At 48.9% G+C, this 234,398-nt stretch overlaps 2 protein-coding genes across 7 annotated transcripts; one reads left to right on the top strand and one right to left on the bottom strand.

Annotated features, from left to right (window-relative positions):
* The first annotated feature begins 37,832 nt into the window (after window positions 1-37,832).
* SMAD7 (SMAD family member 7) lies at window positions 37,833-65,273 on the top strand. 3 transcript variants are annotated; one of them, XM_052778382.1, is made up of 4 exons: window positions 37,833-38,526; window positions 39,121-39,174; window positions 44,263-44,334; window positions 63,410-65,273. In XM_052778382.1, exons 1-4 carry the CDS (start codon window positions 38,004-38,006, stop codon window positions 63,946-63,948), a joined length of 1,188 nt encoding a protein of 395 aa, XP_052634342.1. In that variant the 5' UTR covers window positions 37,833-38,003; the 3' UTR covers window positions 63,949-65,273. The 3 variants fall into 3 exon arrangements, with proteins under 3 accessions (XP_052634342.1, XP_052634341.1, XP_052634343.1); XM_052778381.1 differs by having other exon boundaries at window positions 44,260-44,334; XM_052778383.1 differs by lacking the exon at window positions 44,263-44,334.
* A 22,689-nt stretch (window positions 65,274-87,962) lies between these two features.
* On the bottom strand, window positions 87,963-231,012 carry CTIF (cap binding complex dependent translation initiation factor). 4 transcript variants are annotated; one of them, XM_052776519.1, is made up of 14 exons: window positions 230,901-231,005; window positions 230,138-230,216; window positions 202,745-202,957; window positions 198,442-198,525; window positions 187,596-187,718; window positions 183,155-183,228; window positions 182,140-182,244; window positions 178,818-178,893; window positions 152,632-152,708; window positions 128,353-128,794; window positions 126,272-126,601; window positions 108,890-109,045; window positions 94,375-94,428; window positions 87,963-92,561 (listed from the first exon to the last, which is right to left on the bottom strand). In XM_052776519.1, the coding sequence occupies exons 3-14, from the start codon at window positions 202,922-202,924 to the stop codon at window positions 92,346-92,348; spliced, it is 1,917 nt and encodes a 638-aa protein (XP_052632479.1). In that variant the 5' UTR covers window positions 202,925-202,957; window positions 230,138-230,216; window positions 230,901-231,005; the 3' UTR covers window positions 87,963-92,345. The 4 variants fall into 4 exon arrangements, with proteins under 4 accessions (XP_052632479.1, XP_052632476.1, XP_052632477.1 ...); XM_052776516.1 differs by lacking the exon at window positions 230,138-230,216 and having other exon boundaries at window positions 230,901-231,012; XM_052776517.1 differs by lacking the exon at window positions 230,901-231,005 and having other exon boundaries at window positions 126,272-126,571; window positions 230,138-230,201.
* Window positions 231,013-234,398: the final 3,386 nt, after the last annotated feature.

Raw genomic sequence — 234,398 nt, 5'->3', positions numbered from 1 at the left:
CAACCTCGGTTGACCTGACCGGCAGAGCTGTACTTCCCGCTGTGACTTTTGGGTACAAGAACTCATTAGGAGCAGGGCAGGGAGGGGCTATGGGCTGTGGAGGCAATGGTTTAAGGTAATCATGGAAATGGCTGCATGATTGCATGAGCTGGGGTCTCAAAAGCAGCAACACGTGAGCTACATCCCTCCTTTGCATGGCCCTGCCTACAGATTTTGGCATCCCTTCCCCGGGAAAACCTGGGACATTCTGGAGTAAGAGTGTTGTAAATACTTTGCTCTTTGAGAGTAGTTAACCCTGAACTGCAAGGCTCCAGCTGAGATTACAGCATCAAAAGCTTGTAAGCATTTAATCATAGATGCTAGGTTATTGCTGGATGGATGCTTTTCATATGGTGGGGCTATACTGCGTTCTTGCGAATGAATTACTTCAAGTAGCCATGTTTAATATTGAAGGCACTGCTACTACTCACGGGTTGTGCCAGCACTTACATGTACTCAGATAAATGAAAATGTCACTGTCGGTGAATCCCTCCAAATCACAAATCAAATACACCGCTGAGCTGCCAAACTGGGACAATTTGAATGAGAGATTTAAAAAGAAGAGAGATTTTTTTCTTTTTTTTTTTTTTTTAATGCTGCTGAAGCGCACGGCATAATCCTTCATCATCACTTTAAAAACTGTCTTAAAATTAATCCAAAATGAATATGGCTTGGCAGACGTGATGAAATGTTCGGCTGTACATAAAGTTTTTGCCAGCTGTATTGGCAAACTAAATGGCAGACTTCAGTCTTCCTTATAGTCACTTTGTGCTGCTGAAAACCCTAAATCCGACAGCACCAGGAGAAAAGTGGAGGTCTTCGGGCATCCAGAGAGGAGCTACAGAGCGGTGACAAACTCGGTGACGTCCCCGATGATGCTACCCCGGCCCCTCCTCCTGTTTACGAAACGACAAAACAAATGCTTTTCGAAGAGCAAAACAGCTTATTAAAAACTGGCAATTTAAACTAGGAACAGCTGGCCTCACCCCGCTGCTTCTATTTTCATCCCTGAAGCCATTGGCAGGGTCCGTCCCCTCTCCTGGCGCAGCTCCTGCTTCCCAGTCTGCAGTGCCCCTCTCCGTGAATCCTGCCCAGCGCGGGTGCTCGGGGTACTGGGGACCTGGGGTGCTCATCCCCACCAGAGCTGGCTGTCCCTGTTTAAGGACTGTCTCAACCAGAGAATAATGGGAATAAACCATCCGGGGTCAAAACTGGATCTGGAAATTCAAAGCCTCTTCCAAACCAGGTGCTTGAGGACCACCGGTGGCCTCTTCAGATGGGGTCTGGGTCAGCAAAACCAGTAGGGAAAGAGGGACTGCACCTGGGATGGTGGCCCTGGGTGCCAGCGTGGCAAAGGCACCTCTCTGGGGAAATGGGGAATAAATGGTGGGCAAAGAATTGGTCGCTAGGAATTGCCTGAAAATGTGGGTTTTTTCCTAATACAGCCTTGCGTGTTGTTTTGTTGCTCAGGCTGTTCCTACAGGGCGGAAAACCCACCGTTTTTCCTTGATACGGGATATTCAGTATCCAGTGTATTTACTTGGCAGAGCTTCAGCTTAAATATTCTGGTTAGTGCCTTGTGTCTTGTACGTGTCTCTGCAGTGCTGAGCAGTGGAGCGGAGAGAAGCAACACAGCCATTTTCACCCTGAAACGAAGCTCGCTCTTTGTGATGGCTCCAGAAAAAAACCCTCAACCTCCTCCCAAGAAAAAGCAGCTTTGGCGTCTGCAATCTTGCAAGTTTCTCCCAACTGAAATACGAAGTGAAAATTAAATTTAAATTCTTTTCTTTCTGCTAAATCAAATCTCGCAGGCGCCAATTGCCCTTTAAAAGGTCAACCTTTTAGCCCACAAAATAGGTAATCAATACATTATTGACCTAAACAATAGCCATAAACTTCAGGCTGCCTTTATCTCCTTGCTTGGCTTCTCCTCCTTCCTGACAGAACACGTTTGGGCCAGGAAAGTGGCAGCTCCTGATGAAGGTGGCGTGGAGAGAGCTCATAAAACCCCGCGTCCACAGCGGTCCTGGAGGAACACGACTATCGCCAGTGCCACACGAGGTAGGATTGCCTCTTTTCTTTCTTTCCTTGTCTTTCTTGCTTGCTTTGGTTTCCTGGAGGACAGGTTAGCAGTTTCAGAGGCCGCTTGCACGTCTTACAAGAACCATTACTGTAGGACCAAAGAAATTGAGTTTAACAAATGTTCTCCCAGCTGTTTGAGTCTGGCCAGTTTGGGACTGGAAACCGTTTCTGGTGGAGCAGCTAGTCTGGTCGGGAAGTGGATTTGCAGCATGTCCATCCCTCACATAGACCCAGAAGATGTTTGCCAGTAGGACTTCTTACACTCATCACAGCGTTGTGTTTCTCCGTTCAATTAGCTGTGCTACACGGGACGTACAACCACACCGGGGCCACACCAGCACACGTCAGCAGCAAGACCAAGGGACCCACGTCCAGGTCACCGTGGCCACCAGGACCAAGGGTGGCCTTGAGATGATGGAGGTGATGCTCTCCTGAAAAGTGACCCTTTCCCAGGGAAGAAAGGGACAGAGGCTGGCCCATGGCTCCCCGCAGCAGGGGAGAAGGTAGGAGGCTGGAGCATGGGGACAGATGGGTTGATGCCACATTTGAGGGTACCAACTTCCCCGCTGGTGCGTACTGGAGACAGATGGCAGAGGCCTTTCTTGACTATTTGGGGAAGAAACAGCCATTTTCAAGCAATACCTTCCGGCTTGTTGTCACTGACTGTGCAGCCAAATGAAAGTCCAGTGAGTACACAGAGGAGCAGTGCTAGAGAATAAACCAGAAACCGTGGTCCTGACCCAAAGAGCTAATAATTAGGAAGAAAATACACTGATTGGGAAGGGACCGAGCCTAGACAGGCAGCTTGGATGTATATGTATGTGCATATGTATATGTATAGTATGTACATATATGTCAAAATGGCACATCATTATTATTTATTATTCTGTTGTTATCTATAAAATGACTCCCTTTCATGGTACCACCCTATCTGTTGAAGGGCCATGAGTGGAGGCACACCGCTGGTTGGGTTTGGGTGGGTGCCCAAACCATATATATATAGTACGCTATATATATATAAAGAGGTGATGGGTGAGTAGTGGCTACAGGTAGCATCTCAGCTGCATTTGGGGCAGGACTTTTAGGGGATGCCAGGCTTTTCCCAGGCTGGTTTCAGCCATCCCAGCCAAGCTGGCCACCACGCTGGCCCTTCGGGAGGGCAGCGGGAGGGTGCCGGGGAGCAGGAGCCGCGGGCGGCGAGGCAGCGCGCCCCGTGTAATGAGGCTGCCGATGACGGATTTACCTCATCTATTACCTTGTGCGGCGCGTATGTTTATGTTGTGGCTACGAGCATTAAACGAGGGCAGATTAGTTGTGTTTGTGCAGCTGCCAAGCTCGCTGTTGTGACATTTCCATCTGCCTCGCTGTTGTATAACCCTCTGCTCCCGCTGAAATTAAGAACGAGGAAGAAATCCCCTCCTTCCTCGCTCCTCGCGCCGGGGCTGGCAGGCCAGCTTATCCCCCAGCCCTCGGCATCGAGTCCCAAAGCCTTCCCTCCAACCTAGACCTGAAATCCCATGTCTTGCCCCGTGGCCTTGGGCTGCTCTGCAGCCAACGGAGAGCAAAAACCCGGTTTGCACTGATGTATTTCAGCATCGCAACTGGCTCTGATAAGCTTCCAGGGCTGACAGTCATCTTCAGGTCAAAACAATTTAGGACCTCGTCTTGAGAAGCCCTTATTTTCACCTCTCTGGTGTGCACCAGCAGCAGCTATCAGCAAAGGCAGTTCGTGCCATGGCAGACCCTTAACTTACCTTACCTTAGCCCCCAAAAAAGGCAGACTAGGATGGAGAGCATTTCTGAAACGTCCCAAATCGCGGCCTGCAGAGATCTACTGGCAATGGCTGGTGGACCCAGGGCTTTTTCTTCAGCTCTCCACGGTCTGGGTCTTGGATCTGGGACTCATGAAGTTGGGAAATGTGGCCAGGCAACCCTACCAGTGCCTCCATCCCCCACCATAGACCATAAGGACCAGAAGTTGCCCGGTGAATCCTCTTGATTTAAGAGACTCAGAAGAGGATTTGGCACCCTGCACTCCCTGGAGAAGGCCAGACGGAGAGGGGTTAGTCTTAGGGCAGGTGGATAGGGATTAGGATTTTTAATGATGCCTTTGCAGCACTGCCCTTCCAAGTATTAAGTGTCTTCGCTTACTCGCTTTCTCCTACCTCGACAGTAACCTTTGGGATGGCAAGTTGGTGGGGTGAGTGTGGGAGATGATGAAAGACGGGGAGGTGAAGAAACTTGTACCGAACATATTGTTGGCTCTTGGCCTGAGACGCTAGGCCCACTCAAGGTCTTGCCAAGATCATTTTCACTGGGAGGATACGCTGATGATGACAGCCAGGTATTTCTTTGATGCAATTCTGTGTATTAATCGGGAAAGTACGTAAAGTCCCGTTTCCCTGAACACCGCAGGACCAAGTAGGCTGCAACAGCCTTGAGCCCAAGCCCGAGCCTGCCTGGAACCACTCCTGCACGCTCCGTGTGCCTCCCCGCTCCCTCGCTTCACGTTGCATTTCCCCAGCTCCCTTTCTGGTACCTTCCTGGCACTTTGCTGGCTTTCTCTTTGCTTTCTCAGCCCCCTGACATAGATTAAAATACGCACACGCACACCCTTTTCTGCAAGCAACAGCAACCCAACCAGAACCCTGGGAGAAAGAGGAGTCGCTCCTCCGTCCTTTACCGAGATTCCCAGGGAAATCGCTCATTTTCCAGCCCAGCTTTGCCATGGTGGTTTGTGGCCTGTGTGAGAGTTTTTTCCTGGTTTGGCTTTCACCAAACAAGGCTGAGAAACGCTTCTCTCCTTTAGACCCGAGGCCACGTAGCAAATTGGCCAACGTGATGCTCGGCTTAAGTGAAACATGCCCTCGGATCGAGGTGAGGACTGATGGCTGCACAACTGCACCTCTGCAAGGTGCCTCTCTCTGTCCTGCCTGGTGGAAAGGGTCGTGGGTTCCTCACCAGCATCACTGTCCCTCGGAGAGCTGCCCCACGGGATGTCCAGCCCACACCGTGTGGGTACCATGACCCTGGGCGTGGAGCAGAAGAACTCAAAGAGGGGTTACCGCTGGGGTCAGCCAGCGCTTGTGATAGAAAAAAATCCCATCTTGGGGTGGAGAGGAAAACCCAAGGAGTTATTTGCAAAGAGCAGTCCTCCCAGAGGCTGCCCAGGACTGGGAGGAACAGGAGCCTGTATAAGCCATGCCTGGAAATTTCTCTGGATGGATGCTCAGAGGGATACAGGGACCAACAACTGCAGCAATGCAGTGCAGGAGAAAAAGGAATTTATTTTTGAGGGGAAAAGGTACTGAATTTGGGGGTCTGCATCCACCAAGATAAATTTACGCATGGGACGTCCCGCAGATGGAGGAAACCAGGGGGCTGCTCGGGGCATTAAGTAACCCGGATTCCTACCATTTGTTTAGCATGAGATGTTTTTTCTGGGAAAAAAACCAAACCCTTCTTTTGCAGCATTCATGAGAGTGGCCCACGCATGAAGCAACGTAAGAAGGGAATGGTCTTTTTTGGCCGCCGTGCTCAGGACAGAGTGTCTCGGGACTTCTGACAAATAACGAATGAAAGACAAATGTTGTGGGACTGATGCTGACGACGCTGTGCGTTACCCCATCGGAATCAAGACGTGAGCTGGGGGTCGTGACCAGCAGAATCCCACATGAAGCAGCACGATGGAGATATATATATTTTTTTTCTGCATGTCGGATGCCTGTAGCTCCTTTACGGGGCAGTGCACCATCAAACACTCAGCACATCCCAATGCACCGTGCACAAGAGCAAAACATCTGGACATGCTGTACAATAAACAAGACGTTGGCAAGTCACACCCCTCCAGATAATCCATTGTTCAAAGTGAAAGCTCACCACAGAAATTTTGAAAAGGGGGGGAGCAGGGCAGGACTCTTATTATGCTTGGAAACTATTTAAATATGTCAATATTAAGGGAGCCTAATCACCACTCAAGCAATTCCAGCAAACAAGTCGGTAACAGCGCCTACTTTACGGGAAGTGCATTTCCTCTTGGCAATCTTCTGGCTGGGAATTATTGAGTACGCAGCTCTCCCGCTCCCCTCCATCCGCTTCATCGCCGGCACCGGGGGGGACCAGCATCTTCCAGCCAAGCAGGGCCACGGAGCGATGTGTGCTGGGGTGCACGTAACTGCACATGGGGAGCCGTGCTGGTCAACGTAACCCACTTGGAAGTGATGCCCTAACCCCCGAGCAAGGTCTGCTGTGGGTCTGAGGACATCGAGCAGCCCCGTGGTGCTGAGGAGACCCATCCCATGCTCTCCTTGGGGTCAGTGCCGACCATCGTTTCTGTGGTCGAGATCGCCAGGAGTAGCTCAGTGCTGCTCTGCTTTCCAGAGCATCTGCCCGGAGCATCCCCTGCAGCTGTGCTGCGGGAAGAGTCAGAGGAAGCAGAGGACTGCTGTTAAGGGACCAGACTCCATACCCAGCTCTCCCGAGTCAGCTCCCAGCATCGCCACCGACGTCCCGTGTCCCACCAAGCGAGTTGCTTCACCCTTGGTGACACCGGCTCCTGCCTTATAAAGCCCTTCTATGGTCAGTTGTGTGGCAATGCAGAGTTGTGTCTGGCTTGGGGAAGTTACTAATGGTCTTTGACTCCTGGTTTGAAAACACTGAACCCAAAAGCGAGGTTCCTTGAACCATTAGTCATCGAAGGAAACAGCGGCTTCCCAAAGCTGCTGAGAACCTTCCCAGGGCTGCTGGGAGTGGATGACATTCCCTTCCCTATTGGAGATGCTTGGGGCGCATCCAGGCTGGCACGTGGTCCAGGGAGAGGCTGAAACTGGACAATTCCCATGAAAAAAACCCATCTCGTGGGAAAGCTACCCTGTGGAGTGGCCACCCTGCAGCCCTCCCCTCCAGGATCACCCACGGGTGCTGCTGACCCCTCAGCTACCTAGTGCCATTTATGCGAGAACCCATTGAGACAGCAAAAAAAAAAAATCTTCAACCAAAGCAGTGGCAATTAAGCTCACCACTCTTTAGCTAGGGTCTGTATGTAATCCTTATTATTTAATCTGAGCATTTTCCAGCATCCCTGTGTGTTGTGGAAGTACTTTCATCCACACTTTGCAGACGGTGAACCAAGATTTCAGGGGTTTGTCCCAGACCACTCAGGAAGCTCACCCATCTCCACCAAGATGCTGGACCACTCTCCCCTCTGCTGGGACCCAATGCTGGGTGACAGCAGTGGTCACAGTCCATCCTTCATCAAAGACAGGTCCCAAAGTCCATGTGGGGCAACGTGATGCTCAGATGAGGTCCAGGCACTTGGGATTGGTCAGTGGCTCTTCACAGTCCTGATTTTGTCCCCACTTTGGCTAGTTTTGAATTGCATTGACTCGATGTTGCCCAGGATATTCTTACAAGTCCGATGTGAAGTGTGGGGGTGCTCATTATTGTTCATAATGCATGGGTCATGGCATAGGCCCTTAAAAATTTGTTAAAAGCACTTGAATATTTTTAATTGATTCTTTTTTTTTTCAATATCCACCCAATTTGAGTCCTAATCCCATCTAATGGCTGCAGAGGAGCTGTAACAAAAGATTAGCTCATGTTTAATGTCTGGTTAGTGCCTGAAAGGCATCTTGAAAATGTAAAATGCCACAGAAATGCTGAATAATCTTATTTTTGTTGTCAACACTCCCCTTGAGCAATGCCCTTAAGCCTGACAAATGCTCACTGCAAGCGAAGCAAACGTCCTCTCATTATATTTGAACAATGAAATCTCATGCCCTCATGTACAGAAAACCCACTGTGATAGTGCCTGTCTAGCTGGGGACATTATTTTTGCTGGGCAGCCCCATTTTTGAGTCGCCCCAGAATTTCTCATTGCAAAGCTGAAATTTCTATCGGTCGCTTAATCGCTGCCTGCAGTAGCTGCTGCCGCCGTGTGAGGTCCGGCCTTCAGTGCCCCAGCAGAAAGACAGTGGATGGGGTCACCATCCACACCCTGGGGGGGGAACCTGAGCTGACCTGCTTCATTTTCCTATGTTTCACTCTTTGTGAAGGGTGTTGGCAAATGTTATGCTAAATCCTTGCTGACAAGCCACCACTGAGACAACAAATATTTTTAAAGCATATTTTTCCATTATATTTTGCCCATTTTGGGGGGGGATAGCCCCATTCTCTGCACGCAGAAGACACCCCACTCCATATTCATTGATTTTTTTTGTTACATCCCTCACATCATACCAACTGATCCCATACGTGTGTCCACGCGTTTTTCCCCAAACAGCCCCAGCTCATGGCATTTGGGGGAGCCAGGGCTGCCCACAGCCGCACGCTCCACGCCGCATCGATCGGCACGGTAATTCCTCCAGCGGCGCAGGGCACGCTGTGCATTAATCTGCTCCCGTTAGCTGTAATTTGATAACATTAATGCTTGGAGCCCAGCCTGCAGGAGCATATGGATGGCTTCCCACTTGCGCCGGGCTCCTGCTCTTTCTCATGGCATGCTGTGACGCAGGGCCGGGCGCCGTAATGCGTGCAAGATTTTTTTTTTTTTGGAGGGGGGGAAGTCTCTTAATGTGGGTAATGCACTCAGGAAGTCAGTTGTGGAAAAGAAAATCAACAAAACCTTAGAGGAGGCAACGGGGGAAGGTCCTTTCCATCGCCCATCAGCGCAGCTGCCGTGCTGCTGCGGGGTTAGAGTGATGATGACGGACCCTCGCAGCCATCGCAGCATCGGGTCCCAGTTGATTATGGCGAGTCTTGGAGTTCAGGTGAGCAGTAACGCAGTACAAGAAGGACATGGACCTGTTGGAGCGGGTCCAGAGGAGGCCACAAAAATAGTCAGAGGGATGGAGCACCTCTCCCATGAGGACGGGCTGAGAGAGTTGGGGTTGTTCAGCCTGGAGAAGAGAAGGCTCTGGGGGCACCTTATTGCAGCCTTCCAGTACCTAAAGGGGGCTTAGAAGAAAGATGGGGACAGAGTTTTTAGTAGGGCCTGAAGCGCTAGGACAATGGGTAATGGTTTTAAACTGAAAGAGGGGAAGTTCAGACTAGATAGAAGGAAGAAATGTTTTACGATGAGGGTGGTGAGGCACTGGGAGAGGTTGCCCAGAGAGGTGGTGGATGCCCCATCCCTGGGCACATTCCAGGTCAGGTTGGACGGGGCTCTGAGCAACCTGATCTAGTGGAAGATGTCCCTGCTCATGGCAGGGGGGTTGGACTAGGTGACCTTTAAAAGTCCCTTCCAACCCAAACCATTCAGCGATTCCAAGAATAACAGTGATGCAGATGAACCCAGTGATGGTGAACATTGAGTGCCTCCATCAGGGCAGAAGATCTCAAGCGTACAGAGGAGCTGCTCAGTGAAATGAGGACAAATGGACTGGTGCTGATGGCGATGCCGAGGCAGGCAGCTTGCTCCCAGACAGGATGGCAGGAGGGATGCTGATGTTTTACGGCACGGACCAAACTATTCTGATTTGATCCCCTTTGCCCATCGCGTTGTCTTAATATTGCCTGGTCACTGCAAATGAGGAGGAGGAGGCAGGAAAGCACAGCCCCCGGCTGCACCAGCGCTACCTCCGGCAGCTCGTGCCGGGCCGTCTCGGGGGTCTCTGCATCCACAGTAGGTGCAGGGATGTAGAGAGGGATGTAATGACATGCGTGCCAAGGGGGGATGTAATCAAGTGCACGTTAACGAGAAGAGAAGAGGCCCCCATCTAACGGTCACGTCGCCCTGCTTTCCTGCCCCTCCCCGGTTATTCATAAACTTGGAGAAAATAAGCTGCAGGCTACTGTCACGTTTTCAGGAGTAGCCCTCCCATCTCTCAGCAAGCTGAGCGCGTGGGGAGGGCTGCTGCGAGTTTCACAGTGGGAATCACAGCTTCTGCAAGATGCGAGACTGTCTGGCTCCCACCGCCCAGGGATGCTCCACGGCTCTTCCCTCGCCGGCGGAGGTCCCGGTCCCGGATCTGGATGTCCAAGGCTGCGCTGGCCTTGTCCCAGCTGTAATTAAGGTGCGGGCAATCACTCCAGTCTGGCAGTTTAATTTTTAGGCAGCTAAAATTAGGAGAGAGGAATCCCAGCCAAAACGTGCAACTTTTGGCCGTGTAATATAATATAATATAATATAATATAATATAATATATTGCATCCCACCACGCCGTCCTGAGACTAGAGGCTGGTCCGTGATGGTTGCTCCACCTTCGTCACTGCTGGTGGCCACAGGGGACGTGGCCACAGGAGATTTGGGCTACTCACTGCTTTGGCTGGATGACAGCGTCCTGCAGCCATGAGCTGCTTTCTTGACCTTTGCTGATGGGACACGTGGCTTAGTAAGGACAGACTTTCTCAAGGTAGGACAATAGTAGTTGGTGGCTGAAATCAAGGAATTTCTTTTAAATTTAAGGTCTGTTAGGAACAGCCTGGCTAAAACCTAATGTAGATGGAAATACAGGAGCTGGAAGCTTGAATCCTTTGAGATCAATGATAAAACTGCTGTTGTCTTCAGTAGGGCCAGAGCACAAAGAAAAACCCAGCTGTGTTACAGGGAGTAATCATTCTCCTAAAGCAGCGGGTCACGCAAAAGAGTGATTTCTGGCTGTAATCCCAACAGTATTGCACTCAGAGAAAGGACTGAGATGCTAATACTGAGGAAGCTTGATGCTTCGTGTCTGGTTTATTTGTTTGATGAAAAATTATCAAGGAACGAATGGGAAAAGTAATTCTTCTTTTCTCTAATATGTAAATGTTATCCCACAAAATAATTTCTTTTCCCTGTAATAAATCTTGGGGATGAACTTCTCTGACAGGCATTTCACCCTGGCTGTCAGCTGAGATAGATGTATGGGAAGGTGTAGAAACAAAATAAGGAGATTTAAAAATAATCTAGATTCTATTTCTCTATCAGACATAATTTAAAGTGAGTCTAACCATCCACGTTTCATTGCCTGCAGACAAAACAAGGTGTAACATATATCCCTTCAGAAGCACTTGAGATGATTAAGAGAAGGGCTTTCATAAAGCGTATTTCCTTGAATAAACACCAGCTCTCCTTCCCGGCTTCGGCACCAGGTACCCGACCACGGTGATCTCAGCATCTCACAAAATGAATTTCAGATGGAAAAAAATAAACTGGGGGTGCAAAACGCACCAAGGAAAGAGGATCGCGCCCTTAGGCAATGCAAGGTCTCCAGGGAGACCCACAGCCAGCCCGGTTTTCAAGCAAATATTAAATATCCAGCTCTGAACGGCCTCAGACACCCTTGGCCTGGAAAGCCCTGCCGAGGCAGAGCATCTTGCTTGTGTCATGCTTTCATATGGATGCAAGCTTGGATTTTAACCAAAGCGCTCTAATGGAGATTAAACAACTCCACAAGCAGCTGCTCTATGGTGATATTAAGTGGAGACTGGATAAAGTTATCAATTTAGATTGAACTGGGGAAGTTCTGCTAATGCACTTGAACAACAAAGGTGCACAGATGGCAACTGAAATGCTTAGGGAACTTCTTAAGAAAAATCCAGCTGAGCCTTATAAACAAATGTCCTTTGTAAAAGCGGCATCTAAGGAGCGAGCGAGGGAGACTCTGTCTGAACTACTTCAATTAATTTTTTTTTTTTTTTTGCCATCAGAGACCTGCCTGAAGTGTGAGATGTTTAAATTATCAGTACCATTGCAACAGCCACATGGCTGCGGGGAATAAAAAGGGAAGGCAGGATTTGCATGTGGTCCATCAGTGCTTGTTAAGGAAACAGCAATTCTGGTTTTTTTTTCCTAAAAAAATAAGGTAAAGAAACCAGCTTTATACAATTCTTTTCTGCTCATTTTCTGTTTGGCAGAGGCGTTTCTGAGCACAGCACCTTGCATCCATTCGTGGAGGTCTTTGAAGCTGCCCAAACACAAAACATGAGGCTGAAGACCTGGCGGAGGTTGCCTCGCTTGACACGCACACAACTAATGACAGAAGAAGGCGACGCGGCTTAGCCGATGGCTTTGAACTCATGCATATGCCTTGCAATTATTTAAATGGCCTGGTTAGATAAACATCAGTACCCAGGGAGAGCCGTTAATATGCACGAGAACAAATGTTCCGGATTTTTAGCCCGTAACTTATTCAAACCAGTTGGTCGGGGAACGGGGCTGTTGGACTCGTGTTGCCTTCAGACCTGAAGCCTCCTGGAGAAGGGACTTGTCTGTCCCTGTTCGCTTGTCTATGTACTCTTATACAGAGACAAGGATAATTGCTGGTGTCGAGTGATCCTGTGTTGGAAAGATCTGCAAGTGTGCTTCAACATCATCTGCGAGAGGTCATTAGCAGGCGTTTGTATTTTGCCAGGGTATTGAGCAGGCTGCATCGTCAGCATCCTTCCGTCGCTGCTCCCCTCGTAGGTGGGATCTGCTCTCCTCCAGTCGGAGCACGTGTTTCAATGCCAGGTCCCCAGCAGGACTGGGAGGATGCTGCCTGCTGTGGCTCCTGTCACCCTGGCCGAGTCCCTCCTTTGGCCGTACAAAGATCCAAGGGCACCCAGGCTCTTCATGGGGTGCTGCGGGTCTTGCTGCCCATGGCAGGGTTTGAGGCCAACGGGGGACCCAAGACATTGACAAAGAAGTGCTAATTCAATGTAATTAAGCTTCTGGTCTGTGGCTCACCAGGATATCCAGAGGTGGTCTACAACATGATTGCCACTCCCAACGTGTATTATCGGGTGGAATTAGCAATATGTCTCATTAAACGTTCATTCCGGGAGATGGTGCCCTGAGGAAGAGGAGGAGCGCACACATCCTAGTGTGATGTCCAGGAGCCTGGGCTCAGCCTGCCTTCATCAGCCATCCCACACCAAGCTCCGTGCCCTCCAGCAGCAGGGTGGAAGCAGAGAGCTGGAGGTTAGAGACACGACAAAACACTGCCGCTGGTCGCTCAATGGCTGTGCCAGTCCTCGTACAGCTCCTCCTCGCAAGCTTGACCCCAACCCTGGCACCTTTGGTCAGCTCCCCAACACCCGGCGTTACCGCTGCGTCCCTCACCCTTCCCACAAACCATTTAAACCACCGGCGAAGGGAGGTTTGCACAAGGACACTATTCCTGGAGCAGAGATGGTTGCGGTTGGGCACTGGCAGCACCCCAACTCTTGCAGGATCCCCACCACCACCACCAGCAAGGTTGAGCTCTGAGCTTTTCCAGCTGCCAGGGAGAAATGTTCTTCTACAGCCTGGGCCAAGCAGAGGACAACGATGACTATTCATTGCTACCAACTAAACCAAGGCAGAGCAGGTGGGACGAGAAAGGGCTAGCTATCACAGGCAAGTGCTTGAAGTGATACAATAGGACAATAAATGAAAGCAACGAGCAGGCAGCGCTTTCACATCACTAGTTTTCCGAATGTCGCCTGACCCTGTTTAGCTAATTTTATCCTTGGTCTACATGGGAAGCTGAGTTCATCCTACATTCCTGAAATACAGCACCTCGATACAGACATGGGCCAGATTTACAAATGTATATTTGATGTGGTTTGCATGTCTGTAAGTTGTTAGGTCTAAGCTCTGGTATAACCTGGGCTTTCTGGGCCATGAGACCTTCCTTTGGTGGAGACCAATGGAGGAAGGAGAAGGTGAAAGGTGGGTTCTGCAGACAGCCAAGAGGAAGAGTTTGCTGTTCCAGTTAATAGATTATCAGTGTTAAACTAGTCTTTATGTACTGGTATTGCTTACCTTTGCAAATCCAACCGGTTGAGGAAAAAACACCACCACATTGACAAGGTCTTTAAAAATTGATTTTGCTATATGTTGAAATGATACAAGCCGACGGCAGAGATGTGTATTGACATTTCTGAAAGCCGAGTGACGTATGCTGTACGTGGACTGGGGTCAGTGGTTTAAATTTTCATGGGTTAAGGGGTCTGTGTCTTCATTGCTTAACCACAACCAGCCACATGCGGACAATAGGGACTTTCTTGTCTTCTTTGGAAGCGCAATAAAATCACTCACATGCTGGAAGAGGGTGTTAGATGAAGGAGTTATGCCATAATAATAAAAATTACTATACAGGCTGTGCTAGTCAACTTCCCCTTAAAAACAAGCCCTACCATGTGCCTTATTCCCTGGCATTCAATTTAAAAAGTATTTCCCATTTCTTTTTTGGACCTGGACAGCAAATGCTGTAATGTTAGGGGATTTTTCCCTGTGCAAAGCAATTCTTTTTTTTTTACTTCACAGCCGTGTGTATCAGCTTGGATGCCTTACATCAGCCACTGCCCTATTATCTTGAAACCTTCGTGATAAAAGGACTCCAACAGCCCCCCAGTTTCTCAGCAGCCGTGGAAGTAATGCACTGGGCATTCCTGTAAACTGTTGCTATTTAGATTAGATGCACTTCATAGGATAGGTGGAGACTTCTTTTCCTCCAAAAATGAATTAGACATTGATGTTCGGCTTTTTCATACTTACAAACACATACTAATGTATCAAATGCAACATAATGGCCGTGTGCTGTGAACCTTGGCCCAGGTGAGGAATTCCCAAAGTCCACAGAGCTGCTCGCTCGAGTAAAGACCACTTGCATCAATGAGAGCTTGGGCTCTGCAAGCATCAGTGATTAACTCGAAACACAAATGGTTGAGATCAAAACTTTTCAGAAACCCATTAAAGAAAAGGCTGGTGCCAAATCAATAAAAACACTTTGGTTTGCAAGACCAATTAGCTGATGAATGAAACAGAAAAGAGTGAATCATATATTCACCTTTTCTGGACTCATTTTGGGCACAGCCTAACTGTCCGTATTACTGTGTGTTACTGTATTCCCTAACTGTCTGCCTGGGTACCTTATTCACATTACACATGTACTTCCATATAATCATATACTGGGGGGTGGGGAGGGGGTGTTGCACTTTTCTTTAAAATACTCTTTGTATTGGGAAAAGGAGGGCTTTCTTGTTGCATTTTGATGCACCTTGGTCACAGCAGCCCTCTACGTTTCATGGCAAATATTTTCAGAGCAAGTCAGAATGATGCTGACCTTCCTCGCGTGCATCGCAACCTGTGCAGAGCTACACCCAACATCTCCGATGCATCGCTGCGCACCAGGTCCTTGCTGGCGAAGAGCGTGGGCAGCGAGAGTTCACGGCTGCTCGAATTCTGGTGACACCAAAAGTGCCTCGATCTGCAGAAGTTTTCGTAAACCTATCCTTGAAGAGCAAGAGATGGGGATCCCCAGCGTCACACAGGGCTGGCATCCTATCTGCCCCCAAGGTAAGTGTCCAATGCCAAAGGCAGACTGGGGGGAGGTCAGGTTGGTGTTTGTGGGTACCCAAAATATTACCCCAAGGAACTGCACTCAGTGTTTTTAACACAGGGTTGTTTCTCCAGTTGCGTATAGTCACATATAAATTCTTTGTGCTTCTTTGCATGCTGAGCTGACCCAGACGCTAATTCATAGGGTATTTAGTGCAAATCGATGCTGACAACAGTAACCCATTGTCTTTGGGGTTACCCGGTATGAACCAAATATCAGGATCCCTGCTCTTGCTCTTAAGTCACAACTGTTACACTTGGAAAAGGCCGTGCAGGTTTTAGTAATACACATTGGTTGACGTGATCTTATTTGCCAGCCATTCTTAGGAAAGAAGAAATTGTATATAATATTTTGGTGTCTAATTATGAGGTCCATTTTAGTACTCCGTCTGCTGGTCTTGTGCACTGATGCTTATATTGTAATATATGTTGAAAAATGCCTTTACAATTTATCATCTGGTAAAGCAGACTGGTGTACTGGTCAAGTCACTCTGAACGGCAGAGATGTCCTTGCCCTCAGGGCACCAGTCCCCATTTTCTCCTTATTTGTGGTCCAGCAGAGCAGTGACCCTACTGATGCTGGAGTTTCCTGAGATGCTGAGAAGCCACCCAGCTTTTCTCTCAGGAAGGGGGCTCTGAGGACACGGTATATCTTGTGCAAAGGTCCATATATCACAAATAACGGTGGCTGTTGCTTTGGTGGGATTTTCTCATTGAAGTGCAACGAGCGCAATTCCCAGAGAGCCTGCCATCATCGCAAGACATTCAAGAGTCTTGCATACCGAGGACAGATTTCAAGGAAAATGAGTGAACCCTAGAGATGCAGCAATGGAAATAATAATAATAATAATAATAATAATAATAATAATCCAGTTCTGGATTTGGCAAGTGGACAAGGGCTTATGTCCGGAAACAGGGTGGAGGCACGACGGGCTGATGCCGCCCAGCAGGGAGCCGGGACTGCCATTGCTCTGCGACCATGGGGATTGTTTGCTCTGGTTGCTTTCCAAAGTCATTCTGATGCCTCCAAGGTAGAAGGTTTTCAAGGAAACATTCGAGATGCTCGTTCGGTCACATCCGAACCTTTTTTTAAAACGTGCCTCAGCAAAATGACTCGCCGTTTCACACGGGAAGGCATGTCGTACACGGCGCGTCGGCAGTGGAAAGTGCCGGAGGCAGAGCAATGCCGCATGGACGGCGCTGAGTCCGGCGGGCGTCTGGAGCGGTCAAAGGCCAACGAGATTTTCCAATATCCTCTAACGGGTGCTAGAAGGAGAAATATGAAAAGTCTTTGGGGTGCAATATGAGCTGATTAAAAGAAAAATAAAACAAAGCACTAATTAACTGTGCTATTAAAGGTCCATCCACTTCGCTGGAGGAAAGAGCAACATCTCCTAGGATGGATGCTCGCTAATAAATCAGGAGGGCTTTGTTCATCTGCCAGCTCCCCCACAGGCTGGCTGGGTGGTCTTGCTGCGAGTCAAATCTCTTTAACTTCAGTTTCTCTATCTGCAAGATGGGGAGGAAAACTATGTATTCCCCTCTCCCCTTTAATGCATGTTGAGCTCCAAAAAAAATTTAAAAAAACTAGAAAGTGCTATAGGAGTCTGAGGTGTTGCTGCTATTTGTTACATAGCAAAAGCCAAAGCTCCTGGGTGAGGAGTTCTTTTACCCTTTATTATCACAGAGATTTTTTTTTTAAGATAGAGGGGATCCAAGAGAGGAAATACGTCAGCTGCTCCCTAAGGAAGGAGATGGACAAAAACTGCCAAATCCTGAATGGGACCCCTTCCAAACTGGAGGAATTGGGCAGAAGTCTTCCATCAGCAAACCGATAATCTGCTTTGCTGCTTAGAAAGGTGGCTGGCAGGAACTGCCTCAAAACATTTATACCACCTTGGATCTGGTGGGGTTTCCCGTGGGAGTGCCATGACCCGATTCCCATGATGAAGAGGTCGACGCATGGAAACCAAAAGGCCGTCACGACTCCAGCTCGGCCGCCGGGATGTCCTGCGAGATGCCGAGGCTGGGGAGGTGGATGGAGAACGCAAGTTTTGCAGGAGGAAGGATAGACGTGGGCTGCAGCGGGTCCTCGTGCTAAGCTCTACCCCACCTGGTGAGAGAGCAGAGGGGGGAAGAGCTGGTGGAAGCGGCGTAGGAAGAGAAGACCTCTGGGCGTGAAGACAGAGGGGGTTAAACCCAAACCCAGCGGGTCACATCCAACTTCTTGCAGGAACAACGGATGCCCAGACATCAGGACGCTCATTAAACCAGATCAGGTTTCCCTGCGCTCGCTAAGCCAGGGCTCGCTCAGTCTTTTTATTAGTTTATAGTTTTTCCTGATCCAGTCTGTTTTTTAGTTAATTGCTTTTTACCTTGGATTATCCCGAACAAGCTTTTTATTTAACAGCCCTTGCTGAGATACAAAGTGTGATAGGTGGAGCCTGGGTCCTGCAATTTGGTATTTAGGCAGCTCTGTCAAGAGTGTGGTCAAGAACGTTGTAAAAAATGGTAAATCTGAACATCCACGGTGTCTGCCGAGTCAAAGGGTTGCAACTCAAACACGAAGGCAGCCCTCCAGAGGGAACTCGATTTGTTTTTCAAGGTAGCCAGTCTAGATGTAATTTTACCACTTGCACCTTCATATTCTCGTGCTCTCTTCTTATTGTCCTTTCGGGGAAATTCTGAGACTGCATTTCATTATTTTCTACCATCAGCTCCACGATTTGCGAACGCAAACTGCAAGGTGTTAGCAAACAGTAAAAATACTTACTTTGCTGCTGTTGTGAAAGCATAGGTATAATGCGTCTATTTACTGAATTACAGAAAATTGCTCTCCTCCTGCAGGTGACTGTTGGCAAAATTGGTCACTTAATTCTGAAAGACTGAGAGAAAGGTAACAGCAATTACTTCAATGTCATGGCAACATATGCCAGCACTGTGAGGATCTCAACATCTCCTCGCTGCCGTTCTCCCTCAGGAAAAAAAAAAAAAAAACAACATATTTTTGGCAGCAGTTTAGCACTGAGGTTTCCTGGGAGCAGCGCTCCTGGGGAAGCATTAGGCACGCTACCAGGTCTGCTGGATTTGGGGGAGCCAGCCCCATTTCGAGCATCCTTCAGGCAGCCGCCTCTGCTCTGCCCAACCCAGCATTACTATCAGCAGGCGTTTGACAGCACCTCCCTGCCTGCTATTAAAATCCTCCCCCGAGCATGCACAGAGCTTTTCAATAGAGCAACCTCTGCGAGAGCACAGCACCAACATTTTGTCCTTGTGGCCATCTCACGCGATCAAGCGCTTGAAGGGACTTTGCTGAGCGGTGTGATGACGGCTGGGTGTGGGGGCTCAGGCTTTTGGCTTCTCCTTGTGGGAGTAAATGTAAATTATCTTGCTATCCAAGCTAATTGTCTGGGAATAAAATCCTTACAGGCTGTAAATTACACTGAGTCTCTAGGATCTACAACTCACCCTCCCAAAAATCAGCTCTCTTGCCTTCAGCCAGGGCTCAGCCGACTGTATGGGTGGAGTATGGGTGGATTCCCAATGATATCATGGAAGGATGTGGGTTTGCCTGCGAATTCCTGTGTCTTCTCCTGAGCTAATTTCACTCTTTGTTTACTCTTATCAGGACCTCTGCAGCCAAGAATTAATTAGCAGCACTGCCTCAGTACATCAGGGTCCTACCAGTTCAAGGCATTGTACGCACACAAAGCCAAGAAGATCTGCACAGCTTAAACCAATTTTTTAAAGGAAACCATTACTAAGCACTATTACTAGTGAAAAAATCAGCTAATTCTACCAGCAAAAATAAACACTTACGTGGGGAATGTCTCTCCAGTTTCACTGTATAAAGCAACCAGCGCTAGTGGTTAGGAAGAAGATGTTTTAGTAAGGACTTACTTTGGCATTTTTTTGCTTGCTGAAGAGTTTTTCTACTGCCCTCCACCATGCCTGGTACCTGGATAAGCCAGGCTAGATAGACTCAGTTATTGCATTGCCTGGGGCTGTGGATTTTTGCTTTTGTGTTTTGTAGTTGTTTTTTTTAAAGAAGGATAAGAAGCATCCTAAACAGAGTGATACTGTATCGCACAGCATTAATGCAGTTACTTGAAGTGAGACACACAGAGGTTATTTGCTTCCTCTCTTTGCTAAAATAAATAAACCGTGTGTAGATTAAGTGCCGTGCAATGAAGGCGGCATTGTACACAATATTCCCCGGCAGACGCTTACATTTCCTAGATAAGATACATGGCAGCGAAGGCTGATGAACTACAGACTTTCACATGAAACTACTACTAACTGCTATTACTACTAAAAATATCACCTAGCTATACTTGCTAAAATAAACATTTATATGCACAGATAATCCCTAAGCTTCAATGTATAAACCAACCGGTGGTGGATAACTGTTAGAAAAAGCTGTGCCAGTAAGTACATTGCTGCAATTTGCCTGTTATGGGCTCTCTTCTGGCATCACGTCCAAACTATTGACAGGAGTTGGGACACCTCGGCAAGTGGAAGCAAATCCAGACTGCGTCTGTCCCAAACCAAACAAAAAATGTAATTTCTTTTTTTATTGGTTTTAATTAGAAGAAAATCATTAGTAAATATTTTCACATCGTAATTTTCATGCCGATGAGAACATCGGACCAAAATAATAGGAGTCTTATTTCCTCTTAGGAAACTAAATGAAAAATGAGGCTTGGAAAGAAGTTCATGAAGTCAGCTAATTCTGTCACACAGCTCCAGGAGAGGATTACCCGCAGCAAATGGGGCTTCAGGAGCTTTTTTCCTTCACGGACAGTGTGCTGGGAAGCTCTGTATAAGCCAGCTCCGGGATAAAAGCCCCCATCCCAGTGTGCTCCCGCCTCCGTGTATCTCCTCTTGAGAGAAAGTCCATCTTCCATGTCTGGCAAGTACACATCCTTAGCCATAAAAAGGTTTCTGACCTACAGGAGGCATTTATTTGTTTTTCTGTTGTGTGGAAAGACAGGACATTAAGTAGGCATTTGCCAGACAAAATCAACTCCAGAACCCAAAACCTTGTACAATGGGAGACCAAAAGCCGGATAAGAAACTTACTCAAGCATCCTTGTGTAATGTTTCTGCTCAGTGAAGACTACGGCTATGGTTTCATCTGAATATTTTGCGTGTGAAATAATAATGTGATTAAAGTTACCCTTCATAACACTGATCTTGTTATTTTAATTTTTTTTCCCAGGATGGACTGAATTTAGCCATTAATGTAATTCTAGGTTCAAGGAAGATGATCCAAACTACCTTGGAAACATCACTGAAGTGCCCCAATAAACATTTTGTTGGTGGTGCCCAAAGACACAACCATCTCAGGCAAGGTAGAGCCAGATACGTTGCTATGTTCGTTCTTTCAGACCAATCCTATCAACAGCAACCTGTTATTTTAGGCAAATCAGATCAAATGCAGCTATCAGTTCTCTTAAACTACTTTTGACCCTGTGCTTCTGCCTATTTTTGCATGCCTGGGATGGCAATACCGCATGTGAGGCAGCACCATGGCCTTGAGATAAAACAGTACCGCTCCTGAAGCACGAGAGAAATAGCTGTCAGTGCTTACACAAGGAAGAGTTTGTTAGGTAAATCTGAATGCAAAAATAGCGAGATACATGTCAAAATCATGTACTGGGGCTCAGTACATACAAATCCCGGAATAAAGATAAGCCAGCCTAACCATCTGGATACGTATGTCATACAACAATCTATGCAATTTGGTTTTTGCTCTTAAATCCTTCTGTCCTAAAAAAAAAAAAAAAACCAAGTTAACTTTAAACAGGTTTTTTCTACCACAAACATCTAAATTGGAAAATCCTCGAGCAAGCTGTTCCTCTTTTATTCCAAATCTTAAAAAAAAACCCCAAACCCCAAAACCCTGAACAATTAAATTCTGCCACAGAAATCAATGCAGACAGGCCTCCTCTCAATGCTAGGTATTTGTTTTCCTGTATTAAGTGTTCCTAGTAGATGCGTGAAAGAAAATATCTCAATTTTTGCCTTTCACAATGTGACTTCTAAGAAGCATTTTTTCAGTGCCAAGAAAGATCAGTACATTATCGCTGGCAGTAAGTAGCACTCCCACAAGCTGTTAAATTCTTTACCTGCAGACGAGTGGCTCTTGAATAGGTAAAAAAACTATTTCCTGCCTTTTGAAGATATGAAAGAGACCCAAAAGGATTATGAAATCGCTGTAACTGATAACCTTCAGACAGCAGCATTATCAAAAGGCAAGGATAAATGACGAAATTCATCCAACATCTAACTGTTTAAAGTCAGTAAGTTCAAACTGGAGATGAATTGCCTTCAGCAAAGCCAGGGTCTACAAGGTGTTGTGTTAATGAGTACAGTGAAAGGATAGCAGATATTATGATTGACAGCAGTAGTATATATGTATAAAAATATATGTGTGTGTATATATATATAAATCTGGAAATAGCATACAACACTTCAGAGGAATGAAACCACAGATCTGGGGTAAAATTAACAAAGGTGCCAGCATGATACAGGAGCCTATTTCCCAATTTAAAAGGAAAAAACCCTACAGTCTAGACTGGGAGTCTGGAGCCAAGAAACTCCTGGGGTCACTTTGTCCCGAAGAGGAGACAAGCTCGCCCACAGCGTGCCAGTGTAAGAGAGCTCGGAAAGGGTTCATTCGTTGTGCCTGTCCTACAATCACATACCACCAGGCAGTTACCCGAAAAGATTTTTGATGGGTTGCTGTTTTATTAAAGCCCGTAAGTCCAAGTCCTACGCCTGCGGTGAGCGTTGGGACTGGAATTGGGCTGTAGACGTGTCTCTCCCCTCCTTCTTGCTGGGACCTACCACCTTCGTTGCTCGTTTCATTTATGGCTGGCCCATGGTTACCCATCTGCCAGTAAGGTCAACATCAGGAAAATGAGGTCCGTGCCACCATGCACTCCTCATGGCGTGACACAGACCAAACCCAACTTTGCAGGCAGGGACGGCTCTATCTTTAAAGGCGTTGTCCCCCCAACAAGAGTTGTAAATACTTTCAAGCTCTCCCAGATATCGGCAGTAATTGAGGATGCTCTACCTCCCATGGGAACAAGCTTTGTTTCCAGGCATATTAAAAGTGCTTCAGGTTATTTTGGCATCTCATTTGAAATAATCCCATTGGGCTCTTGCTTTGACCATGCGTACTAGGTTTGTCCGGCACTCCACAGAGCACGAGGCTACGGCACGAGAACTAAGTAACTCAATCCTCTGCTTCCGTGTTATCTTCCTCTCACCCATGATTATTTTGAAAATTCACAAGAAAACCGTAACTGGTGTTATTTATTATCTGTCGGTGTCAGCACCCTCACAGTCCTGGAGGATTTCTTCATTCTCAAGAGGTAGCAGTTCCTGCTCCATAAATGGCTTAGCATCCAAGTGGCTGGGCAAGTCAACGGAGGACCATGAACCAACACCTTGGAAATTAAAAGAAAGAAAGTGGCCTGTTGATAAGGCTTGAGGTTTTCTTGGCAGGGCTAACGTGTACCAGCAGAATTATCCTTGCAGTGGTGTAAACTTTGATTATCAACACAGACGGGTAGGTCCTCCTGTTCTTCTAGCTCATGCCATTTGGAAGATCAGTTTAAGCTACACATGAGGAAGAGTTTTAAAGTCCCCATTTCCTGAGCAAGGGGTATCTGCTTGCAATGGTACAATTCTGCCGCTAACTCCTCTAAGCATCAGCAAACCCAGTTCCTGCCCTACCTATCCTCACCTGGAGGGCTAAATCTGCTGAAAAGGCCTGAATTCAGAATGATTCACCTGGAGCCACACCTGACTGGTGTTTGCACCAACGACCGAGCCAGAAAAAGGGCAGACCAGGCAGGGAGAGGGACCAGGGGAAGAGGCACTCTGCAAGGACTCCGTAAGTAAGTGGAGCTGCTGAGGGCAATGAAAGACCTGATGACAACCGGCATGTTTTCAGACGTCCTTTGATCCCAGTCCAGACGTTCTTTTCTCTGTGCTGTCCACATCGCTCCAGGAACAAGCTCTGGATGAGTGAAGCTGAGCAAAGGATGGCCTATGCTTGCATTCACAGAGGATGAACCGTGTACCAGCAGGTAAGAGCAAGCCAGCAGTTAGAGATTAATATTCTGGTAGCTAATATTTTATCCATCATAGCTAACAGGGGACTTGCAGACATAGGTGTCACCTGCAGTGACAAATAAACTTGCATTTTGAAGCTAACAGCTTCCCTTGCGTTCCTCTCATTACTCTATACCATAGACTGCCATCACGTTATGGACATCTTCTTTTGAGCCACCCCTATCAGAATGACTGGATTTATTATTATATCACAAAGTGACAGGAGGAGATAGTGATATGTGTCCCCTCTACATGCCATTTCCCACGAGGCCTCGAAAAGATCATCATACTTTATTTTATGATCAGTGGGTCATTCATCTATATCTGCTTTGAAGCCACAGTAGACTTTTTGCCAATCACTAATAGAAACTAAATAAACACAGCCAAACAGTGTCATCTATCTGTGTAGTGAGTAATTATGAGGGATTCCTCTTTAAATAGATGCTTAAGTAAATATAGAAATATCATTTTACAAATGCTGGCTAAAGAAGAGATGTTGGGGAATTACAAAGAAGGACACCTCACGTACGTACATATATAAGTGCAAATGTGAGCCTACACTGTTATCAAGTACACGGCAAAGGAATTTATTTCTACTTTTATAGTCATACGTGTGCTTTCTTCAATGCACCATACTCAAGATGGAAAAGTACTTTTCTATTTCCAAAGCTTCATTCATAAAAATGACCTTTTCATTGAATGTTTTCTCTCTAGTATGCAACATTATTTATTTCCCAAGGAGGCTATTGGGGGACTATTTCATATAATACATTATGAGTTTGTGCAATACGATGGAGGGTTATAACGCAGCTGTATGATCCTTCTATACCCTATATATATATGTGCGTGTTTATTAATGACCCTGTAGCACTGAGCCCAAAGCACTGGGTGTTCTGGCTGACGCAAGTTATTTTGCTCTGCCCACTTCAATCCTCCCTCCGTGTCACCGGGACGCAGTATTCCCCCTCATCTCTGCTCCTGAAACGTCAGGCTGGGCTGTGGGCCGAGAGGTGGACGTTTCTCAGCGCCACGCGGAGCCGTTTGCTACCTGTAACGCAGTAATGTAAATACTAAGGATGGGTTGGTTTGGGAAGTTCAGCTCTCGGTGAGCAAAACTCAATTCACTGTGGGAAGAGGGAAGCAGGAATAGGGAAGGGGAAGCAAGAAGGGTTTCAAATGCCTCCGTAATCGTCTGCGGATCAGACGAGTGACTGGTGACTCCCATTGACGCCTGCCAGCATAACACCACGCTGGCTCACCCGGCCAGCTGAGTTCGACTGAAAGATTTATCTCCCAGACGAAGAATGGAGGTGGTGGTATAGAGCAAATGGGCAGACGTGCAAGAGAGTGGGGCACAGAGAATCGCTGCCAGGCAGGAAACCAGGGCACCCAAATCTGGAGAGAGAAGGGAACGGGTCCCTGCCACGGGCAAGCGAATGGATGCGCTTGGAGCATCGGGGGGTTGAGCATTGACTGGCGTTGTATTTCTACCGTTGTTGTTCTTCCCCTCCGCAGCTCAGTCCCTTCAACCTCCGCGCACTCGCGGTCCCCCGCTATTTCTACCGACAAAACTCTTGAACCAGAAAGGAAGAAAAATGCAGACCTTTTGCAATATCGCTGCCGTTGCCTGAAAATAAGTTGGCAGGGAAGCCAGGAGTCAGGATTCCTGGGACTCGCAGCCACGCAGAGGGAGACAGCAATAGGGCACGGATTATTGCGAGAAGATGTCCCTACTTCTCCAGCGCTCAGGGGCTCTGAGCTCAGCAGGATTACATGGCGAAAAGCCATATCATTGTGTGCTTTCCATCAAACGGGGCTGTGCCATCACTTTTTTTTGGGAAACAGCTGCTTTCTGACTGCCTGCAGCCGCTGAGCGGCAGCTGTGGCCAGGGACACGGGCTAGGCACAGCCCGGACTGTGACCAGCAGGTCGATGGAGGGGATTCTGCTCCGCTCTGGTGAGAGCCCACCTGCGGTACTGCGTCCAGCTCTGGGGTCCTTGGCACAGGGAAGACATGGACCTGTTGGAGCAAGTCCAGGGGAAGGCCACGAAGATGATCAGGGGGCTGGAGCACCTCTCCTGTGAGGACAGGCTGAGGGAGTTGGGGTTGTTCAGCCTGGAGAAGAGAAGGCTCCAGGGAGACCTTACAGCAGCCTTCCAGTACCTAAAAAGGGCTTGGAAGAAAGATGGGGACAGAGTTTTTAGTAGGGCCTGTAGCGATAGGACAAGGGGTAATGGTTTTAAACTAAAAGAGGGGAGATTCAGACGAGATAGAAGGAAGAAATGTTTTACGATGAGGGTGGTGAGGCACTGGAAGAGGTTGCCCAGAGAGGTGGGAGATGCCCCATCCCTGGGCACATTCCAGGTCAGGTTGGACGGGGCTCTGAGCAACCTGATCTAGTGGAAGATGTCCCTGCTCATGGCAGGGGGGTTGGAGGAGATGACCTTCAAAGGTCCCTTCCAACCCAAACCATTCCGTGATTCTATGAAACAGCTGCTCCCAGCTGGGCAGTGGCACCATCTCCCCCCACGCTGCAGCAGACCTCCCGGGCATCTCCTGGGAGCAAGCGGGATGCCAAGGGTGCCTCACCCACGCTGTGATGGGTGTCGAGGAGAAGGGAGAGGAATTGCCCTTTGGAGGGATTTGTCTCCTCTTCGGGACCCTCAAGAGATCCTAGACAACAGTAGATCAGAAATCTAACTTTCTTCTGGCCAAATTTAGGTAGGGTGAACACCATCTTATAAATGGCCCGGCCAGGTAAGTACCAATAGTGACATTAATTATTTCAATCAATGTCAAACGGTCTGTGAGTTAATTGAGTTTTTCCTATCCAGTCTAGAGAATAGAGATGAAGTGCCTTGGAAGATGCTGGAACAGAAATACACACTGCCCTCAGGGGTGCATATAATGGCATGGGATTACTGTACGTTACAACATTCCTTTAAAACCATGTCATCTAATGACAGACTTTCTTCTCTTTGTTTGGGGGGAGGGAGAGAGAAATTAGCTTTGTTATACGATTCCCTCCCTCTTAGCTATTTCTCATTTTAGTTTTCAGATAAATGCACGCCATAGAATGCGTGTTAACTGCAAATAAAAAATATGTTCTGCTTTGTAGTACCTGCCTTTTGAGAGTCTTGGGGGAGTAACTGCATCTCTGGACTGCAAGCAGTTCATCAGCCTTGGAGCAATAACTCAGCAAGATACCTGTTAGTAAGCAAGGTTACAGCCTGGTAAACTGAGGCAGGGGTTTGGCCGTATTAAAAAAGGGTCTCATGGACCAGGGATTAAACCAGCAATTCTGTAGAATGTATGAAAACCTCTATGAATCTTATGTTATTTAATACAGAACAGCATACTTTCAAACTGAAATGAATTTTATTTATTTTTTTTTCTATTTACCTGCTTCCCCCACACCAGGGCAGTCAATATTCCCTCTTAAACGCCATGACAATTCTACCCCAGCAGTGCAGCAGCATCTCCCAGTCCCACCAGTGCCAGCAGGGCCGCACCAGTGAGCGATGGCACAGACAGACAGATGACAGACAGACCCCGCAGCGGGGCCGGGGAGGCGGCGGTGGTTCTCCCCACCCAAAATAAGACCCGACGGGCAGGCGGTCACTGGTTCAAGCTGCACCCAGACTGGCAGGGGTCATGCGTGGGGCTGAGCAAGGCAAGTACCATCGGTGGCAATTTTATTATATGTCAAATAAATAATAACTAATTTTATTATTTAGCTTACCAAATACTTCATGTTTGTGCAACTGAAAGATGCTCTGAAAGCGTGGAGCAGCTTACATCTTTTATCCCGGGGTTGCATCCCAATTGGTGCTGTGCAAGGGCCTTGGGGGGGTGCTGTCAGCAAAATTTTGTCCATGGGGAGGTAGCACTTAAAATAGTTCAGACCTATAGAAAGCACATCCTTGCTTCTGAGACTCCGAGTAGCCTTGTGTTCACGGTAAGTCAAAGCAATTAAGAGGGCTTTCTGGCTTTACTTAATCTAATTTTACCACATTTTTCTGTAATGAATATGTTGCAAAATAGTTTAACTAGTCCAAACGAAACGAACCTTCAGATCAATGCCAATTTACCTTACCTGCTGTTCTGCAAACTGATGTGCTCATCAGTGTGAGACGGAGGAAGATGATGCGCTCGGACTCACCCTAAGACTCACCAGAGGTATCGGGACAACATGTCGCGATGTTTCTAGCCTGAACCGAGAAGCTGGGGTCTTGCTGTCCCTTCTTTCTCTCTCCATTCAAATTTTGCATTGAATTTATGGATTCAGTTATTGGAGCGGAACGTGAAAAGCTGGAGTTTGCAAGCATAAATGGCCAGCTGTATATTTGCTTGCTGTATGTATGGGTCAAATCTGTAACCAGGCTGATGTAACTGGTCCTATCAATTAAGGCCGTGTTGGAATTAATGCTGCAATCTAACAAAACTATCTCCCTAAGCAGGACCTTGCAAGGGGCCAAGTGCTGGTGGGGAAGCCCTGAGAGCTCTCAACTCCCATTGACACCCTTTGGAGGTGAGGCTGCTCCCTGTAGGAGTCACTATGGCCTTGAGAAACCCGAGCTGCAGACTTCCTAGCACATCACCATAAACAAAGGGACTAATAGGAGTAATAATAATAATACTTAGCACGTAAGGACAATAGCTGTTGGGGCTGTGAATGGGATGGTTCTTGCAAACCTCTCTCTGTGGTGCCAGTGATATCACTCAGTCTGGCAGGAGGTCTGCTGCTCGGATTTCTTAAGGCCTTCAGGAGGTGGGAATTGTCTCACTTTTGCTTTAAACACAGTGTTAATTATGTTTTTTTTTTTTAACAATGGCTATGAACTCGTCCTTTAATTCTTTGTAAAGTGCTCTTCCCTGTCTCTATGATTTGGGGGGGGGTGAGTTGTTGGAAGGCATTGGGGGGGTTGCAGTGAAATACATCACTAGGGCCATCAAAGGAGGAAAAAAACCCCAAAACCTTCTTAATTTTGCCCATTGTAGTTGATACACTTCAATTTCAAAGTTGTGTCCTTCTTTGAACTTGAAGGCATAGTTAGCACAGGATCCATTACAGCACACTTTCCTTCTCTGCTTCAAATCGTGTTTCTTCTCTATTCCATGGATGATGTTGGGTGGTTCAACTTTGTGTCATTAAATCATGCCAGCAAACCTCCCCCCCCCCCCCCCCCAAAATCATAAAATGAAAAAAAAAAAAAAAGTGCCTGTAATATCCTTTGGATATTTCAGATCCAAGGTTACTTTTATGTCTTTGAAAAAACAAATATTAATACATTTGGGAAATGGTGGGCCATGTTCTGCAGTCCCTAGAAGACGGATCCAGCAGCCCACAGGTATCTCGACCAGTATGGCTGCTTTTACCTTCTCACAGACTGTGTAATTTTTCCTCTTAAACAAGGAGAACAAGTCTGGGCCTCCTTTGGATTAATCATTGCTATCAGATGGCATGCCTTCTTCCCTCCAGATGAAATGAATGTGCAGGTTTGGGTAATGTGCTTTTGAAAATCCAATCTTTAAATTACACTTTACTATTAATATCTTTTTTTTCTTCAGTTTATGCAATTTGAATTGTGAAATCAGGGTAGTCGGTTCCTGTCCGATCCTATATTTCTTGTTTACCTGAAACTCCCTCATTTCAGGTTCAAAGGAAATGTCTCGTCCTGGAGGTAGCGACTATCAGATGGGGTCCCAATTTCATTTCAGTGCCACTCTCCACTTCTCAGGCAATTTCTGTCACTTGGATATTTTAGAGAAAAAATTCAGTTCCGAGCAGGTTGTTTTCCCTGGAACTGAGCCATGTGGAAGACTGTCATGAAAGCATTTCTGTTGGGTTTAATATTTATAAAAAGCTATTAAAAAATCCCAACCCTACATTTAGACAAATGAGGACTTTTCAATTATCTGTTTTAATACACTGGCTCTACTAATTCATAAATTATCAGGTACGAAGGGCTATTCCTACTGTCTAGACTACCCACCCGAGTAACTCAGGGCAGAAAGACTCCCTGCATCCATACAGGTTTAAACCAGCTGGAGCTCATCTTCTGAATACCACCAAAACCTCACTTCAAAATTATTATTGACAGAGCATCCACCACAACCAGTGGTTAATTACTCTACCTGGATCGTTACCGGTGAAAAATGATGTTTTGTTTCTCACTTGTATTCTCCTAGCAGAACATCCAGGTTTTGGTTCATCCTGTACCTTTGAGAGACTCAAGAAACCATTATCAAAGCCTTTTTTTTTTTTTTTTCTTTTTTCCCCCCCATGCAGATATTTTGTGACTAAGTCATCGCAGACTTCTAGATAAAAGACATTACTTGTCTGCAATTGTCCTGATTTTGGAGCATCTTTTAATTATTTGCTTGCAGTTCCCTCTTAAGCACATCATAGGGGTGTATCATACAGAGCCAAAAATGTTGTCATATAGAATGCTCCCATAAAAATGCAATATAAAGAAGCATCCAAGAATTTGTTATTTAAAATGAGAATTTGTATTGGATTTGAGGACAAGAAATCTAAAACATGTTCTTTAAAGCAGACTGTTGCACAATGTAACGGCAATACTCTACGCTTAAAATGTCAGCGCTTTATAAAGCACTTGCATCGCAGATTCCTGATCGTTGAATTATTTTTTTTTTTTTTTTTATGTCAAGCTGTAGGTCAGTATGAGGAACACTGATCCCAAACAACCCATCATAAACCTGAGAATTTTCTTTTTACAATGGGCTTATCCTAGTCTCTGTCTGGATCAAATTCCCATTAGCCTCAGTGGGAATTTTCCCTGGGAAAGTCCATGAAAAGTATAGGCTGGTATCTCACCGCCCGTGAGGACATGGCTAACGTTTGAGGAAGAGAAACCACCTCCACAATGCATCTGGCCAGGCCACCGCAATAAATACAGAAAGACACATAAATGATGGTAAGGTTATGACCTATCCCATTAAAAAGGAAGGAACTCCAAAATTACACCCCTACCTGCTAGCAATAGGAAATACAGAAGCTGGAGATTTTCCTCTTGCTTTGCCTGCTACTCTCCCATCCCTTTTACAACTATTTCCTTCTGCCAAAAAAGGGGTTCGGTAGTTTTGTTTGATCTTAACGAAGGAATTGTGGGTTCCTCCCGCTGGTAAACTGGTGTGCAGAGCGGTGGCACCTCAGTCCCCTCTTTCTGGGTAAGCAGCTGATGGTGAAGAAGGGCACATCCCTGCATTGTGGCTGCCATCCCAGCAGCCCAACTTCAGGATCTGATAAATTCCCCTAAAGCTCGATACCTCCCACCAGAAGTCAGGGATTAGCTTGATAAGGTTAGGACTGAAATGCTGCTTTTAAGTGATGGACACCCCACCCTTCCTCAGCCCCCTTGGGCATAGGTGTTGCAATGTGGTATAGACCATATATTCAGCGTCCCGGAGGCAGCGGTTCCACGCGTGGGATGTACCCTGAGGTCCACAGGCAAATTGGGACCACTGGTTGAAACCAGAAAGTAGCTGTCTCCATCTCCACTCTGGACTCTAGAGGTTTCAGGAGAAGGAATCGTAGGGTAACAGACCCCCACCCCCTATTTCCCATGTCAGCCCCAGTTCTTTACATGTGCCCCATTATTTGGTCCAGAGCTTGCCGTAGGTAACTATAGGTAATTACAAATAAAACACTGCAGTTCATGCATCTGGCAAATGTACTTACTTGAAATAGGATTTTGATTTATGCCACTGAAACTAAAATGCTGAAAGGGGGATACCAGCTATATTGTCCCCCTGTGCTTGCCTTTAAAATGTGCCAGCAAAGCCACTTTGCTTTCTGTTTCTTTATAGAAAAAAAAAATCTCTTTTTGAGAGCTTACACACCAAAACAAGTCTGAAAACATATATTTACTATTTCAGACAGCTGAAACACAGAAGTACAGGTACAATACAAATGAAGAAAGAGTTACAAGTAAGGTGGTGCATTAGGGTTGTATATTTCATATTAATATTGAGCCTCCCACTCTGCAAGATCCTAAGGAGCTCCACAGAATACACGCAGATCCCAAAGGCACGGGGATCTCTGGGTTGGACTGCCGGAGGAAGAAGCCGGTCTCTTCCTCGGCACAGTATGTCCCAGCAAAAGGGATTTGCGGGCTGTCCTTCATCCGTAAAGTTCAATATTCCACCTGCCGCCGATCCTCCCCGTTACAGCTGCCCTTCAACAGCCCCGCGTCTCCTCTGTCTGGCCGGTGGCTCCCGAACGGCGTCACGTTCCCCAGCTCCTGGGTCATCCCCTCCCAGACTGCCTGACCTAAATCCTTTTCCTCTCACCTCCCGGTCAGAAATCCCACCGGCGACATTCGGCGGGAGCTGGGGGCTGAACCTCGGCCCCACCAGTGACACGGCGCTGCCGTCACGGGTTATTTGGGGGGAACGGCGGTGTGACGTGGGCAAAGACGTAGGTGTGACACGGATTAAGGGACGCTACGGCTGTGAGGGACTGCCGGAGATGCCGCGAAGGGCAGGCACGGCTCCTCCTGCCCACCTCGGCTTGCGTCGCGGCGGTGGGACGCCAGATTCTCTTTTGCAGCGGCACCTGCCCTCCGACACCGGCCCGCGTTCGTTCGTCCCTTCCCTTCGCAGCGCGCTGGGTCCGGCCTGATCCCTGCACCGTGTATATTCCTCTTGGATGGATGTCGTTATACCAGCATCTTCTGTTCAAACCAGCAAACTGGGGAGAGATTGTACCGATTTAATATATATTTTTATACGTATAATTTCCTTTATGTTGGCATGAGGGAGTCCGGGTAAGGAGACTGCCTTGCGTTTAACCCCTCTCTAGCTAGAAAACCTAAGCAATACAACATTTGTGTGGTCGAACCATAAAGCGAACAAAATTTCAGCTAGCAAAGCACATACGTAAAGTCAGGCGTGTGTGAGTGCGTTGATGAAGCCAGGTATTCCCGCGACTGATGAGTCCTCCCAGAGCCAGTGCTGCTGCCTGCCACGGCTACTGATGGACCACTCGATTTGGCTGGAGAAAGGAGCCGTTTTCCCCATGCCCGATAAGCACAGGCAAGGGTCCGCCTCACTACGCCTTTTTCTTTTGGCTCATTTATTCTACGCGCTTGCAGTGAATCTCTTTCCAACGGACGCAGCCTTGGAGTGGCTGGGAGCACCCAAGAGCACCAGCACCGAAATGATGATTTTTTCGCTTGCCGTGATGGGTGAGAGGAACAAGAGCGTGTGAGGTCCGTGTGTCCCTGTGACCTGCCGCTCAGCACGTAGCAAGGTTGCCCGGAGAAGAGTTTTCTTTGCAGACCTGAGGTCTCACAGCTTGAATTCGCCGTGTCGATGTGAGCTGCTGGAGCCGAAGGAGACCTCGGATACAGCCAAAATGGCATCGTAACCCAGACTTTGAACATTGCTTGAGAGCTCTGCTCTGAAAATAATGCGTAAAAATAGAAGCAGGGCCACAAGCTTAGCTATTCCTAATGTGCACAAAAGGATGGGAGAGTGCCAGGAGCCTGCCTGCACTGCCTCTGCCCTGCCTTCAGCCCGGGTTGTTCTCTCCTACCTCCCCTGAATGGCTTTTCAGCGCTGTTAAAAAAGAGAGACATACCCCCAAAAGAGCAAAGTGTGTTTGTTATTGACCCTCGCCTCGAAAGTGTATGAAGAGGGATCAGCTCTGTTTGTTTGTACCCGGTAATGATGTCAGGAAAAGGTTTTTTTTTTTTCTTCCCCCCCCCCAAGTCTGGTTTTATCCCTTTTGTTGGAAGTGCCTTTGGTGAGTCTCACACCCTGGTGCTGTTAGCAAAACAATTAGGTTAACAGTGCCTTGGCTCCAACTGTCTGTCAAAGGCTGAATTGCAATGCAAATGAACTCGGCTTTAGCTCTTCAAAGACAGCTGAGTTCAGGAAAGGTCCCCAGAAACCTCCATGAGAATTGAGGGCTAGGGATGGGGAGTGTGGGCTCGGTGGGATTTTACACGCAGGACCTAATGTGTTTCGCGTGAGGGATGCGCTACCTTACACAAATACATTATACAAATGCAATATATCATACAAATCCTTTCAGTACCTAAAGGGGGCTTAGCAGAAAGATGGGGACGGAGTTTTTAGTAGGGCCTGTAGCGATAGGACGAGGGGTAATGGTTTTAAACTAAAAGAGGGGAGATTCAGACGAGATAGAAGGAAGAAATGTTTTACGATGAGGGTGGTGAGGCACTGGAAGAGGTTGCCCAGAGAGGTGGTAGATGCCCCATCCCTGGGAACATTCCAGGTCAGGTTGGACGGGGCTCTGAGCAACCTGATCTAGTGGAAGATGTCCCTGCTCGTGGCAGGGGGGTTGGACAAGATGACCTTCAAAGGTCCCTTCCCACCCAAACCGTTCTGGGATTCAAACAGATTTTATTCCTTCTCTTGGGTTAGCAGCAACCCCGATACATTTTGGGAGAGGTTTCTGGTCCAGGCTGACGTTTACCTGCCCATGAGCAATGCCATCCACAGCAGCACCGGCCGCAGGGTATCACCCCACTTTCAGAGCATCTCCCCAACCCAGGTACCATGATCTTTTTTATCGGCTTCATTACGCTTATTTCTGTATTTTCCATATGGGCACATACATATGGTCTGTTTAAACAAGTTTGCAAGGTTAATTAGAAAAGAGTCCTTTACCAGTTATTTAATATTTAGCACTTTTGGAGTAATTTTCACCTGCAGAGATCACAACGACAGCTGTACGGATGGGCAACCAGAGCTGCCAAAGCCCAGCTCACGGGGAAAGGGATGTGCCCAAGATCCCCTAGAGTACCTATGGCAGGGCCCCAAAAATATGTATTATCAACTCCCGGACCCCGTTCCTATCCTCCATCCCTTCACAGCATACACCACGCTATGCTTTTTGTCACTCTGTTCATGACGATAAAGTAATCGCGGTCATCAAGTCATCGGCGAGGCAAGAGGAACCGCAAAGGGAAAATGAAAAAACCCTAAAGCCATCAATCTCATTTATAACAGCCTGGAAAGTTTTTAAAATTTAAAAAGTATAATGCATGTATTAATGGGCATGTCCAGCGTGTCCTTCACCAGCAGATACGGGAATGAGAAGGAACTCTTTTTTTTTTCCCCCTATCAATTTACCATATGCATCACAGTGGAAAAGGGATTGAGGTTCTCTAAGGAAACGGGGAAATCGGCCTCGGTGTACGCGAGGTCACTCCGGAGGCTGGTGAACAAGATGTTAAACTAAAAATGTTATCAAATTGCCATTTTTCAGGATGCAGAAGTGACCATTTTAAAACCAACGGGATTTTCCGGCGAGCGCAGCAGACCCGGACGCTGATGCCGGTCTGGCTTTGGCACCTTCCTCGGTCACCCCAAGGCCAGATGGCTGCACCCCGGGCACCGCGCAGCCCCCCCCGACCTCTGAAACGGCCTCGGCTGCAGCATCAGCAGCTGCAGAATTCGATGGGCCGTTTAATGGGCAGCTTATACTCGGGCCGTTAATTATTTGGAGGGGAAGAAGTGAGGAGTCCATCCCCTTCCTCGGTCTCCAGCGCGATAACACACCAGCCTGAATTTTTTTTTTAGATGCCGGTAAATAAGGTTCTTACTCTCCTCAGTTTTTTCATACTATTTATCGCAAAGCGGATTCCAGGCCTGGGCAGGTATAGTCTCATCAATATTTAATAAGGCTGCCCCAAAATCTAGCCCCTTTCTCACTAATTTAGATCCAGATTCAGCCAAATCTGTGAGCCTGTTAGGAGTCTCCCCGGCCCGCCCATGTGAATATTTGCAAGATGGGGCTCTAAAATTATCCCTGCACTCCTGCCTGCACCAAAGGCAGGCATCCAGGAGAGACAACCCCGGGAATACCTGGCCTGCGTGGTGCGTTAAGTTTTGTCCCTCCCTGTGTTTTACGGCTGGTCTCTTGTTTAGTTGGGTGCAATTGTTTTAGAATTGGATTTGCTTATAGCAGCCACGATTTAAGAGTCTTGGCTCCTACTTCCAAGGCGATAACTGCCTTCCCGAGTGACCTTAAGCAACTTCTCCGCCCGCATTTATGAGATGAAAAAGGAGCTACTCATCCGTGGGAGTGCGAGTGGGATGGGGACCCTCGGGGACTTCTCCTGCCCCGCAAAGCCTGGCGCTGGGAATTCTAGCCTCGTGTGCTGGACGAGCCGCGCAGCCTCTTGGTGGCTCAGTTTCCCCATCCTCTGCAGGTTCTCGCTGGCAGAATTGGGACGGGGGATCGGTGGAAGTACCCCCGGGATGCCAGAAATGATGACGGCTGGTAGTACCCGTAACCGGACCAGTCATAGCGCTACGTGCTCATCGTTTCTGCTTCTCCTTTCGTGAGAATCGGGAGTAGACTTACGCTCCATGAAATACTTTCCCTTCTTTTGGCGACAGGTGCCGTAAAAGCGCGAAGTATTATTAGCGTGATTGCTTTTTTTGCCGTGCCCTCTTTCGATGCCCAGAATTGTATATATGGTTTTTTTTTTTTTTAAATTTTTATGGCCAGATCGTGTTTAATACTTCAATATTTACAACCTCTCCGGCACACCCAAGTTTCGGGGGCTCCCCCCCGCTGCCCCCCGAAGGGGCTTAAACCCCCCCTTCCCCTTTCCCCGGGGGTGGCAGCGTGGGGGAAGGACCCACAACCTTTCAGCAACCCGAGCCGCCGCTTGCGCAAGGCGGTTTGAGATAAATATAATATATATATATATATATAATTTTTTTTTTTTTTTTTTTTTTTTTCCCGGAGCGACACGGTGTCTAGACGCCCACGTGACGGGGCCGGGGCCGGGGCCGTGCCGCTGCGCACTGCGAGCCGCCGCCGGGGCGGGCGGGGGCGGCGGAGGGAACCGGCCCCGGGGCGGGGGGGGGCGCGGCCGGAGCGCGGAGGTACCGCGGCTGCTGTGGGCTCCGCTGCTGGGGCTCCCCCCCCCCGCCCCCCCGCAGTCTAAAGGGGGAAAAGAAGAAGGAGGCGGTGGTGCGGGGAGGAGGGAGTGTGATTGAAGAGAGCGGAGGGAAGGAAGGAGGGGAGGAGAAGAGAGGAGGGGAAAGGAAAAAAAAAAAAAAAAAAAGAAAAAAAAAAAACCAACCCAAAAAAACAACCAACCCAAGAAAGGAGGAGGAGGAGGAGGAGGAGGAGGAGAGGCAGGAAGGAGGAGAGAGAAGGGGAAAAAAAAAAAAAAAAAATCAAAAAAAAAGAACCACCGAGCCAGACGCGCCGGCAGCACGGAGAGGGTCGCCGGCGGGCTGCCCCCGCACCCACGTAAGTCCCGCCGGGGACCGCGGAGGGAGGGAGAGGCGGCTGACAGCGGCCCCGGCGCGGAGGGGCGCGGAGCCGGGGGCGGGCAGGCCGGCTCTGCCCCCCCCCCCCCTCCGCCGGCGGTGGCGGCAGGCTGCTGGGGAAGGAGGGGACACAGCCCCACTTTTCTTTTTTTTTTTTTTTTTTTCATTTCTTTTCTTTTCGTAGCAGCCGGATCAAGACTCCGTGTGTGTGTGTGTGGATTAAAACCTTTGGGAAGAAGGAGGAAAAAAAAAAACCAAAACCAAAAACCAAACAAACCCCAAACCCCGCATCAGGACGACCTGGGCTTTAAAAAGGGATACAACACTCTGGATGCGCTTGTTCTTCTCTTTTGTGACAGATGCTTAAACCGATTCCGACGTCCAAATCTTAGGGTTGGTTTTTTGGGCTTCCTTTTTTTCTTTTTTTTTTTTTTTTAATTTTTCACGATTTTTTTTTAAATAGGCATCGCTTGGGCTTGCTTTTTTATTTTTATCTTTCGATTCTGCCCTACGCCGCATCAATCCCGGCTCTCTCCCCCCCCCGACCCCCCCTCCTCCGCCAACCTCCGCCTCTCCCCCCCCCCCCCCACCCCCCCGAACACCCCCCCCTCCCCAGCACTGGCGGGTTGATGGGAGCTGCGGCCCCCGGGAGGCCGAGGATCCCCCGCGGCTCCAGCCGCGCTCCGCAGCCGCGCAGGGCGGCGCGGCGCCGGCAACCTCAACCCGCCTCCCCCGGCGCGATGCGCCCCACACTGTAGACGGGGCTTTTTAAATTTTTTTTTATTTTTTTTTTCGTTTTTGGGCAAAGCCAGAGCGCGCAGCGGCTCCCCCCTCCCCCCCCCTTTTTTTTTTTCCCTCTCCCTCCCCCTTTAAATTTTTTTAAATTCCCCCCCCCCCCGATTTTTATTTCTTTTTGGCGGTGGTGGTTTTTTGGGGGGGGTCTTGGCAGCGGGCAGAGGCGCGGGCCGACGCACCCCCCCCCCCCTCCCGGTCCCCCCCCCCCGCGGGAAGGCGGCGGGACCCGCGGCCCCAGCGCGGAGACTGGCGCATGCCACAGCCCGCCTCGGCCCCGCCGCCGCCGCCTGCCGCTGCCCGCCGCCGCCGCGTCTCGGCTCCCGGCCCCTTCATGCGCGGCGGACGACATGCCCGTTTTGTAGCCGGGGGCCCCTCCTCTCGTCCCGCATGTTCAGGACCAAACGCTCGGTGCTCGTTCGGCGGCTTTGGCGGAGCCGTGCGCCCGGCGGGGAGGAGGAGGAGGAGGAGGCGGCGGCGGGCGAACCCGGCGCGGCGGCGGCTGCGGCCGAGGCCCGGGCGCATGTCTGCGGCGGCGGCGGGGGGCGCGGGTGCTGCCCGGGCAAGGCGGGCCGCGGCGGGCGGGCGTCCGCGGGCGCGGAGGCGGAATTGAAGGCGCTGACCCACGCCGTGTTGAAGCGGTTGAAGGAACGGCAGCTGGAAGGCTTACTGCACGCCGTGGAATCCCGCGGCGGGGCGCGGACCCCGTGCTTGCTGCTACCCGCCAAGGCCGACTCGCGGTTGGGTCAGCACTGGTACCCGCTGCCGGTGCTGCTCTGCAAGGTGTTCCGCTGGCCCGACCTCCGCCACTGCTCCGAAGTGAAGCGGTTATGTTGCTGTGAATCCTACGGCAAGGCTCACCCCGAGCTCGTCTGCTGCAACCCGCACCACCTCAGCCGGCTCTGCGAGCTAGGTAGGCGGCGGGGATGGAGGAGGAGGAGGTGGTGGTCGGGGGGGGGGGGGGGGGATGCGCTTAACTTTAATTTTTCCAAGAAAAAAAAAAAATCGAACTAAACCAAAACCCCCAACAAACTTCGCGTCGCCGTGCTTTATGTATTTTTTTTTAATTTTTTTTTATTTTATTTAGGGGAGGGGGTGAGACCCCCGACCCCCCCCCCCCCCCCTCAACCAAGCCCCGGGGAGGTGCTGCTCTCCCTCCCCGCCGTCCCCGCTCGGTGCCGGGGGATTAGGGGCCGCCTGGCGCGGGCTGGCCGGCCCCGGCGCTGCCGCGGCTCCGGCGAGCCAAGGAGGCCCCGATCAGACAGCCCGAGCGGCAGATAGCAGGGAGACTGGCGCCAGACGGCCCCTTTTGTTTATCTGACAGCTAAATATCAAGGCAATCACCGCCTCGCTGCCCTGCCTCCAACCCCCAGAGCTAAGACAAACAGTTTTGCTAAAAGAATGCCACTGTTATCATAAGTTCCTATCTTTTTTCTTTCCTTTTTTTTTTTTTTTTTTTCTTTCTCATGGCTCTGCCTTTATTTTCTCTGTACTTTTCTAATTCCAGAGTCTCCCCCTCCACCCTACTCCAGATATCCAATGGATTTTCTCAAACCAACTGGTAAGTGGACTTTTTCAATGCAGACTGCAGATAAAAAAAGGGAAAACGGCCCCTTTCTCAGGGGAAACGTCTCCCGCTTTTGTCACGCCGCGACGCATTTCGCTTTTGGGCTGCTTGCGTGCTTCTGCGCCTCCTGATACCCCTGGAAGAATGAACATGTCATTTATCTAAGACACCCTCTGCACAAAGTAGGATTCTAAAACTCTGGCAGGAAACTTTAGGAGGGATTGCAATGCAGCACAGGCCTTCGCTGCTCCGAGTCACTTGGAAAGCCGGGAAAAACCCTGGGCTCCACTTCTAAATGGCAGTGCTCCGGCACCCCTGTGCTGAATTTGTAGGGATTTAGGTCGGGATCCAGCACAGCTCGGGTTAGCATCTCCCTGATGGCTGGGAATCCCATTGAGCCTTGGCAAATGGAATTGGTAGAAATCTGTCTGGGTTTTAAAGGAGCCTCATCCCGCCTCATCAGGTTGAAAAAATGAGGAAAAGGGGGTTGAAAAGTTGGTTGGTTGGGTTTTTTTTTTTGTTTTTTTTTTTGTTTTGTTTTTTTTTGCATGCCTGTTGCTTGTAATTGAATGTCAGGGTGCCAGGGGAGAAGCCCATTTGAGGCTGGCACCAGCTCTTTTGCGGTTGTCTGCATAAACTCTTGGTTGGCAGCGAGCTCGCCGGGTGTGAGATAAATCGGCCTGGAAGAAGGAGGAGAGGTGGGGAGAATCGGAAACGGGGGGGTGCTGGGGGATGAGCAGCTCCTGGCTCCCCGAGGATTAGTGGGTCTGGAGCGTTGGCTGGAGCGTGCGGAGGTCTCTGTGGTCAAGTCCCTCGGTCCCAGCAGGCAGGAGGGACACGGCGGTGCAGGGAGGCAAAGAGAGATGTCTTTCTGAAGACCCATACCTTTTTTTTTTTTTTTTTTTAATTGGCCAAAAAAGCAGTTTCTGTAAAATTGCCGCTCCTCAGTTTCTCAGGACTAAAAGAAACCCTGAACTTGAGGTTGCTTTGGACACATGGGGTACCGTTGTGGGGTCCCATCCTGCCCACTACTCCCTCGGAGGCTGGACTGTTGTTTTTGCCCTCTGCAAACTCTTCAGAAAGGCTTAACAAGTCTTTTTATGCCTTGTGGAAATAAGCAAAGCTGTTTAACAAACAGTCGGGTTGCGAAGACTAAAATATTTTGCCTCGGCGTGAAAAAACAGGAGATAAGGGCTCATGAATGAAAGAGGGTTATCGGGAGTAGGTTCAACATCCCGAGCACGTGCTGGGATGCAGAAGGGTTGTTGCCTAATAGACTCTGAGGGTCCGCTGGGTCGCAAGGTTTGGTGGGTTTGGGCGAGGTCGGCATCGTCTTCGCCTGCGTCCCTGCCGGGGAACGCTTCCCCAAAAGTTTTACATTTCTGCCTTTGAAAGCCTTTCTTTCCACCCAGCGATGATCCCGGCGTGGGATGCGAAGGGGTTCGGAGCTGCAGGAGAGAAGGGTTAAAGCTTGCCTTGGGTTTCCTGTAAAGATGTTAGGATAAATCTATTAGCAGGGTTTAAACATCCAATCTGCCTCTGCCAGGACCTCATTTTCAGTTAGCCGAGTGATATATTTATTCATTAGCAAGTGTTGACATAAGGTAGCAAAATGTGTGTAAACAGAAAAGCCGCAGAACATGAATGTGCCATTTCGAAAGGAAAAGTTATTCCTATCGGCCAATAGGAAGTGATTAACGCTGCCCATCGGAAACGCAGAAACAACTGGGTTACTCACCAAAAAGTCCTCCTTTTTTTTCCTTTTTAAAAGAAAAATCCACTTGGCAGCTGAACTCTGACTAACGGGGCCGCGACAGGCACAAGCGGAGCCTGGAAGTCTGTTGTTGCAGGTGGGTTTTGCAAGCTCAGGGTTTCTCGGCGTTTCCTCTGCGGAGGGACCGAGGGTTTCCCGTCCCAGCATCGGTGCCATCTCCTGCGGCATTTTCCCAGCTGGATGTTGAGGATTGCTCGCCACGGGCTGGCTAGAGGGAAGAGGGACGGTAGGTGATGATGGGAAGGTGTGACGCCTTTTACCTGGCTGATGCCCGTGAGCCGTCTTCTCCCCTGGGACCTCGGGTGGGAACGGTCCCACCATTTAGACTGGGGCGGCTGCATCTGCCAGTGGAGCTGGGAACGTGCATCCAGCAGGAAACTTGTGCTTTTTCCATCAAGCGTGATAGTGGTCATAAAAATATTTAAGCATTTAGCGCTAGGTCTTGTAAGTGCTTCGTATGGGCAGACGGACAGGAATGCCTGGACCAGCATGGGCTCTGGCAGCGGTCGCCGGTGCCCATGATCATAGAATCACGGAATGGTTTGGGTGGGAAGGGACCTTTAAAGGTCACCTCGTCCAACCCCCCTGCCATGAGCAGGGACATCTTCCACTAGATCAGGTTGCTCAGAGCCCCGTCCAACCTGACCTGGAATGTTCCCAGGGATGGGGCATCTCCCACCTCTCTGGGCAACCTCTCCCAGGGTCTCACCACCCTCATCGTAAAACATTTCTCCCTTCTATCTAGTCTGAATCTCCCCTCTTTTAGGTTAAAACCATTGTGATGGAGATCCCATTTTTTTTGGAGGTGATGGAGGTTGGGAGAGGCTGTGTCGCTGGCTGGAGGAAAGCAGGGATGGGCAAGGAGCTGCGGGCAGTGAGATGGTCCTATTGGTCTGAGTGCTGCTAGGATAGATCTGGTGTTTGCTTGCTGTAGAATGGAAGGATCTGCCCTTGACAGCCAGTTTATCTGCGGGAAGGCTGTAGGACCAGGCTGGCTTGCTCATTCATCAGGGAGAGGACCTCTCTTCTTACAAGGGCCGGTTGCAGGGATGGATGGCGGTGGCTTGCGCGGGGCCAGGCTGGCTCTGCAGTGCTGGAGGCTTGTGGGCGCTCAGCATCCCCAGTATCCCTGCAGGAGCTGCCCCCTGGGGCTGTGCTGGAAGCGAGATGGATAGTGGTGCCCCCAAATAATTCAAGCGGATCTTTTGACCCATCATTAAGCGCGACAAGGGGCTGCAAGTCGCTGTGTCCATCGTGCTCCAGGGTGGCTGGTCATGGTGGTGCTGGATGACGCACTGAGATGTCGCTGCAGAGCCCAATGCCCTCCTGTAGCATCGATTTTTCTGGGGAGTTGGAGGTTTGGCAGCTTCCAGGATCTATTCGGCCCCTTGCAAGGTTGGGCTGGTGACCACCAGGAATAATTGTATGTCTCTGTGACGGTTTTATATTGCGGGAAGGCAGTTTTGGGAGGAGATTCCCAGGCAGTCGGCTTGATCCTACCTCTGATCCTGCGACCTCTCTTGTGCTGAAAATAAAACAAGCCCAAGGACCCACTACTAGCGAGAGCCCTTGACAGATCTGTGGGTGACGGGAAGAGTGCGAGGATAAAACCAGCCACGTGTAGGGCAGAGAGCCCAGGAGGGTCCTGCTTTGGGGCTTATCCTGCACCTGGCCATCATGCTTGGTCTAGAGTGAAGGTGCATCAGCTCTGTGTCCTCTGAAGAGTCTTCAGAGGGTAATTAAGTGATGAAGGGCGCTGGCTTTTGGATGATGGGACGCGGGGAGGGAGCCGACGGCTGTAAAGAAGTCATGAAAGCGCATCACCCCATTGCTGGGGTTATGCACTTTAAGTCGGGGTAGGATTCTCTCCTGCCATCCTGTCCGATGTGCTCACAGAAGACCTGGTCGCGTACGATCCCTAGAGCAAGAGAACGTGGAAAAGGCAAATGATGTCCTTTATCCCGGAGGGACTCTCATCAGGGAGCTGTAACTGGGGGCAGACGGAGCCCAGCGCAGGGCAGGGTGGTCCAGCCTGTGTTCAGAAAGCATCTGTAGTAGCCCAAGCAGTTGAAGCCGGTTCAGGGAAAGGGTGTGGGGAATCTTCTGTCTGGGTTAGAAAGGGTTAAAAATATAAAAAACCATACTTCTTTGAAGCATAGAAAGCACTACAAGGCATTTAGAGAGTGTATCGTATACAGTATTTCACAAGTAAGTCCATTTCCTGCCTCCCCTATTGTTTTCGGTTTGATTAAGTATATCCTGTTAAACTGTATATTCCTGTTAGGGCTTCTACTTTACTCTGATAAAATGAGGTTATGTGGACAGGAATTTCTTTTGCACTGGGATTTCAGGGATGAAATCTGGAAAAATGACTTTTATCAGTAAGGAGAAAACTGTCTCGGCTCTCCTGGTGGTGGCCCTTGCTTTGAGATACAGCCGTGAAGAAAGTGATGTCATCAGGGAGCCCAAATTTGATGAAACCCAAAGTCCCCGAGAACCTGCTGAGGACCAGAAGGTTCCGTGAACTTCACGGATCTTCTCGGGCTTGTCCTTGAGCTTGTCTCCCCCGTGGTAGTGACCGAAAAGCTGGAGTTTGCCAGTAGGACCAGGGGGGATCGGTGCTGGCTTGTGGCTGTTGTCGCCTGGAGGAGCGGGCTTGGGATGGAAAGGTCCAAACCTTGAGCTCGAACACCTCCATGGCATGAGGAGAAACCTCTGATGGGGCGGCCGATCTTCCCCTGCCCTTGCCCTTTGGGGGAGCATGGAGGGGTAGATCCAGTTGCCCACCTGTCCCCGGAGGTGACAGCGGGGTGTAAGATCTGCCAGCAGCTGGCGGTGACAAAAATTGAGCGGGGGAGCGCAAACGTAGACCGTTTGCCGCAAAAGGGCGGCGATGAGACATTTCCCTTTCGGTTCCCATTTCGGTGAGTTACAGGTGTTGACTAAATCGGGTGCATAAAGCCACGATTTAAGCATTTTTGGGAGCTTGCTTACATCAGAACGACGACAACCTTGATCTCGTTACCCGGTGACTTGGCCGGAGAGGTGGCAGCCAGTCTGTAATTTTTGCCGGTCTATAATCAGCGTTGGCTGGTGATGAAGCGCAGCGCGCAGCCTTGATTGAGGCGACGAGTTAGGGTGGATGCTTCTTGATGAACTACCGTCTCTGCGCGGACAATTAGTAATCGCTTCCTGCTAAACCCTTTGGAATGTGTGTTCTGCTCGCGGCGATGCTGGGAGCCTGCGAAGAACCGCCTATGTACTGATTTTTTTTATTTTTTTTTTTTTCTTTTCCTCTGCTCCAGCAGATTGTCCAGACTCTGTGCCTTCCTCCACTGAAACAGGGGGAACTAATTGTCTAGCCCCTGGGGGGCTTTCAGGTAAGACATCTCTTGTTGCCCTTGATTTTGGCCGCGGGTTGCGTTGACCGAGGGTCTTGACGGAAGGCGAAGTGATGCCGGGGAGTTTTGGGGATGCGCGTCGTTGAGAAAGGCATGCTCGAAGGGGGAGTTAGGTTTCGTTTCAGTAGCAGCCGCGTGCCTCTCGTGCAGAGGATGTGTTGAAATCCCAGGCGAGGTTCTCCATCCCCGAAAGCCCATATTTCCTTTGAATTCCAGCCTTAACGCTCCATTAATTTTCGGAGCGAGGCAGGAAGAGGCGTGTTGGGGAAGGCTGAGCGATGTCGGCCACCCGTTCGTTCGGATGCGTGGATTATCGGAGCAGGTGCGGTCGTGCCTTGCAGAAGGATTCGACGTCAAGCTCTCCTTGGCTTGGTGGTGGTGGTGGCACCTCTTGTCTCTGGGACGAGAGCCAGGCTTTGGGCTTTGCTCCTGGCGGGGTAACCGGCATCCCACATCTCACATGTGAGGCCCGTGGTGCCCGGGGAGGAAAGGTGACCCTGTTTTTTGCAGAGGGAGTTGGACTCGGTGATCCCTACGGGTCCCTTCCAACTTGAGATATTCTGTGCTTTTCCCTCGTTTTCCCGTTCGCCAATCTCCTTCAGCCTCCAGGTGCCGTTACGGGATGGGGGTTCGGAGTGCGGTTCCCCCGCCCTTCTTGGGCTTTTCACAGAATGCTTTGGCTTGGAAGGGACCTTTGAATGGTCATCTAGTCCAACTCCCAACACCTTTTCCAAGGTGTGATGTCTCCAACACCTCATCTCCCAGCCCGGCCCTGCCGACGCTGTGGCTGGGCTCCGTCTCAACCAGGATTAAAGTGTCTGAAACCATGTACCTGCGTGTACTCGCTGATGTTTGAAGGTGCTTCCCTTTGTGGGGATGTCTCCCTGATTTATGATTTATTCATGGCCCTGAAACTGGAATTTCAGAAATAGGTCGGCGGCGGCCGCACGCGCGTGTGCATCTGCCCCTGCCTCTCTCCAGGAATTGCGTTTGGTGTGGATGTCTTTAAGTGAGCCTTGTTTGTTTTTCTTTGGGTGTAATATATACCCTGTCTGTTATTTGAGAGGGGAGCATATTGTTTGTTCAAAGGCCCTAATGAGAATTAATCAAACGGAGGGGGAGAGGGAACAGAGAAACTTGTCGCTGCTGGTTTTTTTTTTTTTTTAAATGCAGAAGTCTTTGGGGTTTTTCTTTATTTTTTTGCTATTGGAGCCTATAGCTTTAGGGAAGAAAAAAAAAGAGGCTGTAAGAAGAAAAAAGACAAGAAGCAAAACAACACAATAAGGATGTTGTTAGATCCTTTTTTTTTTTTTTTTTTCCTTTTTCCTCCTGAAATACACCCGTTGCGGAGGGGAGGAGAGAGTTCAGTTCCACAGGATACCACATGAAATAAGCAGAGGAAGTACTCGCTTTTAAAAGGGGGCTTTCTGTAAGGTTCAGCCTATTGATAACATCTCGTCTGGCTGCTCTGCTCCCGAAGGGAAGGCGGGAGGTGGGGGCTTGGGCTGCAGGAAATAACACGGCTCGTTCCCGGTGCCTCCCGAAGGGCTGCGGGAAGGGGAGCCCCAGCTCCTTAGTAGACCCTCCTCCCCAAAAGAAAGCACGTTCCCCCCTGAAAAGGCTTTTTTTTTTTTTTTTTTCACTTATTATATTTTTATTATTTCATTGGATTGGGGTTGGGTGGGTATTTTTTTTTGTCTTCCTTATCAAAGGTTCCCCCCCTCAAAGCCTGGAAACAGAACCTTTTACGATCATTAACCGCTCTTTTTTCCTCCCCAAATGTAATTGTAGCCATTTAGTTTAATGAGGAGCTGATAGGAGAGTTGACTCATGAAGGGATACGGTTAGCTACCCAAGCCCTGAAACAAAGCCGAATGCCTCCACATGAAAGAGCATTTGTTTTGAATTTGCTCTGATTTACTGGCATCTCCCTTCCGCGTGCAGAAGTGCAGCGCTGAAAATTCCCAACTGGAGAGACCCAGTGGAGAAAGGAAAATAAACGCACTTTGCAGCAATCCTCCAAAGCTCACTTTCTTCTTTTTTCTAACCCCTCTGCATATTTTAGTTAGCAGAAGGGTGTATTTGAAGAGGGCTTTAATGAGTTATTGGCGGGGTACGTGGGGAGCGCTTCGGCTTGGTCTTATCTGTAAGTTTGGGCAGCTAGGGATCGGTGATGCCAGGTGGAGAATCCAGCATCCCTCATCCCCTCCGGACCAGGGCTGTACGCACTGGATTTGCGGTTGCTTGATGAAAGGACGGCTTTAAGAAAAGCAAAAAAACCCCCAATTTTAGTAGATTTGGAGCAGGAGGCTGTGGAAGATACCATGGGTGGATGGTGGTGGTGGGTTCCTGTAGCATCGTGGGCAGGTTAGGCTTCGGCCACCAGCGATGGGCGGTGGATGCTGGTGTGGTAGCGGTGTTCCAAGTCAGTAGACCTGTTTTAACGTCTCGAAGCTGGAAGGGTAGGATTTAGTGAGGCAGATCTCCCTCTCAGCACCGAGAATTTGGGAATGGGGCCAGCCTGGGGTTCACAGCTACTCTGGCAGGGAAACTGCATGGGGGGGTTGAGATGACGGTGGCAGGAGGAGCATTAAAAAGGGGAGCGAAGCGAGCGCCCTTGCAGCTCTCCGTGAGGATTCTTTGATGATGAGGAGTCTCAGGTCCGGCCACCGCCGGGGTCGCAATCTCCTTCTGGAGGCCGAAGGCAGTTTCATTGATGGATACCAGAGGCACTGGAGGATGTGGGAGGGGGAGCGGCATGGCCGGGGGGGATGTATGGGGAGTGTTTTCCCCGTGCGATAACTGATCTGAGCCGCTCTTGCCCTCCCTCCTCTTTCTGTTCTCCTTTCTGGCCCAGGAATGCGATATTGAGTAGTCCTTCACGCCGTGCTGGTGTCTTCTTCTCACCCCACCTCTGCTGTCTCGTCCCCAGCCATCCCCTTCTCCAGCTGATGCACCCCTCGCTCCCGCCGAGGCGCTGGCTCTCACTTCCATATTCTTGCCTTTATGTATTTTCTTATATCTGTTTTTATCGGTGGTGGCTCTGTGGGTAGGTCAGTTCTCCTCGCTCATGGTGTCTCCCACCGAGAGTGCTCAGGTATTACCAGTCCAGATCCTTTCTATCCTTGACGTGGTTAAAGAAGAGAGCAAAAATACCCCATTGGAGATAAAAGTAATTTCTGTAAATAGGAGACAGAGGGTGTTTTTTCCTGTATTTTGAGCTGACTCGTTCTCAGCAGGTGTGTTTGGTTATGACTCTTCTTTCAAACAAGCAAAGCCATGCTTGGAGAACCTGGAGGTTACCGGCCCGTGGTCCGGTGGCATCTGATCGGTGAGAGCCGAATTCCCGTACGACCCACGGAGGAGCTCTGCTCCGAGGGTAGAAGTGAGCTGATGGTGCTTGATGGTGTTGGTGCTGGGTCTCCATGGGATGCTCTCCACCCAGCCCTGGACGTCTTCCTCTTGACCTGTACGTGGCGTGGGACTGGTGGCTTTTGGCTGATGGAAGGTTGTGGTGCCCATGGTGGGTGAGAAGGTGGTTCTCCTGCAGGATGGATGAATGGTGCTGGACCTGCTGGCAAAGCGAAGCTCTCCAAGGCCATCAGAGAGGGAAAGCAAGATGAGCTGGCTTGTGTTCTTGCTACCTCCACTGCTTTTTTATTTATAGGGGTTATTCGTAAAATACCAAATCAAGAATTTACCCAGATTTCAGCCCAGTCCTGTTGACTTGCCCCGACTCTGGAAGCATCCCAGGGTCTCCTGGAGCCAGTGGACGTTGAGTGACGATGCTTGGTGGGTGCTGGACCACGGCTCTGCAAGGCTTGAGGCTGGGAGACCTGCAAGGCTCTTCTGGGGCAAGCGCAGCCTCAGTTTCTCCCTTCTGACTCCTCTGCACCGAAAAGATGGGAAAAGACCACGGGAGGTGGGAGAAGCATCAGCATCGCTCCCCGCTCCGCCTCTCCCGGCGGTGGGACCTCGTCTGGTTTAAGGGACCGCTTGGCTGAGTGACATTTCATTCCGAAATCGTGAGCAGGCTGGGAATGTTTCACTATGCCTCTGATCCCCGCTGGTATCTGCTCGCCGGGGAAGAAGCACCTTGTCCAAATCCGGAGCTATTCGCCCCCCGAAGCGGCTTCCCATCGCTTCCCCCCCCCACCATGTAAACAGGATCCCACACGGTTTCTCCGGCAGAGTCCTGCCTGTGTTTTCCCATTTCCCCCCTCCTCCCACCTCCCTCTCGTACAGAGTTTATAACCTCCTGTGAAATGCCTTTATTTACAAATTGGCATCCTATTATAATCTGAAATTGAGACATCTTCCTGTGGAACTAGGATTGTATATTTGTCCCAGGGATAAACAATTGCTTGGGAATTTTTTTTTTTTTTTTTCCAAAGTCACTTCTTCTCAGTTTATTTTTGAGCATACGTCCTTTTTATATTTTTTTTTTTTTTTTTTTAATTTGCTTTGAGCATCGCAGGGCATCGCACTCGTTCCTTCCCAGCCTCGTTGGATCCACGACCCCCTACCCCGCTTACCTAAAAAAACACCGTCCCGTCCTGGAAAGGACAAGGTTATCAGGGGTTAACGCCAAGATGACAGCACTGGAGCCTCTGGAGCAAAGCAGGCTGCCTGCCAGGCTAGGAGCCTCCCGGCTCGCCTCGCACATCATCTGACCGTGGCCGGCGGGGAGGAGGGAGCCGGCGCTTGGCACCGACCCCGGGGCTCTTGGCTTGGCCGCCCGCTCCGGCTCCTTCGGCCCCGTGGGTTTTTGGGGGGTTTTTGGTTTTTTTTTTCTTTTTTAAGGAGGTTTTCGCCCTGTGGGGACCCCCCCCGGGGACACGGTCGGGATAGCCCCCGTGCTGCTGTGGGGATGCTGGGGGCATCGTCCTCCTGGCTCTTAGCTACTTAAAATCCGCCCCCCCCCAAGCAAATAGGACCCATTTAATAATTAATTTCAAGTCTTCCAGAGCCCTCTGATCCTTTCCTAGATACTCTTCGAGGATGGGTTTTAAAAAAAACCCGATGGCAAAGTGCTCCCCCCATTAAAGGCCGGGTGTTCCAGTCCATCCCTGTACAGCTCCATTAAACCCATTTTGCCGGCCGCCAACGGATTTTCCCAACCAAACGGCGCCTTGACAGCAGTTGACGATAAAACGCAGAAGACGACCCCACCGCCAGCGAGTCCTTCGTGGCGGGGACCACGATGGGGACCGCTCGGGTTTTATCCCGCAACCTGGCGCTTTTTAGGGAGGCAGAGAAAAAGGTGAATTTTGGAAGTTAGGTGTCAATTCAAACCATGCGCTGCTCGCAGAAGATGTCCCGATGAGCGCCGGCAACTTGATCGTTGGGGACATTTAAAACTCGGTGGGACAAAAACACTCGTAGAGGAGCAGCCCCGGGCTGGCAGGGATGCGGGCTGCATCGTTTCCATCCCCGCTGTCTGCCAGCGGGTATCACTTACGCTGGAGGAACCAGTAACATTAACCACATGCATTTCCCCGCCGCCGGCATGGGGGGGGGATGCCTATTTCTAACCGCGGCGGCCAAGACCGTAAACGTCGACGCTGGGTTAGAACGGGGTGCGAACCCATTTTGGGGGGCACGGGGGAAACCCGGGGTGTATGGAGCATCCCCCCCAGCCTTAACTGGGTGCTTTGGGAGGGCGATGGGCTGGGCGGGGGGTGCTGGCCAGAGCCTGGCGCGGGTGGGTGCCAGCCCCACCGCCGTCCCCGGCCGGCTTGAATGACCCACGCCGCAGGCTGGCCGCCTGCCTACTGTCACAAAGGAGCTTCCTTTCCAGTTTATTTTCAGCACGGAGATATTATTAACCGCTGAGGCACGGTCTCTGTTCTAACCACCCTCGCTTTTTGCCTAAATCGCTTTGTTTTCAACCCCCGTCGGCGTGCCGAAGCCGCCGGCTTGGCTCCGGTGCCGCCGGGGTACCGGCTGCGTCACGGCTGCTGTTGAGGAACGGGAGGGCACGGAGAAGCGAGCGGCCTGATCCTGCACGGGGCTGAGGTCGGGGAAGGGAAGGAGCTCGGCGTCTCGCAGGATTTCCGCCCGCTGGCTTTGGATTAGCCCCTTGGTTTTGGTTGGGTTTTGTTTTTTTTTTTTAATTTTTTAACTACTTCTTTCAAGAAAAGCAGCATCTTGGGTGTTGCCGGCTGCCTCTTTCTCTGCAGTTTATTTTATTTTATTTATTTATTTACCTTTTTCTTTTTCTTTTTTCTTTTTTCTTCTTTTTTCTTTTATCTCTTCTTCTTTTTTCTCTTTTTTTTCTTTTTCTTCTTTTTCTTTCTTTTTCTTTTTCTTTCTTTCTCTCTCTTTTTCTTTTTCTTTTTCTTTCTTTTTCTTTCTCTCTCTCCTTTCTTTTTCTTTTTCTTTTTCTTTCTTTTTCTTTTTCTTTCTCTTTCTCTCTCTTTTTCTTTCTTTTTCTTTTTCTTTTTCTTTCTTTCTTTCTCTCTCTCCTTTCTTTTTCTTTTTCTTTTTCTTTTTCTTTTTCTTTTTCTTTTTCTTTTTCTTTTTCTTTTTCTTTTTCTTTTTCTTTTTCTTTTTCTTTTTTTTTCTTTTTCTTTTTCTTTTTCTTTCTTTCTTTTTCTTTCTTTTCCTTTCTTTCTTTTCCTTTCTTTTTCTTTCTTTCTTTTTTCTTTCTTCTTTTTCTTTTTCTTCTTTTTGAGAAAAGAGCTTTTCTGGGCAAGCGTTGCAGGGATTTTCCATCCCCTTCCAGGGCAGGGTGGGGGCTCGCATCCCCTGTGCACGGACCTGCCGCAGGAGCCACCCTTGGGGGGTCTTTGCCAATGGGCTCAAGTCCTCAGATCCTTTTTCCAGGGGAGTTTGTGCTACTGGGGATGTGATGTGGTGTTTGCTAACAGCCAGCCCTTCTCTCCCCTTTCTTTTTTTTATTTTCCTTTTTATTTTTCCCTTGGATTTTTCCCCTCCCCTCTTTTGGGTAGCCATTTAAATACGTGATGATAACTTTCACCCTGTTAATTAACAGGAAACATTGGGACAAGACAGGAAATTACATCAGTCTTTTATGAGGAAAGAGCCAAGAAAAAAAAATACAAGAAAACATAGTTATTAGTGAAAGCAAAGAAAGTGCTGGGGGAGGAGGAGAGAGAAAAGGAGAAAAAAAACCATTCCATGGGCCCCGCTTTTCCGAGGGAGGCTGCTCCAGTACTTGATTTTATTTTTATTATGTCGAAAAATATTTGACTAGCAGGGTCACCTTTGCTTGAGCGCGACGCTCGAGCTTCCCGAGGAATCTTTTTTTTTTTTTTTTTCATGCCTTTTCTCAGCTTCCTTCCCCAAACTGTGAGGCCTAGGAAGCTCTTGGCCGGGAGACTAATTTTGGTTTGGCTGCTCAGCCCTTCAAATTGGTCCCCACCCAGTGTCATTATCTTGGTTTTAACTTGCAAGGGGAAAAAGAAAAAAAAAAAAAAAAACACCCTGTAAGAGCTGGCTCAGCCCTTCTCTACCCTTTTAACCTCGCTGCATAAAAAACCTCCCGGCTTCAGCTCCCCGGTTGGGTTGTGCCGGCAACGCTGAAGAACCCCGGGGTGGTTGCAGGAGGTCCCGGTGATGCTCCCAGTGATGCTCCTCCGTGCGCGATGGCAGGTACCCGGCTCTGTGGTCCTTCCTCATCCTCCCTCAGGGATGAAGTAAGATGCCCGGTGGGGTGGTTGCAGGAAATCCCAGTGATGCTTTTGGTGATGCTCGTCCATGTGCAATGGCTGGTACCCGGCTCTGTGGTCCTTCCTCATCCTCCCTCAGGGATGAAGTAACGCCCAGTGGGGTGCTGGGTTTTGGCGAGCCGTCTTTGGGGTGAAGTCTTGGCTCCCGTGGGCTTTCCTGGCTTTTCCCTGAATACCTGAGCAGGTGGAAAGGCAAATTTGGGCATTAAATGAATAACTCGGAACCACTCAGGCTGTTAAGCCTTGTTGCAAATATGTACCTATATGTGTTCACAATAAGCAAGGCTGTAGACGGGTATATATTCAACAAAATCAATTCAACCTATATATAGGTATAGATTGAATATATATATCTCAAATATATTCAATATATTGAATATGTGTAATTATATATAATATGTAGGATGTATTAAATATGTAATGAATATATTGTATATATAATTATATATAGGTTGAATATATTATATATATATAATTATATATAACATATATATATGTGTGTGTGTGCGTATATATATATATAGGTTGAATAGATTTCGTTGGTAGAGCCACCAAAATTGCAACAGTAAGAGCTGTCTTTGCATTGGAGAAACTCAGGTGTTGGGAAGGTGGTGAGAGTTCACACATCCTTTGCTTTTACAACAGGTGAAGTTGGCTCCGGATCCGGTGATTTTTGGTGACAGAAACTGGTGGGTCGAATTTATAGATGCTAAAAATTGCCGGGCATCGCTGCCGAGGGGAGCACCCTCCATGGCAGGTGTTGCAAAATAATACTGGAGGGGTTGTGTGTCTGTTTGCACGTTGGTGTGCAAGGTGAGGTTTTGAGTAGAAAAGCAGGGAAAATAGCAAAATAGTTGAGGAATTAAACCGTGAGATGGGGTGCTGGTCGCCCACGCGGGACGGCTGCTGGTGACCCCGTGGCTGGGCTCCGGCAGCACCTTCCTGGGCAGAGCGGATGGAGTAAATAACTCCATAAAATCATCCTTCGAGCAGAAATCAAATAGCAGGAGTTTTATTTGGAAAAGGAGTTGGGAGCCTGAAGTTACATCACTGTGTTTGAACTGATGAATTCATTTTCTTTGGAAGCCGGGCTGAGACTTTTTAGCTCATTATAAGAAACAAACCCATAAATCTTCATATGCAGAGGCCCATAGTTTTCCTGTTCTTTGTCACAGCCGAGCATGGAAAATGTATCCCGGGTGTCAAGAGCACGAAGCTGTGACACACCTGAGATGTTGCACCATGGTTATTTTCTGGAGCAGGCGGCGTGGTGCTGGGTTTGCCAAGCAGCGGTGCTGAGCTCCAAATCCCCTGGGCTTTGTCCCCATGGGAGGATGCCGTTGGGTCTTGGTGATGTCCCAAATTCCCTGGGCTTTGTCCCCATGGGAGGATGTGTCTGGGTCTTGGTGACGTCCCAAATCCCCTGGGCTTTGTCCCCATGGGAGGATGCTGCTGGGTCTTGGTGACGTCCCAAATCCCCTGGGCTTCATCCCCATGGGAGGATGCTGCTGGGTCTCCGCGATGTCCCAAATCCGCTGGACTTTGTCCCTGTGGGAGGATGCTGCTGGGTCTTGGTGATGCCACCCCGGCTGTGGAGTGGTCCCCGCCTGGGACAGGGCTCTGCCGCTGCCACCGAAAGCGGGGTGGGATGAGCACAAGGAGCTTTCTGGGGTTTTTTTTTTTTGTTGTTTTTTTTTTTTTTTTTTTAATCTGGGTGCTGCCGACCTGCCCCGTTTTATAGCCCGGGGCAAACTTCTGCCGGCCTCCGTCTGCAAAAGGGGGGTGCCAACTCCGCCGAGCGCCGGGAGGGTTAATTACTTAATGAATGTAATATTCTCTGTAATTGCTAAGCGTTATTAATCCAGAGCAAAGTGAGAGGTGAGGGGAGGGGTGTGTGCGTGGCCAGGCTTGTGAACTCCATCCAAACGCCGTCCATCCGTCCATCCCTTGCTTGCCCCCGACCCGGGTAGGGACTGATGCCGTCCGTCCGTCCGTCCATCGGTCCGTGCGTCCGTCCCTGGGCGGCGACCCTGCCTGTACACGAGCGTGCTTTGCCGCCTGCTCTTAGGAATAGGCGTGATTAGATTATGAAGGCAGACAGAAGTAATGATTAACTTTTTCAGTCTGCATGCTGTCTCCAGTCTGGCGCTGGGTGTTTTTTTTTCCCCCTAAGTAGGCCCTGGCCCCGCGTCGACAGGGTATTAGGTTGTAAAGAAAGCCAGGAGGAATGAAGGCAAAGGAGGGAGGGGAAAGGGGGGGGAGCCTTTTCCATCGGATCCGGGACTGGAATTTATTGGCAGGAATGCAGTAAATGCTCCAAATGCCAGCCCAGCTAAACAGTTTTCATAATTGTTACGGAGCGGGGCACGACGAGCGTGAAAAGGACTTTTGTTCCAACCCTGCTTTTTCCATGGGTTTACATCCCTGTGAGGGATGCTGCTCTGGGAAAGGGAGCTGGGGGAGGTGGCTTCTTTTTTTTGGAAGGGGGGGGAACATATATTTACGTCTGTTTTTAGTCTTTGGGGAGAATTCTAGGTCAGTGTGCTGCGGGGAGAGGCTTTTTTTTTTGGTATTGAAACGAGAGCGGCAGCGATGCTGCGTGTGTGCGTGGAATGCAGTTAGGGGGGAAAAAAAAAAATCCTAACACACATCTGTGTATTAGGTATCCGTTTGGAAATCCTAGACTGCTCTGCTTCAGGTTTTATTAAGGTCTTTACAAGGTTTTTAACGTGTAACCCACATAGCTACATGTTGTCAGTGGAGAGCTGCGGCTTTCCTGGGGGCTGTATCCCTGTCCTCCCCGGGGCATCACCGGGTACCAGGCGACCTCCTCCCCTTGCAACAGCGGAGCTTTATTTTTAATTGCAAAAGGTCTTCATCCTCTAAAACCCAGCTCGGTGGCCGCGTTGAGAGGGGGTGGCATGGCCTGGTGGCCTCTGGTGGCTTCAGCATCCGCGTCGGTGATTTATCCCCGCGCTGAGGGCGATGGGCAGGATGCTGTCACGGGAACCTCCAGCACAACCCAAGCCGGGAGAAATATTTTGGCAAGCTCATCCTCGGGTCTGATTGGTGTCGTCGTAAGTCAGGAGCCCTTTGTGTGCTGGTTTCTCCTTCTTGGAAGGTTTCTGGTTGAGATCTGGGTTGGGTATGGGTGGAGAAGAGGTGTGTCTTGGTAGCTGCTGAGGACGAAGCACGGAGGTGTTGGCTCGTCTCGGGGAGCTGGGGCTGGTACCAACCCCCAGTCTCTTGGTGGTTGTGTGGCAGCATCTCATGAATGCTGGCTTGGGCTCCCTGGGTTTTCCAGAGGAGCCTCTTGGCTGATTGGCATTAAAACGCGATTATTCTGGGTTGCTATCAAGGCGGGGGAGGAGGTCGGAGGGTGCACGGGGCTGCGGAGCATCTTGCAACACCTCCCGAGCCAGCAAATCCTCCCAGGACATCCCCACCAGCACAGGAGAACAGCAACGGGGACACGTGCAGCAAAAATAGGATTTCTGGGGTTTTTTCCGTGTGGACCTGCATGCCGTCATGCCTATCTGGGTGGCCTGGGGGTCTTAAAATCCTCATGGATGTTGGGAGCATCCCTCTGGAAGGGTCTCCCCTCTTGAAGCGTCCCTTTGTCCTACCTGGCCGCCGGGTTGGAGCTTGGGGAAGGGATTCCCGTCCTACTGCTTTTTTGAAACAAGGGAAAAGTTTTCCCACACCTTTGAGGAGTGCAGGAGGAGAGGCAGATAAAGAAGGTTCTTTAAATTAAAACTTCAAAAATAATTAGACTGACTGTATACTAAACAACAGCAAAGAGGCCCATTTACTGTAAATATTATGAATGGATTTGGCTGGCTTCTTCATCCCCACCCTTCCTCTAAGGCTTTTCTCTAAGCCGAGTCGAAATTCGGCCTTCAGACAGCACGGTACTCTATAATTTGCATGGCTGATGAGGCCCGAAGCCTGGTACGGAGGAAACTGGAGTCAGCTGGCTCCTCTCTAACCGCTGGAGACAGGCAGACAGGCATTTTTGGTGTGTGCCTGCGTATTTTTTTTCTCCCTCCTTGTAGCTGCAGCCTTGCTTGGCTTTTAAAGAAAATGGGTGCAAAAAAAGGTTCGTCTCTTCTCGAGTCGTTTTTAGCCGTGGTAATTGATTAATCACCGTAATTAGACAGTAGCAGTGACTAATAGGATGTTTATGAATCAAATTTCTGGTTTGGTGGACTCCATGAACTCAGCAGTTTCACTTTGGTTCTTTCTTTGCCGTCCTTCGATGCAGGGGACATCGGGGAGCTGGGCTTCCTTCACACGTGTATATTGGTCACCCTATATTTCTCTTGGACATCCCTCCTGGGCCAGCCTTGGCGTTTGCCATACTGGCGCCCGCTCCTGAGGCTTTGTAGGTCTGCCACAACATGCTGGCAGGGACCCTTTCTCGGTTTGTTTTCTTGCTTTTGTGTCCCATCCCTGAATTAACCCTCAAAAGGTCAGGGCTGAGTCCCAGGCTGGGAGAAGGTTGACTCAAGGTGCCACCAAGTTGGGTTGGGAACCTTAGGGAATGTCCTCAGGGATCAGTCATCTCTACCCACTGTCTAACCCGACCTCGTTTTTGTCCTGATTTCACAAGAGGGTTTCCCAGCCATGGTGAAGGCGATGGAAGTTCTTGGTTGGGTCACCAGGGGACCGAGCAGAGCCCTCCCAAGCTTGTAGGTTGCCGCTAACGTGAGTGAACCGAAGCCCTAATTACAAATATCGGGAGACCCCAGGCTCCTTCCCCTCACGGCTTCTGCCAGATTTTATCCTCTGTCTCCCCATCAGACTCGCAAGGTTTCAAATCTGTTGGCAACATCTCCGCTTCTGGATTACCAGCCCTTTGAAAACTTCAGCAAACTGAAGCCTTGGGGGGGGAAACTCAGGTGGACGTTTATTTTCGTGCAAGGTTGACTTACTTTGCTGGGAGCGAGGAGCCATTTCAGTGATTGGGTGGACAACTTGTTAGTAAATTAAAGAAATAATCTTAAGGCTCTTTAGCCTGCATGACTACTGTGTACGTTGAGTAATAAGAGCTGCCTAATTAGACATAGACACAAATTTATGGTCTAGCCTGTCAATCCACGGATTAAGGACTCCATAAGTACCTACTGACATGATGGGCTGTAATGGCTCCTAAAGAGATGTTATGGTCTATCGTGTCAATAATCCACAGATTAAGGGCTCCCTAAGCATGTGTTGACATGACTGACTGTCCCAGCTCTTTGGGGGCTCTTGTGTTGGCGCGGTGGAGGGACCCCATGGGCCAGCTTGGGTGGTGGCATCCCTGCCGTAGGTAAGGGTTTATTTTCTCTGCAAACAACAGGAGCTTAACACATGACCATCCTCTAAATTAGCCTTTCAGAAATCATCCCAGCCATCAAAAGCAGGGGGAGGGTGAGGAAGGTGAAGCTGTCTAGGCCTTGTGTGCAGGGAGATATAAAAGGGTTGGGGCAAATATTGCCGTGGGTGGTGTCTCCAGGCTGCCCACAAACTCCGTTAAAGGCACAAAGACCCTTTTCTGCAGCAGGATATATCCTTTAATTTGGATTTTTTTTCTTTGCTTTTGCAAAGCATACCTGGAAATCTGGCTTTGAAGGATTTTTCTTGGGGTTTTTTTTGTTTGTTCCCCCGTCCAAGTAGCCTGTAAATCACCCAAGAGACTAGAAAGGAAGTAAAATTTCCCTTTTTGGTGCCCGTTTTGATTTGCTTTGATGAGCTGCGTGGTTGCACGTCATGCTCGGTGTTCTCCTCACCTTGATGTAATAATGCCTGTTCGCTTCTCGAGTAAGAGTTGAGGGGCGTGTTTTTCCTGAGATCCTGCAGAAACAGCATTTGCCAGTAACACGAGGGGCAAAACCGCAACTGGAGTGCCCCGAGCTGCCCTGAGGACCCTCAAGAAGAGCACGCAAAAACCCATAAAAAGCTCAGGGGTTTGCATCTCCATCTCTTCCATCTCGACGAGCAGGAGAAGATGGGGCCGTGGCTCTGCTCCGGGCTCGCAAATGCCGCTTAAGGTCAGCCAAGAGAGATTACCGGGCGCGAGACGTGCTGAGCTTGGTCTCAGCTTCGGCCCTGGCCAGACGACACGTTGTGCTGACATCAGTCCAGCCAATTTTTTTTTAAGCACAGATGCCCTCTGTGTGTGCTGTCGGATAAAGAAGGAAGGACCGTAGGTTCATCTGCTCGTCGGCGGTGCCCACATCGCTCGTTTTCCAGCAGAAAGCTGCCTTCCTGGGAAGCCAGGCAGGGATCTCGCCACTTCTCCAGGTCTCCTTGGTGCCCCAGGAGCCTACGTCTGGGTCCTGGTCCTTCTAGGAAAGGTCCATAAGACCAATATCTCGTTTGGTGCTATGATTTCTTGGTGGACATCTACATTAATTTTTCTGTTGCCTTTACCCATTTGTGTTGGGTTATTGGTCATGCGTGCGGTGTCACCTCCGCAGGTGGCTCAGGTGAAGGTACCACAAAACCTGATCAACCTGATTTACTGGAAGATGTCCTCGCTCATTGCAGGGGGGGTTGGACGAGATGACCTTTAAAGGTCCCTTCCAACCCAAACTATTCTATGATTCTATGAAAATGAGGAGACTTTTGTTAGCGGTTCAGGTTAGGTGATGCCACGTCGAGTATTGCGTCAGGGTTGATGTTTGGTGGGAAATCCAGCCCCAGGGATCACAGAGGAATGAGGGAGAGGAGGGGGTGTGATAGTGAGAAATTGAGGAAGAGCATGAGAAGATGCTCTGGGTCAAAGCTGCTCTTAAAAAAAAAAAGAATAATCTATAAATACATATATTTAAAAAAGTATAAATACATAGTTTGAAACACTTCTACAGTTGGATAATTTAATTTGCGTCTAATCCTAATACCACTGAGGAAAGATCCAATTACAGGCATTTAAAAACCTAATCAGGAGCGCAGTTGTATTCCCATTTTCAGCGACAAGTTGTTATTATCGCAGATATCAGTGACAATTTAGATAGCTCTTGACTTGATCAGATGGGAGTAGTCCCGGCGGGTGAGATGATAGCTCAGTGTGTGTTAAACTTGCTGTTTTCTTTAGAGGTCGGTTGATTACAGGAAAACCTTTAGCTATGTCAAAACAAAACAAAGCAAAACAAAAGATCCCCAGCCCACCTCCCCTCTACATTCATGAACTTGGCACCAGGACAAGGCTGAGATCCAAAAGCTGGCCAGGAGCTGTGGTGGTGTTGGTTTGTTGTTTTTTTTTTTTTAAATCCAATTTTGCTGAAATGTTTCAGTTCCTCCTGAATGAAAAAAGAACTTTTTCTTCCCAAACTCCTAATAAAACTGCCAGAGCTCAGAAAGAAAAAGTACAGATGATAACGGTTTTATCATCTTAAAAGTGTTCATGTGTCGAGGAGAAAAGCCACACCAGAAATTTCATGCCACTCCAAGCGACATGAGATGCGAGTCCTCCTGCCACAGCTTGGGAGAACCAAGCGTGGGGCCGTTACTGATAAATTTGGGTGTTTCCGTGGTGTGAATCTCTCATACCCACCTTCATCTGGACCTCCTTGGTTTCAGCAGCTTTTAATTTTGCGGGGTTATTGCTCTGGTGTCCCATCCTCCAGGATTTCTGTATGGATGTAGCATGTCCCGCAGCATCCCTCCCTGGAGCAGGATGGTGCCCCGAGCCCACGGGCGGCACGTGCACACCCGAAGCTAGAGAAATCCTGGCTGTGGCCTTTTATTGAGCAATTTTGGGCAGGACTTGGTGTTCACGAGGGTCAGGGCGGGTGCTGGGGAGGCTCGTAGCCTCTCATGCTGGTTGGTGTGTTGGGAAGAAGCTGGGATGATGCTTTTGTGGAGGACGCTCCTTCCTCTCCAAGGGATGCACCAGTAAAAGTCAGGGCAGCCCTTTAGGAGGGTGTAAAAAATAGGGAAAAAAACCAGTTTTTCAATGGGAATGTGATGTTGAATAACATGGTTGTGCTGGGGCATCGCCGTCTTCATCACCATCCACACCAACCTTCCAAAAAATATTACGCCAAAGACTTTGGGGTATCAAACTATTGCCTTAATTTCTCCCTTTCATGCAGAAGGGTGCTCTGCTTCAGATGGCTGTTCTCCGTAGACCCAACTATAAGTGATCAATACAACCAATTCTCTAAATTCCTGAGGGCAGACTTGCTTTATTTTCAGTTATTTTTTTCTTTTTTTTTCTTTTCTCACAATAAGCTTGCACAATGCGCTGGGGAAGCCTGCTGGATCCCCTAGGCAGGCTGTAATGCAAACCATGGAAAATACTAATAAACCAGTGATAGCAGCAAATGGAGGGATGCTTAATAATGAAATAATAGTGCGGATGTTTATAGCATTAAACATTATCATTGTTTGCTGGAACATGGGAACGCTCCCGGTTTGCTGGGAATTTTCCAGGCATTTAGAAAGGGATGTGTTTGCTCCAAGGAGCTCATAAAAATGATGCTTTTAACTCAAAACAAGAATCCCAACGCGTTTCTCAGCCGTTTCTGGGCTGTCACGCATGAGGATACGTTGCGGGTGATGTGGCTGCAAATTTCCCAGTATCTGGGTTTTTGTGGGGGTTTGCGGCAGGCGGAGACAGGCGTTGGATGGTGGGTCCAGATGAACCCGGCGGGGTGTTTTGGGGCAAAATCCACCTATTTGCTTCATTTGCCCACACCCGTGGTCATTGCCACCTAAAAAGCCTTTTGGGGAAAAAAAAAAAAATCTCCATCGCTGCAGGAAACATCTCTGCGTCAATTTTTCCTCCTCTCCTGCAACCTCCTCTCCTGCCTCTGCTGCCCGAGTGATGCCACCGGCTTTTCCCACCCCTTTTCCCAGCAGATGCCAAAATCAGGGAGGCGGGTGGGAGCAGGGAGGCTCCGCCGGGGTCCCAACAACCATGAAAAGCAGCTTTGGTGGCGGCTGGCAGGGAGGCCTGATCCTGTTTATCCGAGCTCAAGCCTTATATTCTCATGGCTTTTTGACTAGACATCCAGTCAACAGCCGAATCCCGCAAACGGAAGAGGCTCTGGCATATTTATACTGTGTGCTGGCATTGGCTCCTTAAAAAAAAAAAAAATATCCCGGATTACCTAAGACTTGTCCTTGAGGTCTGGTCACCCCATGTCATTGAAAAACCTAGTGGGATTCATTCATGAACTTCCAGCCCTCCATAAAGGTCTGTTCATTCATAGCCAAGGCAGTTTTCTTTTTTTTTTTTTTTAGGTTTCTTTTTTTTTTAATGCGCTGGCAATTAAATAACTCTTTGTAAGCGGCAATGAGCTACTTGTTAAGTGGTCTTCACTAATGCAAGCACAAATATCAGGTGAAAAAGTCTTTTTTTTTTTTCTTTCCCTGCCTCCTCCTGAAAGGGATGCTTTTATGTTCATATAAATGAAAACCTATAGGAATCTCAGCAGGGTTCAATGGCTGCTGCTTCAAAATTCCCTCAGCTGCTGTAAAACAAAAAAACCAAGAAGCTCTGAGCATCGCTGGCAGGCAGTCGGCGGGGAGGGTGCGGCGGAGGGGGGGCGATGGGTGGGCGAGATGGGGACGGATCCGGGAGCATCTTCCCCCTGGATGCAGGAGCATCCCCCTCCCAAATTCCTCTCTCTCCTGGGCATCCTCCTCCCAAATTCCTCTATCCCCCGGGCAGGTGGGGGAAACACCATCCTGGGTGGGGGGGTTCTTGCCCCACTGGGTGCACCCTTGGGTGGGGGGCACCCCATTTGGGTTAGGGAGGAGGTAACCCAAGCCGCCAAGCCTGTCCCCCTTCGGTCCCTCGCACGGTGCCAGCTTTCAGCAGGATGTAAAGTTATCCGCAACAAAGTCTTGGGAGGCACGGAAAAGGGGAGATGGAAGGACAAACCGGGGCACACCTCGACGGATGCTGTCCCGGGGACTCCCCCCCTCTCCCACCGCCAGAACCCCCATCCCCGGTTTCACCTGGGAGCGAGGGTCCTATTTTGGGGCGTACACAGTCAGGCCCATTTTTAGTAGCTGCCTCCAGCAACTGGAGAAATATTTTCCTTGCTGGCATAGAAATGAGGAAATTAAAAGTGTGTGGCTGGGCTTTTTTTTTTTTTTTTTTCTTTAAAAGCACAGTGCAGGGCTTGAAGCGCGACTCGGAGACGGGAGAAAAACGCCTGCGCTGGGGAAACTGGCTTATTAATAGCAAAAAAATATAGAGGACAGGGCAGCCGGCATGCTGCTGCCATTGCTCATGCTGGGGGGTGGTTTGGGGGGCTGCCAAGGTGATTGAGGGAGAGCTTTGGGGTGCTGGGTCACCCACCATCCCTGGTCCCGTAGCTGTTCCCATGGTGCAGGGGATTATTTCGGTAGCGCTCACTAACTTGCATTCCCAGCTTGATTTTTTTTTTTTTTTTAATATATATTTCTTTTTTTAAATACAGTTCTAGAGATGACTAGTTCCCAGGTCTTAACATGCTTACCAAGGCTGGAAGGAATTACCTGCTGAGCAGCGCTGGGCTGCTAGGGATCCTCCGTCATGAAAAGGGGCTTTTTCATGTTTCTTAGCCGCCCCCACTTGCTTTTTCCTCCTAAGTCACGTCCTTGCTGCTCACACGGGGTAGCTATGGGCAAGGGAGTTGAAAGAAGGGCTACAGGAACGAAGCTCTGGGGTTTTTGGAGTTTTTTGGGGCCATTTTTGTTAGGAAGTCAGATTTCTGGTCGCCGCCCTGCCGCCATCTGATGGTGCTTCTCGCGGGTCGGGGCTTTATCCGACGTCTCCATCCTCTTCATCACCCAGGCTCTGCCTACGGGCAAGGAAAAGCCCCATGAGCTAGAGCAGGCGAGTCCTTGGCTCCTCCAGTCCCATGGGGTGACCTTCAGCGTGCTTTTCTTAGCAGCGTCTCGGTTTTTTTCGGTGTCTGTGCGCAGTAGATAGTTGTTTATGGAAGTGGATCCATCGTTTGGTGGGTGTAAATAAGGGGTTTTAGGGTGTTTGGTCTTGCTGGATGCAGCTGGCTGGGGCATCTCATCTCCTGTTGGCACTGAAGGTGGTGCTAGGGATGGGTTGGGTGAAGGATGGCTGCGCTGCGGGTGCTGCTGGTGGGTCTCAAGCCACTTTTGAAGGCGGACCTGGTGATTTAGGACCCGTAACTCCAGCCAGAGCTAGGCACTGAAGCAGCACGGGAATCCCCCAAACCTGGGTCAGCTTAAATGGTCTTAGTGGTGGCCTTAACACACGGCTTTTGGAAACGGTGGCTGTGCTGTGGGCATCATGAAGACGCAGGCAGACAAGGACCTGCTGGCGTTGCATCGCTTTTGGGTCATATTACCCACCCCCGGCGCTCAGTTTTACCTTTTCTTCCTTTTCTTCTCCTCTTCTGTAGATTCCCAAGTTCTTCAGGAGCCGGGGGATCGGTCACACTGGTGCGTGGTGGCATACTGGGAAGAGAAGACGCGTGTGGGTCGGCTGTACTCTGTCCAAGAGCCCTCCCTGGATATCTTCTATGATCTACCTCAGGGGAATGGTTTCTGCCTCGGACAGCTCAACTCGGACAACAAAAGCCAACTGGTGCAGAAGGTCCGCAGCAAGATCGGCTATGGCATCCAGCTCACCAAGGAAGTGGACGGCGTGTGGGTGTACAACCGCAGCAGTTACCCCATCTTCATCAAGTCGGCCACACTGGACAACCCCGACTCCAGGACGTTGTTGGTTCACAAAGTGTTTCCAGGTTTTTCCATCAAGGCTTTTGACTACGAGAAGGCGTACAGCTTGCAGAGACCCAACGACCATGAGTTCATGCAGCAACCATGGACCGGATTTACTGTTCAGATCAGCTTTGTGAAAGGCTGGGGCCAGTGCTACACGAGACAGTTTATCAGCAGTTGCCCGTGCTGGTTGGAGGTTATTTTTAATAACCGATGACTCGAGACAGAGTGGACTCATGACATTTATACTACTTTGCTGCTATTATTTCCTTCTGAGTGCTTGCTTTTCATGCAAACTTTTTGTTTTTGTTTTGTTTTGTTTGTTGTCCCCCCCCTGCCCCGTTTTGAGAAATAGCTTATGGAAAGATTTTTTTGCCTTGGGTATTTTGATAAATATATCTATTTTTTAAAAGTGTGAATGACCAATAACTCAGAAGGGCGAGAGAAGGGTGCGGGGGGATGGATCGCATACGATAGTTATTTCACGCCTCTGAAAGGATTATCCTATGTGATCGATGGATTCGGAAGCCACTTGCTATATGTTACAGCTCCTTCTCTTGGATAAAACAACAAGATACCTGTATTTTTTACGCACCACCTTCCCCTTGCCACCAGCCATCCCCGGTGACGGTGACACCAAGTCCCCTTCCCCAGCGGTGCTAACCCCACGTTGCCGCCGAAGGATGGTGCAAAACCTTCCCAACCAGGTCTTTACCCACCCTTTAAATTTTTATTTTATTTTTCTTGTTGCTGGGTTCACGTCTTGTCACTGTGTTCATCCTTCCACTGCCTTTTTTTTTATGGTCATGGATTGATGCAAGGGGAGAAAACAACGGCGGAGAAACCTCGTGCATGGCCCGTGCTTTATAATTTGAGCTGAGATGTGAAGCGACAGAAGCGTAAGCCTAAAAAACAAAACAAAACAAAACCAACAAAACAAATGAAAAACAAATGGGAAAACAAAAGAAAAAAGTGTTCACGATAGTTGGTCTGTTGTAACCTGCTTAGATCAGGTTATCCCGGTACCATCCTATCTGGAAATGCAGTTGTGCTTTCATTTCTTCTTGAATTCATACACGAGTATGATACTTTTACACTGTTCTTAGCTCAATGAGCATGTTTAGACCTTAACATAAGCTATTTTTCTAAATATAAAGGTTTAAATGAACAAGAGAGCATTCTCATTGGAACTTTAGCATTGTAGTGCTTTGGAAATAAAACACACAAAAAAGGACTCCTTAAAAAAATCCTGAGATTTATTAAAGAAAAAAATGTATTTTATGTTATATATAAATATATTATTACTTGTAAATATAAAGACGTTTTATAAGCATCATTATTTATGTATTGTGCAATGTGTATAAACGAGAAAAAAATAAGAAAGATGCACTTTGCTTTAATATAAATGCAAATAACAAATGCCAAATTAAAAAAAAAAAAAGAACACGAGATTGGTGTTTTTTTCTATGGGTGTTATCATCCAGATGAATGTTTTTTCTAAAGGAGTTTATGTTCCATTAAAAAATAAAAACATACACTTGATCCCAGGCTGTGCCGAGTGGCTTTTTTAGTGGCGGGGATGAGGCAGGCAGGAGAGATGCTGCTCTAGGTGGGTACCGCGTGGGATCGGCGGTGAGGGCACCCACCCCAGCCCTGTGTGGGACCTCTCCCGCGTGGGTAGCACCCAGGTAGGGTCAAGGTTTGGGCTCCTTAGGGCTGATTTCGGTGCATGTGGCTCTGGGTTCCCCAGCTCGGATGCACCCAGTCAGTCCCAGTCTGGAGGGGCTGGCCGGATCTGGGTGGGTTGCACAGGGGTGTCTGGCTCGTTGCCCAAAATCTGCTGGGGTTATTTTTGTTATTATTCCTGTTTCTCGTAATTTCAGCTTGAAAGAACCCCCATGCTAGGGACCAAGCTCCCATCTGACACTGCCCCAGTCCCTGAAATACCATGGAGGGCCAAGCTTCTGCTCTGTGCTGGGACATGGGTGGCCCATGCCACCAGGGGAGGAGGAAAATTCAAGAAGAGGGGAAAGCCAGTCCTCGGTGGGTTTTCCTCAACTATTTCCTGCCCCCTTCATCTCCCATGCCTCTGGAAATAAAGGTTTTTTTTTTTTCCTTTCGCCCTGCTCACCCTGCCTTCAGGCATTCACCGCTCCACTGTGTGGTATCCCGCTTGCACATGTCCTCTGCCAGGGAGAAGGTCCCTACAGCTGGTTCCTGCCTTTTCTGGAGGGGGACCTTGAGTGGAAACCACCAGAGTGCTAGAGACTGAAGGATTTGGAGAAGTAGACTGTCCGGATGGGCTTGTAAGCTCCGTCGCTGCCAAAATCCCTGGACCCCAGGAATGTGACTTCCAGCCTCTGCTGTCCTTCACGTGGTTGATGGCCATGGCAGTAGATGAGGCTTTGTGAGCATCTGGACCAGGTCCGCTCAGCGCTGTGCCTTTCTGCGCAACGGAGATGCGCCCAACCCAGAGGGATTTATTGAGGTACAGTATACGGTTTGCTCTGAACGGACTGTGCCTTCCGCTGGGGTCGTGTCGCTGAGCCCACGAACCAGCTTCAAAATGGCTTTCGATCGCGCGCGAAGTTTGCATGGGAGTTTCAATTCCCAGGCTTTCGCCTCTCGTCCTTCAGGTGAGAGTCGGCATCGAAGGCTGAGGGCATGATGGATGCACCCACCCTGTCATGCTTGATGTGCACCAAGCGACACCTGAAAGGGCAGATGTCGGGACACTGTCATCTACGCTACAATTTGGCTCATTTCCATTTCATTCTGCAGCAGCAGACTTGAAATAGCCAATAATCACATCATACCTTCGTGGTCCAGCAGCCAAGCTAGCATTGATGGCTTGCATCATCAGAAGCTCAAGAAAGAGCGCGCCCGCCCCTGTCCCTGATGCCCACCCTGGGAACACACCATCAAAGGCTCTACAGATGAAGAAGGACGAAGCAGACGACTTTATTCCAAAACCGACTGCAACTTCTCTGACCTTTTGTAGTGTTCATTTGCTGTGCAGGCCGTAGGGAGCTGGGGTTAGAAAGATCCCTCCAAGTCTGGGAGCCACCAGGTCAATGGCCACACTAGGGTTACAGTCAGATGGCCGAGAAGTTGGCTTTTACTCTCGAGCAACCAAAAGGTAGGGAATATTGGGCTCACTCATACTTCTCCCACCTCCAAGCTGTTGTGCTGGCAACTAGGCATGAGATGATAGTTTTGTCCCTGATGTGTGACACCAAAGTAGCAACAAGCCACGTGGGCACACCAGAGGCCTCTGCGTTTAAGAGATGTTTTGCAGATGTTTTCACCTTATTCCATGAGGTACATACCATATCCTGGTGGTTAAAGCCCTGAAGCCAAATTGTAGCGTAGATGGCGTTGTCCCTTGAATTGAGATCTAGGTTCTTGTCCCCACTTACTGGTCCGTGAGATGTGACCAAATCATTTAACCTTGCTGTTGCTCAGGATTTCCACTTGTGAGATACAGAGGCTACAAACCATTGCTCCTCCCGAGAGCTGAAAGCCGAGGATGGAAATACTGTACCCCTAAATGAACACTCTTCACAGCAGCTTTCCAAAATACATAAGGGCTACAAAATGATCGGAGGGCTGGAGCACCTCTCCTATGAGGACGGGCTGAGAGAGTTGGGGTTGTTCAGCCTGGAGAAGAGAAGGCTCCGGGAAGACCTGATTGTGGCCTTTCAATGCTTAAAGGGGGCTTAGAAGAAAGATGGGGACAGAGTTTTTCGTAGGGCCTGTAGCAATAGGACAAGGGGTAATAGTTTTAAACTAAAAGAGGGGAGATTCAGACGAGATAGAAGGAAGAAATGTTTTATGATGAGGGTGGTGAGACACTGGAAGAGGTTGCCCAGAGAGGTGGGAGATGCCCCATCCCTGGGAACATTCCAGGTCAGGTTGGACGGGGCTCTGAGCAACCTGATCTAGTGGAAGATGTCCCTGCTCATGGCAGGGGTGGTTGGACGAGGTGACCTTTAAAGGTTCCTTCCAACTCAAACCATTCTATGGTTCTATGATAACGCAAAGAGAAAAAACGATCCAGCAAAGCCCAGAGGCTGGCTGTGGAGGTGTCAATATGATGGGCACAGTGCTGGTGGGCTGTTGTATCACTTGCAAGGTGTAGTGAGGGCCCCCGGCCGTGGCTGGAGACACGTTGAGCTGGCTGGACCTTCAGCTGGACACGGCTTTCCAGGTCAAATGGTACAGTGATCGTCTGGAGAATGAGCTGAAACACCTTGTGGAGCACTTTTTATTTTATGGGATCTTTACTTGCATTCATCTGTCAAAATAATAGACCAGGCGACGCTGTTCACAGTAAGAAAGCTGGGAAATAATCAGCAAAACTACGGCTTTTCAATACTACGGCAGCTTTAGCTAAAATGTTCCAGTCTTCACCTCCTGCTGAGCTAATTTTAGCTCTCATTCAATGCAAAAAAAAAAGAAAAGAAAAGAAAAAAGAACACGACAGAAGGATGCTGAGCACCAGCTCATATGTGTCCCCATTCACCCAGAGCTTGTTCAGCTCTAGGGCTGGTAGATGCCGGGTGGGAAGTAATCTGAAGGTTAAAATACAGATTGGTGGTTCAAGCGAGGAAGAAATTCCCCTTGGCTGGGGTTTGCCGATGATGTAAAACCATCTTTAGGGCTCAGAAAAGCTGCAGCCACATAAAGCAAAAAGTGCTGACCTGGTATAAACCTGGTCCAACGTGGTCCTGCTGGCGTTGCGCTGCCCGGCCGGAGACTTCGTCTGGTTGTACCACTCTCGCTTTACGTGAGTCCCTCTGCAGCTGGCGCAAAGCCAGGCTTAAAACACATGCGCTTACATAAACCCTGAGTGCTGGAGGTAATTTGTCAGAACTGCAGTTATGTGGTCGCTCTTGATCTGGTCAAATTTGGATGATCCAGTAATGCCCGGATTGAGGAGGAGAACCACAGCCCCGACCTGCCCTTGGATGGAGGAGCTGTGGGTGAGGCTAGAGCCAGCTCCTTCCCAAATGAAAACACTCATGTCCAGCCTCCAGGTCACTCCTGGCCAGCAACATGATGTCCTTCTTGCTCCGTGCCCACAGCACCTAAATTCAGGCCCCTCCCCAGGTATGAGTACCCCCAGCTCCATGGACATCCACGGACATCTTCCAACAGAGCCGTGGTGGCCCTGGGACCTCACGTTATCATCGTGCTCTGTACGGCTTAGCTGTGCTTTCCACGCTTCCCTCCTTGGAAATCACCTTAGAGAAATCTCATTCACTTAAGAGGCTCAGACATTAGCTGGTTGAGACAGTCTGAAGTCCTGATTTCCCAGTGGATGGCGGGACGTGTCTCCCTCCTCCCTTCCTTATAAAAGGATTTCTCTGGAAATTTGGGATGTCTGAAATCAGTCTGGTCTAGTTAACTGTACTCTTGCTTTGGACCACGGCTCCAGCATAATCAGCGCTAAATCTTCTAATGATACACTGCAACACAGTAAATTACAGCACGGTTGGGCCTTTTTTTCTCAACGTTGCCCAGCAGTAATTGAAGAGTGCAATAAAGAAGGGCCAAATGATGTAACTTTTTGCTGCTAAATCATATGTGAAATATGCTCAAAGTGTCAACTGCTGATAAAAGGTAGTATCTATAATGGCTGATGTACTGCAAGGGAAGAAGGTAAAACTCCACCATCTTGAGATCATGGTTTTCCACATGGGAAAACTGCTTGCAAATGGATTTCCACTGGGATCATGGTGCAGAGCCATGATCCCAGTCTCACTTAGGTAATGCTCAGCATCTGACTCGTTCCCCATCCTCCCCAAGGCGTCTGTGGGCTCTTGAATTGCAGGTTGTTTGCAAGCCCATTAGATGAATGGACCCTCCTGTCCATGCAGCCCTCAGGACGATGTGGTGGTTATGGGTTGGCGGCTCCAGACAATTCAAAGAGTGAGTCCTTAGAAAGGTATTTGCTTTATGCTGGTTGCACTTTGCTCTCACTCTTTACTGGCGTAAAGTTGCCCCAGTGGAGCTTAACTCAGTCTGCGAATGGTAGCTCAGTTGGGTCTATGTATATATCTGCATGTCCTGGTCTGCAAGGGCTTCTGGAGGCAAAAAGTGGTGAAGAACTGGCTTAAGATGAATTAATAAAAACCATCCCTACATGGGAACAGCGTTTGCTTTGCGTTGTCTGCATGTGTTTAAAAATACATCCTGGTTTAGTGGGCACACGGCTGGCGACAAGACGTCAAGGTGGGGATACATCTCTGGTGGTTTAAGGGAAGAGATGAACGTGGGCTGGGAAAACCGATTGGGAGAAATGGTCACAGCAAGAAGGGATGGCTGGAGCTTCTCCTGTGCCATTTATTTGTACAGTAGTATGGACTCACATGGGGTCCTGAGCCTTTTTGGGCCAGGCGTTATAGAGAGAAGGACCTTGCCCAAGCAGCCTATGCACAAGCAGAAGTGAGAGGTGGTGCGCTGGGGATGACAGCAAGGCCAGGATTGGACCTGAACCCCCAGCCCAATGTTGGGGAGGTCTATCCCCTGTGACCCCACTGTGCCAACCAGGCTTTGACAGAAGGACAGCCCTGCCCAGCTTTTGCACATTTGCACAGCGGAGCCAGAGGGACGTCCCTGGGCTCTCCAGTGAGTCATTGTACAAATATTTGGGTGGCTTAAAGATGAACCGAAACAAAACCTGAAACACTTGAGAGGCTCAGGTAGCTCTTGTGGTTAACAGGGAAGTCACCGCTGTGTCACGTTTACCAGCCAAGGTCTCCGTCATCAGCTTCGGTGGAAAAGCCCAGGACGTTTTGTCTTCGTCATGCTGCCTGGACCAGCATCAGAAACTGCCAAATTACTCCTGGTGATGAATCTGACCAACCTCTTTTTTTTTTTTTTTAAACATTCTGGTTTCTGAAAGCCAAGAGGCTGCAACGCTCACACGTCCGTCTGGCTGTCAGCTGCACGCCAAATAACTCCTGAACCCTGTGACAATGTCGATCAAGTCTGATGGAAATCTGAGGGTGAATTCAGCTCCCTCTTTTAGAAATGAAAAAGACTGGGTGGAGGGAGAAGACCTGAATTAGCAGCTGTCCTGGAACAGAGGCAGGCTGAGCTGTGCCATGACTCGTCCTCCTTGAAGGACCCTGTGCTGAGAACAAGGGTGGGCTTTGCCATCCGGGCTGGGACAGTGGTCCTTTGGTGGCTGGGCTTTTGAGATGTTCATTGGATCTGGGAGCAAGGAAAAGCAGGACTCTGTGGTTAGGACACCCTGTGCAAAGGGACATTGATGTCCCCAACCCAGCCCCGGCGTGTGCCTGGTGCTATATGCAATAGCGAGATATTTATTGCGGAAGATGGGAAGTCCATGCACTCTCTCCGGTAAACGCGCACCCGTTGGAGCTGAAACACCCACCCATCCGCCCACCCACCGCTCAGTTTGTAGGCACCGTCGAGAGGTGGGGGCTCTGAACTCCTTCAGCCAAGAGGTGTCGAGCCCCTCGGCTGATCCCGTTGTTGTGGGCAGATGCTCAAAGCTCTTGGCTCCATCGCTTGCAGTCTTGCATCTGTGCAGGGTTAGGGCTGAAGGAAGGGAGGTTGAGGCCCGCTGGGTGTTAGAGCAGCTCTGAGAGTAAAAATCTGGCTGGTTTCATTAGCTTTCAGCGTCGGTGAAGTGTTTGCAGTCTTGCTTCATATCGGAGGGGAACAAAGCAGCGTAAGTCAGACGACGATATGGGTGCTGTCGGTTACCAGGGTTACAACACACATGGGAAAAAGGGAAAAAAAATCTCATATATTGCAAGGAACTAACTATTAATTTTGCTGTAGTGGCAATACTCAGGATTGGCATTGCCATGGATGTATTTATATCCTCTGTCCTGTAGAAAATATGTAAGTTATTCTGAGGCATGTGCGTACCCGGAGCTGGAGCTGGGCCACCAGAGACCTCTGGGGAGCTGTTGTGCGAGAGCTGAGGGGGTCCCCTGTTATTCCCTACAGCTGCCCAGACGAGAATGCCAATCTGAATATGCTTAAAATAAGGAAAAGTCACATTCTAACCCCAAAGCTATCTGTTTTGCACAAGGCACCCTGCAAAGAGAGGAGTAGGACAGCTCAGGGTCCCATCATTCAACCAGTGAAGGGACATAACTGGCCCCCAGTATCCCACCTACTGAAGCTTGTTAGTTCAGTTTAGAGGCAACGTCCAGTGGAAAAAGGGTCAGAAAACAGGTTTTGCCTCCCATCAGCAAGGCAAGCCAAGGCTGAGAGCTTGGAAGGGGAGGAAAACAGAAAATAAAGCCGTCGTAAAAGGGGTCCAGTGAAAGAAAGCAGAAACCAGGTGTCAAGGCATTTGCTAGAAGCCGATGGAGGTGAAAGAAGGGCAACCAACCTTCTTGGTCTAGACGGGAGCTGGGGCAGCTGAGAGGACGGTGGGACCCCGAGAGCAGTGGGCGGGCAGGGTGCTCGGCCGAGGCGGCCGCGGGAGCCGAGGGGGAACATTGGTGCCAACAAAACCAAACCCCTGGAGATGCCCCAGCACGCCAAAATGCCCCACTGGAAGCGGTATTTACTCCTTCCCCTGGAAGCGCAGGCCCTGCGGTTTGATTTTTCCAGCCCAGCACGCCATGGGGAAGCTGGGCTGAATTTCATGGTTGGAGAATTTTCTGGTTTTAATAATTGATCAAGAGCGAGCAGTGGGACAGAAAGGCCTCGTGCAGCGACTGGCTGCCTGCGGGCTCCCTAGCCGAACCGCTTCCAGCGGGGAGACGAAGACGAGCGGGGCTGGAAGCAAGGCATTGCCTCCGCAGGACGGGCTATTAAGGGCTTTAGTGCCTCCACAACCAGGCAGAGGGGCTTGCTTTCATCTTCCTGCCTGCAACATCTGGAGCCTGGACTCGTAAAACTTTCATTGTTACTTTAACCCTTCAGGCCCTTTTTTTTCTTTTTTTAGGTTTTTTTTGGGGGGGGGATGGACATGAGGCTGCAGTTGGTGGAGCACTAAGCCCATGCAGCAGCATCGCTAGTTGGAGACGCTGCCGGCTCCGTCTGCTGCCCATGGAGAGAAGGACAGCGGGACCGCAACCCACAACTGGGATCATCCCATGGAGACCTCTGGCCTGAGAGAGGCTGTTGGGCTGGACCACTAGTAGGCCCTACCACAGTGGGTATCCTATAAAACCAACATTTCTTGGGACTTCTGAGGTCTTTTGCAGGGATGCATCACGACTCTTGGCACCGCGGCTCCGGGGTTGGATTGATTTTCAGCACAGTCAACCCCAATGCTCCTAATCCAAAGCATTTCAGCTCTTGGAGGTCACGCTGAGTTCAGGAGGCAAATTTCTCACCTGGGGCATATTTTTGTTGCAGGAAAACAGATCTCTAGATAGGGACCTGCTTTGTTACAGGAAACCAATCTCCAGATACAGACCTGCTCATAGCTTGGGAAACTCCAGGGAGACGGAGACAGGGCAATTTTGGTGTTCAAGAGCTCGGAAGCTTCAAATACGTTCACCTCCTTCCAGCGGAGATGGACAGTCCAGCGAAACAACATCAGCTGAAGCAATAAGGGGCACAGGATAATGATAAGGCAGAATCCGAGGAATGTCTAAAATGGGCCTGGAAGTGGAGATGGTCGACACGAAATGCAGGAAACCAAAGGGAACAGCAAATCTCAGTCACATGTTTCTGCCCCAAAGTCTCAGCTGCTTTTTTAAGCTCCGTGCAGCGTTCCCTCCCACCCGTGGGCTCTGCTTGGTGGCTCCTGGGTGTCTACCGGAGACTGACAAGCATCTGAGAGCTCCAGGACCTGTGGGGACATGAAAAAGCTGAAAGCACATACAACTCCCCAGTCCTCCAACGGCGGGAGAAATTTAAAAAGTGCAGGCTGAAAACTCAGAGGCTGGATGGGTGAGAAAAAAAAAAAAAAGGTTATTAGGAGCTATCCGGACTTTTAAGTCAGCCTGAGGATCTCTGTGATTTTTTTTTGTTTTGTTTTGTTTTGTTTTTTAAATGGTTGGCAGGGCACGGCTGGGCTCTGGGACTCCTGCTGGGAGTAGCTGAGGGACAGCCTCAGGCTTTACATGACAAAAACTTCTCCGTCAGGCACGGAAACCTCCTAACCTGAATGATATGAGAGATTCACCTGGTCCAAGGGAGCTGCACTGGGCTGAGTGATGGGGGAGGAGGAAAAAAATGGGAGAACTTACACAGAGACAAGAAGTCACACTGTATATGGTTATATCCTTCCATAGCCATCATCTCCTGAAGCAACAAATTTCTGCCCCTCTGTGGTTTTAAGTGGTTGTATCTCAGGGTCTGGCCCAGAACCCTAAAAGCTGGACTTTAAGCTTGGCTTTTGGTATCCAGCCCACGGGCGTGATCTCTCCCTCGCGTCTCATGGTTACGTAGTGGTCCATGGTCCGTGGTCCATGGTAGCCTCGCTCTGCCAGTTCCTCCCACTGCTGCAGCCTTTCGGATGCATCCCTAAGCGTGTCACATCACAGAAACGCTCTGAACGACCTCGGGCAAGCTGCTCCTGCCTCAGTTTCCCCTTCATCCCAGTTATCAGCCCCTGCGCCTGCGACGGCATCTGGAACGACTTTCCTCCACCAGCAGAAATTGTTTATTTTAGAGGCTGGTGATGGCTTCTCCCCAGTCTATTTATACACCCGTTGCCCAACTGAGTGCTGGAGATGAAAGCTGCGTGGCTTCCCAAAGGAGAAAGAGCCATGGGAAGGGTAGTTGCAGCAGGCACATTAGTGCTGCCGCCGCCGCTGCCGGTGTTTGTAAAACCTCCACGCCAGGAGACATCAAAGAGGGTATGGCACCCTCGGCTCCCAGGCAGCGGGGAGGTGAAATGCCCTTCCAGTTCAGGCATGCTTCAGAGTTTGCTAAAAAAACCCACTTCTTATTAATCTGCGATTGAAACCGTAATTATGTCATGGCTCTGAACAACCCCATCGACAAGTTCGGGCACGGGGAGAGCCTGAACGGTCGAGGCTGGCGCGCTGCGTGCCGTGCACAGCCCAGCCTGGCCTTTTCTCCCGTGCTCACCGTCGGGGTTATTCGGGCTGGCGGATTCCACCGTGCTCCACGGCGTCCTCTCCACTGGGGCCAAAACCTGTGCCGGGGTCCTGGGGCTGGGGAGGGGGCAAAGATTCTCGTGGGAGGCGTGATGGACTCGCGTGGTGTGCGGTCACTGCCGTAGTCTCGTGGTTGTCCCCCCCACCCTCGTGCCACAAATCTGGGCGCCCATCTACCACCGCCTTGCCTTCACCAAGGTTGGCTTCCTCCGTTTCACGCCTGTGTTGGCATCCCTTTGCAAATGCAGGGCTCGATTGCTTCTGGGGGGGTGCTTAATCCAGACAGCAGACCCTCAACGCAGCCGGCACCTCAGCCTGGGGGGGGTGCCTGGGTCCCAAAAGGGCCTCGGTTTCTGATGCTGCTGGTCTCCTACCTCCCTAAATGCCACCTCGGGTGGCCGGTGCTGCCCCTACGCCGCGCACAGCCCCAGGAGCCAGCACGCACGGGGCATCTCTCATCCCAGGGCTGTTTGACCCAGTAATCCCCCAAAACCACCTCTCAGAGCTTTTCTCTCCCCAGGAGCTTCCACCTCCTCAGGTGCCCCTCATCCCCCGGGAAGGCAACCCTGCTCCCCCAGCCCCACGCTTGCCTCCGTTTGCTCCAAAAATGCTGGTTTCAGCTTTCATTGCTCTCAGATGTTTTTTGGACCTTATTAAATAACATTGCAAATGCTGATGTTAATTAAAATTCCTCCTAACCGCTCCCTGCTCACCCTCATCTTGTAACCCCTCCTTAAAACCTCATTCATTTTTGGGACCTTCCCAAGCCGAGGCTCTCCAGACCCAGCTTTATTCGGAGCGTTTCTCCATGCCACATGTCTCCTCCGTAAAAAGCTCTGAGATGTAAAGCACGGTCTGCTTTTTCTTCATCACCATCTTACTATCATTTTGTCTGTCCTTGGAGCTTAAGCTTGAAGAACATCAAAAGGATTTATCATGCTTACGCTGGTCTTTATCTGTGCCAGGAACGCAAGAGCCCGTGCTATCGACAGATACATAACATCTTGTGGAAACAAGTCTTCGTCTCCCGCGCTCGGGGTTGGTACTGGTTACGTCTCTCCGAAAGATGACATTTTAGGAACCGAGTTCCCATCTGTTCAGCATTGGACCTTAAATATCTGGAATAATGTCTACTAAATCCCTGGGGTTTGCCATTAGTAATCTCTGCTGTAGGTTTTTTGGTCCCCTGCGTGTGCTGGCTGTGTGTCCTTTGGAGATTTGTTAGCCTTGCTGGAGGAGAAGATGTCTTCCCTGCAGGAAAACTGGTGTGCAGACAAGGGAGAAAAAATGCTAAAAGTGAGACGTTTACTTAAATTTCAAAATGCAACCCAATCAAGGAAGAAAAATAAACTGAGTAATAGAAAATGGGGCTGGAAGAGAGCACTGAAAATCAGCTAATCTACCCCTAAACCCAAGGGCAATTCAGCTATCCTTAAACCACCTGTGATCGGTGTTTTTCCAACCTGTTCTTAAAAATCTTAAATGCAACTCGACTATTTTTTCAGGCATTTTTTCCAGGCCTTAATTATCCCCTCCGCTGGCAAACTGCCCTCCGTCACCCCGGCTGCATCTTCCTTCCTGCAGTTTAAGCCCATGACTTCTTAGCCCTTCCTCTGTGATTATGAAGAGTTTATTTCCTTTCTCTCGGTAGCTATATTTTACGATTTACTATGTCCCCTCACTGTTTTTTCTCCTCTAGACTAAGCAACCCCAGGTCCTTCAAGCTTCCTTTTTGGGCTATCTTTTAATTTTCTAAGCACTTTACACGCTCTCCTCCAGACTCCCTCTATTACTAGTTCACCACCTTTATTACTAAATCATTATCTAGCATTCATTAGACATTACTTATTCAGGTAAATGCTATTTATTATAATATCTTTATTCTTCTCATTATTATAGAATATAATAGCTGTTGTCCAGCCATCTGCCAGCTCTTTATGGTTTTGCAGAGGTGAGGGATGGGTGTGTTAAGAGCAGTTATTCTCGGCACCGAATTGCAATAGGACCATAGGGAGCTCGGAGGGTTTTAACAAGAACCAGCTCAGCGGTTTCCAGACTTGCCAACCGTTGCTCAGACATGCTTGAGGACCCCGTTCCCAAAGAGGTGTGAAACACGCACCAGAAATTTGTGGTTCCTCTGAGGTCTACATGGTTTTGGGGAATCTCTGGACCGGTCCAGTCCCGACTTGCAGGGTCCCGTGGAAAATCAGGGTGAAGTCCCCAGATTTGTGCTAGGCAGGGAGGAGAAGAGCAGCCAGGCCAGGCGCTAAATGAAAGCGGGGACAAGAACACTGCTTTTTATCTGTTTTCAAATGATGTTTTTCTCCACAAAGGCATTTCGATAAGAAAAATTATTTTGCGTTATTTATTGCAATTAGCTCTGAGTATACAGTTGACTCCGCTGAAGATAAGGACCCTGGAACTGCAGAAACAGCATCACCAGTGAGATAAGCAACAGCCATCAGTGCACAGCGGGTTTCCGTTTCAGACAGAGGACGTCAGACCCCCCGCTAGAATAAAAACGTCCAGCCCTACCCAAACACACGCAGCTAGAAATATTTTTTCCAGTTGAAGACCTGGCCTGGGATCTGTACGATAAAGCAGCGAATTGTTGTGCGTGCACTGCATATCTGCTAAGGATGTTTTGAATGCCAAAACAACACAGTGCATTTTTTTTTTTTTTTTTCTGCTTGGAAGGTATGGTTTTGGGGGAGATGTCTGCATGCTTTGCAGAGGTTTTGGTCAAAGAGCTCCATTTACTCTCCTGCAGATTTTAATTCAGGCCATTTGAGAGTAAAATACACACTAAAATACATCTAAGTGCGTCTTCAGTAGCATTTAATATTGTCCGCTCCATCGAGGGTGATGATCCCAAATCCACCTTTCTGAGGCTCAGTTTCAAGCCTACCATTGCTTAAAGAGGTGGCAGGAGATGAGGTGTCCCTGGAGCGGGCATCGTTCTGGAGTAGAGACACCTCCGTTAATGATGGGCAGAGCAGTGAATTGCCCCCAAAGCCCTGCTTGCCGGAGCAAATAAGTCGGATCTGGGAAGGGGCGGCTGATCCCAGGGGAGTTTGGGCCTCTGAGATGCTTAGTCGTGTCCTGTGAGCCCATTACGTGAGAGGGAGAAGGTGTTCAGGCATTAGGGAAACGGGGGGAGTAGAGGGCTGGGGAGGAGGCATGACTTTTCCTGAGGGATCCTGGTGGTTTTCTCACTCCTTGCTTCATCTTCCTCCTCTTTTTCCCCCCCTCTTTCTCCCTCCCTCAGGCCAAGATCTTTTCTTTTTTAAGTTCCAGGTACATTTGTGAAGTGACCCTTAGACCAGACTGTTTTAGGTGAGCAAAGCCCCCGCCAGCCGCTGCCGATTAATTATTACTTCCATCCTCCTGCTTCTCAACCTTGGGAACCTGCTCTGTATTGGGTAATTCCTTTTTTTTTTTTGTTCACAAATGGACAACAGTCAAAATATAACTTGCCTCAGGCTTAAAAAAAACATTTCCTACCAAAACTGCGGGTCGGAGACAAGAGACCCTTTTGGAAAGGGGTCCATGGATGGAGGCATGCCCATGGGGATGTCCCACCTCAGAAGCGTAGGTTAATCTGCACCAGGGCAGCAGTATTTAGGAGCAAGATTTTGCGGTGACATTAGTGGCCTGGCAAAGGGACGTGGCGGAGGCTGGCTGTTACGACACTGAGCACTTCAGCCCTCGGCACGATTTCCATTGGCACCTGCGTCGGGAGCCAAGCGGGAGACCTTTGCTCAGCTTCCTATTAACCATTTAGTTTTAATTAAAGGCATTCACCAGGCAGCTGTCACTGACCAGCTGGGAGACTAAATGGGTGGTCCCTAACCATCGCGTCCACCTATTTTATTTTTTTTCTCACTAATCTGGCCGGTTTTGGTTTTGCGGAGGAGGGAAGGAGATGGGTGCAAAGGGGGTGCTTAGGAAAAGAGGTGTGAGGTTGCGCTGGAGCTTTTGGGGAGAAAAGGGATGAAAACCCTCACGCTGCAGCGTGCACAGGGATGAAGGACTGAGCGATGCAAAAGCCTGCTTAGTCCAGCCTGAACTTGAACCCTCTCCCTGTATATTATTGTGAATGGCCGGTTTTGGGTGCGTGCACCCAAGAAGGAGGGTGAATGCATCACCCCAATCTCCCCCGAGTACTTCGGTCCCGGTGCCACCCTGCTGTCCCAAAGGACTGGGGGGCTCGGGCTGCCCACGCCGTGCCCATCCACCATCCACAGGGCTGCAAGTACCACTCCGACGGTGTCCCCGTGTCCCCCCCTTGCACTGACATCTGTCCCTTGCAAGCTGAGGAGGGACAGCAAGCAGGGTGACCAGGCTGCCGGCCAGCCCTTATCTCCTTCCTCTGCCTTATCTGCTTCCAGTAGAAATTGGATTGGGAACGGGCGCCCCGGGAGCAAGGTGGGGAGCTCGAAATGGAGCGGCCGATGAGGGAGGCTGATAACGGCGTTTCCTGGAGACGGAGCACTTGGGCAAGGACTCCTAGAAACAGATCGCAGGGACAGCGAAGCTGAGGTGGGTGAGATTAAAAAAAAAACCCCTTCTGCAGTGCCGGATTCCTCATCTGCCTGCAAAACAGCCGGCGCTGAGATCCTATCTGACACCTCGGAGGCGAAACAAAGCGGCGAGAGACCCTGAGGACCTGGGACGACCCTGCGAGGTTGGGGAGGATGGACGATGCTGGTGGCCAAAGCTGCAGCTCCCCTGAACTGGGAGCGAACAGGGCAGCTCACGCACCCGAAGCAGCGCAGGAAAGTGGGTCATGGCCGGAGATCAAGAGTTGTCCTAAAAAAAAAACCCCACCCTGAGGTAGCAAGGTCGAGGAACTGCCCGTGGGTGAGCGATGCGGGTCAAGCCGTGGTAAATACCCCTTGTAGGTAAGTCCAGGTACGGTCCCGTGGGACCAGCGATGCAAACGTGGGAGGGATTCGCACCAGGGCAACCCGCTGCTGCGTGCCCTCGTCCCATGCATAGGTTGTCCCTTGTGGTAGGGTACAAATCACCCCCCCCCGCCCCCGGCGAGCCCTCGGGCTGATGTGGGGTTAGGGTTTGCACACACGAGGGTGACAGTAAGGGACAGAGGCCACCAGTTGTCCTCTGAAGACCCCGGCTGAGTGCCCTGGGTGGAAAGCGCGGCGGTGCCCTGCCGTCTGGGCTCCCTTCCAGGCTCGTCATGGGACTCCCAGCAAATCCCCCGGGGCAATCCGATCTCCTGGACGCCAGGCACCTATCCCTCCCTCCGACACGTCGGGTTTTCCATGGTTTAAGGTGCCAAAGTTCATTGATAGTCCCGGCGGCTCGGGCACACCCACAGCCTGTGCCACCCTTCATGGGACAACGCAGGTCACCCAGCGAGGAGGAAAGAAAACAAGGTGCAATAGGGATAAAGCTCCTTTGCACCCATATATAAAACCTGGGGGGGAGAATCTCCCTCGTGATGCATCCTACGCAAACACCAGAGAGCTTGTATCGCTGCTAGTAGATATTAGCTGGTTTTATTTCACGGAGCAGTCAGACTTGATGATGAAACTCTGTCTGAAGCTTCACGGAGACAAATGACACATGTTTCCCAGTAGTCCTTGAATGGCTATCAAATGTGTCATAGTTAGGAGCCAGCCTGGAGGGACTTTTTCTCCAGTAGCTCCTATTCCAGGAAATGAGTCTGCCCTGTGCATTCCCTAAATTTGTCAGTGATCTAGGAGGCATCTTTGTTAAAATTAGAAGGTCCGTTTTGGTAAAGTTTCTACTAACTGTTGAGTAATTTAGGAGGTGAAATAACCACACGGTAAAAGTCTCCCATCTGTTCTGGGAAGAGATGATGGGCTTATTGGGAAACACAACTCACCCAGGAGTGATGCGGTGGCATTTGTCCCTTTGCAGTTCTGCTAGAGGTCCGATGGGAAACCTCCACCACCGTGTCCTTGTGCTGCTGCTTGCACCAGCTCCCATGGCCCACAGGGGACCGTCACCCCCCCCAGGGAGGTGCACAGCCCCGTACGTGCTCTCTACACCACCCACACGCCTTCGCGTGGGTGCCAGCATCTTGCACAACCCACGGTGGGTCAGGGACCTGGGACACTGCTCCAGCTCCCAGGTCCCTTGGCACGCGTCCGGGTGAGCAAATTCATCTCCGCTGTGGGGTGGCCACATGAAAACTGAGGATTAGGAGTAGTGTCAGGTCCATATGAGCCCCTCGGAGATGTTGGAAGGTTGCCTGGAGGCCCAGCTAGTTGGCACGGGACAAAACCGTGCCAAAAAGCCCTCGCGGCATCCCCAGCGCGGAGTACCGTGGTGCTTTCGCACAGCGTGGTACCCACCAAAACCACTCCGGTTTTCCCCTTTGCCTTCCCGTCCTCGGCTGGGACAGACCCAGGGCTGAGCTAAAGGTGGCACAGGGAAGGCTTGGCCAGCACTGCATTACCCCAAGCCCAAATATCTGAGACGAAATAGATGCCTGTGGCAGTACATGAGCCACCTCATCACCACCTCGAACTGGAAATACTGCGAGAAGAGCCTTTCTAAGCAGATGAGGCAGTCAAACTCCAGCAAAATCACAGAAAGAGCAAGTTAAAAAAAAAAAAATCATCCAGTGCCCCCCCTCCTCTTGCCTCCCTCCCCATGAACTCTTATGAACTTGGAAAAACCAAAACAAAATAGGGCTGAGTTCAGCCTCAGTTCAAGTTGTAGATAAAGTTCAACCTACTTCTAATTTTATCCCGATGGTTCCCACCAGAAAATAGGCTCAGACACGGCGCCGTGGGGGTAAGCCAGCCCTGACCCTCACCCCTCTGCCAGCCCCCCTGGGTGTCCCCAAAACCCCTCTGCCCACCAGCTGCCACGTCCAGCATCTCCTGGAGGTGACCATGGTGCACCACCATCCCACGGGGCTGGTTGTCCCCTGCCGTGTCCAGCCAGGGCCACGTCTCCGCGTGATGATTGCTGTTGGATTTGCCTTTGCTCAGGGCTCCTCTGGGTTGGGTTTTGTTTTTTTTTCATTGCTTCCCTTAGGAGGGGTGCTTTGATCCAGCATCACCAGGGGCAATTAGGTGGAGGAGAGGGTAATTAGGGGAGGAATTGGGAGGCGATGGATTGCGCATGGAGGAGCAGGGGGATATGAGGCTCCCTGCAACCTCCTCGCAGCGTTTCCATGGGTGACATCGATGCACACGGGTGGTGGTGATTGCCTGGGGTGTGGTAGGTTTACATCCCAAAATTCCACCAGTAAAGGGTTTGCAGCAGCAGAAAGTGGACTCCCTATCCCTGGAGGTGTTCAAAAAACATGTAGACGCGGCACTTCAGGACATGGTTTAGTGGTCATGGTGGTGTTGGGTTGACGGTTGGACTTGATGATCTTAGAGGTCTTTTCCAAACGTAATGATTCTACGATTCTATTCTAAGTGCTAAAAAGAGAGAAAAGCCTTGTGCAAGGTGCTGGGGATATAAATGGGAACTGCAGGGGCCAGGCATGGTCACCTGTCCCCAAAAAGGTGAGTGCAGATGGGGACTGGCACAAGGACAACTTGTCATCCCTGAGGAGGAGACAAAGTTGGACTTGATGATCTTGAAGGTCTTTTCCAACCGAAATGATTCTATGATTCTATGATCCTCGCCTGTGGAAAGGGAGCTGAGGTGGCCAAAGGTGACAGCACGGAGGTGGAGAGGGGAAGGAGCCCTGCCTGCAAATGTAGAGGGAGTGAAGGGAAATTTAAGTTACAGGACAGAGAGCAAATGGGGAAAAAAAATGGGTAAATTGGGCTGAAAAACAGAACTCAAGCAGCAGAGCTGGGTTATTTGGGCTTAGCCCCCCTGGGAGAGCCCCCGCGGCACCACTTTTAAGTGCTCACAAAAACAACAGAAATGCAATTTTATATACAGGAGGATGTGTCCATGCAATGATTGTAAAAACCACTTGCAGTCTCCACATGCAACCCAATCCCTCTCCCAAATGCTTCACTGCCCCCCCCAAACGAGACTGCATTTATCTTTAGAAAATCAGCACAAACCCTTGTTTTCTAGCAAATACGCCGCATTTTTGTGCTTTAAAAGAAGAGCAGAGCAGACCTGCGAACTGGGGTTTGATTTCTCGCATGAGTTGTAAAATACAGCCCTAGGGATAGAAGTTACCTTAGCTGTAAAATAATCCACGAACTGGATTTCACAACCTTTGTCATCCTTCTCTCCCCAGAGCAATATTTTACAGCGTTTGCCCTCAAACCAGTTTTTCATCAGACGACATGTGTAATTACCACCAGACAGGTTTTTGGTAACCCATCTCCTGACGCAGTTTTTCCTCCCACCCTCATGCTGCGTAGCCGCTGATTTACCGAATCTGGCCTCTTCCAGACTTGCTTTGAAAGGTGAATTTGAGATCTTTGGGAGCTCAACATTTTAAAATATCAAAAAATGTAATTTCAAAATTGATCTCTGAGCTTGAAGGGTGCTCTTCTCACCCCAGCGTGCAGGTGGCAAGAACTACTGGGAGATGTGGTGTTCCTTCTCTGTCCACGGGGCTGATGGACGAGGAGGAATGCCTGGAGGTTTCTGTAGGGTCAAGGGTTGGGCTGGGAGTTTTTGGGAGGGCCAAGTCCCAGCTATGGTCCCTGATTGCCCAGGAGGTTTGGAGAGGAGATGATGGTAGGTGAAGAGGATGGTCCTGCAAGGCCGCTGGAGGGGATGAACCTCCAGGAGACTGGCTCCATCCCATTGCTAAGGGCCCTTCGCAGTGCATTAAAACACAAATTTCCCCTTGGCACCAGTGCTGGGACCTGTTTGGGACACACTCACCCGCAGTGAGGCAGATCTGCAGCTCTGGAGCACGGCTGGACAGCACACAGGAAGATTTCTCCCTACCCACGATAGCTCCAAGCTGTAGGACAACCACGAGGATTTAGGAGATGTTACCAAGGCAGGGAGTAGCAAACGCCGATCAGGATTTTTTTCAGGTTTTATCCCATGGACAAAAAAGTGCCAATGACAGATAATTTGGCTGTGGTTGACACGTGGGACCTGGGGAACCGCCAGCTCAGCCGGTGCCTGACCACGGCATGTCAGGCTGACGCTGCTCCTGTCCCACTTGTGCCCGGCATCCTGGCTCTGGATACATCTGATGCCGGAGCACGGGACTGTGTGCCAAGAAAGCCCAGGCTCCTGCAGAGCTCACTATTATTATTTTTAAAGGTAGGAGCGAGCTGCTTGTTCCCCATCTCCACGCATAGCACAAGAGCCAGAAGGAACTCCTCTCTGGTGCATGTGTGAAGCAAAAGCCGATGGGATTTGTCTCTTGGATCAGGAAGCCTGGGGATCCCACTGGTACCTCCACGCATCCCCAAAGTAAAACCCACGCTCGGTGCTGCCTGCAGAAGTGTGGAAGTGGGCTCCATAACCACCCATTTGGACTTTGCACAGGTCCTAGACACCAGGGAATCTCACGGACCGCTTTCTCCACCTCTCGCGCACATGCAGACACTCGCTGCAGGTCAGTTCCTCAGCTGGCTCTACTCACCACATCTCCACCAGTTGCAAAGGCACTCATCTGCTCCAGGACCTGGTTTCTTCTCTACAGCTCCACCATCAATGACTGCCGTGGGGTCACCAGCAGCACCAGCGGGGTCTGTGCAGCTCCCTCCCCGTCTTGGCATGGTCATGTCATGTGTTTGGACGTCTAAGACCAACACGCGTGGGGACAGACATTAAATGCTGAAGCATTTCCCTCTGGCAGGTGATCGCTTCCATCAGACCTTTGCCACCTCCCGGCGTCGCTTTCCCAAAGTGGAAACTTTTGATGGGAAAGGTCTACGGGAAGTTACTGAAAAGGTCTGTGCTAATAAAGTCCAAGCACTTTGTTTAAATGTTATTGCTACAGCAACATAACATACATTGAAACAAAATGCTTCGGTGAAAAACTCGGACAATTTAGGACAGAATGGAATTCTGAAATCTCGGCATTTCTCTTGAGAGGCACTTCGCATTTTTTTCCCCATTAACTCTGTGGCATGGCTACAACTGGTGGGAAATGGTTAGCCAGCTTTGATCCGGCATGGGATGAGGCATCGGCTTAGCATCCAATCCACCAAGGCTTTGCCCTTCGCAATGCCGCTAACCCCCCTCGAAGGCTGCAGCTCCGAGGGGAGCGATGCTTTTGCGTGGGCCGGAGGAAGCCAAATCTCACCCAAGAAGGCTCCGTTTCGGTCGCCTGCCGTGGGACCATCCATCCTTGAGACCCTGCGCTCATCTTTAACGGCGAGGATAACCACAGCAACTCTCCAAGAGTTCCAGGCAGTGTCTGCATCCCTGGAAATGTTTAAATCATTAAATTACAGCCCAAGGATGGGAACTTTTTTGCAAAAATCCACCTCTAGGAATTAATTCAGAGAAGTCCTGAGGAGTAGGATAGACATAAAGCTAGGCTCAGTAGTCACATTTATGCAGCCACAGAAGTCTCTGGCTTTATAATTAGTGATCGCAACATAGGATCCAAAAGGAAGAGGCCATATAGTCCTGTAATGTGCATTACTGTTTTAATATCACTGTTCTTCTTGTTGCACCCCAAGCAATAATCATTTAAGCTACAGTTCATCTTGCAAACACGGCAGCAATGCTGTTACATTAAGTGTGAACGTACTTTGTCACTTAGGATTTATCTTTGTTACCCATTTTGCCACCAGCATAAGCATTTAAAAACTCTGCTTATTATTCACTATTAGAAGTGGAGCCGCTGGAAGAGGAGAACATCCCGGCTATTTGCCGGTTTGCCGTGTTTTAGGAAAGCCAAGCAAACTTACTCTGATTCCTGGGGTTTCTTTATTTGCTGCTGTCTGGGGTTTTGGCAGCCACGAGGAATTCACAGAAATATTCCTGCGTCTTGAAAGCTTCAGATCTGCCGCAATGACGATCCATTTAATCCAAAATCTTACGTTTACTGCAGGTTATTTTCTCATTTAATATATCTCAGGGGTCCCAGGGCCCAGAGACCATCCCCGCTCTTGGCTTGGCTGCTCCCAGCCCAACTCCAGTGTTGATGAGCTCTTTCTGAAGCTGGTCCAGATGCCCACAACCTTGATTTGGTGGAACAAGCCAAAATTCAGCTCCAGCACACCCTGGAGCTGTAGGGTCTGGCTGTAGGTTGGGGTGGTTGATGGGGATGTTTAGGGATGGATCCATGGAAAGGGTGGCTTTGGAGGAGAGATTTGGATGGGTTTATCCTTCATTTACCCACCAGCAGTGATTTGTCTCACTGCAAAACCTTCTCCCACCCAGCTGATGCAGCAACAGAATCTATGGGTAGGACCCAGGAGTAATTAGAAGTAACACGACAAAACCAGTTCATACTGGGTCAGCTTTTCAGCGGTAGATGTCACAAACCAGGTTATTGTTTTTCCCTGTGCTATCACCAAAATAACCCAAAGCAACGTCTGGTGATTGTCCGAAGGACTAAACAGGGGGTTTATATATTTCTAATTTATAGCCCTACGCAAACATCCAGGAATGACCCCCTTGTCCATCACAAGACATTTTGGGGATGCAATGGGTGATCTGCCCTCCCTCACCAGAGGTTTTATGAGCAGGTTGGACAAACTGCCCCAGGAAGGGTGCTGGTGCGGTTGGTCCTGCTTTGGGGCAGAAGGATGGATCAGGTGATGCCCCACATCACGCGTAAAGCTGCTTGGTAGGTCACGTCATCTACTTTTTGAGGCAGTACAGAAAAGATCAGGGGTGGGGACACCGTTGTCCCCTGGGCAGGGGACCCAGCCTGGGTGTGCCGCACCGGGGAGCTGCACCAGAAATGGGCTTTCGGGGGCAAATAAAACACAAGGGGTTATGAAAAAGGAAAGCAAGCGTCATGGATCGACTCAGTGCCATTAAGGACGTGGGTCACTCTCCACCACCTGACCTTGGCTACGCCTAATTTACCAACGCGGATGTTGCTTATGATGGCTGAGACCTCGACTGCAGGTAGAAGAGCAGAAAAAGTGAGCTTTTGGGCAAATTGAGTTTAACTCATATAAAATGCTTTGCATGGACTTTGAGGTTAAAATCTAGCTTCTAGGAGATGCAAGAGGAGATGATCCCGAAAGCCAGCAGCACAAGTCAGGAAGCATTTAATAAACCCAAGGCTCTTTCCCTGAGCAGATACGGGGTTGCGTGGAGCACTGGGTGACTTGCACTGGTTGCAAGTGGCCTGCACCTCATCGTAACACTTCATCTATTTCTTCATGGCCTTACAGCAATGAGCTGAACCCCCAGCCAGCCGCGGGGATCCCTCTGCCACGGCCCCACCTTCTTCCACCTCCTTTTCATATTTATTTTGCAGCTCGGCTGCGCTGCAGTGAGCTCCGAGCACACACACGCGGTCACGGAAGGCATTTTGCAAGACTACTTCTTCAAAAGTGGGAACCGTTTCACCTCTAATTTTCTGGCCGGAGCCCGATGATGCACAGGCACAAACCGCTCACCTCCAGTGACATGCATGGCTTCCCAGGCCAATGCACACATTTCAATTAGCCAAAAATTAATTGGCTTGGGCTAGAGAAGGGTTTTCCAGAGGAGACTTCTTAGAAAAACTGCTTTTTTAAAGTTTTTTTTTTTTAAAAGGAGGTCGAACGCGGTAAAAGGCAGAAGTGGTTTGCGAGCCCTCATTGCTGCTGCGTGCTGTAGCGTTGGGTGAAATGGATGTGATAAATGGGGGATTCTCCAATAGACACCCAGGTCCAGCCAAGGTAGGACATAAATAGGTGGGCAATTCCTTTAGGACAGAGGCTGGGGAGCAGGGGAGCGGCTGGCTGGGGAGGCAGAGCCAGGAGATCCAGCCCAATCCATCACCCATGGACCTCCGAGCCCTTTACACCGCTCCCATGGGCTTCATCCTCACCCCCATGAGAAGTGATGGGGACACGGACCAACTCCAACCGGAGCCGCAACACTGCGCAGGATCCAACCCAGCGCCCGGAGCATGGGATGAACCATCCCCACAGAGGGAAGGATCAGTCCCTCTGCTACATTTCCAAGCAGACACCATTAGGGATATTTCCCCTCCCCGCCCCGTATCTTCCTTTCTTTCCATCCTAAACAAAAGAAGGGTCTCTCCCAGACCAGCACAAGTGATAGCGCGTACCCACAAAACGATGGGGAAATGTCAAGCTTTAAACATTTATTACTCAGATGATGCATTTTATAGCATACAGTGGGTCTGGATGTTCTATAAACAAAGACTGAATTGCCACAAAGAGTTATTAGCTCCCTTGTTTTAACAGTCTCTGAAATGCTGAAAACGATGAGTTCGTGTTTTCTCTAGTATGAATATCTAGTCTTTATTCTCCCCAAAACCTTCTTCCTTTTTTTTTTTATTTTTTTAAATTTGTTTTTAAAGCGCTTAGTTTAACAAATATGATTAAATTAAAAATGTTGCTTTTTCAAATGCAAATAAATACATTAAAAAAAAATAATGAATTACTAGCGTTCAACTCCGTGTTCTGCAGGACACCACAGCTCCCTTGGCTATTGACAGTGGACTTCGCAACCCTTAGTGTCATTTCTTCTGAAAAAATACTAAAAGTATCACCGGGACTGGCTAATAGCTAACACCAAGAAGAGCAAAATTAGTGTAAAGCCATAAAATATCCAGCGGGGGAAAAAAAAAAAATCGTGTTTAAGATTTTGAGAGACTTCCAAGTGAGGGATGTTATAAAAATAAGGATGAAAATAAATCATAAGTTATTCTGACAAGTTTTCCTTCAAAGCCATCAATCATGCTAAGAATAGATACTAATTAATCTCCTTTGGGGAAGAGGGGAACTAAGCAAATCGCTTACTTTTCCCTTTTCTTCCCCATTTTTGTTTCACCTCCATATACATGAGACTTCTCCAAAGAGGGGTGAAATCCCTCATGGGGAAACCGAGCAAATCACTTGGCAGGTAGCAAAAAAACTCAGTTTGGAAAGAATTTCACCATGAATGTGGTGAATTAGATGCTGGGGAGTCTGGCAGGGAGCCGGCAAACCTGCTCTGCATCCGAGGGGGACCGGCACGGCGGTGGTGCAGAGCATCGCTCCTCGGCAGATGCTTCAGACACTCACCTTTACACCAGCCCGAGGTTTGGCCCCACATATATTTGGCCCAAGGAGGTTATTTTCCCCTTTGCTGATGTAGCCGTATGGGGAAAATATATTAAAACCCCAAACGGATAGTTTTATTGAGCAGCGAAGATCAAATCTGGCTAATTCGGGGAGATGTAGCCAGTGGCTTCACACCTTCAAAAATGCACATTGTAGAATTACACTCTTTGGCGACTGTTTCTAAAGAAAGCCAAAAAAAGAGAAGAAAATACTCGATGACATCCCTAGGTGCTCTCACCAGGAATCCCAAAAATGTCCCAGTGCTGTCCCCCATCCTGCCCCATCAAATGACCTCCTGGTACCTCTTTTCCCAACACGGTACCGTGGTTAATGATGCCACGTGCCTACCGACCTCCTACTGATAGACTTCAGAAAGATACCATTGGCAGCACGTAATTTTGGGGAAAAAAACCCGTTTTGGGTCAACATTTTGATTCTCGTATCAACGGAGCAACTGACGTACCAAAGCGGTTAATGGCTGGATGAATGTACATTAATAGCAGAGATAAATGGCAAGACATTAAAAACCCGACAGATTTCACATAAAAGTTCTTCGGTGGGAGAAATCCTGGTGTTGGAGGGGAAAAGTCAAGGGCAAAGCCTGGTTGGTGGGGGTTGCAGGATTGCACCCCAGCGGGAAAATTGAATAAAGCCTCATGGCTGGTAGGGGTAGGGAAATGCTTAAGCACAAATACTGCCACGTGGCTTACACTTTGCCTCTGAATGCCACCTGATGCACTGATGGGTGAAAATTCAGGTTTTTAGAAGCAATATCTCCAATTCTCTGGGTTTTTCTTTTTTTTTTTTTTTCTTTTTCACTACACCCCGAGAGCGAATTCTGGGGGAAGGGGAAAGGAGATGCTGTGGGGGCCGGAGCGGTGGTCTGGATTGCTGCCGGCAGGATCCCTGGCACCCTGACCGATCAGGCTGTGCCTCCGTTAGAGGACTTTTCTGTTCTTTTAAAAAAAAAAATCAAGACAATACTCATTTTCAGGTCTTCTCCCAGAAGACTAATGCTGTGCCTGGGCATGCTGCAATGGTGTTAAATCCCCTTCTCCGCTGCTCCCTGAGAAATCAGGGAGCAGGAAAAGCCAAGAGCAATGGGCGCAACCCTGAGCCTTGTAATACTGATGGCTTTGCTGCCTTAATCAAGTTCAGCTGCTCATTAATACTATCAAACCCCATTGCTACTACCAAAGCTGACCCAAAGCAAGGCGCCGTCACCATGCGAAGCTCCAAGGCTTCAATCCACGAAGCAGAAATTAATTTTCCTAGACAAGTCCAGCGCATCCAGCAATAATTTTGCTGCTTTCTGGGTAGACAGGAAAATTGAAGCTCCTGTTTCCAGCTTGCTCCTCTTGCTCCATGTGCGGATTAGAAACCGCATCAGCAGCCAACCAGAAGAAAATTCAAATAATATTGAACCGCAGCATCAGGACTCTTGTCTCCTGCAATGCATTTTCTGCTGAAAATTCCTGCCCTTTGTATTTTTGCAGCGAAAGCTTCCTCCCCATCGCGGACAGACCAACACATTCATAAGGCACCCGAGAACATACTTCACATCCAAAGAGGTTGGGGTGAAATCTCTCTTCTCTACAAGCCACCAGAAATTCAACGTTTTGCTTGGAAAAATGGGTTTGAGCTGCTAAGATGAGACCCAGCTTGCCTGGTCTGGGATCCGTGCATGCCGGCACTGCGGCATAAATGCTCTTCTTATCACTGGGAAAGTAAACTGAAAAATGGGATGAAAACAGGACGGGCTGCCGGCATCGTGCCTTCCTTGGCTCCTCTTCCACTGTGCAGATGGGACGGGGCAGCTTGCAGCCCCATTAGGCTTCACCGAAATAAGCACCAGAAGTGATTTAGCAGGTAAAAGCATTGCTAGCAAGCAAATAAGGAGACCACCAAGTCTTGTTCATGATTCGGGGAGCGATGCGATGGTGTGGTGCGTCCCTCCATACCAGCCTCCTAACCCTCCGGGCATTTCCTCGCCCACGTGGCATCTCGGCATCACCCCCCCTGCAGCCGCTCTCTCCCTCGGGATGCTCCAGCATGGAGCATGGAGCAACCTGGGGATCCCAGAGCAACCCAGGGATCCCTGAGCAAACTCTCCTCCACTGAACACGTCACCCATCCCTTGAGGACACGGTGCTACTTACACCGACCACGGGACAGAGCCGCTCCTGCACACCGCACACCTAGAAACACTGGATAGCAAATTCAGCTAGTTAGAAGCCAGGCTCAAAACCTCTATTTTTGGCTTTTCCTATTTTTTTCCTCTTCTTTTTTCCTCCTTTTTGCTATTCACATCTTGTCTTCTCTTCCCCAGTCTCCAAAGAAGAACATCAAACCTTCATTTCTCCCTCGCCCTGTACATTATTAGGCCCGACTATAACAGGCCTGGATTTAAATGTATAATTACAACCATGACAGTAATTACAATAAAGCACTCCTTCAATGGAAACAAAAAAAATTATTACAAAAAAGATAGATGGGTTATAGTGGCTGAGGGATAACGGCGACTTGAACAGCAAGAGCCACAGAATCCCCTGTTTCTTAGAGCTCCCAGCTCAGAGGACATGTTTCTCAATCCATCGAGGAGTTTACTGGCAAGACGATGGTGGCTACGTTACTTCTGCAGTGGCTTTTGGAATCCTTTAAAATACTCCTTCTGCTTCAGCATCTTCACGTAAACCATTAGTCAGCTCGCGGGAAGGCGTTGCTTTCCCCGTCTCCGAGCTGCTCGCAATTGTCCGTTCAACGATACAATAAAATAAGAAGAAAATACAAACGCTCGAGAAAAAGAAAACCCAGTGCAAATAAGAAAGTCATCCCGCTCTCCGATCTGCTTTCGAAGGGGTGGTGAATAGGGGGGACACACAGAAAGTCGAAGACAAGAGGGAGGGGGGGGAACCTAACGCAAGCCCCGCTCGACAAAAGCCATCAATTATGAGCGTCTGGTGTAGTGTGTGTCTGGCTTTGTCCTCCCGAGACATCTGCTGCCTGCTGTCTCCTGCCAGTTGGCCGGGGCAAGGCAGGAGGACGGCGTGAAAACAATACTAGCCCCCACTTGGATTCGGGGCTTTTTTTTTTTTTTTTTTTTTTCCAAATTCTCCATCTTCTTTCGAAAGCCAAACAATAACCCGGCGGGATGCGTTGCTGCTGCTTGAGCAATGTGTTCAGAAAAAGAAACCCCTAAAACAAAACCACGGCGGGGAAGAGGGGTGGCACTTGGCGACGCAGCTGAAAAAGAAACATGCTTCTCCCTCCCCACCCCACGAACGTATTCTCGAGCATGCTGGGGTTTGGTCTGCTGGGGGATTTAAATCGGAAAAGCTCTTGCTGGATCCCGTCAAGGTGCATGTCTTCTTCTCGTCCCTTCCCACCCCACCTTGCCCTGCCCCTCAAGCCGTCAGTTTTTGGATGGTCTTGTTGTAGTACTGCGTGATGGTGGGCGTCAGGGGGTTCCAGTTGTTGGCGTGCAGCTCGATGACCTCCAGCAGCAGGGACCGCGTCAGCATGGACTCGGAGGGACACAGCATCTTGTCGCGTGCTATCGCCAACAGCTCCGTCATCATCTCGGGCAGCTGCTCCTCCAGCAGCCGGCCGGTGCTCTGCAGCTGTCAGAAGAAGAAGGGGTCAACCATGGCATATTGATCCTTAGGGGTCCCTTCCAACTTGAGATATTCTATGATTCTATCATTCTATGATATTAAAGCACCTCGCCGGCTTTTACAGACAACCTCCATCCCTCCAATTCTCCCCTGCTCGGTGCGGCAGGGCGAACAGGCAAGGTTAAAGGCGTCGTGGTTTTTGAAAATCAAAACCACCCGGCAGCAGGCTCCAAGAGCCGAACACGAAGGGTGAGGTTTTCAAAAGCATCCGTGCCGGGCTGCTGGAGGAGCGAATGGTTCAGCTCCCACTGACTTCAAAGGCGGCAAAGCTGGATTGCTTTGGGAAAAAAAAAAAAAAAAAAAAAAAATCCCACCTAAAAATCATCCTATTGTCAAAACAAAGTGCAGGCTGTGATGTGGTATTCCTGCCTTCTACCTGGCCCTTCATTTACTCGCTGATTCACAGCTGTCAGTGACTCCCAGTCATTAATCGGAATAAGCAGAGCCCTCCTGTATGCATAACAAATCCTGCCCTGCCGAGATCTGCATTTATACCCGTCGTGCCGCTTCTCTGAGGACAGCCAAGGGTTTTTTAAAACAATTACTCCTTGGAGAGCCTCCACGGAGCAGCATAAGCCCTAGGTGGTCCCACAGAGGAGAAGGTCCAAGCTTGGAGTGGACAGCAATGAGTCCATCATCACGGAAGGCTCATGGGGTTTGAACGCAGAGCTTCCCAAAGTCCTAACCTTAAAAATTCAAACTCCTCCTTGGTTGCCTGTTGCTTTGCTGAATTTCAACCATTCAGGCTGCAATTTCAACCGCTCTCTGCAAGGAAAACATCCGTCCCCACAGGCCAATCACTTCCCAAAAGCGAAACTAATGAAACTCTGCTATATTTGTACCAGCATTTCTCTGCAAATCTGCTGCTGAGCACAGCAAACCTCTCTGTGTGAGCCACAGGGCAGCTTTTGCTCCAATACAGGTGTTTTTGTGCTTAAAAAATAAATGCAGGGTGAGATTTGAAGGAACCAGGATGATATAATTTTGTGATAGGGCCCAGCTACCAAACTTTTTGCATCCATTTACACGCATCAAAAGTCCAGTGATAGAGTCTCAAGGGCCCTCTCTTATCTCATGGTGATGTCTTTTATTTACTCTGCTCTGGTGAGACCCCACCTGCAGTACCGCATCCAGCTCTGGGGCCCCCAACACGAGAAGGACACGGACCTGTTGGAGCGAGTCCAGAAGAGGACACGAAGATGATCAGGGGGCTGGAGCACCTCTCCTATGAGGACAGGCTGAGAGAGTTGGGGTTGTTCAGCCTGGAGAAGAGAAGGCTCCAGGGAGACCTTACAGCAGCCTTTCAATACTTAAAGGGGGCTTAGAAGAAATATGGGGACAGAGTTTTTCGTAGGGCCTGTAGCAATAGGACAAGGGGTAATGGTTTTAAACTAAAAGAGGGGAGATTCAGACTAGAGAGAAGGAAGAAATGTTTTACGATGAGGGTGGTGAGGCACTGGGAGAGGTTACCCAGAGAGGTGGTAGATGCCCCATCCCTGGGAACATGCCAGGTCAGGTTGGACGGGGCTCTGAGCAACCTGATCTAGTGGAATATGTCCCTGCTCATGGCAGGGGGGTTGGACTAGGTGACCTTCAAAGTTCCCTTCCAACCCAAACTATTCTATGGTTCTATAATGCAGAGAGGCAACACGGCTGTTTGGGTTTGGAAACATCTAATAGTTGCTTGACACGTGCATAGCCAAGGACAGAAGGGGCAAAGCAGTGAGAACCAGGGTGGGTGGTGCAGGTGCCTCCCTACCTCCATGGAGCAGCAAAGCACAGCGTCTTCCTTCACATCCTGAGATTGCAACAACTGCAAGAGAGAAGAGAGAGGCAGTGAGAAATGCATGACCTCCTCCTCCTCCTCCTCCTCCTCCCTTACGACCTTTCTTCCATCTCTTTGTCCAGCTTGGCTTTTGCCACTTCCAGGACAGGAAGAGGGGCGGAAAGAGATTATTGACACAAAAAATTAAGATCAACAGTGATAAAATGCAGGGTAAAGGGTATCACCAGCTTATCCATTGCTGAGAGAGAGCAAGCGGGGCAGAATATAGGGAAATTAGATTAACAACTTTCAAAATAGATTTTATTTAGGTTACATTGCTTTTTTTATCCCACGGCAGGCAATGAGAAAATGCACTCGTTTCACGTACACAGCGACTAAATACAACCATCAGACGACAACATTCGAGCAGCACAGCCCTGGGAGCGGCTGTTTGGAAGGGAAGGGCTCTGCCCAAGAGGCAGCCACCCACCACCAAACCTCTCCGTCCTCGTGGGGACACTTCTAACAGCCACAAAATTACCTGATGGGAGAGCGTTACTTCCAATACACCGTAATTAATACGGCTCCTTCTAGACTGATGATACAGTGGTGCAAGTGCAATGGGTTGCAGCGAAACTACAGCGTCTTAGGTGCACCAACTCCAATCCTGCTCTGCTCTCCATGAACTTTGTATTACAAACATGAGCTTGTAAGCACAAGCAACTTTCAAGAGAGATCCAAAATGTTCCTGTGCGTGGCATGGGATGGTGAAGGAAGATGCTTGCCCCTCTCGGTTCAGACTCGGGGCGTGCAGTGAGGGTCAACAGTTCTACCTGGCAATGGCAAAGTGTAGGAGCTCAGCACGTCTCACCCCACAAACCTTGAAACCACAAGCAAGGACCCTTGAAACCAGATCAAAAATAAACATTTTTCTTTGTTTTCATCTTTATGACGACTTTGCCACGCACACAAAGATGCTGCTTCAGGTATTTTGCTAAAACCACGAGAGAAAGCACAGTTGTTCTAGCTGTTTTTCAAGTAGATAAAATACTGAGATTCTCAATCAGCCAACAAAGTGAGCTGGAGCATTATGAAAAACACTGTACCATGAGCATGAGGTGGCTGATAAAATTACAAATGCTGGCAATACTTGAAGCTACGACCACTTCCACTCCAGCACCTTGGGCTGAACAAACCCTGCTGGCCCTGAGCTAATCCCTGTGCACAGTGGGGAGCTGAGTGCATGCACTGAACACTGAGAAAAAGGAGAAAAATTGGGAAAACTGGCTTCATTAGTATCTGAAATTCAGCAGGGAAAGGCAAATGTTGGAAAAGTGGTTGGACTTATTAAAACTGCCCATATAAAAATTGCCCAGCATAACTAAATGTGCTCCGAAGTCCCATCCTTTAGTTAAAATCACAATTCTGATTCTCAGCCTTATCATCCCTCCTTCCCACTCATTTTTTCATGTTTCCTTTCCTTTACAAATAAATGCTTATTTGTTTACCAGCTCCACAACTGCTGGAAAATAGCTAGAAAAAAAAGGGTAATTCAAGGAATTATTATTGCTCTCAAAGTTTTGTCTTCACCCTCTTCTGTTTTCAGCAGACAGCAGTTTGTTTGCTTTGAAGACGACGTTTACAGCATCTCAATGAGCATGCGGTCCATCGGTTTTTATCTCGCATTAGCCAAAGGTTCAGCCGGGGTTTTGAAGATATGCAACAGTTCCCCCCCTCCCCAGTTTATCTTTCTGCTGAGCTGTTTGGAAAATGTTAGTTAAGCCCAAGCCGCATGCTCTGAGATAAGTTCTCACAAACAGTTCACAGATTCTTCGCAAAAAACCCATGAGATTATTTTAAACCCAACAACAACAAAGAAAAAAAATATCAATTAGGGGGAAACATAAACAGGCAGTAGTCCAGAAATTCACTCCTGGGGTATTTAGCTCGTAAGCATGGCATGAAGCAGGGCTGCAAATTAAATGTATATTCACCTTTCCTATTTTTGCTATTTAGTGAAGAACATAATGTGAAAATTAAAGCAAGAAAAGTGGAGTTAGGATTGATCAGGAAGGACCTATCATGGCCCAATTCCAGCCCTTCCTCTGCCGTGGTCTCCTCGATGATCCTGCTCTCTGCCAGGGATACGTGGTCAGGGAATGGCTGCAACTTCACTTGGGCTTTCCTTGCCCCATCTTCCCACCTGCAGAGTTGGGACATGCTTCCCTACCTCAAAGGTGGTTGTGAGGATGAATATGTCACTGTCAATGCTTGGATATTTGGCTAATGAGGAATAGTCTTACCTACCTATGATGAAACCGTGACTATATCCTACCCACAGACTTGGGCAGGCACCCTCTGCCTTCACGCTGCCCTCCTGGACCTCATCTGACGTGACTTGGCTGAACAAGTAGAATTCAGGAGCTCCCCCTTGTCCACTGAGGGACCATATTCTCCCCCTCGTCCATCCAGCGACCACGTGCTCCACCTCGTCCACTGAGATGCCACGCGCTCCACCTCATCCATCCAAGCACCACACGCTCCACTGCTCCGTCGAGGCACCATGTGCTCCACCTCGTCCATCCAGGCACCATGTGCTCCACTGCTCCATCGAGGCACCAAGAGATACCAGTCCCAAGGGCCACAGTTCAACCTCTGCCTGTGATATGTGGGCTGGGGAGGTCCACAACCTGCCCACCAAATCCAGGCATGACCCTGTGCGGCAGGGACCGTGCTGCCTGGGGTCCTGCCATCGATGTCCTCACCCACCGATGACATCTTGCATGTATTTCTCAAAGGCTGCTTCGCCCCATGCGAGCACCAGGCACCCCAAAGCAGCGGGGTGGTTGCTGCAGCAAGAGCACAGCCTTTCCCAAAGCTCTTTGACCCCCATGTGGGCCCTGACGGCACTGTAAGAAAAAATGGTGCAAACGCTTCGAGACCTCCAGGGAAATCACAACCCTGAAGTACCGGCACTTGCGTGACCATAAACCTGAACCCAACCAATTGCATCCATCATTTGCAATCTCATTCATATTTACTTAAAATATTTTAATGTACACATGCTATACCCATTAAATTAGCACTCCCACATTGAAATTATTATTTATTTAACTATTTATAACCGCTCCTCCCTGCCACATGCATCTGCCCAAATCCCACCATGGGCACCATCCCATCCCTCTCCACCGGGTTCCCACACAGTTCAAACCAGCTGATGAACGTGGATGAGGGAGTCAAAAAAGGAGCACGAAGCAGACAACAGGGCAGGTGAGCTGAGACTCACATGCTTCTTGGTTTAACCTGTAATCATCCCCCGGAGGCTGGGGCTGTCTGCGAGAAAAACTTCCCTTTGCTCTCCAGCCGGTTTCCCCCGTATCGGGCGAAGCCGGGCAATGAAAGCAGCAGTTCCTGCTGGAAAGCAGACAAAGAGTCTGCTTGATTTCCTAAGAGAGGAGGCTGCATGCCAGAATCTGCCCGGCCAGTCATATAATACCCAGCCTCGGTTGCGAAAGGCTTCTCACTTTTGTTTCTGGTGCTGGACTAGCAGCTTTGCAGACTGGTGGAAGATATTGGGCTCCTCCTCTTCCAAATTTCTGTGTCCTGCTGAGAGATGGAGCACTGGGTAAGGTCCTCTGCGAGGCCAGCGTGCCCGGGGCGGCTCTGGGTGCTAAATATTTTCGTAAGCAACCCAAAATGAATTGTAAGATCTGCTCCTGGAAGTGCTGCATGTAGTAGGGGAGCTGCAGTGCCTTGCAGGGTGGCTCCTGCGTGCAACTGGTTTCTGTGGCACGCTACTGGGACCAGTCTCCCCTGGCCTCCGTGGCCCCAAAACCTGCTCTTTACATCTTTGCAGAGGTAAGCATCACAAGCCCCACGGGGTGGGCATGCAACAGCGGCTGATGGGGCAAAGAAGCCCCAAAACTGCAGCTGTGCTTCATCACAGAACCAGCTTGGTCCTCCTGAACAGCAATGGATGCACATGCATGCGGTGCAGACCACGAGAAGCAAACCAGAGAGCTAAGCTGATGGGATTCACATATCCACAAATATTTGGGTTTATTATCTGCTTTCTGAGATCATGTGGGCTGCTGAGAAGCTAAAGTGCTTACTTGGTAATCTCAGGGGTGCCCACACCACGAGCAGGACCGGAGAACCTGCCCCACTGTCCCTTATCACCAAACCACGCAGGTTTAATTGTGTTCTTCAGCAATTCTCCCCGAGAGATGGAGTGGGAGCAGCCCAACGCATACATTACCCTTTCCAGCTGCAACGATATTTCTCCTGCAAGGCACGGTACTAATTATTGTGTATGATATCGCTTGCAAAATGACATATAAGCAACGTTTGCCACAAACTACCTCTTAGCATGCAGTGTTTTCTGATGCTTTGGTGATGACTCCAGCGTGAAAGCACAGAAAGCTTGAAAATATCCACCCAGAGCCACGAAGATGTTGGGATATCTTTGAGGCCCAACGAAAGCAGGACTGACCGCAGCCCATGTGCCGCTTGCCCGGGCTCCCCGACGGGCATCTCAGGTTCATCCATCCAGGTGGCAACACACATGGACATCCAGACAGCCTCGGGTGTGAAGCTCCAGCCTCGCAACCGCTCTGCGGTCCCTGCCCACAGGTATGCTTTTCATCTAACGCGTGGGTCACGAGGAGGTGCCTGCTGGTATTCCCCCCGGGGAACGTGGACCACGACCGCAGAGGAACCAACGTGTTGCAAACGCATCATCCAGGTGGAGCAACCAGCTCACTGGTGTAAAACGAGGCAACGGGTGAAAACGGAGACACATTTCGGTTAGGGAGAAGGAAAGAACCAGCTACTTGTGCCACTTGGAGCTTAAGCAGAAGGAACGTACTGTACTTGAAAGGGTGCGGGAAAGATGGTGTTTCCCAGTCCTGTTTTTAACCAGAGGAGCCCTTGGGAAAGGCCGTGGTGGACTTTGTCCTCAACAAGATGGATCTGTTCCAGCTCTGCGGTTGGGATCGTCATGGAGACCTCCTTATAAGGGGGCTTATAAGAAAGATGGGGCCAGACTTTTCAGTCCCTCCTCATTGCAGGGGGGTTGGACTAGATGACCTTTAAAGGTCCTTTCCAACCCAAACCATTCGACGATTCTATGGTTCTATGATCATCCCCTACAACCGGGAGTGCTGTTAAGGCGCAGGGTATGCTGCCCCGCTGACACAGCTCTGCAGGCACTCTTGGTGGTCTAATGGACCACAGTTGGGGAACTCCTGCCCCCAAAACCTCCTGGAAGCCTCGCAGTCTGCTAGATGGGTCCTCCTGGGAGCACAAGCCAGTCCTGCTGCACTTCACAGGCTCTCCGCAGAAAGACATCAATAGCAATTTTCTGCTTTTCCAGTGGCCCCTTATCGACCTACTGTCGCAAGTCTTTAAGGAAGATGCCTGAGATAAGATCCATGGGACTGCTCGGCTGCTCTGCATGGGGAGAGTCACGCACTTCTCTGAGCTACGAGCAATTGCTACAACTCCACTTTTCTTATTGTCACACGGCATGGGGTTGTGAAAACAGCCAAGACTGGGGAAAATGCAAAGTACAAATGAGGGCGTGGGGGATGAGTAATTACAAAACACTCCACCAGCAAGGCCAGTTTCAGGATTTCTACAATCTGCTCCCATTAGAAGTATCAGCTTCTCGACCCAGGACATCAGAAGGTCAGCTGGGCTGATCCTGCACCCACCAACAAGCTGTGCCAGGTGCCACCTTCTCTAAAGGGGTACCAAGTCCCTCTGTGGGCATACCCGGGGAGCTAGGGAAGTCAGGTGAGACATTTCCCTAGAGAAGAAACAAGTGAGCACTTGGAAAGAGAAACCCTTTAGAAGTCGTAAGTGTCATAAGTCAGAAGCCCATAAGAAGGCATAAGCGGTATCTCCTCTGCTCACCCATTTGATGCTAAGGTTGCCCAAACACAAAGTTTTAGGGAAAACCTTTCCCTTACAGAGCTGCCTGTGCTGATCTCTGCACGAGGCACAGGTTCTGCTGTGCTCCAAAACGTTATTTGCCAGGCTCCGAAAACGCAGCTGAGCTTGGCGAGGCAGGCTGCGTCGGGCTGCATCCACTAGCAATGGTGCTTCTCTCCGCACGGCCGCCTGCTTACGCCTCTCTGGGGATCTGGTGAAGTCTTCAAGCCCACTGAAGATACACAAGGTGCCACCAGCCCGTGCATCTCATGGAGGCGGTCCCTCTTCCCAGTTCCCTGACTGGGGTGGCCTGGTCTCAGCCTGGGTGAGAACATGCTGACAGCAACTCACGCTGCTCCATTAGGGACAGGCCACCAGCATGGGTCACTGCTGGTCCCACAAGCAGCTGCCCAGAGGAGATGGCACAGGGGGGAAGGAGCTCTGGGCTGGAGCTGCTTGCACCGGCACGGCTGTGTCCATAGGAGGCACTTTCCCTAACGTATTTTGGACAACTTGAAGGAGTTTGTTTGGTGGCAGCAACTCCTTTCACAGTGACGTGCTGCTCTCTGCTGAGGAGGAGACTTCTGTTCTCCTGTTACCCAACCAGGACTTCCTGGGAGGATGATAAGAAGAGATTAGTTTGTTTATTGCATCGAGTAAACCAAAATGTTGGTTATCCTCCTTGTCGGGCTCCTGAGGAACTGAGAGATACTTAACAGCAAATTGAATTAAGGCCAGAGGAACAAACCCCTGTACTCAATCGTGGGAAACTCCTCCTACTCCTTTCCACTGTAGACAAGGGAAACCATGAAACATGACTCTCTCTCCCCCGATCTGGAACAGCAGAAGGGATTCCTACAAAGATGGAAACCATTACGAGGCAATTACTGGAGACAATGATGAAGAAAATCTGGTCACTCATCAACCGAGACGCTGCAATCCAACAGTAGCCTGGTGGTTACACGTCTCCTGGCTGGAGGTGGCCCTTCAGGACCCAAAGGTGGGTGAGACAGACGGACAGAGCCACCCAGTCTGCGCGCACAGGGAGACCGAGCCACCCAGACGGCTGGCTTCATCCTGCCGGGCCGAAGACATAATAACCCTGGGAGAAGAGGATGTGATCTCATCCCAAGGGTCCTGGGGAAATACAAAACGTGGAAAGAAACAGTGGCAAGACCATCGCGCTTGATTGCAACGGGCTCCACCCTGGCTCGCCGGACGCTCTCCGCTTTCCTGGCTCTGCAGAGGGAGAGAGCGCATGGCGGCAGACGCAAATAGTTGTGTTTACATCCCATTGAAAGGGTTTTGGGGAACTAACAATGCCTGGTATGAAGGGTGAAGGAGAAAAACAAAGCCACGCGAGGAGGAGGGACCATCCTGTGAGATGGTATCTAGCTGCATTTCTTTATCTGCCCTAATTGCTTCCTCTGCCTTCTCCATGGGTCCCAGAGAAACCAGGGTGGCATTTCCCCTCCCCTATTTAAAATATGCCATTACGGTTTTAATGCTGGGACTAAACGAGTCCTGTAGCTTTCCAAGAATATATGTTCCTCCACACAAAATACTCAACAGAGCAGCTGGGCTCAAAGGCATGGCCCAGCCCTTCTCATTTTGGTCTGTCCTCATCCGCTCCCAAATAACAACCGATCTCCTTCACCTTAATTCTGCCCTTTAACCGAAACAATGCCAATTAAAGGGAATTTTTTTTCCCCATACAAGCTGCATTCACAGGAGGGTTTTTGCCAGCGCAGCTACAGGGGGTCTGCGTGAGCTGGAGCTTTTTACATGGCTATTTATTTATTTATTGCACAGCAGGCGTGGAGGCATGGGGACATCCATTCCTGCTGGGAGCATGGTCCTACAGACAGACACACGCCTGTCCCTCCTCTTCGCAGATCCCTGCTCCTGCGCGCTACCTCCTCCCACGGCTCTGAAGGTCCACATCGCCCCACGCATCAGTGTACCCCGCTTGCTCTAAATCCCACTTTTCTCCCAGCTCTTCCAGGTCTTCAGTCCTCTCTTCTGGATTCCCACAACATTTCCCCACTTGTTTGCTCTCCCCATTTCTCCTTCCTTCCCGTGTCCCGGACCCCCAGCCTCCTCTTTCTTCCTCCTTCCCTGGCATCCCTTCCCTCCCATGCCCGCATCCCTCATCCCTCTTCCATCCTTTCCCCCTACAAACCACTGCCCAGTTTATCCCAGTCCCGCCGGACTGAAGACCAAACCACTGATTTTTGCAGAACCAGATGGGGGGACCAGAAGAGGACTTTTATGAGGAAATAGGTCCCCTTCTTCATAGAGGACTTACTTTCTCCAGTCAGCTCTGGCCTCATGGAGCTATCTGAGTGGACGGGTGGTGCGGGGTCAGGATCTGGCCCCCTGGGTGCCTTTGCTCATTCAATAAAGGAAGAATTCTGTCTCATTCTCTAACTAGGAGAATAATCTTAAAAATCCTAGCATCTCATTATACTGTCAAAGACCCTTTTTTGACTCAAAAGGCTGATGCTTTTTAAAAAGTGAGTGTGATTAAAAAAATAAAAAAAACACGTTAAAAGATACAATTTTCTTTTCCAAACAGCACCACCCTCCTCGCTCATCTGACTGCAGCCGGGAAGGTTTTCCTCTCTCTTCCTCTGAAGGAGACAGTGAAAAGGCAGTGCCCTCTTGAAGTTTAGACGTTAATTACCGTGTTAGAATATTTTGCTAAATTACACAGCATGGCCCCAGGAGATAACAGGCACTAAGAGAAGGGAGGGGAGTGGATACCCGTCTACATGCTGCACCGCAGACTCAGACGTGGGGGAAAGGCAATTAGACGGGGAGTATTTATCCTCCCTGCACCACCACCCCGAGGCTTTCAGTTAGCAGCATGTACCAAGGCAGGGAAGCGATGGGAGCGTGCCAAGATTTTAAACGATGCTGAAATGGGACTGTCTCTGCCAACCAGACTGGAGGTAGGAGACAACTCCTGCAGAGGAGCAACTGTCCTGCCTGCTGCCAGCCTGCCGGGTCTGCTCCCCGCTGACTCTGTGGGGCTGATTCACCGCTCCCGGGTGCTGCCCTCAGTCCCCAAGGTTGGTAATAAGACCATAAAAGCATCTGTCGTGGGTCAGGTCAATGCCTACATCTCCCTTATGGGTGGTGATGCTCAGGGTGATACCCCCAGGGTACCCAGCCAGCCCCAGCAGCAATAACCCCCTCAAGCTGGAGGGACCTCTGTGAATTAGTCCTGCAGCCACAGCCTCCTGCACGAAGCAGTTCTGCAGTTTAATTAGTCTCTCTGTGATGGGGTTTCTCCGAACCTGCCCCAACAGCCCCCTCCGATGCACCCATGGATGCTGAGAGTGGGATGGTGCTGCAGCAAGGCTGCTCCCTGTCACCCCTGGAATCCAATCCCCTTGTATCCAAGCCAGGACATCATGGGTGGATAACCAGATGGGTAAAAAACCTGGTTGGATAGTTGGGCTCAACGGGTTCCCAACTCTGCCCGGAGGCCAGTGATGAGGAGTACCAAGGCATCTGTCCCAGGACCTGCCTTGTTTAGCATCCTTATCCATGACCTGGAGGAGGTGAGAAGCACGGTCTTGTGAAGTTGGTAGATGACACCAAGTTAGGGGACCACTCAACGTGCTCAAGGAGCTGCCATCCAGAGGGACCTCAGTGGGCTGGAGGACGGAGTCAAGAGGAACCTTAAACATTCAACAAGAAACAAGCCCTGCGCAGGAGAAGAGCACAGGGACATGGGTGAGGAGTGGGATAGGGTTATTATGGGGGGTGAGAGGGGGCAGAGCCCAGCCTTGTTGCTTGCCCTTGTGGGACCCCAATCGGCAACATGCCTTGAGGGGACCACAGTGACTTCGTCACCTGGCATCTTCTCGAGCTTTAGGTCCCGCAAGCCAGTTTTTCCACCTCCTCGCTCTGCTGCCGTAGGCAACTGCTCAGGTTACCTGGCTGTAAAGCAAGGTCTGACTGCTGAATTGCGTCATAAAAATAAACAAATGCATCCAAAGCAGCACTCGACACCAACCACCTTGGCTGGAAGCGGCTCCTCCTGGCAGAGGGCTGGCAGGAAGGTGGCAGCTCCCAGGCCCAGAGGCACCTCCTGGGTTGGCATCCCAACAACATCCGCTGAGGATGAGATTGAGACACAAGAGGAGCCAAACTTCCCGACACCACTCATCTGTCCTGGCTTCTGCAGAACACAACCATGGCTCCAAGCTGGCTACGATCTTTCCTTCCCCGCAGACCTCAGCCATCACCAAGAGCTGGGCCAGGTCCCGCAGGACCCAGTCCTAATGCTTCTCCTCCCCAGCAGCACTGGGAGACGAAGCAGGGAGGGCAGTGAGCTGGGCCAACCCTGGTGACACAGACGCAGCCATGGGCAGCACAGAGCTGGATGAAGAAAAGCCAGCTCCAACCATGCTTAGGAAAGAGCTAGGAAATGTAAAGTGGTGATAATCAGTGAACGATAGATTGCAAATAATATTATTTATTATCTCTACATCTTCAGTAGCCATGGGGCACTTGTTGCACCAGGCACAGGGCTCTGGAGTGCTCCTGCCCCACTGATGGTTCAACTGACATTTACCAGTCCCTGGTCTTAACCCATTTTCTACATTTTGCTGACTCTGCTGAAGGCCACAGAAAAGAAGAAATAAGGCCAGGCTGCAAGAACCAAAGTCCCTTGGTTGTTCTCCTGGTTTTAGTTGCTTTTGAGGGACGTGCAATGTTAAGTATTGCTGGAGCGGGGCTGAACATGGTCCTTGGTGTTTGGGCATGGGGCAGAGGCTTTGGGGCAGCAAGGATGTCAGCACCATCCTGGAGGGGCAGAAGGAGACCTACAGGGACACATTTGGTGTGGTTTTGCGAAATAAAGTGAGGCCAGAGTTGAGAGCACATGGGCTGTAGGGCTAGAAGACAGTGGGACATCCCTCTTGCTTAGACCATCAAGCACGGGAGTGACGACAACTTCCTAAAACTGCTAAAAGTGTTTTCATCGAGCCAGATAAAGACTCACGGAAGAACGTGGTGCTGGAAGATGCCACCACTGGTCCCACGTGAGGACAGCCAGGGCTGGAAGCAGGCAAGGGCCAAGCCTGCGGTGCCCTGGCTGCAGCACAACCATCCCTGGGGAAAGCCTTTCCCTGGGAACAACGCCCTCTTCCAGCTCGCCCTCGATTCCCCAAAGCTCCGAGGGAAGAATAGGAGGAAAGCTCTTTCTTTTATTTCTATTTAACTTCTCTGCTTTGTTATTCTTTTCCCAGGCTCCCCAGATTTGATGGCTGCAATAGTCCTCTGGTTCTCATCTGCAAAAGGCTCTCCTCTGGTCACCATAAAAATCCCTCCTTTCCCCCAACTGTCCTCAATGCTGACCTTTAGGCTGAGCTTGGGTATCCACTTCCCTTCTCCAACCTAAACTACGCAGTATTCCAAGCAGAAAAATGTGTTTTGATCTAAAGCACCATCCAAACTCACTGTACGCCATCTAACCATTTTAATGAGAGCTGGACCCACCTTTTACTTCTCTTGGCAAACCATCTCTTTGCCTAAAATCCCAACTTTGACCCCACCAGACCTTGTTGTGAAGACGCTCTCCGCCTGCATAAATCTCAACCCAAACCCTCAGAATGGTTCTGGAAATTAAACTTTTTGATTCTTTGGGGATCCAGCTCCTGGGAGAGGCAGTCACCATGTCAGACATGGTGGTAGACCCTTCCTTCTCTCCCCACCCTGTTTTCCAGCAGGCAGCTCAGGCGATGGATGCAGAGGAGGATGCAGCAGAGCCCTCCGACATGGGATCTCGGCGTGGACCGCGTTTGTGCCAAGGAGCACAGCCACTCCCTTGGCTCCCGAAACGCTGCCCGGGCGAGGCGACAGCTCTGACCCAAATTTCCTTTGCCGTGTTTAATCACCCATTCCCGTGGCTGACATCAAAACGCAGCGGTCTGCCTGCTTCCCTGAGGACAGTGATGAACGCTGGTTCGATTAACCAGCAAACCCCAGCATTTATCACTCCAGCCTCGCCTGAAATGAACTTCTCTTTTGGTTTTTTTTTCCCAGCCCACAAAACCAACCCATCCACACCACTCAATAAATAACACCGGCATTGCCACCCGATGCCCCAGCCACGTCCCCAGCTCCTCCTCACCAGGCCACCCAGCACTGATGTCCTCACTGCCATCCTCGCTCTCTCCCACCCAGCCCAGCTCCACAGCTAATGATGGTGTTAATAAGCTTTTATTTAGGGGGAAAGGAAAGGAGCTGGAGAGAGGAAGCTTTGCAGGGGGAAGGGAAGAGACATTCATGCCTCAGTCATCAGGCAACTTTCCCCTTCCTCTTGCTCACTCCCTCGCTGACCTTTGGCTGAGTCTGCCAAAGCTATAAAGGAAAAGGGAAAAAGGAAAAAAAAAGAGACAGAGAAACTAAAAAGCAAGAGGAGCTGAAAGGACAGGCAGAGGGAGAGATGTTATCTTGCCTCTGATAATGATTTATCGTCAAAGGCTGGGTGGATGGAGACAGAGAGAGCTAAGCAGCACGGAGGGGCTTTGCTGGGGGATGCCCAAGGGGAAGGAATTAGGGGTGAGGGGCTGAGATTGTACACAGGGACGTATGTGATGACCAGCAGGAACAGGAAAAAACCCATGATGAGCGCTACTGCAGCTTGTGAACCTGTCCTGAGGCAAGTGGATGTCCCAAACCTTATAGGCCATGGTGACACCCCCTCCTGCCCTGGGACACCAGTCCCTGTGCTTCATGGAGCTTACCAAGGGATGAGCACTCTGCACAATTAAGGGAATTTCCACCATCTCATGGAGCACCTGGCAGGGCCATCCTGTGCAAATGTCCCTGTCCTCTCCTGGCTGCAGCTGGAAGAACCCATCACCACCTCCTTGGCTGCATCTACAGCCTGCCTTTGGCTCTGGCAACCATCTCAGAGCCTGGCTCCTATCACTGCTGATAAATAGGTGGTCCTGTTCCCCTGAGTTGGCCCTGTGCATCAGGATTAGCTGACAGCGGCAAAAAACTGCGGCAAGACGAAAACCCATCCCAGAGCCATGGAGGTGGAACGGTGTGAGTCAAGGTCACAACCCTGCAGAATGAGCAGTCACAGATCAACCATTTTGGGGCAGGAGAGCTGGAAGACTCAGGCTCACCCATGTCAGCTAAGCTAAGTCTTCTTCTCTGACAAACAACATCATGGGGACACTCTCCTGCTAAGGAACAGAGAGATGTATTTTTAAGAAGCAAATTTATGCATGATGTCTTGATATAATTAGTAAAGGCTTTTCATGGAGCTGCCCTGTAGCAAAAAATATCCCTGATGATACATGAAATTCATGTCCTTCCACGCACCTCTAGATTGTTACCATGTCCCTATATACCGGCAAGGTGACAAGAGGGACCATGACAGCACAGCAAGGGCAGACAGGAGTGGGCAGGGAAAAATCCTGGCAGAATCAGGGCTGTGTTGTGTCACGACTGTGATGGGAAGTGAAGGGGAACGGGGACTTTGCTAGACGCCAAGATCTTCCCCATAAGGTGACACATACTGCTGTGGGCAGAGGTTTGGGGGAAGTTAGGCTATTCTTAGCATCCCTCTCCCACCACCTCCTCTGGATATGTGTGCCTCGTCATGATGCCTGGACTCTTTCTCACTGCTACAGTCACCGTCTGTGAACCCTACCCACAATGTTACTGTGAAGACAAAATGTTTATGATGTGTTTGCATTCAGAGAAAACTTCCCATGCGTGTAAAAAAGTCATCGCCGGCAGTTTCTTTATCCTTCCTTTGCCCAAGGTCTAGCAGAGAACTGATTTTACAGTGAGTTATTTATGGCCCGACAGAAGCACTAATGACAATTTGAGATTCACAGCTCCAACCCCGGGCAACAAGGCAGATTTTTCTGAGAAAGTCTTCTACAGACAGCAGCAGGAGACAAAACTATCTTTAAAACAGGATGGGGGAAAGCCCTCTCCTGCTCTGTTGAACATGAACATTTGAGTTGTCTTTTGTTTGTCCTCACCGAGGCTTCTGCCACCACACCGAACCATGGGGAGCTCAGGAGCCCAGGCTCTGAAATGAGCTCATCAGAAGCTCAGGTTCCGAAATGTCCCCAACCCCGGTGACAGGGCTGGGTTTCTGCTGCACTAGGTGGGGAGTAAGGACATATGGGACCTCACCTCTCTCCCTCCTTCCTCCCCTCAGTCTGTCTCATCTATTCAGGTGGCTTCACCTGCTTTTAAGAAGCTTTTTAAGACCCTTCGATGGGGATTTTTGCAAGGTTGGGATTTGCAAACTCAAACGCTGGGTTTGCAATCCCAGCTGTTGGGCTTTGCAAACCCTTGGACAAAGGGGTCTTGCTTGGAGCACGTGCTTTTAGTTAGCAGAAACACAATATGCAGGAAAAGCCAAGAATCCCTGCAGATGTAGGTACTTTTGGGGTGAGAAGTGTTGATGCTGGCAAAGCAAACCTCCAGGAACTGTAAAGCAAACATCTACAAATCATGGGCACCTCAACACTGCAACACAACGGCTTGGCCCGCAGATGGAGAAGGATGAACTGAAGGCATTTACCTCCCTGAGGCAGGTATAAATGGGGCAGACAAGGACTCGAAAGGGCTCTCCGGTGCTGCTCCTCATGGTGCCGAAGACTTCGCAGAGAAAGGTGATGAACCCCAGCCAGCGCTCCACGTCCCGCTGCTGCAACTCCTCCCGCATGGTGAAATCCTTCTGCAAGAGGGACAGAGACAACAGGCTGCATCAGCAAAACCGCATCGCCATGGGAGAGGCAACGGCTGTCTAGAGAGAGAATTAGGAGGAAATTGAAACTCAGGGTGGGGGGAGGAAGACAGACAGACTGACTCTTTAGTAACAGCGGGGAGATTACTCAACGCACGCGGAGTGGCTGGAATTTCAACACAGCAAAGCCACCAGAAAGCAGGTACTGTAGAAATATCACCAACCCCTGCAATAACTGTCACGGCTTGCGCTAGAGACGGCATCCCCCATGCCCTGCCCTCCCCCTCAGACAGGCACGGGGACTCTTTTCCATATTCACAACCAAGATCGAATAAAAGCAGCAACAAAGAGGTTAAACGAAATGCAGGGGAAACGCAATGAACGCTGGTGGCCGTGCTGGGGCTTGGTGGTCCAGGTGGACCTGCCCAGCCCATTCATTCCAGTATCTTCAGCAGACCCAGTGTCTGGTTGGGGGCATCCTCATGGCCTGGCTGCTCCCTGGGGTCTCACGAAATTACGGCAGAGACTGGCTCCCTGCCCGACCAGAAGATCAGGGCAGCCTGGGCTTGGCATTAAAAGGTCACCCTGCTCCTGAGCTGATGGTTGCCATGACCAAGGATTATCCGAATGACGTGATTTATGGAGCAACATCAGGAGGAAGCGTGCAGGGAGATAGCTGCCTCCCCATCAGTCCTCCAGCTGGGGAGAAAAAAAGGGATTTGCCCGAAAGCAGGATAGGAAAAGGGATGTGTGTGGGGGGAGTGTGTGGCAAAGAGCAAGGGGCAACACAGAAAAACAAATAAAAACCTTTCTAGAGGGTGGCACAAGAGAGTGCATCGCACTCAGAGCCAAGAGGGTTTCCCTGGGCTCTCAGCAGTGCCGCAGAGCTTCTTGTAAGTTGTCCCACACGACTTTGCTTGTCTGTCTCCATAGTGACCTTTCCTCAGTATTAAAAATTAGGAGACACTAAGTAGGGGAAAATTAAAGAACAGGACAAGTTCGTTCTCAACACCATGTGTTCCCAGTGCAGGTTGCACAACATTTGAAATCCAGCAACTAAATAAATTATCTTATATCTTTTTCATCTCAGTTTATTCCTACTGCCTGAGACAAAGGGCTTTGCTGCTGCGAATGCTCCGACCTGCAGCTGCACTATGCAAAGCCAGGGAGATATAAAAGCCACCATACCAAAGTTTGCTCTCATGCCCTGGACAACACACGGGAGATCTTTCTTTTGAAATGAAGGTAAGTAAAGCCGCTGCTAAAGAAAGCCAGGCAAAAGCGCGATGATTATTTTCATGACACAACTGTATGCACAGAAGATCCAAGACAGGAGCTATTTATATGTTTCATTACAAAAGGAAAAAAAAAAAAATGTATTTGCATATGCAGGAAAAAGGCTTGTAAAATAACCAAGGCACTTATTAACCAAACAGTGATGACTAATTCCTCTCTACACCCATTTCTATAAGGCAATTGCCCAACTGTGTCTGTGACTCCGAAGTCAACCTGCAGCCAAATCCTGTTGGGTCTTTTCAGACTCTCTGGGGGAGTTTGCAGAGTTCGTCCTTCCATTAGCCAGCCAGTCCCAGGGCAGTGATGGAGGAGAGAATTATTTGCCAGCTCTGGTTATCACCCCAGGGTTACCAAATTACTCGTTCTGGAGTTTTCACTTGAATGTTAATAAAAAAAAAAAGTCAAAGAGAAATGACCTCCTGACTATTGAGAAATTAAAAAAACCAAGCGAGAGCATTCCGTGCCCCTCATCTGCACTGATGGGGACCTCAGCCTCGCTCATCCACAAGGTCACCCACCGGCCACCTCCGCCCTGGGACAAAAACCGCCCTTTGAACCCTGGAGCTCTTCCTTGATGCCCTGAGACCTCTCCATCCCCTGGCACTGAGCTCTCTCCTGCATCTCATGCAGCATCCTACCTGGCTCCTGCCCTTCCCAGGCTGGATCCCCCCAGCAGCACCCCTGTCCTGCCTGGGAAGGTCCCCACTGATATGCCCCGGGAGCCAGGCTGTATTTTGGGATCCCTGGGACATGCTGGGAAATTCCTAGCAGCTCGGGATAACTACATGGGCTCTGTGGTCCCAGATTACTGGGAAAGAATAAAAGCCACTGCAGAAAACTCTCCTTTTTCCCGTTCCTGCTTCAAACACATTGTCCTGCTCTGCAGCCTTGCAGGAGGGAAAACTGATTCTTCAACATTTTCTCTTAAAAAAAATATTTTCTGTAAAAAAACCCATCAAACCAACCAACCAACCAAAAAATTCCATAAAACAACCACCAAACCAAACCAAACCAAACTCATTAGGCCTGGGACAGGAGCTGGGCAGGAAGGGATGCCACCATCCAGCACCCTCTTTTTTCATCCTATGGCACCCAGTGGGTGATGCCACGCAGCAGAGACATCAGTAAACAGAGACATCAGTAAACATTCTGCCCCCAACTCTGCAGCTGAAGAAGACCTTTGAAAAAGAAAAGGGACTGGGGTCCTCTCCCAACCCCCCCGAGTCACAAAAAAGCTTGTGCAGACTTTGATTGACCCCCATGAAGGATGAGAGCAAGGGACGGAATGTGGGATGGATGCAGAGGTCACCGTGAACATTTTCACCCAGAATGTGATACTGCAGCAGGAACAATTTTGCTCCATTTGCAGCCTCAGGTTGGGCCAAATTTCACAAAAGGAGATCGTTTCCATGTACTCTGCAAAAGGGGGGAGGTCATACCGATTCCTTTGACAAAGTAGGAAAAGCACCTTGCCAGAGGTAGTAATTACGTTTTTTTGGACCATGCCTGCCTACAGGCAAGAGTTGGGCTTGCCAGGAGCTGAACCTCCGTGGTAGCCAGACTTGCAGCACCAGGGCTCTCCTGAAGCATCCTGAGATAACCATCTGCTTCGGCCCCGCAGGGCAGTGCTACACCAGTGTCACGGTGCACATGAGGAAGGTGGCCCAGGGAGCTTTGTCCTTAAATTTGGCCTTCAGACAGCAGGTTTGACCAGTACCACGGCACACAGAGATGGGCAAGCCAACTCGAATGCCATCCATGCAGAGGTGTCCCACCTCCCTTGGTGTGTCCATGTTCGAGGAGACCACTGTTGTCATCTAGGTAATTTGGTCAAGGGACTTATGGGTGTGATTCACCTGGTTGCACGTCGGACGTGCTCCCGGCAGGACCCATGACCCATCACGCCGGGCATGGAGAATGTTGAGAGCAACTCAATCGCTTCTCCAAAGGGTGTGCAACCAAAACGGATGAGCCATACCAACAGCGTGGGAGAGGTGAAGATCTGGCCGGTAGTGAAGAGCGGCTCAGCAGAGGACAAAACCCATGTCCCGTGTGCCCGGGGCACATCTGATGGAGCCGTGTCCTGACCTGCAGACCTCCACACCACCGATGAGAAGCCTTGAGGAGGCTGAAGAGCGCTGAAACCAGACGGCCGGGTCACTGCCCTGCCCAGTGAACTTTATTTGCTCTGGAAATGCCTCACGGAGTTATATAAAAATAACCTGTGGATTGGCTTGCCCCATGCTTAGGTGGTGATGTCAGGGCAGTAAGCAAATTATCTTTCATCAGTTTGGCTGTATTTTTAAACACGAATTGTATTACTAATTTGGGGGTGCCCTAGCCTGTAGATAATCTGGGCGCGTTTACTGGATGACCTTCCTTCAGTGCCTATAGTTTAAAATAAAATGTATTTATACCAGGTAGCAGGGCTGACCTCCCTTCTCTGCCTGGTTTGGGAGAAGAGTTCATAGGGAAACCATGCGGCAAGTGGGGGGATGCCAAGGGGACCTCTAAAGAGGTCTTGTGCAGGACAAGTTTGGGGCATAAACCTAAAGGCTAAGCATGTTCATCACGTTGGGCCTCACCACGCGTGATGGGTAGGTCAGGTGTGGCCCGTGTTCATGCATGATGGAGATGGGCCACGGCTCAGCCCACTCTCTGACATCCCCCATTGGACCCTTTCTAAGCTTGGCTGAAGTTCCTACCATCAATGGAAAGAGAAAAATGCCTTTATCTTGGGGCTCTCCACTCTTGCACCCAAGTGAAAGCCCACTCCTCATCTCAGTGTAGACGCAGCTCATGCAATGCTATCTTTTCTTGGTCCAGATGTGAGACCTCTCCAAGACCAGGACCAAGCTAGAAGAGCCAAGAGAACTGGCCACTCCATGGGAGAGGAGGAAAATCCATCCTCTACCATTTTTGGTGGGCAGCAGAGTCAAGCGGGATGAGAAGCAGCATTTTGCCATCGGATTTAAGCCCTTGCTCCAGCCCGGACAGCTGCAGCCGAAAATTCATCCCTTGGGAGTTCGCCACACTTTTTTTAAGATGAGTCCCAAATAACTTTTACCCAGATCTGGGCCCACCGACTCATGGCTGACTCTGTCAGCAGCAAGTTAGAGGGCAAAAGTTTAGTGTGGGATAAAAATGAGGGTTAATTTAAGCATTGCCACCTTCCGATGGAAAAAAAAGAGACACATTTGGGCTTGTTGCTCTGTAAACACAGGGCTCTTCCTCTGGCAGCTCTGCTGTTTACTCAGTCATTGTCAAGGAGGCAGGAAATACTGAGTCAGAAATACTGCACAAAAAGAAATATATAATGCTTAGATATCAGTGCTAGGCACTATATAAAAAGCTGAGAGGCTGTGCTAAATACTTGATCTTACTGGCAATGTGCTACAAAAGGTTGGAGCCTTAAATGGCTCTTTGGAAAGGGCCTGAGACAAATAAAACGGGTTGGAGGAGGGAGCTGGCGGGTAGAGGCTGGGACAGCATCCGTCCCTTGTTGCTCCCCTGCAGAAACACACCCTCTGCCTGCTCCCTCCCCAAACTCTCCTAGAAAGGGCTCCAATAAACGACATTTTGCACACGTAACATTGCTGCATTCTTCCCTGTTTATAATTTAAATAATACTTGTATTTAAGTCCTGGCTTGGAGGAGGCTGTGGAGCATAGCTTTGCTTTCTGGGGAGTATAACCCAGTGAGATGAGTAGTTTATAGTACCAGCATTCAGAAGAAGCTCAGGAGGTGCTGGAGAAACCTGTGGCAGCACCAGGGAGTGATCGAACACCTCTGCTCATGGATGCTCGGGGTCTCACCGAGCGCCTCTGAAGCAGAGCTACCACCCACAGCTTCATCAGGAAGATCTCATTCCACATGGACACCACTATACAAGCTCCTTTTCTGTACTAAACCACCGGAGATGGTGGGACACGAGGTGGGACCATCAGCTCTTCCATGGGCTCTGCTCTTCCTCCAACCACCCACAGCAACACTCCTGGCCTCTCTGCCTGCACCTCGCTGACACTCCCCGAGGACCAAACCATACTGAGATCCCACCACACCATCCCTGCCTATGCTACTGCCAGCACAGGGACAATAAGATGAAGCAGAGTAAGATGATGATAGAAAACCTGCTTTGAGCCAAAAGTTTCCACACAGGACTGGGAAACAGTGGCACAGGAGACTGAGATTTATTTCCAGTCCTGTTTGGGCTCCCATCACCTCTGTACCCTGATTTCCCAGCTGGTAAACGGGAATGATTTACTCATCTTCCTCTGCAAAGTGCTTTGGGGTGTGTGACTGAGACATGCAAATCACGGCAATTATTATTACTCCAACAAAGGAGCTATTGACATTTAAAGCAGATAAAGCCTTTAAATTACAGATGACACTCTGTGCCCAGCCTCGCAAAGGTCCTGGCTTCACCCAGCCATGAGGCATTTCACTCCCACAGATTTTCATCACTCTGTTTCCTCCAAGCTGGATCTGCACCAGATGAACATGCACCAGCTTCTTCTCGGGGTGTTTTGGCCACTTTGGGAAGAGCAGCAAATCCTACCGGTGGCCTTCAGGGTGGACCTGGTTTCATGATGGCCACAGCTCTGTGAATGTTTCTTATCACAGAGGTCTCCAAAATACATCACATGGTGAAGGTCTAGGTTACCAGGACTGTGACCACCACCCCGTGGGCACCTACGAGCCATCAGCCGACCACCAGATGATATAATGCAAGATGACTTGCATTAAATGCCACCGGCCAATTCTACAAGAACAACTCACCAAAGATCCTGCAGCCATTGAACAGACACAAATAGTGCTTATTCCTCTCAAAAGGATTTGGTCAGGAAGGGGAAAGTAAGGTCAGAAAACTCCTGGTTCTTCTAAAGGAGATGCTGAGCAAACTCCCAGGATTAGGAACATCCATGAATTTTAAATTCCTCAGGTTTGGGTAACCAAGGCAGCTGATAACCAGAGCCAACAGGAGCTGTGGGTACTTCCCATGTCTCCAAACACCCTGAGGTGACCAAGCAGGTGGTCACTTGAACCTCCTGCCCCCTGGTCTCACCATGACCTCTCCATCTGGCTCCAAAACTGGGATCAACAGCAACCACCCACCCAACGTGGGTGTCTCACGGCTTGAGCCAGCGATGTCTCTGAGGTCCTTGGGGGCTGCAGAAGTGTTAAGTAGTTAATTATTGATTTAGTTGAGGTTTAAAGCACGCAGGTGGGGACATACTGATGGATGGGCAAACAGAAAAGCATTGCTGTTAACCTAGCAGTTGCTACAGATCTCGGAGCACTGTCTCAGTGGAAGCTCTGAGATGACCAGGAGGGTGAAGTAGCATGGTCTGCACACCACAAACAGCAAACACCATTTTGTCCTGATGTAAAAATCTTCTTTAATGACCCTCTGAGTGCAGAGAAAGCAGAGTGAGGAGAAGAGACAGCCCAAAGGAAATCCCCTGGTCTCCTGTTACCTCCTTCTTCTTTTCTCTCATGGAGGGGAAAATATCAAAATGGAGATTTGGCCGTGTCCTGGGAAGACACCATGTCCCGCTGGTCAGCAGAGCTTACCGCTGAACTGGAGCAAATCTCATTTCCACCAGTACACATTCACCTCTCCACTGAGTTAGCAAGGCTTATACCATGTTATCACAGGACTATTTCTCCAAATAATTTTCAAGTGGGATAATGCACAGATCAGAAATACTCTGGAAAAGAGAGCAGAATGCTCTGGGAGCTCCGGTTGCTTCACTGGAGGATGTTTGCCAGCACCTCCTCCAGCGGTACCCAGGTGACAGAGTTGTCTTCCTTGTTACTTAATTTTTATTGCCGCCTTTCCTATCTAGCACTTTTCTGGATTCCCAAACACGTGCCAGGGTGTCAGCTCAGCTGGATAACAGCAGTTTATCACCACTTTAAAGCCCTGTTATCCCATGAACCCAGACACAATCACACAGCAAAATGTCACTGCCGGTCCCAGCCAGACCTCCTTTAAAAGAAAGTAAAAAAAAAAAAGAAGGATGTGTGAAAACGTGGCGGGTGGGAGAGCACAGGGGGTTCCTGCAGGCAGCCGGCCAGATTCATCATGGGGTGGGTTTTCCCTTTATCTGCCCAGAGATTGAACTGCACAGGCGAGGAGGGAACCAGAGGAGTTAACAGACTCCAAGCCAGAGATATTCGTGGCACCCAGAGTTCGTGTAAAGTTTCATACCGGGACCCTTTTCTAAATTCTTTCGGTCATGGGAGAAAACATTGCAACTGTTTAGTCTGCAGGGAGGTGGTGGCTCTGGCCCAGCACTCAACGTCGCTGAGCAAACATGCTGGAAAGCAAACGGGCTGACAATCCTCTTATCTCCTCCGCCTGCTTTTCACCCCGTCTCTCCCACCGCCGTGGCCAAGCATCCGATGGGCATTGGGTACTGGTGCTGGAGCTCCCTGCTGGAAATGCAGCTCTGGGCTCCCTGGGATGGGGGACAAGTGACCACTGAAAGCCAGGACCTGGAAGTGAAGTATCACTCTGCTAAAAAATGTTATTTACACAAAAGAGCTCAGAAAAATCTTTCTCGGGGCTAATATTTACAAATCCTATGAAGCCAGGGAGCTTCTGCTATAGCAAATGTTGTATTTGGCTATTTTTTTTTAAATGGATGTAAAGGCTACATTAATCTTTTCTGCTCATCCCCTGAAGCATGCAGGTATAGAGCACCCTACAATGCCTCTGAAGCTGCTCATCTGTGCCAGAAAAGCTGAGATTACAGAAAAGAGCTGCAGAAAACAACATTAACCCGCAAAACCCCTTGATCCCTCCAAACTTTCTGTCTCTAAAGGGATGCTCATGATTACCATGGCATATTTTGCATCATATTGGCAGAGCAGCTGACTGTGAGCATAACTGTGTAAGAACCACCGGATGGCATGGGCTGGAATATTAAAGAGATGCAAGGAAACACACCTTACTCTTATTAATGAAGCAGAAATGGAAGGGTACTGTTTTTCCAGCCTGACACCATTTCCTTAGCTGGCGCACACTTTGCTCTCGCTGTCTTTGCTTTCAGTTCCTGCTGCTCCTGGACTGGAGGCGATATTGCTGGGTTTCAGTTCCCAGTGCTGCCAGAGATGCTCCTCCTAGCCCCTCTTATTAAAAAAAAAAAACACGTAGAGCAATTAAAAAAAAAAAGAAAAGAAAGTGAAGAAAGTGGAGGAATTTATCACTGGGAGGGGAAAAGAAAGCATTGGTTTTGGATGCTCGGTGAGGGGGGAGAACATGGGGGGGACCCCATGGGTGGTAGCACTGCTGATGAGATGAGAGGACATGCCACGATGGGGTGGCATCATCCAGCCACGCGTCATTTGCTCCTGTCCTCAAGACTTGGATGCTGTGTTTCGCACCGGTATCAGCCCCGGCCAGGCGTGGGACGGGGACCTGAAACAATTCTCATGTGTCTCATTCCTCACCCACTGCTTATCCTCTGATGACTCTGCTCCCGGGACTCGTCCCACCAAAGCCACTTCACACCATCATTTTGCATTTGCTTGTTTAAATGTCAGCAGTGGGAAAAGATGAGACTGTGCAAAATGATACCCACGGGGGAGGTAAAGGGGATGTGGACTCCACAGCAGCACTGATTCTCCAAATCCAGATTTTGACAGGTAGGTACACACAAAAACATCCAGCATTGAAAAAACTGAGACTAAGCCTGGCCGAGGGATGCTGAGGGTGCCCGTGCTGTGACACCCACGCTGCAGGTCCCACGGGACCATCCCTCCGGGGTGCCGCTGCAGCACACCAGCTGTAAAGACCAGCCAAAATCTGCTTGGGGCAGCCTGTGCTTGAGCACGTCCGTCAAGCCCACTTGGTTGGAAACGAAATCTGGTACAAATTCTTGCGGTTCAGCTAGAAATCCTTAAAAAAAAGAGATTTCCTGCTGGTGAGCACAAGAGCATTCCCCGTATCTCGTGCGCCCGTGGCCGAGCAATGCCAGGGATGAGCGAAGTACAAGCTATCCCATTTTCCCCCCTTCCCAGGAAAGAAAAAGAGGTGCTGCCCTCTCCAACATCCTTCTACCCAAACCCCAGGTCTGGGCTGATGCTGGTGCCTCCGTCTGCTCTGGCCTTGGCTCGGGAGGTGATGTTCCCGGCACCTGCTTCTCCAGCATACTCCTCTGCCAGAAGGATGCTTCAACCCCTAGCAAAGTAACTGGGGGGATGTGGGGGTTTGCAGGATGGGTCCCAGGCAGGGCGATGCATCGCAGGGTCCCAACGAGCCTCTGAAAATCCCGTCCGCAGGCGAGGTGAAGGGAACCAGCTAAAAGCAGGGCTGGGGATGGCAGGGCGGCTGCTGGTACTGGCAGCAGGGATCTTCCGACCCCGCAGCATCCCGAAATCCTCACCCCCGGGGCGGCTGCAGCAGCCTGAGCCGGATTTATGTCGGAGCAGGCAGGAGCAGATGGTCTGGCAGGAGGGTGCCTTAGGCCGGCTGAGTCCCTGGGCTGGCAGGAACGTGCTCCTGCATCCCAGGGTTGGATTTGAGCCTTTCAGGAGAAAACGGGACAGCCGGAGCTGATGCCAGTCCAGCCTGGTCTGAGGGGATCTGAACTCTGAAGTGCCCCCACTGCCTCCAGTGTAGCGGGTGGAGGGGGTCCTCAGGCATTTCCTCACCTCTCAGTCAATGGATAAATGGATTTTGAGGCTTTTTTTTTTTTTTTTTTTTTTTTTTTTGCTGCCTCTCCTACCAAAGCCCCAGGGGGACCCTGCACTGCCCCGAGCATCCTCACCCACCAGCAATGGCTGGGAGCAGCTCGAAGCCCACCCCACGGGTAGCCCGCTGCCTGGATCTGGCCCAGAGCTGCAGGCAGGCTGCAGGCAGGCTGCGCAGTGTGCAGTCTCCACCTAGAGCCCGGCAGAGCCTCTGCTCCGCGTTGCAGCCCACGCACAGGGTGTGCATGGATCCCACCACCCAAAGCCCCCTGGTCTGAACTCGGCTGTGGTTTTAGCAGGCAGCAGGAGCAGGCAGCAGCTCAGCCAGGGATGCTCCTGACATTGCTCACCGCCAGCCTGCAGGACCGAGAGGAACCTCCGCTGAGTCCCACCACCACTGGAAGATGCCCAGATAGGGCATCTAATGGCCAGCGGAGATGATGGGACACAAAGTACCGACCCTGAGGTCACACCAGGTGCTGGAGCAGGGGCTGGACCCCACCATGGCCTTGCAGCCTCGGCCCCTCCAGGGTGAAAAGGAGCCAGGAGAAACCACACACAACTTATTTACGTAGAAAATACGTTTTCACGACGCATCTGAGCGTTGCAATATAAAATCTTGCCAGCACTTTGAATACAAGCCAAATCTGCCATTCTTTAAACTCTAAGGGTTGAGGTTTTTTTGCAGCTTAGTCCTGCTTCCCATCAATCTCGCAACTGCACAACGCCCTGCTACTCAAAACTAAACACCTTCTCTGTGCGAAGCCACCAGCGTGGCCGCGTCGGATGGACTCCAGCCCCCAGCTACCCGCGGGGCAGTGGGGACGGCCCCCTTGGCATCCCCTGTGATGCCCACTGGTATGTCGGTGGCCCTGTGGCCACCTCCAGCTCCAACTCAACTCTTCGAGGGGCTGTGAGCCCCCCAAACCCACCCCTGGGCTCGGGCTGAGGACTGATGTGCAGTGCAACCCCACAGCCGATTTAATTTGGAGTCTGGCTCAGCTATTCCCAGCTTGGAGGGCTCCTAATGCTTGCAGAGCACAGCTCCTGTCCCCATCCCCTCCTTCCTATCAGTGGGAAATTGTTGCCTTTTTTGTGCACTCCATTAAACCCCCAGATCTTGGGATAAACCCCTTTTTGCACTCCCTTAAACCCCCCCCTCATCTCACCATCAGCCTCCAAGGAGGTGATGTCCAGCACTGCCTCGCCCCCGCCACGTTCCCGCGTCATGGAAAAGCTGCGAAGGAGCCGGACGGCTCCTACAGCCACCGCTCCGCTTGGGAAAAGCGGCAAGTTTAAAGCACGTGGCTTGATATTTAATCCGGGGCTCTCCAATAACTCACAGACCCGCATGGGACCTGTCTGCCAGCAGCTCCCGTAACCTCAACGGCAAAGCCGAGCGAGCTTTATTACTACGGGCAGACGGCGATGGCTTGGCCAGACTCATGGGCAACGGCAGGGCCAGCTCTAATTGATGCCCGGCTCTGCCCTTCACCTGCCGGCGTGGGCAGGGTGCCAGTCCGCTCCCCTGGCTCCCTCTCCTGCCGGCTGCCGACAGTTGCACGGGTTACGTTTGGCCCCGGATGACTATGCAAAATAATAATAAAAATGATAATAAAAGAATAAAATAAATAAAATTAATAAAATAATAATCAATAAAATAATAAATAATAATTAAACTAAACTAATAAATACTCTGTTACAGAATTACAGAGCATCTTCAGAGACACAACTGGGGGCAAAGGAGAGGGAACGCGTCTTCTTCCCGCTCTTCCTTTTCTCATGCTTGAGATCCAGAGGATACAGGCAGTTGGGGATGCTCCTGGGAGCCACCCATGGGGCTGTGCTCCCCGTCCCCCTTCAAGCCCGTATATATACTACGTATATATGTGCGTGCATGGATTTAGAATTGCCTTTGAATTCCCTGGGCATATAGAAAATAAATCCCATCTGCAAAGCTGCATTTAGCAGGCAGCTTTCGCTGGCGAGTCCCACCACGGTTTACAAAACCAGGACAGCGTTGTCAACATCGGTGCAGAAATGTACGGAAGAAGGTTTCTAAGCTCTGCAAGTTTCTGCAAACCCATAAATGAAGGTGTTTAAACAAGGGCAGCATCATTTGCTATTTCTCTGCCTGTGCTGGGCTCCTGTGGGGCTGGCAGAGCCCACGCGCACATCAACTCTGAGGTTCACCACCGAGATGTCCCTCATCCCCCCAGAAGAGCTGTTGGGAGCAGCTCAAGCCGAGGAGGCTTTCCCCATTGAATCACCACCTCACCACGGGAAGAGCTCATCAAACTCTTCGGGAAGAGAAACCAAAGGCAGCGATGTCGGGCTCATGCACAGATCAAAAAGATGGATGTACTGCTGCTGCTCCACAGAGCTGAGCGCGCAAATCCTCACCGCTGCGGCACTCGAGATGCACACCTTGATGGCTTTAGGGTTTGCTCCAGGCACCTTGGGACCTTTTTTCCCCCTACCTTTCAGTGAAGCAACCTCTCTGATGTCTCCTAGGCAATATCTTTTCTGAGGTAAGTGGTACCACTGTGTTTTCTGTGCACCAATTGGACCATCTGTAATTAAATTAAATTAAAAACAGCCATGGAAACAGGGCCGATGGGTTTTGAAGTCAATGCGGGACTTGACGTACAGGTCAGATGCTCTCCAGCTGTGCTTGGATCCTCCTGCCTCCACCTCTGTCAACCCATAAACTGTTCCCCACCGAAGACCCAGAGCTTAATCATGTTAAGGGGCAAAAAAATCTGCCTTTCAGCATGTGTATTACTTCCATGTCCCAATTCCCGCAATATCCACTTGAGTTACAGTCCTCGGTGTCTTCATTCTCAGAATCCCTACGAGGCAGAAAGCGCTGCTATCACTGGGAGGTTAAGTTGTTTGCTCAAATAAAGGAAAGGAGGGATTTCAGCTCATTCTTCCCAAATCCTCATGCTCAGCATGGTAAACACTTTCCTTTGCACCCCGATTGATTCTCCAGTACCTAATGTCACAACATTTACAACCCAAGAAGGGATCCAATATAAATTTTCCTCTTCCATCCTCCACCTGGGCTGACAACAGATTTTTGGCCACCTTCTTGGTTGAGCCCCTCCAGAAGTGGTCACACCGACCATCTCAAACCCAGCCGAGTCCACCAAAACCCAAGTGCAAACTCTGCCAAAAGCCATGGGATTCGACTCAAGTTTCTACAAGAAACAGAGCAAAGCACAGCACCGAACCAAGGAAGGGCCATTCCTGGGGCATTGAGAGATTAAACTAAGATGATGAAGAAACCCTGCATGGGTACGCCATAGGGTATGAAGTAGGATGTGCAATAGGGCATTAGGATATGCTATAGGGTATACCATAGGGTATGCATTAGGGTATGCAATAGGGCATGCAATACAGAATGCATTAGAGTATGCAATTTGGTATACGTTAGGGTATGCATTAGAGTATGCCGTAGAGTATCCAACAGGGTATGCAATACGGTATGCTGTAGGGTATGCAACAGGGTGTGCAACAGAAATAGCCCTTCTCCACTGGCACCAAGGCATTTCCAACCGCAGGGATGTACCAGGCGCTGGCTCTGGCTGCGTGCCGGCGTGCGCTCTGCAGCGGGCTCTGCTGCTCTGTGTCGAGATGTGCATTTCGTGGTGCTTTTTTTTTTTTTATTAAAAGAAGGTATCAGCCTTCTGTTTGATGTGTTGTTGGCCGCGGTTGCTAAGGGAAGCAGTGTACAATTACAGCCCCAGTGATGTCCACTCTAATAATACACTTGGCTCTGCATAGCTCAGATGCAGACACAGCTCTGCTATAAAGAGCACGGCCATTTCAACAGAGGAATACTCCAACTTATGTTACATACGAAGGGTTTGTGGCACATTGCTTAAGAACCCCCCCACCGAACAAAAAAAAAAAAAAAAAGCACCACAGCCTGGATGTGCCAGTGAGTGAAACTATGACAAGCAAAAACCTCTCGCAGGAGACTTACTTTCAATTTATTAATTAAGAAGGCATTTCTAGAGGGGTGAAGAAACCATGCAAGTGTCCACCAAGATGTGCTTGCATGCCTCCATCAACCCAAGCTCCCTGGGACCAGTTTGGCCAGGTCTATCCCAAGGGCTCATGAAGCCCAAAATCACTCCTTGAACCAAACTCAATGAGCATAAAATCAAACCCCCCCGCTGAGTGCTGAGCCTCCCCATGCTCGACCAGCCGCCCACCCCACGACTCCCCTTTCCGCGTCTCCCTTCAGCATCCCGAAAGGTTCGCAGCACCCGAATTCATGACTCAGCCAAGATTTGGGACCAAAACACAGAGTGAGGGATAAATTCAAACCAGAGTTTTCCCGATAGATCCCCTTAGAGCCTGAAATGGTGCAACGCCGGCCGGGGGATGCTCTGTAGAGGAGCTGCTGGCAGGGAGGGGGATGACATGACAGCATTCCTGTGCTGCGGTGCTGGCATCTGTTTTGGGATCAAAACAAGTCCCCCGAGATAAGCTGCGAACATGTGCAGCCCCCGAGCGCGAGCACCTTGTCAACAGCTGAAAATATAAGAAGAGCCAGGTTAAAAAGACAGTTTATTACCTGCTCTGCAGGAAAACCCCTTGCTGCTTGTTTTAGGGTCCGGCAGGGTATAGGGATGCTGTCTATAGGTACGGGGATGCTGGTAGGGTGGCTCAATGGGTTAATGCATTAATTTATGAGATCCTCTGGTGGGGCTGAGCTGTTGCCATCACAGTCCCGAGAGAAAGGGACAAACAAGCCCCTACAAAACAGAAGCATCTGCTGGGAGCAGATGGGGGGGCGAGCGATCCGGCCCCAGGCGCCAGCAGCGCTGGAGGGGGGGGATCACGTTGATCCCGATTTATCACACCCCAGCAGAGTAATTCCCCAGCTCGCCGGTGCCCGGCGAGCCGAGCTCTTTACGTCCGGGGATCAGATTAGTCTGAAAGGTGCTAGAGAGACATAAATCCAGCTCTGGAGCAAGTGTTTTATTAAAGTTGTTGGGTTTTTTTAATTAATTCTAAATTATCTAGAAATGGCTGATGGAAAATACTTGATGGTGGAGGGGCCAGGACTGGAGCTGGATAATGTTATATCATCAACCATATATCAATATATCATATTGATATATCAATATATCAATATGGTATCCATATTATATCAATATGATATCCATATTATTCCATAATATCAATATATTATCCAATATACCACATTGATATTGATAATATATCATATATCAATACCATCAACACCCTTATTTCACATCAAGGCAGCTGCGATGAGTCTTTTGTGCTTCATACTTGGGTCTGTCTCCAGCCAGGGCTGTCAAGCCTGAACGCATCACAAAAATTCCCAGTTTAGGGCTTGACCAAAGTATTTAATGAATCTGTGTGAATGCATCCGATTATTTTGGTTGGAAAAAGAAACTGTGCTTGGAGAAAGTCAAAATCCTTTACTATCAGAAAGGAAATGTTACATTATTTAATTTCACATGCCACTTTGCTTTTGACCTGTAGTGATCTGTCACCTTTTGCCCCATCAAGACATTTTTAAAAGATGTGCAGTTTGGGGCTCAGCAAATCACTTTTGCATATTTTTATTTTCTGCTCCAGCACATGAACTCAGTCACCCGCACACCCTGCTCAGTTTTTGCATTTAATTTCTTCCCAGCTTTCCACAATGGACGTCGTGCTCCCATCACACCGAGACTGGCTACATGTTCCTGGGAAGCACTTTGGGACTCTCTGGAGATCTAAGATATATTATTTATCATACATTCATGCTATGAAGAGCTGAATATGAAGCCAGTTATTATTGCACATGACACCGCAGTATGAATCAGTCTACTGGGTCTGTTGGTAGGGGTGGAAATGCTGGGCAAGAGAAGAAAGCAAGTTGGAAGATTCCTCCCTAACCCAGAAGGACTGCCATCATCCTCAATTTTTGGGTAACACCATGCTGCTCCCTGGCCATCGCTGCTGGACTTTATTCTGGATTTCTCTGCTCAGCCAAACAAGGGAAGAAACAAGCGTGACCTGGCATGGGAGGAGAGGGATGCTCAGATGGGTTAGAGCCCCCTCCAGCCCTTTGCTGCTAAATCTGGGACTGATGTTGACCGCAATTTATCTCCTCCTGCTTTATAATAGCTTTGGAAATAAATCAATCAGGAAAAAATCACTGCCTGGTACACATGATGGGCAGATATGTATTGTGCCCAAGGACTTCCCAGGGGAGTGCGGAGAAGGAGTGGGTGCAGGGAGAGGTGTGGGGTTTGATACACCCCCAGAGCAATGAGAGAAGCAAAACTGGACCAGTGACTTTGCGGAATTATCTTAGGTTATGTTAAATATTGATTTTCATTATTTTATTTTGCTCTTTATTTCCCTGCTTCCCGTGTTGCCCAAAAGCCAACTCAGCCCACACAAGGTACAGGCAGCCAGGCACAGCATCCAAGGGATGATCTCCAACAAGAGCAAGGAGAGCAAGATGTGTCAAAAACTGGAGCAATGTTGGGCACCGAACATGTTCAGAGAACAGAGAAACAAAACGAGAGTTTTGTACATGTCTCAGATGACAGTGTGTGAGGGAATGGCCAAAAGGAAAAACATATTAAATTAAGGATGGAAATTCATGGTTAGAACTCTACATGCCCTGTCTCCAGAGAGTCAGAAAGATGGAGATCCATGTGACACCCTCCCCAGAAAGCAACCCCTGCTTTGATGGTGTCGGTACAGTAAAACACGCTCCCCCCAGCAGACCGCGGGCAGGTGAGGACAGTCCTGTTTCCTCATCATCCACCATTATCACGGACCAGTTATCAGAGCCACTGCTTTTTTCTCCCCTCCCAACTTCGCTGTCACTGATGGTTTTGGAGCAGAACAATCAACCAATACTGCGTATACCAATAAACAAGTCACACAGAATAATTAGCAAATACATAAATTATTTCAGTCTGGGTTGCAATCAGAAACCAGAAGCGAGCCCTTCAGCCAGGTGATGCAACCAACAGCCTACTCAGGGACCATGACCTATCTTGATATCTCTGGACTTCAGCCAAAAAGAGCGGCAAAGACCCTCCACTGTAAGAACCTCCAAGTTCACCTCTCTTCAAGCCATGGGGATGCTGCCACAAGCAACCCACTCATTTCACAGGTGGGCCCTGGTGTCAGATACCATATTTCCACATACAGCTCATAATTTTATCTCATTACCTGCAACATGTTGAGGAGCAGACTCCGGAATTTGGTTCCTTCCACCATGAAGAGGGCCATTTTGTCACAGAGCTTGGCTGCTGTGGAAGCAAAGCTGCGGTCCGTCACCGCTTTCTGGTAGATGGTTTTGACTATTTCCCCCAGCATCTCCTCAGAGTTGGTAGAGTTTTGGGCTTCCTCCATGAAGGTGGTGAGCTTGGAGTCAACGTCGCTGCTGTTGTTCCTCATGCTGTTGAGGATTTCAATTAATTTGTCCATTTTGTTCTTTTCAGGATTGGTGGTTTCCACCGTGACTTCGTCCTGGTCCGTGAAAAGGGAAAGACAAGGCGTCTGTTACACAAGGAAAAAACAGACATATCAGCCCTTGTCCTTCCACAAACAGCAAAGGGGGAAGGGGATTGGGGAGACATATAAACAGACATAGAAAAATCAAAGCATCTTTTAGAGGCACAATGATTTCATCTCAGCATTGAAAACCACAAGTGAATGAGTCCTGTCCCAGAAAAGTTCTCTTTCCCCACTTCCCACAGCACTCAGTCCCAGTGTCCTCCCCCTCAGCTCAGGGAGAAGGTGTGCTCGAGGGTCCTGAGCGAGGATGCCAAGGTCTGACCACCCCTGACTACCTTCAGCATCTTGGACAGGTTTCTGAGGGTGTCTGCAACACGGTGAAAATGGACATTTTTTTGCCTCTATTTTGAAAGTGCACTGATATTTGCAAAATGCTCAGATAACAATCCTACAAAAATATCTACTTTTTAATATATATTTAACAATCTAAATTGAGATCAAAGATGTCACATGATCCCAGCATTAGAAAAACTCTTAACTTTTCCATCTCTTGGCTGTTACACTTTTCACTTCATGTCATTACCATAGAATTTATTGCTTCTTTTCAACATTTAATTATGCATTTGCCCCTCTCTCCCAGTGTAAGGCATGCATCCTGCTTGCTCTGGTCTGCTCCATTCTCCTCCTCTAGTTCAATCTTAAAATGTGCTACACAATACAAACCTGTAGCAATTTTTCAGGCAACCCCAACGCCAACCAGCAGTTGGAGTTGTCCAAAACTCCCATCGGGAGGCCAGTTGTGTTGACAGCACCCAACCAAGAGTGGGTGCTTATGTGATGTGTTTCTTGTAAGACTATAAATTAGCAGGGAGAGCATTAAAATGAATACTCTGAAAGTCTCTGCTATACTCCCATTGCTTTAAAGAACATAAAAATAACTAACAAAATCTCTTCCTCCCCCTCATGCCACATACATAAATAGTAAATGCACATGCATTCAAAGGTATACATTTTCAACATGCACTCCCATGGAACTGTATATGTTCAGGTTATTTTTGCTATGCATTTTGGAAATCTCATTGGAGATATCCCCACGGATGCATTTTCCAGTCTGACAAAAGAATCTCAAGAGAAAGAATAAGAGTTTCACAAGGGCAAATGGAGATATCATCTCCAAATTCCTCAGAAATCTGAGGCTGAATATTATTTCCAAAAAGGATCTCTCCTCCGTCACTTGCATGGAATAGTTTTGTTATTGTTGGGTTGTTAGAAGGAAGGGGGAAAGATAAGGGCATTTCAATTCATTGCTGAGATAAATGGATATCAACTTTTAAGTAGCTGACTGCAACGTCAAAGCTCTGTAGTTGTGGAGACAAATTGCCTTTTTTAGACCTCTTTGCAAAGCGGATGAGCTCTGTAGACCAGGAGGCACTCAGTTGGGATCAGCCACCTGGGAAGGAGCACCGAAGGAAGGAACAGCTCACATGTGCACCAGCCTTCCCCAAGGGTCTTTGTGTGTGTAGGGGGAGAGTTGCCAGTCTGTCTTGCAGAAGTAAAGCTGGTAGCAACCTCAACCAAGAAGTCAAGCTAAGAGCCTTAGCTTTGTGTCAATAAAAGGCCTCCTGAAGAAGTGTGAAGACACTTCAAGAGAAGTGTTGACACTGGGAGATTAAGATAAGTTGGGTGCATTCATGGAAAGGTCCCTTAAGCCCAACCCACCCTTCGTAAGGAGAATGGCCAACAGCCAGACTCTTGGAAAAAGGGAAACTCAACGTTTCCCTAAGAAATAGTACCTTTTCTTTTAGTCTCCTCCGCAGCCTGTCTTTGGAAGACTGAAGCAAATTGATCTTGGGTCTTTCCCCAATGCGCTCGTGAATACTGTCTTTCCGCTTGGTCTCCGACTCCTGGATGTACTGCTGAGACTGCTTCTCCACAGCCTCCGGGCCCCGGTGCGTCTCCACGGGAATATGCACCGTGCAGACGGAGGTGTCCTCGATTTTCAAATTCTCAGTCTCTTTGGCGTTTCTGTGCGTTTCTTTGTCGTTGGGCGAGTGCTTCTGGTTGTGGTGCCATCTCCGGTTCTGGCTGTAGCCGTGGTGGCCCGTCCTGCCTGAGGAATGAGGGGCCTGGCCTCCTTGGTAGAGTTTCTGGTGGTCCCTGTTGTGTTTGGTACCACCTTGCTGATGATCTGTGTGCTGCTGAGACTTGTTCCCACCAGGAAGTCTCTGCTGTCGCCTGGAAAGTCAAAGAAAGTCGTTAGTTTACCCTTTCCTGCATGGTCCTGTTTGGTCAACACATCTGTCCCGCCAAACAGCCTGGCCCTTGGTGGGTGGGCTCTGTGGGTCTCCCTACCACAAAAGGGGAGCCAATTTCTTGGTATCTAACACAACCTCATACCAACTCATGCCTCTAAATCTCTTTCAGTAACAGGCACATTTCAGCTGAAAGTTTTCATGAACAGTTAGATAACATGACTTTGGTTCTGAAGAAAATCTCTCCCAGGTTTCTGCATTGCTTCCACACTAGACCAGAGAAGACCTGGTTAGTCCCAGCTGAGCAGCAGGAAGTCAGGCAGGCAAGAAATATCAGGAGAGATTTTTTTCTGAACACCTAAGGAGCTCCTGATACACCCGGCCTACAGCATCACTTGCTCCTCTTGCCTGCCACCTCTGCTGTATCAACATGGCATATTGCTGCATTGGTTTGCAGTGAACCATTTTAAGTGTATCAGGAACTTCTAAGTGGAAAAAAAAAGCTAAAAAGCAAATTACCGAGTAAAACAGGTTCCCACACCAAACGGCTTTGTCTGGCCTTTCTTTATGCATGTCCTTCATCATTGCTACATCAGGACAGGACGCGCGCATGGATGAAGAAGCTGAGGGCCATGCTTGGCGCCGGCAGCACGGGCAGCCAGTACCATTACCTCCAGATAGGTACATCTGGATGTACAGCTCCAAATAGATAACATGGAAATTCAACAGCCACAAAGAAGAGGAATTGCCCGCAAATGGTTTGTTCGAGAGACTACAATGGCTCAGAATGGGAGAGCAAGTCCCTGTGTGCTGGCTGTAACCAGTAGCCGAGATAGCACATCCCAAAAAAACCAATTGTTAGATGGAAGAAATGCTTTGGCAGCCTCGGACATTTACAGATTTCCACGTGGGCTGCAGTGTGGCTGTCCCAAGCGGAGAAGACAGAGCCGGAATGTTATCATCAAGGATGCAATTAAGATGTAGATGGCTCTGGCATCGGCTGCCTTCTCCCGGGGCAGTGCCGAGTTAGCCCTAAGCACGGCGGCAGCTCCCTGCCTGCTTCCTCCCTTTTTAACACTCAGTATTGGCTCTGAGAGCACGTGGGATGCTTTAATGCTCGGCTCCTTACAAGGCTGCTGGGAGCAGCGCTGGAAGCCCGCACAGGACACCTCCCCAGCATCGTCCCCCAAAACTGGGAAACAACTGTGAGCGCTGCAGTGACCACACCAGCCTGCATCTGTGCTGGTTTTGTAGCTGTTACAATCCCCCTGCTCAGTCTCATCCCTTACCCCAAACCCCCACCTCCGTTCAGATAAATAGCAGCGTTTATTTTAAACCCCTTGCATAGCACTTAATTTTATTTTCATCATCTGCACCGCTCGGCTAAGGGTGCTCGGATGAAGGAAGCAGCCATTCACAAATACATTTCAATGGTCAGCGGCTAAACAGTCTCCAACCCTGCCTGCCAAAGCCATCTGCCCATCAAATCTGTATTCCTTGGCATCCCCAGGAGTTAAAACCTATTTTCCGAGGCCAACTGGCTCTTAACCATAAAGAGCGAGGGCTCGTGTTTGGCGAACGCGGGACTAAGAGGCTTGTTCATGGTGGCAGTGGAAGGAATTTGTGTTTAGTCTTAGACCACCAGATCCGGTTTTCTGAAATATTCAACGTGGGATTTTTTTTTTTTTTGCAAGCTCAATGGCAGGGAATTAAAAAAAAAAAAAAAAAAAAAAAAAAAAGAAGGAGATGGGGGAAGCTTTCCTGTTTGCTGGAGCTTAACAAGCATTTTATGAGTACAGATTCTCCACATCAAGTTTTCCTGGCATTTCTTTGTTTCCTCTCAGTAACGCAATCACATAAACCGCTCTGTAAAGAGCAACGCTTATTAAAAGGGGAATGTCAAAATAAAAGTTAGTTAAAACCCTTATCTAGTATTAAGCCCTCACATGCTTAAGCGTGCAAGAGTTTTGCTGATATAATTCAGCATTTGCTTTCTGTGGTTTTGCTCTTCTCTCGTCTCAAATGTCTGACTTTAACTGTTTGGGTACACTTTTAGTCTTGGGTTATTAGCCAGACAGGCTGCTACTGTATTTAGGTTGCAAATATTGCACAGAAATGATAAAAGTTGCACACAGACACAGCTTTAATTTAAGCAGGGGTAAGGCAAAATGATTGGAAATGAGCTCGGAACCAACCTCTACTGTAAATTCCTGCCAGAAATGCGTGCAGGGACATTTTTTTCCTAAAGACATAACGATATTATAAACCAAACTGTTTCTGTTTAAGGGCTGTGAAAGAAAAAAGGTTTAAGATTAAAAAACCCAAACAGTTAAGCCAATGTGGAATGTGCAAGACTGTTCGGTTTGGGGCTTTTGCAATAGGACAGGGAGAGGACAGGCAGCTCCATCCCTGCACAGGACAGCTAAAAGGCAATATCCCCATGGCAAGGGGCAGAGCAAACACAAACCGAAGCTCTGCAGTCACTGACCACAGGACGGAAAACACCAGAGTTAAACAAGTTAGGGAAAAAAAATTGCAAGAAATAAAAGGCAAAGGAAGGAGAATGGCAAACAAGAAGCAACGTCCGTGACTTGGCAGCAGGCAGGGGTTTAGACGATCATCCAGCATTCAGGCAAAGACTCGTTGTGCGCTTTTATCTTCCCAACACCCCAGCAAAGAAGAAAAGCCAAGAAGAAATAGGACTCTGTAGCAAAGAAGAGCCAAAGCAGGGAGAACGGGGCCCAGATCTTAAAACTTTTTTGACTGCACAGCATTGCAAAGCCCAGGAGGTTGGGATGACCCATCCTTGCTCTCAGGTGTGACCAAGGTGCTGGGGACACAGAGAGCCCCAGGAAGGGGCAAGATGGGGATCAGGGCACCCCACCACACACACTCGCTGTGGGTTGAGTTGATGGAAACAACCTTCTGCTTGCTCAAGGGCAGGAGTGTAGGTGCCAAGATGGTGGCTTGGGGTGACCTGCCAAGCTTAGGGAACCAGACCATGTAGGAACCCAAAGACACTCCCCAGCCCAGGCTTTTAGGTTTGCGATGCTGAAGGGAGAAACAGGTGAAGCTTGAATCACACAGCAACATCTCTAAGAAAAGCAAGAATTCACTCCAGAAAAATGCCACAGTTACTGGGAAATCCTTCTGTCCCTCTCTGCTCAGCCGTTGCTGTAAGGACACAGTGCCTTGCGGGAGACCCTACTTTGGCTACGAGAAAAAGTATTTCGACAGCACGATGGTCTCTTACCTCTTGACTCCATTTAACATTAAATAACTATTTTCACTTCAAAGGCCAAATTCTGATTCAGCTCAGAACTCCCCCTGACTTCAGTGGGACTGGGGATTTGGCCATCGGTCAATGTGGAAACTAAAGACACATTCAGAGTCACAAAGAAACTGCAGAAGAACTAAAACCCAAGGGGAGACAGTCAGGATTGCCAAGCTGGAAATAGGATGGTATTGCTTGTGCTATCGTTTCTCCACTGATTTTTTTATTTAATTAACAAAATGAGATACCTTTCAACAGAATTTAGATCTGACATTTGTCTGCTCTGTTGGAAGAGCCTACGCAAACAAATCTAAGGCTTCAGCTGTCTTGGTGATTACAGCCTACGTGCTCAGAAATATGGGATTCCTGCAAGTTTTTACTACATCGTTTACTCCCAAGGAAAGGGGCTGGAAGGCACAAAGCTGGGAAAAATAACTCCAGACACGTGGACAGCTGTGGTCTAAAACACAGTTGCTCCGTCCCGTCAGCCCTGCTCATATGCCCCCCCCGAGCGAGACAAGTCCTCTGAGAGCCCCCACCATTTGTCTGGCATGTGGAAAGCCGGAGGACAACGCGGGGTTACATTCTCCCGGGGGTTGCACGGAGATTTGGTTAAGCAATTCTTACAAATACTGAGAGGTAAGGAACTACATCTCCAACTGCACTCGAGACAGCTACCCCGCGGTGCAGAGCACCCCGTACGGCTGAACGGACCGAGATCCCATCTGTGGGATCAGGGACTGGGTGCTCTGGACATCCTGGCTCTTGCCTTTGAAGAACCTGCCTGGACACCACGCTTGCCCTCAATCCCAGGCAATTCTCCCACAGGACAAACTCTCCGGGGCACGCTAAGCTACTCGCAGGGAGGGATACTGGTTTTGTCCTGCTTTTGTGCAGAGCCTGATACGCAGTGGGCATGGCCAGGGCCACCCAGCAATTAACAACTAATACGGACTCGCAGCCACTCAGGGAAGAGGTTGAGAATGAAGAGTGGTGCCATGGCCACGGTCAAGCCTTCTGCACCCCCTTCATCGTTCTGGTGCTTGAATGAAAACATTCCTCACCGCATTTTGCAGACAGAAAGTTTCTCTCCACCCTTTCTTCTGCCCAGGCAGGATCTCACCTCTGTGCCAGGATAAGGCCCAGGAATATGATGCTAAGTCTTGGGAGTATCTCAGGATCAACTTTGCTATTAAAATGCCTGCAATTAATTAGCAATTGCCATTATAAGGGATAGATTAAGACCTGCTGCAGAAATGGACTCTGTGGGACGTTCCACTCCCATGAGGACCCCAGATTCCACTTATCCATGACACCCCTCAAAGCTGGAGGAGCAGAGCACCCCCAAGGCACGCAGCAACTCTACCTGCGAATAGAGGACTGGTGGGGCCTGCTCTACAGGATGAAGGGCCACCTCTCCCCACCTTCTTTTTGAAAATCCCACAGTAATTTTCCACCGAGGGAAGGAAATTAAAAAAAACCTCTAAGAGTCACGACTGAAAGAGTTAAATTCACAGAGATCGATAGCAACTGGGTTCTTCCCGGCTGTACTAGCTAGCTGCCTGGGATACTCAGCCTGAAAAGGGAAAGGGCAGGAAGAAGCAAAGTCCTCCGAAACATCCCCTGTGCAAACCAATTTCTCCAGGCCCAGCCTTTCTGAACTAAGCATATTCCAGCCAGACCAGCTGCTTCACCTTGCATGATGCAGCTCCACAAATATCCAGACTGGTACCCCCGAGCAGGCGCTGCTGGAGGGGTTTGGGCACGTCAGTGCTGCTGTGGTCAAAAACGCCCATCATCACTGGCTTTGGAGACCTAAGGGACATCGTGGTCCAAACTGGAGGGTCTGAAGGATCCCAGTTAGGAGCTAGTGGAATTTTATAGCATCTAAAACTGCTCCCGGAGGTCTGGAGAATATTGCTATTAATATAATGAAGAGAAAGGTTTGAATTTCTATTCTAGAGGCCTGACTTCCCCCAAAAGTATTCTTCACCAAGCCTACCTCCATCACAGGCACTCTGATGTTTTACGCGCATGTATAATGATAACTCAACGTTCCTTTGGTGCAGGGAGCATCGTAGTCCAGCCACGGCCGTTTTCTATCCTCATTATAATTGAGAGTGGGAAACACTCAAGTAAGCTTGACGGTTCCGCACAATTTAATCAAAAACCTCAAAACCCCACAGAAAGCAACAACCACCAGCTCCAAGGATGAAGAACACAGAACTTCTGTGTGTTTTCCCTTTGGCTTTCTCTCTCAAACTGATTTCGCTTGGCTCCAGTTTCATTTTTGTTTGCATTTTTCTCAGATGAGAAGGGAACAAGATGTCATGTTCACTCCCGAAAACAAAAATGAAATTATTCACACTTCTTTTATGCCTTTCTGCCACTAGGGTTAAAGTCTATCCCGATCACTACACCCAGCCCACGTCTCTGGATGGACACAGCATTTTGAAAGCGTAGAAAATCCACCTGTCAAAATGGTGGTGATCAGGATCTAAAATCATCTTTGAACAGTTGAGATGTAACGCATACTTTAGGTCTTACGTGTATGCATCCTTGAAAATATACAATGAACTCCAGAAGACAAGCACAGCCAATGAAAACAACGCTATGAGGGTTGAGACGGTTTTGATGAGGCTCACAGCATCTGGCTGCTGGCAGAAGCATTATGAAACCTTCAGATGAGCTGCCTACCTGGGCACAACTCCTCTTGTCACCACCTTGGTCTTGGGGTACAGCTGCTGCTGACAACCATCCCTTGGGCCTGGACATCACATCTGTCTTTGTTTGCTAGAGATGATTTCGTTTGGCCTTTACAACATAACTAGACTCACTATAAACCAACAGGGTAGCATTGATTTTTATGGTGAGGGTGGTGAAACATCGGCATAGGTTGCCCAGAGATGCCCCATCCCTGGAAACATTCCAGGTCAGGTTGGACGGGGCTCTGAGCAACCTGATCTAGTGGAAGATGTCCCTGCTCGTGGCAGGGGGCTTGGATGAGATGACCTTTAAAGGTCCCTTCCCACCCAAACCATTCAATGATCCTGTGATTCTACGATTGAAGGGCTTCACAGAGACACCCAAGGTGCTCATGCAATAATGCATCCAAAAAATGGGCATAGGATTGACGCAAATCATGGTTCATCATAGGATGTGCTATCTTCTGCTATGGGACGCTGACTGATCTGGCCTTTCCAAATACAGAAATGGACCCGATTTCTCCCTGTGCCTTCCTGCAGCATCACTTCACACCACTGGCGTCCACTACTTCTCCCACCACAGTGATGGACACCCCATTCACAAGACCACCAGATGAGCACCCAGTCTGCAGGCTGTGCTGCAGAAGCAGAGACAGCACTGCTGGGCTGAAAGGACATGGCACAAAGTCCACTGGAGCAGACTCAGCAAAGTGTTGAAGAGCAAACTTGTCTACTGCTGAAGTCCAATGAAAGTCCTCGCATTCTGCAATGCTTGGCCGCACAGGCTGCCTGAGTCAGCTATTTTCTTCTAAGCTTCATGGAAATGAATCTTCAGGAGGAATTTAAGTAGCTGTTTTGCAACACCAGCTTGGGAAAGACATCCCAAGTACAGATGGCATGCGAGATAGCTCCAAAACAGCTCTTTAAATGCTTTGCTGGATCTCCCACAAATCATTAGGGATGTCCAGATCGAGGCCCTTGTTGCATAGAGCGGGCAACCAGTTAGGAAGACACCTCCCGGACTTCAAGGCTGACTGCCCAGACTGGTGTAGAAATCACGGCAGTGATTTCATGTAGAAATTGCTTGGAAATGGTTCTCTTCATAAACTGCATTACTTGGAATTATGTTTTTGGATTCTTAGCATACTGTAAACACGATTGCAAAAATTACATGAAAACCATAGGAAAATACAGCAACAAGGAACTGAATCCAGTTTAGTTGAAATAGTTTAAACCTGAAAGACACAACCACAGTACACAAAGTTTCCCAAAAATCTGCTGAGCACAAACACACGTGGATCCTGGACTCCTAGTAAGAATGTGACTTGAATGAATATAGATTCATCTTTTACTACTTTGCAATAAAAGAGCTTATATCTCAGACTCCAGGCTGCCTCCTTTAAAAATACACCAGGGCTGATCAGTTATCCCAAGATCTGATAATCCTCCAAGAGATACAAACTTTAAACCCATGCCAAGATGCACAGACACAGCCCACCACCATCCCTCCATCGTCCCGTCCCTCAAGACACATCCTAAATAGTACGTACGAGCCCCCACCTGCTGCCTTTTTGTTCAGCTGTCTTCCTTTAGACCTCTGTGACTCTTTGACCTGCAGCAAGGAGACGTCCTAGGTTTTTTCCATATCCTATTTATACCAGTGCTTTCTAGTGAAGAAATAAATGTCTTTCCTGTAGAAGCTAAGGCAAGATTTGACAGGATCTCCTAGCAGCTGTCCAGACATATGAGATGACCCAAAGTCAATGGCAAGCAATTACTTCCGACACGGGGATCTGGTAAAACACCAACCCAAGGAGCAGAGATGCTTTGGACTTACGTGTGCCAGAAGCCTTTATCAAACACATTAAATAAATGTCTTCAAAAATGATGCAGCATGCTAGAGCATTTAGTGTGGAGCTTTGGGAGCTAGGATCAATCTGGACATTGACTTATTGGAACCCAGTGACGATCCTAAGCAGTTTCCCAAATGTTTACCTAAGTCTGTCCCACCGTTAAAAGAAGAGTTGTCTCCTCTTGACCCCTATCCTGCCTCCTCTCTCATGCTACCCCTAAAGCTCACGTGGATGTGCCGAGCTGTGCCAGGCTCTGATCCACTCCAAAAATTTACTTTCTCTTGGATGAGTTTCCACTCATCAGTTCAGATGGGAACATGCTGCTCGGGGAGAGGTACAGAGCTGGGTCACCTTCTGCAGCTCCAGTGCCGTGTAGCTGTTGGCCCTTGCTGCTTGGGGACCAGCACCCCCAGCTTTAATCAGGAAATTGGGATGATCCATAGCATCTGCACAACACTGGGAATGGATGGAGCAATGTTAGTTTAAATGAAAGAAAGAAGCCTGTTGTCCACTCGTGCCCCGGAGGCTGTCACGCTAAATAAAGACATTATCAGAGAAAGAGCAGATACTCAGCGCCTTCATGCCTGTTAATGACCCTGGCACCTTCCTAATCAATCTAGGGACTCTCTTTCCCACAGATGGTCCCTTGGAGACAGACTGCTGTGGCTTTAGTAGGAATAAATGGAAACAAAACAGTTAACAAATATCCAAAAATAGAGCGTAGTTAACTTTTTTTTTTAATATGGAGATGAAAAATCCCTGGGTGATTTACATGCCAGCAGAGATATTAGCTGCATATAATAGATGCAATATTTTTAATGCTAATATTTTGGGCTGAGACAAGAGCGGGAATGGAAAGTATTTCCAGTGCCTTGACTTCTTTATTTTGCAAACATCAGTTGCTAACTGGGGTCAGACAGAAATATTGTTTCTGCAACAAGAGCCCAAACAACTCGAGCTGGCAACTTCTTCACGCACTAACCATGCCAGAAGGCCCTGCAGAGCTTCAGCACGTTGCTCCGTCCCAGGTCTCCAGGGCCAGCGTCCCCAGCCCGGGCTTGCAGGGAGAAGGTCTGGGTGGTAAATGCTCTCCTGCAGAGGGGGTGGCTACTTGCCATAGCCAAAAACTGGAAGTCACCACCCAAACTGTGCAGCCACACGGCTGAAGTGCTGCTGGGCTTCTTCAAATGGGCCAGGTCTCACAGAGAGACCTCATGTGACACAGGCGATGCCATAAAACCTTTTTTTACCCATTGAAAGCATCAACCTCTGCTTGCCCTTACCTCTCAGTTCAGTTGCCAGATAACTTTGGAGAGCAACCTGGCAGCAGAAAGCCCTCGGTGCTCGTTCCAAGTGATCACCAGCAACAGCGCATTTATATTCGAGAATTGAAAGCAGGAGAAAGAAACAAGTTATTTCACTTTATATTTACTCCAGCAACCAGCTGCTGACAACACCTCCATGAACTCATGCTGGAAAACAACGTGTAGATGGATAAACCCATTTCCAGTACTGAGGAGCCGTGCCGGAAACACTCCACCAAAGAGAAAGCCATTTCAATAACAGATCGGTTTCCTAGTGCAGAGGAACCTGCCGCTATATTTCCTTCCCTCAATTCTGGCCGGCTGAAATAGCATCACGTAGACGGTTGTGTTTTGCACTACTTGACACTGAAAGAGCAGCCTTGAAGGACGGTCTCATGGGTGATGGGGTTCGCACATACAAAGATCTGGTGGCCACGGGTTCAGTGTAAGGTCTGTGGTGGGGGAAAATCCAACCACAGCCCCTTCCCTCCTTTCTGCCTCAGTTTCCTTGCAGGGAAAGGGGGGATGCTGAGAGCAGCCCTCTGCCAAAAAGCACTTTGAGGTTGATGGACAACAAACCACCACAGCACTGTTTAATTTCTGGCTGTCTTCCCTGGGGACAGCGCTTGCCTTGCTTCCCTGTGACTCGTCCTACAGCTGATTGACCCAACAGCACCCTACGCTCGCCCACACGATGAGGACTTTCCTGCCAGGTTGATTAAAAATAAGTCAGTCACATCATTAGCTACCAAAGCAACACCAATACAGCCAAGATGACCAAGGTGCCCTGAGTGGAGGGCCACAAAAATGACCCGAGGGCTGGAACCCCTCTCCTGTGAGGACAGGCTGAGACAGTTGGGGTTGTTCAGCCTGGAGAAGAGAAGGCTCCGGGGAGACCTTATTGTGGCCTTTCAAGGCTTAAAGGGGGCTTGGAAGAAAGATGGGGACAGAGTTTTTAGTAGGACCTGTAGTGATAGGACAAGGGGTAATGGCTTCAAACTAAAAGAGGGGAGATTCAGACTAGATAGAAGGAAGAAACGTTTTATGATGAGGGTGGTGAGGCACTGGAAGAGGTTTCCCAGAGAGGTGGTAGATGCCCCATCCCTGGGAACATTCCAGGTCAGGTTGGACGGGGCTCTGAGCAACCTGATCTAGTGGAAGATGTCCCTGCTTATCACGGAGTGGTTGGACTAGATGACCTTTAAAGGTACCTTCCCACCCAAACTATTCTATGATTTTATGATCTCAGAGCAGGCATTGCTGAACGCTTCTGTTGATGGTCTTGCTTTCAAAATGGCAAAACCTGTTTTAAATGCTGACTCCCACTTTGCTGAACACAACTGAAGAGCTAAGGTAGTGCTCAACGGGCACTTAGTCTGCAGGCAAAGCCACGTGAGCACTTTAACTCTCGTGACATGAAGAGAAGGATGGATCAAAATAAGCAAAAGGAGGTATTTCTTCACATATTGCACAGTTAAACTGTGGAGCTACACTACATGAGATGTGAGTATCAGGAATTTACAAGGGTTCAAAAAGCACATTGCTAAATTCACGAAAGGAAAATCCATCAGGAGCTACTGGACACAGGTGAGCAAATGTGGTCCTGCAGATCCTCAAAGTGTAAATTCCTGGAGAATCACAGAATCATTTTGATTGGAAAGGAACCTTAAGATCATCAAGTCCAACCGTTAAGAAGAGGGGAGCACTGCTGGGAAGCAGCATTACATGGATACCCTGTTCTTCTCACACTCCTCCTGGTGTCCATTGCTTGTCACCAAGCCAGGTGGTCTGGTGTGACCCATCACAGCTCTCCTCCTGCTCTTACTGACCTCCGGACCAGCTCCAGCCCACCACTAGCAAATCTAATTGCAAATGAAAAACTCCTGCTCCTCTGCTAATGCAGGACTGCATGACAACCATAAGATAAGGTGAGTTATCTCCCAGCTGGGTGGAGGGGTTGCAGCACAAGGCACTCTGCACACGCAGCCAGCAGCGCACACAGGCAATTACTGCCGCCCAGCTCACGTGCCGTAATTCATTAAGCCGCAGTAACGCAATCACCCAGCTGAGCCCTTTTAGGAACAAACCACCAAGACAATATTGTCCTCCGGGGACCTGCAGTTCGGAGAATTAATTTAGTGTAATAACTCCCAGCAATGTTGTGGACAATCAAACTGAAAGAAATGATCATCTGTCTCTAAATTGCCTGTAACCAACCCCTCAGCTGATGCCCTGCAACCGCCGGCTCTGCTCGGGCAGGAGGGGCACGTGCTGACTGTTTACTTGGGATTTTCATGTGTATGAACACTTAATCCTTGAGGAACCTCATTGTGAAGGACCAGCACTCCAATAAGGAGTTCTTCACCTTGTTGTCCAGGACGCTCAGCTTCAGCCAGTGCAGCTTTCTTAGTCACAGAGTTTAGCTTTAGGTAGTCCTGCAAGGAGCAGGGAGTTGGACTCGATGATCCTCGTGGGATCCTTCCAACTCGAGATATTCTATGATTCCTTTCTGAGATGCACCTTTAGTGTGGTTGTTCCTGAAAACATGGCCTGTCCTTCACCACTGGTTCAAAGTTTCTAAATCATAAGCAGGACAGCAGCTATTATTTTAATAGCATCTCTGCTTAGGTGCTTTCAGCTGCCTAGAAGAGTTTTTTGCATCATTACACTGTAAATACTATGATTTAGCTAGATGCTAGCATTACTACTCATCATTGCAGGCAAGTACACCACTAGAGCCTTACTTTTGTCCTTAAAAATAAAAATAAAAAAATTATTGGCCCTGAGTTTGCTCAGAAGAGGTTTCCCATGAACAGCAGCTTTTCACAGCCACCATTATGCTGGCTCAACTCCTCTGCACCCTGCTCAGCATGGACAGCCATGACATCCTCAGTGGGTTTGGGATGTTCCCTCAGCACCCCCAAAGAAAGTCTCCATGGTGGCTCCAGTAACCCCCATCAGCTCCCAGAAGGGCATGGAGAAGACAGGAGTATAAGGAGGAGGATGAAAACCTGACTTCCAGATGCTGCTTCAGGGGTTCTGACCCACGTGCCATTAAACCTAATTAATTTGACTTGGAAATCCTACTGAGAAGGAAAAGGGTGTTTCAACATTTTCAATTCCTTCCCTTCCTCTCTCCTTCTTCTGTTTCAACACCATTTGTTGAGTCCAATAAATGCACTGCAAATCATTTAGCTTGATGCTAGTTTTCAGCAAGTACCCAGTCCATCCAAAACATTTTGTTTTGTTCCAGCTAGGAACAGCACTTCGGCACTAAAATAACGTCTTGATATTGTTGCTTTCGTTAATAAACATCCTCTCCTCTCACTGCAAAGCTCTCAGTAAATGACCCTGGAAGAACAAAAGACATTTCTGTATTGTTTTAAGTTCTCTTCCTTTCTGAAAACCTCAATTAAAATGGTGAAAAAGCAAACGTGTTGCTACTATACTCTGTAATTATGAACTCATTTCTATTCACTCGCCCAGCAGGAGAGGTTTGTCCTGGTGACCTCTGAGAACGGGTTTCTAAGGCTCTTCCAAAATTTCACAGCCTTAAAAACAACACGTTCATGTCAGCCGTAAAACACGTTCACCTTCGCCTTCACCCAAAATAACTTGCAATCTTAAAATCCAGGGTGAGGGCCATTCCTGTGCCTATTTTTATTTGTGAAAGGAGCCCTAGCACTGGCCATGAATAGATCGGCATGGGAGCGGCTCTGGAAATAGTGCAACCCTTCAAGATAGCGTGAAAATTGCATCAATACGGGCTGTCAGCTTATTGTAAAGAGTTTTCAAATAAATATCTTGCATGGCACGCTCCTGAGTGATGGTCGGGCTTTTCTTAGCAATCTTTCCAGCACAAAAACTACCTGACCCAAAGAGGATGCGCGCAAGTGTGATCCCAACCTCTTGACTTGCCAACATGATGCATGCGGGAACAAGCATGGAGTTTTCTTTCGGTAAAGTCCCACTGAGAAAGCATTTTGCGAGACAAAATGCTGGGACAACTTGGTTGTATATATAGATATCTTGGTTATATATGTGTGTGTGTATGTATCTCTAAGCAGAGAGTGAAAGATAAGGAGGGGAAAAACAAGAGGGAAAACCATTTTTTTTATGAGATGAAACACTGGACAGGAAGATGATGCCTGAGAACTCAGAATCAGATAATGAATGCAGAATAGCAGATTTTCACATAAAATAAAGTAATATTGTCCTTTAAATACAAGCTAGAAAATAGCTTTAAAATTCACACATAGGACTACAAGCCACACTACTTTAGCATCCATTCCCGATCCTCCCATGATTTCATGTGCCCATGACACACCCAGGCATATATATTTCTTTTCTCTTAACATTTAGGACCAAATCCAAGGGAGCACATATACATCCACAATACAGCTTAGGCAGAGCTGAGGACTCTACAGCTCATCAACCAAATCCCCAAATCCCACCCAACTCCAAGGGTTTGAGTCAGCTCACGTTTTGCCTGAAACGTAAGTGCCAAAAGCATCACTGCCATGCATGTCCTGAGATACCACTGTCTCCTCAGACCCCCCCCCCCCCCCCCCCCCCCCAGTTCAGCCAGCTCCTGCCTTAGGACATACCAGATTCATCAACTGGGCATCCACCCACCAGCTCCCTTGTGGAAGAAACCTTCTAGGAGAAGGTGCAAATTGTTAATTGAAGTGAAAACGAGTTAGGGATTGTAGTAGGAGTTGGCAATGCCTTTAAGGGGCTCAGGGCTAAACCCTTCCACCTGTGATGACAACCATTCTGTTGACACCTGTTTATGAAAAAACACGGGCAAAAAAAGCCTAGTACACACTTCACCCAGGCTGCTGAAACACCAGTGACTGGTGTCAACTCCTGCTTATTGGCAGCACCAAGCTAGCTTGGCTGGTAGACCTTGGCAGGGTCTACCTACCCAGCTGATGGGTAAGGGGGGCTTGCTCTGGCCAGTGAAGCCAGGCAGCCTCAACAAAAGGTTGAACTAAATGCAGGTGAGGGATCTCATCAGCCAAGTGCATCTTCCAGGTACAGACACAAGCACATTTTCTTCAGACACCAGAAATACTTATGGCAAGCATGGTCTGAAGTGGAGACTGCTGCCCCTAAAGCTTCTCAAGAAGTGCCAAGGTGGCACTCTCTGTGAGCACGAAAACGTCTCAGCGGAAACCCTTGCTTTCCTTGGCTGAGAAGAGATTTCCACTCCATGAGATGGGAGAGAATGGGATGCCCAGTCTCAAATCTTTGTTCTTGTTGAAGAGAGCCCAGAAACAAATCCCTGTCCCAGCGCTTCCTCCGGCGTGAGGTGTTTTGGCTCAAGTCCTCCCACAGCTCTTTGTTTTTCAGACTTCCTTGGTTCTGGTCAACATGGGAAGGCAAAATAAAGCAAGGAAACCTGTTCTCATAAGATGGCCAGACTAATTTTTCTTATGTGGGGGCTGGAAGATCTCAGTGAGAAGCTTTCCAGGGCTCTCCATGCACCTGTGATTGCCACCTTTGGGAATTCCCACCTTGTCCCAGGGGAAGGGGAATCCTTCCTCCTCTCCACACAGCACCGGATTATTGTAGGGTTGCTCACAAAGTACAGTCTTGCGCAGGACTTTTACTAGAGTGCCATGGTGGAGACCCTCAGGCCCTGTGCATACGCGCTTAGCGTACAGAACAACTGCTCCCCAAACAGCTTACAGCAGCGAGATGCATTTAACGCATGGAGAACATAGGCATGGGGAGGGGGTTACACAGCATCACGCAGAGGGTGGGTTCAATTTGCCCAATTTTAGGCATCTGCGATGTCAGAGGACAAATGTGAGGTGGGGATCTAAACTCCATGGCAGCCCAACCAGTTACAGGTGGTGGAGACTGGGGAGGGAGTCACCTGGCCAAACGCCTGCTTCGTGCTGAGGTGAACCATCATCCAAACTCCGCTGACTGCATCCCCTCTGAGCGTAACGGGAACTTTGGCACCCAGTTCTTAGATGGTCAACATAGTTATGGACACATGCGGTGAGATTCAGCTGGTGGTGTCACTGGAGATGCTTTATGGCATCTTGTCTGGCTCCCACCCCATTTTGGTGCAGGTTTCACAAGGTCCGGTGTCTGCTAGCTCCTTGCATGGATTTCACAATATGCTAGGACATCTGAAGTAGCACCTGCGATCAGAGAGGTGAAGCCCAGCAGTCTCTGATGAAGGTGAGAACTGAAATGAGGTCTCCCATGTCCTGTCCCCCCCCAAGGCCCTGGACACAAGAGCAGTTGCTTTGCTAACCTTCTCCCTAGTTGTACAGCCACCATGAGCTCCTGCTCCCCGTTCCCTAATGCTCACAAGAATGGGCAGCAGCAGAAAAGGAGCAGCAGAAGAGCTGTCGGTGTTAACAACTCACCGTCCTCCAGAACAGCCCCTGCTGCCACACAGGAACAAGATACCTAATAAATACCGAGTTTTGATGAAATCAGGTGTCCCTCCACCACAGCCACACACTGAAGTTCTCCCAGATTTTTTGCTGGAGCAATTATTTTGCTTTATGTGAGGTAACATCATAAGACCCTGAGCTTATCCAGCAGGCCATTACATTTCTATTGAGGTTTCATAACAGTAAAATGTTTTGCTGATGGTACAGAAAGTCTCAATCAGCTGCAGAGATGGAGAAAAACAACCTGCAAAAGCCTCCTGATGCCATAAAGTCTACTGGCAGCTTGGCAATTCAGGTTAAATTTAGTCTGCAGGACAGGGGTCACTTCAGTCGCCAAGATCATAAAAAAAAAGGGAATAAAAAGTCTTGTGTTGTAGAGTTTTTATGTAATGACAAAGCTGCTCTCAATAGAGAGGTGGCAACCCTGCAGCTGGGAAATGCACCCGGCTCTCTCCTGCCACTGCCTCCTGGCATTAAAAAAAAGGAACAATGAAAGGAAAGGATTAAATTTGCTTAGATGAGAATCTTTTAACCCTTCTGCACCATGTCGTTAGCTAGGCACACAAGGAGGACGGAGCAGATATGGAGAATGGTAATGGATACACATCTCCTGAAGTCCTACTCATGTAGAGCGTGTCCTGTTGAACTCACAAAGGTTTATCTTTCTCTTTACATTAGTCTTGAGCCTGCGGAGCACTCTGATATTTACAGAAGTATCTTTTCCCCGCATCACGTGAAATGCAAAATCCTTTTAGTTGTTGCTAGCATCGAGAAAGGAGCTGTAAATATGGCATTGCCTTTCGTGGTGCGTTTTGCCGGCAGGATCGCAGCCGCACCATCTGCCTTCAGGGGTGACTCATGGCTGGGCATATTTTCACCAACACCCTCAAGTGCGTAAGGGCTTAGCGCTGATTACAACGGCAGAAACAAGAGCAGCTGGGTGGAAAACCCCTACTCACCCCACCACAGACTGAGACACGGGTGACAGGCAAAACAACCCCCCCCCCCGATAGATGCTAAATACCAACTGCTCCACCTTGCTGCTACTAGTGTTTCACATGGACTGCTCGGCTAATGGGAAGACCCTACGTGTGCAGCTCTGAGGATGGTGCTGGGGCAGGCAAGTCACTCTTAGATGAGCCAGTCTAGGACCGATGCTAGATATAAACTTGGTTGAACTTCAGATGGCTTCTGCAGACCTATTTGATCATCTGTGTCCTGTAGGTACCGGGGCTGTGATTCCTGCACAGGGATGGCGTTGGACTCTTACAGTCCCATGCCATGCTGTGTCCTGTTCACTGAGCCCAGAGCGTGGTGCAAAAGCAGCAAGGGGTCTTGATGGAGCCAAACCACCTCCAGATCTCAGCTCCAAGAGGTCCCTCTTGACGAGAAGCTGCAGTGCCGCCCAGCAGCTCCACCCGTGGCTGAGTCACCCGCAGCCGGATGCCCGCGGGTCATCAGGAGGCGGCTTTTTGATCATTCAAGAACTGCTTCTTCAATGGCGAGCCTGGTGCAGGCTTTGTTCTCAACAATCTCCTCCCGGGAGCGGGGTCCCAGCATCGTGACCCCTGGCAGAGCCTTCTCCTCGATGCCTGGAAGGAAGGGCAGTGGGGCTGGGCGATGCCAGCGTGTCTGGCCAGCGCGGCTCCGCGGGTCGAAGGGGCTCCTGCTTGTCCTCTCCTGATACCACCTCTGCCCTGCTCCATCACCGCCTTGCCCAAAGAGAAGCTGATAGACTAACCAGGTCCCGGTGACGCTAGGTCTTGGTACAGATCTACCCGATAGCCTCGCGAGAGGGCATGGGAGTAACTACAAACACATGGAGGAAGGACCTTGTGCCACTGCAACCCCATCCAGTTCCCTACATCTGTTACTCCCTTGGTGGCAATCAAGGCAGACCTTCCTCTGGTTTCCAGTCTTAATTAAATGACCCGTTTTATCCACTTGCTGTTCACGGCAGCATGTTTCTTCAGCAGAAATAGCCCTTCTCCCCCTGCGCCATTTACCCCCGGGTACCTCGAGAGCGTCTGCATCCGCTCCCAGCCTCTGCCGGGCAAGGCTGACCCAGCCAATATGTGCAAAGCAGCATTTCCTTCTCTGGGCTTTCAAGTTTATTTTATCCTTCACTTCCCTGGGTGACCCTCGATCTTCACATTAACAGACAGCAAAAAAAACAACCAGCAGAAAACTTTTGCTTTATGTCTCATCTCATCTCAAATTGCCCCTGCTAATGGCTCCATCTCACTCCAGCATCATGCAGTCCTGAAACTCCCACCCTACCCCATACCTTCTCCCTCAATGAGGAGATCTTGCCCTTGAAGGAGCAAGCTGGGCAAAGCTGATTCCTGTGATGTTTTATGACAGGGTAAAGTGGTAGAGTGCCCTTTATGGTGTTTTGAAAGGAAATTGTACAGGAACAATGTCCCAAGCAGCGTGGCTATTGAAAACCCTTCACAAAAGAAGTCTGCCACAAGAGGAAAAGCAGCTTAATCAGTCGAACTAATCACTGTAGGTGGTTGAGTGTCCCTGAGGGTCTGTAAAATCAAATATAATGAGAAAAGAAATGTATCACAGCTTGCCTACGCTCCTCGACGGAGCCACCGGCGGATCTGGGACATTCCCTGCCTGGCCCCGAGCCCGCCGTGACCGTCCTTCGGGCCGTCCCTGTGCAGGACCACGCTCGCCTCTGTGCGAGACCCTGGCTGGGGCCACGTGGATGGGCTGGGATGAGCCCCGGCAGGTCCCTCAGCAGTGTGGACTCTGATCGGGGAGTCAGGACAGGGGTGCCCACCCCCGTGCACTCACCCCAGCTAACCCGTTTTTTTGGCGTGGGCGTGAGCAGGAGGGGTCAGCGGTGCTTACACAACCCTCCTGCTTCAGGAAGAGGAAACCGTCCCTGACAGCCACCCGGGGCTCTCCGGGGAAGAAGGATATTTCTGCCTCCCCCAGCTCTGAATCTAATTAAAACCAGAAAACAACACACACACACACACACACACAAAAATCCAGACTGTTTTTTCCTGATCATTTAAGTGTAAAGCCAAGTTAACGGTAGGAAGCAAATTGGGACAATGCAAGAGAAAACTCGGGGACGTTTCTGTAATCCTGTTGTCAAAAGCCATAAGTATTTGGGGCATGCTGAAGGGACGTGGGGAAAGCACACAAGCCTCTTTGCTCCCACCCCTTCTCTCCATGTATGAACCAGGAGGACCTACGCAGTCTTCTGCTCCAGCTCCTTATCCCCATGCAAAGGCTTTACGAAGGATGGATTTCCCAGGTGCAGAAACACCCCTCTTAAACCCCCATCCAACAGGAGAAGGAGGAGATGACACGAAGCTCAGCCACAGCTAAGGGTGATCGTCCTTCACCCGAGGCTGGCCGTGGTCCCCAACAGCCCTGGCCGGGACAGGCAGAGCAGCTCCTTCTGGCTCTGGTCATCCCAAATCCTGGAGACACACCAGCTGTGCATGGAGGAAGCACAAGGGATCCACACCTTTTCTATTGAAAAGAGGAATTCAGATGCCTTTTGGAAAGAGGGGATTGATTAACTCTTCGGCTTTTACTCCATCCTCCACAAGACATGGGGCTGCACTTCCCTCTGTCCTCCTCTCCTGTCTTTGCCCACAGACTGACCACCAAAAGCCCTGTGAGATATCAGCCAGCACCTACACACACATGAGGATTTCCTTTTGGTAAGGTATTCAACCTGATTTGACTTTTAAATCCAAAAAGAAGTGATCGAACCAATGTGATTACAATGGTGCAACCTTTTTAAGACTTTCCCAGCAACCTTTTTCTGGTCCTCAGCAAAACTGTCCACTTCCTTAGGTGATGCAGAACAATTTCGGTAGTCTGTTAACCAGAAGACCAAGAAGTAGGTACAAACTCACCTGTCTTAACCCATTGCAACTCCATATATTCCTTGTAAATCCTGTCTAAGCTCTTTGCAGCAAGGACCTCGCCACCTCCTGTAGGCTTTTACAACACCTTGTGCAACCAAACCCTCCACCAGATGCAGCTCTGATGTTGATCGCTGTTACCAAAAATGCGCCCAACAGACCCACAGTGGTCCTTAACTGGGAAAGTCGAAGCCTGTTTTAATGACACCTCTAATTCGCTCTTCCAATATCTATCTTATGTAACAAATGAAGCACGCGTCCCATGGAAAAATGACTCGTGGAATGTAAAAACATATCATATATGCAAGGAGAGAGCTATGGTTGCACGCCCATAGGGTTGTTTCTCCGCAAGGGAGTGAAAGGTGCATGGCAGAGACCTCAGGGTAGGTGAGCCGCGCTCCTCCGCAATGCGGTGACAGCATTTCCCGAGGAAAGGTGACGGGAAGGAAGCGGGGATGGGTGCTATTTACAGCACAGCCGGACGTCAGCGTCGTTTTGCATGAGAAACAAAAGGTGCTTTGCTGTCCCAAGATGTGGCCCCTTCTGAATGTCACCATCAGGGAAGGGAGAGGAGCCTGCACATGCTCTGCGGGGGAGCCAGTATCATTTATAAGACCAGCTGGAAAAAAATAGGCAGATTTCTGGGTACCAATGTGTTTTATCAGCTCTTTTATAATAGTTTTGTTATATAAAGTACCAGCCAACCTGAAGGTCAGCTACAACCAGGAAAGGCCAGCCGGACCTGTGCATCATGCAGAGGTCAGCCTGGGGGTTGACTCCTCAACCCAAGCTGGAGGTCCACTTGCGAGCGGTGACTCCTGCACATGGCAGGAGGACGCCTACCATGGTCACCTGGGATGTGTCCCCTTTCTTGGATGAGACAGGTCCTGGGCAGGGAGAGCCGGTGCACCGTGGACAGGCATTGCTCGTGGGGTGTGGGGTGCTGCTTAGCGCCAATCGCTCACCACCTTCAGGAGAAGGGTGAAAAGCTGCCTGATAAAAAACAGACCCAACTGTGCCAGGGCTTTGGGGCCACACCTGCTTCTAACCAACAGAGCAGGACAATCTCTTTTCTTCTTGCAAATCCATTGCACGTCAGCCCTGCTCCCATCCTTGGCTGCTACCAACCCCTTTCTAAGAAATGAGCTCTTCTTCCCTTGGCTCCAGGCATCCAGAGCTGCTTCCTAACCTTCCTCCCAACCCACGCACCACCAAATGGCCCTGCTCAGCCTCTCCCAAGCCTCACTGCCTCCGATGCCCCATCCACGGTCTTGCAATTTTGAGTCTCTCCATATCCAGATGAGGTTTAAAACAAAAAGCCCGTAACTCCCAACTGTTTTTCTGGCCATAAAATCTCATCCTGAGGGATGTTTATACCACCTGTGTGGCTCCACCAGCTCTGAAATGAAGCCTTTCTCCCCCAGAATGATACCTGGGACATTAACATAATAGCACTGCAATAAAGTGTGAACAGCTTTGTAACCTGTTCGTGCTCCAATACAGTCTGGGTTTTTTTTCCTATTCCCTTTTTTCCCCCTATTTCTACTTTCTTTTTTTTCTCTATTTCTACCACGTTTTTCTCATAAAATAACCATTCTGAGACCTCACTTACTGCTAGAAATCAATTTTAAGGAGAGAGTGCTCTCTGGGGACATCTCAAGTGGCACTAGAAGGACTAAAACTCCCCTCCTAGTCCCAAACGCACCGCAGAGGCAAGGGGACCCTGAAAACCCCCAGCATCAAACCATGTGGCACAGGGAGAGGGGGGCTGCTGAGGTCCCCAGCTGAAGTCTAGGCGATGGGACCGTGCCTTTTCAGCTTAAATAATTATTTAAGAGACTGTTGTTTCACTCCACTCCCTCAACCTGGGCTTCTTAGCTTTTTTGCAATTAAAATAAGTATGTTTTTCTGTCTAAGCTTGGACACCACCATGGCTGTCCATGCAGGACTCGGGCAGGACTGCATCCCCTCTGCTCTTTCCATTTTATTTCATTCATGACCACTTAGGGCTGAAACGGTCCCACGTCTCCTCCCACATGATGCGATATCAACTGGGTTTTAAGGCTTCCATCTCTCCTCCTGGGATATTATCCCAGTGCTACGTGGTCTGGGCTGTATCTCACCCTGCAATCTTCCAACCCCAGCCCAAGGCAGTTTCTTTTGCTATCTCTCCTTGCCATCTGTGTGGGAGACAGAGATGCCCTGTGGGGCTGAATGCTTCTGTCTGCTGATGGTTTATCTGAAGGGACCAGAAGGAAAAAGAAATAGAAATACACGTCTGGTGTGATCCCTTGGACCGGCTGGTTTTTCGCTTGGGAGGGAAGAACCAACATGCAGTTCCATGGCTCTGGTCCAGTGCAGCTTTGGGCATGGGGCTTCAGGCAGGAGACCCCTTGGCTCTGAAGGTCTCCTCTCCTGCAGCATCATGCACTCTTCGGATGGCGGAGGAAGACCCGCTCAGTGAGCCAGGATGGGAACAGGTTGCTCCAACCTCCACTGCATTTCTCAGTGAGTCCAGCCCAGCACTGCAAGAAAGCCTACCCAGCTCTCTCTTGCAAGACAAGCAGACTTCAGCTTGGTTTTAACCATGTTTCAGCGATCACAGGGCTGCAACCCAGCTGAAACAAGCCCTTTTTTTTTTTCCTAAATCACAAGATGAAATTGTCTTTTAAATTACATACAAGAAAAAAGGAGGGAGCCCCAAAGAGGAGAGAAAACGGCATTTGCTGCTGACGAACTGCCCTGCCCACAGAAGAATGTTTCTAGGATGCCCGAGCAAACTCCGTTCAGCTGTTTTTTGGTCCCTCAGTAAGATTTGGGAAAACCAAACCAAGCACAGAATTAAGTACATCATGGCTGATCACGAGTCGAGAAGTGATGGGGAGATTTGAGGACATAGTCCAACAACTATTACAAGTGTCTAAAGGACTCCCCCAAAAATCCCCCCATGAGGCATCACAGCTCAGACACAGATTTCAGACCACTCTAGAAGAAAACATTGGCCACTTTTTCTCCTATTAAATAACATTAACCTTGCAAAGTCCCCATTTTAGAAATGCTTTATTGCCCTGGTTGTGTTGTCTCAGCCACAGCAGAACACGCTAGCAGAAATAAAGCTGCATGTACAACTAACTCCCTTATTCCCTGCTTATTTTCACATTTAACCATAGTCACGATTCCTATCAAGGACTCTAGATGCCCTCATATAATTAAATATGCAATTTACACAATTAAATATCCAATTGACCCAATTAAATTAACTCAATGGATTGAAATCACCAATGCCACAGGAACTCAGCTGCCTATTTAGCACATCCCCTCCTTCACACAGACAGGCATCCGATGCTTGCTGCAAACCGCTCTCAACCATACCCACTTTGCAGGTGACCCTGAAAGTCAGCATATTTTGCTTTTCAGTAGAAAAAGAGGAAGCAAGTCGCAAGGACTCAAAGCTTTTACAGATAATACCTTGCCAGCTGCCTCTTCTAATAGAAGTGGGGAGATCTGGTGTCGTGGTTTAACCCCAGCCAGCAACTAAACACCATGCAGCCGCTCACTCACTCCCCCCCACCCAGTGGGATGGGGGAGAAAATCGGGAAAAGAAGCAAAACCCGTGGGTTGAGATAAGAACGGTTTAATAGAACAGAAGAGAAGAAACTAATAATGATAATGATAACACTAATAAAATGACAACAGTAATAATTAAAGGATTGGAATGTACAAATGATGCGCAGTGCAATTGCTCACCACCTGCTGATTGACACCCAGCCAGTCCCTGAGTGGCAATTCCCCCGCCCTCCCTTCCCAGTTCCTATACTAGATGGGACGTCCCATGGTATGGAATACACCGTTGGCCAGTTTGGGTCAGGTGCCCTGGCTGTGTCCTGTGCCAACTTCTTGTGCCCCTCCAGCTTTCTCACTGGCTGGGCATGAGAAGCTGAAAAATCCTTGACTTTAGTCTAAACACTACTGAGCAACAACTGAAAACATCAGCGTTATCAACATTCTTCGCATACTGAACTCAAAACATAGCACCGTACCAGCTACTAGGAAGACAGTTAACTCTATCCCAGCTGAAACCAGGACATCTGGCTATGCTGGAATAAGTATAAGGGGAAGAGGAGGTCCTTAAGATACTCCTGGAGCAATACAGGACATTCCCTAGATTTAAAAGACAAACCAGGGGGATGGATGGACAGACTCTGCATTTTCAGGACTTTAGTGCTCAAATAAGGGTTTATGCATTAACCCAACGCTGGCAGCTGCTAAACAGCAGTATTGTCCAAAGACACTCCATGAGACAGTGGGGGAAGATGTGCAATGAAGAAGAAAAGATTAAAAAAAACATTAACGAGGTTTCACCTACCTCCGGTCGTTTCTCCTCCTTCTGAACAGCTTTTTGGTGTGTGCGATTTCAGCTTCATGAGGCAACGGATGGTAACCCTGTAAAACAGAGGGAAAAGCAGCGATCAGCTCCAAGATACAGGAGGCATTAATATGGAAGCAGTCAGAATGAGACAGAGCTGTAGAGCCAGCATGTGAGCATGACAAAAGAAACAGTTTCCATCCAAACATCCTTACAACATCTCAGACCCTATCAAAGCAGGTCTGGAAATCCACAGACTTGTTGTACCCTCTCAGGGCCATTGCAATGAGCAGGGAATGATGTTATCTGCAATTTCTGTATGGGAGAAAGCACACGGAGCAAATAACTGCACCGCGTATGGATGGATCCCAATATACACCATCTACGGGGAATTCACCCACTTCACACACAACACTGCTGATACCGGTGCACCTAAACCATCCACTTTCACTGGGTTGTTTCCTTCAGGTTTATTTATTTACCTAAAACTCCGCTGTAAAAATGTCGGTAAGGGGACGATGCTCAGCAGCATTTTGAGGATACTGGAGTAAGGAAACTGAGCCACAGCTAGCTGGTCTGTTGGGGCTGTGCCCCCATGCCGTTAGCAAGCTGACAACTTTGTCATGAGCATCTTGCTGTGCTTGTCCACTGTGAGCTAGTCAACCCATGCCACCCCTGGGGCAGGGACGGGTGGCATCCACCTACTGGAAACAACTGAGATGACCAGGACATTAAATAATTTGCCCTGGTCACGTCAGTGGAAGAGCTGTGTGTAACTCAAGCTGCTGTCTTGTCCTCTCTCCACTGAAGGTGCCGACTCTCTGACTTGGTATGTTCATCTGATAAGGGGGATGCTGTATTTACCATCCTACTATGGACATCATGAGGCTTTGTTAATGTAAGCAAAGAGCTCTGAGGTTCCTGGATGAAAGGTGCTCTGTAAGTGCAAAGTATTATTTATTTTCCAGGGACCACAGAGCTGTCATAACCGTCATGAATTTTATTTATGCAGAATTGTACCTCCCCGGCTGGCAATAAAAGCCCTGTAAAAGTCGCTTCTTTTATTTTCATCACAACCTATCTTAGCCTTGGAGCTCCAGCCACTGCTGGTGAATCACCATGTGTGAGGGGCCATGAAGGAGCAGCCTGGGCAAGGGCAAGGGCTGGGTGGGAATGCGCCTCATCGAGCAGCCGCTTTGTCACATTGGCATGACAACATAACACACCAACTTCAAAAAAAAGCCCTTTCTCTCTGCGTGAAGAGCCTTAAAAATGACAGTTAATTTTAGTAGCGATTACTTAGACAGTAATATTTTGAGGTCCTCTGGTGGAAGATGTAACGGAGGAGAAAGGTTGCTGGGGATGGTAATGAATTTAGGCTTGCAGACCAGAGAAGACATCCCCAGGTCCAAGACCAACAGGGTTTACTGTGACCATCCATCCTGGCCATCTGCAAAGAGCCTGGAGAAACTGCTACTGTGGCAACCCTACAGCTCCCACGGCAGCTGGAGCCTTCTACTTTGGAGACCTGCGCTCTTCGAGACTTCAAGCAATGAAGAACTCACCAAGCCCTTGGTAAGTCCTGCTGCTGGCTTGCACGTCCCCATTTGAACCTTGCACGTCCCCATTTGAACCTTGCTTTGGCTGCAGTCTTGAAGCGTGCTTCCTGAGAAGGTAGCTTCCCTTTTAACTTTCTTCTTCACTTTTAACTCTTCCAGAGAAAATCGGATGCACCATGATTATGGTTTAGCACATGCATTAGAAAGCACGTTCAAGAGTAGTACCCACTCTCGGTGACCAAATTATCCTTCTCTCCCACTAAAACACCCTTAACACCCAGAGGTGCCACACCAGCCAGAGCATCCTACATGATCCCTCATAGCAGTGGTACAGGGGCCATCATTACATGAAGTTGCTTTAGCTTTCTTGCAGATCTGCTCACCCAGAGAGGATCTGCTCAGCGACGCACGTTGTTCTGTGGTCCTCTGCTCATGTCCCTGCACCCAGCACCAGGAAGAGCTCTCCTCATGCTCCCTAGATCTTATCTCAGCACTCAAACATAGCCCATCTTTGACTAAGAGGAGGTAGTTTAGGAGTAGGGAAAGCTGGCAACCTGCTCTCCTGGGGCTGTGGTTGGGTTATCACCTAGTTAACCAGGTCAGACTTGGGCTTCTCCTGCAGCCAAACACCTCATTGTCAAGGAGTCTTGGAAGTATTAGATATCTTTGATGTGTACGAGCTTAGAATCATACTGAACCTTCTTCATTACTGAGGGCTGAGGTTTGAGTCTTCCTCATCACTTATTTTCCCAATCACTTATTTTCACTGAATGCATAGGAGGACCCTAGTATCTCCGAGATCTCTGTTCCTTTGAAAATTTGCTTGAAATTGGCTAACAGGTACCAAAGTGAATGAGAAAAGGAAGGGAGGGAGCAGACGCACACAGCCCAATCACATCAGCCATGCTAGTTTAGGAAATCAGGCTAGAAATAGTACAATACTCAGTGAGGCTGTTTCCAAATGTTGTACTACCACAGCAGGCTAAAGCTTGGGGTATTTTTAAGAATTTAAGCTGCATTGCAGACACATGTGCAAATACAATTACCCTGGAAAAATGAAACTATCTCTGCAGAACACAAGGACCTAAAGCACCAATCTTCTCAATGTGAAGCCTTCATTAAAGTCTCAGGAGCTGCCTTTCTGCTCTTTCCTACTAGAAACCATATGTATGGTGGTGTGTTGCTGCATGTCCTCCTTGCAGAGCATCCCTGTGCTTCCTCAGACCTCTGCCCACCAGCAGCAGACCGCACTGGGGTGAGCAATGGATTAAATACTGGAGAATAAGGCTCCTAATCCAAGCAGCACTCCTGGACACCGCCTGTGCCGGAACAGAGGAGAACTTCGTGTCCCCATTAGGAAAGTCAAACATCTCCCTTCTCCAGCCGAGCAGTTCCCTTCCTTAGTCCTAGTCATGAGACAATGTTTTGGAAAAAAACAGTCACCAATACCTACTCTTGTCTGTTTTGGTGCCTAAGAGAGCTAAATTTGGAAGGGACAAAAGTCCACTTTTTTGTGCAGCAAGCTGGTGTAAAAGGAAATATCAGCAAATTGCAAGAAGGGCGGAGTGGCTGGAGAAGATCGAGGGTGCTGGGTGGGTGGGAACGGGCCAGAGACCCAAGAGCATGGTGAGTGCCTTGATGACATGGCTCTTGGGTTTGTCTGGAGGCTGCTCCCGTCCACAGGTCATGCAGGATAGCAATGGAAGTGCCTTCAATAGAGCTGGCTCGCTGAGGACAACGTGGATCTGAAATGCAGCTCTTCCATTTTTCAGTGGATGCACTCTTTATGAAGCTGAAATCCCTGAACAGAGACAAAGGGAAATGTCTTGCAAGGCAGAAGACCACCCTCTGCTCCGCAATGGGTCTACAAGAAGACCTACACAAGAGGGATGGGTTTTGCTCCTGCTTGGGCCAGAAGACACCATTAAGCCCAGGTGCTCACGGTTTTCACAGGCAAGTTTGCAACTTCTCAGTGGGCAGCAAAATCACATTTGGTCTCTCCCACATCAGTTTTATTTTGATATTTATTTTCAGGTGGCTGGAGGAGAACATAACAAACCAACATTTCAGTGCTGTTAGGTCTGGAAGCAAGGGGTGTGGGAAAAGCAAGGAACAAGGAGCCCATGGTCTCAGGAAGGATTGCTAATAGGGGTCATTTTCCATTTTGGAGCTAAACACTCTGTGGTTTACGTGGTGGGAAGCTTGGAGCAGAACCTGAGAAGCCCACGGGATTCCTAATGCGTGTACATGTATGTCAAGTTTAAATCATAAACATGCATGCTCTAACAAGAAAGGCCAATAGCTCTGGAAAAGAAGGGGCATTCAGGACAGGCCTGTTCTTCGGGCCAGTCCCCTAGAGATCAGCTATGTTGTGATGTGCATATTAATTTTTAGATGTTTCGGGGAAAGCAGTTCTGGGAGAAGGGCAGGTCATGTCTGGCAAGCTTAGGTGACTGTCATATGGCCAGCTAGCATATGTCAAGGGAGATCTGTCATCTACCAAAATTGCTGCAGACAGACAGCAGAAGGGAGCAGGTTTGATGCCCACGTGCACTCTTTTTGTGCTTCACCTTCCTAATGAAGGTGTCTGCCCAACCTTCAACCCCGTCCACCTGCCCGTGGGAATCCAGAAAGCCAGCAGCTGCCTCTCCGCTGCCCCAGACCCATTTACATCAAAGTTTAATGAAAGAACAAATAAAAAGCTATCAAGATCTTGTTGGCAATGTGCAGCAACCCAAGAGCTTCTGCCTCTCTCCCCACCAATACCTGTCCCTCCCCAGCAACATCCCTCTCCTGAGCCATCCCACCCTACATCTCAGCCCAGTAACCTGCAGCGTACTGGCCTGGGAGGGACACAAGGAAGTGAGGCAGGACCACAGGAGGGAAATGGTTGGTTTTAGAGCTACCCTGCTATGAGCAGGAGCTTTGCTATTGTTTTTCTCACACCTTCTCTGCAGCAGCAGCTGAAGAAGTTGGAGGAAGGCACCAGCTTTGCCTTTTACTGGTGATGGTAAATCACATGGCAAATCACAAGGAGATAAGCAGAAACGAAGCAGGGGTTTTTGTTGCTGCTGGTCCTTCTGTGACCACCTTTAGGTAGCGAACCCCAGGGACTTCTTCAGCATCCGACAACAACTGCCTTATAAAAGGGATGGTCCTATTTGGGACCAACCTACACCCTCCCTCTTTCTCCTCCACTTCTGCACTTCTCAGGTGCAACTGTTGCCTGGGGTGACCAAATTCATGGGTGTTTGACAAAGACCTGTAAAATTCTACGCTGCTAGGAGAGGTTGGGGTTCATTGCTTCGTCCCCATGGTCTTCATGTTTGGTTAACATAGCCTGACTGTCAGATGTGAAACTTCGTCCCACAAAGTGACTGTCTTCACTCATACCCACTCGTTCAGCCTTTTCTGTAGACATTGCCCATGCAGCAGAAATGCTCCCAGCCTGTGATGGTCAAGCAGGTGAAGATGCCTGAATGGGAAAAAGCGACACTGAAACCCTGAGAGTGAACAGAAGGTTGAGAAAAGCAACTGGACTGATGGAAAAAACCAATGCTGGGGTGATGAGAGAAGGAAAAGAAATGATCTGGCGATAAGGCAGGATCAGTCTGCATGAGCTTTATCTCAAGAGCCTTTTGTGCCCTCGAGAAACACCTCCGCCCTTGCTTATCTTAAACAAATGGTTGCAGAAGGCCTGAACTGAACAAACAGGTTATTAGGCCTGTGGTAGGCACTGCGAGTTTCACTCAGTTTTATTGCACACAAAGTTCAGGGTGGGATTTATTTTCTGGGGAGGTGGGAAGGGTGAGGTGTGGCTGGGTTCACGGCAGCCCCAAAGATGCCCCATCTGCCTGCGCAAAGGTGACAACAGAAATACCGAGGTTGGAGGGAAAGTGAAAAAATATATCGTGGTTCCAGAAATGATCCGCAGAAACCAACCCAGCGACTTGCAACACACCGCGATAAGGCTTTCATCTGCCTATAGGATGGATTATCCGTGGCAGGGAAGTCTGGGACAGCACAGAGCTGCAGGTATATTTAACTGCTACTGCGCCGGTCCCACACTCCTGATGCCTATGGGATTGAATGTGCCAATGCTCAGTACAACCATCCCAGCCATCCAATTGCACATGAAAAATGTGGCAAAGGTGCTGCTTCCTCCCCGCCAGCATCATCCCCATCACCTCCACCCAGCCCCAGCCAGCATTTGTCAACACACATAACTCCTGTGGGCACTTCCAGTAGAGCCATCTCCATGGAGGCTGCTTGCTGTTGCCTCTTCCCCTTCCAGGAACTCCCACTGTGCTGGCCTGCAACCCATTCTCCTCTCTTACATGAGGGGAATTTTTTACCTCTTGAAAGGAGAGGGCTGAGGCACAAACCAAAGCCTTGACCTGCTTTGGAAGCCATGGAAGAATACCAAACAATGTCAGGAAGCTGCCTGGAAATGATTTCCTCTCTGTTAAAATTTCAGTGATAAATCTGTTCCTTCAAATTGCAAGCTATTCATTTTTCCTGGAAGGTGCTTATAATAATAGTTCTTTCTGTATAAGGAATCAATTGGTGCTCAACTTCAATAGAATAGAAAGTGCGATGATTTTACAACATACTCCTCACCTAAGATAAAAGGCAGGTAAATCCTTACAGCACTTCTCGGTTGTGGCTCTCCCACCACTCCTCACCCACAACGCAGCACACATGGGTCCTGGCCACCTCCAAGGATGCTTTCTTCAACCTCAATCATTGGAGCCAGGGCTAAATTAAACTATAGGGTTGGCAAAGAGGGCTTAGTTTCCAGCCACCCAGGAGCTGGAAAAGGAGCAAAACTCCTCTGGCTTTGCCACTGCTGATCTGACAAGCCCCACGGCGGAGGAGGGATGCTCTGTGGGACCTTGACAGTAGGACGTGCTTGCCTGATGAATCATGGCATGGCGCAATGTGCCTCAAATGGGAGGCATAGGAAGTTCTTTCTTGGGAGATGTCCCAGTTTGGAGGATTTCCTGATTAACTGCATCTTTGGGGAGCACAACATAAATCATACATTGCCAGCAAAGGCTGAATGCGTAGCTGCAGCACGCGTGCCTCGGTGATGAGCACCTTGGAAGAGACTCTTTTCCCAAAGAAAGAGTGGGAGCACAGAGGAGCAATGGCTGTGACGGTGACTGTGACAACTAAACACCACTCTCTAGTTATCATTAAAAACACTGGTGCTATTCTCTGTAGGGGTCCACCCTCCCACGTTGCCCCAAGGATGCAACCTCCTGGATTTCTACTTGCTGAGTATTAATGCTGGTTTATATGTCCCCTCTCACAAAATGGCGGGTGTTTTAATGAATTACAGACTCTACACATGCAGTCTCAGACACAAAGAAGTATCATTTAGACCCTTATCTTCCCACCACCTTTCCTTGGCATTTGCTGTCAACTCCTGGCAGGCAGCAGACACCCAGCTAGAGGGAAGAGAGCATTTAAAATGGCATTAAATACTTGGTGGCATTAAATACTTGGTGGCAGCTAAGCTGCCCCACCTCATCCCTCTGCAGCCAGCTCTGGGATGAAACAAAAGACACACAGAATGGCAGAACAACCCAGCATGAAACTCCCCGTGCGGGGTGAAGGATGCAAATGCAATTAAAGCATTCGAATAATTAGGCAAAGCATCCCAAGTGAAACATACCCTGAACCTTCCTCAGTGCCTTCTGCTGATTACTGACAGTGAGTTTTCCGGGGTCTATTTTTAACTCTTGGCCCCTAAGCTTCTGAATTATACATAATTCAGAGATAATAAAACTTTAAAATCCAGGACAAAGTCTCCTAGGAGGAACTGCCTCTGCAAACATACACGTGCACATCAGTGCAACCAGAATGGGCAGGAAGAAATGCCCAACCAGTGCCACCAAGCCCTGACTGAGCCACCGAGACGGGGACAAGCTGGAAACGCTCCTGCATTGAAACAGGGTGCTCCAGACACACCGACACGGACACGCGGTGCCATAGGAAGAGTATAAATAACAGACAAAAGAAATCCCCTTTTGTTACAAGAATCCGCAAATCCAGAATCAGTTACAAGCTGACTTAGGAAACGGAGTTTTTTTCCCATGTTATAGCAAAATGGGAACAATACTTTGCAAGTGGAAGTAACTCTAATTGTTTTAACTGATGTTATTTTAGTGTTGTTTAGGTTTATTGTTTATTTGTATGTATTTCCTCTACCCCGGTCAGACTTAAAAACAAACCTTACTGTCAGCAGTAAAGCATCACATCCATAAATAAATACATTTATCCAGTAAATATAGATATAACCACACCATTGCTTGGAGTCCTTAAATGTAGAGTATTTAAAGAATCATCAAAATAAATAGCGTTGGTGACCTGGGTTTGCTTTCCCTGGAAAAGGGAGCCTTTTTCAGCTAATATCGAGAATAAATACCACCCTCAACACTTGCAACTAGGAGGCACCACACCTGGTATTTGGTTTGAGGTCTGCCCAGGTAGCCCAAGCTCATCCTGAGAAAGAGCTGCACTGCTCTGAAAAGCTTTTCCTAAATTTTTCTTGGCTTGTGCTAGTTTGGGGGTGAGGGAGGAATTGTTTTAGCTGGGACTTAGAGTGTTATGAAGTTGCTATGGGAATATTTGTAACTTGAGCTATTTCAGTCCCTCTGGGACCTCACATTTCTTTAAAATATACTTTTCCTCTATATTTTTCACGTTCCCCAGTCTGGTTTTCCCCATCTCTTGTCCCCTTCAAAGCTTACCACCCTTCATTCACCGTCCACCCTCAACACCCCCCATTTCGTGCCATTGTGGTGGATGGTGACGCGAGGAAGAGACCTGCAGGCAGAATAGGGACCTCCCTGATGAATTTTTAAGGTGACCTCTAAACAGACCCCATAGGACACCAGAAAGTTTAGGACCAGAACCCAGGTCATCCTCTAAGCTGGAGAGTCTGTTGAACCTCTGTGCAATCCGCAGCATCAGTACAGCCTCCTCTGGCTGGGTGTGCTCACCTCGAATCTCAGCATCGCTCTCAGCAGAAGGTAAGGGCTGTATCCAAGTATATTTTCTTTTCACCCTTATTATTACCAAAAGATTGCATGTTTTCCATGTGCATTTGTGCAGTCCCCCAGAACCAGGCCCCCACAAATCTTCTCCTCTTGGGTGGACTGGGGTTTCAGCCCATGGGAGCTCCAGCTCATGCTAGATCCCAGGAGTTGGGACAGTCCAACAGTGATGAAACTCCTTATTTGCAGAGTGATAACTTCGTAACCTTACAAACAAGAGGTGGCTTCTCTTTTCTGTCAACGTGGGTAGATCCAGAGGTGCTAGGAGAACTTTCTCACCGCTCAGCCCTTGGCACTTCCCGTTGGAGGCCTTCCAAGTGCATGAAGTTTCACAATACCCTAAGATTGCAGGCAATAGTTAATAAGTCAACGAGCGTTATTTGCCATGATCCGTATCACTGTGATCCATACACTGCACCACTGAAGCAAAAGGGAATTTTGCCATCAACTTTAACAGGGTTGTGGTGGTGGCAGCCCCTCTTGGTCTACCAGCGGATCTTTCTCGTAGACCTTCAAGGCTGAAGCACACTGTGCAGAATATCACTATCCTTTCCTTCTTCAAGCCCCTCGTATTGTGCTAGAAACATTTTCACACAACAGATATTCCTGTTTGCAGTTGGCTGAAGACACAGCCAATGTACTCTCCCCGGGACTATACCACAAAGAAATGTTTTTTCTCCTTTCTGAAGTCTCTGCTTAGTCTAGCTCAGCCCAGAGAGAGCAAGCAAGGATCCCATGTCACAGCCACCCTAGCTCGGAAAATACCCCGATGTGCAAATGCCAATTTAATCCTATAAAAGCCTCATTCTTCCCTTTGAAAAGTCCCATTCCTTTGCAGGAGTGTGGGCTGTGCAACACAAGGGCTTGACTTTCTCCTTGCCAGGTTACTGGCAGTTTGTACCTGGATGGAAGAAACTGCTTCTTGAGTGTTCGTCTGCTCCCTCCCAGGATTTTCTTCTTATGCATCGAGGACTAAGATTCCTTCTGCTGTAATGAGTTTTAATGCAGGGATGAGCACAGAAAACATTATGCACTTGCCACAGAATATCAATCATATCACATCATATATTAATTATACCGGTGGTTTTTCACTGGTGCTTTGCAGACCTCTGGGAGCCATGGACTACTTTGAACAGTAAACTGAGGAAGAATAAAAAAAGCAAGTTTGTTGCTGCTTTACAGCAATCTCCAAATGTGACACTTGGAAACGGATCTGGCATTTCCACCAAAAAAAAGTCCTGAAAAACTGCTTTTTATCCAAAAGCTGCTACAGGACAGGCAGCAAGATGGCTGTATCCGCTCTTCCCGTGTCTTGGAAATGCTGAACATCAATGATGACAGCTCCAAAGATACAGAGAAAGTGCACGTTCTCCAGGCATTGTACAAACATCAGCTTTCCTGCCAGTGAAAGCATAAGTTATGGACGCTTCTGTGATGACTGCCAGGAGCTGGGTGAAACCCCTTCAATTCATTTCACATTGGCCAAGATGTGATGCGCCTTCAGGTGTTTCATCAGAACCAAGTGGGAACAAAGAAGAACCAGCAACAAAACTCAACAAACCAACCCAACTCCTGGACAGTTTCATGTGCCAAGCGACCAGCACCAAAGATCTTGCTTACTGGGATGTCTCGGGTCACACTGCCCCTCCTCACTAGAGCTTTTTTAGCTCCTTTCTGCTTTCCTTGGTGCCCTTCTTGCTAGCAGGATTGTGGATGTGTGAAGGGCAGTACTGAGCTCCAAAAGCTGAGAAGGATCCGAGATAGCGGTCACTGAGAGCGGTATGACTGCTGAGCAGAAAAGGACACGATGGGAAAACTGCAGGCAGCCCTGAGCAGATGCACTGCCTTATGAACAACTCGGAAGCAGCTGTCAAACTGCTCACTACCAAAGAGAGCCGGGAATTTTGGCAACCAGCACATCCCCCGTGTCCGTTCAGCCAGCTCCTTTCTCTGTCCAGCACCCCTGCCCGCCACTGTCAGCACTGCGGCCATAAGCATCCTACAGATGCTATGCCTTCGCAGTGGCTCTGAAGTCACGCAGGGACCCTACGGCAGCCCCAGGATGCAAAACGAGGTCTCCCATGCTACTAGCTCTCCTAAGGGTCTACCTATAGCTTAAATTAGGTAGCCAAGTACCTTACCGAAAGCAGTTTTAGACATCCTCGCATATTGCTCTTTGCCCGCTGTATATAGCTACACCCAGGTACAGGAGGACGTGGAGTCCTTCCTCCTGCCTGCATCTCTGCTGGGATCGGAGACAACCCGGCAAGCCGGGATGGCTCAAGCCTGCCCTTCCCGAAATCAAGTCATCAGACGCCTGCGTCTCTGTGCTTGGCAGCTTCAGCCTTTCTCTCCTTATCAATGCCAAAAATTATTCATTTAACATCCATGGCCTTTTGCCAGCAAGAACGCCACGTGAGGAGCAGAACCGTCTCCTCCACTCCTCTGACAAACCGAAGCAACAAAAGTAAGGCTCTTCCTCATGCAAAAAAAAAAAAAAAAAAAAAAATTCCCACCAGCTAAGAAAAGCTGGAGGTTAATATAAATTCCATGGGTTTGAGGGGGAAACGGAGCTGCATTCAAAGACTCAATGGCTAACCACGCTTCCTTCGTCTGGCAACTGCCCGCTCCCCCAGCAGAGTTATTGAGGAAGTTAGATGAGCGCTGTATTTGTTCCAGCTGCAGATTTCCCTTAACCCCTGGTAGTGGTGTTTTCAAAAAACACAGATCTTGTTTTCTGATGGTGGCTTTTCATTTTTGTGCATGCCACGGCTACAGTTATTAGCTTTAAGTACTGTCATTCATAGATTAAAAATAAAGAAAAAAAAAACCCTTTGCCATTCTAAGAAGTCCAGGCTGGATGAGCAAAAGGGGGATTAAAAGAAGGCTTTCAGGAATTAGCTTGGAACAGAAAAGAAGAAGATAAAGCCATTATAAAAGCTTGTGTTAATACAGGAGTCCTTTTTGTTATAAGTGTTAATGCAGCCACGCAAATTCCTATGAAGATTTATTAGTCAGGTCATATAATCTGCTCTCCTTCCTCTGCTGATGATAAAATCAAGGCTATTTTCCTCCACTAAAATGTTCCTCTCTCCCAATAAAGAGGAAAAAATTATATTTTTTTTCCTAAGACTGGGTTTGTGGTATACACAAGGCTACGGGTGAGGCCAGTACCTTCAGAACAGTGAAATACAGACACTGAAATTAAGGTACCCATTCAGAGACTACACTGTTAGGATGCTCCCCGTAAGGTGAGCCCAGCCCCAGGTCTGTGGTACCCGACGCTGAATAACTTGATGGAGCTGGGATATGCAGCATCATCCCCTTCCATCATCCTAGACCTGCTATAGCATCCGCTGTCCCATGGGACTTCAGTCCCGTAAAGCATTTTACCTTATGCGAATCTGCTCCTAAGTCTACTATTTCCCTTGGCCCTAAGCCAGCCAAGCACTTAGGCACATGCTTAAAGTTAAGCACAAGAGTAAACAGATTGAAGTCAGGGGGACTTAAAATTAAGCACATATTTCAAGGATTTGCTGGATAAGGGCCTTAACCCTGGTGTGCGGTGTTTAACTGGGATGATTCCCAGCTGATTAGCTCCCCCCTTTCCCCAAACTCCCCTCCATCAGACCAGGCAACAAATGGTTTCTGTTTTGCCACCACGCTAAAGGCTTGGTTTTAAAGAAACCTTGTCTAGCCTCCAGGCAAAGAATGTCTTTCTTTAATTATACCTGCCTGTGAAATACCTTCCAGAAATCCCCACCCAAACAAAGCCTCAGGAAAGGAAATAACGGAAATTCTTGATGGTTTCCATGGGGGAAACGATCCTAACCAGTGAGACGAGGTGCACGTAAGATGAGGCTGATGACTGTTCCTACTGTACACGGCTCCCAGCGCAGACAGACTCCTTAAAGCTCCAGCAGAAACCCCCAGCTACCACAGTCCTCATCTTCCAGGGCAGAAGCCTCCTTGAACCTGGCCCCTGGATGTGGCTCTCTGCACATGTTAAGATCTGAAAAGCCTTTGGTGGACACGTAGGGGAAGAAGAGACATGTGGCAACACAACATCCATGAAACCACCATGCTTTCCCGTCTAGCAAAGTGCAGCACCCAATGGGGAATCTTCCAAGAGCTTCTAAAGGGCTGGAGGTCACCTGCATGACTTTTTATTTTTGCATTCCATGCCCTTTCATACAAGATTTTTTACTTTATTTCAATTGCATCTACCCATGCTAGGACCTCGGTGGCTGTGAGCACGTGTGCAGTTCTGGCAGAGCGAACGCCCTCTTGGCACAGAGAGGCAACCACTCCAAACAGGCAGCACAGGAACGACTTGGAATATATGCACAAAACAGATGAGTAACAGACTAGAAACCTGGACACAGAAGATGAAGATTTGCTGTTGACTTCTCCAGAAACAGGACTGCTGTCATCAAGGAGCAGCAACTTGCCCAGACTTGATAGTGGACTAATGGAACTTCACCGAGTCCCACTCCCATCCCTTACCCATCCCCATCCAACTCACTTCCAACCATCCTCTGCTGCATTATCATCTGCTCCTGAACAGTCAGTCCTTCCCACCAGGGCATGAACATCTGATTTGCCTGTGCTATGCATAGCAATGGCACTAGATAATCAAGTACCTTTAGAAAAGCACCTGTGAAGGATGCCTGGATCACTCCATCTAAACTGCAAACCATTCTAGGCACCCCCTAGATCACCAATTTTCACTGCAGCACACACAGAAAGACTTCTGTGCTCCCAAAACACCTTCTCTTTTGATCCAACCTCATGTCAGGAAAGCTACCTTAGACCTCCCAGAAGAGCATGGCCATCAGCTGCTGCACCGCAGCCTTGCCCTTCCTGAACCAACAACTCTCAGAAGTTGAGGACTGGCAGAATAAATTCAAGTCCTGTCTTGTATGCAAATCGCACCGTGAAAGGATGTGGCAAGTATGAAGCCAAACAAGGCAATCTGCTTCCACTTCAGACAAGAACAGCAGGATGGTCAAGTAGTCAAGGAGCTCCACCTCTAACGCAGCAGGTTCCCAGCCTCATGTACGCTTGCAACCCTTGGAGCTACCTGCGATATATTTTCGTGGCCTCACTGGCCATGGGCAGCTGGGCACTATTTCTTCTTCTAGATGAGGAACAGCAGCAAAGGAGCTGTATCTTGGAAGTCTGTCACAGTTCACCTGCCCTCCAACAAGGTCAACATAGCCCATGTAATTATCATTTATTACCTGTGTAACTACACTGCTTGGAAACACCACCGAAATCCTGGAGCTAGATGCTGTACGCAGAGATCAGAAAGCTGCTCCAGCACCAGGAGAAAAGCAGCATAGTACCAAGGCTGAAAGAACTCGCAGCTTGCTTGCTTTTACCTTCAAACAAGGGCATTTGTTAAAAAAAAAAAAAAAAAAAAAAAGAGTTTAAATAACAAATCTGTTTGCCTAAGCATTTATAAATTGAACTAAAAATAGTTTTCCTTTCAACTAAAGGACCCTGTGGTGCGTGGGGTCCCAACACTGTGGCACCGCAAAGGGTTGGGTGTGAGACCCTGAGTTTCTCCCTGGCCATGAGTGTTCCCACCATGCCCTTGGGATTTCAGGCAAGACATGGGACAACTGCCCCCCATCTCCACTGCCAGGGGTCCTGGTCTCTGACAATTTTCCATAACCGGGTTTGGTCTTGCTTCAGCCCTCAGAGTATTTGCAGAAGGAATTCCCACCCGCCTGCACTGACGAAGTGGACGAGGGGAAAGAGGAGCCGCCGCGGTGCTCTTCAGATCATGTCAGGTCGCACGTACGTTTGAAGTTGGCTCCCCAGTTCTCAGCAGCCAGGAGCAATCTCATAACGGCTACTTCCTCCACCATTTGCAGAGCTGATCTTCAGGAAAGCTCTGTAGTGCGAGGAAATCCTGACCATCGCCACCAAAGCATTATCGACACAGCAAGGAGATAATAACGACAGGAACTGCCTTATGGCAAAATCACCATCATGATTCATGCGACTGCTTGGTGCCAAGGTCCAACAAGCTGGAACACAGCGAGAAGAGGTCACACATGCTCTTAGCTGGTTATTGTGTAAAAAAAAAAAAAAAAAAAAACCGAAAAAAAAAAAAAAGAGGCGGGTTCCTACAATTTGATGAGCATCATCCACTCTCCCTCTGGCAAATGAATCAGGTCTTCAGTGCTGCATTGAACTCGCCCTCTCATAGAAGGCCACAGGTCCCACCTTCTCCTTTGGGAAGGTAGGTGGTATCTAGCCCGGCACATACCAAATACCACCTGGAAAAAGTATCACCATTCATGGTGGCAGAACCTAGTGCGGTCTGCGAGTTTTGTGACTGCTTTGGATTCACAAGCAATATCACAGAAACCACAGCAACCCTCTGATCTGTCTACAACTGCCTTCAACAGAGAGATGCAGGCTGCCTTAATGATGGACAGGACTGGTGGGCACACGGTTGTGGGTCAGGCCCCGTAGCACTTCTCCAAAGACCTTTTACTCCAGGGTTTGCTGGCTCAGACCTTCGTGGTCTGTGATACGCATCCGAGGAGTAGCAGGCACGTCATTAAAGGTGCCGGCTTGAAAACCCGGGTGCTGCCAGATGGTGGGCAATCCCTGGAGCAAGCACAACACGGCAAGCAGCCGTGCCTCCTTCAACCCCATCCTTACTGGAGACCATACACCACCAGCACACAGGCTTTGCACGTGCACTATGAGAGCAGCAGAAATTCCCCGTCTTGGACAACCAGAGAAATGGAGGAGATCAAGGGCTGGCAAGACACGAGGGTTCACCAACCCTCTGTGGGGATTTGGCCACTTGTTGACCAGACGCTGGGGAAGATGCTGCCATGGCATCGTGGAGGAGCACCTATGCACGGTAAGGGGACAGATTTCCCCCCACCATGAGAAACACCCATCGGTACCTTCTCCAAGCGCAACGCTATGCCAGAAATAGAGCACCTCAGAGACGTCATTTTGTTTTTTCTTTCTTTTTTTCTTTTTGCAGCTCAGGATTACTGAGTTCGCAGAGTCTCTCTTTAATGTCACATGTGCGGCTCAGGTCCCTCAGGCCCCAGCAGAAGCAGCCTGGGATATTTGCACAGACCCCTCACAATGGAAGGAAGAGGGTGTAGGAGGGAGGATCAGGCTGCTGACCCCTTTATTGTTCTTGGGCCAGAAGAAAGCTTCCTCCTGGCTTAAGAACCACGGCGCTGAAAAAGTTTTCCAGCCAAAACGAGTCAGATGGAGTCACTGGGTGGTGGTTTTTATTTTTTTTTTTTTTTTTTTTCTTTCTCCTTCCCCTGCCTCCCCCTTCGGTCAAGCGACGGGGAGTCACAGGGTTGTGCTCCATTCACAAAATACCTGCTGCACATCACGTAGTCCTTCCCCCCGACGGCGGGGAAAGGCACTGTAACCCAAGCAAACGAAAATAAACCTTTTTTTTTTTCCTTTCTCTGCAGATTTGAAAAAAAAAAAAAAAATAAAAAAGAAAGGAAGAAAGGACCCTGCTCCCAGACTGACGCCTCCAGCGTGCGCCCGCCGGGAAAGGGGTAGGCGGGGGGGAAACAAGACGACGATATGAAAGAAAACAAAACCAGCAAATTCTGCTCCGAAAGGATTAAATGGAGGTTTTCCAAAAAAACACCCCGCCATTATATAATGAGGCTTAACTCGGAGTCACCGGGGTCACACGATGCAGCAGACTGGAAAAACCAAAGCGCAGTGTAGCCTTTTAATTGTTAAGCCAACCATAAAAAAAATAAAATAGAAAAACGATATTGTGATTGTACAACAAGGTGGCCGCTCACACACTAACGGTCAGGGTATTTTCTTACCCCCTTTGCTCTTTCTGGCTGAAATACCATTTTAGTGTGAGTTCAACTCCTCGCCTTTCTGCTTATCGGGGTGGTGACCTGTTTTGCCGGGACACTGTTGGCGCCGGGCAGCGATGCCGTAGGGAGCACGGGGACTGCATCAGCTCCTGAAGCCTTAAGGCACATGGGGCTGATTCGCACCGAGAGCAAAATAAAGCACAAGTAGAAACTTTACCCCAACAATTCAGGTATCAAAACCCATCGCTGGATTTCCAGATCAAAATTTGCATGCAAGGAGATGATTTTTTAGCACGCCGGTTGCATCTACAAGTCCAACGACGACCCATGGTCACCCGCTTAGCCCCTGCCCCCAGGTTCTCCACAGCCTTTAGGCTGAGTTGGTTGTACAACCACAGGCAACCCTGGAGCTCCTCCATCCTTGACATCTCCCAGCACTGTCTACACTAGAGGTCCTAGCTGCAGGGCTGAACAAGCTCCACAGATGCAGTGGCATGGATGGGAACAACCCAAATGAGAAAAAAGCTTTAAAAAAAGCCCACCCTAGCCCTCTGCTCTTGGAAAACCAAGCTTTCATTGACCACAGGCCCAATGGCTGGAGCAGATCAGCCACCACCATCATGCTGTGGCATGCCCAGCAGCAGCTGTGGGACCTGCTAGTATCATCAGGCTGAAAACCTGGAGATCATCCTGGACTCATGTTTTCTTTTAAATTACAACAAATGCAAATTTGTGCTTCACATTTCAATCTTAAAAACTGGCTTCGGTCTAGATTATCATTGCAGAGCAACCACAAAACAACAGGACAGGGTGTCTCATCTCACCCGCTGCTGCTTCAAACCATGATCATGCAACTACCAACCAACCCCAAACCTTTTCATTCTTATCTAGTAAACTTAAGGAACACATATTTTTATCCTGTATTTATTCACAGGCCCAAGAGGAAGGCTGGCCAAAGGCATACGCAGCTCACCGGCTTTAAGGAATAATGTCGCTCACAGGCGCGTGATGGAGTAAGAGTCGGCAGCTCCCTCCCCAGGACCAGCAAGTAGAAGCAATCCATATCTTATGCGATACCTGCTTATTTTGCCCCGCCAAGGGGTCTTATTTTGCCCAGCCAAAGGGAAACAACGCCTCCTATAAGCATACATATTTTCTTTCCGTTCAGACAAGGCGCCTCAAAAGAATATACAATGAGAAACGAAATAATCAAGCGGGTCACAAAAGCAGGAAGAAATGAAGCTTTATCATTCTCCAGTGGTTTCTCTGCTCATACATTACAGGAATTAAAAAAAAAAAAAAAGAATTAAAAAGAAAGCAAGCCAACAATGAGGAGTTTCTCCACAGCGGTACCAGCAGGTAAAGGGCAGAGCAGAATAACCCTGGGAGACATGGACACTGGGGCAGCAGTGTGTGGCCTAAGGCATGGAGACCACGTTCCTCGCTATTTTTATTGGCCCCGAAGAAATCCTTCAACCCCACCATCCAGCAAAGGCATTTTGGGGATGGCATGGAGTTTTCTTTCAGTGACCGTGCTAGTGCATATACAGTCGAGAGCTTGCCATTTTTAGAGCCAGTACAGAAGTTCATGGAGTATCTTCAAAAAACCCAAACAAACCCCAAAGGTATTTTTAAAATCATCAAATGAGGGACAATACGAACGTGGGACTAGAAAGGACCTCTGGGTCCTTACAGAGCTTGGTCTGCTAACACAGGCCAGGACATCATTTAATTCCCTTCATAAACAGTCTTTATTTTCCCCACGGAAGAGACATCCAGGCGTCGTGTGCAGCAATAAATTTCCCACTTAAAGGACAATCTTTAACCAAACCACCTTGGATTGCAATAAACACTTATCCTGCCACTAAATACCTATATTTACACCCATAGCTATATATACATTTCCCCAAGCTGGACGGGATTCACTTACCTGCTGCCTCCAGGCAGGAAATTTGCATTTTAAGAACTTCTGGTCTCATTTATTGTATTGGTTTCTATTTCCATAACATCAGAGGAAAGGCAGCAGAAAGGGGGGGAAACATCTTCTGGTTAAGAAGAAATTTTTAAATGCGACAGGAAACATTAACCTCATATTTTGTCAGACAAGGGACAAGGACATCCCCCATTAGCAGGATTTTTAGAGCACGATGTGTTTCTAGGCTCTGTAGGTCCCTCCGCCAACGGGCATGTATGCACGTCTCTCTTCTCTGGTCCTGCAGTATGTCTACTTTTTTTTAAGAGAGAGAAAATTCCTTCCTTCCCTTTATTTTATTAAAAATTCAGGCCTTTGACGGAGAGCAGGGAAGAGGATTAGCATGTGGAAATAGCCAAGCCAGCAGAAATAGCTGCTTGACCAAAGAGACATTGAGTTTTTATTCGGGATCTTTAGAAATCTGGATTTTTTTTCTCTGCTACTTTTAATACGTTTTTTTAACTTAATCATTACTCCACAACCGGCTTCAGGAAAATATTCAGCAAATTCGAGGGAGTGCTGCAAAAGCCCTCTCAGATTTCTAATGAATCCTCTGGGAAAACAAGGGAGAAAAAGATGTAACACTATTCAGAAGTCAAAATTCAGGCAGGATTTGGGGTGGGGGGTGGGCAGGGAGGGTGTTACAGTCTATAGAAAGGACTGGGAAAAAACCAAAACAAAACCTTTCAGGCTTGCTTTGGATATTATATAGCTGCACAAAAGCAAACCCTTCTGAAAGGTAAGTCAACTATAAGGCTGAGAAAAGCCCGTCTTGTTCTCCATTGTGTTTAAGCCAGAGCTCTATGTGGTGACATTTTTGAGCCTCAAATGCCTGTTGAGTTGTTATTTGTACCCCAGTACAAGTACCCATACCCAAATCAGTTAATTCCCCAGAAAACTGCAGTTCTCGGGTCTAAAACTACTTGCAAACTCCTTAAAAACAAAATAGAAAATCTTTCTTCATCAGGAGAATGATGAAATGAATGATGAAAGGAATGAATCAAATCATTCCTCCCAGGAACAGACTTACCCATCCAGCTCTCCCAACCTCTTCTCTCATTTCCTTGTGGTCCCTGATCATGAACCCAAAACCGACCACCTCCTGTCGGTAAGCCCAGCCTAGTCCTGCCACTCAGCCACTTCGTGTCTACCCCTCCATCAACCTGGCCCACGGAAAAGCTGCAAAGCAGCCAAAATCCCATTATTCCTCTTTTTTTGTAGCACAAACCAGTGCCTGGCAAACTGGGGTCTAAGGAGCAGAGATGGTCCAGCAGTGGACACCACCATAGTCTTCATCTCCTTCCTGCTGAGGTTGGCATGTCCTTCAAAGTGGGGTGGGGACAACAGGGTAGATGGGGGACAGGGACGGGTGGACAAATGGAAACATGGGTGTTCAGAGGAACATCCTACATTTGATGGGGCAGCAGCATCTTCCAGAGAAATGGAGGACCCCTCACCACATTTGCCACCGCTCCTTGGTGTTAGGAGCATCGTTCCGGACTGAGCCCTGCCACAGCATCCTATAGGAAATATGCAGAGTGGAGGATTACATTTGGAAAAGTGGGATTTCCAAGAGGAGTCGGGGACGTGTCGCGATGCAAGCGAGGGAGACTTGGGCTGTGGGGCATGTCTAACCCCAAGGCACCAGCTCCCCTCAGGGCTGTCCACGGACATCTTGAGTTTTAAACCCACCCTGCTCAGGGCCTCCATCTGCTTTGAGGCTCATGAAAATGCACAGTGCTAACCAAATTCGGTCCTAGGCGCAGAGCAACACCTTCCCCCTCCACAAGCCCCAGGGTCCCCCATGCTGGACACGCACCCCGAGCCCGAGGTGGGCACAGCGGGATGGAGAGCAGCATCATGACCTGGCACAGGAGGGTGCGAGACACAGCCACCGCTGAGTGAGGTTTCTGCTTGGAAAAAGCCTTTGGAAAAAAGCCTCATTTCCTCTGTTTCATGTTTCGGGGCTGTGCAGCGAGACGGCAGTGCCCTCTAGTGCTGCAGGGCTCGCCTCTGCCACCAGCCCTGTCCCCTCAGCTGCCAAACACCAAGCCAAACTTCAGAGCTGCAACGTAAGCCACGCTTGCCCTTTCCACTGACCCTCCTTGCACATCCCAAACCCGTGTCTCTGAACCCAGCCGACCCAACCAGGGTGCGAGAGCATCCCAATGCCTCCCATCCTGGCAGGAGCTTGTTACGGGTCCACCACTCTCCAAACAACAGGGCAGCCTGGCCCCAACCCTGCCCAGCTGCCCAGTACCAGCTCCAGGAACCACAATAAAAAAGGCATCTCCATGCCCACCAGGTTGGGAAGACACCCCCACAAATTATGAGCCAGCATCGCTAAGTCTGCTTGAACTGGGCGACAGCCAGAAAAATAAAACCAGCCCTGAGAAGGGAGAGTCCATCTCATTTATTACAATCAGAAACCAGCTCTGAACCCTAATAAATGATAATAATGATAATGGAAACGTCAAAGCTCTTGGCCATTTCCCTGGTGTTTTCTTTGTACAGCAAATAAGTCTACCATGTGATATGGAAGACCACCGTAATCTGAAAAACCCACTGGAAGGTCTCCCCTTTTCTGCATGTCCGATAAAAACCATGGGGTTTATAACCTGGTTCAGGGCTCACAGTGACTGTGCTCTACTGCCAGAGCCCAGGCTTGGACCTTGCAAGAACCTGCAAACTGGTGACCTGCGTGGAAGATAAGCCAGCCTTGGTCCAGACCTCTCCTCTCCAGTGCTCTGGAGATGGCAACGGTCTCATCTGCCTTCCTTGGTCAACGGTGGCCTTAACTCTAACATGGGAGTGATGCTGAAGGGGTTACAGGTGACCATGGCAGGTTGCCCTCTCAGCCCAAAAAGATGGTCGTTGTCAGTTGGGTTAAATGCAACAAAAACCAGGCCACAAAAAGACCATATCTTACTGGAAGTGACAGCAAAACAAAAGCTTTTTACTCAGCAGTGGAGATCTGACTCCCAGTACGTTGTGACCTATACTCAAGTAAACTTTGGCTCTTTGACAGGGACTTTCCACAGTGGTTTTAGCAGTTACAGTATTGGAAAGACCCTTGGGGTATGAGAAGCTGGCTTGTTAGACTAGAAACCTTCTCTGAAAGCAATGCCATGCCTACATGCTCTGGATGGAGTCCAGCAGGAACTGGAGGTGGGGAGAAGAAATCCCCCTAGTTTGGGGCTCCTAGGGAGCCACTCCAACTTGTTCATAAGTGTTTGGTGGACATGTAAGGGATGTTGGAGTTAGACCAGGTGAGTGGCAGGAGGGACACACAGCACACGTGGCACACCATATGGACCAGGTTGCTTCCAGTGGGAGGAGATGCCAGACAGAGGGATGAGCCCACCCCAGCTCTACCAGTGCAGAACAGCCTAACGAGGGAGGGCCACATTGTTGTGGCCAAGGCACTGAAAGAGGAGGAATCTGGGCTGGCTAACAAGCTGGCTAAAACGAGAACTGCCCAGCCTCGTAGTGCAGAAAGAGCAGGCAAGAGAGGACATGGAGAGGATGAGGACTCTGTATGGTGATAGTAAATAACACCACCCACCAAAGAGCCGTCCCTGAGCTCCAAAGAGACCTGTCCCCCTGCTACCACCACCTTGGAAGGGTGAGTGATCTGTAGGGTCCAGGAGCAAGCCCTCACACCAGTGCTGGACACCAACCTCCTCCCCTCACATGCAGAGTGACAGCAGAAGGGATGCTCACCCACGATCCACCCTTCTTCCCCGGGACACCTGGGTTGGTTTCATCTCTCTTAAGGAACCTACCATATCTGAACAAGTCCATGTGTGACTCAGTCCCTCTGGGCTCCTTGAAGAGCTGACAGGGAAAGGACATGGGTATCCTCAGATGGGAATCATCCAACCTTCTCTAGACCTCTACACTGAGATGCAACAAATCATGCTGCAACATGTCCATGCCTCCCCTACGGCAGGACCCCCAAGGGACCAGCCCACGCACAGGTCCCACCTTTACTCACACGATCTCCACGCTGAATTGTAAGGTCTGACTTGACGATACTTGTCAATGAGGAGGGGTCCCAAAGAGAGTGGGCAGAGATGCTGTTAGGTGCCTAAATTCAGGTGGCCCCAGCATGGTCAGGAATCCCAGCACTTCTAAGCCTGTTTGGACAAAGTCAGGAATACAGTGGTGCTAAGAGGAACATGAACAACTTACAGAGTCTGCCTTTCTCCTAAGGAGCTGCTCCCTTGTTTCTCCTCCAACAAGGAAGCTGGATGACAACCATAGCCAGAAAAGAAACAAGCAGTTTATTGTAACTCTAAGCATATGACAAAAAGGGTCAAAAATCAGTAAGGAAAGAGGAGGAGATGAGCTGCGGAGCAATTAAGATGCCAAACCAAATGATATCAATGCTGTCTTCCAAGTTTATCCCATAGCAACAGTAAAGCCAAGTACACCTTTCAAAAGTGCCACATTATTTCTACCTCCTAAAACACAAGACAAGGAGCAGCTGGCCAGCGAAAGCACAGCCACACCATTAGGAGGAGGGCAGGCCCATCCTGAAGGCACAAGTTCAGCAAACTGAAAGCCAAAACCTGCAAGATGCCAGTCCAGAAACCACTTGGGATGTGTCTGAAAACTCCCTGCTCGTGTCTAGCAGCATTCACAGCATGTTCCCGTGACATGCAGCCTCCTGTATCCTTCGTGAGGTACAGCAGCTTCACAGGGAGGACGGGGGGTATCTTGAAGGACATGACCCCTTGGGTTGTTTTCTCTGCTAAGCGTAGAGTTTGCCAAGGGCTCGCAGTCTGAAGACCGTATCTGGGACTGGGGCATTCGGCTGTGACACATCCAAGCCTGAAAGCCTTTCCAAGTGTTTGCCAAAGGGAGCAAAAGCAAAATGCACTGACTCAGCCCTCCCCGTGACATCTTCATGACGCCAAGATGGTTACGTGGTCTCCTCCAACAAACCAGCTGAGGTTAAAACGGAGACGATGATGAAGACTGGCTCTACATCTGAGCTGCACCTCTCTAATGCAGCAGACAACCGATCCTCCCTGGCGTACAATAAAAAACAGATCTTATGAATGGGGAATACTTATCTTCAAAAGATTATTTTCTTCCACAGTCACTTTTTGGCAGCACTTAGGTGAATTAGTGCCCAAATCCAACTACAGACTCCTATGAGTAAGGAGAGATGGAGGTTACAGCTCACTAGCCGAGCCAAAGCAATGACCTCCTGAGCTCCCAGCTTTCAAAACAAAGCCTATTTACCAGTAAAAACAAGCACCCCAGATGAACTTTGAAAAGATGAGGCAGGAAGAAGGTTCAAAATACCAGTTGTCACAAAGGAATTGTGCCCAGTGCCAAAGCGGAGCCGGATTCGCCTGCCTGTGCGTGTCCACGAGATGGCAGAGCACGCCGTGAGCATCTCCGAGGAGTGGGATGCACGCATTCTCCCAATTTCAAAACAAAAGGCTGGCAACGAGCTTTTTTCCCTCAGACAGCTATGAAGAAAGAGGGTTTTGGAGGAGGTTGTTTTGGTTTTTGTTTATTTTTTCACCTTTTAATTACCAAATAGTCATAGGCTTTCCTTGCAATATTTTGTTAAAATACTATGGATAGATTCCAGCAGCAAAACTCATCTATACATATTAAGATCCAGATATCCAGAATATTCTGCTTAACCCATTAGGGGTGTCACTGTATCTCTCTGTAAAGATACACATACAGACCTGGATGTATACTGGAAATCAGTTCTAGATTCATGTCCTATGTCTATCATACCTTACCATCAAAGGAACCCAAATTTCCAAAGCAGCCTGCAAGTAAGACTTGCTACCTGTCTCAAACTTGGTGCTCTTAACCCTGCTATAGCTGCACATTCAGCAGAAAAACATCCGTATCCGAGTCATGCTGGAGGATGCTCAGACTGGCCCAGTTGCACTGGAGGATGCTTGGACCGGCCCCTCCATCCATGCACAGCGGCTGTAAGCAACCCATGAGCTCTTAAACACAGACAGAACAAGAGTTTATGTGTCTCCAACCTGAAAAAGCCTCTTCAGGCTATGACACAAACATAACGGCAGTGTGGGAAAGCCCCATGGAAGGTGAAAGATTTTTCTTCCATAGGCTCACACGAATATTTTCCCTTATGCCCCCACGCACTGTGCTCCACAGAGCCATTTAAAACAAGGAACAAAGACCAGCAAAATCACTGTTGGCGTTGCACGATCGCATTCAAATCCAGTTAACAATGATATGTCAGGATTAAACCAGCTGTCTGCGAGTATTTCACTTGTCAACGCCGAACAAGATAAATCCTCACCCAGAACTACGCAGCTCCTAGTTCCCACACATACATATGACTGTACGTGCCTAGGTAAGCGCGTCTCCAAAATAATGCAGCATCGCACGAGTCTGACCAGAGGCACAAACAAAATACCAAAGCCAGCATTCCCACTAGGTCTTCCAGCTTAGAGGTGCCACACTAACAATTAAGCTAGATATTAAAGCATATATTGGAATTAATTCACTGGAGTCAGTGGACTCAACCTGGTGTTAGGACAGGATGAGATGACAACCAGACCAGGAGGACCCAGCTTATTTACTAGCTGTTGATTAGAAAAGATGTTAAACCCTAGAGAAGAAAGTCAGCTCCTTGCACCAAAGATGGTTTGATTCCTCATTTCCAATTATTCCCCAGGGAAAATAACCTTATTTTGGAGAATTACTGGGGTTTGTATCATCTGAACCTGATGTTTTCTCCCTGTGACCTAAAGTCCAGACATACCAAGCATGGAAAAGACTGAGCAGAAAGCAGCTGCAGGCAGCACTCCTCCCTGCCAAAGTCAGCAGCACTTCTCCACTCCTTCCCCTGGTTTGTGTATTTAGTGCCAGCTAGCTCACCCAAAAGAAATAGTAAGGCAGATCATCACATGGTTTGCAGGATGAGCAAAGCTTTTCTTCACATGATGCATGAGCAAGAAGCCCGGCGAGCTCTTTGCTCAGCACTGAAAAGGGTAACGCTACCACAGCACGTGAGATGTCTCCATCCTTCCCTCTGGAGGCAAAGAGGAGACTTCAGCAAAAACACGCTGAGCATCCTCAGAAACTTGCCCAGCCCAGGACACTCAGCTTCTTTGAGGGCTAGGGCTCTGGAAAGTGAAAAATTATATGACGTTGACAAATTGACCTATTCAATTGGACTTTTTAACTGGGGGTCTCATCCTGCCATTCCCCAACATCTGAGCATCAAAGGTCATTTAACCTGAACTACCGAAACTGAGCTGTAAAGAGAGATCTGGAGAAGGCTGGATAAAACATAAAAGTGGATGACCACTGCATATAAACACACATACACCCTATAGGGGAAACATCTGGCTTAGCACACCTTCACTGCTGACTTCCTGGCAGCAATTTATTTTGAAGCTGTCAGAAGGTTGATACTTTTAAGAATCTCCTTTCCTAAAATATATGAGCCCTGTGTACATGTACATATTTGTATGTATAGATGTATGTATGTATACTGTCCTCGACATTTCACCTCTCAATGAAGTCTAAGTGGTAACTGCCCTTGCCCAGCACTAAGGTTCACAGCAAGGCTTGCTGAAACCACAGGCATAATTCTCCATTACAAACCCCAAGCTCAGCACATCGTGCCCAGCAGCTTTCCCACTTTTGGGGAGGGTTTCCTAAGGAAAGGTAAGGCAGGGAGCTGCTGGTCTCCACCGTACTGCGGGCAGGAGATGATGTCCTCATCACCTACCTGCCACACTGGAAGGACTTTCTCTATGTCGTTCAAGTTGATGCTGTCACCATCCTCGTATTTCCCTTTTCCAAGCCTGTGGCAGGAAGAAAACAAATAAAACCACATGAAACCTTGCTGGAGCCAAAGTTAATTTTCTATTATGGCACATGGGGAAGATTAGTTCTTATTGCAAAGGACCCTCATGAAAACAAAGAGTCTCTCTGAAGCGAGTATGCTGTGCCTCCAAAACACTCCCACGTGGGCACAAAGCCGTTAATACAAAATTAAATGCTTTTCTCAGTCCTCTCCACCTGCACCATCCACCACAGCATTCAAACGCTTTTGGTAATAGCAGCAGTGAGAAAACCAAAGGCAGTCCTAAGCAGTAGCGTTGGGTGATTCAATTCCCAGACCAAGCAAAACTGAAAGCACAGCCCACCTGGAAAAAAAAAAAAATGAGGACACAAAAACGTAATGAAAAATGTTTCCTTTGAAGCACTGCTCATTCGTTGGTCTCCACGGGAGCTCCAGTTCCCCTGCTGAGAAAGGTGTCGGCAAACAAGTACAAACATACATCTCAGGCAGCAAACAGCAATCGATATAAATACAAACACACAATTTGAAACACAAAAAAATTGGGGGGAGAAGCCAAGCACTGACAGACCAAACACATAGCTGGCAGCTGAATGACTTTCTTGTATCAAGAAAGAAAAAAAAAAAAAATCCCAAGATAACTACTAGCTGGATGCAGAGAGTTTGTAATGATAGAGAAGAAGAAAAAATGGTCAATAAGTATCATCCTTCTGCATTTATAAACAATTGAGGTGATCCATTCTTATTCCACAAGAATGATGATGTATTTTTTGGTCAACTAGTGACAAGATACTGTTAAATAACATATATTAGACAGAAACTTCGATAGCAGCAGATGAAATAGTGACTTTGATTTACAAAGGCCAAAATATAGTGTGTGTGTATATATATAAAAATACATATACATGAAAAAAATATATTTTTATATATATATGAGGAAAATCAACTCAAACATCTGGGGACAAATAATACCAGTTGCAGGTACAGAATGGGCAAGCGTATTGTAGGAAAAGGTTCTCTGAAAAGGATGAGGACTGTCCCAGGGTGAATGTCTGATGCTGGACTGTGGCATAAAGGCAGGGGATGAGGAGGCAGGGTTAGGGGGATGAAGGCAGCTCTCCTCTACAGGCAGCACGGCTGAGCCTGAACTACAGGACCGCAGGGAGCTCTGGCAGTCACATTTCAAAGACATGGTAGAGAAATTTCTTAGAGTATGGGAAAAAGTGATATGTGGGCTTGGGAGATACCTGGAATGAAGTAAAAATATCAGCTACGAAAGTTTGTTTGAACTGGAAGAGCAAAAGCACAGCAAGAGCTAACACTGGAAATTAAAGGCAGACAAATTCAGGTCAGAAACGAGGTACATTTCCCTGGTTTTCCTCAACCACTCCACTTTGATTATTCAGGATACCACCAAACTCAGTATCTTCCAATAAAATCACACGTCTTTCTGGAGGAAAACGCTTCAGCCAAGCAAAAGACACCTGAGGTCAATTAACTGGATGCAACTACATGGCCAACCCTGGGCAAGTGATAGGACTAAGGAATAAAATGGTCCCTTTGGTACTTACAGTATAGAAAACACATCCTTTTCCTTTTCTTTCTATTAAATTTTTCATTGCACAGCCAGCATGTTAAAAACCCCCACTCAAGCAAGAAGGAAAATGCCTAGCTAGCAGGTAGAGATTCTTGGAGGTTCAGCCAGCTGAATCACACTCAGCACAGATTCAGCATGGAGAGCTGAGGAATGCACAGAAGACAACTTTAAAAGTTAAAAAATCAAAGCAATTTTTCTGTGCTTCCTCTGTTCTAGTGCAGGTTACTCATATGACCTGCATTTTGGGATATGCATTGCTTGTGCTGATGGCATCTGTTTAACTTTTCTGCATATACACTAATTCTTATTTCATTTTTACAGCTGTAATATTTAGGAGTGATTAAATATCTCACCTCCATACTGCCTTCTCTACCTGTTTGCACCCTGGGCGTTCACAGTACACCAGGAACTGGAGGCAGACCACAAAGCAGACCTTGCTGCATCCTCCCTATACATAGCAGGTGTCACTGATAGGATCATCTGGCAAGTGCCATCAACCATGGAGCACATTATATCTTATTTTACAGAGGGCCCTTCATCTCATTTTTCAAAACCATCTGTAGAAATGGGAGTAAACAAGACCAAGGCACTTAGTGACTTAGAAATTTAGCGTTACATTGTTCCAAATATTCTTAAAATTGCTGTTTATATACCTGCAGTAAATACAGTGCAGAAGAAAAAGCCTTATACAGTCGTGTGAGTCTGCCTGTCACTATACAGTACGGGAGGCTCCTGCAGATGCTGAACCTGGGCTGAGGTGGGACTCCTAGCCTGGTGTTTCTAAACAAGATGTGCAGCCCATGCATACGGCATTGGCCTGTACTTTGGCAAAACAACTTACCAACAGAAAAACTTCTCTGAGAGAGGATTTCCATCCCTACATACAACGTGGCAATGAAAAGTCACCTGCAATTCTCTCAGCCCCATCTTTTAGACCCATTCTGATTTTTTTCCTTCCTCTGTGCCCTGAATGATAAGGAGACGAAAATACAAACTATGATATTTCTCAATCTGCAGAGAATCTGCAGAGAAACGGTGACGTCCATCTAAGCAACATTGGTGATCCACTTGATGCCAGTATACATTTATTTGGCTTGACCAACCAACAACCAAAGAGGAATCCAGCAACACCGTAGAAGCCCCTGGAGGCTGTCACCACCAAAAGGAGCTGTTTAACATTTTCACAGTTTTATGACTAGCAGATGGTGGATGAACACTTGGATCTACATGGATCACATTGATGCTCTCTCCTTCCCTGAAGTCTTGCTGGGGAGAACAGCAGAAGCCCAGTCACTCATGGGAACTGTAACTGGGATCAGCACCAAGACAGAATTTTTGCTCCAATATTCAGAGATGTTTAAATCTAGAGGACTTGGATCTAGAGACTTGGATCTAGAGGACTTGGATCCAGTGTGGTTTAAAGACTGAACAATGCAATGCAAAATACAGCGAGCAATTCTGCTCCAGCCCAGAACTGGATGATAGAAGAGCTAGATAGACAGATAGTGGCATCCTCAAACCCCGATACATGGTCCAGCGCCTCTTCCCCATGTCCTCCACATGAGCTGTGCCACCAAGCTAGCATTCCTACAGCAAGGGAGAAGTTAGAGACCTTGCTGGAGAGCATGGTATTGCACGTACGGCACTCACCCTTCTCTGTCTATGTGAGGCAACGGGTGTTTGGAGGTGTTTCGCAGCTTCCTGTGAAATTGGGTGAAATCTAGTTTTTCAGGCTGCAAGTCCCACGTCGCACCACTAGGAGAGAAAAACAGGGAAAAACAAAGAAAGAAAGTCCACCACTAATTAAACACTACCAAGCTGAAGAGCAGAGGACACATCGGAGCCTGCAGATGAGGAAAGCTGGTACTTCTGGAAGCACCACTCCCTGCCACAGAGCACATGGATGCACGTCTCCAACCTTTACGCTGCTGCATCACGTTTCTTTCCATTTATTCTGCTTTTCTGGAGATGTGAGCTCCTGGTGCTTGTGCTAAACCCCTAGTTTTGATGTATGATGCAGACGATGCAGCATACACCTTGCTAGCTATACTTGCTCTCTGTATCAAGCGGGTATTACAACAGGTAGTGGTCTGGTCCATGCAATGGAGATGTTCTCTCTGGTCCTGCACAACCTGCCCACTCCAACAGCCTGGAGCAAGTCCCAGGTGGGAACTCAACCCCTGCAGACTCTTGCAGTGCTCCAGGCAGAGAGAGAGAGATGCATAAAACTGGACAGAAAGCATATTTCACCACTTTCCCAGCTTTGAAGCAGCAGCTGAAGAGCTCTTCTCAGCAGCTGCGAAGCAAATGCATGATCGCACCACCAATTAATTGAAGAAAAAGGTCCTGGAGCGGTAGCTCAGAGCTGCCTGAAGTCTTGCCTGCACAGTGCTCTGATGATTACAAGTAATCATATCAGTACCGGTTTCGGATGTTTGGACTGCAAACCCATCCAGCAGCTTCTCCTAAGCACGTAGGATGCTTTAAGCAGATTGAGCGTGCTTAGTGCTGTGGGCTAAATGGGGATGGGGAGAAGGAGGAGCAGCGATGTGAGTACTGGCATGGTACTCACTGGCACCTAGGTATCGGCAGGACGGACACGCAGGCAAAGGCTAAGAGAAGGCACTGTCCATCTCTCCCTTAAAGCATTTTAAAACCGGCTTACCTGAAGGAGTCAAAGGTGTTGGCAGCCCAGATGTCTGTGCCCAGCATGTCAAGGGAGCTCTCCTTGTTGCCATTCTAGGAGGGAGGGAAAGGCGGTTACTCGCCCGAAGGCACGCGGGTCTATCCGGACCATGGCACAGCCCAGCACAGCCTCTCCCACCACCAGCCGCGGAGGTGTCCTGGCTCTGCACGTGGGCTCCTCCGCTCCCCACGCTCACTGCAACGCAGAGTCCCCTCGCCCGCTGCAAAAGCGCACCATAAAGGCAAGGAGTGACACAGTTTCAGCCTTGGGGACACAAAGCTGTGGACAACACGTAGGCTCAGCTCTGACTCGAGCCCCATCCTCCTACCCCACCATCCACAACCTCCAAGACCCACTGAGGGCCATCAGGCAGGTTGACATCCAAGCCATGAAGACACTCAGCGTCAGAGTCACAGACCAGCTGAGGTGGGAAAGGACCTCTGAAGCTCATCTGGTCCAACCCTCCTGCTCAAGCAAGGCCACCTACAACCAGGTGCCCAAGATCACATCCAGATGGCTTCTGAATATCTCCAAGGATGGAGACACTCTTCACCAGCAGCTACCAGAGCCTGCTGTCACCAAGAAGGATGGGGAAAGCTGTCCTGCTCCTTCAAGGAGTCATGGTGGTGTGACTTCTCCTTGCTCTAACAACAGGCAGGCGATGTCAGAACCCTGCACTGTGCCACCTCTGCCATGCACACCAGCAAATGAGTTCACAAGGTTATTCTGGTACACGACCCACCAACACTAAGGTGATGGTTCCTTCCCCTGAGAAGCAAGAGCAACACAGTATAATCAGGTGGGAACTATAAGAAACCTCCAGCAAACTGCAAAGCACCTTGAATTTTCCCATGCAGCTGCTTTTGGCAAAACTGTCAACTCAAAGCAAGAGCATCTAAAGCAAAGACCTCACACCCATCCTTCATGGCCCCTTTACAGTCATCAGCCTACACGTGTCCTCCCCACAGAAAGAGGGCTGCCCTCTCCACCCTTTACAGGTGAAGAAGTAAAGCAGGTTGGTTTTTGCCAGGACCATTCACGAAATCAGACTTGACTCAGACTCATATGGGATAGGCATGTAAATGCATTACAAATAGGGAATCCCATATTACCAATTTCCCCCCAACATTTCTTACATATATTCAGATTATTCATGATGTTACACATATTCAGATTATTTAACTATTTCAGCCCAAATGCTCCCGCTCTGGTGAAACAAGTGCTGGAGAAGGTGGCTTTCACATATTACTCGTCCTATAACTTCTGCCATTTTCAAATTTTATTAACTGAGACACTAAAAACTCATAAAAATTTGACCATTTCTTAATGAAGTCCCAGTCTTCAATCTGCCCATGAAGTGAGCAATCTTTTCCCAACGAGCAGGATGCGCATCCTCAGTACACACTACAGACAGTCACGCTTCACAGCCATTCCCAGCAAAACAACCAATTTCGACAACAGATACTCCAAACACAGCTACATTGCTCCCTTTGTCATCTCCTCCAAGGGGTCTATGGATTACAATTTTAACCTCTGAGGATCTGCAGGTCAACATGTCTCTGCACAGAAACAAACTACCAGAAATATATAAAATTCTCATGATCGGTTATGGAAGCAGAGCTTAAAAAGCATTTTAGGCAAATGTAAGCAAAGCTTTCTCCCACCTAGGAGAGAAATTAGTTTTCTAAATACTCAGAAACATCCTCATGCAGTACAATGAAAATATATGTGCAGGTCTTAATAGCTATCACCCAAAGAAGTGAATCTTCTTGCAGACAGATGCATTTCTCTTTCCATTTTCTATGGACATGGGAAATTTTAAGTACCTGTCAACAAGCCAGCTACAATAGGATTTCCTAAGAGTAAAGTATTTGGGCTCAGGGAGTAAGATTGGGAACATGTAACCAGTTGCGATGAGGCCGAGACATATCACCAACAAAGATATTAAATAGGAAAAAATTAAGATAAAATGGGTTCCTGATGCAACACGTTGCATCCTAAAATCATTGCCCAAATTCAGCTCAGTACAGGGCTTCTGAAGAGGCCCTTCTTGAGCCCTGAAATAAAACACCTAACGATTAATTACCCTCCGACGCTCGGCTTGAAATCTGTTTGAATGTGGACGGAGAGCCCTGGCACCGACACCTCCTAATTTGCGGCGTAAGCAGAGGCAGCACAAGCTGTCCCACCCGGCTCCCCTGCACCTCCTCTGTGCATCAGCTCATCCGTGCTCTACCGGTGAGCACAGGCGGATCAGTCCCAGCACTAATCCCAGCAATTAGGGGAAATTGCAGTGATGGTTCAGGTGGTGCAGGAGGTCAGACGGGTCCGAGCTTCTAGGCAGCGGTTGGATGCTCCCACCCAAACTGGGCTGTACCTCCTGGTCCCCATGACTTCTCGGAGACGCTCCAAGCATTAGCCAGACTCCATAAAGACGGCGCCGGGGCCAAACGATAATGCAACTTGTCATTAAGTTGTGAGTCACTACGGTCATTTCGAGACGTCCTTTCAGTCTCGATGACCTGTCTTTATAACCGGTTTCTGTCTCGACTCACAAGGCAGGGAGCATGCTTGCTGCCCAAGTGAGCCTGCACTGCAGGGCTTTTACTAAAATGCTCACAGCACGGTACCAAGACTTAATAATAAGACTTTTAAAAAGCCAATTCTTAAGTCCAGGGACAAAAAAAAAAAAAGCACGTATTTAAGAAAAGAAATAACTTGCTGTCGGTTCCCCCAAGACTGCAATTATAACCATAAGCAGTTTTAACGTGAAGCTCCCAATGACCCAACCCTCAGCTTTACATAAACATTTTCACCGCAAAGGGGTTAGTACTGCTGAAAATTAATTAAGCCGCTACGAATGATGATTGAGAGACACACTGACAAGAACAACATCAATACTCAGAGAGATCAGAGATCCGGTAAAGCAGATCCTACACGCAGTATGGTTTAAATGCACGTCCATAACCTCTGTCCTCCAGCCCCTGTGAGCACACATCACCTCCATCCACCGCCGGCCAACCCCTGTAGCTGCCCACACAAACAGAGGGATGGACCACGCCACCGGCTGCGTGGACTCTGACTGTTTACCCATGCATGCAGCTTCAGCAAATTCCCCACAAAGTCAGCATTTGCATGCACGCAGCAGCTTTTCAAAGCCCAGCTCAGCGTCCCACCGGTTCCTCTCGCCGCTCCTCATTACCATCCTCCAGCAAAACACTACAAATACAAAATCATGCTCTTCGTCGCACGATTGCAACAGCATTAGCTCATCGCTGTGTTTGGCATTAACAGAACAACGCCAAGTGGTCGGCTGAGTCTGTGGTATAAATTCGGGATTATCCTGTGTCACGTGTTACTCCTCAAGCATTTTTCAGTTCTGTGTTTGAGAAGATTCCCCCACCTTTCCTCCTTCTCAGCTGCCTACAACCCCTGGCTGCACTTTGGTAGAAAACAAAAAACATAGATAGATACCGAACTGTCTGAAAAGGCTCCAGTTAAAGGTTTCCTTGACAAAAACTGCAAGTTTTAGTAAGAAAAATATAGACATTCTGAGGAAGACAGTATTATCCCTGCTCAACAAAGGAAGGGTATGTTGAGTCTCATTCCCTTCAGAAAGGACCATCACTTTCCAGCAACAGCGTGGTTCTGTGTGTCCTCTCCCACCACAGCATGGCTCAGGAGGACAGACTATTTCCTCAAGCTCTCCAGGATGGATGAGATGGATGAATGGACCAGCACTTTGACCACTGGCCCACATCTCCCAGAGTCCGTCCTCCACTTCTGGCACAACCAGTGCTCATGTGTGCAGAAGTAGAGCAACTCCAAGAAGAGAGAGGAGAACCGAGGCTGACTAAAACACGCAGAAGAGGTCCCTGGTCTGAGTTCAAGGCATGGACCTAAAACCAAATCAAAAGCAAATTCTTACAGTCTTTTGCAGGGCAGGAAGGTAATTCCCCATCTAGCCCCGCTGACGGCTCCCATGGAAAGCAGCTGGACTCAAGGTCACCATTTAACACCATCTATGCAGTGTCCACTCATATATCAATTTCTAATGAAGACTTGCAAAAAAATAATTACAGACATCTCTTAATGTCCCAAAATTAAAGTACTCCAAGACTTCAAATAAAGAAAAAAAACTAATTTCCTTTGCACTAAACCAGCTGACTAGGGACTTCTTTCCCAATATTAAGGCACTCAGCACACCTCAACAGACTTCTTGAGGTTGAAGGACAGCTATGGCCCTCAGCAGCCAGGTCACACATTACGTGTGAATTAAGTAGGTCTCTGAGGTGTCCTTCATAATTGACATGCATCACACCCTATCTGTAGACACACACACAAAACACATCGTTAGGAGGATGCCTCTGATGAACAGCAAGCAAAGGACACAACTTCAGCACACCACTACCAGGTATACCTTGGTTGATTGCCCGAACTGGCTGCTTCTCCCGCGGCTGCCAGGCCTGGATCCAGACCCACGCCTGGAGCCCAACCCCGGCCGGGATCCTGCGCTCCCACTGCTGCTGTGATCCCACTCTTCCTGGAAACAACAAACAGCTCGCTTTAGTCAAGGGCAATGCCATCCTGCACCCACAAAAATCACCGACCTGGTGAGCCGGGACAGCTCCACCTCCCAGACCACACGCGCAAACACCTACAAAACCATGCACAACACCCTGATTTTGTGGCTTTCTCGGAGTCCTTTAATGTGTTCTATTTAGGCATTGCAAAGGGATGACATTGTGGGAGGCTTCAATGAAGATAAGATTTGGCTCTAGTGCTCTAGTCTAGGCATAGGAAGAAATAATACTTACCTCCTCTATCTTCATGAGGATTAACTAGGCATATTCAACAACCTCACACTCTCTAAAACTGCTTAAGGGCATTTGGACAATGCCCTTAACAACATGCTTTAACTTTTTGTCAGCCCTGAATTGGTCAGGCAGTTGGACTAGGTGATGGTTGTAGGTCCCTTCCAAGTGAAATAGTCTAGCCTAGTCTTGTCTAGTCTAGCCTAGTCTAGTCTATGCTATTCTGTTCTTCATCCTTAATTCCCCTCCCAAGCCCAAATCAACTTCTCAGTCAGTTTTTCCCTCTGCTTAGCCCTCTGCTGGAGTCCAGCTACTCACATACATGAAGACATTTGTTGTTCACCAGAAGACACAATACACAAATAACTATTTTTGCCTATTAAGGAGCTGTTCCCAATGTTTTCCTTTCTTCTCCTAACACTTCTTCTGCTGTCAAGCAACCTGCAGGTTTCTTGTTCAGCTGGCAGCCCTCAGGGCAAGATGAGTCATCTGAAAACCAGAATAACTCACCCCACCAGCCCTATCTACCCAAACATCCCACAAGGTGCTTGGGGAGAAAGGTGGATATTGTCAGTGTAATTGCTCCAAAAGCTTTGCTTAGAGGCTTGGGAAAGACCTCTGAAGTGACCTAAGGTGATTAAAAAACCATGAAGTCACAGAGTGCAGAATATTCAACTCTTTCAAGCTCTCTGAAAATCTGGGAAATACAAAGGGGAGCATGTGTTTCAGGACCGGTGTGAGAGCTGACACTTAAAAAGGGCTTCTCATATCTCAGACATCCTCGGGGGGCTACACAATTCCCTGCAGACATTGCCACGGGCTAAGACAAGGGCAGAGCCACCTTGGCCTTCAAGAGCCAAAAGGACTCACCAGCAAAGCAAGGCGTGAACTCCTCCTTGCACACAACAGCCAAGTCCAGGTCACTAACTTGGGGGCACAGACCAGGTCCCAGCTCCACCACTGCCACCTGGGTTGGATGGGGCAGGGAGACAGCTACACAGCAGACCCTAAGCTACCTAAGGTGATGCTACCCAGTGGTCCAGCACTGACCTTAGCGCACATGAAACATGTAAGTATTTACCCAACACAAGGGACTGGAAGCAAAACCCATCACTACTGGTTTCTACGTTGCTCCAGCTGCACGTTCTCCATCCTCAAACCTAGCAAGCCTCAAGCAAGCTGAAATATATTGTGGTTGCTATAGCCTAAAATCAGTACTGACTTCAAAAGAGGTCAACTGGTTTTCAGGTTGTATACAGATGAAATTTGAGAGGTTGTGGTTATTCCCACTACATGTTACAACAACAGTAGAAAGCACCTTCTTCCCTCCTCATCACACCATGATCTGAATCTCCCAATAGCTGAGAAATACCAAGTGGCACAAAGTTAAGGGAGTTGTTAAATTGGCATGGAGGGAAAAAAAACCTTGATCGATGCCACCTGTGAGACACAGGCAGGTGGCCACTTTCGGAAGCCTTGGGGAAGAGCTAGTCTTTCAGGCATCCTGAGGAGTAAGAAATATCTCATTTGATGTGGGAAAGATGCACACCAACTGAAAAGGTGGTTGGTAGAAATGAACCTTCACCACCCAGATGTTCGAAGGATTAATTACCAGTTTACTGTATCCTACACACTGAACATCTTGTTCATCCATGTATGAAAAATTTCTGTGCCAAATGCTACAATGGGACCAAGTCAGCATATGCACCCTTCACTTTAAAAGACACACCGAAAATAAACATCACCATTCCGTTATATTCAGTTGACCCAACTTTTGGCCATGGTTGCCTCCAGACAGCCTGAGGTTATGCAAATTCCAGAAACGCAGCTGGCCACAATAAGACCCTTGTAAGAAACGGGGAGATCGGTACCACCATGCATCAACATCCAAACTCACCGAGACAACCCAGTGGATATGGCACAAACCAATTAGATAAAAATCACAGGTACCCTTTCACTAAATCAGCTTGTCTCCTGGCTCTCACTCATGGCCTGGGGTCTCTTTCCTGTTCACGTTCCTTATCACACCCTATTAATATTTATATTTAAAAACAAATTATTTAAAAAATAAAAATTGTTGAAACTTCCGTTGAAGCTGAAACAGTCCAACCGAGTATGGCCAAATACACTCATGTTCAAACTCACCAGCACAGCTAAGCTGAATATTTTACCTAAATTTCTGTCTAACTGCCAAAGATGAACAACTTTTTACTGCTACCTTACTGATGGGGGTTCAAATCTCCAGAACAGAAATACGTCCACCAGAAACTCTCCCAGACATTTCTGGTGGCTTTGCATCCTCTAATAAAACCATTTCGTGCTAAAATGAACACTCTCTGCAGACCTCCTTTCTCCAGGAGCAGGGAAGCTCACACCAACCTCATGGGTGATACTGGAGGAGCGGGGGCAAGAGTACACAGGTAATGATCATTCCTTAAAAAACAACAACCGAGCAACAAAACCCCTCGACCAGCGTCATTGCAAAACCCATAAAAACCTCATCCCAAAGGCATACAGGCAGCTGGGCTTCAGCCGAAAGCCAGGGCTCCGTGGCGGTGAGACATGGCACTGGCCACTCTCCATCTTGCAGAACGGCCACCTACACATCCCCCCTCAGCGCTCTTGCTAAATTAATTCAGCACGTTGCAGGAACAGATTTGTCCGCAGCTCTGACAAAAGCTGAAGAAACGGTTGTAATGGCACAAAGTTCTCCATCCCATGCCCTTGCCTCCTGCCAACCCAATCCCCCATCATCTGGCCCCGTTACCCTGTGCTGTACCCTCAAAAGACCAAGACTCTCCTAGTGTCTCCCAAAACCCCAAACAACCCTTGAACTCTTGTTCCCAGCTCTTACTTGGGCTCCTCCACCTACCATTCATGGTCTACACTCACCAGCAGGAGATGGGACCTCTGAGCCACACTTTGGGGCTTGGAGGGAAACGTCACCCCCTCCAGAGACTGATTCCTAGCAGCTGCTCTCATCCATGCCAATCGTTCTGGCCAGGGTCTGCACGCTCTTGGGAACAGCGAGGCTTGTGCACATTAACACTGCCAGCCACCCTCCTTTGGAAACTAGCTGTCAAATCTAACGTTTGCATTTTAATTAGCAATAATCATATGTTTCACTTACACTGCAATTTTCACCTTCACAGCTAGCTCTTTGAGGCATGAACTAATTAATCCTGCTCCCTTTGCCAGCTCAAGAGTTAATACTTTCTGCTGCTTCAGTGCAAGTTTGAAAATCCCATTTGCAGAAAAAGGAGATGACTTTCCCCAGTGCACAGGCAATAAACGGAAACGCAGTGACCACCTACGTGGTTGCTCTCAGTGATGGTGAAGTTGGCTGTGTTGGTAGAGGCGTAGACCAACCATGGCAATACCACAAGCTTTAAGTGGCCTGAAGACATCAGTGGATTTTTGATGAGATTCATCTTCAATTGTATGTAAAAATCTCAATATTCAGTGTACAGTATTCACAGCCTAAGGTGGACCAGAGAAAAAGGAAAAACAACAGAAACCTAGAGGACTTCTCAGGACAAAAAAGCCTCTGAGATATCCCCCAGCATTAACAACGGTCTCACCACTGCACCTACAACCAGCTCCCTAGACTGAGTTGTGGGGTGTCCTTCAAATGACTCCCAAACTTTGAGTCTTAATCCTGGTCAGAACAGAAGACAGTTATCATGTAAAAGGTCCTTTTTGAGGTTTTTCTGCAGTAGAAGTTTTCAGGCACCCACTTTGTGCTGCAGCTACATCTTCCAGTTATGCAAAATTTTGACACCGGACTCCAAGTACTTCCCTGCTCTTCTAGACCTGTTCAGGAACAACCACTCCAATTTTTCTATGGAAAAATGATGACTGAATTATTTTAATAATGTAAAATGCACCTTTTAAGAAAAAACCATAAGATTACTCTAAACATTTTAGTAGGGACAAATTTCCAGCTTCTTTCTTCTCAATGCATTGCATAAAGCTATAAGTAAAACAGGAAACTTACCCTTATAAAAATATCATGCAGAAAACCCAACCACTTTGGCTCTGCTACTTCCCTCCCCAGGTCAATGTCCACCTTCCCCTTTCCAATTTGGTACGGTACCTGATCACTGCTTTGGTAAAGGCACAGCAGAAGGGACACCAAACATCGCTTGGAGCTCTTCTCCCACCAGGAAAAGTAAGGTTTTACTTATACCTGTGCCACAATACAGGACCAAAGGACCTGATGGGCTTGGAAGTAGGAGGGTAAGCCAACAAGATCTTTCTGGACTCCCCAGGAAAGGGCCAAGCCTGTGTGGTTGTGTTCCTTCTGGACAACATCAGAAGAGACATGTTAGCCAAGGATGTGCTAGATAGCTCATTTATGCACAAGGATGAAGATGACAAGGACCACTGAAAGCACTCAGAATGGCACCGAGAACTTCAGATGTGCCATGGAAACCCAGCAGCAAGCCCCTGCCCGAGCCTTGGAGGAAGTGGCTTATGTCACCCCTTCCCTGCCAAGAGCTTCGGCACTTGACCTAGTCAACCAAATCTGGAAGAAGAATGGAGACCTCAGAGTTAACTCAGCTACTGCAAGTTTCACAAAAATAGAGTGCAAGGAGCTCTCCTTTCAGCGGGCAGACCAGCATCACCCTGTCCGCTCTACACAAATGGAAACTGAGGGTGACGAAACGTCCTCCCACGTGAGTCTCTAGTGACACCAGGCCTAGAAGACACCCTTCTCCATCCTCAGTAAGCAGCAACCATTCTCCTACATCAGGCTGCAAAGCAGTGAAGCATTTCACTCCCAGGTCTTCAGACACTCAAGCAGGTGTCTGCTTCATGAGGGGCGGTGCTGCTTCACGAGGTGTATCCCGAACAGAAGTCCCAGAGAAAGTTAAAACCTATATATTAGCTCAAGTACTTGATTTCTTTCTCAGCAGTCCTCTCTGACTGTAATTGAACAGGGCTGCATTCACTACACAGAGGGAGTGTCACCTAGCAATTACAGGCAGAAAACCATTAAGTGACTGGTTTTCTCAGAGCTGCTCTTTGATCATGGGCAGGTCACTCCACTTAAAGATTTAATTTCTTCCTCCATCAGGCAGGGCTACACCAACCTGTGTTCACTGGCAGAGCCTCAAAGTATTCCCTGTCTTTCGTTTTCTCTTTTTCTTTTGGAAATGAGACAACAGCAACTGTAGCATCTGCCAGCACCCACTTGTCCCAACAGGTCTTCAGTGTGATGGCCAACCTCAACCAAATTCAGCGTACAAACCGGCCCTGGGCTATGATACAAGCAGGTCGGTGAGACGGAGAACCCCAAACTTCCCCCAGGATCATCCCTCACATTTTGTTGAGCAAGAAAATCACTGTGCTTCAGATCTGGACCCAAGGGTGGGCAACTAAAGCCAGACACAGGCTGTCTACCAGCACAGGGAAATTAATTACATCTTCATCAGGAGATCCTGCCAGCCTCTTTGCAAGCAGCACGTGCCCACCCACTCACCAGCGCTTATCTGGTTAGCCAAGGATTTGGGGCATTACACGCTGCCTGCTGATGTCAGTGGATTTAAGCTAGCAAGAAGATGACTTCACTGCTGACTTGAGAAGTTTATATGACGGTGGTGCTGGTTGCAGGAGCCTCAGTCCAACTCTAGACCTAGTGACGTGGCCACTGCCCGAGATCATGATCCCTTGCCACCTGCCTCTGCAGCATCCATTGGGGAGGATTTCCTGGTGTTTGACCCCAGCCAGTCAAGCAGCACTGATGCCTGCAAAAAAATAATCTCTGGAATTGCAAGAGAAACCTGCACTGATAATTTGGTTTTTTCCGCTTTCTATAAAATTAAGTTCCACTGTGCATTGAAATCTGCTGTTTCCACAGAGACAACCTTCACACATCACCCCATCCCTACTATTGCCTTTGCTTTGGCAACGTAGCAGCTTTTCCAGCCATGACTTCATATGGTTGGAAGCCAAGTGCTCATCATCGGAGGGGGTTTTGAGGTTCAGGCGAGACACATGAAGGAGGGACCTGAAAGGTTTAAGTGGATTTGCTCTTCTCCCACCCCACACACAGCAGTCAAAGACTCCTCCCCTGGCTGCATCTCCCCAAATGCAGGCGGGTCAGATGTCCTCTGCCTACAGTCTGAGCTCACACGACGTGAAGCATCTCCTGCCTGGAAACATTTTGGCACTAGCACATCACTATGCTTCTTTGAGTCATGGAGACATAGGAGATAAAGTTTCACGTGATATTACATTTGATTTTGTGGGAACTTCTCATGCTTTCCTCATCAGCAACGCTTGGGCTTGTGTTCAGACATCCTTTGGCAGGATGTGCCAGGCTCGGTGACAGTGGCACACAATCCCTGCAAAGTTCTCTACATCTCCACGCTACCGAACAGCGCAGGACACTCAACATCTTATGCTGTTAACCTGACAGAGCAGCCCTTGGGATGCTCTTGACCCCGGTCAGCTAATCATCTCCAACCAACGGCCAGCTAATCATCTCCGACCAAGGCCCAAGAGCAGAAACCCACCACCTCTGCCTGCCAGAGGCGTGCTGCTGTTTCTAATGGCTTAATGGGAAGGCAAACCAAGTCATCTCCTCCACCGCCAGCTCCTTGGGGAGAACAGCAGAAGGGTGCTACCAGCAGGGTGTAGGATAATCCAGTTGTAATCCACACACCCTGCCTGCTCCTTCACTGCTCAGTAGATAGTCAACATGACCGTCAACTGGAGAAGCCCCTGAGGTCCCCCATCATGCAACAAGTCCCTGCTGCACCTGGTGGGACATGGACACACATGCAAATAAGCAGTAAAATAAATTGCAGTCCCATTTACTGCCAACAACACAGGCTTTTGCTTGGTGACGATGGGTGACAGCCAGCCACCACGGGGGAAGGGAGGGACTTGGCCAGGAAGGAGGATTTTCAGCTCTCCCTCTCCCACCGCCTGGAGAAATGGGACAAACCCGCAGAGTTGCTCTGGTTTTTGTTAATGCCCTTTACGTAAGGGGAGTCTGGGATGGAGCTCCTGCCAGGCCTTTCACGTACCAAGAGCTCCGCTGGCTCTCTAAATACATACCATACCAGAAGTCTTTTACTTAATGAATTGCTCTCAGAAATATATCAAAGAGCTTCCTACTTGCAACAGCTTCACAAGAGGAATGCAAATAAAGTATTATATAAAATCTTCCCACTGGGTCTTTTTAAAAAAAAAAAAAAAATCCAAACATAAAGAGATTTAAAATGATTCCATTATCTAAACCTTCCTCATTTATAGAGGCAATACGGTGCTCAGATAGTATCTTGCGTACATCGATGGAGTAGTCTTCACCCCAGAGGCTCACACGGTGCTAGCAGACCTTCTAGAGGGTATCGCTCAAATGCAGTGGGGCTTAGTGGAGCACAACAATGCCATGCAGCAAACGAAAGCATTCACAGTAGGAAACAAGGAGAATTATAGATGAGCTGAATGTAACTGTGAGGCCAGGATTTTCTCAGTGCACCAAGAGTTCACAAAATGTATCTCATGAGATCCTCCATGAGCAGACCGTCTTCTTGCAGCTGCCTGCCCAGAGAACTGGAAAGACCAGAGTAAAAGGTTTCCAGGGGGAATTTTCTCCATTTTTAAGCCACTGTTTTGTACAGGATGCACAAGTGCCAGCCTATGGGCACTGACCCCCATATAGTCTCCCACAGCTGCTAATAGCAGATGTGTCACCAAGGAATGTAAGAGCAGGGAAAGTATGGGGTGGTCTTCCGCTGAGATACCCCACAGTGTCAGAAAAACAGCAATTTAGGAATATCCTGGACTGCAGGTTGCATCAAGACACCTTATTTTTACCCTTAAATTGCACATTATCCAGAAATTGCTCTCAGCCCCATGCTTATAAAACATCCTGTGTATGCATATATACATACTTATAATATATAAATGTCTATATAAATACATAATACACCTATACACACAAAAAAAAAAAATCTTTCTTTTATTTGCCTCAACCTTGCTGGATCCTACAGACAAGAATTTCAAAGGCATCAGGTACTTAGGGATGCAGAGGGGGATTTTCAGGCACAGGAAAGTCAGCTTCACTCTAGGCTCCCTTATAACCTTTAGGAAGCCATTTACTTCTGAAAATGTGGCCCTGGACTACTCTGCCTTTGCAGAAAAGGAACCAGATGCTGAATATATTTTCAGGACTAACCTGGATTTCCATATAAATGCCCTTTCTGATCATCAGGTTAGAACTGTGTGAGGCATATCATGGTTACCGATACATAACCCGCATTTTCACAGTAGCTGAAGCCAGCAGAAATCTCACATCCAAGTATTTTTCAACTAAGACCGGTGCATATTGCATAACCAGCAATGCAGAAATCTCAGCTGGAAATAAAACAGGAAAAACAGGAATTCGATTTTCCAACCAAACCCCTCAAAATCCATAAAAAATTGCACACACACTCCCCCCCCAACATCCCTTGGGAAATAAATAGCTTTTTCCTTAGCAGGTTTGAAGAGTGATTGATAGTTTACATTCAAGACAAACACCTTATTAATGAGTATTTTTATTTTTAATGTTTAAAGCTACTAGTGAAAAATCAACAGCCAGAAATGGTAATAAACTGAATCTAGTCCTCACCAGCAGTTTCACTCGTATATCAGTAACAGCAAGAGAAACGCTTGCCTGGACAGACGAACAATAGCTTGCAGCTCCCCTTTGGTGCCAAGGAAAATTTGTTACTCGCTGTTAAAGGAAGCCCAACATGGAGAGAGATAATTACTAGCTCCGCTGCAGGCTGGGAGAGAGCCCAAACACAGGGAAAACAGCTTGGGCATCGGCGAATGTTATTTGTATATAGAAAACAAGCTCCGTGCTCGAGGAGATCAAATAGGTTTAATGTCCAGGAAAAAAAAGAAAAACAATATAAAAAACACAAGTTGGAACAAAAGACAGCAGGGCACAAGGTAGATGGAAGATGTCAGGGCTGCACTGATTGGAGTCAGGAAAGCATCACTCGTGTGTGACTCCTGCATCCTCCTGTGGTACCCACCAGAGATTGGCACGTCAGCTGAGCCCCTGGGTGAAGAGCCAGGGACCTTCTTCCCCAGGGAAAACACCCGGTCCTGCTAACATCCCGAGCAACCCAAGGAGGCTCGATGGAAACGGCCAGCCTCCCAGCTGAATTTCAAGCAGCCAGCTCCGGCGGTGGGAGGGAGCCCAGCCAGGGTTTTGCTGCTGAATATTTCAGAGCAGATCAAAGCTATAATAAATTAAATCCACAATTCTGTCTGTCACCTTCAGAGGTTAATCTGAAGCAGCATCACTGTACAGCGCGCACCTTCCTACACAACAAGACCTTGTCTTTGTTATGTGCAGGTACTTGTATAGATGCTACCAACATCCTTGCATCCAGGCACAGGGCAGGGAGGGGACACATAAGCCCCCATCCCACAGCCCAGCAGCTTCCAGCACGGCTCTGCATGGGAAGAAACTGTGCCCAAAACAGGAGTTGCAATACACACTGCTCAGACTGGCACGGCCTCTTGTACCACGCTGCAAGGGGCTCCCAGGCTTCTTCTCACAGATCCCACACGTGGGACTGAAGCCTGGAGGACATCAAGCAGGGCAAGAGCACCAAAACCACCAGCCTGAAGCCCCTTCTCCAGGTGGGACATCCATCAGCTACAGCAACTGCAAAAGCCACTTCACCCTTTCCTTCAGATGGCTTAGTCTCCTATTTCCTCGGGCGAAAGCTGCTCTTGCGGAGTTGACGGTCGCATGGTGGCACAGCAGTTCCTCAACCAGGTGACATGGTCAAACCCATGCCTTCACCCTACCCAACCCTCTCCCATCCTGGTGCTCACACGGAGGGACAGCTACCTCCTACAATGCCAGCAGAGCTTGGTAAATACTCCTCACTGATGTCCGCACCCCATACAACCACCAAAACCGACTCACACCTGGCTTCTGTCATTGCAAACCCAACACAGGCTCTCAGCATGTGCAATTTTGCTTCTTCTCCCAGTTCACCCTCTCAGCTATTTAATCCTCTTCCCTGCAACACCATCCTTGTGCTGCAGCCCATAACCAAGAAGTACAGCTACACAAAGATCCCTCATCCCAGCTACATCTCATACTTCCAAGTCAGCTTTGATGCTCCGAATAGGTCCCTTGCACAGGTGACAATAAGAAGTTCTTCAGGAATAAATGGGACACTCCGTATTTTTTCCCCTTTATTGCAGAGCAATAAGCTCCTGCTTGAAGCATCCATCCGCACATCAGGATATTGCCCATCTCCCACGGTTTCAGGGGGAGCGAGCTTTCAGATGCCGAACTCAGGGATACATCTCCCCTTCCATGGGAGAGGAAAAGCTGGCAGCACGAGCAGGCAATGCGCTGCCAGATGAGGCAGTACAAGAACAAAAGCAAAGGTTTGGTGGGGAAAAGCTAAACACAACCCCTACCTGATTATGTTCGTGAGACGACGAGCCCTTCCCTCGGGATGGCGAACAGCTGCCATCAAGCTGCTCGCTACAATCCGCCGTCCACTGTAAAAGGGATAAAAAAAGGGATTGTGTAAAATAATAGCCAGGCTGGGGAAAACTGCTGTGTCAGTCCACAGCACACAGCAAACACCGTCCAGCCGCAGGCATCACTGTACGCGTGCGGCCCCCCCTCCTTTTTGAGGATGATCCCAAAGGCTTTGGCTTGGAAACGCTCCACCCACTGCCCATCACTCTCCTGTCACCTCTGCTGACCTACCTGGAGAAGCACACGATGCTATCACGCTTGAAAGCCTTCTGCTAGACTTATGCCTATCTCCTTTAACAATTTTGAGTGCAACCATGTGCCTGGAAAGGTCTCCCAAGGTACAGCTCACCCATTATTATGGCCATAGCCAAAAGAAAATTGCATTTTCCCCCTAACTTCCCTCTTTTTCCTGGTGGGAGCAAGGCTGGAGACATCCCCACCATGGGAACATCCACACTTTGGGATTCTCTAGACTGGTGATGGATTCAGCTCCCCTGCAAGTGGCGTGGAGGATGAAGCAGCGTACAATGAGCTTTTCCTTCCTTGCCCCGGCACGGAGAGCAGTTATCCAGGGATGTGGTACCATCTGAGCATCCCACACACATGGGTGAGTGGATTTATCCTCTCTCAGGCAGGGAAACTATTATTACAGCCACAAGGAAATGAACCGCAGAGAGATTAAATAACTTGCCCAACATTAAAGATTAAGTTGCTGGCAGAACCTTGCAGTTAAAAACAATTTTATTGGTCTCAGTTTAGTGCCTTCCCCCTAAACCCATCCTTTTTACTCCAGCTCTCATTAAGAGGGAACATGCCACCTTCAATCAGGCTGGCTTCCACCAGGGTTACTCCAGAGAGCTGCAGGATACATGCATGTTTATTCCTTGCTTTGATAAGAAGTGATCAGGAAGAGAAAATCAGAAATAAAAATTCCTGATTATTTCTTACACAAATTTGGGGTACAAGGTGGGAAAATTAGTATCTTTGGGAGACGAGAGATAATTCCTTCTTAATGCACCCCTGAAGACATGGCTTGATAAAAGCACATGAGCTATGTAAAAGCCCATCCTCACTTCTTGTCCCATATACAGCCCTAAAAATATGAAATACTGCATTTTGCTGGAGTTTCACATAGAAATCCTAATTAAACTTATACACCAACGGTCTGGGGTACAACCACATTTAGCTGCTGAATTTGAGATGCCTCTAAAAGTGGTTTAATTAAAAGGTTCAATGTTCAGATCTTTCATAATTATTCATTTTTCTTTTAAAATAAAACTTGACTGTCTTTAAAGACAGCAATCCCAGAACTGACATTAAAAACCCAGCAGCTCCTTGTTTTCAGGATAGGCCAGAGAGGAAAGCTAAAATACCATTTCCACAGCTGGAAGATGGATTTGGTTGTTGCAGCCAAGGATCTTGATGCAAAAATTGTACACAGGCTGCCACAAGAATGAGTAGTTTTTGTCCTTAAGATGCAGAGGGAGCCCAGGGCTTACGAGCAGAGGTATGGACAGGCTGCAAGTGGTTGTAAAACCTTGACTATTAATTTATTTCTAATTCAATAGTATTTCTAAACTTGACACATTAAATAAAGCAGCACTTGCCTGTTTGACCTGAAGCCCCTCCAAAGCGTCACTTCAAACACAGCCACTTTCCAGCCTCGGGTTAAAAAAATGCACTATAAAGTACTTTGGATCACTTGATTTTTAAATTTATTTTCTCCCAGTTCTAACAATTTTGATCCTCAAATTGTAAAAGACCTCTTCAGCAAAATCTGCTCTTAAAAGGGTTCCTTTGATTGGTAATTTCTTTACACTGAGCTAATATATAAAGGGTCCAAAGCTCTGGATCAGATCCTCAGCTCCAGGAAACCTGCATAGCTCAGATAAATCAGATAAACACTGCAATCAGATAAGGATTCACATATAGAATCACAGAACGGTTTGGGTTGGAATGGACCTTCAAAGATCATCTAGTTCCAACCCCCCCGCCATGGGCAGGGACACCTTCCACTAGCCCAGGTTGCTCCAAGCCCCATCCAGCCTGGCCCTGAACACTGCCAGGGATGGGGCAGCCACAGCTTCTCTGGGCAACCTGTGCCAGTGCCTCACCACCCTCACAGTGAAGAACTTCTTCCTTATGTCCAATCTAAATCTACTCTTTTTCAGTTTAAAACCATTGCCCCTTGTCCTGTCACTCCAGGCCTTGGTAAAAAGTCTCTCAGTCTTTCTTCTAAGCCCTCTTTCAGTACTGAAAGACTGCAATAAGGTCTCCCCGAAGCCTTCTCTCTCCAGGCTGAGCAACCCCAACTCTCTCAGCCTGTCCTCACAGGAGAGGTGCTCCAGCCCTCTGACCATTTCCATGGCCTCCTCTGGACCTGCTCTAACAGGTCCATGTCTTTCTTGAAGAGGGGACCCCAGTGTTGGATGCAGTACTGCAGGTGGGCTCTCTGGGAGTAGAGGAGGACCATCACCTCCCTCGACCTGCTGGCCACGCTTCTTGTGATGCAACCCAGGATGCGCTTGGCTTTCTGGGCTGCAAGCACACATCGCTGGCTCATGCCCAGTTTTTCACCCACCGGTGTCCCCAGGTCCTCCTCCGCAGGGCTGCTCTCAACCCATCCATCCTCCAAGCTGTGCCAATGCTGGGGATTGCCCTGACCCCGGTGCAGGACCTTGCACTTGGCCTTGTTGAACCTCACGAGGTTCACATGGGAGAGCAAGCTTTTCTCTGCTGGACTTGGCGATGTTGGCTTTTGCACACTGGGGTGCAGGGGACAGGAGAAGCGGGCACCTCTGGTAACTGGCAGGAGAGCACCTTGCCCTCATTACCCCAACCACTCCTCCCAATTTAAAGGCAAAACAAAGCCCTAGGGAGGCAGGGCCTCATTTGTAAGCAATTAATAGACTTGAGTGTGAAACGAGAGACAAAATGACCTGCAACAAAACTTCTCTGCATGCTGGAGGAAGTCATGGTCCTGGACAAACCCTGCCCTTCTCCCCATCATTGTACCCCCAGCTCGACTTTGCCATGTAGTCTCATTAGCTGTTAAACTAACATTAAGGCTTAATGCAGAGTGGTCCAGGGATCTCTGCTTGGGATCAGCCTCCCTTGGACCTCATATAAAGAGACGAAGACCCAGATCAGACCAGCAGACCCCTCCAGCAGCTCAAACACATCTCAGCTATCCAACAATGGCCATATCCTTACCCTTATGACCTTTCAGTCTTATTATTCTCATTTCATCCTCATAACCATTATGTAAGTACTCTCTAACCTAAATATTTTATCCTACCGGGAGGCCTGCGGGGTAGGAAAGCACCTCTATCACAAACTGAGGATCACGGCAGCCTTACAAGCCCAAGGGCACAGACCGGACCTCACCACTCCCTGCATCATGGGCTCCTTATCCTTTCAACAGTTCACATCTTCAGCACACATCTGGCACACTGTGGCACCAGAATACAAACGATTTCCCTCCGAACAACAACAGTAGTTCAGGAGGTTTCATTTCTCCTTGTGTTGGACCTAAAATGTCCATTTTAGGAACAAACCTAACTAGGACCATGTCATTCCTAATGACAACACCAAACCACATCCCCGCTAAAAACATCCCTTTGTTTGCTAGGTATTCACATCCTCTGAAATGCAGCAATTTCCTTCTCTGACATAACAACCGTGAAGCAAGTGAACAGGTTATAACGCATATTAAAAGGCCCACAAAACCCACACTTTTGGAGAGCATTTGGGGCTTTTCATTGACCTTCTGGACTTGGTTGTTTCATGGACACCCCTGTGCATATGGACAGGAGCACATCTCACTACCGAGCATCCCCCCGCTGCAGCCCCTGCAGCTCTTCCCAATCCCTCCAGGATTTTTCCACCCTGGTGAAGCAGCATGCTGTTTGGGATGGAGAGAGGCACCCTTCATCTAGAAATGAAATGTCTTTCATTTATAAATGGGAACCTTGGAGAAGTCAAAAAACTTTAGGGCATGCACCTTGAGACCATGTTAAAACAAAACCCAGTTGGCAGGAGACCTCTACCAACTGCTGGGACACCCCATACGTGGCTGAACAAGCAAGCTGCCCCAAATCCAGTCTTTTATTATGTCCTGCTTTACACCTCAATGCTCGAAAAGCTGCTTCAGCTGGACGTGCATCTCCAACCCAGGTGACAAGCCACCAGCGTCCCCCAGCCCCTCTCCCACCCCACGCTGCGCCCTTCACCCACCTGTGAGACGTGGGACTGCGTCTTCTCGCTCTCACCGTCCACCTCCGTTTTATCTGTCAGCAGCCCCTGGACCTGGTACTCCAGGACGTAGCTGTCTATGAAACGTTCCAGCTCCTCGATCTCCTGAGAGCGGCTGCTCCCCGCCTCCGAGGAGGCCGATGCCACCGACGAGTTCTCCATCCCTTCAGGAGAGACGCTGACAATGGAGGGGGCCTGAGAAAGCAGAATAAAAATAGGCAAGAAATGATTTCCCAGTAATTATAAAAAGGTTAAAAAGAAGCAGTAGCCAAAGCCTATCAGTTACCACAGGCAGGATACTTTCGCTGTATATCCAATAACATTTATAATAGTCCTAGGTGGTCACATTCAGAGTTTCCAGGTGTGCACAAACAAAAAAGTTCCATTTCTGTAATATTCCTACATCTAAGGATAACAATGCTTATCCTCCTTCTTAAAACCCAAACTACTGAAAACCTCCAGACACGTGCACAGGAGAAAAACAAAATTTAAAAGCTTAATTTAAAAAGCCCACAGCATTAGCTGTGCTAGATAAGGGTGATAAGCTGGGCACGATGGACAGGGGTGTGAGGAAGAGGATGATAATTGAAAAGCTTCTCTAAAACGGCGGCAGTAAATGATGCTGAGTCAATGGCGTGACTGTAAATGGCCCAGTGAGGAGGTTTGCACGTGGAGGTGAAACAGAGATCACACCAGAATCTATGTTTAAAACCTCCCCCTCTGCAGGCAACAGCCCTATAGAAGATATAGATGGTTTATGATGCTCTCTTCCTTCCTATTTCTCCATGGCTGAATGTCAATCACACCTTAAAGTAAAGAAACCATCAGCTCCTGTACTGGGGCCGGGCATGTTTGCACACAACTTAAGCTTTGGACCAGTGTCTTGTTGTAAGACTCATACGCCTCCTCCCCTGAAGTTGGGAGGGAAAAGACACGGGAGCTCCCACCACACAACGACTTTATCCCTCGCCCTCTCCTTCACCAGGAATTAGTATTTACAGTCTGTTTTGAGACAAGTATAAAATTACCAAGCAAAGTCGGAGTGAGTCACATGCCATCGGAAGGAAAAAAAAAAAAAAATCTTTTCCCAGCTGATGTAATTTCCAGCTCCTGAACTAATGCTCATCTGTCACTTCTGAACAATTGTGGCTTCATTTGGAAACTGCCGAGAACGAGCAGTTCTGGCCTAAGGATTTCATCTGCTCAAGGAATTATTCCCAAATGTGCCCAGACTGTCAAAAAGGCTCATTATGTAGATCAATATCACACATTAGCTCCTGAACAAAAATCATGTGGTGTATTAAAAAGGAGAAAGGAAAAAAAAAAAAAAAAAAGACAAGAAAAAAAAAAAAGGAGCCCAAGAGCGCATGGAGCCCTGGAGGAGGGCAGGCTTCTCCCCTTTTAGCTAATTAGTGCCAATTACCAAATGGAAAGCACCAATTATTAAATAGAAAGTGCTAAAGAAAGAGTTGGGAGAATAGGTGGCTGCAATGAGTCCTGGAGGGCACGATGGCGTGGGGAGGTGACTGCGTGACATAGGGGACAGCTGATACAGGTGGCATCACTTGGGATGGAGCAAGCAGAGTCCGAGGGTATCCTCCATCCCTTGGGGCCACACAACACAAAACCAAAGGTTTTTTGCCTACGTTTTTGGGTTGGTTTTTTTTGAAGGTGGCACTGAAGGAAATCAAGCGCAGGGCGCTGCCCTGGGGATGCTCCCCCTCAAACACCCATGAAAAAGCATAAAGCAGAGCAAGGGTTAACACATGACGCCACTTTTGGGGTGCTCACCGCCATGCCCAACCAGCATTTTGCTGATCAGCAACAGGAGAAATGGTGGACTGAAAGGCAATGGGTTTGTCAGAGGTCCCCAGGTCCAGCAAACGAGCACAAACCATGTATTTGAGGTGTTCATGGATCTCTAGTAGTAAACTCTAAAACCAAGTCATCTTGTAGTACCTTCACCTCTCTTTAAAGGAAACCAGAACTTAGGAGGAAGAGAACTCCCCTATGTTTAAGGGTGACGAGTTACCACATACACCTGAGATAGGATCATCATTGTACACAGAGATCCCTAGAGCAGATGTCCAGGCACAGACAGCGAGTTGGTTGACCTCTAACCCTTCTAATACGATAAAAGACTAACAAGTCACGGTCTGTAATCTTCTTTATAAGTTTAGTCTGCACCAAGTCGGTGTGAATCATGTAATGACACAGAGACCGGCCACCTGACGTGGACATCCCAGCGTGCCGGCTGTGGCGGGGACACTGCCAATATGCCACCATCAGCCAACCCAGGGTGTCAATAAAGAGGCTCAACAAGCAGAGGAACATCTTGACTTTGTGGCATCTCCTGGTACTCCCTGGTAGCAACCAGCTCTGGGTTCTCTGAATTTGTCCTTTGAATTCCCCTTCTGACCACGCTTCGGGGTTCCATATCGGGGTTCACAGTTAGGACCACACATGCCTGATGACTACGGCAGCGAGGTAATGTCCGAACTTGATGCTGACACTACTTTGGGCAAGTGGTTGGACTAGAGACCTCCTGAAGTCTTCTCCAACCTGAATGGTTTTACTATTCCATGATTTCATTGATTAAGAAAGCCTCCTCTTCTCTCTCAGCCTACTTTCCATAGCTCTTTCTGAGCAGTCTCACCCATTTTAGATGAGTCTCTCCCAGTTATCATGCAACTGCCTTCTCCAATTCCACCAGCCGGCCCAGAGATTACCCAACGCTCAGATGAGGGTTGTTTTGGTCACCATCCTCTAGAAGCTTTTTCAAGGCAGGGCTTTTTCAGCTGTTACCCATTGATTTCTGGGCTCTACCTAATTCTGCCAAGTGTGAGATGCACATATATAAAATGTGCTTGACAAAACAAAACCAAGATGATCACAGGTTTACAGAGGCCTTTTGCTGGGTCCTGCAAGCTGGTTCCTGGTTCAAGCAGCCTGGCCCTTCAAGAGGGACAGATTTTGGAGTACAAATGGTGGCCCTTCCTCCTTGGCAGGAGGCACCTTGGGAAGGGAAGCATCCACCTAGATCCAAACCCATGCAAGTCCACCCACAAAGGTTTAGTCTCCACACTAATGCTAAACCTTCTCTCCCTTTCCCAAACTGACCCTCTCTACCGGGAAGGCAGCAGCAGGCTGGATGGTCTCCTGCTCTTCTTGGTGCCACGTGTCAAGAAACCTCTGTGCCTGGACCAGGTTTCCCATCTCGCCTTGGCTTCAAAACATGTACAAACAAGAGGTTTTCAAAGAAAAACCCAAACCCACACTTGAGCATTAAAGCAGTTGATGACTTCCCAAACTCAGCAAACACATGTTCTTAAGAACTCTTCAAGGAGAGATGATCCCTTGGATCTCTGTTGGCATAGCACCTACCACCAAGGATTCCCAGACCCCAGGTACATCCCTTAATGATAATTAATAGAGATCAACCTCAAATCTATTTTTTTTTTCCTGTTCCCCCCGCCTCCCCCTACTTTATCAAAGGACAAAGTCTGTAAGTTTGGGGGTTTGAAAACTACCTTCCAAACCTATACTATGAAGCCCATGCCGTGCTCGTTACTATGATCATAAAACAAGGAATCAGCGGCAGAAAAAGTCAATAGATGTGCAAACTGCTTATTATAACTTAGTAATTATCAGCATTACTGTAATGTATAATTATTATTAATAACTGTTATTTTAAAGAGGGATCTAAATGGGGCTCTTGCTCTAGCAAGATTATACAGTTTAGGGCAATTATACAGTTTTACTCTTAATCAGCAAATAAACTCAATAAGAACAAGCATTTTTTATGACATTTGTACATTCATTCCCCTTCTTCCAAAGGTGCTCCAGGCTTGTTGAACTTGCGGAACCAAGTGGTGAGTCTGATAGGTGAAGAGCAGCAATGGGGAAGGAACCCATTTTGGGCAAGATGGGTGGGAGGCAACAGCACAGGGGAACTTGCCAGAAAAACGATGTAAGAAAAGGTCAGTCCGTGATGAGAAGAAGACAGACATGCAGGGACAGCAATGCATTTCCATCAGCTCACTGCAGTCTGGGTGAGAGGACCCCGTACGTACATCCTCCCCCAGGGAAGATGCTCCAGCCATCCTCTCTTTGGCACACCAGGACAAAGCTTCTCCAAAACCTGGACTGCAGCAGCCCGGCAGTGCAAGGCAGCACCGCAGGGCAGCCTCGCACAACTTTTCCCCTGGGGTGGGATCCACCTGTGCCCCAGCCACCCCAAGCGAGCAGGGACTCCAGCCCCATACAAACATCATTCCCTGAAGTAAGGCGCAGGGGCTTTTGGTCCAAAACATGCTGACATGGCAACCTTGTCAGCAAGGCTGCTGCCCATGAAGAGATCTTCCTAGAGCACTTCTTGCTCCAGTTCAGCAAGACAAGCCAACAACCGCACACCTCGCTCCTGCCCAAGGTCCAAGCTGGTCGAGCATCAGCAAAGGAAACAAAATAAAGAGGTTGCTTTTGCCATTTTTTTTGCTTCCACCGGATGGATGCTGAAAGCCTAAAACACTTTCTCACACATGACAAGTTTCTTTGAACATTGTGGCCTTCAAACACAAGAGAACCAGGAGCACCACACTATCACGCACACCCAAACAGTGAAAGGTGGAAGTGGATTTACCCAACAACTACACTGCCAGAGTTAATACTCAACACTAACACCTGGGTAAGGTGATTGGAAAAGATCTCTAAAATACAGAGTTCAGGCAGAACTGCTTAATGCAGTGCTTAACATCAGGCTTCTCCAGATTTAGCCACCTGTATCAAAATTCAATTATCAAAAGGTCCAACGACCACCAAATCCCAATAAATTGCAAGCGCCCAGCCCACCTTTCCAACCACCTGGCCCCAGCTGTTTAGATATGGTTTTAAATGACTCACTTAAGGCATCCGAGTTGGAAAACCCATGTGTCTTCCTTACTTACCCTGCAATTAAATGCTGAAGTAGTTCCCATGCTAATCCTCTGTTCCTCTGCGATTCCGGCATAGGGTAGGAGAAACACAGAGCAGCCTCTCTCTCTCTGCAGAAGATTTATTCCCCAGAAATGCCATCACAGGCCAGCTGCTGGAGAGGCCGGCTATGTCGGACTCCAGAGCTACCCTGACAGATCACTGAAAGCCTTTTTCTTGCCATATGGGATTTATCATCCCAGGTTTTTCTAGGAACAAGAGATGCTTCCTATAAAAGGCAGCTACGGTGCAAATTCTTCACGGATCGACGCAGCCACCTCCTTCCAGAGTCTTCTGTGGTAGGACATCCAGTATCCCTCTTGCGTTTGCTCTCCCGGAAGAGTTTACAACAAATAAATTTTAAATACTGCTGTGATCCAGCAAGTCCCTTCTGCTCTGAGACACCTGGGACATGAACCAAGAAGCACCCCAGCAGCACACAGATTTATTTATCTGTGCCTGCATGGGATGATGGTAAAACCAAACTGAAGAGACTCCCAGCAAGACCCAGGGAGAGGCTCCAGCCCAGCCCCAGCCAGCAGGCACCATGTCCTGCCCCATGAGCAGGATGACACCCTCTTCTGCTCAGTGCCTCTCTGGGGCTAGGCAGAGAGAAACAGAACATGGCCAAACCCTCCACCATCATCTCCCTCACACTGCCTGCCCATTGTCTTCTCCAAGCCAGGCTTTCCAAAGCCTGCACATGCACAGGGAAGGAGGTCCCTTCAGCCCCAGACCTGGGAGGTGAGAGATGCTTTAACCACACAAACCAGGGCAGAGCAGCTGGTGCAGGACACCCCTCCTACTTCTTATCTGCTCCTTATCAGCACCTTCAGGTCAGGTGAAACCTTCTGCATGCTTTGACTCGGCAAATGACCGTCCACCAGCTAACACTCTGGCAGCACTACAGGCAGAAGGACATTTGACCGTCTGCATTTGGCCTTTGAACTCCTGCCTATCAGCACAGCCGCGGCCGGCGGGCAGCCGGCTCACTTCCCAGCATCTCCTTTTAATGAGCTCCTTCAGCAGCAATATTTCCTCTCTCCTAATCCAGCCCATTTCCAACAACAAGTAATTAGCAATGTGTCTTTCGAAAGCGGTGAGAGCATCTCGGTGAATGAAACGAGCAGTTTATCTTTATTGCTTTGTACCCAGCAAACTGCAGGAACAGTTACTATGGAAAATGAAAGGAATCGAGACGAACCATGACTCCCCGCTTCCAGATATTGCCGCATCTCCACAAGCACATATGAAGCATCGCATGTCTGGTTTGGATTTGCTGCTCCAAAGCCGGTATCTTTCCAGACGCCAAAACATCAAGCACAGCAATGTAAATTATTATATCCTGGATCTGACCCTTTTCTAATTAAAATGTAAACACCTTTGAAAACCACATCGAGCAACTGCTGCTGGAGCTAGCCTTGGGCTTTTCAGATAGCGATGCATCCATGGCTGGCTGAGCATTTCATATATTTCATTATCCCTCCAGTCTCAGGTCTGGTTTCTGGTACCTGGTGATGCAGAAAAGGCCAAGTGACAGGACAGGAGCCCAACAGCTGCCACATGGCAGTGCCATCCATGAGCCGGGCATGCAACAGAGCAGGCAAACGTCACAGTGCATCAAAACAGAGCCATTAAAATAAACACAGAAATAAATGGGGGGGAAGAAAAAAAAAAAAAAAAAACGAGAGAGACAGGAGACAACAAAGTGCAAAACGTCACAGAATCCAACCCAAAACAGCCACCTTGACACAGCGATCCAGCAAGGAAGGGAGAGGAATAACCAGAAAGCCAGAAATCCCTTCTTCTCACCCAGACAATAATTTATTATGTAGCTTGCTTCACTGCAATAAGGAATTTTTTGCGGTTAGGAGATGGATTTGCTTTTTTCTTTTTAAACAAAACCAAAGCCTCATCACCTTTAGAAACACAAAGTCTTTTAGTATTTCAAATCTGTGCATGAGATTGGAGTGGTTTTCCACCAGATGGGCTTCCTTGCCCAGAGGGAAGATGTTACCTTTGGCTTGTGATGGATGTTGCCAAGAAAAAGAAAGGAAGAACCAGCATACAACATAGAAAACCACTTTCTGAACTTCAGGAGGTGAATGGAGGTGCGTTTATGGGTGATCTGATGGACGCTGGTCCCACCCCGTCGTGGGATTCTCCACTACGTGGGATGCCAGGGCAAGGAGTCTGCTGGAGCATCACTGGCTGCAGCACAACAGCAAGGCACACTCCCCATCCCCTGATTTTTATACAAATTCAATACATGGAAATACATCAGCATTTCTAGAAATAAAACCTGAAACAGGTCATAAAAAACCTCCAACCACCAACCCCTGAATCAAGAACAGCCTGCATTTTATAACCTATTTCTACATCAGCTGATACTACAAACTGTGACTTAAGTCAGACATAATCCATTTTCACATTCCCCTGCTTCTACTAAAAGCTAATGGAACAAGAGCCGACATTACATCTTATCCTTGTTATTTTTCACCTTTACAAAGGAAACATTACCAAATAAAAATATTTGAAGAAATAGCAAAAAAAATGCAGATTCCACACATGCTTCACGATCGCCTCTTTGGAGCTGCACTGTTTCTCCTCAGAGAGCACACAACATTGCACCGGCAGGCTGGATAGGACATGACGGCTGCAGGAATTATGCTAGAAGACATGAACAAAGGATGTTCTCCTGCCAGAAGAGCTTGCACGTGTACACCGTGCACACGCACCCCCCCCCCCTACGATGCACACCGCAGGTAGCAATCCTCAGGCAACCAACGCGTGTATTTTGCCCAGCTCCTCTGCAATCCCAAGGGTTGAGCCCTGATCCCACAGAAGCAGCAGCCGGGGTGCAAAACTCCCTGTGCAGGCAGCGCTCTGCAGGCAGCACTCTGCAGGCAGAGAGCACAGCCCACGTCCTAAATAAAAGCATTATAATAACGAGCTGATCCATACACTTTGCAATCGCACGTTTCGACCGCGTGCTCGCGTACCGGCGCCGGCCACCACGTACTGTCTTTTGCAAATAACTGAAGGGAAACCATTATCAGAAAGTAAATCTTTTCTTTCCAGGCACCCAGGCAATATAATGGGCACTTGGGCTGTGAAAAGCCCTGTAATCCTAAAAGACACATCCAACTCTAAGTTGAGATATCAACCTGCTGAAGTAATCCATCCCACGGGCTGCTGCCGGTGGGGAGGGATGGGGTGGGAGCGGCATCCCCCGGTCAACAGCAGGGCAGGCGTGGAGGGTGCTTAATCCCTATTAAACCATGCCCATAGTTTGCTGGCAAAGAGCATTTTTGCACACATACGCCAGCTTTTAGCAGCATTCAGAGGACATAGCTCGGCTGCCAGCCAAAGCGCCGGAGCTGCCGCTTCGGATGGATGGAGGGGATTTTATGCTAGGAGGAGCCAGCTGGTCCTCTCCTCCCAGGAGTCATAGAATCATAGAATGGTTTGGGTTGGAAGGGACCTTTAAAGGTCAACTAGTCCACCCCCCCTGCCATGAGCAGGGACATCTTCAACTAGATCAGGTTGCTCAGAGCCCCGTCCAACCTGACCTGGAATGTTCCCAGGGATGGGGCATCTACCACCTCTCTGGGAAACCTCTTCCAGTGCCTCACCACCCTCATCATAAAACGTTTCTTCCTTCTATCTAGTCTGAATCTCCCCTCTTTTAGTTTATAACCATTACCCCTTGTCCTATTGCTACAGGCCCTACTAAAAACTCTGTCCCCATCTTTCTTCTAAGCCCTCTTTAAGCATTGAAAGGCCACAATAAGGTCTCCCCGGAGCCTTCTCTTCTCCAGGCTGAACAACCCCAACTCTCTCAGCCTGTCCTCATAGGAGAGGTGCTCCAGCCCCCTGATCATCTTCGTGTCCCTCCTCTGGACTCACTCCAACAGGTCCATATTCTTCTTATGTTGAGGACCCCAGAACTGGATGCAGTACTGCAGGTGGGCTCTCACCAGAACAGAGTAGGGGGCAGAACCCCCTCCCTCGACCTGCTGGTCACGCTTCTTGTGATGCAGCCCAGGACACGGTTGGCTTTCCAGGCTGCAAGAACACATTACTGCCTCATGTCCAGCTTTTCATCCACCAGTACCCCCAGTCCTTCTCACCAGGGCTGCTCTCAGTCCCTTCATCCCCCAGCCTGTATTGATACCAGGGGTTGCCCCAACCCAGGTGCACAACCTTGAATTTGGCCTTGTTGAACCTCATGAGGTTCACATCCCCATGGAACGTCACCTCCATCCCCACTGATTGCTTCCCCTCATCACAGCCGCCTTCTTTTTTGGAAATGAAGCTCTCCTGTGCAACAAGGCTGGGGGTAGGAGAGCCTCAGGTGCCCCCCATATTCAAGGTCTTTGAAAGATGAAATGGGAATGAAGCAGCAAGATGCTTTTTGCTGCATCAGCCACCTCCTGCACCGTCAGCAACGGAGAAAAGCAAGTCATCCCCGGGTTTCTGCTGTTCTGACCAAGGGGAACAATCCTTCCTGGCCTTGGATCTGGTGATGTTTGGTCTTGGGTTACATAAGCAAAGCAAGGAGCAGATTTCAAGGAAAGACAATTCCCTATGACCCAAGGGTGGCTCGCTCACAGCGGACCTCCTGTGTCTTCTGCCTAACACGAGCTGCTCAACTGGAACTGGAAAGAAAAATCATCCAGTAAACCTCTGCCATTTTGCAGAGGAAAGGGAAAATAAACAACTTACCACATCCCTCTCTGAGCTAGCTAAACTCATCTGAAAGACTCCATGCACAGATAAGTATATTCCGAGATTTTCTGAATCTTTAACTACCTTCAGTGCTAAAAAAAAACCCTAAAAAACCCCACTCAACAACACCCACAAACAAACAAAATTTCCAAAACCTGCCTCTGGATCCTGGACCCCCGCTCCTCCACCGCATTCAAATGTTCAAGTTATAAAACAAGCAGCAGATTGGTTTTTACATCACGGCCACCCTGGGACCATCAGTCGTGGACCTTATCAGTTCCCATACCAGCAGCGGCCATGGCACCGCCATCGATGAGATGTTCTAAATATTCTAGTGGAAAAGGGCAAGAACTGGGGAAATAGGTAATTCTATACATGCAGAAGGAGAAGAATTCCCTTCCTCACAATGCTTCTGGTCTAATAATAACAAATTAAGAGGTGGGGAAGCAAACAGAGCCCTGGGGAAGCACAACAGGACAGGGAATGCTGTGGGATCAGTGTTCAACACCATGCAAGCAGGTCCACCATGGCACAGAGCTGGCCAAGGAATAAGGACATCAGTGTCACAAGAGCTGAGATTTCCAGGACTGCTGTCCCTATTTCTGGCTTCTTCCAGATTTAAAAATACCAATATAAGAGCTGCAGCCACTTGCAGACACAGGGAAAAAGCCATGAGCATCATCTCCCACGTCCCACCTACTTGTTGAACCTTCCATTTGGGAAAGAAGGACACAACCCAGCACACAGCCCAGCAAGGTGTCCAACCCTCACACATTTTAGGACAGGTTTTTGACCCAGGACTGAGTTGGTTGCCAAAGCTTTCCCTTCCACTGGGGCTGGACACGGTGTCCTCCTTAACTCCTGCTTCTGGACATGTGGACTGGACGTAATCTACACAAAGTGACTGCATTTTGGAGAAGTGATTCTCACTCCAACCAGAGGGACCATCCAAATTAAATCTGTCTCCCTGAGACTGCTGTTGGCAAAGAGCATCATCTAAGGCAGCTCTCTCAGCTTGGGAAGATGCCCTTGCAGCCTCTAAATCCATTTTTCAGCCTACAAGGATCTCCTGCACGCTCTCCCACATAGTTTCCCATAGCAATTAGGAGAGCAAATGCGATACCCAGCTGGACCCAAGGTTTGCACCGGGTTCCTAATAGCTGCCCCAGGGAGGGACATGACCCAGCGCAGACACTGCAGTGCCCACCAAGGGACACCATGAGCCAAGGGAAGCTGCCGGGTGGCAAGGATGGGCTCCAGCTCCCTGTGGACCCACCACCCCACCATGCTGGCCAAAGCCACAGCAGCAGGTGATGCTCAGCCCTGGACGGGTGGGGATCAGACCCTTCCAAAACTTTGCTTTGCCCAAGCAGCGTGGACCAAGCCCACGAGCTTAACCCTCCTCTCGAATCCAACCCCAGCTTTTAGATCCTTCCAGCAGCTCATGAGACAGCTTGAACCAATTCGCCGGGATAATGCCTCCCTTAAGGAACTGGCCCCGCAAATACCAAGCAAAGCACCTCCCCAGACAGGAATTTTTGGGAGTTACTGGCCAGCCACCAGCCTCCTTTTTGAGGCTTGAAGTGCATTTTTTCGCAATCGCTCTGCTCTCTGGATGCTCTGCAGCAGCAACACAACCACACATCTCTCCAAAAGCCCTTTCTGGCAGCCCCACTCCCCCTTGGGTTATTTCCCCCTAAATCACAGCAAGTGAGGGGACAAGAAGAAGCAGCCAGCAATGGGGATGAGAAGAGCAGCAGCCTGCCAAACCCCAAGGGGTAAAGATGCTGCAAGTATTTGTGCAGCTACCTGTATTGCCCAGGGGACCGCTGGGTTTGATTAATAAGAGGTAAATGAAGCAGCTCAACTCGACTGAGCCCCAGCAGGCAGGAGGAGGACAGGGAGGTTTTCATTAATACAAAGCAAACAGAGAGACAGGTACTTCCAGGACACGACAGCTGACCTATTTTGAGATGAACATGAGATCAAGCGAGCTTTGGAAGTGTCTATTTACTTCCACCAGCAGCGACGACAGTCTAGACGACTGGCCCAGATCAAGACAGCTGATGTTCAGCCTTGGGATCCACCAACCCTACATCCCAACGTGCCCTGCTGACAGTGTCCTTGACATCAGTGCCTTCTGCAAACCCCTTCTTGGATGCCCCGCTGAGCCCCAGCGTTGCTGCTGGTGTACTGGAGACAAGAACCTCAAGTTTGTCCCAAAATGTCCTTGAGATACTCCTTGGGTCCAAGTGCTCCATCCATCATGGACCCAAGCACACCAAGCACTGCCTGTGTGATTGGGATGTATCGCTGCCTCCTCCACCATACCTTGCTTCCCTCTCTTGTAAAACGCAACAAGGCCTATTAGAACTTATCTTAAATGCTTGGCTTTCCCTTCTAGCTTGGGGAGGAGGAAAGAGGTCTTGGAGCTTCAAAGTGCCACCACTGGGAAAGCATCACATATCTAGAGGATCTTTGATGAACATCAGAAGCTTGGCCTTAGTTTTCAGAATGCCTCTGGGGTGACTGCATTGAGTAAATACCCAGCAGCTCAAGAAACCAGGCCATGAAGGCACCGAGAAAAGCTCTTTCTCTGCAAATACAGCTTGGTCAGGCATAGTGCCAGAAATACTTGTTTTGATAAGTTTGCCTCCTGACCCAAAAGGAAACGCTGGGGCTGGATGACGACTGGAAGACCCAGGACCACCTGCAGACATCAAAGACCAACGGGATCCATCTTTCAGGACAGCTGTGACCCCACTTGCAGTGGAAAACCCACCAGCCATGCCTAGGACTGACCGCCCCCCAGTGACTGGGGGACCTGCAGGCATGAGGACAACCCAGAAACACACCCATGAACAAGTTTTACACTATTTTTTGTTCTTTTGTTGAAGGGTCCTTCATGTTCATCATGAAGGTCTTCCCATGACGACCTCCACCACACGGCAGCCCCACCGAATATGGCTGCAGGGACCGAAGGAGCTCGTGCCAGGCCACGTCAGCATCTGAGAAAGTTCCCTCCTGCACCTCCCTGCGCCAGCCAACCTCTGCTTACACCCAAGGGATTAACAGCCCCAAAGTTAATCGTAACAAGAAGACGGGGGGAGGACTGTAATTGCAGCAAAGGGGAGCAGCATCAGCAGTTTCAGCAGAAACATCATAGCAGGATGCCTGCTATTCATGTACCTTTGACCTCAGAGACGCAAATAAAGAGCCCAAACTATTTAGCTTTGGGAAAAAAAGAAAAGAAAAGAGGTAAGGGAGAATTTGATTTATCAAGAGACTGTATAACCCTATATACCCAGATGGTATCTCATATTAAAGGGCCTTGCAGGTGGAAGCCCATCATTGCTGGCTCTCAGATGCCTGTACAGTGCAGGTCAGATGAGGGCATCTAATAGACCTTTATGACCCACCAATTAAGTAGCTGAGCTTAACAAGGGACTGGAAAAGGCACTTCTGGAATAAATTATACAATATGAATGATCAAGAAAATAAACTCCGCGCCTAGCCCTGAGTTACTGCAAGCACTTGGAGACTCCAGAGGAAGATGCAACAAATGCCAACATAACCACAAAACACCAGGGCTTGAGGCAGGCTTTCCCCACTCCTGCTAGAGCCTTCTTCAGGGTTTTTCCCTCCTGGAGGGACCTTGAAGAACCTTTGTGCTTGCTGAGGACCCCCAGTCCACAGGGACACCCTGCTGCTGCTGAGCACCCCCACATGTCCATGAAATCCAGAAGCCCAGTGCCTTCCAGCACCAGGAATCAGAGGTGACACCTGGCACTCAAGCCCCACATGTCCCCTCCTCCAGCGTGGGACAAGGGTCATGTTTCTCCCCTGCCACAGTCACCCAAGGAACTGAATCCACCTTTGCAAAAGCAAAAGGCTGAACCCATAATAATAATAATAACAATAATAATAATAATAATACCACTTGTTTGCCAGCAGCCTAGCTTTGGCTTGGTGAATTTTAAATAGTTTTAGTCAAGTCATTCTAGCCAAAACACTGGGAAGGAAATGCTGGAAAAAGTTATTTCGGGTTTTCTTTTTAGTGTTTGGTATTTTTAAACAAAGGATTTTTACTTTTATTTCATGGTGATGTACACTAAATTTCCGCAGCTCTCCATTATGGTGTAAAATACTTAAAAACAGATTTCGTTTTGGACTGAACAAAGCCTCTTTGACTTCACATTATTTTGTTTCCTGTTTTAACAAAATAAAAATATCTATTCCAATTGACCCCAGCTAAAAATCCTCTTATCCCCCACAACTACCCTTACTATGATGATTTTGCTACAGGCTAATTAACTGAAAAAAATACAGTTACCATCCACTATTTGTTCTGTGGGCTGATACTTAGGAGTATTCAGAATAACTAAGGATAATTTGGGGTACCCACCCAAAGGACGCAGCAGTGCTCCAGGACAGAAGACGTAATTCACATAAATATATTAGAAACTCAGGAACCTCAGGAAAGTTCACATGTATCACTTTTTTTTAAAGAAGAGGGAAATACGGAAAACAGGAACTTACATCCCCCCAAAGAGAGAGGGGACTGCTGCAGCCCCAATTCTGCAGGCAAGGTGCGACGCAGGGCACAACCCCAGTGCCAGCCCTTTTGGGCTTTATCCTCCCAGCGATGCCTGTGCTTTGGCTTGTTCCCAGCTCCTCCACGGGCTGCTCTGCCCCAGCAGAAAATATTTACTCTTCGGAGACTAATCAGGCATCGCACAAGATAACACCCAGGGCTGCAGAAACCCCAATGCAGATAAAGCCTCGTTGACGCTCAGATGATGTTCCACTGCATCCTCTCCCTTTCAGGTCAAACTGGATCTTGTACATGACAAGGGGATAAAACCCCCCAAGTTTTCAGGATAATGCTGCTGACTTGTTGTTTTTCAAACCCTCTGCCACCAAGCCTCTGTGGTGTTGCTAACCGCTCTTGATCCCATCAGGTGGTTTAACTGGGGAGCTTAGTGGTAAGCCCTGTCCCTGCAAGGAGGCACTGAGTTATGTCAGGTTATTCTCTGGCCGATGGGGACCGCAGAGGCTATCAGATAGCACAGGGGTAATTCCCAACTTCAATTTTCAGGAAGAAAATTAAGTTTATGAATGAAGGGAACTCACCCCAAGATACAGTGTTTGGTTGTTGGGTTGGTTTGTTTTGGTTTTTTTTTCTCCTGAGCTTTGTTTTATTTATGCTGAAGTAGCTGTTAAATCCTGTTAACGTGCTGCAAATCCCTGTCTTGCTGAAAAAAGAATTTGGCACCTTTAAAAGGTAACTGGTCTATATCTGTACCCAAATAAACCCCTTATGGAAAGGAAAGGGGGCAGGTAAGGAAGGCAGCATCAGCAGCAGGAGGGGTCTGGCAGAAGGAAGAAAAAATGGCATAGGGAACAACAACAAAAAAAAGGGATAGGCAACAAAAAAAAAGGGATAGGCAACAACAACAACAAAAAAAGGGGATAGGCAACAACCCTGCATCCATGAGGAGGGCAGAAAGCGGCAACGCACAATTTTCACCTATTAACTTCGGCAGCCAGAGGATTTCCGCAGTAAAGAGGATGCACGTGTACAGTCGGGGCAGGGGGAAGAAGAGGGGGTTGCGATGAAGAGCGGGGATGCAAGCAAATGCACGCAGGGGGGCTGCCTAGAAGGTCTGGCAGGCTGAAGCCTCAAAACCCAGCAGGATGGCCATTGGAGCAGGAAAGGTAGTTCACAAGTATTGCACTATATCTGGCTACAAACCTTATCCTCTGGCTTTACCTAGCCTGAGCGAATGAATAATATCATTAAAAGACAGACGAGAAATCAAACAGCAGCTTGGAGAAACCAGGGAAGCCTCCCGAGAGCCAAGGAAACCTGTACTATCTAGGGAAGAGCGAGATTATAATAATTAGGTCAGTTGGCGATAAGCCTTCTCAGTGCACACAGGCACACATGCGCTGCTGCCTTGCGAGAAAGTGGTGATGTCCCCGAGGAGCCGAGAAACTCAACAGCAATATGCCAGGGGCATGGAAAAGTCTGGTAGCAGAAAGCCTTCTCCAGCAGCAAACCACAGCAGCTGCTTACCTCAAGGTCTGAGGAACAGTAGCTGCAGCATGGGAAGCTGATGGGATATGAGAAAATTCCTTCCCTGTGAGCATGGTTCAGCACCCAACAGGCGACCCAAGGGGGTGTCCAGCCTCCATCCTTGGAAACAGCATCAAGACTCAGCCGGATGAGGCCCTGAGCAGGCAGGTCTGATGTAGAAGCTGGCCCTGTGCTGCACAGAAAGCTGGACCGGAGGACCTCCAGAGCTTACTTCAATCCAGAAGAACTCCGGGATCTTGCCTAGGGAGACATTCCCTTAGCCCAGACTTCCAGGACAAAGCCCCCAGGTCTTACCTCCAGCTTAATCAAAACTAGAAGAAACTTCTTCCCAGCAGCAAGTGGCCTGGAAGTCCAGGCCAACCTTTAGGAGAGGTAACAGAGGTTGATGCGAAGCTCAAATACACGACGATCACTCACAGCGAGCAAAGCCTTCTGCTCCAGGAGGCAAAGAGGATGGTCCCATGCAGCAAGTGCTGTACAGGGTATGTATGCACTTTTCCCTGTAAAAAGGGAGCCGGAGGCTTTCTATTACCCATCTCTTCCTTCCTCATGGTCTGACATCAGCTCTGCCCATCCTGGCAGCATCAGGGCTCAAGGACTTAAAAGAGCCCCAGCTATAGAGCCAGACCAGAAGCCAGACTGAGCTCACATCCAGATGTTTGACACTGGACCAAGCAAACAGGAAAGGGAGACCAAGAGGAGGATGTGCTCACTGCCCTGACCCCCCCTTCTCTTTTCCTCCCCATCTGTACCAGGCAAGAGCCATCCATCATCTGTCTCCAATTTGGCTGTCTAACACAGGGGCACAACCTCCAATCCAGAAGACAGAAACGAGTCACCTATTGCTTGGGTTTTAGGATCACCCTCCAGATGGTGACTTGAAGCAAACACCCACCTTCCAGAAGCCACTTGCTTTTGTTAACAGTGGAGGCAGATACTCCTTCACTGGTCTCTCCAAAATTTTTTCTAAGCTGCTTCTCTGTGAACACCTCACCAATATTCCCACTTGCCCCTATGACACACATCAGCTCCCTGGACAGCTCAGGGCAACCCACACACCAACCAACAGTACAAGATGCTTTTGTGAAGCCTCACGCTTTCAGACCACACAGCTATCCCTCCAACAAGCTGTGTTGATACCAGCAAGCTTTTCCCACCAGCCAACTGCCGAGTAGCCCACCAATACATGAAGTCCTTCCAGGACATCAGTACTTCGCTGATTGACTGATAGGAGTTAAACATAGTCTTCATACAAGAAGAGCATCCTACAGACTCAACTGTCCTGTACATGCTTCATGCAACCATGAAGTTCCTGCAGTCACTACAGTTCACTAGCCAAAAACCAGCAGCCTCCCCTTAAATATACACAAATATTTTTCCATACTCCTAGGTCACGCAGAAGACCTCATGCACGATGCTCACGTTCAGCCTGCAAACTCCTCTCGTTAGCTTCCCAACCGATGCCCTCATTTGGTTATGTGCTCTGACCTCCTTCCAGCACATTAGGAAACAATGGCTACAGTTTCTCATGCACTTTGAATCAAAGTTCACTGCTTTTTTGTTAAAATAATTGGCTAATCAAACCCATTGCTTCCAAGCTGACATTCCTCCTAATGCTTTAATCAATAAACAGAGATGCTCAGAAGAGAGCTAATATGGCCTGAGCTGTGTAGGTGCTGTGAGGACAAGGCTACGGCTTTTCGTTCATGTCACTGGATGATGTGGAAGAGACCCGAGAAGAGAGAAGCTGAAAGCACGCGATGGATGTGTCTACTGTAATAAAGTGGATAAACACACAGAATTAAGGAAATAAGTGGAAAATTATAGTCTGAAGCTTACTAGCCTATGGAGAGAAGGAGAGGAAGGCTTTACTAGCTGACACTTCCCGTCAAGCTCAGTGTAATGCTTGTAGACATGTGGAAAAGGTCGGAAGCATTAAGGGATGGAGGGGAGGACTCGCCAACAGATCTACTGCTTGACATCCAGTTAGACGGATCCGAGAGTCACACCACCGGATGCTTTACAACCACCACAATGGTTAACTAACGGCCTCTGATAGGTTCACCATTTGGTTGGGTTTCTTAAAAGAAAAGAAAAAAAGATGAACACAAGCAAGGAAAACCTAAGTTGGTTTACTGAAGCATTTCTAGGTGATGGCCAACTTCAGGCTTCCCAGCACACCCTACAACTCCACGCAAATATTCACCTTGGCTGCTAAATTTCCACAGCTCCTCAATTACAATTTTTTTCACAACATCAGACACCACCTTACCATGAAGCAAGTTTAAAGCACTTCCCATAAAACTTGACTTTAATGCCTGCACTGTCTCACCACAGCCAGAACCACACAGAAAAGACAACACAATCTCCCCAGGCACTCACGCTCTACCTGCTGCAATGGGCTGGCCCAGGGCAAGGGCGAAGGGACTCAAGGAAGGAGAAGGGTGATCTGACATGGGTATTACAAGAAGAAATAGGCTCAGTTTTCTGGGGTTTCTTGTAAAAATGTCTGGAAATTCTGGGTGTTTACATTTACTTACTAGAGACAGCTTAACCACCAGCACACCCATCAGTGTACCACCGTATTTGTTGACTACCAGACCAAAGAGATGACTTCCTACCAAAGTGCCTCCTTCATCTTTCCAACCAGCCTTTTTTCTCATGTATTTACGGCTGGCACCGCCAGGAGAGAGCCTCCTGCGTGCACTTCCCATGGCAAACAACTCCTTGAGAAGGTAAGTAATGCGAGGGGCAGGTGAAACTTGCTTACTGCAAGGCTACCACACCTTCTCCAGAAACATCTGGCTGAACTGGACTGGTCTGATTCAACACAGATCCCAATAAAGATCAGACGTAACTTCTGGGTCCTGGTCTCTGTGCTCCTTACCCCAAGATTTTGGGCTAGTCAAGGCCCTGTTTTGGGGCACTCAACATGATACCTTTGCTACCAGCAAACCGCATTAGCTGTTCACTATGAGGACTCCCAGGTAGCCCCTATGCATTTGGAGGTACCTTAGAGGTACTTCAGCCACACTGCAGAAGCTTGGTCTAGCCCTGCTGAGCAAGCCTAGTATTTCCAAGCTATTAAAAGCTCTGCTGGCACTGATCCTGTGACATGAGACCATCACCCACTGTGCCAAAAGGCCTTGCTTTTCAGTTCTTCTCAAGCACCTGGCACAACAGGGTCATGATGAAGTTCCATATCAATAGCTACAATCCTTGGTGCCAAATGAGGTGTTAACATACACCAAAAAAAGCTTGACTCTTGTCGCCACCAGAGAAGTCCTTGCTCACAGCACACAAGCTAAAACAAGGCCATATCTGGAGTTACCGATGTTCTGCCAAAGGCTTGTGGAACCCTAAAATTCACCACTCGCTGAAATTCAGCCGTGTCAAAGCGGGATCAAACTCCGCTGCACGCACCACACAGACCAAGAGTGAGGACAGACCTATTACCATAAGCTACTGGAGAAACAGTGCCCAACCTTCAGCAACACAGGCTCACAAGATATTGCTCCCAGCCAGAGCCAACCCAGGAGCTAAGGGACCACGCAGAAGAGCCGACCGTCAGCAAAGGACAGCTGCCATGGAGGTAAGATCTGTCCAGCAAGGATTCCATTACATACATCCTCTGCAAGGATCCTATCACACAGAAATTATTACTCCTGAGAGTAATAATTTGAGAGAAGGTAAAATTTGAGAGAAGAATAATTTGAGACAAAGGTAATTCCTCCTCCAACAACTTTATAAAACAAAGGAATAAGTGGCACATGTTGGAATTTCCTGAGCAGATCACAATTGCCTTCAGGGTTTCGGTCTCTGGGTTTTGGAGGGGAGAGGAAGGGTTCTGGGGGGCTGGGGAGTTTTTTCTTCTTTTTATTTTCCCTTCTCCCCTTTAGAAAGAAGCAGAGTTTGCAGCCAGCTGTGCTGGCTTCCAGGATAGGAGAACAATTAACCTGAAACTAACATTTTTAATACAGTACATGGCACGCCAAATGCCTGGTATCACTTAGAGTGGCAGACGATTTAGTGACTCCCTCGCTGAGCAGCAGTGTCTGAAAGCCCTGCGGAGAGCAAGCGATGCTTCCTCCCCAGTATTTAGCAGCCGGTTCAGCTCTGCCGTGAAAGGCAAGCTGGCAGCAGTCCTGCATGGAGCAAACGTCATCATCCATCCATCATCCATGCAGACATCTCCCATCAGTGCCTAGGCGAAGCATCCTTCAGCAGTGCCAGCAGCACGACCGGAATCACCTCCTCTCCCTAGCGAGTCCGCGCCATCAAATTTCATCAATTTTTTTATAGTATGACTAGGCTAGCCCCCAAAATTTCAGTTGGCTGGACTCGCCTGCCTCTCCGCAGATGTCTGTGCTCATGGATGAGGAGCAGAGCAGGAGACCTGGAGCTGCTGCAGGTCTGGCAGTGTGTCCTCCTCGCTGCATTACTATCCTCCTGGCACAGGGAAAGCTCCTGCCGACAGCTCGTCCTCCCCCACCGTGCCCTTCCCCACCAAAACGTGCGGTGAGGAGGCAGACAGGCTCCTGCTGAATGAAGCGAGCGTAACTGGAGGTGCTCAAGGAAAACCTCGGCAAAGCCAGCAAGAGATGACTGTGCAAACCAGAGCAGGGGAAAGGCTGAGTCACTTCCTCCCCCAGAGCCCTAAATAGAGAAGAGCGTAAGGAAAATCATTCTCCAAGCTGACAAAAAAGGAAGAGAATCCCCAGTTTAAAAAAAAAAATAAATCAAAGTGCATACAGTGACGGCAGAAGGGACAGAAAAGGCAGCCTCATGCTGCAGCTGTAATGGGAAAGGCTGTCAGGAGCAGAGAGGGGCAGAGCATCATCCCTGGCTCCTTTGGGAACCAGGGGTTCACTAATCACATTGAACAGCAGCTCCAGCTCCAAGGCAAGTTCACAGGCCATTGATGGTGCCGAAAAGCCACCGCGCTGCTGCCTCATCTCCTCCAGGCGATGCTGCTGGCCACAACCTCGGTCTCGCTGGGAAACCGCAGTGAGCATAGGCAGAGCCTGGCCAAGCTTTTAGGGACAGATTTTATCCACCCCTCAGTGTGCAAACGGTCTACGTGAGCTTCTAGGTGGCAGCACGTGAAATGCCACTATTAGGAGCAGCAACAGTATAATACCCAATTATCCATCCCAGCAGGTAAGCGGCAAGGCTGGAAAACCCTTTTGAATGGTGGGATACCAGTACAGGCAGGAGACTCTGGAGGTAAATCAGCTTTTCACTGCAAGCTCGGTGGTCATGCACAAGCACAAAGTCCTGGGACAACGGCGTGGCAGCATAGAATAGTTTGGGTTGGAAGGGACCTTTAAAGGTCATCTAGCATCATCCCATCACACCCTCCCTGGCAGCATTCCTACGGCCAGCTCCTCCTTCCCCATGTTCAAGAAGATTTGGGTTATTTCCTTAAAGGGAATTCAGTGAATTATTAAAGGTACTCCTGAGTTAACCTACCCACTTGCACCCAGACAGACCATATTCAAGCTCACGACTGCTGCAGCCTCTCCTTGTAGGCAAGAAGAAATTTGGATTTCCCTTTTCCACCCTCTTTCTTACAGCCTGTAAGTTCTTATCTTTGAGACCTGCACTCCTCTGTCAAATTTGGCTGAAATTAGTCCCCGGGTAAAAAAAGCTTCTGGAGGAATAGCAAGTGACAGCCAGTCTGAGTGCATAAGCCTCATTTCTGTTAATTAAAAAAAAAAAAGCAAGCACAGAAACAGAGGAGAAGCTTCAAAGTGGCTGTTTGCAGTCAATAAATAAATCTTTCACCCCATGTAATGCAAATGTGTTAAAAAAAAAAAAAAGCCGTGCAAACATCCTTTCTCGGAGCCAATTCCAAGAAAGACTATGTGTGCTCTGCAGATGCTCCAAAACCCCGGAGGGAGGGAGAGGGACCAGCACCCTGGGGTGAATCTTTGCATTAAAAGCATCCAAGCAGGGAAGGATGCTGCGGCTCTGCTGACAACCAAGTGCTCCATAGGGCTACGACATCCTGCCCGCCACTGATGCTGCCCCGAGCATCCGCAAAGGCAGGAAAAAATGCTCCTCTGCCTGCGCCAGGCCGGCACAAGGATGGACAGAGCAGGGATGCAGGAAGGGATGGAAAACTCAGCATTCACCAGAAGAGCTTTCCAGAAGCGTGTGTTTCATTGCAGAGCTGCCACCAGCATGAAAGAAACTGCTGGTCTCAAAAGAAGGGGAAAAAGCTGTTGGAGAAAGCCATCCATCACCTCAATGCAGCTGGTCCCCTGCAGCTCTTCAGCCTCTTCATCCACATCCATGGCCGCCTCTTCCTCTAGAGGCATCCGTAGCCATCGTGGTGAGACCCCACGGACCCTGAAAACTCCACCTAACTCATCTACTAGCTCGCAGTGATGAAATATGCACATGGCTAGAAAAATAAAGAAATCATTTCCAAGAGCGGCCCGAGCCTCCACGTCCTGCTGTAAAGCCCCCAGCTGCAAAAATTATTGCTGCAAGTTTTAGGATCGCCAGCCTGGCTTCCCGAGCCAGAGAAAAATGTAATCAAAGATGCCTCCAAGCTGATTGCCTGGCTGGGAAGAGGCATTTTTTGGATCACCGGTATGCCCTAATCTAAGGGAATACAGCTCCTGCAGGTGCAGGCATCCACCCCCACCTCTTCTCACCATGCAAAGCAAACACCACCTTAGACATAAAACACTTCTCTGTTACTAAACTCCAGCTGACAACCACAGCACAACCACAACCCTTCCTGCTTTCTTTTCCTCTCTTGCCCAGTCACCCAAGATGGTATTTCTGATGGCACGTTATTGAAATCCCCTCTGGCTTCACTGCAGGCGGACACGGTGCCCTCCAGCTCAGGGGGTTTGCTTCTGGCTGGGTGGTGGAGGGAGATGCCAGCACCCAAAAGCAAAACAGCATCTGCAGCCCACTGCTTCGGGCTGGCTTGGTTGGACCTAGACTATACCATAGTCCCGCTGGTGACAGGAGCACACACTTGTCTGCAGGACAAAAACACCCTTTAAAATTCACCCCACGATTACTCCTGCAAGATCCCCCATTAGCAAACACTAAGATGTGTTTTCACAGCCCTGAACACCCTTCAAAGCCACCTGCAGAAGCTGGTGGCCCCAAAATGACATCTCCATGGACCACGTAGCAGGAGCAGCTTGCAGCCATGGCCACGGGTGAGCCCAGCTCTGCAAAGCAGCTGCCCCCAGCCCCGATCTCGCCCAAGGCTGTGCCACCCGTGACCAGCTCCATGCCGGTTGGCAAACCTCTGGCTTCACAAATGAGATGCTCAATGCTCATGACGGCCAAGACCCCTGAAACATCTGCAATGTATTTAGGTTCTAGCTCGAAAGCATTGTGCTTGCAAAGACAGACTTGTGAGATTTAATCAAACGATGCAAAACACTTGGGATCGTACCTACTTATTTGTAGAAGAATCTCTCAATGATAGCTTGGAGATGGACTGGGTGCTATCCCTGCCGCGTGGCATGGCACAGCTGATTGCAGAGACCCAGACTGCTGCAGCATGACGTGCTGCCATGCCACAGCCTCCCGTGCCAGCCTTCCCACGCCAACCCAGCCGCTCGCTTCCCATGCCAGCTATCACCCAACGTGACCGGCGGCAGAGGGACAGCGACAGCTTGATTGTGAGCACCAGCTTCTCCCAAGTTTCTCTCAAGCTTCTCCCAAGGTCCCACTGAACGCAAGCCAAGCAACAAAGCTCCTCCAGGATTTCATGAGTTCAAAAGTGGTTTTCAGATTTAATTACAAACCCTGTTAACAGTTCCCTGTCGCAGGTGGCTGGGGAAGCTGGTGGCAGCTGTGTGTCTCCCTGTAGTTTCTGCTTTGGCATGGGACAGGCTCCAGCGGTGGTGTAGCCTTCCCGGGGTGGCACAGGCTGTACAAACCGGTCCCAGAGAACTGGGCCAGCTCCAGAGGGAGGGGGAAGGTTGGGCATTTTTTTGCATTAAGGCCAGTTAAAATCACTGGTGAGAAACAAGAAGCTTGTGGGTACCCGCGTGCATCCTCAGGTCTCCCAGACGTGACGTGACACCAAGTGATGGGGCACACCACACAGCCGCCCACCTCTGCTCCCCATCATGCCACCCATAACCCCTTCCATCCTGCCACCTCAGAGATGCAGATGACTTCCACCACCACCCAGTAGCATGGTGGACACAACCATGCTGGGGAAGAGGGCGAAGCTGAGCTAGTGCTGGTGGCCACAGAGGAGACGCCCTCAATAAATTGCTGCACATTATGAAATACTCCTGCAGCAGGCTCCTGGCTGACAAGCACAGCAGGATTTGGTCCTGCAGAGATAGCAGAGGCAGTTTAGTTTTGTCACCACAGCTTCTCCTACCACCTAAGAAACCAGGTTTTTCTTCTCCTGTACCACGACTGCTATGTGCCTGGGGGACAGGACAGGGGAGGCCAAAGGTTGTCTCTGTAGGAGAAGAGACAGGAGCAATGGCTTTTCTGAAGTAAGCATGAGACTACTCCTAATCAACCTGTGATCCCTAAAGCCTCAGAGGTCCATGGACTGCCTCAAAGGAGTCTCCAAAAGCTAACTCAAAACAGCAAAGATCTCAAATCCATTATAGAGACACCATCCCCATTCCTGGCCACTGCTGGGGTACCGCTACATTGCAGAAGACGGGCAGTGACGATGCAGAGTCCAGCAAGCCAAGACCAACCATGGCACAACCCAAGGCAGACGTGGAAGAAACAAAACCTCTCTTTTCAGCAGCAAAGTTGACGGTTAAATGCACAAAAGTTTTGAGAACATCCAGTGTCATCCCCACTTCAGCCTGAACTGAGCAGCAAACATATTTCTCTTAGGATCACCAGCACGGCATCTATGTTGTAAATGACTACATACATATGCACACACTTATATATAAATAAATAAAAATAAAATAGCCAGTCTCCCAAACAAACAGAAAATTATTGGTTAGCTACACTAGCCCTTTATTTCAGATGACTCGGTAACGCGCTAATTATACTCAGGTAGCAGAACTGCACATTCTCCGAGGAGTTTCACAAGAACATCCCCAAGCATTTATGGAGATTACTCGTCCAGAAGCCTCAACACTTCCAGATTTTCAAGACAGCAACAGTTGTCCTTTCCCCAACCTGATGAAGACCATGAGCTACCCCAAACAGAGCAGCAGCCTGTTAACTCTGAAACTAAACAATGGCACATGTAACGTAAATGTCTTAATACTTCTGCCAAACTGAAGAACAATGAAATCATTAGCAGTATTTAATTGCTCCACTGAAATAGTCACGCAATATGCTAAATGTGCCCCAAAAAGCTCCTGAAATAGTTCATCTGCTGCCCCCAGCTTCCACAGAAACCATAGGGTCTTGCTATATTTTTAGGTATAGCTCCTCACAAATGCACAGGACCCCAAAGACTCACTTGAGCAGCAAGAACATGAAATTAAATAAGGTCCAGGAGCGTTTTCTTGCTGCTCTGCAGGGACCTACAGGCAAAAACTCAACCAGTGATAACTACCGCAATTTCACACCACTCCTGCTGGGAAAAGACCAAGCAGCAGCAATGATGGCTGCAAGGAGAAACAGGAGAGAGAGACCCAAAATGAGAAGGAAGGGGAGACTCAGCGTAGCAAAATTTGTCCTCCCCAGGAGACCACTGTAGAGTGACCTCAACAGAGCACTTCACCCCAAAATGAGGATGCTCAGAGAGCAAAAAAAAAAAAGAGTATTTTTCTCTTCCAAGACAGAGAGAGTGCTGAAGGAGGGACATCTGGAGATAAAGCTTAGCACCTCGTCATCTTCCCTTCCACAGTTTGGATCAAGGGCTAACAACTACGAAGGACGTTTTCACGCTTTGCACACTATTTTTCACAGCGCTCAGGAACCCTGCGTAGACCATTGCCATCCCATTTGTGCACGAGGCTGACTGAGCTACGGGAGTAAAGGTGTCAAAGCAAGCCAAGCCCCCCAGATAGCTCACTCCTCTCCCACATCCCCCTGCAAAGGCAGAACTGGTGTTCAATTCGTCTCCGCAAATGGTTTCTCCAGTCTCCCGTTGGCCGAGGAGCTCCTGGGTGCTGAGCTTTACCGTCCAGCTCACCTGAGACAAGCCGCATTCCCAAGTCACCTTCACTAAACAACCACTGCTCCTCTGCTTTCCTTTAAAAGCAACGTGAGATCTTATAAATTATTAAAAAAAATGCTTCCTAAGAGCTGGACAAGTCCCACAACACTTTAACCATGACACCTTAAATTGGCAGAGCCCTCCAGTTCAGTACCCACATGGCAAGGAGGGCTCGGACAGAGAACTCAGAGGGAAAGAGCTTTACATACAATCACAGCCTGAGCTTTCCAAAACAGACACCGCTCATCTCTCTGCCAAAGATAACACACTTAATGCGGGGAAACCACAGCCTACAAATTTTACTCAAGGCTTGAGGGAATAAAATCCAGTGCGAGGTTTTGCTCTTGGACCTCAGGATCAGCAAGGGCAGAGCAAAGCCTTTATGGTCCTTACGGGGAAAAATAACGTGGTTCGACACTATGAAATGGGTTTTTTCCACGCACTGGAGACAAAGTGTAAATATTTGCTTGTCAGGGTCACATAAGCCATAAGCGGAGCGGGACTCTTCCCTCTCCATCCTGCGTGGCACCCCCCACCAGCATCTGGATGCTCAGAGGATGGTCCACCATCAAAAAGCCTTCCTAGATTTTGGAGAGGAGGGACTATTAAATCACCTGGTCTTATTTTGTTATCTTTGGGTTGAGAGAAACGGCCTGGAAGCTCAGTGTATCTTCTGCTTCCTCCCATCTCTTTCGTTTCTGTTAACAAGGCCGTGACTTCAAGCTTCGTCCTGTACCTGCCTGAGTGGTGGAGGAAGCAGAAATGAAAGCGGCACAGATGGACACGTGGAAACGGTCTATTTCAGGGGAGCCACCAGGTCTCCAGAGAGGCCCGGGGTACTCCAGCCCTCCTCGTTATGCTGGAAAAACGGCACCTGCCCCTTTCCAATCCAACGGGATTGTCACCTCATCCAGTGTGGGGTCTTACTGGTGGGGGTCTCACCCCTTCAGAGGAGCCTGACACAGGGAACAGCCCCGGGAGATAAATCTTAGTCTCATTTTATGGAAAAACAACTCCAAGGACCGAGTTTTGGGGCACTGGGAGGCCAGGGACACCCAGCAACTGTGCCTCCAGACATACGGCATTGCTGGGGGCAGCTGCGGCAAAAAACGTCCCGCGACTGCCGGCTGCTCCGCTGCCGCCAACATCTGTTGTCCCGCACTGTCACCCCCGGTCCCCGAGACCACGTGCAGCCAGGGTGACTCTGCAGGAAAACAATAATCATAAAACGACAATAAAATCTAGTCCCTGGCGAGTCCTCGCTTGCTACACCCAAACCCAACCCCACGTCAAGGATGGGGAAAACACCTCCCGGGAGGTGGGAGATGCTCCCACCTCCGGACCACGCAGCATCGGACATCCCACCCGGGGGTGTCCGTGTCCGCGTTCCCCCCCCCCCCCGCTCCGTAAAGATGCTCAGGATTAAACCAGGCGGTACCTTTGTGCCCGCGCACGTTGCCGCCGCTCTCCTCCTCCCGCCCCGGCGCTTTGCCGTGCCCGGACCACCGCCAGCTTTGCTGAAAAGGGGGTAACGACGAACGACGTTTATCGCGACAGGGACCGGCCGAGGGTTTCCATCCCGTGGGTTTCCCTCTCCGTTTTGTCTGTCGTGGTTGGGGGGGGGTGGAGGAGATGGAGGGAGAGGCCAGCCCTGCCCTTCGTCAGGGCTAACGAAGCGGTGTGGGAAGCTTCCAGAGGCCGAGAGCCGTACCCGAATCCGGCCCTCCGCCACCCCCCCCCGTTACCGCCCTTCCCACCGCTCGCCGAAGGGAAATATTGGGGGGGTGGGGGGGTCCCCCCACGTCCACGCACAAATTGTCAGCGAAAGGAAAGGGGGGGGGGGGGGGAAACCCGAAACAAAACAAATACCACACGGGACGAGGCCGCTCACACAAGGCGGTTACCGAAACCAACCCAGAGGCCAAATCCCCAACCGGGCTTCATCTGCAAAATTCAACACCCCCCCCCCCCCCCTCACGGCGGCCCAGCAGGCCGCCCCTGTTTATTTTTATTATTATTTCTGAGGGGAAACAAAAGGCGGGACGTGCTCCCCCCCCCCACGCACCACCACACCGCACCACCGCCTCCCGCCACAGCACCGGCTGCTGTGTCATCGCCCCCCCCCTTCCCTTCCCTTCCCTCTCCTTCCCTTTCCCTTCCCTCTCCTTCCCATTCCCTTTCCCTTCCCTTCCCGGCCTTACCGTGCCGCGGTGCCGGGCGGTGTCAGACCCCCGCCGGGAGGCTCATGGGCGCCGCGCTGAGGTGAGGGGCGGGGAAGGGGAACGGGGAAAGGGGAACGGGGAAGAAGGAGAAGGGGGGGGGGGGGGGAACGGGGACACCCAGAGGGGGTGGCGGGGCGGGGAAGGGAAGGGAAGAGGGGGGGGGAAAACAACAAGGGACGCCGCCCGCCCGGGAGGAGACACCCGGCTTCGGCTTCGCCGGCGGAGGGACGGGCCGGGGCGGCCGGAGAAGTGACGCGCCCGGCCCGGCCCCCGCCGCCGAGCCCTGCCGGGAGTTGTAGTCCGAGCCCCGCCGCCCGGCCTGGCCGGCCATGGCGGGCCGGGGGGGGGGGGGGGTGTCCCGGGATACCGGGGGGGGGGTGTCCCGGGATGCCGGAGCGGGGTCTGCATCGCCCCCCGGAGCACCGAGCCCACCCGCCTCCGGGGGGAGCGGCCGTTAAAGCGCCCAGATGTCAGCCCCCCCTTTGGGTTTTGGTGGTGGTGGCGGCGGTGGTTTTGGGTTATTTTTTTTTTTTTTTTCTGCCCGGGTTGGAACACCGTAATTCTCATTTTCCCACCTCCACAGCCGGATCATCTGCTTGGCCAGCCAGGCTGCATCCTTCGGGATTCAGCCCCAGAACGGCATCCTCTGCCAGGCACCTTCCTCCTCCTCCTCCTCCCCGGTCAGCCGCATCCAGCCGAGCCTTAGGGAGGTGGGTTTTAAGCTGAGCTTAAAAGAAGGAGACTGCCAGTGTTTCCATATAAATCAAGTGTTTCCATATAAACCAAGCGCTTCCATATAAATACGCAAAACTCGTGAGTCGAGAAATGTAAAAACCAGAATTTAAACACCTTTTAAACGCCCTTCTAGCCAGCTGGATCCGTTTAGCCCCTTCAGACCTGCTCAAACCCACTTGGAAACGTTCCTACAAGAGATTTAAACCACCTTCTCCTCACCCCATCAGGCTCCCAAAACCACCAACCCGCCTCATCATTCCTCTTTTCTTCTTGTTTGGGTTATATTCAAGAGGTAACTTTATTTCTAGCCATGAATTCTTTGTTGCTCTCCGTCTAGCTCTACCGTAACATTCATCCGGATAAATGGATCATGTTAATGAACATCAACGGAAGAACCGCAGCCATAAATTAACCAGGAGAGCTGGCCTCTGAAGAAACCTTAATTCTACTTTGACGGCAAAATCGGATTCAGACGATCTCTCTCCCTGCTGTGCTTTATTTTTGGCCGTATCGTTTGCTGGGCAGGTTGCCATGACAACCTTATATTCACCGGAGGGTGGCTATAATTGGGAGAGCACATTGTTAATTTAGCTCCAGATTTTTTTTTATTTTGTCATATTTTAAGCGAAGGGGAACTGCCTGGATTTTCATATTTGTATCTGTGATCATACTACGGTTTAATTATTAATCCGAGCGCCAATAACATCGCTCCAGCGAAGGCTGAGCCGCCGTGCAGAGCTCACCGGGGCAGACAACAGCTCTGTCCGCATCCCATTTCCCCGGCTCATCTCCTCCTCCAGCAACCCCCCCGCACCCCTCCAGCCCCCCCGAGCCCCTAAGCCGAGAGTCCCCAGGACCAGGATTTCCCAGGGATGCTCCTGGTGTATGGGAGCAGGGTTGGGGGAAAAAAAAAAAGGTAGGCTCTGCTCTTGCATTAATGACCATTTTTTGAAATGCTAGCGTGACTGGGATTGTCAACTTTAACCTGATAATAATTCATCTCAGCTAATTATTTATGGCAAATCGCCCTCTTTGGAGAACACCGGCCCGTAATATTAACGGTGTGAACACGCTGGCATGTGTAAAGTCCTGGGTGGGCACATCAGGTCCTGGCCCCACGTGGTGGGACTTCTCCGTGCATCCCGCTCCTGCCCCAACCTGCTCAAGTCATCCTTGACCTGGTGACATTGCAAAATGCCACCAGGCATCCCGGGTGCTCGCCCCCCCAGCCTTGCTGGGAGCAGAAGGGTGGCTGGGGACTGGCTGCTCTGGTTCAGGAGCCCAGATGGGTGCTGGATCAGGGCACACAACTTCCAGCCTGAGATTTTAAGGGTGTGGGAAATGACCCATCCCGCAGAGCGTGGTGTCTGCAGGAGCGTGGGAGAGAACTGGATTCATTCCTCTAGTAGGTGGGGGTTGGAATTTGGACTGGGATGACAGCAGGGTGACTAAAGGGAAACCCAGGGAATATGGCATGTGGGATGGGTGCCGGGCAGCATCAGCCTGGCACTCGGGAAAAGGTGCCATCACTGCCATCTCGCTCCCACCCTCACGTGGGTCTGGAGCTCCACAGCCACACTGGTCATGGCTCATTATTAACCTGTCCCAGCAGGAAGAAAGTGCAGCTTTACAGTAGCCGGGGACTTTTCTCCAGGAGCTGGTGTGGCTCCAGGTCCAAAGAGCAAAGCGGAGCTGCTTGTCCCATCCCCATGCGGGTGCAACCCTGCTCCCTTCCAGCCTGGTGCCTCAGCCCCTCCGACGTGCACGCTCAGCAGCTCGGCCTCCTCCTTTTGTCCCTGCTTCTGGCTTAGAAAGGAGGGAAATTGGGAAAGAAGAGGGTTTCCACTTAAAAAAAAAAAAAAAAGAGACGAGTTGTGAAAAGCTGGGGATGGAGGAGGGAATGGAAACATCCTTCTTTCAGGGAAAAGATGCTGTGGCTGCTGTTCTGGGTACCATACGCCAGGTAATAACATGAGATGACTCAGTGCTTGGGAAATTAAATTGGCTCTTTATTAAAAGAGTGTGTTTCGGGAGGTGGTGAGGCATCAGAGGAGTTCCTCCATCGCCTTAGCAGAGGGAGTCGAGGCAGGCTGCCTGGCTCCTTATGCTGCCAAGCACATAGTCCACGAGATGCTGGGACCCGCACGGGCAGCCTGTATCCCGCCTCAGCATCCTCCCAGGGCTGCCTCCGGGAAAGCGCCGAGCATCTCTGGGAAGATGTTAAGAGCCTCCCTCAGCTCTCTCCTAATTCAGTAGGAACTGGTGGATCTCTGCCAGTGGGAAATGATCCAAACTCAAGATTTTTGTCCCAGGAAAATAGCAAGAGACGGAAAGAGCAGCCAGGGACGCAAAGATATTTGAAAGCACAAACTGCAACCAAAAAGATGCCGTGCCAAACTCTGTCCTCGCCCTGGCAATACCCTTTAAAATGGCTTAGCAATGATGGGAACCTGCTGCTTCGAAGGGGAAATATAGAATATTTACAAAGTACCTTGCTCATAGCTGCGGTGTGCCGGTAGCTTGGCGCTCCCTCCCTAGCTTGGAGCAAATCTTGGCTTCACAGAGCGTAGCTGAAGGCAAAATTGAACGTACTGTGTTCTGCTCAAATTATACATCCCCTGTGTGGAAAGCTCAGTTATACATACAGATAGGTACTGAAAAAATAAACTAAAAGAGAAGAGAATTCCTTTCTTCTTCCCCGAGTACTTCTGACGTAGGTGGGATGATGGGGATGTCTCCCAG

The sequence above is a fragment of the Harpia harpyja genome, chromosome Z (genome assembly GCF_026419915.1).
Source record: "Harpia harpyja isolate bHarHar1 chromosome Z, bHarHar1 primary haplotype, whole genome shotgun sequence".
Classification (NCBI taxonomy): domain Eukaryota; kingdom Metazoa; phylum Chordata; class Aves; order Accipitriformes; family Accipitridae; genus Harpia; species Harpia harpyja.
Note: the sequence above shows the minus strand (reverse complement) of the source record. Positions and strands in the feature narration are given on the sequence as shown.

What these genes read in the sequence shown, in the direction of transcription:
- SMAD7 (XM_052778381.1), top strand. Translation starts at nt 38,004, where the DNA reads ATGTTCAGGACCAAACGCTCGGTGCTCGTTCGGCGGCTTTGGCGGAGC. An exon ending in CAGCCGGCTCTGCGAGCTAG is followed by an intron (nt 38,527 to 39,120) that starts GTAGGCGGCGGG and finishes TTCTAATTCCAG; the next exon opens with AGTCTCCCCCTCCACCCTAC. An exon ending in AGCCCCTGGGGGGCTTTCAG is followed by an intron (nt 44,335 to 63,409) that starts GTAAGACATCTC and finishes CCTCTTCTGTAG; the next exon opens with ATTCCCAAGTTCTTCAGGAG.
- CTIF (XM_052776516.1), bottom strand. Translation starts at nt 202,924, where the DNA reads ATGGAGAACTCGTCGGTGGCATCGGCCTCCTCGGAGGCGGGGAGCAGC. An exon ending in CGCAGTCCCACGTCTCACAG is followed by an intron (nt 198,526 to 202,744) that starts GTGGGTGAAGGG and finishes TCCCTTTTACAG; the next exon opens with TGGACGGCGGATTGTAGCGA. An exon ending in GGAGGAGACTAAAAGAAAAG is followed by an intron (nt 126,602 to 128,352) that starts GTACTATTTCTT and finishes CTTGTGTAACAG; the next exon opens with ACGCCTTGTCTTTCCCTTTT.